Raw genomic sequence first — 251,671 nt, forward strand, 5'->3', positions numbered from 1 at the left:
AGAACAGGTTCCGTGTGCCACATTAATGATCTCTAAGTACAATATAATTATAATTCAGGTCAGACTGAACAGTGTTAGGGGAGGGGGACTATTATCTGTGGAGGGGCATTATTAGGTGATTACTACCGTGATAGTCCCCCCAGGTAACAGCATTAGGTATTATTAGGGCACTATTAAAAGTGAATACTGGTGCCTGTGGGTGTGGGAGACTATGTGGGCACTATATCTGTAATAGTGCTCCCCACAGTTAACATTACTTATGTGGGTGAATGGCACCATTAGGGCACTATTACTGGAATAATGCCCCCACACAGTTAATACCATTAGTTATGGGGGGGAGTGCTATTAGGGCACTACTACTGTAATAGTGCCACCCAACAGTTATTAGTCCTCCCACATAAGTTATAGTACCCCTATTACCTGCATGGGGCACTATTATCCAATGTGGGGTGGGTGACCTATTACTCATAGAGGAACTATTAGGGCCTGTTCACATGGAAGAAAATGAAAATTAATTATGACAGACTTCCACTCCGATTCCCCTCCAGTTATGTTCCTGAACATAATAACTGGCCAATAGGGCTGTGCCATTTTTATTTTCACCTCAAAGAGCAGATAAATTAAAATACGACCTGCAACTGAGTAAAAAGTTTTCTATCTCAACCAACTGCTTTATACACAGTACAATTCAGTAATGCACTATATACTCCTGCAGATTTTTCTGAGTGACAGTAGTGGAACAGAATTGTTCAACCACTTGTAAGGGAGGACAGAAATTACAGATACAGTCTGAAGGGGGAAAACTGATAAAAATGTAGTACTCAAATCATACCAGAAATTGTTTTTCTTCTTAGGCTGGGTTCACACCGACGCTTGAATTCCATTTGGGGGTGATTCCGTTTTTGAATACCCAAGTGGACCCGAAGAACAAAAACCCGAGTGCAAGTATGAACCTAGAGTCATGTAGATATACTATGTAATTGCAAAATCTGTTAAAACACTTAGTACGTTTTAAGGGAATTTGAACGGAAAAAAGTAGAGGAAAGAGAAAAAGTTCACAATAGGTGAAAAAAGTAGAATTCAGAAGTGATACCATGAAGTATCCAATAATAAAACTCACAAAAATAGCCAATTCTTAATTGTTAATGGGTTCTATAATACTGGGAAACAGATGAGGATTCTGGGATGAAGTAGGAGATAATGTTATGCTCTATGTTATCTTGTATATTTGTAATTGTGAAAGGAAACGCATGAAAAAAAGGACAGATTTCTGCATCTCTCCAAGAAACGTAATCTTTGGAGTCTGGGCTTTAAGTCCAGTAGGGTAGAATTTACTGTATTTTTCGGACTATAAGACGCACTTTTTTCCCCCCAGATCTGGGGGGAAAATGAGGGTGCATCTTATAGTCCGAATGTGGAGATTCGCACTATCGCCATGTTCCTGCCGCTGCTGGCTTCCTGCAGCGACAGGAGCGTGGCAATGCTGCAGGCCCCAGCACCTGTACCGGCGTGTAAAACCCCCTTCCCGGCGTCCGCCGTTCTATTGCCAGGATGCTGGGTCTGTAAGAATAATGGTGGCCGCTCTGCTGCAGAGCGGTCGCCATAGCAACCGGGTCTCCGCTATACGCAGAGGCCCAAAGCTAACGCCCGCAATTAGAATACATTCTAATTGCGGGCATTAAAACTTAACTCCCCCCTTCCCCCCCATAGTGTAGAATACCCCTCGAGGCCGGTCCCTACCGGCCCCATACCTTTAAAGTTGCAGGCTGGCTCCTGCGTGGCGATATCGTAGGAGCCTACTGAAGGTTCCCAGGTCTGTCACTGCTATATTACTATTGCAGTTGGTCTATGACCAATAGTAATGTAGAGAATCTCCCATAGATGGCAATACACTTGTATTGCTCTCTATGGGACTTGCAATCAAATGATTGCAGGTTCAAGCCACCTAGGGGGAAGGGGCAATAAAATAGTGAAAAAAAAAAAAAGCTTTAAAAAAATAAAATAAATAAAACTTCTAAATCACCTCCTTTCCCTAGAATACATATAAAAGTAGAAAATTACTGTGAAACACATACACATTAGGAATCCCTGTGTCCGAAAATGCCCGATCTACTGATATTTTTCAAATCGTCATGTTTTTTTTTTTTTCACCGTTTTGCCTCTGATTTAAATAAAAGGTGATCTAAGCAATAGACATTCCCCAAAATGGTATAACTAAAAAGTACATCTGGCCCCACACACAAAAAAAATGCTCTATGGATCCCCGTACAGCTGCAGGGTCACCTGTCAATGTGGCCTTGCAGCTGTTGCAAAACTACAACTCCCATATATTATATTATATTATATTATATATTGGTCCATCCTTGCATATATTAAACATTTTACCATTTTTTTGCTTCAAATTTTTTTTTCCCTATTTTCCTCCTCTAAAACCTAGGTGCGTCTTATAGTCCGAAAAATACGGTAATAATATTTGGTCCTTAGTGTCAGTGATCATTGAGAGATTTAATGCATGGACATACTGAATGCTGATCACTTATTTATCTCATTGCTGTGTATACAATTGAAATACATAAAGAGGTTTGTCAAATTGTGACCTTCTTACAGTCAGTGTTTCTTCATCTTTCCAAAATGTCAGAGACATATAGGGTGCCTTGCAAAAGTCCAACACTCAGCATCCAAATAAACTAAGCTAATAGCAGCTACTAGAGCTGGAGCTACACAGTGTATACAGCCAAAAGCAAAAGGCCCAGGCCCTGTGTAGGCTGAGCTATTGCCGTGGAGTTAATGGAAGCTGAGCTGCAGAAACGCGGCACGGCACAGCCACTACACAGTCTAGGGAGCCATCTGCTTCCAGCTGTGTTCACTGGATAGTTTCAGTGAATACTGATGTCTGCTGATCAGGTGAATGACAAATGCCAAACCCTCACTAATCTGATATTGATTCCCTACCCTAAGGATAGGTCATCATTATCGAAAGCCTGGGAAACCCCTATAAGTAAATTACTCTCAGTCCCTTAGATGCCTAAATTAACTTATCATTAGGTTACGAGATCATGATTAAACTGCACGAACAGCACATGGAATACATCCGTATGTTGACCATGCCTCCTCAGCCCCATTCATTGCTGTCAGTGACCTTGGTCAGCAAAACAGATATATTTTTCTATCTGTCCTGAATTTTGCCCAGAGCTCATGGCCATATATGTGGGCTCATCCTATCCTATCCTATCCTATCCTTCCTACTTGATACTATAAATGTGAAAGTTTGGATGTTTGTTACTCAATCACGCAAAAATGGCTGAAAGGATTTGGATGAAATTTGGCACTTAGGTAGTTTGTAACCTTGATTAACAAATAAGCTACTTTTTATCCTGGTAAATGACATGGCTTCACGACTGTTCATATACTATAGAGATGAGCGAACACTAAAATGTTCGAGGTTCGAAATTCGATTCGAACAGCCGCTCACTGTTCGAGTGTTCGAATGGGTTTCGAACCCCATTATAGTCTATGGGGAACATAAACTCGTTAAGGGGGAAACCCAAATTCGTGTCTGGAGGGTCACCAAGTCCACTATGACACCCCAGGAAATGATACCAACACCCTGGAATGACACTGGGACAGCAGGGGAAGCATGTCTGGGGGCATAAAAGTCACTTTATTTCATGGAAATCCCTGTCAGTTTGCGATTTTCGCAAGCTAACTTTTCCCCATAGAAATGCATTGGCCAGTGCTGATTGGCCAGAGTACGGAACTCGACCAATCAGCGCTGGCTCTGCTGGAGGAGGCGGAGTCTAAGATCGCTCCACACCAGTCTCCATTCAGGTCCGACCTTAGACTCCGCCTCCTCCGGCAGAGCCAGCGCTGATTGGCCGAAGGCTGGCCAATGCATTCCTATGCGAATGCAGAGACTTAGCAGTGCTGAGTCAGTTTTGCTCAACTACACATCTGATGCACACTCGGCACTGCTACATCAGATGTAGCAATCTGATGTAGCAGAGCCGAGGGTGCACTAGAACCCCTGTGCAAACTCAGTTCACGCTAATAGAATGCATTGGCCAGCGCTGATTGGCCAATGCATTCTATTAGCCCGATGAAGTAGAGCTGAATGTGTGTGTTAAGCACACACATTCAGCACTGCTTCATCACGCCAATACAATGCATTAGCCAGTGCTGATTGGCCAGAGTACGGAATTCGGCCAATCAGCGCTGGCTCTGCTGGAGGAGGCGGAGTCTAAGGTCGGACCTGAATGGAGACTGGTGTGGAGCGATCTTAGACTCCGCCTCCTCCAGCAGAGCCAGCGCTGATTGGCCGAATTCCGTACTCTGGCCAATCAGCGCTGGCCAATGCATTCTATTAGCCCGATGAAGTAGAGCTGAATGTGTGTGCTAAGCACACACATTCAGCACTGCTTCATCACGCCAATACAATGCATTAGCCAGTGCTGATTGGCCAGAGTATGGAATTCGGCCAATCAGCGCTGGCTCTGCTGGAGGAGGCGGAGTCTAAGGTCGGACCTGAATGGAGACTGGTGTGGAGCGATCTTAGACTCTGCCTCCTCCAGCAGAGCCAGCGCTGATTGGCTGAATTCCGTACTCTGGCCAATCAGCGCTGGCCAATGCATTCTATTAGCCCGATGAAGTAGAGCTGAATGTGTGTGCTAAGCACACACATTCAGCACTGCTTCATCACGCCAATACAATGCATTAGCCAGTGCTGATTGGCCAGAGTACGGAATTCGGCCAATCAGCGCTGGCTCTGCTGGAGGAGGCGGAGTCTAAGGTCGGACCTGAATGGAGACTGGTGTGGAGCGATCTTAGACTCCGCCTCCTCCAGCAGAGCCAGCGCTGATTGGCTGAATTCCGTACTCTGGCCAATCAGCGCTGGCCAATGCATTCTATTAGCCCGATGAAGTAGAGCTGAATGTGTGTGCTAAGCACACACATTCAGCACTGCTTCATCACGCCAATACAATGCATTAGCCAGTGCTGATTGGCCAGAGTACGGAATTCGGCCAATCAGCGCTGGCTCTGCTGGAGGAGGCGGAGTCTAAGGTCGGACCTGAATGGAGACTGGTGTGGAGCGATCTTAGACTCCGCCTCCTCCAGCAGAGCCAGCGCTGATTGGCCGAATTCCGTACTCTGGCCAATCAGCGCTGGCCAATGCATTCTATTAGCCCGATGAAGTAGAGCTGAATGTGTGTGCTAAGCACACACATTCAGCACTGCTTCATCACGCCAATACAATGCATTGGCCAATCAGCGCTGGCCAATGCATTCTATTAGCTTGATGAAGCAGAGTGTGCACAAGGGTTCAAGCGCACCCTCGGCTCTGATGTAGCAGAGCCGAGGGTGCACAAGGGTTCAAGTGCACCCTCGGCTCTCCTACATCAGAGCCGAGGGTGCGCTTGAACCCTTGTGCACCCTCGGCTCTGCTACATCAGAGCCGAGGGTGCGCTTGAACCCTTGTGCACACTCTGCTTCATCAAGCTAATAGAATGCATTGGCCAGCACTGATTGGCCAGAGTACGGAATTCGGCCAATCAGCGCTGGCCAATGCATCCCTATGGGAAAAAGTTTATCTCACAAAAATCACAATTACACACCCGATAGAGCCCCAAAAAGTTATTTTTAATAACATTCCCCCCTAAATAAAGGTTATCCCTAGCTATCCCTGCCTGTACAGCTATCCCTGTCTCATAGTCACAAAGTTCACATTCTCATATGACCCGGATTTGAAATCCACTATTCGTCTAAAATGGAGGTCACCTGATTTCGGCAGCCAATGACTTTTTCCAATTTTTTTCAATGCCCCCAGTGTCGTAGTTCCTGTCCCACCTCCCCTGCGCTGTTATTGGTGCAAAAAAGGCGCCAGGGAAGGTGGGAGGGGAATCGAATTTTGGCGCACTTTACCACGCGGTGTTCGATTCGATTCGAACATGGCGAACACCCTGATATCTGATCGAACATGTGTTCGATAGAACACTGTTCGCTCATCTCTAATATACTATATTAAACTGCTCTTGCCAGCAGGACTCTCTCCATTAATTGAAGTTTGTCGATAAAGCCAGGTCTGTTATCTCTCTTTGTAAACACACAGATAACACTGAGTCAACCTGCGGCAGGCGCATTTTGGTCCTGATTCAGACGCGCCTCCTGCGTCAAAATCAGGACCAAAATACGTGGTCACTAGTCCCGTGTGAACTAGTCCTTAGGGTTAACGCAATATCATCATTTTGGGCCCTCAAAGCAGCTGCAGCACTGAGTATAGATCCTGACGTCTATGACAGTGTACACATATTCAGCAGCTTTATGCATGAGAGAAAGAATTGAATTTTGCATAGTAAATATTATTAATTGCACAAACTACTTTAACACAAAATACGAAAAAATTGGGAAAAACTGTTGTTGTAAATACATTTTTTTGTTTCTGGTCTCTTCACCCTACAAAAATAAAAATTCATTTTGTGTCCTGCAAAACATAAATATATAAAAAGAAGCAAATCATTTTGTGGAAGAATTTTGAGGAAAAAAAAAAATCACCAGCATTACAAACTGAGGGCCCAGGTCATGAAATGGTTAACTTCCTATAGAAACCTTTACTAGAAGGAATTTTTACATAACAAAATGACATTCAGCTTGGAAAATGTTTCAGTATTTTATAATTGTATGATTCACAGAAAAATGATTGACACATTCTGTATTATTAATATCTATTACCCAGATACTTTGGTGGAGCCCACACTTGCAGATTGCTAGAAACAGTTGTGTCTTCCTTACTTTTGGCACCATTAAATTTGGCTAACGTTAGGTTTAATTAGAAAAGAACCAAGCATTAAATTCCTGCCCGGCCTTACACAAAACCATTGTAGGTTTCCCGAACAAACATGTGACGTAATTGACTTTGTTGTGAAAAATATCTACAGATATACAGTATTTGAACAGTCAAGCGTCTCGGGGGATTCTTAAATGTCACTTCTGTTTCTGAAAGCACTCTGCACATGTTGACCAGAGGTACATGCATATTTTATGTATTGTAATCTAAAACTTTTTTTTACAAGAATTACTAACGGTTATACTATCCCACTGTGAAAGCCAATACAACGGGAACATCTAATTAGCCAGCTACCCGATAGCCTTGCCTGTGCACAAAGGCATGCATCTTCAAGAAGCTTGTGTCTTAGAGATGGCCACATGGACAAGTGATAGCCTTTCAAAATGAAAACAACTTAAAAGTCTTGTCTTTGAATTAAATTTAGTAGAACTATGTATAGAAGGAAGCTAGAATTACACAATAAATATACCAAAAGGACGCTTCTTAGAGACCCGCTACACTGTTTAGTGTTATAGTTAAAATCAATGTGCATAAGTCTGTCCTCAAATCCATAACCATTACATTTGTATCTTTATTCTGTGTATTATTAAGTGACAGCTATGAGATTGGGGCAGAATAATTAAGACTACCATTAGAATCCCTTATTCTACAAAGAACACATCAGACTAGCCTTTATAAAGGCTTCTCCTACCTTTATTATTCTGATTAACGCTGCCATTTTTATGAATTTTATTTTTTCTTCCATATGTAAATGAGTCTTTAGAAAACACAGGGGGCGGAGCGCCAAAGGACCGAGGTGTATAATAGTAATAAAACTTAACCTAAACTCTATTACTCCCTGGAGTCCTGGTAGTGGGAAACAAGTGATCAGCTAATTTTCAGGCAAAACTTCTTATGAAAGGGAATTGTACAAAGCAGACCTCCCTGTAAAATGTTTTTTTTTTTTTTTTTTCCCAAGTAGATATAAAATGAACTTACAAACAATTACAGTTTGATTAAAATGTATTCACCAAGTAACTCATTTTTATGTATCCTTATATACAGTAGGTATTTGCAGTAATTCGGATGTACAAAGAATAAATCGGACGGCACTGCTAATTCTTCTAAATATTGTAGTCCATTCTCTATGTGTTGGTCTACAGACGAGAAAATGTATGTGTGTCTTGAAGTTTTGTGGTGCTCAACATCCAAAATTTAGCAACCGAATATGTCTTTCAATGGAGAAAAAAGCAAGGAGGGCACTCACCATTCAGTTGAATACTTCTAAAACATCATTCGTTATTGAAGCATATTCATTAAAAACAGTCTTCAGGAAGGGAGAAGTTGCATATTAGGCGTGGAGGCAACAGCCGTTTCGCGCTTATAGAAGCGCTTTCTCAAGTTTGCATCCAAGGCTTGAGAAAGCGCTTCTATAAGCGCGAAACGGCTGTTGCCTCCACGCCTGATATGCAACTTCTCCCTTCCTGAAGACTGTTTTTAATGAATATGCATCAATAACGAATGATGTTTTAGAAGTATTCAACTGAATGGTGAGTGCCCTCCTTGCTTTTTTCTCCATTGAAAGACATTTGCAGTAATTCTCTTGGTGCCAGCAGAGTGCTGGTGCAACTTTTTGGGGTCCTTTTTGCAATATAAAGTTATGCTACCCACCATCACTAAACCACTAATCACACCCCCATCCTGAATAATACCCTTATACGCTTTGCATTTAAAGGGATTCAGTCATTAAAATGCATATTTTTTTCTTTCTAACACATAGGAATAGCCTTAAGAAAGACTATTCTTCTCCTACCTTTAGATGATGTCTTCTCCGCACTGCCATTCAGTAGAAATCCCACTTTTCTTCTGTATGCAAATGAGTTCCCTCGCAGCACTAGGGGCATCCCCAATGCTGCAAGAGAACTCTCCAGCGCCGCCTCTATCTTCACCTGGAATGGCCTCTCCTTGCGTCTTCTTCTGGCTCTGGCTTCAAACTTCTAGGCATGCACAGTCAGCTCTGCCGTTGAGTCTGAGGCAGAGCCGACTACGCATGCCCCAGCTTACTGTATAAGCGGCGACAGAAAAATTGCTGCGGGCATGCACAGTCGGCTCTGCCTGGGGCCCAACAGCAGAGCCGATTGCGCATGCCTAGAAGTTTGAAGCCAGCGCCTAAAGAAGAGGCCGTTCTTGAAGAAGATGGAGGCAGCGCTGGAGTTTTCTCTCACAGCATTGGAGACACCCCCAGTGCTGTTTGAGTGCTAGGGACCGCTCCCCAGTGCTGCGAGAGAACTCATTTGCATACATAAGAAAACCGGGATTTCTACCGAACGGCAGCGCGGAGAAGACATCTAAAGGTAGGAGAGGAATAGCCTTTCTTAAGGTTATTCCTACGTGTTAGGGAGAAAAAAATTGCATTTTAATGACTGAATCCCTTTAAAATTAATATTTCCAAATCTGAGATTTTGCACTGTAATGTTCCTTCCAATACTGGAAAGCTCATTGCTCTTATTTTGGTTTCCAAACAAGGAAGAGCAATCATCCCTTATCTTGGAATTAATCTCTGCAACTTCCTTGAGAGTTATTCTAAATGGAATTATGCTGCCATGATACCAAAATTAATAAGGGAATTGCATACTTGGAACTACCTGACTCTCTCCTGGGTCGGTAGGATTATTACAGTTAATACTGCTGAGAATCCTCTATTATCTTTGTACCTTACCGACCTCAGTAACCTCTAACTCCCTTGAGGGGTTACAGAGAGAAATCTTTATCTACCGTATTTTTCGGACTATAAGACGCACCCAGGTTTTAGAGGAGAAAAATAGGGAAAAAAAATTTCAGGCAAAAAATGGTAAAATATCTAATATATGGGAGTTGTAGTTTTGGAACAGCTGCAAGGCCACATTGACAGGTGACCCTGCAGCTGTACGGGGATGTATAGGGCGTTTTTTTTGTGGGGCCAGGTGTACTTTTTAGATATACCATTTTGGGAAATGTTTATTGCTTAGATCACCTTTTATTTAATTCAGAGGCAAAACAGAGAGAAAAACCCGGCAGTTTAGCACTTTTGATTTTGATGTTCACTGTACATAAAAATATTAGTAGACAGGGCATTTTCAGACACAGGGATACCTAATGTATGTTTCACAGTAATGTTATACTTTTATATGTATTCTAGGGAAAGGAGGTGAACTTTTATTTATTTTATTTTTTATTATATTTTTTTTAAGTGGTTTTTTTTTGTTTTTTTTGTTTTTTACTATTTTAATATCCCCCGCCTAGGGGGCTTGAAGCTGCAATCATTTGATTGCAAGTCCCATAGACGGCAATACAAGTGTATTGCCGTCTATGGGAGATTCTATACATTACTATCGCGGAGGGTCATAGACCAGCCGCGATAGTAATATATATCTATGACAAGCCTCAGAGCCTTCATTAGGCTCCCGGCTGTCATCGGAACAGGTCGGCTCCTGCGGCCTCGCCGTGCAGGAGCCGGCCTGCATCACTAAAGGTATGGGGCCGGTAGGGGGGGGCTAACTGACTGCCGGGACCTGTGGAGGAGGAGTGGATTTGCAGCATGGCCGCGCTACTGCCACCACTGGTTTTCTTCAGCGGCAGTAGCGCGGCAATCTGCAGGCCCCGGCAGCTAAGACAGTCCCCGGCATCTGCTGTAATAGACCGGCGGATGCCGGGGAGTGTCTTAGCTGCCGGGGCCTGCAGTATTGTCATGCTCCTGCCGCTGCAGAAAACCAGTGGTGGCAGTAGCGCGGCAATCTGCAGGCCCCGACAGCTAAGACACTCCCCGGCATCCGCCGGTCTATTACAGCAGATGCTGGGGACTGTCTTAGCTGCCGGGGCCTGCAGATTGCCGCGCTACTGCCGCTGAAGAAAACCAGCGGTGGCAGTAGCGCGGCCATGCTGCAAATCCGCTCCTCCACCCACATTCAGACTATAAGACGCACCCTCATTTTCCTCCGAAATTTTGGGGAAAAAAAGTGCGTCTTATAGTCCGAAAAATACGGTATATTTGGACATATAGTGGGCCCTGAATACAGGGGCATGTTGTGCACTTTCAGAAAGACTGGATGGCTTATCTGTTTCTCATCTCTATAAATACTATATCGCAGCCAGATTGTCACAAATCTATCCCATACATAATACTGTAGACCACCCACAGTGGGTGTCAATAGAATCGGCCTTAGTGGCATCTACTTCACTACAGGTGTTACTTAGGTCCCCCGAATCTTCCATGCACTTATTACCAGTAGTTACTAAGGTCACCAGCTACTGTATATGTTGAAGTTGAGGTGGAAACCTAGATTCCAAAATGGTCTGTAGAATCCTATCTCTCTCCTTCTACCACTATATTACAACCCTCTTTTTCCTCCTGGCCTTTCTTCAGAAGATTTTGCCAGATTCAGGTCCTTCAATGATGTTCTCCTTATGCAAGCGAGTGATGACTAAAGCGCATATTCTCTGCATCCATGTCCTCCTCTGTCTGAGTTCTTTACAACTCACCAGATATTCCATTTTTTACAAGCATTAACACTCAATGAGATGGTTATTTAAGCTTAACCATTTCCGGACCGCCCATAGACTATTTACATCCAGATAGTGGTTGCCTTGTTCTGACAAGACGTGCCGGTACGTCCTGTCAGAACACAGGAGCTGCACGGAGATCGTGCAGTTGCTGACACTGGGATCCGACTGTAACTTCAGCCGGAGCTCCCAGAGAGATGGCAGGGAAGGTTTTTTCCCTTCCCTGCCTTCTTGATTGCTGTGTATACCGCGCTCAATGAGCGCTGTATACACAGCTATGCGCACCGCCATTATGGGGCCACCCTCTGATCCGGCAGTCACATGATCCACCGGGCTCAGTGTCTTGCAAGAGCTGCTGAGTCATACAGGACCCAGATCAGCTCTATAAGGTGTGTATACAGCGTGCAGGAGGTTGTATTCCTCCTGCATCTGGGGCTAATGTACCAGCCCCAGTTATAGGAGAAATCAGCCTCCTTAACAAAGAAAAAAGTGATAAGATGTCCCCAAAGGTCTCTTATGACCTTATGGAGACACCATCTGAAAAAAAAAAAATTATAAAAAAGTTTTTTACATTTTTAAAATAAAATAATTAAAAAAATAAGTAAAATAATTTGCCAATAAAATGCCATTATTAAAGGTTATAGCCCCACCCCCGACGACACCATACAAAATAAAAATTACCATTACAGAGAGGAAAGACTATTTAATAAAGTTTTTCAGTGACACTTTGTGTTATTAAATAAAAAAAAAGAAAAGTGAAAACCAGACATAATTTTCCTTCTATCTTGTTTATATTTTCCTAGATATAAAAAAAATTAAAACACATTTGAAAATAAAAACAACATAAAAATAAAGCCCTATGTGCCCCCGAAAAAAAGACGCAAAAATTAGTTGAATGAGACATATGAGAAAAATGTTACAGCCCTCTAAACTAGACATACAAAATTAACTTAAAATGTGTCTGGTCCTGGACCATAAATTGGCCCGGTACTGAAGTGGTTAAATAATTTTTTCTCTGAAATTAGACTATTGGAATAATCCTCATGGAGTTTTTTGCCTACCCCTGGATCAACACTGTAGAGGATTGTAAGGTTATAGTTTGTACTTGATGGACAGATGTCTTTATCCAACCTCATCTACTATGTAATTATTTACTGACATCAAAAGAATATGCCTGTACAGGACTTTGGATAGAGGATGGGTTTCCTTCATATATGGTGAATTGAATGCTCCCTCACATTCCACTAAACTGAATTTTATGACTGCCTGGGAGACTGACCTGGTGGACCACTATGACCATAGATCAGTGGAAGGATTTCTGTACATTTATTAAAGGGAGCTTGCAAGTTACACACATGTAAATCTCCCTGAAAATATTTCACAGGAACTATATGGTCCCAACTAGTTTGCATGGTATATATCCTATAGTTTCCCCATTGTGTTATAGGGGCTGCCAGATACCGTCATTACTTGGTGGACTCACCCTCTTGTCAGACGGTCGTGGCTGTCCCTACGTTGGATACTGAGTCAGTCTGTGCCCTTCATTGCATCTGTCTTCTCACTGGGTTTCCAGCCACCAGGCTTCTTATACAGTAACTTGCTTCATATATCCTGATGTCTGACCCCTGCCCTTCTGCTCTCGGAGGTTATTAAACAGGTTGACACTGTTATGCTATTCGAAAAGATCAGTGCTGCCATAACTGATACACAATTACAGTGTGATAATGGTTTGGTCCTCTGGATTAATAGGTCACATGCCCCTTGTCTGTCATATTGTTTACAGTTGTAATTCCCGGGATTAGTAATCTTGACCTTACATTTTCCCCTCATGGTCTACTTCGCAATGTTGGAAGCAGTGATCTTTTCTTTATTATCATCGTATTTCTTTCCTTTTGATTTTGTCCTTCAACTAGATTTGTACTGCTTTTTCGATTTTTTTCCAATGCACATTCAATAGGCAATTTTGTTACATATAGCGATGTATACGCTGGATTATAGAGACTATTTTTATGATAATTTATGTCATATTGCTTGTTATCCTTTCCTTTGTACTTGATACTGTTCTGTAATATGATCTATCTGGTTTGTAATGTATTTCAATAAATATCTTTGAAACCAAAATGTTTTTTCATCAGAGAAAACCAGAGAGGACCATGTATCATCTTCAGAGCAAACCGCTGATTCTGCTGGGAAATTCTGCAGCCAGGAGGACATCTTCCCTGGAGTAGCTGTTGTAGGGCAAAGTATGAATGTAGATGAATGTCGATCCATGTCATGGACAGTTTGAGCCTGCTATGGCTGTAACCACTATTTCAGAACTATTTTTCGTTCTGCCTCTGCCACCCATATATGGATAAATGGTTGTCTCCATAAAACAACTTCTTTAAAGAGGACCTTTCACCACTTTTGGGCACATGCAGTGTTATATACTGCTGGAAAGCTGACAGTGCGCTGAATTCAGCGCACTGTCGGCTTTCCCGATCTGTGCCCGGTGTGAAGAGCTTACGGTCCGGTACCGTAGCTCTTCTATGGTCAGAAGGGCGTTTCTGACCATTAGCCAGAGACGTCCTTCTGCCTCGCGGCGCCAATCACGCTGTGCTGTGGAGCCGGGAGGAACTCCCCCCTCCCGCTCCTGATAATACTGGTCTATGGACAAGCTGTGTGAGCAGAGGGAGGGGGCGTTCCTCCCCGCTCCACAGCACAGCGTGATTGGCGCCGCGAGGCAGAAGGACGTCTCTGGCTAATGGTCAGAAACGCCCTTCTGACCATAGAAGAGCTACGGTACCGGACCGTAAGCTCTTCACACCGGGCACAGATCGGGAAAGCCGACAGTGCGCTGAATTCAGCGCACTGTCAGCTTTCCAGCAGTATATAACACTGCATGTGCCCAAAAGTGGTGAAAGGTCCTCTTTAACTACAAGGGGGCCCAAGAACTGTGCAGGGGTGGAGGTGGGACAGGAACTACGACAACGGAGGCATTGAAAAAAATTGAAAAAACCTATTGGCTGCCGAAAACATGTGACCTCTGATTTATAAGAACTTCGGCCGCCATCTTCGTGATATTTGCGGTGAGAGATACGGAGAGAAAGAGATCTGCTGAGGGCTAAATAGGTATTAGCTTCTAGTAGGCAGAGCTATATACTGCAGGGAGAGGAATCGAGCTTTCCACGGGGTCCCCCCCAAAATCATTGATACAGAGCAATTCAGTCCAGATAAATAAGCTCAACCCAGCTTTGCGGGCGGTGTCTCCCCATAACAAAGATACAGAGCAATTCAGTCCAGATAAATAAGCTCAACCCAGCTTTGCAGGCGGTGTCCCCCCAAAACAGGGATACAGAGCAATTCAGTCCAGATAAATAAGCTCAACCCAGCTTTGCAGGCGGTGTCCCCCAAAACAGGGATACAAACCAATTCAGTCCAGATATATAAGCCCAACCTAGCTTTGCAGGTGGTGTCCCCCCAAAACAGGGATACAGAGCAATTCAGTCCAGATATATAAGCTCAACCCAGCTTTGCAGGCGGTGTCCCCCATAACAGGGATACAGAGCAATTCAGTCCAGATAAATAAGCTCAACCCAGCTTTGCAGGCGGTGTCCCCCCAAAACAGGGATACAGAGCAATTCAGTCCAGATAAATAAGCTCAACCCAGCTTTGCAGGCGGTGTCCCCCCAAAACAGGGATACAGAGCAATTCAGTCCAGATAAATAAGCTCAACCCAGCTTTGCAGACGGTGTCCCCCAAAACAGGGATACAGACCAATTCAGTCCAGATATATAAGCCCAACCCAGCTTTGCAGGCGGTGTCCCCCCCATAACAGGGATACAAAGCAATTCAGTCCAGATAAATAAGCTCAACCCAGCTTTGCAGGTGGTGTCCCCCCAAAACAGGAATACAGAGCAATTCAGTCCAAATATATAAGCTCAACCCAGCTTTGCAGACGGTGTCCCCCCATAACAGGGATACAGAGCAATTCAGTCCAGATAAATAAGCTCAACCCAGCTTTGCAGGCGGTGTCCCCCCAAACACCTAACAGGGATACAGAGCAATTCAGTCCAGTTCTATACGTTCAACCCAGCTTTGCAGGCAGTATCCCCCAAAACAGGGATACAGAGCAATTCATTACAGTTCTATACGCTCAGCCCAGCTTTTCAGGCAGTGTCCCCCCCAAACACCTAACAGGGTGTTAGGATGGGGTCCCGCAGGCTTCCCGTCCAGTGCACTAGCCGTTATATAGTGTGAGCCGACGCCCACCCGGTGCTCATACTTTAACTGAAATATTTAGAGACAGGAGGTCAGGGCTAGGTTCCAGTGATAGGTAGGAGCAGTCTAGGGATCTAGCTAGGATTCCTTGGCTCTGCCAGTGGGAATCAGATAGCCTATTGCCTGTCTTCTACTATTGTAGCTCCTGGCTTAGGCGGAGCATGTTCTGTTGCTGACCAGGGGTGACGGTTAACTCTTGGCAGCCTTGCTGAATCAGGTATACTCAGGCGCACCTTTCCAGTGAAGTCAACTGGTGGGGTTTGGTTGCAGCCTGTTCACATTTAGTGCCGCACAAACACCACTGCCAGTGTAGTTAACTGGTAGTTTGCTGTGCTCTGTCAGACAGCTGCCCTCCTGGGGCTTGTGGACCTCACTGCAGTGTTCTGCAGTCTAACGGTTATGTTTACGTTGAAATTATTATATATATATATATATATATATATATATATATATATATATATGTAGACAGAACCGTAACACAGGGATACAGAGCAATTAGGTCCGGCTATGTACGCTCAATCCAGATATCCACGGTGGGTACCCCCAAAACCTAAGTGGGATACACAGAAATACAGTCAGGCTATGTATGCTCAATCCAGATATCCACGGTGGGTACCCCCAAAACCTAAGTGGGATACACAGAAATTCAGTCAGGCTATGTACGCTCAATCCAATTTTTAAGGGTCTACCCCCCAAAGCTAAGTGGGATACACAGCAATTCACTAAGTCTAGATATGCAACATCCAGCTTTCCCATGCTATACCCCCCAAAGCTAAGTGGGAGACAGACGTTCATTCAGTCAGGCCATGTATGGTGAAACCTGTTTTTAATGCTGTACCCCCCCAAAGCTAAGTGGGAGACTGTTAAATATTCTGTATTTGCAGTGAAACTTGTGATCATGTGTTGTGAGGCCTTATCACGATGGGAGGAGTTAGCTTGTTATGAATCAGTGTAGAGGTTTATTAACATCTTGAAGGAAAACACAGGAACAGGGAAAATGTCCAAAATAACAGAAATATCAGTCAATGTCTCAATAGCTTACATCTTCAGAGAAGTTAGATTTCTTCATCTGGATATCTTGTAGTTACAGCTTGGCTTATGCTTGTCATCTGGTTGGTGGACTTGGGCTGGTCACAACGTCCTTCATGACTGACCACCTGCCAGGGTCACCTATTCTGGTCTTCCCAACGACAGACCCAGACACGAGTATTTCTTACTCATTTATATTCATTAGAAGCGATGTTACTTTCTGTCTTATTGCCATATAAAGAGATTTCTAAAATAGTGTACTCTAACTGCACCCATGTACCCAGAATATAGAAGTGTGATGGCAGTAGAGTTTAACCCTTTGTGTGCTAGAGAATATTGTAACATTATAATTATTAACAGAGACAGCCGTTCATTCAGTCCATGTGTGGTCAAACCTGTTTTTAATGCTGTACCCCCCAAAGCAAAGTGGGAAACACAGCAATTCAATCAGGCTATATCAGCTCAATCCAATTTTTAAGGGTCTACCCCCCAAAAGCTAAGTGTGATACACAGCAATTCAGTCAAGCTATATAAGCTCAATCCAATTTTTTAATGCTGTACCCCCAAAACCTACCTGGGATACACAGCAATTCAATCAGCCTAGATCAGCTCAATCCAATTTTTAACCCCTTAGAGACACAGCCCAAAAGTGACTTAAGGACCAGGCCTCTTTTTTCAAATCTGACGTGTCACTTTAAATGGCGATAACTTTGAGACGCTTTAACTTACACAAGTGATTCTGAGATTGTTTTTTCGTAACACATTGTACTTCATGTCAGTAGTAAATTTTCGTCGATATGTTTTGTCTTTAATTATGAAAAAATAGGAAATTTGGTGAAAATTTTGAAAAAAATGCAGTTTTCAAACTTTGAAATTGCAAGCCTTTCAAATAGAAAGTCATACTACCCGAATTTTTTCATAAATATAATTAACCATGTCTCTGATTTATGTAGCAATCAAATTTTAATCACTCTTTAAATTTTTTCAGATATTATAAGGCTTACAAGTCAAGCAGTAATTTTCCAAATTTTCAAGAATATTTCCAAAACACAATTTTCAAGGGACCAGTTCAGTTCAGAAGGGAACTTGAAAGGCCTCTGTAATAAAACCCCCCATAAGTCACCCCATTCTAAAAACTGCACTCCTGAAAGAATCCAAAACAGCAGGTAGAAAGTTTTTTAACCCTTTCAGCATTTCACAGCAATTAAAACAAAATGGAGGTCAAATTTACATTTTTCAATTTCTATCACTAATATATTCATTTAGCCCTAGAATTTACACATTTACTAAGGGTTAAAAGTGGAAATGCACCCCACATTTTGTTGCACAATTTCTTCCGAACACGACAATACCACATATGTGCTGTTACCCTAATGTACGGGCACACGGTCGCTCTCAGAACGGATGGAGCGCTAATTGGATTTTGTAGACCAGATTTTGATAAAATAGTTTGCAGGCACCATGTCCCATTTGCAGAGCTCCCAAGGTGCCAAAATAGTGGAAACCCCCAAAATGTGACCCCATTTTGGAAACTAGACCCTTCAAGGAATTTATCAAGGGGTATAGTGAGCTCTTTGACCCTACAGGTGTCTCACAGATTTTTTTACCATTGAGACGTGAAAATGAAAAATTACTTTTTTCGTAATAAAATGTTACTGTAGCCCTAAATTTTTCATCTTTACAAGGGGTTAAAGGAGAAACTGCACCCCATATTTTGTTACACAATTTCTCACGAACACGACAATACCACATATGTGCTGTTACCCTAATGTACGGGCACACGGTCGCTCTCAGAACAGATGGAGCGCTAATTGGATTTTGTAGGCCAGATTTTGATAAAATAGTTTGCAGGCACCATGTCCCATTTGCAGAGCTCCCAAGGTGCCAAAATAGTGGAAACCCCCAAAATGTGACCCCATTTTGGAAACTAGACCCTTCAAGGAATTTATCAAGGGGTATAGTGAGCTCTTTGACCCTACAGGTGTCTCACAGATTTTTTTACCATTGAGACGTGAAAATGAAAAATTACTTTTTTCGTAATAAAATGTTACTGTAGCCCCAAATTTTTCATCTTTACCAGGGGTTAAAGGAGAAACTGCACCCCATATTTTGTTACACAATTTCTCCCGAACACGACAATACCACATATGTGCTGTTACCCTAATGTACGGGCACACGGTCGCTCTCAGAACAGATGGAGCGCTAATTGGATTTTGTAGGCCAGATTTTGATAAAATAGTTTGCAGGCACCATGTCCCATTTGCAGAGCTCCCAAGGTGCCAAAATAGTGGAAACCCCCAAAATGTGACCCCATTTTGGAAACTAGACCCTTCAAGGAATTTATCAAGGGGTATAGTGAGCTCTTTGACCCTACAGGTGTCTCACAGATTTTTTTACCATTGAGACGTGAAAATGAAAAATTACTTTTTTCGTAATAAAATGTTACTGTAGCCCCAAATTTTTCATCTTTACAAGGGGTTAAAGGAGAAACTGCACCCCATATTTTGTTACACAATTTCTCACGAACACGACAATACCACATATGTGCTGTTACCCTAATGTACGGGCACACGGTCGCTCTCAGAACAGATGGAGCGCTAATTGGATTTTGTAGGCCAGATTTTGATAAAATAGTTTGCAGGCACCATGTCCCATTTGCAGAGCTCCCAAGGTGCCAAAATAGTGGAAACCCCCAAAATGTGACCCCATTTTGGAAACTAGACCCTTCAAGGAATTTATCAAGGGGTATAGTGAGCTCTTTGACCCTACAGGTGTCTCACAGATTTTTTTACCATTGAGACGTGAAAATGAAAAATTACTTTTTTCGTAATAAAATGTTACTGTAGCCCTAAATTTTTCATCTTTACAAGGGGTTAAAGGAGAAACTGCACCCCATATTTTGTTACACAATTTCTCCCGAACACGACAATACCACATATGTGCTGTTACCCTAATGTACGGGCACACGGTCGCTCTCAGAACAGATGGAGCGCTAATTGGATTTTGTAGGCCAGATTTTGATAAAATAGTTTGCAGGCACCATGTCCCATTTGCAGAGCTCCCAAGGTGCCAAAATAGTGGAAACCCCCAAAATGTGACCCCATTTTGGAAACTAGACCCTTCAAGGAATTTATCAAGGGGTATAGTGAGCTCTTTGACCCTACAGGTGTCTCACAGATTTTTTTACCATTGAGACGTGAAAATGAAAAATTACTTTTTTCATAATAAAATGTTACTGTAGCCCTAAATTTTTCATCTTTACAAGGGGTTAAAGGAGAAACTGCACCCCATATTTTGTTACACAATTTCTCCCGAACACGACAATACCACATATGTGCTGTTACCCTAATGTACGGGCACACGGTCGCTCTCAGAACAGATGGAGCGCTAATTGGATTTTGTAGGCCAGATTTTGATAAAATAGTTTGCAGGCACCATGTCCCATTTGCAGAGCTCCCAAGGTGCCAAAATAGTGGAAACCCCCAAAATGTGACCCCATTTTGGAAACTAGACCCTTCAAGGAATTTATCAAGGGGTATAGTGAGCTCTTTGACCCTACAGGTGTCTCACAGATTTTTTTACCATTGAGACGTGAAAATGAAAAATTACTTTTTTCGTAATAAAATGTTACTGTAGCCCCAAATTTTTCATCTTTACAAGGGGTTAAAGGAGAAACTGCACCCCATATTTTGTTACACAATTTCTCCCGAACACGACAATACCACATATGTGCTGTTACCCTAATGTACGGGCACATGGTCGCTCTCAGAACGGATGGAGCGCTAATTGGATTTTGTAGGCCAGATTTTGATAAAATAGTTTGCAGGCACCATGTCCCGTTTGCAGAGCTCCCAAGGTGCCAAAATAGTGGAAACCCCCAAAATGTGACCCCATTTTGGAAACTAGACCCTTCAAGGAATTTATCAAGGGGTATAGTGAGCACTTTGACCCTACAGGAGTTTCACAGAATTGGCCCAGCAAATTGGAAAATTACATTTTTTGCTATAAAATGTTGCTTTAACCCAAAATTTTGCATTTCCACAAGGGGTTAAAGGAGAAAATGCACCCCACAATTTGTTACGCATTTTCCCCCAACTACAGAAATGCCCCACATGTGGCTGTAAAGTGATGTATGGGTACACTGTAAGGTCCAGAGCAGAAAGAGCGCTGTTGGGATTTTGGCGGGCAAATTTAGCTGGAATATCTTTCAGGCACCATGTTGCATTTGGAGAGCCCTTGAAGTGCCAGAACAGTAGAAACATCCCCAAAATGACCCCATTTTGGAAACTAGACCCCTCAAGGAATTTATCAAGGGGTATAGTGAGCACTTTGACCCTACAGGAGTTTCACAGAATTGGCCCAGCAAACTGGAAAATGACATTTTTTGCTATAAAATGTTGTTTTAACCCCAAATTTTGCATTTCCACAAGGGGTTAAAGGAGAAATTGCACCCCACATTTTGTTACCCAATTCATCCCGAACGTGACAATACCCCATATGTGCTGGTAATCTAATGTACGAACGGATGGAGCGCTAATTGGATTTTGTAGGCCAGATTTTGCTAGAATAGTTTGCAGGCATCATGTCCCTTTTGCAGAGCCCCCAAAGTGCCAAAACAGTGGAAACCCCCAAAATATCACCCCATTTTGGAAACTAGACCCTTCAAGGAATTTATCAAGGGGTATATTGAGCACTTTGACCCTACAGTTGTTTCACAGAATTGGCCCAGCAAATGGGAAAATGACATTTTTTGCTATAAAATGTTGCTTTACCCCAAATTTTGCATTTCCACAAGGGGTTAAAGGAGAAATTGCACCCCACATTTTGTTACCCAATTTCTCCCGAACGTGACAATACCCCATATGTGCTGGTACCCGAATGTACGGGCACACGGTCGCTCTCAGAACGGATGGAGCGCTAATTGGATTTTGTAGGCCAGATTTTGCTAGAATAGTTTGCAGGCATTCAATAAGTGCTTTAGCATCTTCTTAGAGTATCCAGATTTTTTGTAAAATGTTGAAAAAGATGCAAAAAATGTAATTAGTATTTTTGTTCCCCAATGTATTCATCTAGGGGTATAATTTAGGGAATTTAGAGTTTATAACAATAGGAATTTGCAGGTTTATGCAAAAAATGGGGCTTGGTGGCAACCACAAAATTAGAAGTGGAATATTTTCTGGGGAAGAGCTCTAATAATGAACAACAGTGTGGTATCTCTCAAAACAAGAAATACACAGGCCTGGTTGTGAGGGGCATGAGGGACAAAAGTAACGGGTATCTCTGCGTCGCCCATTTTTGGCGCAGACACGGCATTTTTTTTGCACGTTAGCTCGTGTTGTTGTGGAGGGAATTAGACTGATAAAATGCCTTTCAGTTAGTCGTTTGACATTTTCAGACTGGGGGTTCTCTATGGGGTCCTGAGGGTCAAAAAGGAGGTTGTGAATTATTTTTTCCTGGAAATCCAGATATTTGTCGGTGCCTCCCTTCTTTTTATAAAGTAAAAAGGCATTGTGAATTCCAATTTGTATTAGGTAGATGGCCACTTTTTTGTACCAGGTTTTGGTTTTCCTTTTTATCAAATAGGGCTGTAAGATTTGATCACTTAAATCCACCCCCCCCATGTGTTTGTTATACTCGGACACACTTATTGGCTTATGCTTGTCTGCTGTTGCCCCTCTTTCCCTCACTGCCACTGTTCCTGTGGGGTGTATTGTGCTCAACACATATACATCTCTCCTATCTCTGTATTTCACCGCCAACAGCTCCTAACAAGAATAAGAACAGGACTCCCCCTTTTGTATGCCCTTCCCCACTAGCTGCTGCGGAAAACCAATTCGGTTTTTGCGCATGGTTCCACATGCTCCTGTGTTTGCACAATGCAAGTGTCTAAATAGGGCCACACCTGAATAAAAGTTGTCACAATACAAGTGGTACCCTTTGTGTAGCAGGGGCTGCATTATCTCCACCACTATTTTACTACTGATGGGAAAATTTGGGGGGCATCCTGGGGAATTAATTTTTTTATCTCGTCCCTCATATATTCTGAAGGCGGCGGTGTAGCCAGAACTGCTTTCGCAAAGCTTATATAGCTTTATGCCATATCTTGCCCGTTTGGAAGGGAGATATTGGCGAAAGCTCAGTCTGCCGTGAAAACTAAGGAGGGATTCGTCCACACTGACGTTTTGCTCTGGGGTGTAATGTTGTAAAAAGGAGTGGTTCAAATAATTTATGAGGGGTCTCAGTTTGAATAACCGATCACGGTTTGGATCATTACTTGGGGGGGCCTGTGAATTATCACTGAAGTGAAGGAACCTCATTATTCGCTCATAGCGAAGCCTGGACATGACTGCCGAATATATTGGGGTTGACTGTGCGGGACTTTTTGACCAATATGATCTGATTGAGGGCTTTTTTACAATACCCATATTTAGGGTGAGGCCCCAAAATTTTTTCATTTCCACTAGATCTGTGGGTGTCCAATCTTTGGCATGGGCAGAGGAAGGTTTTTGGGTTATGTACTGGGTGGCATATAAATTCGTTTGAAGGACAATTTCATTGAGGAGGTCGTCGCTTATGAATAAACTAAAATAATTCATGTGGGTAAATTGGGAATCATCCACTGTTATGCCAGGAGATGCAGTAAATGGGTGGACTCTAGGGGCAAAAGATGGAGGAAGTGCCCACTGGAGGGAACGCACATCAATTAGTGGGAAAGTGTCACTGTGTGCTACCGCACTGCTAGTTCCTGCACCTTCACCATCTGAAGAGTCAATGTCATCAGGGAGAACGTCCCCTGAAGACATATCGGAATTGACACTTATATTGTCATTTTCATTGTCTGCAAATGTTTCAGTGTCAGACGCATCTGATGCATCTGACCAAAGAATGGCGTATGCCTCCTCACTAGTATAAAACCTCCTCGCCATAATCGCTATACAGGGGACAGATATATATATATACCTATATGGCGGGTATATATATATATATATATATATATATATATATATATATATTTTATACGGTAGATATATATATATATGTATTTAGCTAGAGAGCTGATTACTGCGAGCCCTCTTTGACACTTTGGCTGACAATGTCTGTAAAGCGCCACAGAATATGTTAGCGCTATACAGGGGACAGATATATATATATATACCTATATGGCGGGTATATATATATATATATATATATATATATATATATTATATGGTAGATATATACAGTCCTATGAAAAAGTTTGGGCACCCCTATTAATCTTAATCATTTTTAGTTCTAAATATTTTGGTGTTTGCAACAGCCATTTCAGTTTGATATATCTAATAACTGATGGACACAGTAATATTTCAGGATTGAAATGAGGTTTATTGTACTAACAGAAAATGCGCAATATGCAGTAAACCAAAATTTGACCGGTGCAAAAATATGGGCACCTCAACAGAAAAGTGACATTAATATTTAGTACATCCTCCTTTTGCAAAGATAACAGCCTCTAGTCGCTTCCTGTAGCTTTTAATCAGTTCCTGGATCCTGGATGAAGGTATTTTGGACCATTTCTTTCTACAAAACAATTCAAGTTCAGTTAAGTTTGATGGTCGCCGAACATGGACAGCCCGCTCTCAAATGATCTGAAAACAAAGATTGTTCAACATAGTTGTTCAGGGGAAGGATACAAAACGTTGTCTCAGAGATTTAACCTGTCAGTTTCCACTGTGAGGAACATAGTAAGGAAATGGAAGACCACAGGGACAGTTCTTGTTAAGCCCAGAAGTGGCAGGCCAAGAAAAATATCAGAAAGGCAGAGAAGAAGAATGGTGAGAACAGTCAAGGACAATCCACAGACCACCTCCAAAGAGCTGCAGCATCATCTTGCTGCAGATGGTGTCACTGTGCATTGGTCAACTATACAGCGCACTTTGCACAAATAGAAGCTGTATGGGAGAGTGATGAGAAAGAAGCCGTTTCTGCACGTACGCCACAAATAGAGTTGCCTGAGGTATGAAAAAGCACATTTGGACAAGGCAGCTTCATTTTGGAAACAAAAATTGAGTTGTTTGGTTATAAAAAAAGGCGTTATGCATGGCGTCCAAAAAGAAACAGCATTCCAAGAAAAACACTTGCTACCCACTGTAAAATTTGGTGGAGGTTCCATCATGCTTTGGGGCTGTGTGGCCAATGCCGGCATCGGGAATCTTGTTAAAGTTGAGGTTCACATGGATTCCACTCAGTATCAGCAGATTCTTGAGAATAATGTTCAAGAATCAGTGACGAAGTTGAAGTTACGCCGGGGATGGATATTTCAGCAAGACAATGATCCAAAACACCGCTCCAAATCCTCAGGCATTCATGCAGAGGAACAATTACAATGTTCTGGAATGGCCATCCCAGTCCCCAGACCTGAATATCATTGAACATCTGTGGGATGATTTGAAGCGGGCTGTCCATGCTCGGCCACCATCAAACTTAACTGAACTTGAATTGTTTGTCCAAAATACCTTTATCCAGGATCCAGGAACTGATTAAAAGCTACAGGAAGCGACTAGAGGCTGTTATCTTTGCAAAAGGAGGATGTACTAAATATTAATGTCACTTTTCTGTTGAGGTGCCCATACTTTTGCACCGGTCAAATTTTGGTTTAATGCATATTGCGCATTTTCTGTTAGTACAATAAACCTCATTTCAATCCTGAAATATTACTGTGTCCATCAGTTATTAGATATATCAAACTGAAATGGCTGTTGCAAATACCAAAATATTTAGAACTAAAAATGATTAATAGGGGTGCCCAAACTTTTTCATAGGACTGTATATATGTATTTAGCTAGAGAGCTGATTACTGCGAGCCCTCTTTGACACTTTGGCTGACAATGTCTGTAAAGCGCCACAGAATATGTTAGCGCTATACAGGGGACAGATATATATATATACCTATATGGCGGGTATATATATATATATATATATATCTATATTTTATACGGTAGATATATATATATATATATATATGTATTTAGCTAGAGAGCTGATTACTGCGAGCCCTCTTTGACACTTTGGCTGACAATGTCTGTAAAGCGCCACAGAATATGTTAGCGCTATACAGGGGACAGATATATATATATACCTATATGGCGGGTATATATATATATATATATATATATATATATATATATATATATATTTTATACGGTAGATATATATATATATGTATTTAGCTAGAGAGCTGATTACTGCGAGCCCTCTTTGGCACAGTGGCTGTAAAGCGCCGCAGAATATGTTAGCGCTATACAGGGGACAGATATATATATATATATATACCTATATGGCGGGTATATATATATATATAGATATATCTCCCTATCTAGATCTGATATACAGAGATATATATATATATATTTATTTTTTTATATATATATATATATGATCTATGTATAAGGTGATATGGGGTGGGAATTAGGGGTTTTTGGGCAGTGGATGGGGTGATCGATGGGTTTTTGGGCAGTGGAAACAAAGTATAGTGCTTTGTGACAGCTGCTGCTCTAAGATATCGCTTCTTCTTCTCTTCTCCTCACAAAAGAAACTAAGTGTAAGAAGAAGAGGAGAAGGAGGAGACTTAGAAGCAGCCGTCACTACTGTAAATAGAACGGATCGCTGTGACTTGCTGTCACAGCGATCACATGACCGGGGACCAATCAGATCGGTCCCCGGCATGTTCACCAAGTCCCGCGCCGGTAGTGGGGGCGGGACTGTCGCCGGGGGGACGCGCGATCCCCTCTAAAATGGAGTCTAAAGACCGGCCGTATTTTTACAATCGGCCGGTCTTTAGGTACCAGGATCACTGGCCGTAATTTTACGGCCAGCGGTCCTTAACCGGTTAATGTCACTTTTCTGTTGAGGTGCCCATATTTTTGCACCGGTCAAATTTTGGTTTAATGCATATTGCGCATTTTCTGTTAGTACAATAAACCTCATTTCAATCCTGAAATATTACTGTGTCCATCAGTTATTAGATATATCAAACTGAAATGGCTGTTGCAAACACCAAAATATTTAGAACTAAAAATGATTAAGATTAATAGGGGTGCCCAAACTTTTTCATAGGACTGTATTTTTTGCGGGACAACCTGTGCGTTTTATTGGTACTATTTTGGGGTGCATATGACTTTTTGATCACTTTTTATAGCACATTTTGTAAGGTGAGATGGCGAAAAATCACTACTTCCGGCGGGTTTTTTCCGTTATTTTTTACCGCCGTTCACTGTGTACATTAAATATTGTTTCAGTTTTGTTGTACAGGTTGTTACAGACGTGACAATACCAAATATGTATTGTTTTTATTAATTTTTTGTGGTTTTTTTTACATAATTTATTTTTTATAGAAAAAAGGGATTTTTGGGACTTTATAACTTTATTAATTGTTTTCAAATACTTTATTAGTTTTTTTTACACTTTTTTTTTTTACTTGTTCTTGTGTCCCTATGGGACACATGGATCAGTGATGATTGCATCACTGATTCTCTACTATAGAATGAGACACAGGCTGCAGTGACAGCCTGCACGTGTCTCACTCGAGAAACAGGAAGTGAGCTGTGCGGACGGCACAGACTCACTTCCAGAAGATGCCGGGAGCATCACCAGGTAAGTGAGTGCTCAGGGCTGTCTGGGGTCACTAACCAGACCCCAGACTACGTATTACAGATACCGGCACCCACCGATCTCACCGCGGGGGGTGCCGGCGGGGGGGGGAGAGATCGCGGCACCCTTTGTTTGCGGTGGTCATGTTTGACCATCGCAATCAAAGGGTTAAAACCTCCGATCGGTAAAAGTACCGACCGGAGGTTATGGAAAAGGGTGATAGCTGTCAGTAACAGCCATCACCCAGTTCCGATTCCGCCCGCTCAGCTAGTGAGCGGGCGGAATCACCATGACGTACAATTACTTCATGGTGCGCGAAGTACCTCGCGTCCATGACGTAATAGTACGTCAAAGGTCGCTAAGGGGTTAAGGGTCTACCCTCCAAAAGCTAAGTGTGATACACAGCAATTCAGTCAGGCTATATCAGCTCAATCCAGTTTTTATTCAATCCAGTATTGTTTGCTCTCCATGATGCCTTTGTCTCTTGAAAAGCAACCCAACATGAAGTCAGCCATGTGTGCCAGTGTGTTATTTGGCATGACCCCAACTGTAAGGGTCACTCTCCATTTCCCACTCCCCTTCACACCATCCGTGCTGAAGCAATGGGATGCACTGAACTTCCCCTCAAGCCTCGGGTGGGACAGTGTCATGAAATGCCACTTCATCCCCCTCATCTTCCTCTGCCAGCCAACGGAGCAAAGATGACAGGAGTGCGTTCTGAATGTTTTCAGCCTAGCAGAGGCTACTTTTCACTTACGAAAATGGCCGCACTTTGACCAGTATATCAGGCACAATGTTGTAGATTTCAAAGAACCTTTGCACCAACAAGTTGAAAACGTGGGCCATGTGTGGACCGTGTTTGAGTCTGGCAAGCTCCAGATCTGATACCAGGTTCTGGCGATTATCACATACGTAAACATGCCTGGGCCCATGTGCAGCGGGGAATACTATATTGCCATATCATCCAGGATGGCATCCCTCACCTTGGAAGCAGTGTGCTGTCTGTCCCCCAAGCTGATGAGCTTCAGCACGGCCTGCTGACATCTCCCCACACCAGTGCTACAGTGTTTCCAGCTCGGAGCTGGGGTCGAGGTTGCAGCGCAGGAGTAGGCTTTCAGAGAACCCCTGCCATGAATTTTGGGCTGGGAGAGGAGATAGGCCACCCTAGTTTGCACCCCGGGCCCAGACTCCATTACATTCACTACCGAGAAGCAGCATCCCTGACCGAAGGCGCTTGTCCATGCATCGGTGGTCAAGTGGACCTTGCAGCAAAGCGCGGAACTCTGGGCCTGACTGATGTTATGGGACACGTGCAGGCGCAAGGCGGGGACAGCACACCAAGAGAAGTAGTAATGGTGAAGTGCCACAGCTGACATCTAGTGATGGAAGGCCTGAGTACCAGAAGCATAAATGCCAACATCTCCAGGGCCAGCAGTTTTTAGACGAGGCCGTTGAAAGCTTGGGCATGTGGGTGGCTTGCGCTGTACTTCTGCCTGCCATGAAATGCCTGGGAGATGGGGAGTAGCTTGGAAGAGGCGCATGATTTTGCAGGCAAAAAGGGCGGATGGAGGTGAACTCCCCAAAGTGTCAGAGACAGATGTGTAGGTGTCCAGGCTGGTGGTCTGGACTGCAGCACCAGCACTGTAAACAGTTGAAGAGGCAGTGTCGGCAACGCCAGGCTATGATTGTCCTGCGTTTGCTCTCTCCCACTGAGCCCAGGGCTTGCCTTCCAAATGACTGCATACGCAAGAGGTGGTAAGGTTGCTCTTTTCAGAGCCCCTATTCAGTTTAGACTTGCAAAGTGTGCAAACCGCACTAAATTTGTCATGTAATTGACATGTAAATGATGGGTCTATCCATTGGCTGTTCATTTTGATGAAAGTCAGCCAGTCAGCACTGTCAGCTGACAGCCAGCTATGTTTATCCGTGATGATGCCACCGGCTGCGCTGAAGACACTTTCCGATAGCACGCTGGTGTCAGGGCAGGAAAGGACCTCCAAGGCGTATAGCGCAAGATCCAGCCACAAATCCAACCTGGAGACCCAATAAGTGTAGGGCGCAGAGGGATCGGAGAGGACAGGGTTGGGGTCGGCCAGGTACTCCCGCAACATACGCCTATACTTGTCCCTCCTGGTGACACTAGGTTCCTCAATGGCGGTAGTTTGGCCAGGGGGTACCATTAACGTGTCCCAGACCTTGGAGAGTGTGCCCCTGGTGGGTGTGGACCAGATGGCAGTTGTTAGCCTGTTGGAGGAATAAGTCTGCCAACATGGGCAAGTTTTGCGCGAGTGGCTAGTACACGGAAAATCTTTGGCCTTGCTGCCTCTGGACATGCCTCTGCCTCTAGCCATCTTTTTTGCTGCTGCACTTGCATCCACATCTACACTGCTTTCCCCCTAGACATCACTCCTGTCCATGCCTCTGCCTCTAGCCACCTTTTTTCCTGATTAGCTTGCCTCCACATCTACACTGCTTTCCACCGCTAGACATCACCCCTGTCTATGTCGGGTCGGTGGCCTCGTCGTCCACCACCTCCTCTTCCAATTGCTCACTCTCCCCTTACTGCAAACCGCACATAACCACAGCTTGCTTGATGGCAACTGTGTCTCGTCATCATCACTGAGGCTCAGAAACGCCAGTTGCGGGTCCACAACCACGAAATTGGTAGGAAATGGCGGATGCTCCAGTATTTGGGTATCAGGACACACAAAGTCTTCTAGTAGCTCCTGTGATTCGGGAAGTGGTTCAACAGAGGGAGAGACAGTAAAAGGACCCGAAAATAGATCCTGGGAGGGGCAGATGGGAAGATTGGGCATGTTGGGAGGAAGGAGGGGCAGACTCTTGGGTATGAACACGATTGCAGGTAGTGGGTGACTGGCTGGTGGAAAAGCAGCTGGAAGCATTATCCGCTAGCCATTGTAACACCTGTTCCTGGTGCTCGGGCCTGGTTTGCATTGTACCCTGCACCCTACTTAACGCAGCTATCATATCAGGAATTGTGATGAGCGCATGCTAAGGTTTCTTTCGGTTTACAGTTATGTTTCTGTCCATATTAATTTAGAGGAAAGAAGGTTTCCAATTAGTTATCCACTTTCATAGAGGTTTTAGTGAGTTTGTAAAGTGTCCAGTGGAAAGGATGGGATAGGATTTCACATGAGTCTGCCACCCATGGGCACTCATGGTGCAGAAACTGAGGGAGCTGACTTTGATGAACCCTTGGGTTTTGGAGATGGAGCTCCATCAAAGGTCTCTGCTGCTAACACACCCTGTTCAACATATGGTATCTAGGGTTTCAGCGTGTGGTGACCTCGCACAATAGCCGGTGCTTCAGGCAGATGTAGGCGTTGCTGGAGCGTATTGAGGCTAGCAGCAGCTACTGTAGACTTGCCAAAGTGGGAGCACAAGCGCCGCACTTTAACCAGTAGCTCGTGTAAATTGGGGTACGTTTTTAAAAATCGTTGCACCAATAAGTTGAAAACGTGGGCCAGGCACGGACCGTATAGGAGGCTAGCAAGCTCCAGAGCCGCTACCAGGTTCAGTCCATTATCGCAAACAACAAAAATGCCTGGCCCCAGGTGCAGCGGGGAAAAACACATTTCCATATCATCCAGGATGACATCCCTCACCTAGGAGGCAGTGTGCTGTCTGTCCCCCAAGCTGATGAGCTTCAGAACGGCCTGCTGATGTCTCCCCACGCCAGTGTTGCAGCGTTTCCAGCTCGTAGCTGGGGTCGATTTAACGACGGCGGCGGAGGAGGAGAGTGGTGTTTCAGCACTCCTGCCAGGAATATTGGGTAGGGAGACAAGGCAAGCCGCCACAGTTTGCGACCTGGTCCCAGCCTCAACTACATTCAGCCAGTGCGCCGTGATTGAGATGTAGCATCCCTGGCCGCATGCACTTGTCCACGCGTTGGTGGTCAAGTGGAACTTTGTGCAAAGCACAAAACTTAGGGCCCGCCTGATGTTACGGGACATGTGCTGGTGCAAGGCTCAACTCACCATAAGGGCCAAAAACACTGCTGGTGAATTATGTTCAATTCCAAAGGACTCTGTGTTTAGCGTTGGCTCAGTCGCAGCTCCAGAACATGCCTTGGAAGGCAAGGTTTCCTTTACTGGCTCCATCTCAGCAGGATGATGATGGTGAAGCTTGGTTAAATCTGGTGTCGGAAGGGAAAGTGGTTTCTGATCTATATCTAAAGTACTGGAGCATGCTGTTTGGACTATTAACACCTGATCAGAACCCTGTAGAGGTAATGCAGAGTCCGTTATTAGAGGACCATTACCGGTAGTAGTGGTTGCAGCCAATTCTCCACCTTTGCGGTCCTCTAAATAAAAGTTACCCTCAGGACTTGATGCCAAAATGTTATCAATTTCCCAATCCAAATCAAGGTCAATGTCTGGGTCCTCAGTCCAATCCACTGCATCAATCCAACACAATGAGTGTGATGGTTCTGGAACCACCGTTTTAGGGGCTAAGAACTTTAAAGCGCTAACACTCTGCTGGTGCAAAGCTCAACGCACCCAAAGGGCCTAAAACTCTGCAGGTAGAAGGCTGAACTAAGCTACAGGGCCTCAATCTCTGCTGGCAGCTCAGCTTATGGGCCTCTAACTTAATTTAGAAGGGCTCACGTTAAGGGCCAGAAAAGTGAATTTTTGAAGGTCTTACCACATCACACACAAACAATGACAGTTCAGGGTGGGGAATGTTGGATTTCCCATTGCCTATTCCATCTGTGGTTGTCATGGGCAACGTGATTTAAAGGGGTGCTTGTTTAAGGTTTCATTAGAGTAAAATTTGTGTTTCTGTCCATCCAATTGGGGAGGAAAGAAGGTTTCCAGGTATTTTCCCACTTTGATAGAGTTTTTTTTTTTTGAGTGTGGAAAGTGTGTAGTTGGTAGGCTGTGATAGTGGGGTAAAACTGTGACTTGGGCTTGTTAGATGGCCCCAGACATGCTTCCCCTGCTGTCCCAGTTGCATTCCAGAGGTGTTGGCATCATTTGCTGAGGTGTCATAGTGGACTTGGTGACCCTCCTGAGTTGAATTGTGGGTTCCCCTGAAACGAAGCATTTTCCCGGGGGGCGGAGTCTGACCGCGCACGGTGTAGGATGCAAGCCTGCTGAGCTCCTCACACGCAGCCCTTTTTCGGACTCCCTGATAGCTGATACGGCTACTACCATGGGCAAAAATGGTAAAGAACGGGGCCCGGATCCCCCTGGGACCCCAAATCAGTCGATACATTTGGGAGATTTGCACAAATCAGCGAGGAAGAAGGTCGGGTACTCACCTGCTAGGCCTTCCAAGATGGCGCCGGGCACACGCAGAGGATATGAGTCGGAAGAGGATTCGGAGGCAGAGAGTGTGGCGCTCACAGACCAGTCTCAGCAGCAATAGACCGGACAAGCCACTGTGTCTATGGCGATGCTACAGAAAGCCTTGACTAAGGCTCTTCACCCGGTTATGTCGGAGCTGGCGGCAATCAGGTCAGATTTACAGCATATGGGGCAGCGGGTGACTCAATTGGAAAACGGGGCCATGGCTCTTACTAACCATGCTACTTCTGTCGCTGCTAGGATGGCCGTGTATAAGGAATATATAGACAGATCATTGGTGCTTGTGGAAGACCAAGAAAACAGAGGGAGGAGGAAAAACTTGAGATTAAAGGGGATACCAGAACAAGATAATAATGAAAACCTAAATGACACGGCATTGGCTATTTTTGCTGAACTTTTAGGCCCTGACAGGGCTAAGGACATTAAGATTGAGAGGATTCATAGAGCACTCCGGCCTAAACCCCAACAGGGGGAGCCTCCACGTGATGTAATTTGCGGCCTACTGATGTATCCGGATGTGGCGGACATTTTAACTGCTGCAAGGAATAAGCCTGTTATAACTTATGCAGAATCTGAAGTGTCTATTTTTCAGGACATTGCCCCTTCTATTCTGGCTAAATGTAGACTGCTTAAACCATTGCTGGACATCCTCAGAGCGAAAGATATAAAATACGCATGGCTGTACCCCTTCGGTCTGGCTGTTCATTACAAAGGGAGGAGGATTACGGTACACTCCCCATCAGACCTACCCTCTCTCTGGGCTCAACTCCGCATAGAGCCGTTGGACATTTCTTCCTGGCTAACAACACCCCCACTTCCAGATTGGCCGGACTTGCCAGATTGCGACCAGTGGTCTGAGGGGCGCTGCGCCAAGTCCCCAAAAATTAAAAAGTTCCTGGCACGTTCGAGGCAAGGAGTCCCGTGAAAGGTTTCTTATTGTTTTTGCCCAAGATTACACGGTTTATATGTGCCTCAGCGCTATACTAACTTGATTGTATTTCCTAGTTTATGGATGTACACTGCAGTGTATAGTTATTTACAGGTGTTATAGATTTATACACTTCTGTACTTTCTTTTTTTTTTCAGCAGTTGTATGTTTTACTTAGTAGCCGTATCTTTTATGCTACTTTCTCCAGCGGCTTGTATCCAGGGAGACTGATAGGGCTGGAATTCCTAACTTCTTGTTAGCAACATTATTCCTCTTATAATTGTGTTTATTTTACATTGGATAACACTCGGATATAGGTGCACTTTGTTTGGGCATCTAGGTCCCTAGTGTTTTTCAGAGATTCTTTTCCATTGACCCACCTTCCTTCCCCCCCCCCCTCTCCATTCTTAACCGTATATTTCATTTCCTATACCCTATCCCCCCCCCCTCCCTCTTTACGGTACTAGAGACGGTGTTACGTTTTATTGAGTAGTGAAGTCCTTGCTTTGGTCTGCATCTGTAGTTATGGCGTCGCTCTCAATCACTTCTCTAAATGTGAACGGTTTTAACTCTCCACAGAAGAGACATGGGATTCTGCGGTTAGTCCAAAAATTGAAGGCGGAAGTGATAATGCTACAGGAGACTCATTTTAAAGCCACTAATTTGCCCAATTTTCCAAAAAAATATTTCGACCAATGGTTCTTTAGTTCACACCCTACGTCTGCGTCCAAAGGGGTGGCGATTGCGTTCCACCGCTCTGTCCCCTTCGCTTGTAAACAGTCACAGATGGACGCAGAGGGTAGATACTTATTTGTTAAGGGGACCTTGGCTACCAGACCCCTCACCTTCGCTTGCCTGTATGCGCCTAACCAAGGTCAGGTGAGCTGGATCAAACAGACGCTTATTGATCTCCAACAATTTGCAGAAGGAGAAATAGTGATGGGAGGAGACTTAAATGTCACCTTAAACCCCCTATTAGATACTTCAACCGGGAAATCAGCAGTCTCACAAGTAGCTTTAGCTTCTCTTCTTAAAACCTTCCATGATTGTCATCTGATTGACACTTGGAGATCTTTGCACCCAAATGTCAAGGACTTCACGCATTTTTCTCCTAAATATAACTCGCATCAGCGTTTGGATTATGTGTTTTGCTCTAAATCGCTTCTTACCAATCTTACTGGTTCAGATATAGGCTATGCGACCCTTTCAGATCACGGTCCAGTCTCAATCTCCGTTGTGATACCTGAAATTACGCCAACTGAATGGAACTGGACGCTAAATGAGACGCTTTTGAGTGATGTAGTGTTTTTAGATGAGCTTAGACTTAGGCTTGGGGAGTTCTTCCGTATTAACCAATCTAATGAAGTATCCACGGGCTCTATCTGGGAGGCTCATAAGGCCTATGTCAGAGGTCTATTGATAGCGAGAGGCTCACTGCTTAAGAAGAAAAAGCAGCTTGAAATAGACTCCCTTTTAGCTCAGATCTCTAACTTAGAACGGGCTCATAAACGGACACAGTTAGCCTCTATACAAAAGGATCTAGTGGCGCTTAGGGAGAGATTGCAGCGCATTTTTCAGAAACAACTAGCTAAGAATCAACTTTATCACAAACTTCGTGTGTACTCACATGGTGATAAAGGGGGTAAAACTATGTCAACCCTAGTGAAGAAAGCGAAGGCAAAATCATTTATTTCTTCGATTAAAGATGCCTCAGGGATCACACATTGTAATACACATGAAATTGCTAGAATCTTTAGAGATTATTACGAAAAACTTTATAATATTGAGAAGGCAGACGCACCCGAAGAGAGGGATAGACAGACACTCCTCTTTCTACAAAAATTGCAACTCCCGACTGTCCCCTCGGAGGATGTAGAGAAATTGCTTGCCCCTGTTACTGTCCCAGAATTGCAAAATGTTTTACAAAGTTTTCCATTAGGGAAAAGCCCGGGGCCGGACGGTCTGACGGCCATGTATTATAAGAAGTTGCAAGATGTTCTTCTTCCCCAGCTGGCTGCACTGTGCAATGCCCTGATCTCTGGCAAAAAAACTTCCTAAACAGTCTCAAGAGGCTTTTATAACTTTGATAGCTAAGGAAGGCAAAGATCATACGCAGTGTGGAAATTACCGCCCCATTTCCCTCCTGAATCAGGATATTAAGATTTGGGCTAAACTACTCGCAAATAGATTGAAAGCCATTGTCCCCAAACTTATCCACGAAGAACAAGCAGGTTTTGTCAAAGGAAGGGAGGGCAAAGACAATGCACATAAGTTATTGCATGCCATAGCGCTGGCTAAATCCTCAGGCAAGTCATTGGTCCTTCTCGGTGTTGACGCCGAGAAGGCCTTTGATAGAGTTAATTGGTCCTTCATGGCAGCCACCCTTAAATCTTTTGGCTTTCCGCCCACATTTGTCCAGATGGTCTTTTCGCTTTACACAGAACCACATGCCAGACTTCGGGTTAATGGGACTCTCTCTACTCCTTTCTATATACAAAACGGTACCCGCCAAGGGTGTCCGTTATCGCCCACGTTATTTATTCTTACCCTCGAAACGTTATTACAGGCTGTTAGACTACATCCCGAGATTGTAGGCTTTCGTGTGGGTTCCCGGGCATTGCACAGTGTAGCCTTTGCCGATGACGTTTTGTTTCTGGTCACGGATCCAGCCAAGGAGCTCCCCATACTTACTAAATTGATGGAACAGTATGGGAAGTTATCGAACTACAAACCGAATGTTTCTAAGTCTGAGGTGCTTGTGATCTCTCTTCCGAGCAAAACTAGAAGGGAATTAGAGGCTTCGTCCCCTTACGTCTGGAAAAGAGATCATATCACTTATCTAGGAGTGAAGTTAACCAGCAATCTTCTCAATTTATATAAGGAAAATTTTCTCCCTCTTTTACATGACTTAAAATCCTCTTTGCAAAAAATGGACATCCCTTACTTGTCATGGTTTGGCAGACGTAATTTGTTACAGATGTATATTTTGCCAAAGTTATTGTATAAACTCCAAATGTTGCCGATCGATCTCCCTAACACATACTTGGGCTCACTCAGGTCACTTTTTCTCCGGTTCCTCTGGAGAGGAAAGCCAGCGAGACTGGCTTATGACAAATTGATTTGTAGGAAAAGTGCAGGTGGTATCCAATTTCCTGATGTAACACTGTACTATGAGGCGAACTTATTGTCGAGATGGCTCTCTTTAGCTTCCCCAAGACAAAATTCTATAGTTAGAGAGATGGCAGACTTACAGCATGGACAAAATCTCATTTCTCACCTCTGGACCCCAGAGACTCGACATCTTAGAAACCCGACTTGGGATTGTATTTTGAAAGGCCCTTGTAGGATTTGGTTGAAGTGGAGAGATAAATTAGCCCCCCCCTCCCTCTAGATTATGTCCCGCTCAGCTTGCACCAAAACTATTAAAGAACCCCATAGATGGTTACGGTGGCTTCTGGTCGCAACTGAGGCATTTAACTTTGTCAGAATTGTACACTATGGATTTTGAACCCCTCCCATTAGAGCAACTTCAGGAAAGAATGCCTCTCTCTAACATAACCCCTCTTCATTACGATCATTTTCGCTGGTGCCTGAAATCGATCCCCATGCGAAGAGCCTTCTTTAGACCTCTTACTAAATTGGAACAAATACTTTCGCTACCCTCCAATAAAAGATGGAATCTGGCTCAGTGCAAACAAATTTTACTTGATGTTGCTCAGGTAGAGACCCCGAAGTTTGTTAGAGATTGGGAAAAAGATCTTGAGATTCAATTCACGGAGGAGGAGGTGTCTCATATTTTGAAGCACTCCCATGGGTTTTCTAAGTGCGTCAAGCTACAGGAACTACACTTCAAAGTTCTCTCTAGGTGGTACAGAACCCCAATATGGCTACATGATCGTGGGCTCTCTGACACGGATTTATGCTGGAGATGTAAAACTGAGAAAGGCTCCATGTTACACATCTGGTGGAGCTGTCCAATCATTAGGGATTATTGGGATCAGATCCAATCGGCTATTCAGAGGGTTACAGGCTCTCCTATTGATCTAACTCCAGCAATTGTTTTATTATCCACCCCCTCAAACGATTTCAGGCACCACCGGAGGAATCTCCAGACACATCTGATCGAACTGGCCAAGTCTTTGATACCCTATTATTGGTTAAATCCATCTGCCCCTCCGATCTCACACTGGAATGAGAAGGTCTCACAAGTTGCTCGTTTCGAGGAACTTTTAAGTTGGTCCACAGGTACACATGAGAGTTTCCTGAAAACCTGGAAACCGTGGTTCTTGGACCAAAATACGTCTATACACACAGATTGATATTTGTAACTTCCTAGTACTCGTTCTGTAGAGCCAGCCTATGAATATCTACACCTATGATTGTATTCTTCTACTGTCTGACTGGATGGGAATACCGTCTCCCTGCCTCTTCCCTTTCTTTCCGCCTTCCCTGTTTTCCGCATCCTACCCACTCCAACGTACCTGTTCCCCCTCTCTCCCCCCTTCCTATTTACCTTGTTTTTTTTTGTTTTTTTTTTGGTGGTTTAATCCCACTTACTCTTAAAATGTAATAATTTTATATGTCATTGGACAGTTTATTTCCTTTTATTGCCATATTCGGCATAATGTGACACTGGGGCCGCCTGGACGATAGGCCCCTATTTACCTGTTGTCTTTGTCATCAAGATGTTATTTGTAATTGCTCTTTTCAATTTTTCAATTGTTTGGATGTATGATTATAACGGATGCTCTTTTCACCTTTGTACTTTTAATGTTTCAAACTTTTCAATAAAATGAGAATTTAAAACAAAACAAAACAAAGCATTTTCCCCCATAGACTATAATGGGGTTCAATATTAGTTCGAATAATCGAATATTGAGCGGCTATTCGAAACGAATAATGAATATCAAATCTTTCACTGTTCACTCATCTCTAGTAGTAAAGGTTCCCAGATTATATGCTAACTATATTAACTTAACATAAAGTAAATGTCTACAACAATAAGTGACCGTTTTGGGAAAGTTAATTCATGTGGCCTGAACAATATCTCATTGACAACCATGTCCACTTCATATTATTTCCCGACTTTAGCAAGAGATCAAAAGAGTTGTAAATTTTGCTACAAATAGGTCCCACGTTATCATTTGCCTTATTTTATTTTGAGGTACAGTTTTGGCCAAAGTCTGGGATAAACTGCTTTGTAAGTGTGGGTGTATATCTTTAGTAATGTATCTATCACTAGCACAGGCTCCTTTGCATGAAATCCAGCTGTACTCTAAGGGTTACAATAGTATGGACTAAATGACAAACCAGGATGGATTTTCCGCTGCGATTATACGGTATTTATGAATGATTGAATGACTTCCTTACAAGGACTGTTTAGAACAGCTCCATCCATCAATACAAATGGAGCAATTCATCTACACAACTAGCTTGACTGTCATTTTTGTTCTTGACATGGTGTTTACTTGATAGATGAACTGATGAAATGTACTTGAAAAAACGGATTCATTGACCCCTGTGGGACAGTGTTATGTGCACTCTGTGACCTGTGCAAGAGGTCACTGTACAAGGAGGGGAAGAGATGAGCCATCCACATCATAGTCTATCAGTGGTAGATTCTGTGGTATCTGCTTTCAGTCCTATAATAAATATATGACCTTTCAAATCTCTCCTTTCATATGCTAACCCTGAGATGGTCAGCTGAGTCTACATTAACCCTTTCCAGACGCCCGTTATACTTTTATACAATGTAGACCTGTTGGCAATGTCCGCCATCAGTGCCCAAACTGATCGCAGGTTTTAACTGAATGAATGCCTCAGTCAAAACTGACCAAGTCACCATTTTACCAGTATTACATGGGCGCTGTGATTTTGGCGTGAATTGCCACCCCTCTGGAATGAAACTCAGGGGTGGTGATCCATTAACATAACAGCCAGGAGCCTATTGAAGGCTTCCAGGATTGCCTGCTATAGACTTTTATTACAAGCTGCAATTCATTTGAATAGAGGTGAGCTGCAATACCATAAATAGCTCAGGAACAGCATAGGACTCTTTACAGAAAAAACTGAATTCAAAACTCAGGTGCCAGCTGTTTAGACCCATTGGCAACACCCACCTCGCAACAGCACCCTCCGGCCTAAGCCCATTCATTTGAGCCTACTTCGGAGGGGGAAGCTGCAACAGTCGTATTTTGGTCCAATTCTGATGCGGCATTTGTTTGCCTCAAATAAAAGTCAAATATAAGTTACGTGTATGTCTCCAGGTAAATATTAGTACAAATACTCCTTTGACAGCAAATACAGATATGTTACCTAGGTGAAAGAGCACGGCAAAGAGACAGGAATAAATTGTTTCAGTGTAACTTTACCTACTAATATTTAAGTTTCATCGACATAAATCCCAATGGCCATATGTTTCAGAGGAGAAGACACTCCCCAGGTGTAGGCATGAAAAATTAGTAGCAAATTAATATGACTCTAGAGGTCAAATGAAGTAGAGGGATCAGTGTCACTAACTGGTAACCACCTGCCCCTGCTACTCACAAGGGTTACATGCACAAAAAGCCCCTTTAGCCCCCCTCCACAGCACCAAGAACCAGTATACTGTGTGAGGTGACTAATGAGACATTAGTGCCCACCATACCGTATAATGCTCCTGAGCGCCCCACATAGAACTGACTGGTCACATACAGCAGTCGGGAGAATCATTAATTTCCCAACTGCTGTCCTTTCAGTACTAAAATATTACAATAGCGGCAGCAGGGATTGGCGCTTATCCTTGTGCAAGCAGTAATGATGACTATCAATCCCTGCTGCCGCTTTTGTATAAGAGGACAGCAGTCAGGAGAGGAGTGTTTCTCCTAGCCTCTGTCACGATTAAGTGTTGGGAAACAGGGTCCGGGCTGCATAGGCACCATTTATTTTTATTCGGACAGACTTCTGCTGATGAAGGTCAAGGCTTTGACCAAATTCTCCAACTGTATGGAGTAACATCTACTAAACATTTACTGGTGTCTTAACACTATGTTATTGTTCACATAGGTTACTAATAAAACATTAATATTGTCCATATGTGGTCAAGTGCTGCCGATCTTTCAAGAGTGACTTTTGATGTTTTGCATCTTTCACAAGTTCCCCCATCTACTCAAGGAGTGCCTAACATATATACTATTGGGTTACAGACTGCTGGCATACCATAGTCTGCCAGCTGCACTACGGAGAGAGCAGTTTCTTTCCCCTGCCCAGCACTGATCTGATAGACCGTTACATGTATCTAGTCAGATCATATTTTTTACCCCAGTTTTTTGTTTTTTTTTACAACCATTTAACAGCAAGAATGACATCTCAGTAGTTTCCATTGAGGTTCACCATTATTGGCTCCATTATAAACAGAAGCCTTGATGCTAGTGTAAACATAGCTTAGAACTGGCCATACATATTAGGGTCTATTCAGATCACATTTTCTGATTGTTATATCAATTTAAAGGAAACAAAAAAAAGGATGCAAACTGATGGTTATTACATTTATGTCTAAACAGATCACCATCAATTTGCATCCTTTCGACAGACGTAATACACCGAGTGGCCAAAAGTCATGGGAAGGTACCAGATGGGCTGTTAATAGCGGATCGCCCCTCCACTAGCCCTGATAACTGCAGCAAGATGACTAGACATGGACTCCACGAGGTGTTGGAAGAGTTCTGGAGAGATATTGATCCACACAGTCTGCACTGCAGTCCACAATTGGTCCTCTGTAGTTGGCGCTTTGTCCATGGAGCAGACACTGGTTTCCACAGTGTCCCATAAATGCTCTATGGGGTTGAGGTCAGGCGAGCGGGCAAGGCAATCGAGGGTTGTGAGGTCACTGGTGTGTTCATTAAGTCAGTCCCGTGCCACCAACGAGCGATGACATGTTGCATTATCCTGTTGGTACACAGCATCCCAGTCAGGGAACTCCAACACCAGAAAGGGGTGCAGATGGTCTGCCATAAGTTGCACGTATCGAGCACCGGTCATTGATCCCTGCACCTGGACAATGGGGCTCAGCTGCGACCATGTGAACATGGCCCTGACCATGACGGAGCCACCTCCCGTCTGGACATGTCCCTGTTGGCATGCAGGATCCATGGCTTCATGGGGCATATGCCACACTCTCACACACCCATCGTCTCTGTACAACTGGAACTATGATTCATCAGACCATGCCACATGCCGCCATTGTTCCATGGTCCAATAATGATGGTCGCTGACCCATGCCAGTCTTCGAGCTCTGTTGCGGCATCGGCAAAAGGACACAGGTCGGGCATTGACTATTGAAGCCTATGCGGTGCAGTTCTTGGCGTACATTCCTGGTGGAAATGTGGTCCTGGTGCCCCACATTCAAATTGGCAGTGATTTGACCCACAGTAGACCGTCAAGAGCCCCGTACGACTCTTGAGGTGACATGACGTCCGTTCATCAAACACTAATGGTCGATCGGTGCGCTGGTTTATACAGCTGCCAATGTTGTCTCTGTTATATTGCAGATCCACCCGAGACACTGTTGACTTCGGAAACTCAAATTCCCGGATAAACTCCAAAATGCTATGCCCCATGCATCTTGCACCGATCATCCCACTTTCAAAGTTACTTAACTTGCGATGTGCTGCCATGTTCACAAGACACCTATCTGCATCAGACTGCTCAGATATCCTGGTGACACTATCGCCATAGGCCGGATTGCGTTACACTGAGCGCCATTTCCGACACAAATGGCACTGGAACAAGCCTTTCCTTCATGCCTTTTGGCCACCAATAATGATGAACCCCAATGAACACTACTAACTTATAATTTGTCTTTTTTGTTATTTACAGAAAAAAAGTATGACATTCTTGCTGTGAAACACCTTCTTCCTATGTATACAAACATCCTCAACAGTATTCAAGATCCTTTGAATAGCCTTGGAATAAAAACAGCACTGTAAATGTGGCAGGGCAGTGACTGCACCTATACCACACTTACATTCAGGAAAGTGGTGAGTGCAGCATATAAAAAAAAAAGTTTCAAATTTTTTTTTTAAAAAAACTTGACTTGCACAAAATGTGTGACCTTTTCATGCTTGGTCCACCAATAAATTGGCATACATGGCATAAACAAATCTTGCCCTATATCTTACAGTTACAAAATAGAAAGACCTGAAATATACAGTACAATAAATTTACATTAACATTTTGGAAGTATTTTATTTCAAAAATAATAAATAAGTTATTTATAGAATTAACCTATTACAGAACTAACAACAAAGTAGGCTCAAAAACAAAGCAAAAAAAAAAAAAAAAAGATAACCCTATTTTAAACTATGCAGTGTGAAAACACTAACACTCCAGCATTCTGTATACAGTTATATAACAAGTCTAGAAGTAGATGGATATACAAGATATGGAATAAGGAGCACTGATAAGTAGAGGATTCAGAAATTTTTTTTTTTTTTTGCAAAATCTCATATTGGTGAAAAAACGCTAAACCTTATAAAGGTGTATCCCTTGAACAAACATATGTATTACAGAACAAGCCAGACCATATATTTTTATATATGTATACATTATATATATAATTTTTAGTCTATGGAGCATTGTTAGATTTCATCCAATGAACAATGACCAAAAGGACTGCATTAAAATATATCTATTTCAAGCAAACAAAGCAATGAAGATATAGCAGAATTTTAGTTGATATTCCATTCTGAGCATTCTTATAAGAAACTGCAATATACAGATCAGGCTACAGTACTTGAGATATTACCAGTACAAAGATAAAAAAAAAAAAATGCTTTTTTTTAAGCACTTATGGCATCTCCTTGCTGCTAAAGAACGAGGTGAAATTTGTAGAGTTTGTGAAACAACAGAGCAGATGCAAGGCACTGAAACCCATTCCACAAAGCATCAGGAGCATACAGAGCAGATACAAGTACACACCGCATATGAAGAATTGGATGACGCTTCAACCAGCAGGTCTGCTAGGAACACATCATCTGGTACGCACCTCGTCAACTTTAGCTTCCTTTTTTATCCTTGGGAGCATTGAAGTATACAACGGATTACATGGTTGGCAAATCACTATTAGAGTATTAACATTTTTGGAAAAGTTCATGGTTTGAAGATATCCGAAGGCATTTTCCTGCCTCACAATATTGACTGCCTTTCCTTAGCTGCCACCTTTCAAAATCGCTGAGAAGAAAGGTGCTGAGTGTTGGACCCCCACTGATCTGATATTGATGGTCTATGTGAAAGATATGTCATCAATATTGTAATCCTGGAAAACTACCTTAAAATACTAGTAATACATAAGGAAAGGATAGCAAAATCTATGTCAAATATTGCTATGAAGACTTAACATTTTCAGTAGCTCACTTTCGTCCTTCACAGTCATTGCTGTTAGATAGTGGCATTTTAGTCCATGTTTTACAGCTACATAGTCAAGGAACTGTATAATAATTTGCTAAATTTATCTTGTAACAGTGTTTAATGACGATTTATTTGCTGTTTAGTTAGTGATGCTAGGTATACATATTCGAGTACATTTGCCTAAGCCTGCTAAAACGAATCGGGAGTGGCCGACTATCGTGCATTAGATTTACAACCAATGTTCATCTGGCAGAAGCTGGGGAAAATATTGGATTTCAACACTCCTGCTACATTGATCTCAAGTGAGATACCACTAGATGTCTAGCAACAGCTTATTCCGTTGAAAACACATGGACGCTTGGCACAAACTGAGTGTCTGTGTGTACTTCAAGGTGAGGAAAAATAGCAAATCATTTGACCTTAAAGAGGTTGTCCAGAAAAAAAAAAAAAAAATTATATAATTTTATTATACCGGGGAAGGTGGAGAAAAACAAAAACCACACTCACCTGTCCCCAGTGCTCTGGTGTCCTCCCAGCACGGTCTTGTCTTGCTGCTCTGCTGTTTTGGTGTAAGTCCTCCCCAGCTGTGGAGTCCTGCGTCCTTTCCTTAATCCGCAGATTGGCCTCAGCAGTCATGTGTGGTGGGAACTACTGCTGGAAGAAAACATGGGAGCAGCAGGACCGCACTGGCAGACACTGGGACAGTTGAGTCCCCGCCCAAAATAATTTTATATATATATATATATATATAGTTTAGTGTATAAATGTGTGTGTATGTATGTATATCTATGTGTGTACTATTTTTTACAATATTTATAGAATAGGAAGTCATACATTTGTCCATTAAGCATATATTTAAAATTTGGCTGACATACAGTAACCTTCTCATACAAGTCAGTAACCCGTGTACTTTGCTTCCAGCTCCCAGAGTAAGGCTCTTAGAGCAATGACTCCTATGAGAGTTCACTAAAGTAGTAAGGGTGAAGTCATAACAGTCTGAGGATCCACTCCATCTGCACAGCGTGGTGCAGAAAGGAAACAGTAGGGGTCCAAGTGGGAAGATTGGTGCTCCTAGAGCTGTAGGCATGCCCTGAGTGCACCAACTGCCTCATTTTTATATCACTTCAAATCTATTTTTTTCCAAATCTACAAAAAGTGACATACATAATAAAGGTATGTTGTTTATCAAGTGTAACATGGCAGTGGCAGATGTTTGGACAAGATGGTAGACTCCCTTTAATATTAAATAGGATTCCCAGTGAAATCACTATTATTATGGTTAAGGGAGTATATCTTCACTATTTATTTCTGTTACATCCATAGTATAACATTCCTGCCCGTTTCGAGGCGATTATATAGTTGTTAAACACAACTTTCTCTAGGTAGTATGGATATGTTGTTCATAAAGTTAACTGTTGGAAAAAACAAACTCGGAATAAAAATGTATGGTCTGCTTCTCTACAGACTAGATATAGAGATGCTGTTGTAGATATAATGGGGGAGATTTATTCAATGCCATCTTCATATATCCTGCACTAGTGGAAGATGTGCCTCATTTATGACGAGGATCATGCCTGCTAATAAAGAAGGTGGGCTCTCCATAGGACCATGTGCCTGCACCAAAATCTCCTCCAGTTCATAGCGATCAAAGATTTCAGGCATCATTTACACCAGCAAATGGGCGTAGATCATAAAGGCAGCCCCTTACCACACGCCCTTTCAGAAAATTGGAGAGGGAATAAAAGTTATGTTCTGTGCAAAAGCCAACATTTGCATCTTTATTTTGCCTTGTATGTAAAAAAAAACAAAAAACAAACAAACAAGTGGTGTACATGGCATTAGAAGTCTCCCTAATGTGTTTGTCCTGCTCCTCCGTTATCTACTATTCCCTAAGATTCCTGAATAGCATTAATGGAATAGCAGGGGCTCACATTACTGGTGCCATCTTTAGTCCATTCCATGGGTTATATCATTTCTTTCCTAGATGTGGCCTACTGTATTGGTATAAAGTATGTCAGCATAAACTTAAGTGTATATATAGATAAAATGAATGCTGGTCAATTCATTAAATGTATAATAATGGAGAAAATATAAAGTAATTAAAAATCAATACAAAAACAGTAAAGTAAATCATTTGTATAGTTACTAAGCTGTAAGATATAAATGGTGGATTTTCACTTAAGACAGTAAAACATGGCACCAAGGTGGTACAGGTACCAAGGCCTTCTTGCACAATTGCATTAGGTGAACAGAAACCCAGAGGTCTACTGTTCTACTTTTCCTACCTTTAGGATTTACTTTGTTATGGGTACTACACACAAACTACGCCAGGATTCTCTGTGGGAATCTGCCATACTTGAGCAGTCTGGTCCCTTCTGACTTGATAAGTGATGGCAGTTTCTAGACATACGGTAGGAAGAGTTTAGTACTTGCACCACATTACAAACAGTGGCATCTACTGACAAACCAACTTAATTCTCAGCTTACAAAATGTCCGCCATTCCGTGTAAACAGTGAGTGGACCTGGTAATAAATGTCACTTGAAGCAAAAGACGACAGCATGAACGACGGCCAATATACAAAGAAATCATTAAGTCAAAGGCTAAGATAGATGTGAAAAAGTACATTGCTTATTGCATAACAGTGTATAAATCACACACTACATCATTCCATCACAACTTACATAGAAGAGCAGTTGTCATTCAGCTACACTGTAGGGAGATAAGAGGCAGGCGAATAATAGATAAAATGTAGTAGAGTAATGCTGAAAACTAAATAGCTTAAAGAGGACTAGTCAAATCTCTCCACCTGTTCAATATATATATATGTATATGTATATATATATATATATATATATATATATATATATATATATATAGCAAGTTATCTGAGGAGAAGAAAAGGTTCCCACCCACTTGTTGATGGAGTGATGACTTACATAACCTTCCAGGGACCGTATCTTTTAAACAGGTGACAGAAATTTTTTTAAAAAAAAGTCAGGCGGTGCCCCGTACACATTAGACATTTGGCTGAATTGAGGGGTTCACTTGATACACATCTAATGTGTGAGGTCAGCTTAATACTGCACAACGCCTTTAAGGCTTAGCCCCACTATTGCAGAGATTTATTAGACAGTCAGTTTACACTAAGGAGCAACTGAAAGACTCTTAAACGTCAAAGTAGAGATACTAGGAGAGGGCATGTAAAAAAAAATCAAAAAAAAAAAAAAAATCAGATGGACGGTTTACATGTGAACACATATACAAAAGAAAAAAATCTGTCACATATTAGATACTAAATAACAGTACACATTAAAATGTGAGCCTATAAATATGTTCCTTTTATTTGAAGTGTAATTTGAGTTTGTAGTTACTGTTAAGAGTGACAAACACTTCTTAAGAATGCAACGAAAAAAATCATAAATACTGAAAAGAAATGGCCTTGTTACCATATGTACAGTCCTGTAATAAGTCACTCCAGTGACACTAGCTCGCTCTCCTATTCACAGACAGACTAAGCGCCGAGAGGGTCAGCCGCTTGAACATCTAAGTACAGCAAATTTTAAAACAAGTCTGCTTTGCCTCCGTGATGGCCAAATAGCATGCCACACATGAAATATTCATACGCTCTCAAAATCTCTGATAAACTGCTCTGTTCCCTCCTGTGGAGTCGGCTGCGTTACGCCAAGGTCCCTCTGTCCCTTCTTGTCTTTGCTTTGAAGTTCCTGCAAACTAAGGATAAGATTGCGGATTTCTTCACGCTTTGTCTTCATTCTTTGTTGAGGAAACCAATCTGTCAAGTTCATGGGCAGATCAAAACTCTGAATGGGATTCTAAAATGAATTGAAATGCAACAGAAAAAAAAAAAAAAAAAAAAAAAAAAAAAGATGATTCACAATGTGCAGTAACCATTTACAGATATGAACAACATGACATGTTATGGGAACATTTTACTCAGCATATAGCAAACATATCCGCTCACTGCAATCTGTGATGCATAGCCAACGACATGAGCTGCGAAATAGGGTTGTGCAGCGTTACTGAGTAATCTGACTCCATAATCTGCATGTATAAAGCAGAGTCAGCTTTTCTACGTTTTTCTTACATTTTTTTTTACATATATCTAAGGGACAACAGAGGACTGGTGGGAGTAGTATTTTGTTAAATTGTTATGACGCTTTTTTTTTTTTCCTTGCATTCCCACAAGGGGACTTGGACATATGACCACTTGATTTCCTATACAATATACCACTGTATTGTTGAGGTGGTGAAAGAATCACTTAGATCAGTGGTTCTCAACCTGTGGGTCGCAACCCCGGCGGGGGTCAAACGACCAAAACACAGGGGTCGCCACATACCTCCCAACCGTCCCGGTTGGTGGGAGGTATGTCCCGGTTTCAACTGATCGGCGCCCGGAGGACGCCGATAAGTTGAAAACAGAGGCAATTAAAGCAGGAGCTGTCACAGCCAGCTCCTGCTTTAACGCTGCGGCTTCTGTATGTGTAGCCGCGATGTGATGACGTCACATCGCGGCTACAACTATCTGAGTGAGCGAGACTGAACGGGCAGCGGGGGGAGCGTTGGAAGGTGAGTGTTTTTTTTTTTTTTTTTGTTTGTTTTAAACATTAAGGTGGAACATAATGAAGGGGCATATGAAGGAGGGGACGGCATGACACTGGGGGCAGAGATGGAGGGACATGAAACTGGGGGCAGATGAAGGTGTTATATGAAACTGGGGGAGAGATGACGAGGGGGACATATAATGTACGGGTGACTGTAGGAGGATTATACTGTGTGGCAGCACATGAAAAATGAATGAGAATGGGCGGAGTCAACATAAAAGTGGGCGGCGTTGTGTGCGCCGCATATTTTGTCCCTCTTTCTAGTCTTCAAAAGTTGGGAGGTATGCCTTAAGCCATCAGAAAATACATATTTCTGATGGCTTTAGCCACTGAGAAGCCGCACTACTGTCTGCAGCAGCGCTATTCAGCTGGAACGCACGCAGTTATGGACGCGTGTTCCAAACTGAATGACGGCACCACAACGTGAGGAACTGTATTACGGGGTCACGGCATTAGAAAGGTTGAGAACCACTGACTTAGATGCTAAGCTCAGTATTGATCAAGGTATCTAAAAAGGAATATCCACTAGGAACCGAGATACCTCCGACTTAAAAGAGGATCTTTCCCCACCTCCAGTTAGAATTTAATGGGCACCACGTCACTGATTCCAGCATAGTTGCTATTTTTTCTCTAGCCCTCATCATTCCTAAGAAATCAATGAAGTTAGTTTTGGTGTCTGATTTACTATTTAGGCACTGTAGTGTCATGTGCGTGGTTTGAAACTGGAACAGACAAGTGGGTATGATTCAGAGCTTTTCTGATTAAAAAGGACCTTTCACCACCTTCACCAACTCCAGTTCTTAGCATCTGTTAATAAGTGATTCCAGTGCAGTTGAAGTTGTTTGTTTATCTAGCCCCTACCTTTCCCAAGCAATTTCTGCAGTTAGTTTTGGTTCCCTATGTGTTATATAAGGTCTCTGCTGTCAGGTGGGTGTGATTCAGAGCTCTAATCAGAAGCCGCCAGTGTCAGAGCTCAGAATGACACCCTTTGTCTGCTCCTGCCAGACACCGCCTTCCTGACAGTAAAAAGCTTAAATAGCATATCAAGCACCAAAACTACTAGCATTTATTGCTCGGAAAGAATTCTAACTATGCCATATCAGTGGAGCCACGCCTATTAAATGATGCAAAGAGCTGGATTTGACATTTTAGCATATACTAAATGGGAAAGGGCCATCCCTGCATCACTGGAACCTGGTAAGTGCTGTACTATCCAGGTGGTCATAGAAAAGTACAGAAAAATATAACAGCCGTGAGTCTTAAGACAAGGTTGAAACAGACTCCAAATTGTTTTACTCTGGTGAGTTGCATTGTTTTGCACTTCAGGAAGAAACAGGTGCTGCATTGTCATATGCTGAATGAAAAGGAATTAACTACATAAATAAACATGGGAGGAATATGCAAATCTGTCTCCCAAGATGTAAACAGGGAGACAGTGCCTCTGTTATGCCGCCCTCTATGGGAAGCACTTCTGGGAAAGTCGGGCATGATGTTCAGGGTGCTTCCCATAGAGGGAAGCATAACAGAGGCACTGCCTCCATGTTTACATCTTGGAAGGAAGATTTGCATATTCCTCTCTTGTTCCCTTGCAGTGAAGCAACTATGGCTGTATAAGTCTCCACACACCTGAAAAGGTGGTCTCTCCCTAAGCATGGACGTTATATACATAAATAAAATAATTCTTATTCAATGGTCTACTAAAACTGCTTGCTTTTTCGATGCAATTATAATTTGTGACTGACCGTTTTACTATAAAAACTAGCTCACCTCAAAAAAGCTCTCCACATACTGCAGTACATACACTCCGCAGTCACTGAAGTTGTTCTGCTGAGGCACTCTGGGGTTGGAGCCTTTCATGTAATCTTTGGAAAAGCTTCTCTTGCTTCCTTTCTTAACTTCCCACTCTACCTCCAGGTACCTGAGAAATATATTTAAAGTTCTTTATCTATTGGCATACGAAGAGCAAGGATCCACAACTGACACAAACCATGACTTACTCTCGTAATGTTTTCACCACAGTGGAACGAGAAGGACCCCTCAGAGAATCCATGAGCAGTATACATGGTCTGTAAGGAAAAAGGTTTATATAAAAGGTAAGCTATATAAAGAAAACAATCCTCATCAGTACATCTGCAGCTGCTTACAATCCAGTAAACAACATTTACTGCTGGTTAGCAAGTCAACAAGCTTTACTGCCCATAATTATTAATAACCAGGCTCCACAATTACATAGCAGTTGTCATGCTGGAGAAACAACCGCCTCTCTAAGGACAGTATGACAATACTTCAGGGACTGGTCGCTGAAGATTGTGCACAGTGAAAAAAAAACAATAGCTGTTGCATGAGGTTGTGTTTACACTGCAGTTTTTTTGCTGAAAAACTGCATGCGATTTTTAATTGCAGTAATGCCAAGCCCATGTCATCTATGTGGTAATTGCGTGCGTCCCAGGAACAACATGTATTCCACTTTAATTAAAAAGGTTGCTTCTTTCTGCCTGAAAAATCTCTATAAAAGTTCCTGCCTCTAGGTGTCTCCTTTGTAACCAATTAGCAGTTCACTCCCTGCTGCTATGGAAGGTCAAAAACAATGTCCGAAAGTTGCACAAAAGCACTTTTTCTCCAATTGCACCCCATTCGGAATTTTTTCCCACTTTCCTAGTACATCATACAGAATATTAAATAGAACCATTACAAAGTACAATTTGTCCCCTCAAACATTAAGCCCTCATATGGCTCTGTGAATGTAAAAATACTAAAGTTATGTGGTGTGGAAGATGAGAAGTAAAAGACAAAAATCAAAAAATGCCTGTGGCAGGAAGGGATTAAAGGTCTACAGTTCTCACCAAACAATATTTTAGCGCTGCACTAATTTCACTGAAAACCAAATAAACCACCAGCAAGAGAGTATAACAATACAGGAAGCTGATCTGCACAGGTTTACTATCATTTATATATTGTGATTAGAGTGAGGGTCTTTTTTTTTTTTATACGGTGCAAAAAGGCACCATATAAACTTAAATCATAAAACGTGATGTGCTGCTGACAAATAATTAATTTTGTGGCTTGATAAAATATGCGATCAGGGCCGCCGATAGGCCAGTACTACTGCTACTGGCGTCAGGGGCCCAGCCAAATTTAAAAATGGAGGGGGCCCGGTTTTGGCCCGCCGTGTGCCAGCCCCCTGGCGCCCGCAGCAGTCATTGTATATCCTGTTTCAACTCAGATCTGCGTCCGGTGGACGCAGATCTGAGTTGAACACATACGCGGCTGAAGCGAGGAGCTGACACAGGTCAGCTCCTCGCTTCGCCGCTGTCGCTTCGCCGCTGCCGCCTCTCTCGCTGACACATATGCGGCTGAGCCGACCTGTGTCAGCTCCTCGCTTCACCGCTGCCGTGGCTACTCGGCAGTGTAGACGCAATGTGATGACGTCACATCGCGTCTACAACTGTGCGCCAGTAAGAGAGAGAGGTGCGCAGAGAGCAGCGGGGGAACGAAGGTGAAGGTAAGTGTAATGTGGAACGTGAAACTGGGGGCAGATGAAGGAGAGGACGGCATGACACTGGGGGCAGAGATGGAGGGACATGAATCTGGGGGCAGAGATGGAGGGACATGAATCTGGGGGCAGAGATGGAGGGGACATGAATCTGGGGGCAGAGATGGAGGGGACATGAATCTGGGGGCAGAGATGGAGGGGACATGAATCTGGGGGCAGAAATGGAGGGGACATGGATCTGGAGGCAGAGATGGAGGGGACATGAATCTGGGGGCAAAGATGGAGGGGACATGAATCTGGGGGCAGAGATGGAGGGGACATGAATCTGGGGGCAGAGATGGAGGGGACATGAATCTGGGGGCAGAAATGGAGGGGACATGAATCTGGGGGCAGATGAAGGGTGTATATGAAGCTGGGGGAGAGACGGAGGGGGGGACATATCATTTACGGGTGACTGTAGGAGGATTATACAGTGTGCGGGAAAATGGAAAATTAATGAGTGGGCGGAGTCAACATAACAGTGGGTGGGGCTAAACTTCCCGCGGCGCTATGCTACTAGCATAGCAGCCTGTTTGGGGGTGGGACTTTCCCTTCAAAGGAGTGTTCACATTGCGTTTTTGGCCTCCCTTGCCGGGATACGTTGGTAACCAGTCGCAATCAGCTCCCCACTTATCCCTGCATGGAGAACTGCAGGCCCCCCCTTTTTTTTTTTTTTTAATGGCCAGTTCTTCGTGCAGGGATAAGTTGACAGCTGATTCTGACTGGTTACCAACAGATCCCGGCAAGGGAGGCCAAAAATGCAATGTGAATAAGCCCTGAGGATTTATTAGGAGGGCTCTTATAAATGGTGCTGGCTCTCTATAGGCGCTTTCACACGTAGCAGATTTTACCTGCAAATAGAATCTGATTAAGCCTTGTAATGCTGCTAAATAAAGGGAAATGTAATACAGAATTGGTATGTCGCAAAATAAGGTAGTTTTAAAATGGTGGGGGAGGGGGGGCCCAGACACTTAGGCTGTATGGGGCCCCAAAATTCCTGATGGCGGCCCTGTATGCGATCAATGATAAATGAGCAAACAATTTATTGTACAAATGCTTAACAACTTTACACAGAGCAATAGAATTGTCTGATGCCTGGGGCTATGCCAGCAGGAACCCCCAGCACTCACAGGAATGAGGCCTGCAAGTCCTCCTACCCCATCACTTCTATAGAAACACTGGGACACACAAGTGAAGAGAGTGGGGGCCATGCATGCACACCATCGCTATATTCACATAGGCCAGTCAGGGACAATTGCTATTGTCTGTTCCCCTTATCAGACATTTATCCTCTCTTCTATGAAAAGTGAATAAATGTCTACAGTGGGGAAACCCCGCTCTGACGCTTGTGTGACTGTCATTTTCCTAGGTAAAAATCACTCTGGATTAGCTCCTAATCTTTCTTTCTGCATGTGTCTAAAGCAATGAAATGCCCAAGTGTTTCTCTGAATACGTGGAATCTCAGCACAATTCTATATCCCGCCACCAAATTAAAGCATGCAATCTTTATACAGAATGTATTATTTATGAGTGATGCCAAGAACAGAAAATCTCTACCTTTATTATGTAAGAAGGAAATGCAAGGGCGGGGAGCAGCTAGATTCCCAGAGATGCATATGCACAACAGGTTTTTAATATGCTGTATTGATAACAAGATTAAGCGCTCTCTGAGCCACAGGGGCTAGAGATACAGAGAGTGGAAAAATGCTGACTGCATACTATGCCTGTGTATTTCCTCTTCTATTATTATGGTCTATATTACAGCTCAACAACACAAAAGGGAATATATGTTTGTTAACAAGCGCAAAACAAATGACTATACTATCTGCAACTCAATTTATAATGTAACTTGAGGCAAAAATGAAAATCCAACCAAGTCCATGGTTACTCAGACTCCTAATCCATGTGTCTCATAACACAATCACGTAGATCTCCAGCCTAGCAGTGTAAGAATGCAAAGACTATTCCCCTCAGTTATAATACCTTGTATAGCCATCTATTACCGATATGCAGAGTGGCAATATGGGTGTGGCTGGCTGCTAGAGCTGGCATGGTTTTGAGACATAATAGCCGATATGCATCTGTGGAACAACCCCCTGTTGCAACACTTTATGCGGGCTTTTGGCAGAACATGTCTCAGGGAGGTTGGTGTACAGCAACTCAATGACATTTATCATCAAAACTCCCTCCTTGCCGTTGACGACCTCTAGCAAAGATATAATTTAGCTAGAACAATTATGACATGCTCATGACATTGCCCATGTGAGAGGCTTCCTGTTCTCCTCGTACCCCTTGGTAGGGGTTTTAAAGACCCAGGGCCCAAGAGGTCTTGTATCTGCTGTATACACCCATCTCATACAGAGAAGGGTGACCTACTAACCATTAAAAGGTACTTGATAGATGGAAGGAACATATCCCTGCTCGGATGAGGAGCTCCTGGATGAATTGAGGGAGTTGCACCTTAACCCATTCCAGACATCCCGTTGTAACAGTAACAGGAGATGAATGGCTGCCATAGTTTCTGGGTATCTGCTCTATTATACAGCAAGAGACCTGACGCTAATGCACATGATCTACATTAAGGCCCCCAGCGCCGTTGTCAGGTCATGGGCTGCATGATTATGGAGAAGATAACCGATCCCCCCAAACTAAAGCTGGGAGTCTATTAAAGGGGTTGTCCAGGCAAAAATGGACAACCATTTTAAAATTTAAATCTGTTGGGGGCAGTGGGAAAAAAAAAAAAAAAAAAAAAAAAGCACACTCATTTGTCCCTGATGCTTCGTTGTCCTCCCGCACCTTCCGGTTTTTCTGCTTCGGTGGCATCTCCTGGGTCCTTTTCCGGTGTTGTGCTGGAGCTGCTGATTGGCCTCAGCGGTCATGTGACCACTAAGGCCAATCAGAGGCTTCAGGAAGAGGACCCGTGATGAAATCAATAAATAAAAACTACGCTGCATATAATAATATTACTTACTGAGGAGTTACTTTTTTTATCACCCTTCCCAACAGATAAGTCTACTGGACTGAAACAAATCAATGTTATTATGATCGTCACAGAGCATACACTGCCAGGATTTTTAGTGTAGTATGATAAAAGGGTATGGGTGTGTGAGTGTGTGTGTGTGTAATTTTCAGGTCATAGAAACACTATTCCAGTAACTACCCACTCCATGACTCTCAAAACTGTTCACAACACCTACTGTTTGCAGAGTAAGGGTTTAAGATGCCACTTTCCAGCTTCTGAAGTAAAATTGTCATCAGCAAGACCGCCATCATCACTGCTTTCATCCTGCAGAATTAGGGATCAGAAAACATTTAGTATAGCAACCATCAGTACAAAAAAATAGAAAAAAAAACAAACCTCAGAACAAAACCCCCCCCCCCCCGCACACTAAAAAGTACACCCCACCACCCAGTAGTAACTGTAATGACCAGAAATGTACTGCGAGCAGCAGCACAGCATGTGAGACAGAAATATAGAAAGAAGGTATTTTACAATTTATCCATTTCTAGGAGTATCTTAGAGCCGGTGTCAAAGGACAATTTTCTCTGTCAAACTAAACAATAAAATTACTCCAACCAAAAAATTACCAAAAAGGCCCTAGTATTTTCTTACATAAAAAGATAACATAAGGAAATCTGCGCTGTCTTGCACTGAAATAAAATGCCACTTCAAAAAGAATAGAGAATGGAGTTGAGATGAACCAAATAAAAACTGAAAGGCTTCAGGGAAAGTGTCAATCCTACCAGATTATCCTGATCATCAGAAAAATCGATGAATTCCTCTTCTCCTTTCTTCTGTTCATCTGGAGAGTCACTATAGCTTATCTGTATTCTGTGCAATCCATCTAGGAGAGATCATACAAAACACAACATTGTATTCATGGTTAGGCAGGATTCAGATGTCTGTACATGGACTAGTCAATCCTTTCTGATGCAGGGACATGGAAATAGACTTAGGTGAACATTTTTGCGAAATTTCATTTTTAAAACCGAAATCTGGGAATTTTAACTGTTTCAATTGAAAAAAAAAAAATGTCGGAGATTTTAACAGCGCTCGGTGTAATAGAAAGGAATGGTACAGCCAGCACCAATTTCTGTAAAATCTAGATCCAAGAACATTTAGGTTGACTCTGAACTCAATGCCGCTGAAGTGAATATAATAAATGACAGCTTGGAAAATATATATACTAGTTTATGATGTCTGCCTTATGGCCCACAACCCACCATCTGCACTTCAGAAAAAGCTGCAAGCTGGTTGGATTTTTTTTTTATCCTCAGAGAAAAGGGATTCATATGTGCATGTTATAAGAGGCTGGCAGGTTAGTTGCAAATGTTCTCGTCTACGGTATGTACCGGGGAAAACAAAATGGCAGGTAAATTGTTCTGAAATATGACATACTTGCCTACAACATGCCTAATGAAGAAGTGCAGTTCTGGAGATACAAGAACTCCCTCTGCTGGATATCTTGCATAGCTACACACTTCATGCCAACATTGCTATATACAGATTCCAATCTCAAAAACAAAGGAGCCCCTTTGCTTTCTTAAGCCTATTTAGCTTGATTTGGGGATTTCTAAGAGGCCATATTCATATACAAAGAAGTGCAGCTTGTATTCAACAACAATGAAGGAAAAAAATGGGGTTACAATTAATCTGACTGAATTTTTTTTTTTTACAACCCTTTAGCAAATCTATCACAGAGGGTAATTGGCCATTCTTATATTTTAAACATCTCACAGACTCTGAATGGTCCAACTAAAGATGATGAAAACTTAACTTTTATTTATGTTAAGTAAAGACATTGCAATACACAAAAAGACGTCCACTAAAACAAACAAGGCATATGATGACAGTCTCCATTTATCTATGTGGGTCCGGTACATTGAATAATGGTAACAAGGCCCACTTTTTTAGCCAATACTCGTCTTTAGACTACCACCTACCATAAATCAGGGTGTCATTATTAATGTACAACTGTGTGTATAGTCACAAACATCCCCCTTGTCCTTAGTATAGGGTAAAGCCTTATCCCAGAGCGCCACTGACTAATAGGCTCCTCTAGACTTGGTTCCCACATACAAAATTTCAGTACAATCCTGGGTAGACCCCCACACAGCTAATTTGTATCAACCACTACACCCACTAGCCTGCTGGGCTGGTGATGCGTCAGAAATAGTGACATTTGGTGGTCTAACTGAAGACCTATCTAAAGTCAAAACAACGTGCCTGTTAGGGAATGTATACAACTATACTTCCTTGACCTATGTGCACATAGAGTTGCAGCATAAGCTCAATCCCCATCTACAACATTTTTTTTTTTTTTTTTGGGGGGGGGGGAGGAGCTTCTTCAGACCCAGAACGAGTATTTAACTGTAAAGCTCAGACCATAGGAGGAGGAACCATCTGTAAAGGGGGTGATGAAAACCGGGGAAGGCTGATAACGCTGCGGTGCTCAAGGAACAGTGAGAAGGCTTCTGGTGCTCCGCGCAGGGTAATTAGCATATCAAGAAAAGCAGTCCAATTCAAAAATGATGGTGCCGATCAATGAATAAAATGTATGCCTGGAATAGCCTTAAAGGCTAGGCAAAGATATGAATATTTAAAAATCAATATAGCCAATGATAGACTCCCTTTAATTCTGTTAACTTTTCGGTATTTTGTTCTGGTCCTATCAAAACAGAATGGCACCCAAAACTATGGAAATGTAAATATAACCTTAAATATACACATATCTGTTAGGCTGTATCTAAGGCAGGGGTGCCCAATACGTCGATCATGATCTACCGGTCGATCGCGAAGGAAGTATGGGTCGATCGCAAGGCCGAGAGCGCAGACATATTCCGGCTGCAGTCTGCTGTGTGGACGGGGCCTGGGCCGCAGCCCCCCTTAGTTTCTGTGTCAGACTGTAGAGCGGGGAGCACGTCATCCCCCGGAGCTGCTGCTGCTTCTGTCCCGTGTGTCTCTTCCCTCCGCTCCAAAGCCGAGACACACGGCACAGAAGCTGCAGCCCCGGGGGATGACGCGCTCCCCACTCTCCATTCGGCCGCGGGCAGGAGCCTGGGGGTCTGTGCTGCGGGCACCAGCATTACTGGCAGTGGTGTCGGCTCTGTGCTGGGCAGTGCCATGTGAGCTCTGAGCCAATCAGAACGTCTGCATCAGAGCAGACCCCGCCCCTTGACTTGTTAAGCCCCTCCCAGTCTTGTTAGACTTGTGGGCCCCAGTAGATCATTGGACACAGTAGATCACACAGTAGATCATTTTGACTTAGTCAATTTATAAGTAGCTCAACCCCTGTACAAGTGTGAGCACCCCTGATCTAAGGTATGTATCCGATGAAGCTAGAAGGGATAAAAAGGGCCATTTACATTCAACCTGCTCAAAATACTTACCAACATGTTTTATTGGAGTTTTACATTCGTTTGCTATCCCGTTTACATTTTTAGCACCACAATCCACTTGTTGAAATGGAGATTTCATAGAGGCATCGGATTCTTGAAGTCCTTGATCGCTCTTCCGGAGGCTGTGCCTCCCCACACAATGGCTTCTTCTATTCCCTGGGGAATCACTATCATCAGTCCCAGAACTTGTGTCACCAGAAGGAATAGTTTGTTTTTTACTGGGCAATTTCTTAAGTGGAGTCTTAGACGAACCACCTTGCAAACAGGTTTGTGGTTCTCCAGTAGGAACAGAGGTCCGATTATCTTCAGTCTGTGATGTGGCTGAAGACTGACTACCAGTCTCTTGGTAGTATCGGTTAGGATAATGCATTGGTTCTTCTAGGCCAGGAAAACAAATTACAGCTAAAAACCAATGAGCACTGCAAGAGAAAAGGCATAACATAAGCCAACCATATCCAACAGAAATTAGATTTTTTTTAATGTTTTTTTTTCTTAATTTACTTTGTTTTGTTTATGCCAAATCACAGACTATAGACTGCAGTTTATATAAGCCTATATTCAGCAATTTACAATCCAGTAGGACTGAGCAATTAATTGAAACATAACCAAAATCAAAAGTCAGCTCAATTAATCAATATGAACTTAAATTGATTATTTCAATTATTTTGCATCCATTCCACTCTGTTTCAAACGTCCACTGGATAAAAGGGTACGTCACTCCCTTTATGCCATTATAATTTCTCTTATGTGGATAGCACCAGCATTTCCCAATTCACATCGTAACTTTGTCTGGCGGGTCATTAGGATTACGGCAATACCATAGAGATAGATAGCTAGATAGGAGACAGCTAGATAGATACATAGACAGTACAGACCAAAAGTTTGGACACACCTTCTCATTCAAAGCGTTTCTGTATTTTCATGACTATGAACATTGTAGAGTCACACTGAAGGCATCAAGACTATGAATTAACACATGTGGAATTATATACTTAAAAAAAAGTGTGAAACAACTGAAAATATGTCTTATATTCTAGGTCCTTCAAAGTAGCCACCTTTGCTTTGATTACTGCTTTGCACACTCTTGGCATTCTCTTGACAAGCTTCAAAGGTAGTCACCAGAAATGGTTTCCACTTTACAGGTGTGCCCTGTCAGGTTTAATGAGTGGGATTTCTTGCCTTATAAATGAGGTTGGGATCATTAGTTGTGTTGTGCAGAAGTCAGGTGGAAACACAGCTGAATGAGAAGGTGTTTCTAAACTTTTGGTCTGTACTGTATAAATAGTGTTTTATTAGGTTTTACTGCTTTTATTAGTAAAACGTCTTTTTTTATAAAGGAACCATTTTCCTGGGTCACAATATTGTGACGCCTTTTTACTATACTGTTTACGGAGACATGTTATGGCTCTTTATTTGTGACATAAGTCGTGCTTTGTATTGGTAATAATGTTTGGCATGTACGGTATAACCTTTTGATCACTATTTATTGTTATTTTGGGGGGGAAAGCAAAGTGGCCAAAATGCATTAAAGGGATTCTTTCATAAGAATCCCGTTTTAAGCTAAACCCACGTTGGACTTAGGCTATTCTTCCCCTACCTTTAGATGTTTTCTCCGCGCCTCCGTTCCTTAGATATCCGATTTATTTGTCCATATGCTAATTGGTTTTCTCACAGCACTGGGGGCGGTCACCAGTGCTGCAGGAAAACTATCCAGTGCAGCCGCCTTCTTGGTCTCCACCTCCGCCTCTTTTTCCTAGTCCAGTCATGTCTTCTTCAAAAAGCGCCGACTGCATGTCCGTCGTCATTTTCCTGTGGCCGAACAGGAAGAAAAGGCGGAGGCAGTAAACAGAAGAAGGCTGCGGATGGATAGTTTTCTCGCAGCACAAGGGACCACCCCCAATGCTGCGAGAAAGCCAATTAGCATATGGACAAAAACCAGGATATCTAAGGAACGGGAGCCCGGAGAAGACATCTAGAGGTAGACATCTTAAGGCTATTCCTAAGTGGGGTTAGCTAAAAATGGGACTCTAATGATAGAATCCCTTTAATTTGCGCTTTTCAGTATTTTTTTTAACGATTTTCACCGTGCGGGATAAATAATGCTATTTTTGGATAGTGGGGACTTAAACAAACATGTTGGATATCTTCATGTGCGTATATTTTTGTTTACATTATATATTTTTTTTGTATATAAAAGTGAGTTTTTTGAATTTTTTTCACTTTTTACATGTGTTTTTTTCACTTTTTACATGTTTTGAAGCTGGGATCTCAGATCCCCTGTACAATGTCCTGCAACACATAATATTGCTGAACATTGCACAGTAGTTCCTATGGGAACTGTGCCTAGACAGTCAGGAGACCGTCCTCCTGGCTGCCATGGTAACCCCTCGGAACCCGCAATCTTATCTCAGGGGGTCTTAAAGGTCAGGGTGATCTTGTCCAAAAATGCTGTGATTGCTATTGAGCACGGCATCTGGGGGGATTAATCTGCCAGAGTCTGAACATATTCCGATTCCAACAGCTAACACTGGGCCTCGGCTGTGTAAAACAGCCGACAGTAGGCTGTAATGCGGCAGGTACAGCTTCTGTACCCACTGCATTACAGCGCTATACTATTACTGACCTGAGTTTTAACTATATGCTCAGTGTGACGTAATAGTAAGATGCAAAGCATTAAGGTGTTAATTGTGAGTTTGATCATAAATCACCAAACATACTGGAAAACCATGGAGGAGGAAGTAAACTACACACTATTGGGATTATTTTTGCATGTAAACAAGGCAATTCATTTACAATAGGAACACTGTAAATTACAATTTAATAGTGATAGTTCATCTACCATTCATTTTGCATGAGCCTGTGTAATAGGTCAATGCAAATGAGCAAAAATTTACATTTTTAATGTCCTAGCCAACATCTGCAGGTGTAATAGGGCCCTTAAAAAATAAGAAAATGAATACCCCATGGATTATAGTGTTAAAAAATATATAGCAATATTTTCCTGAATAAACAAAAAGATAAAGTTCAATACTATAGAGAACTTTTCAATCATTACATACGCTTCATTAAGAGGAACAAATATGAAATCTTTCTGAAAGATATCCACATGTCTGGTCCATGTTTTTACTCTTCCATGCCTTCTTTGTTGCAATCTGAAAAAGAAAAACACATGGAGTGTGTTATACTCGAGTCAGCAAAAAAATAAATAATTTTTATTTTAGTTTTTTTATTTGGGGGGGGGGGGGGGGGGTCTATGACCAGCCACAATATCAATGTGTAGAATCTCCCATAAATAGTGCAAAAAAAATAAATGTTCTAAATCCCTCTTTTCCCTAGAATACATACAAAAGTAGAAAATGACTGTGACACACATACACATTAGGTATCCCTGTGTCTGAAAGTGCCCGGTCTACTGAATATAGGGTCTGCAGTGCTCCTGTTCTGTCGGGAAGGGGTTAATAGGAGCACTGCAGATACCCTATATTCAGCCAGGCTGAATTCCAAGTGGGGGAAGAAAAAACAGTCCTCAAGCTCAGACAAGTGGCAGACAGACAACCAAAACACCCCCTCCCCCTTTCCCTGCACCCAAAAACTACAACCATTTTAATTTTTGAAATTTTCCAGTAGCTGCTGCATTTCCCCCCCCTAGGCTTATACTCAAGTCAATAAGTTTTCCCAGTTTTTTGTGGTAAAATTAGGGGCCTCGGCTTATATTCGGGTCGGCTTATATTAGAGTATAAAATGAGTAAATCAGACCTTGTCAGATCTGCATCATAGTTTCTGTTGAAAATGATAACCATGGTGCAATGCTGAAGGACGGCATTGGTTTCTGCCACACCAGCCATCATTTTGCTGATTTTGTGGGCAACGCCATTTTTTATAACATGTCATGGAATCTAGAAAAGTGGCTTTAAACAAAGCCGACGTGAATGTGCCTACATCATCCCTATTAATACAAAACAAACTAGTGTTCGAGTTTGCAGCTTAATCCTAAAAGGCTAGGCTCATACTAGTCTTCAGTAAGTCTGCTTGGGGGACCCGAAAAATGGAAAGCTAACCCACTTAAATTAGTTACCCGCATAAACCCAGGTCTGCTGGGTTTCCGTCCAAAAAATACGGAGAGAAAAGTGCTGCATTTTTTAAGTGGGTTCGGGGATGGAAACCCAGGACATATGGTGAGCGCTAATGTGAACCTAGGCTTACCTGCAAACCAGTATGCGTGCAGGCATATGTATGCAATAGCCCACTTTTCTATTCTACATAAAATGCTGGTCTAAAATCCAATAAAAGGAGTGTATACCTCGAGAGTTTATTCCATAACGTTCTACAATATAACATATTTATGAAGGCCGCACTCCTTTTTTTTTTTTTTTTTAAAACATAGGATCAATTTATCAACCCAAGTGACATTTCTGCCTTGGATGAACGACACATTGCTCACAATCCGATAAGGCAATTACAACCTGATATAATGCAATTAAACAATGCAATTTATTTTAGGCGTCTTAGCAAGAAAGCACATTACATAGAAGGATACATGAAACAGATTATTTAAAAAAAAAAAAAGAATTGCTAACACAAAGCATAGCCATCTTTGCTTACGTTAAGTTTGCGGTCTCTTGAAGATGATTCCTTCTCTCTCTCTGATTAAGACGCTTATAGAAAAAAGAACTAAAAATATGGATTTTATCTGCCTTTTCTCGAAGCTTCTCAAGGACTAAATACCTGCGATGAAAAGAAAACACAAATGTTCAGTAGACTACAAATATTCTGCAAAGCATTGGTAAAATATAATAGCAACAAAACTGACTTGTAGGTGACTGTTCTAAAACATTGGGACAGTTCACAAATACTTTCTCAAAGATAGACCGTGCAGACAGACTAGGATGAACCAGAATTATCTACATGTCTAATGCCAATGTCCTATTAGTTGGCTTAGAGGGCGTTCACACTACCGTCAGTGTCTGACAGGCAGTGTCCGCTGCTAATGTCCGTTCAAAATCTTGCATTTTGCATGTAATTAGGAGAACAGTGCACTCTGTACACCACCCTATATGTTAAGGATGCTGCCCTCTATAGGGTGGCGTACAGAGTGCACTGTTCTCCTAATTCCATCCTGGAGAATAGATTTGCATATTTTTTACCCAGAATCCCTAGCAGAGCAGGAATGACTTGTAAGTCTCCGTACTGCCTATGTAGGCACACACTCTCCCTGATGTGTACGATTGTCCCCTGACCCTGGTCTATAGTCTCTCACTCTGCCAAATCAGTATCCCTGCGCTATGCTGAGGAGGTCCAAAAGACCGAAACAGCGCTGTCCATAGCTGGGAATCTGTTCCTTTTGGGACAGAAATACTGATTTGGCTATTAAATCCACATTATGATTAAAAAGACTTTATAACTGAGTCATGCATGATGTTAAGGATGCTGCCCTCTATAGGGTGGTGTACAGAGTGCACTGTTATTCTAATTACATCCTGGAGAATAGATTTGCATAGAATAGTGGTGAAAGGCATGTCCTCCAGTTTTGAAAGAACTTTTACATACCTGCCTAAAACTTCTCCACAGTAAAGTATATACTGTACAGAGATATATATTTTTTTTTTTAACATTTAAAGGAGAAAAGTATCTACTCTGACACGTTTGATTTAGTAAATACAGTAGAAAGGCAATGGCGTTGCACACTTTCGTTCATTGGTGGTGTTGCGTAGTAAGATTCGTCAACCCTTCATACACAGGGCTACCTTGAAATAAAACCCATCTAAGGCGAGTGAAACATCCCTAATTTGATCCCTAGTCTGCTATATAAAAAAATACTAGCATCTATTCTCACCAATCACTCCAATATGAGTAATGAAAACATTCAAGCATATTTTGAATGTTACTCCCATGATGAATGATGAATGAAACGGTGAATACACATATACAACTTCCTCTTCCGGTAAGGTAGCACAGGGGTCAGGGGACTATTTCAAAGTGCATACATTATATTAAACTTACTTTAAATAGAAATCGATAATAACATCATTTAAAAACTCTCCTTCATTTAGGCAATGGAGATCTTCATTAGTGACCGAGATCCCACCCTTTGCTGGAGGTGGAGGATAAACAATCAGTCTAAAAAGGATAAAAAAAAGAAATACAACATAACATTTGTACAAAAACTGCACAGACAAATAACACAACGTTTGTGACAAAAAAATGCCTTCTATCTTAACCCCTTCCTGCAAAAGCCATCATTCTGGAAAACTGGTTCATTTTCATGTTCATTTGTTGGGGTCCCAGAGGGCACAATTCCAGGGTGCCCACTAGACCTGACATACCTGGCTCAACCTTAGAGACTGAAGCTAATTAAAATATTGTATTATACAAGACAAAGATAGGATTCTGAGATTGGCAAGCGAGATCGAGAACTATTTCGATAAATGGTGAGAAGGTAGTATTTATTCCAGATATGGAAATGTTATGGATGTTAAAAGGAGTCTCCAAGCACTGGATGTTCAATGCTCTATGATGAACCCAATGAGGTGGAGAATGATGGGACTGGGAACTGCTACATTCTTTGACACACCAAGTGATGCCTTGCAGTTATTGGATAGGCATGAGAACGAACTGAGAGACCAGAAGCAGCTGAGGTGGAGTGAGCGCATGTGAAGGGTATGAAATAAGGCAGAAATTGACAACCAATTTTTGAAGATACTATACAGCATTCGGTAACGTTTGTTGGATTACCTTAGACGCATATGGCTCAAGACTCAATATCCCTACTACATAGAGTATGGATTGGATAGGATTAGCATTTGTTTCATACAAGTTGAAGCTTGCGCTTCCATAGGCTATTGCTGTTCGTTTTTCACCACTCTCTTGCTGACAGTGAACGGAGATAGGCAGGATGAACATTGCATTGTTTACAATTGGGAGTGGATACTAGTGGGTATGTTCTTCTTATGGGCAACTTCTACGTGGTAGTAGAGGTTAGTAAAATCAGGTTTCAAAGTGGAGGGGGAATGCTCCGAGCACATAAAATGCCATTTGTGGTGGGACTGCAAGATTCCAGGAGGGATAGAAACTAAGGTTGGGCCATTATGACCTAAATTATAATCACGATTAATCAGGTATTTTACCTCAATTTTGATTAATGCCAATTATTTCACACTCTTTTCTTGGTGAACCCCGCCAGATTAGTTTCTCGAGGCTCCCCCAATGGTTTGATTTGGAGCAAAGATGGCTGAAATGAAGCTGCTATTTTACTCTGGGATCTCTTTAGGCTTTCAATAGTGCTGGGAGAACATACCTGAAGGCCAACCAGACTAAAATGGGCTTGGGTCTAAATATATGAAATGGGTGCAGCTATTGTTTAAAGCCTCGTTAGATTGAGTTAGGGTGAAGAGACAGTTAATGTGAGAACTTTAGTTTGGCTAGAGGGATGAGACAGGGGTCTTTATCACAGTTGCTATTTGCATTGGCCTCAATCAGCATGATAAAAGGCATTATGGGTTTAAAGTAAGGGAAGCTGGACAAAAGGAGTTATGGAACTTATTAGGGAATATGTGAGGTTCTCAAGGATTACTATCAGTTGGATAAAATCAACACTACAACCTCTGGACTGGATTCAGTGGGGATGATGCAAACAGACTTGGTACAATCCCCTCAGATACAGAATTCCGATATTTGGGGGTCAGAGCCATTGCTAAGGTGCAGGACTAGAGTATTTAAAATGTTCAACACTTACTGGTGAAAATAAAGGTGGAGGCAGGGTTACAAGTTTAATGGTCAATGTTGAGAAGAACTAATTTGATTTAAAAAAGAAAAAAAAAAAAATTCTGCAAAGCACACAGCATAAGTAACATGTCACCTTTATGCTGTGGGTTGATACGATTACGGCGATATCCAATATGTATATTTTTTATGAATTACTAAATTTCCAAAACAAAAACCCATAAATCTATTTTTGCATTGCCATCTTCTGAGATGTGTAACATTTTTATTTTTCAGTTGACAAGAGTTGGTTGAGGACTTCGTTATGGGACAACATGCTTTTTATTGGTATGGTTTTGGGATATATGTGACTTTTTTATCTCTTTTTAGATCATTTTTTTGTAAGGCAAAAATCTCCTCCATAGGCTGACTCCCTGCACTGGAGGCAGGATCAACCAAGTATTTGGGGCTCCTAGCAGCCCAGAGTCACTGGCACTGGGGGGGCTTATGGGGATCATTTACATAGTGGAATCACTTGGATGCTGTGGTCATGTTATGGAGCAAGGAGTTTTTGTCAGTTACAGCTCAGATAGTGGACGGGCAACAGGCCAAGGCTGTAATAGTACGGCCATTTCCATTAAGACCCAGGACATACTAATACATATCCTTCATCGTTAAGGGGTTAAAGAGCGAGTAAGAAAAGCCCACACACCTCTACTATATAATATATAAAAACTGTAAGACGAGCTTGAACTAAGTCCCTTATTACAAATATCATATTGGACATCATCTCATCATGTTTAGAAATACTATAATATACATCAATAACCATAAAGTGGCTCTGTGGATGGTTATCAACCGACAAATTTTAGTCTCTCAGGTTGTAGGACGGAAATAAAATCTTGGAAGTGCGTGCTTCACTGGTAGCTTGAGCTCAGAGGCTAATACACTCAACAAATGCAGTGGTTGCAAATTACATAAAAACACATGATCTACTGTGTCTATTTTCCAATATGTACACAGATCAGGTGGAGACAGTCATCATAGATATAGGGCTGCAAAAACTACACTGTAAAACATAGATATTGCTCAAACACACACATCCCAAGCTCACGGAAGACTGGCCATTCTGCAGATACAATAAAATTCTGCTGCGTATCCACCACAGTAGTGTCACTGCCTGTGAATTAACAAAGCAAGCAATTTGGCATGAATTATTTAAGCTTGTACATCAGAAACTTTAGGGTTGCGTAACTACATGCAAGCCAGGGGGCCCCATTCTAGACCATATGCAGGACTTTTTGGCCATGTACAACTTCAGATTTCTAAATTATTTCTCAAAATATCTTCAATATTGGCAACAATTCATCTTGCAGTGTGCTTACTTTTCAATAGGGCCTACAAAGACATTGTGCGTGTCGCCTTCTTCATCGTCATCATCAAAGAACTGTAACTGAGAGCTGGCGTTCCGCAACTTCATTCGAGTTTCTGATGTAACCTGCATTCAGCGGGAAAAAAAAAAAATTTACTTGTTTAAAACACTGTGAGGATAAGATAAAGCCCCACATAGAAAGCCGCAGCAGAAAAGGCTGTGGTGAAAACTCAGTTTTTTCCCGCAGTGTTTTTCACAGACTTTCTGTCTCTATTATACTTCTGTCCATGTTATCCCCTATCCTATAGAGGACGCTATACTTTTGCTCTCCAATTGTCACATAGAGGGATAATGTAATAACCCACTGAGACTAACCAGAGGGGTATTCTTATGTAATACTCCTCTGAACATAACCAGGAAGTTTATTGCACCAAACACTTACACCACACAAACAAAAAGTCATCAATAAAGTTTACATTTACCCTTGTCCTGTCCATACCTGAGCTTTATAGAGTAAAATATGCCTCTCTAGCGAAATCTATTACATGCTAAAATAATAGCAATAATGATTATTAACTAGAGATGAACGTTTCAAACATTTCTGACAGGTGGAACGTTCCTCCAGTCAGATAATACATTTTCACCCATTGAATGTCACCATATGAAATCACAGTTTTTTGGCAGCTTTCAGATGGGTATACTAGTGGGCTTTTTATGTTTTTTTGCCCGCACGGTACAAACGAAACACCTGGACTTCCAGTAGTCATCAGATCTAGAATTGTAACTAACACCTATAATGATGAACTGCAGGAACTTGAGATGTTACATGCATAATATGTGAGCAATAAAGTTCCAATCTGAAACCGGTCCTAGTTATCACATTAGTTAGGTTATTGCTAATTGCCAATTATTCATTACAATATAATTTTTTTTATAGGGGGGTATACAAGTATTCTTAAGTAAGCCCTTATTTAACTTGCATGCATAAAGTTGGTGCAATTCTGCCATTTTGTAATTGCTGGAGCATGCATTTTAGTGGCAAATTTGAATTTTTGCTTGTGATCTGCTGAAGTTCATTGTATATATGAAACCTTAAGTTGTGTTTTTATATACAGTCTACTGTGCAAACTAGAAAAACAGTTACATTTTGGTATCCCAGTCAGTTTGCTATGTGCAGTATAGATTTTTAACAGAAAAATATTGCTTGCTTTCTGTATCAGAGTTTTTGAGAGTGCGAGCTCTTGTTGTAGTTGATGTTATGTGGGGATATATATAAAAATAATTGTGCACACCTTGATCTATTATTTATCTGTTTTCTTTGTGAATGTATGATGGAACATGAGATTCAGGTGCAAATATAAGTTTTAGTGCATTTTTCCCATAAATTATTTGTCACATGAAGGTGGACATGGCTCGAGATGCATATGACCCTCAGGTTGTGTACTTTCAAGAAATATATAGGGTTTAGGGGTTCCCCGTGCTTTCCACAGTATGTAATTGCTACATTTTATAGGATGATAATTTAACATTTCTAGCTACAAAGCAGACTTTTGTTCTTTCCTGTTCTGCTTATTTTAGGTACAAGTGTAGGCCTTATTGATATGAATGAACTTTGCACAGGCTCTTATTTTTAGGAGGTTTGGTGTATATAACTTTATTTGATTTCCACTTTTCGCAACCAATATAAATTAGCATTTTTTTTCCAAGAAAACATACACTTTAAATAAAAATTTCATAAAGGTGCCTGTTCGCATACAGTAACAAGTAGCATTTTGACAATGCTGAAGGTGTCTACTTTCAGAAAATATATAGGTACGGGGAGTTAGTATGATTTTAACGTTGCAATTTAGGTTTTATTTGTACATCTGCTCTGGCTACCAGAGGTGCAAAATATCCAGAGACCCTGCTAGTGAAACAGTTAAAGGAGTTTCCATGAAGCCTTTAAATGACCAACAGCTGCCCCCCCCCCCCACATTGACGTTAATGGGAGTAGGTGGAGCAATGGTACCTGGCCACTATATTGTGTGCATAACCATCTTCTTCTAGCTCTTTATACTGTATAGTACAGGGAATGGATGCAGCAGCAAACAGCTGACCCATGCAGGGGCTGTCTAAGCATTTCCAATAATAGTCGATTAGTTCTGCACATTGGCTTAAAGAAATGTTAGTCTATTCTTCAATGCAAAAAAAAAGATTTAACTCTTACATTGGTGTGTTTACTCCCTCCCTAAACACTATTTAGGTCCTTACAAGATTTTTTTTGGATTAAGATCAAGACTTGGCCATGGAGGGTGCCACAGGGAACATTTTGGATGGCGGAACCCCTTGGATGTCACAATCATGTTTGGGGGTTTAAGGAGCAGGGTGTTAGCTATCAGTTACAGCTAACACCAGCTCCCGATGTCACTGATACTTTAGTTTCATTTAGAAACCCTTAAGATGCCACGATTGCTAATGACTGCGGCATCTTAAAAGGGTATTCCCATGAACATAATCGTAGCTATATTTGTAGATAATCAAAAGTTAAGCATTTTTGCAAGAAACCCCCCCCCCCCAAAAAAAACAAAAAACAAAAAACAAAAAAACAAATACTTACGCTTCTAGTTATGTGGTCCTTTGGGACTGAGGATATTTCGGGAGCATGATTGGTAAAGGCAACCAGTCGTCTATTAGCTTCATCAAAGATAATTTTTGCAAAAAAATTTGGATTTGATTGTTTTTTTCCCATATCAGACAGGATCTTTTCAAAACAAGAATTTTCAGGCCCCGATAATGGTTTTTCAAAGATTAAGACAATATACTGCTCTTCTAAATCTACAATACAGAAGACAACAAATAATGTCCAACACATAGTATAAACAGTGACATTAAAAGGCTATACAGCAGAAAGGTTTGGTAACAAGTAAAGAACCAATATTCATCTCCCTAACTTATCCCCCCTCCCCCCATACTTCCAAAGTTTACTTAGTCTGGTTTGACTACACCCTAGCCAGCCAATCCCATCTAACTTTTAACCCATGGAGTTTGTTACTGTAAGGGCTTTATATATAATATGTAAATTACAATAAATGGACCGCCTAAAGCATTGCTCAGCTTCACAAGGGACTCTTCTGCTTCATGCACCCAGCTTACAACCTAGGGGACTGGTTCTAAATAATGATACATGACAGTCCTGTGACTAACTTACTGCTCCATACCAAATGTATACCATTGCATTATTCCACTCAAATACACAATGTATAACCTACAAGAGAGGAGACTTACTTGCAGACTTGCAGTCATACCATCCAAGTCCATTTTGCCTGCTCATCTTAAATTGTGACTGCAGCTTCAGACAAAGAGATGCTGTACTTTGAAAAAAGACTACTGGAAGTTTTCTTGCACAGCACCACTCGCACTTTGTAAGCTCCGATGTGTTAAGCACTAATTCTTCAGAACCACCTCCAATATCAGATGCTAGGAATAAAAAAATATTTTTACTACACATACCTGGAAAGACTAAATTTACATTAAAGGGGTTGGCCACTTCCAGACCAATAGTGAGAAACAAAAGTTAGTTTGTACAATAAAAGGATATAAATTTTACTATATATATATATATATATATATATATATATATATATATATATATATATATATATTTTTTTTTTTTTTTTAACAAACTATAACATTTGTTTCTCAATATTGCTCTGAAAGTGGACAACCCCTTTAAAGATAAATGGTTGAAAGGCACAGAGTGCATATGGATATGTTGTGGCACGGTGATGCACAGATATTATCCACTAAATGAACCTGAGTTGCAAAAGGGACAGGAATAGGACCTGTCCTGAGTTTTGCTCCAGATCATGGCCATAGAAATTGACTATAATGGGTGAGTGTGCTAGCTGTGAAAAACACAACTAGCAAACGGACAATGCACATGGTTGTGTGCCTGAAGCCTTTACAACAGAGAAACTGGCAGAATGCAAAGGCACAGATCAAATTCACATTCACTGAAGATGATCTTTCACCTCCTCAAATCACTAGCAAATTCAGAGATCTAAATAGAAGACAACAGATGTCTAAAACTTCACTTTTGAATAAACAATTTAATATAAAAAAAAAAAAAAAAAAAAAAAAGATAATACATGCATAACCTATAGAACTAAGGGCCATAAAAAGCAACCCGCCGACTGTAACTTAACAGAGCGTTAGAAAAACAATTATTCTGCAGTTGTCAGGTGTAGGTCCGTGTTCCTAATCCAAACACCATCATAAACCCTACACCTATCATTTCTGCTAAAAATCTATTAAAAAACTGACTCAACTACCATACATATGAATATAAAAAAAGCTATAGGTGTCACAACATGGCGACAGAAAATTTTCTATTTTGCTAAGTTTTACTTTTTTTTTTATTTTTTTTAAAAGGTATGAAAACAAAATATCATATAAGTTTAACGTGACTGCTGAGGCCAATCGTGCGTCCTCAGTGGTCACATGTGGCAGGGACTTCTGCCAAAAGAAAACAATGGAGCTGCAGGACCAAACCGCGCTGGTAAACACTGAAACACTGGGGAGTTTTTTTTTTTTTTGTTTTTTTTCTTTCCACCTCCCCAGGGCCAATTAAAGAAAAATTAATAGACTGGACAACCCCTTTGAGGAACATATGCTGAAATACAGCTGCACTGAGACTCTGCTTCCTCACAGTTGTCATGGGGATATAAATACTAATATAAATATATATGTAATTCAAATACTGAATTACTGTCTGTAAAATTAAGCATTCCTATTTTTTCCTGCAGCTTTGGCCCTATTTAGTTCTATATTAAAAATGAAAGGGAGTATATATAGAAATATTCTGAGTGCCCAGGAGATCAGGTATGTTCTCCCAACTCCTGAGTAGACTGAGTTTGGCTGTAGCATAACAGACTGGAGCAATAATCTTCTCCCCTCTGCCTTGCTTGCAGAGACGTTTTAAGTCCTGTCTCTACTAGACAATTGCTGCATATAGAAGAAGTATTTACAGCTCGACTTCAGCCATGTGCAGGTTTAAAAGGGATCATATCAATAGAATCCCCTTTTTTCAGTACTACCACGTCAGAATAGCCTTAAGGATATTCTTCCCCTACCTTTAAAATTCTTCTCCGCGTTGCAGTTCCGGTGATATTCCTGGTTTTCTCTGTATGCAAATGAGTCTCCAGACAGCACAGGGAGCGGTCCCCTTGCACTCAAACAGCATAGGGGGCGTCCCCTGTGCTGCCTGAAGACTCTCCAGCGACGCCCTTCTACAGCTGCGCGCGTCCTCCTGCGTCTTCTTTCAGAAAGACTGTGTTCACTCGCGTAGCGGCCTCAGAAAAATGGCCGACAAGACATACGCAGTCTGATGGCAGAACAGACTACGCATGTTTTGTTGGCCATTTTTCTGTAGTTGCTAAATAAGCGTACTGAGCATGCACAATACGTTTGTGTAATTCTAGGGAGTACAGAGCAAATTCAGTAGCTCTGTATTGGCATGACTTACACATTAGATGCCAGTATAGAGCAGTCTCGCCAGAAGACGACGCAGGAGGAGGTACACAGACTGTAGAAGAAGAAGAGCATCACTGGAGAGTCTTCAGGCAGCACAGGGAACACCCCCTGTGCAGTTTGAGCGCACGGGGAACGCCCCCCGTGCTATGAGAAAACTCATTTACATAAGAAAGAAGGAAGATATTTCTCAGAAACGATGGTGCGGATCAGAATAATAAATGTAAGAGAAGAATAGCCTTTCTTAAGGCTAGTCCTACTTGTATTTAGTTTAAAAAAGGGATTCTAATGATAGAATTTAATGCATTGATACGATTTTGAACATAAAATCCACATTTTTACAATTATGTTTGCTATGGATTGTCAGCACCTGACATACAAGGACCTACTTTATTATATCTGACATTTGATAACATTGTATATATGTTCTAAACGGCAAGATTAAAAAAAAAAAAAAAAAAAAAAAACACACACCACAAAGAAATGTAACATTCTAATTTTGACTTTCACCAGCAGGTTCAATAGATGACCACAGATACATTTCTAAGTAAACAGTCAGTGTTAAAATGAAAAAAAAATGTAAAAAGAAAAATAATGGATCACTTACCTCCATGTACTATCTTTATGTAGTCTGCACAAAACTTAAGAAAAAAAAATATATATTACTTAGGCAAAAGCTTATTCACATGTTTTAACCTCAGAACTTATTCCACAAAATTTATCACATAATGTGCTAGACTTCAACTAGGCATCTATAAGATAATTGTGTAACTGTGTGGCTAGGCAGTAACATCTATCAATCATCAAAAACAACTGAAAATGTCAGAAGCCAGGGGCAATTTTTACACAATTTTTTACGCACTGTTATTTCTAACAGTTATTCCGTTCCTGAGGCCACTGATTGTCCTCAGTGGTCACATGCAGGATGGGATTCCACAAAAAGACAAACCTGGGATCAGTAGAACCAGACCATAGTGGAACCAGTGGACCAGAGCATAGGGAACAGGAAAGGAGTATGGTTTAATTTACTTATTTTTACTTTTCCCAGCCCCCTTGCAAAAACCACTTATCCTGGACAACCCTTTTAAAATATAGTAATAGTAACAACAATAACTATATAAAGAAGCCTTTAATTATTACAATGTACATGCTATTATGTACTGTAGGTTCTAACAGAGAAATGTAATATTTGTAGAATAAGGAGGCGTTCACACCAACGTTGATGACAGAGAGCAGTGTCAGTAGCTATTGTCTGGTACAAAATTTTAGCCACAGACACTAGCTGAACCGTCAGAAATCCGTTAAAATTTCCATTCATTTCAATGGGATTTTATCTTGAATCTGTTTGTGTCTGTTTACACACAATCCGTCAGAAGTCCTTTTTTTTTCCAGTGAACAAAAAAATCCTACATGCAACACTTTTCTGTTTGTTAGAAAAAGCAGATGGTAAGTGTCCGTTTTTTTTTTTTTTATAATTTTTTTTTAATATTGAAGTCTATGAGCAACGGACTTAGCCATCAGTTACTGTCCGTTATTTTGTGTCCATTTTCTGCACATGCTCAGAAACAAAAACAACAGACACTTGCTAACACTAAATGATGCTAGTGTGTCTTTTTTTCACCGATCCATTAATGTCTGCTATGATAGGTGTCCGTTTTTGTTTTTTGTTTTTTTTTTTTGGGGGGGGTTGTTTTATTTTTTTTAAACTGACACCTTCATAACGGAATCCAACGTGAATGTGAACCCTTCCTAAACTGTAAAGCAGTTTACAGACGATCTATGTAATCATACTGTAAACTGCAATACAGGTTACATAGCAATATAAGGGTGCATTCACACTAAGTATACGCTGAGCTGATTCTGAGCTGAGTATATGCTGAGCTGATACGCGCATATCACATTGAAACCAATAGGGAAAAAAGCAGCCCATTCATTTCAATGGGTAGCGCACGTGTGCCGGCTCCCATTGAAATGAATGGGATCTGCTTTGTACGCGCTGATTCTGAACGTGTTTTACATTCAGAATCAGCTCAGCGTATACTTAGTGTGAATGCACCCTAATGGTTGAATGGCTTACTATCAAAGTACTTAACTATGAAGTACAATGAACCTGCACAAGGTGGCACTTGACAAAATCACCAAACAGAATGTCCGCCCCCTTAGGCCCCACACTACATCTAACAACGTAGCAAACTGTAGTGTTTATGGACAGTATGATCAGAGGTTGTTGTGATATTGTAATGGTATAATGCTTGCATTTTCTCATTTATCAGCTGATCGAAAGGACATGACAATTTTCAAGAAAATTCAATCCTATGAATGCATGCTCCCAATAACTGGACCATATACACATATTGCACTATATACAGAAGTGGTTACAATTTTTTGGTTTACATTAATAGTAATTTCATTTTTTCACATACCACAACAGACTCGTTTATGTCTCGGTAAAAGGTCCCTATACGCAGATTTCGACAACAAAAGATCATGCTTTCACAAGCTTTTATAGAACATGGTAACAAGTTGGTTGATTCACTCGGCAACTCCAACTGAGCAACCTTACGACGCTTTACAGGAGTTGTAGCAACAGAATTGCCAAACTGTGAATTAAAGTGAGAGAGTTAATAATGACTAATATACAACTCATGATAGAAAATAGCACTAAAAGTATCTCACTCAAAAGCTGCTCATCGACAGATAAATCGGGACATATTTTACGCCCTTCCCACCCTGCACCATATAAAAGTTGCTGATCTCTGATAGTTAAAGAAGACCTTTCTTGGATTTGGGCATATGCAATGTTATATACCACTGGAAAGCCGACAGTGCTCTGAATTCAGCACACTGTCGGCTTTCCCGATCTGTGCCCCGGGTGAAAAAGTTTTGGTGCCAGTACCGTAGCTCTTCACAGTCAGAAGGGCGTTTCTGACACTTTGTCAGGAACGTCCTTCTGCACAGCAGCACCTATTGTGCTGTACTGTGTGAGCGGGGAGGATTGCCTCACCGCTCACACAGTACAGCGCGATAGGCGCTGCTGTGCAGAAGGACGTTCCTGACAAAGTGTCAGAAACGCCCTTCTGACTGTGAAGAGCTACGGTACCGATATCTATTTACCCGGGGCACAGATCGGGAAAGCCGACAGTGCACCGAATTCAGAACACTGTCGGCTTTCCTGCAGTATATAACACTGCATGTGCCCAAATCCATGAAAGGTCCTCTTTAACGTGACATGTTGTGCACATACAGAATTGCGAAGGAGTAAGCTCAGCTCCCATTTGCAGCATGCATAAGAAGTAGCCTACTGCTAATATTTTGCTGCAAAGGCTGAAATTGGAGCAAGCTTAAAGCATAACTAAACTTTCAAATAATAACAAATTTTGGATCATTTCTGTGAAATCCTCCATTTTTTCCACTCTTTCCTTTGCTTCTGTATTGAAAGCTTTTCCTGCATCTCACTGAATGTTACTGTGTATGGAGTACGGGATCATGGACTACATGTTACATAGCTGTACTCCATACACAGTAACATTCAGTGAGTGGCAGAGAGAGAGGGAAAGAGAGATCTATATATATTTATTTAGTTCCTCAAAAAAAGAGATGTACTTTTGGAACTTGTTAGAATGATTATTAATGGAAACATTACACTACCTGATCTTTCATTCTTGCTTTCCTTGGGATGGTAACAGGTGGTTCAGGCTCAGTTGCACTATTATATTTGTTATCAACTAAACTATTTTCTCTGAGAGCTGCTTCTACTTTCCCAGATGATGGAACAGGAGAAGAACAAGCTGAATCTGCAGGCCGAGGAGATATGCTCTCTATCCTGCTTGTGCTTCCAGTGCCAATATTGTCTTCATCATCACTCGACAGGATAACTGTTGCAGAAAAAAGAAAAGAAAAAAAAAAAAAAAACACTAAAGACAAATTAAGGTAACAAAGCAAATTAAATTTCATACAAGTATGAGACTAATCTCTTCCGCTGGGCGGTAAGGAACACTCCATCTGACAGTACAGCGGTATGGACTCTACTGTCAGGATGGGGCGTTCCTAAAAGACTGTCAGAAACACCCTTCTGACACTGAAGAGCTACGGTAATGGCAGCGACAGCTCTTCAGCAGGGGCACATAACGGGAAAGCCACTGTCCGCTTTCTAGTGTTTAGCCACCCCAATCCTAACTGAAAATATAAATTCTTTAGTAAAAGCAGCATCAACCCTTCTTTATTATCACGGGTCACATTAGAGAACACAGTCTGGATATATCTATACCACTAAGAAAACATTTAGTCTGATCAGATGAGCTTATAGTTGTACAATCTCAGTCACAGGACATGCCATAAATGTCTTTTTGTTGCAGATACCACACCTTAGAAATGGCCATTGTGAATGGGGAAGTGACTGTATACAAGCGTCTCTTTCTAGTCCAGTTCCAAACACAGCCACGTCAGCACACTCATATGTATTTGTAACGGCCATGGCAAAAGAGTGGAGAGAACTGAACAAATGCAGCCACATACCCTTACAATGGGCAGGGTACAGTCATAACTACAGATGTATACATACAACACTGGTACACAGTGCGTAAAACGGTTCCCAATCTTTAAATAAAATTCAAAATTTGACCATGGTATAAAATGGTCATTTGCCAATAGCAAACGTGAAATCAGTTTGATGATTTAATGCTACACAGTCCCAACAATTCCACCTTTCTGCACAGTGATGAGGACGCAGTGAAAAACGCATTGGTGCCACTCCAGGCCAAGTCTATTTTAGAAGTTTATGTTTATTGCTAGAGAAAGGTTCTGTTAGTTCTTCTGATATGTCTGTTTTAGTAAATATTTGTATTAATCATAAAAAAAAAAAAACACATTCTGGAATATCTAGTTTTCTGAGGCCTGGTACACATCTGTGTTCGGTACTCTGTCCGTGGAGTCGGCTTGGTTACCCCCCGAATGGAATATTGAATGCATTAAAAAAGCAGCACTTTTCTCTCCACAAGATTCCTGCACACACACCGCGCAGAAAACTCAGACCCCATTATAGCCTATAGGGTCCGTGTGGTTTCTTTACTAACCGCTTTTCAATGCGTTCGGTATTCCGTTCGGTGGGTCTCCAAGCGGACTCCCCAAATGGAATACCGAATACAGATGTGAACCGGGCCTACCTCAGCAATGTATTAAACCTCTGTTGCTGTTCCTGCAATTGTCCACACATACTCTAGCACTGTCGGTATTGATTGGACAGTGGCAAAGTTTGCAAAAACTAGCATATACTGTATCACCACTGTACAACAGCCTGTTTTAGGACTCTCATAGCATAATTTCAAGTCTCCATTTTTAGATCTTAGGCCCCATCGTAAGACAGCACATTTAACAAAATATTATACAAAACATGCTTACTTGTGTCATTTGTTTCTGACAATCTATTACTTTTTAGTCTTGCATTTTTAGGAATCTTGGATAAATTAGCTTCTGTGGAGAGTCCAATTTTCCCATTTGCTGAATATTGCTTCCACCTTGGTGAGTCATTTTTTAACACGGAGTCCATTGTTGTTTTACTGTAGGATGAGCTATAAAAGTTCTTAGCATTTAACCCTTTGTTGATAGGCTTGTCTGTTGCTGCACTTTGATGTATTGATGGCCTAGCCAGGGAAGCAGGAGAGTCAGAAGTGCTTTGTCTGCAAAGTCTTTGTTCATCTCCACTACTTTGGCATCTTGTCTTACTTTTATTTTCTTTTACACAAGATGTGCAATGCTGAAAAGAATTAATCTGCTCTGTGCTCTGAAACGAAAAAGGATAAGCAAATTAAGGAGTCGTTTAGCTGAAAACTTACAAGCATACATTTTCTAAAGTCGCGGTTTCAGCACTTCTATGAAGCATGACTATATAATGAGTTTCTTAATTTAACCTATTTTTTAATTTACAGAATAAAGGAACTGTAAACGGTGGAGAAGTCCTGATTTGTTACACAGGATCCAACGAGATGATTGGGTTGTCCATGTAATACCCGGATGGCTGATCGACCAAGAGCAAAATAGCTACTCTCGCTAAAAACAACAAGGTCCTAATTACGAGCATACGTTTCAGCGACTCCCAGCATTCTTTTATCATGTAAGCAGAGGTGCCAGGACATCTCAAAGCCTACTTACAAGCAATAATTCAGCAGCACTCGCAAAATACTGCAATGAGAAGAACACCACTATAGTGACACATATCAGGCTCCCCTACATACTAACAATACAGATCATCAGACATCTATGTAGAATCCCAGAGCAAATAATGATGGCTTAAGCATATCCGATACAAACCTTGGACCAGACTCCCTTATTTTCATATTGGCCGAGGCAGACTTCCACTAAAGACTGTCGGATTTTAACCAAAATGTTGATATCTAGTATTCTAACAGTAGTCACTTTTTGGGATTCTACATATGCATGATGATCTGTCACTAGTCCGCATATAAGCCTGATGATCTGTACCAATGAAGTTGCATTCTAACTGCAATATTTTGAGAGTGCCTTGAATTATTACACATGAAGAGACTAATCATAAGAGTGCCTGCAAATGTTTCTCTTATTTTAGCCTCTATTATTTTATAGTATACATCATCCATCAGTTTCCCCCCATCAAATAAATAAGAAACAACCCAGCACAAATCATACTAGATTATTTCTTTTTCAGATTTCGCTGTTGCTCTAGAAACTGGGCTTTTACTAACAATTTTTTGACATACATCCATTGCATGGAAGAAAGGGGTTTAAAATTGACAAACATGAAAATACAGGGGGTCGACAAAAATGAGTTGGATCCTAATTAAATAACACTGGTTAAAGGGGTTACACCATAAAAATTTTTATTTCCTATCCATAGGATAAATTGCTGACTGGTAGGGGTCGGACCCCTGAGAACCCTACAATTTGAGAATGAGAGGTTGCTTTACTCCCATTGAGAATATAGTCAAAGCAGAGGCAAACGCGCCCCTGCTACGTTCATTTCAATGGGAGCGCCAGCAATAACCAAAATTATAGCACTCTATCTCCAGAACTCTCATTGACATAAATGGAGAAGGACAAGTGTCCATCCACCATGGCTACAATGGAAGTGAAACATCCCCTTTTTAATTGTCAGGTCCTCTCCAAGCAACAATTTACAGTCTATTGATAGGATACATGACCCCTTTAAATAGGAATCATTATCATTCCTATCTTAAGTACTTGTAAACTACTTGAAATAATTCTCGAGCATCTTTTCTTAGAACTCTATGTAATGCTGTTCCTCTATTCCACCAAGAAATGTCTAATTAAATTGACAGTGTGTTACATTTTACTCAACACACCAGAGTTTTGCATTTGTGTTTATAAGACTTCGGTCACACTTGCGTTTGGTGACCATTCGGGGATTCTGTACCCTATTCCACTTGCAAAATGTGGAGAGCAAAGTCTGATAAGCCAGGTTTATGCAAATTTGGGGTGGTAATATGCTGGACCGCATTATAGACCGAGGGTAACCAATTTTTAAATGGACATGAAGAACAGAAACCCCAATGCTAGTGTGAACCTAGCATAACATGCATTTGAAAGACTTGCACCTGTTAAAGGGGTATTCCCACCTCACATACTCATCAGTCATTATTGCTGTGAAATCTTCTTTCTTCCTGGTTTCTTGCATCATTTGGTGGGCGGGGTTTCACATGCAACCTGCCGTTTAGCTCTGCCCCCAAATTCACGTGTAGCTCCGCCCACCCATATTGGACTATGAAGTACAGGCAGCAGCCACTCCATTCTGTGTTACATACAGAGACTGCCTGTCTCTGCCATAATGAACACAATTGAATTAGCTAACCTGATCAATGGGAGAACAGAAGACGAGTTCAGAAATGAAAGCAGCTCCTCTCCCCTATCTGATAGCAGAGAGCTAGGTCACATGGTGTAGACACAGGAATAGCTACATACACAGGCTCGCTCCCTGCACTTAGCCCCTCCTCCCTGAGAGCAGCAGATACATCACTTGACTCATGAGCAGCTAAGTCAGGGCTGTGGCCACAAAGAAATGAATAAAGTAAGATAGTGGACAAACAAAGTAGTTTTGCTGAAGCAGTGTATTTAGGAAAAGTCTTACATCCACATTAACAAGCAGTATAGATAGGATCCTTGTGATGGGACAACCCCTTTAAGTGTTTGGCTTTCAAATACTAATGCAAAACATGGACGTGTAAATAAAACCATAGTGTTCCATACACAATATATGTGTATGTAGGGATATACCCCAAATGGTAATACTCAGTTGTCAATTTATTCAGAATTTGTTGTAGGAGTAACAGATCAAAGAGGAATTGCACAAGGCAAAGTCATAAGAAAATCTGCTGAGGGGCCACACGGTGGCTCAGTGGTTAGCACTGCAGCCTTGCAGCGCTGGAGTCCTGGTGTTCAAATCCCACCAAGGGCATAAAACCATCTGCAAGGAGTTTGTATGTTCTCCCCGTGTTTGCATGGATTTCCATCCCATATTCCAAAAAAGACATACTGATAGGGAAAAAATGTGCATTGTGAGCTCTATGTGGGGCTCACAATCTACATTAAGAAAAAAAAAAAAAAAAGAAAAAAAGAAAATCTGCTGAAGACTTGCTATATTGATATACAGTTCTCTTAAAAAAAATAATACCTACTATTAAGAAAGTGGAATCTGCCTGAAATCTGTATGTAAATACATCCTAATATGTTGTTATTGGAAACATACAAATACAGTGAAAGCTCCTGAAAAGGGGAGTATTGCTGCAATATAATACTGATTACCCAGCACTCAATATTGTAGTACTAATATCTGAATGTTTATCCAAAGTTAAACCTCAGACTGCTTCTTAAAGGGTTGTCCCATCACAAGGATCCTATCTATACTGCTTGTTAATGTGGGTGTAAGATTTTTCCTAAATACACTGCTTCAGCAAAACTGCTTTGTTTGTCCACTATCTTACTTTATTCAATTCTTTGTGGCCACAGTCCTGACTTACCTGCTCATGAGTCAAGTGATGTATCTGCTGCTCTCAGGGGGGAGGGAGGAGGGGCTAAGTGCAGGGAGCGAACCTGTGTTTCTAGCTATTCCTGTGTCTACACCATGTGACCTAGCTCCCTGCTATCAGATAGGGGAGAGGAGCTGCTTTCATTTCTTCTGTTCTCCCAGTTATCAGGCTAGCTAATTCAATTGTGTTCATTATGGCAGAGACAGGCAGTCTCTGGATGTAACACAGAATGGAGTTGCTGCTGCCTGTACTTCATAGTCCAATATGGGTGGGTAGAGCTACACACAAATTTGGGGGTGGAGCTAAACGGCAGGTTGCATGTGAAACCCCGCCCACCAAATGATGCAAGAAACCAGGAAGAAAGAAGATTTTACAGGAGTGAAGACTGGTGAGTATGCGACGTGGGAATACCCCTTTAATCTTTATAATACGCCTGTAATAAATCATTGCCTGGTATTTGTATATAATGAAATCAGACAAGGAAATCAGGTCTATGTAAAGGAGTATTCTTCTCAAAGAGATGGTCTTTTAAGAGGTTTCACTGTATCAGTTTTAGTTACATGTAAAAGAAATAAGGCAATATTCAACATACATGACACACCTCTGTTTTTGCTAAACAAAACTGAGTAGTATGAAGTAGGGGCAAATCACACATATGTGAGCTGCTGCGCCGCGTCTGCTGTACCTTTCTCCTTAACTCATGCTCTGGCTCCGCCTCAAGATCATCTGCCGTGCCTTGCATGTCTTCTACAAAAACAAAAATACAATTTTTTAAGATCCCTTAAACATGTAGCTTGAGCCATCATGCCTGGCAAATGAGGCCACAGATACCACGCTTAAACTTTTTTTAATCGGCTAATAGAAGTTCAAAAAAATTTTACATAAATTATTACACATAAATTGAGCTCAGCTGGATTTATACTTCCACAATTCACAACAGATCTCATCAAATACCATACAGGTTCACTATTGGGGAAAGACCATATTGGTCCTGACCCTTAGGCTAATTCCCCTATATAAAGGTTTGGAGATTTACTGATGCAAATCGTGGGGTTCAGGTGTGGTGTGACATAAAACAAAAACAAACCCTACTAATATAATATATGTGAAAGATTGTGTGTTTGAGGAACAAGCACACAAACATCCAATCACACTAAAATGGCTGAACGGATTTGGATGAAATTCGGCACATAGATAGATTGTAACCTCGATTAAAATATAGGCTACTTTTTATTCCAGTAAATGACATGGCTTCACGACCGTTATGAATTTTGTTCACATACTACATTACACTGCTCTTATCTTAGCTTCTGAGAAAGACAGGTCTATTATCTCTGTGTAAACATACGCTAACCCTCCGTGTACATGCATTTGCATATTATCTGATCTGCTCCAGGCACTGCTGAAAAACTGACATGGCCAAACACCTTTAAATCCAAACTGGCAGTTTGCCAATTTTCAACATGCCTGGAAAAGAAAATCTAATTTGTTGCAAACAAAGAGAGTTATGAAGGAGCCAGAAGTCAACAGAGTTTTCCTCAAGCGGAACTGAGGGGGCTCATCGACGCCAACAACACGCTCATTATATGGTGTCCCAGCACGCTGCTGAGATACCGAAACAATGAGAGCTGCCAAAACGCCGGAGCAGGCGGATCAACAACACCAATAGTACGCTCATTATGTGGCGTCCCAGCGAGCTGCTGAGATGCCGGAACAATCACAGGCACGGTGTGAGAAACAAGTTCAGCAACAGGACAGCTTGAGAGCTGCCAAAATGCCGGAGCAAACAAACCATCGATGGCAGGAGTTTGATGAATATAGGCGGATCATCGACACCAACAACCCGCAGACGACGTCGCGGGCAGAGACTAGTAAATTATACAACCACCTTACCCTGTTTCCTTCACTCCACAAAGCGGCCAGGCAAGAAATTCAAAGGGTCAGGTGACTGTGGCCAATCACTGGTCACAAGTTGGGCATCGGTGAAGTGATCAGCAGTAATGTTACCATCTTGATCTTTAAGGTCAAGTACAATATACACAGTGCATCGGAAAAATAAAATGGAGTCACCCTTGAAGTCCAAAGGTGTATCTCACCTTGCACAGATAAAGAACAGTATAGGGACATGTAGAAAGGAGCTAGTAGACAACCAATTGGTACTTCCCTAGTACCAGTGAAATTTGAATCACGTGACTGCTGAATCTTCCACAGTGACATGCTGTAGAATGCTACATGTTCATTGCACTGTGTGTTGTGTCAAGTCACAACAATGAAAGGTAAAAGGTCCTAGCACCAAAACACAACAACAAGTATGGTGTGCTTCTTTCTGGTACAGATGAGTATTGATCACCTATTTGTACCATTAAAAAAAAAAAAAAAAAAAAAGATGCTCAGGCTGTGTGCTTTTTATTTCAAGCTATATACATAGGTTTTATAACTCAAAGTCAAGAGAACCATAAGTTGGATAATGACAAAAGCATCACTTGCCACTGTGATGAATTTGCATATTTCTTACCCAGAATTCTTAGCATGGCATGCACGGTCTAAATCCCTATACCCGTCTCACCTTAATGAGATACATTATACCCTTTCTGACCTAATTATTGTAAACATGTATCCAGTTTTTCTACGAGTGGATTTCTATAAACTTACCTAATCTTTGCAACAACCTAACAGGATCACCATCTACCTTCTGAACATGTGGTGGATATTCTTTCCTTAGCAAAAATAAAAAAACAAAAAAATAAATAAATAAAACATGCTTAAAAAAAAAACAAAGAAGTAAACATGGAAAATTTTAGGGAAAGGGGCACTCCTCACACAACACGTTGTAAGACAAATATTTACAGGGAAACAGTATTACATGCTTTACTTTTAGGACCACAACTTACCTTTCCCGTCTTTCCAGACTGCTTAAAATGTGAAAAAGAAAAACAGTATAAGATACACATCCCTGTTTCAGAATACTGCAGTCTAGTAAGTAAAACAAACTTTGTAACCATTTGTATTACTCCAGACAACCTTTTGCCTGTGTTGACATGTCAAGTAAGTGCTACAGATTTTTTTCTTTTTTTTGGTGTGCAGTATAATCCATACATATAATGCTGGAAAAAAAAAATTATATCTATGGATTTTACCTTTTCAACCAAGTTGTGTGGCAAATCAGCATGTAATGTGAAAAATAGTCAAAAGTAGCTTCTCTTCCATTCTAAGTACAATGGCACACGACTAAGTACAATGGCACATGAATTGAGGCTGGCATCGTTGTAGGAGGAGAACACACATCATGCGTAAAACACCTCACTTGTCGTAGATGTAGTCTTCTACTCCTATAATGCCACAACACTGTGTGACTGAGGTTTTCAATAGATAATTGTTCTTCTATTTCAACCCAGCTGATCACAAATGCATGTGAATTTAAATAATTGTAAGTGTAATACAAAAATAGTCTACACATGCGTACCTAGGTTAATTAATCCACACCACAGATGTGAAAGGAAGTGTCTCATGAAATACATTTAATTACCTATCCACAGGAGAGCCTCCACCACTGGGACCCCATGAGCGCTAGAAAATGAGTCCTGTGTATCCTGGTCCCACCTCAAGACACAGCCACAGTGAGGAGTTTGAATGAAGGCGTAGTCAAGCAATCAACCTGCAGTTTCATTCAAGGTCTATGAGCCTGACAAACACTTGGGTTTCGACCTGCCTTATTGACCCGGAATGAAGAAGCAGTGCACATGCTCAAAGGCTGCTCTATTTAAGTTCTAGCTAGTACACAATCAGAATTGGAGGTGGAGTTTGAATGGGGCAGATTCATGTGACAGAACGGGGTCAGGATCCTCGCTCTTGTGGAGTGCCCAGAGATCAGATCACTTATCATAAATACTCTGTTGGGTAGACCCTTTAAAATCTATCAAATATCAAGATGGATTCAGCAAAATACAATTGCTGTATTTTTCACGTTCTATAAAAACACAAACATTACATGCTACATACACCACATACATTATATAAAAAAAATTGCAAAACAAATTAAAGAGTCAGTGTACTAGACTTGATTTCACAATAAGCAACCTACCTCTGTGCAGCAGTTTTCACGACTGGCCGACTGATACTTGGTGATACGTGGTGAAAAATTCTTCCCTGCACCATAGTACCTTGGGACGGTGCAATATTCTGGACATTATCACTGGAATGCACAGAAAAAAAATATATTTTATAATCACAAAATATTTTACTACAGTTTTTAAACTTATAGGTGTTTTGTGTATCCTCTGCAGCATATTCCAAGAACTGCTAATAAGAGGTATAGGGTTAAATCATGTTAAAACAGATTTCTAGAAGCGGGTATTAAGCAGGTAACAGCAGTAGGTGTGGGGCTGGTAGCGCCACTATTAGAGGGAAAACTCCAGTTTTGAGAGGTGTTTTTTTTTTTTTTTTTTTTAAAAGTGATTTTCCAATAAATACCTTATGGAAATTTCCAAAATACGTTCAGCAGGGAATAGATTGCAGAGATCTCCATCAGACTCCAGGATGGGGGATCTAGGTACATTGTGGACACATTCGCTCTTTGTTAAAGGCTATATGGAAGCAGTCAAGTGTTTGGAGACTTTTCCTCCAGGAGCATGCCCACTGAATATCTACTCCTGCACATGACTCCCCCCGTCATGAGATTGAGGCCCCCAGAGTTCGTCCTTATACATATAATGGGGAAATGTGAAAGCACGGAGGGGAAAACAACAGTTGTGACTGACAGGGACGGATTATAGCGACGGCGCCAAAGAGTCGCTGTTAAAGGGGCCGCTCCACCACACACAACATTTCACAAACATCACACATACACCAACCCACAAGCACAACACCACACAAATGCCACAACACACAACATTTCACAAACACCATATGAACATCACACAGATAGCACACATATACCAACCCACAAGTACAACACCACACAAATGCCACAACACGCCACACAAATACCAGACCACTCTAGACACACACAAAAGCACCACCCCACAAATACCACATCATCATCCCATAAATACCACATGCACATACACATGGACCATACACAAGCATGCAAACACACTCAGATGGATGCACACGGATGAACTTAGCACATGCGTACTCACACAAAACTACCGCACGCATGGACACTTGCACTGGGCACGCACAAACACATGGATCAAACGCGTGCACACACACACGCATACATATACACGGACCACACACGTGCATGCACACACATGGATCACACGCATGCACACACACACAAACTCAGATGTATGCATACTACGCACACGGATGAACATAGCACATACGTACTCACACACAACTACCGGGGGCGCGGACACTTGCACTGCACACGCACAAACACATGGATCACATGCACACATACAAGCATACATATGCACATACCGCACACATTCATGCACACACTCATACATACACATGGATCACACGCGTGCAGACACACACAAATACACACATGCGCGCACACACACATACATACATATACACGGACCACACACATGTATACATACACATGGCACATGGATTACACGCATGCAACACGCATACCTATACACAGACCACACATGCATGCACACCAGCATACATACACATGGATCACATGCGCGTGCATACACACATACATGCATGCATGCATGCACTGACAAAACATGTCTGGTATCCTTAGTGAGTGCTTGCACACTACAGTATTTTTCATGAGCCTCCGGGCCATGGATTTGGAGGTTCCATAGACTTATTTGTGCGCAAAGTTGTGAAATTTGCAGGCTCCATAGAAGTCTTTGGAGCTGTAGAATCCACAGCCCGGCTGTAGTGTTACTGTAGTGTGCAAGCAGCCATATTGAGCAGCAACAGTGGTCAGGCGAAAACTGCCTCATAGTAAGATCGTCATTATTGCTTACTATACAGGGAGCTTTCATCACTGAAGCACTACAATAGATAGTTGTGTAGCTGTAAACCAATTTTACTCTTTTGTCCGTGAACTACTTATAGATTACACTGGAGGGAGGGGGGGTTGCACCGTGTCAGTGATGGCGAACGTATGGCTCGCGTGCCAGAGAGGGCACACAGAACCGTCTATGCTGGCATGCGTGCGGTCGACCGTTTCGCTCACTAACAGGGTATCCGGTTCAGGATTCCCCATTGATGAGCAATCGCTGCCTTCAGTTGTATGTGCAAATGCACATACAGCTGAAAGCTGTCAGTGTAGGCCGCAGATCACGCGATTGTGGCCTACACTGACTGCAGAGTTTGACCTCTGCCCGGACGCAGACGCGAGTCATCTGCGCCCCCAATCAAAAGGAGGTTGACACCGGCGCCTCTTCATGGGTATGTATAGGAGTTTGCATGAGTGAGTATGTGTGTGTCAGTCAGTCATACTGAAAAGCGTACTGAGGAGCATATAATACTGTGTGGGGGTACTGATGAACATATAATACTGGGAAGCGTATTGATAAGCATATAATACTGTGTGTGGGTGCCACTGTGGAGAATATAACCCTGTGGGGGGCTGCTATGGAGTGTATAATACTGTGGGGGGGGGGGCTACTGTGGAGCATATAATCCTGTGTGGGGCTACTATGGAGCGTATAATACTGTGTGTGTGGGGGGGGGGCTACTGTGGAGCATATAACCCTGTGAGGCGCTACTGTGGAGAATATAATACTGTGTAGTGGGCCTACTGTGGAGCATATAATACTGGTGGGGGGGGGGCACTGCAGAGCATATAATACTGTCTGGGGTCCCCTCACTATTTATATCACACAGTATCTGTTTTATAGCAGACGTGATATTAGTACAAGATATAATAACATTGCACGGTCACTATAAAACAGATCCTGTGCGATATAAATAGTGAACATTAATTGTTCAAAGTACTAAATGCAGAGACCTTTACATTTCAGTACAAAGTTGTTTGTATTATTAAAAGCTCTGTAAAGCCCCATTCACACAACTGTAATCTGTGGGTATGTGACTGTTCGCAGTAGTATTAAGGATAAATTGCCGTGTTGGCATTTCACGATAATTTAGTGGGTTTTGGTTTGCAGTTTGGGCACTCTGTCTCTAAAAGGTTCGCCATCACTGTACTAAGTTGTTAGTTGGGTATACATGTTTTATATGTTTGTGTAAGGTGCATAAATTAAAATTTTTGACAAAAAAAGTTTAAAAAAAATAGTTGTAATAGTTTATACTACATAATATGTATTGAATATGTGAAATCAATAAAAATGTTGAAATGAAAAAAAAAAAAAAAGTTGTTGTTCACATCAATGTTATGACAAATTAGTAAGATGCCAAAATAATAAAAGCGTAAAGTGGAAAAAAAAGATTTACTGTAGCACTCTGAAAATGTCATTTTCTTTGGGATACTGAAAATTTTACTTCAGCAACAATTCAATATATTTTCCGCAAACGAAGCTGTGGGTATTCTACTAGTGAACTATAAAAATAAGTAAATACTTTGCTATATGGTTTGTAGATATTTCACTGGTTTTTAAATTATTGTTCATGGAAATATACTCTTAGGGTCAGTTCACACGTGAAAACCGCCTAGCTTATTTGTGCGAGGTAAAAAACCTCGAGGAGTTTTTTTTACGCTGTTTTTTGCATTCCGCGCGGTTTTTGACGAGGTTTTTGACGCGGTTTTCGCTAGCGGTTTTCGCTAGGGTTTTTTTTTCCTATATGTGCTATAGAAACTGCAGGCGAAAACCGCGCGGTTTTTTGCAAAAAACCGCGCGGTTTTGTGTGCAAAAAACCGCGCGGTTTTTTACCGCGCGGTTTTCGCCTCCCATTCACTTCTATGCAATTCTTCAGGCGTTTTCCGCCTGAAGAAAGGTCATGTCGCTTCTTCAGGCGGAAAACGCTAGGAGGAAAAAAAAAGCTAGTGGTCTACATAGACCACCATGTTAAAGGAGAGGTTTTTGAAGCGAATTCCGCTGTCAAAAACCTCCCCTTTGCCCACGTGTGAACTAGCCCTTACTAAGCTATTGAAAATGATGTATGAAAGAGATACAAAGACAAGTATATAAAGGGGCCACACGGTCACTCAGTGGTTAGCACTGGAGCCTTGCAGCGCTGGAGTCCTGGTGTTCAAATCCCGCCAAGGGCAAAAACCCCATCTGCAAGGAGTTTGTATGTTCTCCCCACATTTGCATGGATTTCCATCCCATATTCCAAAGACATACTGATAGGGAAAAAAATGTACATTGTGAGCTCTATGTGGGGTTCACAATCTACATTTAAAAAACAAAACAAAAACAAGTATATAAAATAAAATACATGTGACACAATATCAACGAGCACAACCCCAGCAGCAATCATAAAATACTTACCCCAGTTTCTTGCTTGCGCCCAACATATTCAGTCCAGTGGCGTTGCCTTTAATAGGTCGTAAATAAGGTGCTTTGTTTCTTCTCTCATACGTCTTAACTTTGTCCCCTGGACATTGAACAGTTCCAGGACGTAGATGAGTGGACTGTAAAAACAAGGAAAGGTATTGAAGGAACCATTTATTAACAAAGCAACCCACACAATCGTTTTGGGGTCCAAACACATGGCATTGCTATAAGCACAAGATCTGTACAGTGGCACACAGAGTCCGAGCCGCTTTGTACTATAGACCTGAAGGCACTAACTGTGGGGCTATATGGTGGAGAATCCTCCTTAAATGTACTGTGAATGTGTCCTGGAGGGAAAAAAAAACAAAAAACCTCTCAATGTGTCTCAATATCAAATCAGATGAGATATAGTACAGGACCATATAGTATTGCAGAATGGATCCAAACACTACAGACTACTCACTCACGATGTGCACAAAATCTAGTTTTCTTGGCAGTCAGTAGGTTCACACTTTGTCCAAGTACTAATTAAAGTCCAATATAAAGGGGGAAAAAAAAAAGCAAAAACAAAAGCTACTAAGACTAAATTAGGGGACGTTCAAACTACTGTTAAGAATGTCCATTGCTCTCATCAGTCATAGGATGAGGCATTAATGGCCATAAAGTGATGAACCCGTTTGTTTGGTATCCATTCCCAACCACTACAGAGTAAAAAAAAAAAAAATAAATCATGAGATGAGAAGCTTTGTTTACCTTTGTAACAGAAAAAAATTAAGATGGAAGAAGGATTACACCATGTTTAGTACATTAAAAGTAAATATTGGACAGTGCTCAGTCATATTACTGCTGTTAAAGTCCATTGTACTCACCCTGTCAGATGAGAGCAATAGACATTAAAGGGGCTCTATCATTGGGAAAAGTCATTTTTAACTAAGCACATACTTGCATAGCCTTTAGAAAGGCTATTATACACATACCTTTTGTATGTAAATCGCCTCAGTCATTTTTGAATGAGCCCATTTTTACCCATATGCTAAGTAGCCTCCAACGAGCACCCCGGAAGTGTCTGTGAACACAGTCTGCTATTGTCTGTCGTGTGTGAGGGCAGAGAGGCTGCTGCTGCCTCGTCTCTCTGCTCTCACAGACATAGCAGAGAATAGCAGACAGCGCTCACAGACACTTCTGGGGTGCTCGCTGGAGGCTACTTAGAATATGGCTAAAAATGGGCTCATTCAAAAATTACTGAAGCGATTTACATACAAAAGGTATGTGTGGAATAGCCTTTCTAAAGGCTATGCAAGTATGTGCTTAGTTAAAAATGACTTTTCCCAATGATAGAGCCCCTTTAATAAGGGTAGCATGAACTTACCCTTACAACACATGTAGAAAATGCGCTCATTTGAAGACAGAAACTTTGAATACTTACCTTTTGTTCAGCAGCTTTTGAGTTGTCCCCATCACTTTCGTCTATATTGAGCAAGTTAACTTCACTATAACAACAAAAATGAATAAACAACAAAAATGTATTATATGCATAGGGGGATGATGGTAAACCTAGTCACTGGGCCTTCTGAATATAAGGCACCAGGCAGGAAGAAAGAACAGGCGTTTAGTGTACACTAACTGGTTAACTGTCCCTCGGCATAGCCATTAGACACAAGTGACCTCACTCTTACTACGCCGCCAGCACACAAGAAAAAAATAAATAAAAATAAGACAGGCTAGTGATTGCTGGTGAAAAACAAAGGTGCCATTCAGGACGCTGTGATGCACACCTCATATGGCATTCAGTAGAGGTACATACGTATATAGAGATAAATCACAGCCAAGTCTCTGCCTGGAATATAACTGTACAGCTTCACTGTCTAAAGTCACATTGCTAAAGGAACATCAACACTGAAAAGTAGGCCAAGAAGCCACATTATCTAATATGGATTTTTATCACAGATGATCCTCTCTAGTGGTGACAAACCGCACATGTTCTCAGTGAAGGTGATGCGTACCCTATTTTACTTCTAAAAAGAGAATAGCTATATAACCTATTATTGTAAAGAGGTGGCTGTGGAGAGTGGAGAGCAGGCATGTCATACTCAGGGTACCCCAAGGGCCACATGAGTAACAAGAGGTTGTTGCGAGGGCCGAACACAGCAGCTAATGGCTAGGGCCTAGGGGACTGATCACTAATACCATGCATCGCAAAAATCCGGCATTTCTATTGCAGGCTACATAGAGTAAACTACAATAGAAAGTATAGAATACACAGGCTGGAGCCTCACAAGGCTCCCAGCTGCCATAAAAATGCACGCAGGCCCCGAATCTTGCTCTGGGTGCCTGCGATTGCCGGTAAAATGGTACCTCAGTTAAAGCTGGCAGACACCGTTATTGTGTTGGAGTGCCGGGAGAGGGTTGCAGTGCTGGGGAGGGGGGGGGGGGGGGGGTGCTGGGGAAGGGGGGCTTCTGGATTGGATAAGGACTGTTTTTTCCCACCCACAATTATTGCACTTGGGGGTTAATAGGAGCACTACAGACTGTAACGCTCCAATTAACCCCCAAGTGAAAGAATTAAAAGGTGGGTGGGAAAAAAAAAAAAAACAGTCCTCAAGCCCAAGGAAGGGCCAGACAGACATTAAAAAGCCCCCCTCCCCCAGCACCCCAACCCTTCCCCAGCACACCAACCCCCACATCATCATAAATCTAGTATTTATCCCCTATCCGTAGGATAGGGGTTAAATACTTGAAAAATCCCAATTTCTTCTGCAGAAGCTTACCTGCTTCTGCTCTTCAGCCTGTGCAGCGGTCTTGTGACGCGTAGGACGCAGGCACACGTCGGGTTTGGGCCTGATTACGTGGCCACGTCACCCGGAGTGTGGGGAGGAGGCGGAGAACAGGGGGCGGAGAACAGGGGGCGGAGAAGAGGGGGCGGAGAGACCTGCTCTCTGCGAAGGGTGAGGGGCGGCCGCTGCAGGGTCGCCCCAATCCACCGCTCACTTTCCAAGTGCTGATCGTGAGTTTTGTACATCTGCGGCCCGCACAAAAGTCTCAAACTTTGTATCTAAAGTTTAGAGACAAAGTTTGAGACTTTTGTGCGGGCCGCAGATATGCCGGTAAAGGCATATTCGAAATGTTTGACATGCCTGGGGTAGAGTATAAGGAAATGAAAAACATGGCTCAATACATTGTACATGTCTTAATTTATGTGACATAACCTTCCTTCTAGTTGAATATACAGCGTTAAGTCAAGAGAATACCATATTTACAGGAATGCTCCATTTTGATCACTTGCAGTTCTAGGGTATGTCCACACAGGACTAAAAAGCTGCAGATTTTCTTCAGCAGAAAATCTAAAAGAAATCTGAAAAAAATATGTACAAAACATTTTTTTCACTATGAAAATTGGCAACATATATCCAACATGTGTCAATTTCCAAATCAGTACCACAGGTCAAATTCTGCAGTGCGTGAATGAAGTTTCTTAAAATCCAGCAGCATTTTAGTCCAACGTTGACGTAACCATAAAGGTCCAAAATGTCTCCTAAGCCAATAAAAATGTTGTGTAGAGGTCAGAAATATACCCTTGTGACCACAAACCAAATGAAAAGATAATCATCTTTTAATGTGTATGCAAATTATCTTGCAAGTGCACTGGAGGCGGACCTGATTTGCCTACAGACAGTCGGAAGTACAACTGCTCTCCTCCAAAACTTACATCTAGAAGACATTTACAGCAAATTCTGTAGACATGCCATAAATGTTTGAGATAAAGAATCACATAATATGGAATCAACGTGTTACATCTGAAATATGGACAGTTAAACATGGGTACAAATGCCCATCTGTATCACGCCCAAGAGGAATTCATTGCTGATATATAGTCCCTATGAGGTTATGATCACATGTGGCAGATTGGTATTCAATGAGGCAGTTTCTGCAAATATCATATTTGCAAATCTCATGCATAGGAACATATTGTAACCTAAAAGTAAAGATTGACATCTTTCTATATAGAAGGCAATTCTAACACATTTACCCTAAGAGATGGAAAGTCTCAATGCTATTCTTAACCCTTTCAATTATCCATAGAACTGTACTTACTCTTTTTCAACATCACCTTCAATTTCTTCCAGGTTTTCAAAACTCCAGTTATTTCTAAAACCTGCATCTTTCTTGGTTTGTGATCTATCCAAAGCTAAAACAAAGCAGAGCCAATCCATGTCAGAAACAGCATGGATCTAATTGCTTAGAGAATTACAGACTGACATACAACCATAACCAGTGCTGGGAACAGCAACCCCCATTATGTACCAAATGATGAAAGTCAATTCATTTAAAGATTGGAACACATCACACATTTCCATGTGACACACTATGTACTTGGATGTAGCTATAACTGCGGTCAGTTCTGGGGTTACAGATACTATCACTAATAAGTAAGTGACACTGATTAATTACAGATTATTTCTCATTACTGAGAGGGTGACACTATGTACCTTGATGTAGTTATAACTACACTCAGTTCTGGGATCACAGGTAAGAGATGAGTGGGTACTATTCGAAACGGCCGTTTCAAATAGCACACACCCATAGGAATGAATGGAAGCGGCCGGCATGTAGACTTTGCTGGCAGCCAGGCCGCTTAACCCCCTGCGTGTCGGCTGCGTCCACTCATTCCTATGGGTGTGTGCTATGTACTCGCTCATCTTAAGCCACAGGAGTAATCACTAACAAGTAAGGGATATACTGATTAATTCCAGGCTATTTCTCATTACTGGCCTCAATCAGTTCATAAGAGAAAGTACCTGTGGCCTGAGCAATCAGTGCAGTTAAAACTACATCCAGGTACATAGTGCAACCCCAGAACTGGAAATAGTTATAACTGCATCCAGGTATGTAGTGTGTCTTTACACTGAGTCAGGAAGCTCTTACAACTGCTAGGTTTCAAGATAACTGCTTACCAGCTCACCGAATGAGGCAACAAATCAATTAACAGCCTCCTCATCTTCCTACTACCTCTATAGGGTTCTGTGTGAGTCTGGGGATTAGTGACGCTCCTGTTGTCCCAGCATTGAGCTCAGTTATGACTGTATTCAGGTACATTGTGGGAGGAATTCATCATCAATTGATATTATGATGCACGTTTGGAGCAAGGCCCTTTCTCATGACTAACATGCATCACAAGCCTGAAGCCGCATTGTGCGCCACACGGCTTATATTTAGCTTACTTGTATAGTGCCATCATACTGCACAGCACTTTACAGACTTTGTCAGTCATTGTCCCATCTAGGGCTCACAGTATACATTCCCTATTAGTATGTCTTTCGTGTGTGGGAGGAAACCCACGCAAACACAGGGAGAACATACAACCTCTTTGCAGATGTGAAGCAGTTTTCTGGTGTGATTTACAGTATATACTCGAGTGTAAGCCGACGCCCCTAACTTTACCACAAAAAAATTGGGAAAACTTATTGACTCGAGTATAAGCCCAGGGGGAAAATGTAGCAGCTACTGGAAAATTTCAAAAATTAAAATGTTTTTTGGGTGCATTAGTTGCTGGGTGCTAGGGGAGGGGAGGGGGTGTTTTGGTTGTCTGTATGCCCCTTCCCTGAGCTTGAGGACTGGGTTTTTTTCCCCCCACTTGGAATTCAGCCTGCCTGAATATAGGGTATCTTCAGTGCTCCTATTAACCCCTTCCCGACGGAACAGGAGCACTGCAGATACCCTATAGTCAGTAGACCGGGCACTGTCAGACACAGAGATACCTAATGTGAATGTGTTTCACAGTAATTTTCTACTTTTATATGTATTCTAGGGAAAGGAGGGATTTAGAACTTTTATTTTAAGCTTCTTTTTTTTCACTATTTTATGGGAGATTCTATGCATTACTATTGTGGCTGGTCATAGAGGGGGCCTATCATCACATCAACTAATTCAAGTTGCTAGAACCTTATACACACTAATAGGTTCTACGGTTTCCAGAACAGATGGAATTTTCTCTCTCGTCTCCACCATTCCTGAACAAAAGGTGCAGTTGGTTTTGATACTTGTGCTAAATTATTTAGGCTCCAGGTCAGAAGGGAGGTGTGCCAGGCAGGGGGTGTGATTCAGAGCTCCAATCAGAGGCAGACAGTGTCAGAATCACACCCCTTGTCTGCTCCTGTCTGACACCACCCTCCTGACAGTACAGAGCCTAAATAGCATAGCAGGCACCAAAACTAACAGCATTGAATGCTGGGGAACAATGAGGGTTAGAAAAAGCATTCCATTTGTGCCAGAATCAGTAGAGCAGCACCCACTAAATGACGTAAAGAACTTGACTTGTTGGGGGTGGTGAAAGGTCCTCTTTAACCCCTTCCCGACATGCGCCGTAATAGTACGGCGCGTGTCGGGTCTGTAACTATGGCGACCGCCCGGGAGCCGGGCGGCCGCCATAGCCGCCGGGTGTCTACTGCTTTAAGTAGTAGACAACCGGCTTTCATGCCTCTGATCGGTCCCCGGACCGATCGGAGGCATTAACCCCTCCGGCGCTACTGTCAAAGGCGCCGGAGGCGCCATTTTCCCGGCGGCGCATGGGCGCCGCCATTTTGGCAGGGATCGCCGGCTCCTGGAGCATGTTCCAGGGCCAACGTCATGTTGCCATGACAGCCGGGAGCCTTGTTAAAGGCTCCCAGCCGGTCTGCAAATTCTCTCTTTTGCAGGCTGGTCTATGCAGCCTGCAAAAGAGATGATGATTTTTTGCAATGCATTGCAATGCATTAGCATTGTAATGCATTGCATTAGTGATCAGACCCCCTGGGGTTCAACACCCCTAGGGGGTCTAATAAATGCAAAAAAAAATTAAAAAAAAAAGTAAAAAAAAATATAAAAAAAATATAAAAAGTATTAAAAGTTCAAATCACCCCCCTTTCCCTAGAACAAATATAAAAGTAGTTAAAAACTGTGAAACATATACATATTAGGTATCCCCGCGTCCGAAATCGCCCGCTCTACAAATCTATAAAAATATTTTTCCTGTTCGGTAAACGCCGTAGCAGGAAAAATAGTCAAAATTGCCAAACCGCCGTTTTTTCACTGTTTTGATTCTGATAAAATTTTGAATAAAAAGTGATCAAAGCAATAACATTTCCCGAAAATGGTAGAACTAAAAAGTACACCCGGCCCCACAAAAAAAGACGCCCTATACATCCCCGTACACCTATGTATAAAAAAGTTACGGCCGTCGGAATATGGCGACTTTTAGAAAAAAAAATTTTTTAACACCGTTTTGGAATTTTTTTTAGGGGTCAAAATGTAAATAAAACCATATAAATTTGGTATCCCTGGAACCGTACCGAAACACAGAATACAGGGGACATGTCATTTTGGCTGCACAGTGAATGCCGTAAAACCAAAGCCCGTAAGAAAGTCGCAGAAATGCATTTTTTCTTCAAATCCACCCCATTCTGAATTTTTTTCCTGCTTCCCAGTACATTATATAGAATAATTAATGGTAGCATCATGAAGAAAAATTTGTCCCGCAAAAATTAAGACCTCGTATGGCTCTGGGAGCGGAGAAATAAAAAAGTTATGGGGTTTAGAAGGAGGGGAGTCAAAAACGAAAAACGAAAATCAATAAATGCCATCGGCGGGAAGGGGTTAAGCAGCAGTCCAAACAAGATTCCCTTTGATGATTGACAATCTGCACTAATAACCAGATCATGAATAATCTGATTCTAGCTTTCAGCAGTCACTGGAGGCACCTGAAGACTATTCCTCAGCCAAGGTAGTGTAAAGATGTTATGACTACTTACCACTTACGTACGACTACTAATATTACCTGAGCATCACAATCCACAGTCAGACTGACCTGACATCTGTCCTTGCTACAGGCCTACTCATAAATAATCACTGGCCCTGACTGATGACTACTTTGAAAGCTATTAATCAAGCCAATGGACAGGGGAAGTTCCCGGGCTTATGCGTGTCCTTCGAAACCTCCCATGTTTGGGGCAATACAGTGACTCAGTGGTTAGTACTACAGCGTTGGAGTCCTGGGTTAAAATCCCGCCAGGAACAACATCTGCAAGGAGTTTGTATGTTCTCCCCGTGTTTGCGTGGATATCCTCCCATTCTATAAAAACATACTAATGGGAAAAAAAAATGTGCATTGTTATCCCTATATGGGGCTCATAATTACATAAAAAAAAGAGAAACTTCATGTTTAATAAAATTGTTGGCCTATAGGATTTCCTTTGCATTCTGTAATCTTCTAGGGTCTTTTCAGATGACTTCTTCTGTATATACACACACACACACGTGGACAAAATTGTTGGTACCCCTCGTTTAATGAAAGAAAAACCCACAATGGTCACAGAAATAACTTGAATCTGACAAAAGTAATGAATAAAAATTTGATGAAAATTAACAAATGAAAAGCAGACATTGCTTTAAAATCTGGTGGCCTAAATTTGCCATCTCAGTGTATAGTACCATCATAAATCTTGGGCAGCACGCCCATTTTCTAGTGGTTTTAATTGACTTGGATCCCCTCTTTGCTCCGAGTCACCTGCACCTCAACACATCTCCAAAATCTGCCCTTTTCTTACTGTGGAATCAGGGGGAAAAAAAATAAAAATCTCCTAGTTGTCACAATTCCTATAACCGCCCATTAATCTTGAGTCTTCCCCTCATTATCCTTAACAGAGTGGCCAAAACTGGCTCATCCTTCTGACCAGCCAAGATAGAAAGACTCTGCCTCCATAAAGAGAAACTGCAGCATTTCTATGGTGAAAAGTCTAGTGAAGAGTTTATTCATCTAACAACATATACAGTACATAACCACTGAATTCCTCAAGGTCTTACTCCAGAAGAGTGGCTGAAACATTGTATACATGCTGCTGGCTGAATAAAATGGTCACTTTTTCCTCTAGTTAGAGTGCTGCAATTTCTCTTTGCTTTATGGAACAAGGTAGAGTCAGGGCAGGTTCACACGTGCGCTCTGTCTCCGCTTTGTAGGTTTCCGTCTTCTGTCTGAGAAACTAGACAGGAGACTGAAACCTGAAAGTCAGTGTCCGCCCGTGAGCATCTTCTGACTGTCTGCGGTGAAACTTTTTTTTTTTTTTTTTTTTAACTAGACACAAAGTCCTGCATGTCCGACTTTGTGCCTGGTTAAAAAAAACGGTTTCGCCGTGGACAGGCACAAAACGCTCATGGACTGTCACTTTGAAAACCCATTCAAGTGAATAGGTTTGAAAACTGACTGCCGGTTTCCATCTCCTGTCCAGTTTCTTGGGCAGAAGACGGAAACCTGCAAAGCAGAGACTGGGCGATGGTATGAACCCGCCCTTATTGGTCTAGTGGTTGGACAGATGAGCATGGCTGCTGCATTCAGTTTAGTGAGGGGAAGAACCAGATAAAACTAAAACTTGTCCTTGCGCTGCGTTGTCTGCTGCCAGTGTCCATTGAGTCTCGTACTGTGGCCTTGCTGCCAGAAGTCCTGCGCCACATGTAACCGCTGAGACCACTCAATGGCCTGAACGGTCGCAGGTAAGAAAGCGATAGCGTATGAATAATGTCATGTGCCTCTCCAGCGACCACTGAGACCACCAACTGGTCTCAGCAGTCGCATGCAGCACAAGACTTCTGCCAACAAGATCAAGGATGAGACAGAATGGATACAGAGACAGGAAAGGCTGCCACATTGGTCCAGCCTTAGGCTATGTTCACACAAGTTTATGCTACATGCAGATTTGTTCTTCTGATCGGTCACAGGAACAGAAGAACATTAAAAAAAAAAAAAAAAAAAAAAAAAAAAAGGACAGCAATGGACCATGACAGACATGAATGGAGGGATCACAATGACTATTACGGTGCCTGTCTTTTATTGTTGCTGAAATTTCCTGGACATTTTCATCCCGTGATTTGTAATGAAAACTGCAACGCAGATGTGAATGCAACCTTACTAAATGTGCATCCAGCAAACAGAGTACATGCTATTCGCTGGACGAGGAGAGGGTTATATCTTTTTAGAAGTATAACATGGTGCAGAAAGTTGGACTATGATGTATAGAGCTTGCCACCACAAAGTATAACAGTTCTATGGGGGATAAAAAACACTGAATAGTAACCATCCCAGACTTTCATTAAACATATACCTCAAAAACTCTGTGTGAGAAAAGTCATATACTATGTTCATATAAAAGAAGTTTCAACTAATTTTGAAGCAGCGTTTCAATAAGACTTAGCAATAAACCCTTTTTTCTGCAGATTCTACAGCGAATTCAGACGTAAAATACGTGGTATGAGGCTCACGCATTAGGAGGAATTCATCATTCCCTCTATGTACATGTCTGAAGCAAGAAATGGCCTCTTATGCCAGTCTTAATACATTGTGTCTGGAGAGAATCAGTGAGCAAAGCTCTGCTTTGGCTTCAGCTGCAAGATGCTTAAAGTCAGAATTTGGAGAGGAATAAACCAACTCAGATTCCTCTCTATATTCCATCATGTAGTCTGAGCCTAAGGGAAGTGGCAGACAATACACTGGTTGGTGGTTTTCAGCACTCTATAGACCATTTTGAATACACTGAGGTGCAAGACATTTAGATAATAGTGCATATATTGCATTCTAGACTTAATGCTTTTATACTTGTAGACGCAGATGTATCCTTTTTCTACTATTATTTCAATAAAACTGTAGATTCTATAAATAATGTACTACAGCTGCAGACTAACATATCAAGCCTAGGTGCAGAGGCTACACAATGTATAGCAGACATAGCTGTAGGGCCTACATATATAGTATTTTATAGTGGTCAGAGCTATCTATCTATATAATATAGTGGGTATACTGCAAAGCCTACATATATAGTAGGAACAGCTACAGAGCATAGTTTATTATATATATTATATAGGAGCACAGCTGCTGAGCCCACATATTATATATAGAAAACACAGCTACAGCACTTACATGTTCTATTATATAAGGCACATACCAGCAGAGCTTACATATTATATAGTGTGTAGAGCCTACATATTATAATATATATATATACACACATATACCTAATGGGGCACAGCTCTACACATTATACATAGTATGCACAGCTACAGAGCTTATGTACAGTAGGAACTAACACATACTGACATAGCTAAAGGGCCACCATATTCTAATAATGAGCATTTTCCTAAGGACTAAGCTATATATGGCCATATACCCTGGCTATGACAGTGCACAGCCTGGGAGCCACATTCTAGCCATAGCTGCAAAGCCTATGTACACTAATCCACTGTAGTTGGAGAGCCTATATACACATATAGAAGAGGTAGTAGCATACGTGCAAAGCTTCCATATATTATAGAGCTAGGAGCCCTCACCTCTACACTGTGCACTGGGGCTCAGCCATATACACAACGCCATAGCCCGCACACACTATATACACACAACTCTGAGAACAGGCCCGACTCTCACCTTCCAGAAAGCGGCTTTCTCCGCCGCCCGCCATCTTCCACCTTACTCCATGACCAACGCCAAGGCAAAGGAGTGGAAAAGACCGGGGGTTAAGCCGCTACAAGGCCTGGAAACAGAAAGACAACGCAAGCACTTAGAGGCCGGAGTGTCAGGCAGGCCTCAGCCGGGAGAGGATACAGGAGGCCGCAGTTGGAGTGATGGGAGGAGCCTGACACACACACATCTACAGAGCCGGGGAGGGGGGACGAGGCCGGGACTACTGCAACCAGGAAAATGGCTCCAGAGCCTGACAGCTCCACAGTGAACGTGCAGCGCCACCTGCCTCGGAGACTGGGCTTCCTCACACAGCTGAGCACAGGGCTTCTCCCGCTCAGTCTGCTCCCTGTGTTTAGTCCAATTCTAACCACTGCTTCTATAGGCTTCACAGTAGGGCCTTATTCACACTAGTGTATTCTGGTTAGTAATTTCCATCACTATTTATAAGCCGATCCATACGTAGCACAGGGTCGGACTGGGACAGACATGTGAAAGCTCACAGGCTCTCTTACTCCATCCATGTGTCCTATGTACTGAAATGTTCCCACCTGTGCCATATGTTTAAGTCACATGACAAAAAGGGCTTAAAGGGGTATTCCATGAATATAATCATATCTATATTTGTAGATAGTGAAAAGTTAAACATTTTTGCAAATATAAGTAGTTAAAAATTCTGCAGAGTTTGAAAGCTTTTCTCTAACCATCTTAGTGGTGACAGTCTGTTGTCTTGATCAGTTGCCAATGAGTGACCACAGATGCAGAAACTTTCTATGGTCTGGGACTTGTCAGGTATCCAGCGTGACACGTCCCAGGGTTATCAGACAGGGATACTACATGTATGAGAAGATATCCATAATAAGGAAATCATGGCTGATTTTCTGACCTAAGGGTGCATCCACACAGAGTAACGTGCCGCGTGACCTGGCACGTATACGCCGTGTGAGATTTTGCGGGCCGTATACGCCCCCATTGATTTCAATGGGAGCGTGGATCGTATACGCCGCGTTATTTTGCGGCACAGAAGTTTAAAACTGGATTTGGATACAAAAAGATTTCCCAAGCTTTAAACATCCCAAGGAGCACTGTGCAAGCAATCATATTAAAATGGAAGGAATATCAGACCACTGAAAATCTACCAAGATCCGGCCATCCCTCTAAAGTTTCATCTCAAACAAGAAGACTGATCAGAGATGCAGCCAAGAGGCCCATGATCATCAGGGTCGCACCTCTAATGATGCGACGTGAGGCAACAGCCTCAGGCGGCATTATTAGGGGGAGCGGCATGGAGGCACCGCTGGTCTGCGTGCTTTCTGTCATGCTCAGACCATTATGCCGCCCCTCCTGATAGTAATGCCCCAGGCTGCCCTGTTAAATAGATCAGCATCTGTAAGACACCGATCTATTTAAAACTAATTCTGTGTGGCTGTACACATTGAAGAAAGAGAGACAACACATCTGCTTTTCTGTGTGGGAGGCGCGATGCCATGATGTCATGCGCCTCCTTCGCTAAGACGAAGACGTCCTGCACACTGTGATTCCGGCTAATGAAGAGGAGACTCTGGCTGCATCAAGCACTCCTAGGTAGGTGAGTATAACTTTTTTTTTTAAGGCGAGTTGTGGGTATTTAAGGGGTCGTTAGGAGGGGACACTTTATTTATTAACATGAGTTATTTATGTAAGTACATTATTAATACAAGGGGGGTATTTTAAGTACCTCCCCATGTATTAATAATGCCCCTAATAGCCCTTATATAAATACCCCCCACCCCTTGTATTAATATTACCCTTAAAATCCCTTATATAAATACTGCATATCATTAATACAAGAGGGGTTTATATAGGGGCTATTAGGGGCATTATTAATATAAGGGGTATTATTAATAAGGGGCACTATTTAAAGAGAACCTTTCATGAGTTGGGGCACATGCGGTTTTATATACTGCTGGAAAGCCGACAGCCGATCTGGGGCACAGATCGTGAAAGCCAACAGTGTGCTGAATTCAGTGCACTGTCGGCTTTCCAGCAGTATATAAAACCGCATGTGCCCCAACTCATAAAAGGTCCTCTTTAAGGGGCTTTGTGTAGGTGAGGACAATATGGGTCGAGTGCTTGGAGAAGTGAGGAGTCAAAGATAGGGCTCGTTCACATCTGCGCCGGCACTCCGTACTTCAGGTTTCCGTTTCCTGCCTAAAACAGGCAGGAGACGGAAACCTGCAGGAGGCTTTCTCACCCATTCATTTGAATGGGTGAGAAAGCTGTCCGGCGGTGAGCGTTTTGCGCTCTCCGCCGCAAAACCGGGTTTTATAATCCGGACACAGTCGGACATGCAGTACCCTGTGTCCGGATTAAAAAATCCGGTTTCGCGGCGGAGAGCATAAAACGCTAACCACCGCTCACGGCCGGACCCGGTCTATGGTTTCCGTCTTCTGGCATGCAGAAGACGGAAACCATAGAACGGAGACCCTGAACGCAGGTGTGAACCTAGCGATATCTGTATTGCAAACTTTACAGAGACAAATCACATGCTGGAAGAAGTGGTCATGGCGGTCCAGGGGGAAGATACGGGAAATATGAGCGATTAGTCAGGGATGTCTCCAGTAAGTCACATCAAAACGTTACGCACTGTATTCACTGTAATGTTACCACTAGCAAACCCCCCCGGTATTCAGTGTCGGGAAAGGGGGCGCCTTTCTGTCGTCCGCCTCAGGCAGCAGAAAGGTTAGGTTTACCACTGATGATCACTCTGGATGAACTGCAGACATCTACAGCTGAGGTGGGAGAGTCTGACCATAGGACTACAATCACTCGTACACTGCACAAATCTGGCCTTTATGGAGTGTTGGCAAGAAGATATCCATTTCGCAAAGATATCCATAAAAAGTCTTGTTTAGAGTTTGCCACAAGCTTCCTAGGAGACACCAAACATGTGGAAAAAGATGCTCTGGTTTGATGAAACCAAAATCAAACTTTTTGGCCACAATGCAAAACAATATGTTTGCCGTAAACGCAGCACAGCTCATCACCCTGAACACACCATCCCCACTGTCAAAACATGGTGGTGGCAGCATCTTGGTTTGGGCCTGTTTTTCTTCAGCAGGGGCAGGGAATATGGTTAAAATTGATGGGAAGAAGGATAGAGACAAATACAGGCCCATTCTGGAAGAAAACCTGTTGGAGTCTGCAAAAGACCTGAGACTGGGACGGAGATTTATCTTCCAACAAGACAATGATCCAAAACATAAAGCAAAATCTACAATGGAATGGTTCACAAATAAATGTATCTAGGTGTTAGAATGGCCAAGTCACAGTCCAGACCTGAATCCAATCGAGAATTTGTGGAAATAGCTGAAAACTGCTGTTCACAAATGCTCTCCATCCAACCTCATGTGTGATTTTGTTGTCATCACATTCAGATCTAGGATGTGTTATTTGAGTGTTCCCTTTATTTTTTTGAGCAGTATTCATACATATATGTATGTACTAGCTGGTACCCGCGACTTCGTCTGTGGTGATTGTAGAAGTGGGTATATACAGGCGTGGGTAAGGTTTTCGTAGTGTGTATAAGGTGTGGGATATGAAATGTAACTTTGTATCTTGTTTTTGCTGTAATTCAGAGAATACGTGAGACTTTTGTGTTGAAGTTAATTTGTATTTGAGCTGCTATACGGTGTTGTGAGAAACTTTACATAGTGACTTTGGGACAGAAGTATTTGAAGTTAACCCTTTCCCGCTGATGGCATTTTTTGATTTTCGTTTTTGACTCCCCTCCTTCTAAACCCCATAACTTTTTTATTTCTCCGCTCCCAGAGTCATATGAGGTCTTAATTTTTCCTGGGACAAATTTTTCTTCATGATGCCGCCATTATTTATTCTATATAATGTACTGGGAAGCAGGGAAAAAATTGTGAATGGGGTGGATTTGAAGAAAAAATGCATTTCTGCGACTTTCTTACGGGCTTTGGTTTTACGGCGTTCACTGTGCAACCAAAATGACATGTCCCCTGTATTCTGTGTTTCGTTACGATTCCGGGGATACCAAATTTATATGGTTGTATTTACATTTTGACCCTTAAAAAAAGGCAAAACTGTGTTAAATTTTTTTTTTTTTTGAAAAGTCGCCATATTCCGACAGCCGTAACTTTGTTATACGTGCGTGTACGGGGATGTATAGGGCGTCTTTTTTTGCAGGACCGGGTGTACTTTGTAGTTCTACCATTTTCGGGAAATGTTATTGCTTTGATCACTTTTTATTCAAATTTTTATCATAATCAAAACAGTGAAAAAATGGCGGTTTGGCACTATTGACCATTCTTCCCGCTACGGCGTTTACCGAACAGGAAAAAATTTTTGTATAGCTTTGTAGAGCGGGCGATTTCGGACGTGGGGATACCTAACATGTATGTGTTTCACAGTTTTTAACTACTTTTATATGTGTTCTAGGGAAAGGGGGGTGATTTGAATTTTTAATCCTTTTTATTTGTTTTTATATTTTTTTTCCTTTTTTTTTTTAATTTTTTTTTTGCATTTATTAGACCTCCTAGGGGTAATGACATGGGTGGGCGGTGTTGCGGATTGTCAGAGCGGTGGGGGTCGGCAAACATAAAGAGCGCCTCCTGGAGTATCGGTAAGGTGAGGGGCAAAGTGGTAAAGTATATGTATATGTGATTGTGTGGGGTTAGGGGCGAGGCTGTAGAGGGCAATATGAATTTTGGGGCTTGCTATGGTCCAAAGTGTGTGAGATTGCAGAGATGGTGGTGTGAGTTTGGGTTTTATGGGGGTCCTGGCACAAACGTATGTGTGCTATTGTGACGAAAAGTAGCCTATTGCGCAATCGGGTGTATTAGCTATGTTTGTGGAAACTTTCAGCCAAATCGGTCGAGCGGGTTTTGCGTGATTGAGGAACAAACATCCAAACACACAAACCCACAAACATCCAAACTCACAAACTTTCACATTTATAATATTAATAGGATTGTAAGGGTGTGAACCTAGAGGGCACTGTAGAGTGACCAAAAACAGGAGGTCTGTCCCAAGAAGGCTGGATTCCAGAAGGAGTCCAACTCCAGAGAGGGAGTGTTGCTTGTGACCTGCGGGAGCATGTGGAAGGTGGACTGGTTAGAGACAGGCAGGCGATCTGTCTCAAGAGGACTAGATTCCAGAAAGGACTTTGAGCCAGACTGGTGAGAAGAAACCTCAGAGAGTATCTTGCCCCAGTAGGTTAGTGAGGGTTCAAGACGTGAGGTATTGTCCTGTGTGTGGGCTAGGCTGTTTGTTGTTTTTGTTCCTGTTTGTAAGCTGAATAAAGCCACTTATTTTGGATTGTACCACCTGATCTGCTGTTTATTTGGCACCCGGCGCCACCAACACCTCTGTTTAGTCCAGGAAAACTGCTGCCTTTGATGCTAAACTACCCCCAATTGTCACAGTATATATATATACATATATATATATATATATATATATATATATATATATATACAGAACATTCACCTCACGCATACTGTATATAGAGATACTTAATACATAAGTAGAGAATAGCATAGCACACAGTACAATGCCCCATTTACACACACTATATTGTCCCATAGCGGCCACCACGCAGTATTATGTCCCACAGTTTTCCTTCCACATAATATTATGTCCCACAGTGGCCCCTGTGCACATTGTAAAGTCTCACAGTGGCCCCTGCGCACAGTATAATGTATTTGAGGTTACCATGCCGACCTGAGAAGTTTCTGCAGTGTCAGAAGTTCTCTGGGCTTATCCAATTGGCAGCTGAGCAGGCGTGTATAAACCCTCTTCCTCCTGAACCAGGTGCCGACTAATTTAGTTGCTGAATTTTGATTGTGTGTACTGGACATCTTTAATCAGACCCCTGGCTTGTTTCTAGTTATTCATTTGTCTACTGATTCTGTTTCTTATATGACCTCTCAGAATCTTGAGACTGTATATCTGTTTGTCTCTTGATTCTGCCTCTGATGTGACCTCCTGGCATTACCATTTTCCTGGACATTTCTCCTGCTTCTTATCTTCTCTGTAAGTTTATTGAGGGTTCTGGTCTTGATTTTAGTTAGTGGAGTGTTCATTTCATGTATGGTTCCTAGTGGTGATAACCTGGATCTCAAATTCATAAAGTGGCCTGGCAGCTGGTGTTGGTGTCTGGGCCTGTCTTTCAGCACTGTATATGATTTAAACAGCTAATTCTACTGCTCTCTGTTATCACATCAGATCCTTATATTTGATCTGAGAACTCTACCATAACAATAGCCCTACATCTGAAGGTGAAATAGGGCCCTTAGACTGTTTTAGTAAATTTGCCTGTATGCATTTTTCAGTGCCTTAAATTCCTTGCCTTGTCTCTGAACTCTTTAGTCCTTCTTTTTTTATGGGAAGGGCAGATTCAACTGCTTTGAGATGCCCTTGCTACTTCTTGTCCTCTGAGCTGTTAGTATTCCATTATTTTGAAGCTGAAATGCACAACTCTGTCTGAATTGTTTGTCCGATCATAACATTCCATTGTAAAAGCAACGGCGGAATTACTGTACAATAAGAATGTGGTTTTTCAGCCAAAAATGTGTACAATGCAGCCTTTCCTCCCACCAATACAAATGATTCTTATCTGTCCCATTCATATGATACGTCTTTGCTACCAGCATATAGTCACAGACACTTTGTCCCTCTATGTAACAAAAGTCCTCTTTCAGAACATGCATGCATGCAGACTCTCCATGTTCAACAAAAGTTATTATTTTGTTTAAGACTAAAGCATATCTATCCAAGGAAGGTGTTGGGAATCAAACGATCGAAGATGCCAGGGAAGTTTTGGAAGACTGTAGCTGTGGCGGTAGTAAGTATTCTTAATATTATATACAAAACTTGATATAATGGTGGTTGTGTATAGAAAATGTGTGCAGATAATTTTATACTGTGTGACATCTTATTAGATGTCAGCATGACTATAATCCATATATATATATATATATATATATATATATATTGTATATGGTATATGTTATGCATAATAAGCATGTTGTGTCATTTAATGTATATCCAGTTTCAATCTTTGCCATTTTTAAAGTGGAGATCCGACTGGTGAATTGCATGCCCTGTCCACAGAATAGGGGAGAAGTGTCTTATCGCTGAGGGTTACACCTCTTGGACCTCTAATGGACAGTAGTATGAAAATCCACAATGCCTCCACATATCTCGTTTCAGTAGAAGATGAGTGCACAGACTATTGGCTTTCTGGAATGGCAATCTCTGTTAATCTTGTAGAAGTGAATAGAGCAGAGTTGCTGCCACTTAAAGGGATCCTATCATTGGATACTCTATTTTTTTTCTGACTAACACGTAGGAATAGCCTTAAGAAAGGCTATTCTCCTACCTTTAGATGTCTTCTCTGTGCCGCCGTTCGGTAGAAATCCGGGTTTTCTTCGGTATGCAAATGAGTTCTCTCACAGTACTGGGGTGGTCCTCAGTGCTCAAACAGAGCAATATACCCCAAAATTTCAGGTTCTGCTGAACCCAGAATTTTTTCAAGATCTGTAACAAATACTGTAGGGGCCAATATGGGACATAATACTGTGTGAAAGGGGCCACTATGGAACATTATAATGTGTGGAGGAGCTGCTCCACATCTCATATTATACTTTGAGCAGGGGCTGCTATGGCACATGATACTGTGTGGAGGGTCAGCTATGTGACATTATACTGTGTGGAGAGAGTACTGTGGGACATTATACTGCGTGGAGGGGCCACTATGGGACATTATATTGTGTGGAGGGGCCAATATGGGATACTATACTGTCTGGAGGCCCCTTAGAGATATTATAGTGTGTAAATAGGGTGTTATACCATGTGGGGGCCAAGAAAAGGGATGCTATCTCGTGTGTGTGTGTGAGTGGGGGCAAGTCAAAGTTTGCTATGGGGCACAGTCTTTACTAGTTACTCCCCTGCCTCTAACTGAACTATTACTAGGGAAAGTCTGCACACATTTGTGTTATAAATTGAACTGTATTATTCAAAGGAGCTGTATACGACACATGGCCAGGTCATCACATTCAACCCAGGAAGGGCACTTTAAGAGCTTGTCTCCATTTCAAGTTAGGCAATTGTTTACCACCATACAATGGAAGTTGTCAGAGTGGGTGGGGTGGTCAAATCTGAAACAAAATTGGAACACAGAGTTTAAGCAGATAAGACTTTATTTAGGAAGGAACCAATAAAATCCAGAGTCCACGGTTTGGTTCATCAAAACAAGAACTATTTGCTGGTCTTCTTGAGATGCTGATGCTGTGATGATACTGGACAGATTTATTGTATGTAGGATGGTTCCAGTGATGGCCATCATACAGAAGATTAAGACCTTTAAGGGGAAGAGCAGATTACAGATTAAGGACAAAAACTAAGGAATAGAGATTCTGTACTTGCCACATTTTTGCACCATTCTCTAAGAGTTTGTTATACATGTAAACTCCGTTAAAGGTTTACCATGAAAAGCAATTGATGTATATATCTGAGCACTGTACATACGTCTATATATGCATATCGTAAAGGCATTGTTGTATGTTGTGTTATTTATTTGCATGGGTTATTAAATCTCTGACTGTCCGCAATAAATTATCTGTTAAAAAAAACTACTTGACAGAGAAAACCAAAATAATATCTAATAAATATAGTTCAAAATATAGTCACTTCACATTCTGACTATGAAATGATAAAATGAATTTGAAATGATATTTCCTAAGTATATGAATACATGCATAGGAAAGTGCATGTTTTTATACAGATACTTCCAAGTAAATCCACAAGAGGGCCCTACACTCACTTGTTTTATCATATACAATGTCTAACGGGCATCAGTATAGCGTCACATGGAAAGACATTTTCTGTGTCCTGTTACCAGATGAGGTGATACTCTTGTCCTTAACTCGTTCTAAATTACATTTACAACAACCTGTGGTTTTTATATTGGATGCGTGAATGTAAAACTATTATTTTACCAGATCCTTAGTGTTTAATGTTAGGGTCTCATACAGTATGATGATGTCTCTTGTCCCATGGAGAAAGCTAAGTTTTTACTCATTCAGTATGGCGCCCCTCTCCTGTAAACTAAAATATAATCTAACATTTTATTTTACCTATAGCCACAAAAAAAGTTACCTATTATATCATACCTCCCAACCGTCCCAATTTCCGCGGGACATAAATGAATTCGGTGTCCTGTCCCGCGGTCCCGGTCGGCGGAAGGTATGTCCCGTTTTCAACAAAGCAGGAGCTGTCACAGCTCAGCTCCTGCCTTACCGTTGGAAGGTGTGTATAAGTATTTATTTGTGTTAAATATTAAGGGGAACGTAATGTAGGGGGCCTATGAAACTTGGGGCATATGAGGGAGCGAGAACGGCATGACACTGGGGCAGATGAAGGGGGGGAGAATGGCATGACACTGGGGCAGATGAAGGGGGGAGAACGGCTTGACATGGCACTGGGGCAGATGAAGGGGGGGAGAATGGCATGACACTGGGGCAGATGAAAGGGGGGGAGAACGGCATGACACTGGGGCAGGTGAAGGGGGGAGAACGGCATGACACTGGGGCAGGTGAAGGGGGGGAGAATGGCATGACACTGGGGCAGATGAAGGGGGGGAAGAACGGCATGACACTGGGGCAGATGAAGGGGGGGAGAACGGCATGACACTGGGGCAGATGAAGGGAGGAGAATGGCATAACACTGGGGCAGATGAAGGGGGGAGACATGAATCTGGGGGCAGAGATGGGGAAGACATGAATCTGGGGGCAGAGATGGGGGGACATGAATCTGGGGTCAGAGATGGGAGGAAAGAAACTGGGGGAAGAGATGGGGGGACATGAAACTGGGGGCAGAGATGGGGGACATGAAACTGGGGGCAGAGATGGGGGACATGAAACTGGGAGAGATGGAAGGGGGAGGAATATAATTTACAGGTGACTGTAGGAAGATTATACTGTGTGGGGGCACATGAAAAATGAATGAGAATGGGCGGAATCAACATAAAAGTGGACAGAGCTAAGTTTGCCATGGCGCGCATATTTTATCCCTCTTTCGGCTCTTCAAAAGTTGGGAGGTATGTATCACATAGGCAGAAAGAAGCAATAGCTTCATTGACATAGAAGTGCCATAATTCCTCCTGGCAGTGCATTGTCTCTAAATTAGTGCTACCTACTACCGTGTTTCCCCGAAAGTAGGACACCCCTGAAAGTAAGGCATGTCGGGGGTTTCTGTTGATTTGCCTAATATAAAGCACCCCCTGAAAATAAGGCATGCCCGGCAGCGGTGGGCGGGACTTAGTGGGGCTTTGGGGGCGGGGCTTAGTGGAGCTTTCATGGGCGGGCATCTTCATTGACACAGCAACCGTGCTCTGTGCTCCGTGTGCACAGCAATGCCGGCTGCTGCCTCCTGCCTAGAACCAGTTCATTGTGTCAGCTATAAATACTCTCAGCTCTAGTACCTATTGATCATAGGCAATACAAAGGACACAGTCCTCAGCCACCGTCATGGTAAGAGGCACAACCAGTGAGTTCTGGGATTCATACTAAACATCATATCTCATTCTGTACAGACTTTATCTTCAGCTTAAAGCAATAACAAACAAGATGGAAGAAGGTCTTGGTTGTAAACGGAGGGTGCTCTATCTACATCTGTCAGAACAACAAACTGAAAAGTGTAAATCTAGCCTAAGGGCTCGTTCACATCTGCGCTTGGTCTCCGTTCTGCAGGTTTCCGTTTCCTGCACAAAACAGAGGCAGGATACGGAAACCTGCAGGACTCTTTCATACCCATTCATTTGAATGTGTTTGAAAGATGTCCGGCCGTGAGCGCCAGTGAGCGTTTTATGCTCTCTGCCATGAAACAGGTTTTTTTAAACCGGACACAGAGTCGGACATGCAGTACTCTGTGTCCGGTTTTAAAAAATGGTTTTGCGGCGGAGAGCATAAAACGCTCACCACCGCTCACGGCTGGACCTGCTCTGACAGCTTTCCATCTTCTGCATGCAGAAAACGGAAAACTGAGAACGGAGACCCGAACGCTAGTGTGAACCTACTTGTACAGTACTGTAAGCATTGGTTGGATGTATACATCAATACCATTATCATACATATAAATACACTTACATACATACATATAATACACTTTTTTAACAAATATTTAACGCAAAAAGAAAACAATGTGAGGCGCTTTTTCATATCTGCATTGTGGCTTATGTTATAAATGTAAACTACGACATAGTGTCAGCTTTGTATCTTGGCACCACCTTTGCCCAAAAGATCGCATTGCCTTAAAATGGGGTTTGTTGCTTTTTATCAGTTCATGCTTTTATATTAGTCATTTATAGTAATGTTTCCTCATTAGAAATAGAAATATTAGACTAATACTAGACAGTTGTGCAACAAGGGTGAGGTACTACAAGTCCCAGGTTAGAAAAGAAACACAGGGGACTAAGGCTTGGTTTACACATCAGTATGCCATCCATCCGTTTGAATTCAGTTTGAGACTTTAAACTGATGCACTGACTGATGCACATACTGATTGCATACTGACACCTATTTATGCTGATAGCAAACGCTGTCTGTCCAATAGAGGAGAGATAAGGGGATTAAAAGTAGCTATTGTAAACAGAGTAGAGATAAGGACATTTATTATATGAGATAAGGACATTTATTATATGTGATAAGGACATTTATTATATGAGATGAGGACATTTATTATATGTGATAAGGACATTTATTATATGAGATAAGGACATTTATTATATGTGATAAGGACATTTATTATATGAGATGAGGACATTTATTATATGTGATAAGGACATTTATTATATGAGATGAGGACATTTATTATATGTGATAAGGACATTTATTATATGAGATAAGGACATTTATTATATGTGATAAGGACATTTATTATATGTGATAAGGACATTTATTATATGAGATGAGGACATTTATTAGACATTTATTATATGTGATAAAGACATTTATTATATGAGATAAGGACATTTATTATATGTGATAAGGACATTTATTATATGTGATAAGTACATTTATTATATGAGATAAGGACATTTATTATATGTGATAAGGACATGTATTATATGTGATAAAGACATTTATTATATGAGATAAGGACATTTATTATATGAGATAAGGACATTTATTATATGTGATAAGGACATTTATTATATGTGATAAGTACATTTATTATATGAGATAAGGACATTTATTATATGTGATAAGGACATGTATTATATGTGATAAAGACATTTATTATATGAGATAAGGACATTTATTATATGAGATAAGGACATTTATTATATGAGATAAGGACATTTATTATATGTGATAAGGACATGTATTATATGTGATAAAGACATTTATTATATGAGATAAGGACATTTATTATATGAGATAAGGACATTTATTATATGAGATGAGGACATTTATTATATGAGATAAGGACATTTATTATATGAGATAAGGACATTTATTATATGAGATGAGGACATTTATTGTATGTGATAAGGACATTTATTATATGTGATAAGGACATTTATTATATGTCCTTATCTCTACTCTGTTTACAATTGCTACTTTTAATCCCCATATCTGTCCTCTAGGGGATAACAGTGTTTGCTATGGGGGCGGTCACACTACCTTGGTGTCCGAAAGGTAGTGTCCGCTGCTAATATCTGTTCAAAATCTTGCACGGACATTAGCAGCGGACACTAGCTGTGTCCATGACATTTTGCACTCATTTAAATGGACATCGGGTGCGTTGTTGCTAGCACAAAAACGAACCCATTGAAGTCAATGGGAGGCTTTTTTTTCAACACTAAAATTCCACAACAAATTCCTCACCATTTTCCATTGTGTGAATGGACCCTTATACAGAAAACACCAGCGTTTCCATAGGATGCTATTTTTTTCTACAATGTGTGGATGGGCTTAGCCAGAATTCCATCCACTTTGCAGGTAATATAAAATGCAGCATTTTTTGTTATTGCATTTTCGCAAAATGGAGCCCCGGCCTAACCGAATCATGCGGACATGAAAGTAGATTGCGAAGTACTTTTCTGTCCACATGTTCTGTGTGGACACCGCGCTGAGAGCACACAGACCTCCATGCGGACTCCCCAAACGGATTACCAAACACAGATGTGAACCAGGCATAATATACTTGATGCTTCAATAACTGTTTTCATGATACTTGTTTGCTGGGTGTATTTATTCTCAGACCATAGCATATATACCTAGTAAGTCCTGCATCCAGTCTAGGCAATGCTCCATGAGTTAAACAGTCTAGACTGCAGAGTAAAACACTGTAGTAAGAGAGCTTTAGGGCTAGTTCTCGCAGAGATTTTTGGCAGCGGATTTTGATGCAGAATCCGCCTCCAAATGAGCCTGCCAAAACGGCTCCCATTGACTTTAATGGGAGCCGCTCGCTTCTTTTTTCTGCTAGCTAGTAGTTGGAAAAAAGAAGTGAGATGCCCTATCTTGCCGCAGATTCCGAGGCTGACTCAGACTCAGACAAGACTTTCTACTTTCCCGTTAAGGCTAGCTCCGCGGTATGTTCACACGCGGAATCCATTTTGCACCATGTGAACATACCCTTAGATAGCTGCTGATGTTTTTGCTGATTGCATATACTGGATACAATCTGGATACAATTGTATCCACTTCTCAGCTGAGAACAGGACTGGCTATATACTGGTTTCACTCTCTGAATCACAGCAGACAAAAATCTTCGATATTACAATAAATTGAAGGATAAATTGAAACAGAAAGTTGCAGAACTTCCCACTTGCATAGTGATTCAGCATTAATAACCAAAAAGTCCCTATATGTCTTAGAATATGTCTGAGTGCCTGTGTAAAATAGCTCCCAGACATAATGTTATGAAAACAAGAGGAAGCAGACAACATCCATTTGTTGAGAATTGCTAAAGATCTGTCAGGAACATATATTGTTCCAATCATTCACTATATAAATGTTTATACAGCAAAGCACATATGCTGAAGGTTAACAAAATGCCATATTCTTCAGACTGCAATATAGTGCAGTTACATTTAATGTACATGTGTATGAGCGGATTATCAAATAAAGAAGTGTTCGACCTAAGGGTAAGAAAATAATCGACAGGATAGTAAAAGCCCCTATGCTACTCCAGACCATTCTTATCTCCTGGACTTCACTCTAAGGTTGGTGTCTGGGTTCTTCTGGGTCCTTCTATTTGTGGTTCGCTGGGTGTGCGGCGCTCTCTGGGCAGTTACAATCCCATAGATTGTAAGCCCTCGCGGGCAGGGCCCTCTACCCCACTGTGCCAGTCGGTCATTGTTAGTATTATATCTACCTGTATATTTTGTGTATTGTATGTAAACCCCCAAATGTAAAGCACCATGGAATTAATAGTGCTATATAAATAAACAATAATAATAATAATAATTATAATAATAAAGTTCAAGTCCAACTCCACCATCTCTGGTGAAGAACTCCGGAGTCTAGTTCTGCTCTGGTTAGGTGAGAATAGCACACCCAGGACTATTTTTGCCTCAGCGCTTGGGGATTCTAGTTACCCAAGACTGACTAAGTTTTGTTGCATCAGGTTCCTAACACACACATTAAGTAAAGACAACTTGTCTTATTTCCTGACTTGTCTGTTGTAAATACTGATATCTCCCATAAAATAACAATGTTAATGCATCTTTTATCATAACTGTGTTGTATCTTTCCTCTGTTGTTTCATATAGACATTTATGTTTTTACTTTGGACCCATTGCAGAGTTACTGCTCAGCTCCCATTCACTTGAGTAGTAGCCGAGATAGCCAGGAACAGCCACTACACAATGGGGAAGATTCACTAATGAGTATGTGCAGAATTCTTGAGTAACTTGCAGAAAGTGGGATATATGCTTTATACCACATTTATGAACAGTTTAGATACTTATTTGTATATTGTCTGACAAGGAGGGAATAGCTTATAGGAAGGGAGGCACAGCACCCTGATCCATCTGCCACATTTATCTGTTAGTCTAGGTTTAATCTGTCTAAAAATTAGAGAGGCTTAGTAAATTTAGTCCAATATACACAACTGTCTGCTTCTGTTTCTGTACGCTTTCCTAGTTTGGGTAGCCTTGGCTTCCAATATCGGCTAATTGATAGCAGTCCTGGAGATTGGACCTCCACATATCTGATATTGAGGTCATCAGTTTCAAAATCTTGAAAAACTCCTTTAATAGACCAATGAAGTATAATTTAAATTTTGTATACTTACCTAACAAGCTAGCGTCACCTCATTCAGATGACCCCAAAGCTATCTATTTAGTTTTACTTCAATATTCTCTGTCTTCTATGGGTATAGGTGAAAACCTGTGTAAAGCTGTCACCATCTATAAAATATAAGTATTTTTAAGGATTATTACATCACAGTTATAATAGTACATTCATTTTGTGTCAACCTGACTGTTCTACACCCCAATATCTTCCAATATCACTGTAGGAAAAACATACTCTCTTAATTCCTGCATCCAAATGAATCTTATCACTGATTTAGGACAGGACAGTATGGATGAAATTGACATGTAAAAAATACACTTTTATTACCTATGCCACAATTCCATTTTACTGCTCTGTCTGACTCATTGGGAAATTGGTTAACCTAATATCTATTACCTTCTGTAAAATTCATGAAGACAGCATGTCTCCATCCATGTCTTCTTGTATCAGCCATACTTTTTCTTATTCCAGTGATTGACAAAGTTCCTACTGTGTGCTGTAACAGTAAATTCTTTAGATTTATTGTCTTTGATCTAAAGTATAGCCAGCATCTCCTTTTTGGGGTTTACAGGAAAAAATATTCCATAAATTCCCCATACACTCTCCCAACACTGTCATGTTTTTTCCTTATGTATTCTATGTCATGTCATTTTTAATAACAATATTCTAAACTGTAAAAATAGATTGATTTTTGGAAGAAGAGAATGTACAATGCAAACTTTTTACACCCTTTATGCCAGTGCATATAATAAATATATATATATATATATATATATATATATATATATATATATATAAATATATATCAAACTTTCTATTTGGGAATGCTGGGATTGTATATCTGTGCAATCTGGAAACCATCTTGCTTAAAAGATTATAGAACATGTTCTTCATAGACTCTGGTTTCCTTCAGTGAGCGTTATATAAATATGCAGTGACTGCTCAAGAGACAGGAGAAGTAAAATCACCAGATTAAGGTTCTCGTGTGACACGAAAACATAACGGGATGTCTTATGAGGAACACAATGTCTATCAGACACAAAATACAAACTGTATCTGGGCAACAGTAAAGACCAAACTACTCATAGCCTGAAGAAGCCTTATCGACCAACTTAGAGATGTTACTACGTTTATCTTCATGTTGCTAAGAATTGCATGTAAGGATGTACACAATAGTTCTATGTTACACATGTTTGTCACTACTCAGTTCTGTTCCTCAATAGTATTTTGGAGGTGGTTGCATTGGCATAGAAGCCGGTACTGTCAGTTCACTAGTGTTTCCCTGGAACCTGGAAAAGCTGACTTTATCAACATCTTGCTGCCTATGATTTATTTGCAGATGGCATTGGGATGCATACAGTGTGTTTGTGTGTAGGTAGAAGCAGTGGTGCTGACCCAACCAGTCAAAGACAGGGACACAAATCTTACAGCAAAGCATTTATTTAAGAAATAGCAAAATAAATAAACCTTTACGTCGGGCACAAAAATGAGCAAAATAAAATACAGCCTTAATTTTAGGCAAAATAACGTCAAACAAAATCCTGCTCGTCTGAGTGCTAACTAAACAGAAAAATACTAACTGCACATACGACTTACTACCAGTTACACGAATCAACCAAAAAAACAGCATACCGTATCACAAGGTTCTCAGTGTCAGGACAGACCCAGGCACTTCCTCTCCTCCCAGGATCTGCCCTGAAGTGTAGGCTCTGCATCCTTTTATTGCCCAGTAATTAGCCTTAGGACCCTCACCTGGGGCTGAAACCTATTCCAAACCCGCACTGGACCACACATAAGTCAAGAATTCGGGGTTGATATAGCAGGACTCCAGCACTCTTCCTGTCCCATTCTCTCTCTCTCTCTCTCCCTCTCTCTCTCTCTCTCTCTCTCTCTCTCTCTCTCCATATATATATGTATATATATATATATATATATATATATATATATATATATATATATATACATATTTTACAAATAGAACTGAAGATTATTAGATACTGGAGGTGAAATCGCATGGTATAAAATGCAGTGAAGCCTGGTTCACATCTGCGTTTAGTACTCCATTTGGGGAGTCCACTTATAATGATTATAATTGGGTCTGTGTGTTTTCCACGCAGTGTCCGTACGTATCATGCGGACACAAAAGTACTTCAAGTAGCACTTTTCTCTCCATATGATTCGTTCGGTATTCTATTCGGAGTGTTTGCTGCATTTATTTATGCAATGTGGGGCCTTGGCCTAAGGTCGGTTTTACACGACTGTATGCTGCCGACCAGCCGTGAATGAAAGGAATGACCGGCACATAGTGGACATATCAAGTGAATAAATATTTTCAACTCTGGCTGTTTCACAGATTTTATCATCATTGGGATGTGAAACTGAAAAAGTACTTTTTTTTCCAAAAAATGTCCATTTAGCTCCAAATTGTTGGTATAGTTACATGGTGGTGCTCAGAATGGAATGACTGCTATTTGGCTTTGGGCAGGCAGATTTTGCCAGAATAGTTACAATCTTACGTGTTAACTTCTGAGTAATAATTCAAGGCCTATTGTGACAGCAATACTTGCCAACTCTCCAAGAACACAGTGGAGGCTTGAGGAAAAACGGGGACACCTCAGACTCTAGGAAATACTGGAAAAGATATCTGGCATTGCAGAAGCCTCCTGAAATCTTCTGAAGTGATGTTTTCCACCACGTTGTGGGGTCACTACTACACCATGAGAAGTGACCCCACAGAGGAGTGTTTTGCTTTGCATGCCGCACCTTTAGACCTTCCAATTCTGCCACTAAGGGTCCAGCAGAAAAAGGAACCAATTGAAGTCAATGGGAGGCTTTTTTCCATGTAGATTCTGATGTGGATTAAGTGTCAAAATCAGTGCCAAAAACTCATTGTGTGAATGGACCATAACCGTTGATAAGTATATCAATAACCAAAGCGGCAACTATAATGACTACCATTAGTGGTTACCACATTAAGAATTCCATAGTGGGGCAAATTCTGTAAGTCTTTCTGCTAAAGATCAGCTCATCTTAGCTCAGGTCATTGCCTGTAATATTCAAGGTGATTAAGACGTTGACACTTGGCATAAACTTGTCAGATTCTTACAGAGCCTGAGAGCTGAACACTACAAACTCCTATGCTAGGGTATATGTTAATGCTAGCGATAAGGTGACTGGGCTTTGCTATAATAATAGCTGCTTGTTGTCTGGCAGTGAGCTCACTGGACAGTAATCTCAGGGAGTCCACTGATAACTTCTCGCTGCTTTACAACAGCAGCAAGAATGCTCCAGACTTCTCAGCTGTTGACAAGCCTGACTGGCTGAGAACACCAGTTATATATAGCACAGCAGAAGCTGCTCCGCATAGTCTCTGCTCTCACAGAGCTTCAAGAGACCAAAGCAGGGGAAACATTATCTCAGAACCATACCGCCAAACCCCAACAACACCTAGCAACAGCCCTAGGGAAAAGGCAAAAAAAACTTTCATCCATCAGTGGGTGGGAGGATCTTTCTATGACTGGGATATCTGTATACTACCAGTAACTCCACAACAGCCCAGAGTGGAGTACAACCTTCTTGTGTATGGTGGATGTTCTGCCAATGTCAGAAGGACGCTCTACTTTTTAAGAAAAGTCAACAGGAGCTGCCATTTTAATACAAATTATCTGGTGCATCACTAAGCAGGCAGGTAAGACAAAGGAGATTTACTGATAATCATTGTGTTTAATATTTCCGACATTATTATATGTATATATTGAAGATATGAGTTACTTAGAATTTATTGGTTTGCATATTGTTAATAATGTGATACTAATAATTGGCAAGTTATGATAATATTTGTATTTTAGAATGTTATATACATAATTGTATAGGAATACAACAATTTGCAATCCAAAGAAGTAGCATTCAAAAATGAGGTGAGGGAATATGTATGTTTTAAAGACAGTTGTAAAAATAATAGATTTGCCTAAACTCATGGGTTATGTGAGGTGTCAGTGGGATCTAAAGTTTTGGATCTTTGGTTGCTGCCAGTGAACTGGAACATTTTTGTTTATATTCAGAGGCTGAAAACTTGTTTAGCTTTAAAGGGATTGTCCATGACCCAATAAAGTTGAATAGTTAGGGTCTATGCACAGCCTATGTAATCAGTATCAGGTTGGCCGGGTCCAATACCCAGACCCCATGCCCAGTAGCATAACTATAGTCTTGTGGGCCCCGATGCAATCTTTTGTCCAGGGCCCCCTATCTCATCCCTACAGAGAATTCTTGATAGTGATGGTTACAGGTGTTAATCAACCTTAATGTGGTTAGCGTAATCTGTGGGTATCCTTTGTTTATGAGCCAGATGGAAACTGCACTCTCAATACTGATGCCAATGCTTATAGGCCCGGTAAGGTTCCTGGGCCCCAGGTGCGACTGCAAGTTACACCCCTGCCCACGCCAATTGTTTCAGCTGCCAGAAGTTATACATGATCGAGTAAATTTCACGGTCGCGATCGGAATTCCGATCCTGATCTTTTTAGGTGGGATCGAGGTCAGAGGTTATTTCCCACAATGCTTTGCTACTGGCCAAACATTGTGGGAAAAGCTAACAATGTTAGTTAGGTCCCATAGGAATGAAAGGATGCAGCCGGCAATGGAAAATAATCGGAAATCAGATTTTAAAAACGATCCTGAAATCTCAAGATCGGCTGAACCCTACTTCCTATATATTTCCATTCCATTTGTAGCCATTCTTGGCTGTAAAAATGCAGCAAAATCTTCAATGAAGAAAGCTATGTGGGGCATTAGCCTTAAAGGGGTACTCCCACGTCGCATACTCACCCGTCTTCGTTCCTCTAAAATCTTCTGTCTTCCGGCTTTGTTTCGTCATTGGTGGGCGGGGTCACATATGCAAAGCCAAGCGGCGAGATGCCGCCGGCCGTGCGCGCTCATACACCAGTCTACCCTTCACAATGCAAATACAGACCCGACACCCTGTGGGTCTGTATTCGCATTGTGAAGGTTAGACTGGTGTATGAGCTTGCACGCAGGGCCGGCGGCATCTCGCCGCTTGGCTTTGCATATGTAACCCCGGAGCAGAGCGGAACAGCATTGCTTCTGCCGCTGTTGTCTTCATGCAGGGCAGAAGCATAGCAATGTGCCTGTGCCGGCGTCTAACAGTCCCCAGCATCCGCCTATTACAGCGGATGCCGGGGAGTTAGACGCCGGCACAGGTGAAGCCAGCAACATCGCTATGCTTCTGCCCTGCATGAAGCAAGCAGCGGCAGAAGCGATGCTGTTATTCCGCTCCTCCGCCCCCCGGAATAACAGCATCGCTTCTGCCGCTGCTGGCTTCATGCAGGGCAGAAGCATAGAGATGTTGATGGCTTCACCTGTGCCGGCGTCTAACCCTGTATTGGCGGCCCCTTCCCCCAAAGGATAAACTACCCCCCCCCCTCCAGGCTCGCTCCCGTGCACTTAGCCCCTCCTCCCTCCCCCCTCAGAGCAGGCTGACACATCACTTGACTCAGGAGCAGCTAGGTCAGGGCTGTGGCCACAAAAAAATGAATAAAGTGAGATAGTGGCCAAACAAAGCAGTTTTGCTGAAGCATTGTATTTAGGAAAAGTCTTACATTCACATTAATAAGCATTATAGATAAGCATTAATAAGCATTATTCACATTAATAAGCATCCCTTGTGATGGGACAACCCCTTTAAGGCTAGAGCTACATGGCAATTTTTGTCATGTGACTATAAAATACATGACAAAATTTCACTTTATCTCTATGGTGTTGTGTTGCAAACTTGTGGCATCATGCCACTGTAGCCTGGTAGATTTTGGTCGCAGGTTGTACATTTTCACCACAGATTTCAGAAGACGATGGAATGCAACTGTGACTTAACTGCAATTTCACAGTTAAATCACAGCTCTAAAAAAGTCACTCAACTTGAGAGACTTTTTGACTTTTTGACATATGTCACTGTATAATCCTAACCTAGGCCGGGCCCCACATGGCAGAAAAAAATGCAGCGTTTTACAGTCACTGCAAGATGGATGGGATTCTAACAAATCTCATCCCCACCTTGCAGAAAAATACGCAAAGCAGACATGCTGCAATTTTCAAAACTCTTGGTGGTTTTCTTATACGTATAATTGAAGCCTCTCTGGACTTTGAAAAACTTTGCTGGAAAAACCTACGCTATGGGGGGCCTTAGTCCTAAAGGAGTTTTCCCATAAACAACAATTATCACTTCTCCACAGAATGTGTAATAAATGTATGCTAAGTGGGGGTCTGACAATTGGGACCCTCCTTCATCATGAGATCTGGGTTCCCTAAATCCTCTGTGTGAATGAATGGTGCAGTAATAATCATGGGTGACCACTAGAGATGAGCGTACACTATTCGAAACTGCAGTTTCGAATAGCACGCTCCCATAGGTATGAATGGAAGCGGCCGGCACGCAGGGGGTTAAGCGGCTGGCCGCCGGCAAAATCTGCGTCCATTCATTCCTATGGGTGCGTGCTATTCGAAACGGCAGTTTCAAATAGTGTTCGCTCATCTCTAGTGACCACCTCTCAATTCACTTATGTGAGACTGGTAGAGTGGTGTAGTTTGCTATTAAATGTTAATGGAGTAGTGGTCACATGTGCTGTATTCACACAATGGACTCTGGGATCCCTGTTGTAAAGAATGATTACTGGATAGGTCATCAGTGTTGTTTATAGGGCACCCCCTTTAATATTTGTCAAACTGAGAGTCTGGTACAACTGTGTCCAGCCTAGACAATCCTCCGTCACCTAAACAATCAGGATTCCAGACTGATACACACACCCATGTAGAATCTGGATGAAAATCCACACCATAAATTGACATGATATGGAAATAAAATCAACAATGCATGTCACTTTGTACTTACATTTTTTCCCATAGTGTGTGGATGAGGTGTGTAAAATCCTATTTACTTGGTTGCTGCTGTAAAACATGAAAGACTTTCCAGTGGAACCGAGCTTCAATACCAGGCACATCCCAATAACAGAATATTGTCTAGACCAGATATGTTGTGCAAGGCTCTGAGCTGTATATTTCATGACAACCACTGCCAGTATATGACTAGGATTTTTGGATACTGTACCCGTGGCAAGCAAATTTTGGTACACTAAAGGCCACCTCTGGTGGTTGGCACTGAACCGATGGAACCTTCTAATGGTTTGCTTAGGGCTCGTTCACATCTGCGCCCGGGTCTCCGTTATGCAGGTTTCCGTTTCCTGCACAAAACAGAGGCAGGAGACGGAAACCTGCCGGCATGTTTCAAGCCCATTCATTTGAAAGGGTTTGAAAGATGTCTGGCCGTGAGCGGCGGTAAGCGTTTTATGCTCTCTGCCACGAAACCGTTTTTTTAAAATCAGACACAGAGTCAGACACGCAGTCAGTACTCTATGTCCGGTTCGCGGCAAAGAGCATAAAACGCTCACTACAGCTCACAGCCGGACCCACTCTGACAGTTTTCCGTCTTCTGCTGACAGAAGACGGAAAGCTGAGAACGGAGACCCGAACGAAAGTGTGAATCTAGTGTCACACGTTTTTAATAGACATGATCTGATTGGATGGACATGTTTTATCCAGGCTTGATCTGTGTTCCATGTAAGTAAAAAAACAAACAAAAAAAAAAAAAACGTGTTTTGTTTTTAACATAAATGTCTATATATTTCATTGCTTTGAATCTGTGAAAAACAGACAGATGGCATCTGTGTGCTGTATGTGCTTTTCACAGATGAATAGACACAAATATGTCATTTCTCTATTTGTTTTCATGGACTCACGGTTCATGAAAAAAAAAAAGGATATGTGAATGAATCCATGAAATATTACAATGTAGAATCATCTATTGTCCGTGTTGAATAAACCCTATGGTAGGTAAGTACATAGTTATTCAGTGTACTATTTCTGGAACAGTGTGAATGCGTGTCAATGTCTTTTTAAGAGGTAAAAAATAGATGAATATATTCAGACATAAATATATACATATACTTATTCATGTAAAAATTGCATAGGGGCCAATTCATATTTACCGGCCCCAACCCCTTTTTTGTGAGGCCAACATTTTTGTCTGTTTGAGGCCAGGGCCCCAAGGGATGGAAATGGCAAAATTTGCCCGTTGCGGAAAAAAATTGCAGCTTTTTACAGAAAGGGCAAAGTGTATGGGATTCTAATCCCATGCCCACTTTGCACGAAAAACTGTGGTATGGACACACCACAATTGCCAAAATCAGTACGGTTTTGGAAATTGCAGCATATCAATTATACCTATGGAAATGCTGGTGGTTTCCCCATAGGTATAATTGTATCAGAAAGTCCGCGGCGGAAAACTCTGCAAACTTTCTGTCTAAAGTACTGCGGGAAGAACCGTGATGTGTTGCCGCTGTGGTTTTTCCCACAGTGCTTTTTTGCTGCGGGACGTCCTGTGGGGCCTTAACCTAAAAAGGGATAGGACACTTTGTGTTACTGATTCGGACTGAATGTGAGCAATGCCCTCACTGTGTACAGCGTGGTTACGGATATTATCATATTTCTCAGTAAATGTCTGCTGTGCTGGGCAGTGTGATGCATGTTACATCCATGGTGTAACCTGATGTGGTATGACAGTATTAATAAATATGTTGAAAATAATAATCACTAGTTAGAGCATTGTTAATGGGAATTTTTCAGCCTGTTTTCTATTAAAAGTAAGTTTGATAGATTTAGAAAATTTCTTACAAAAATATTCATTACAAACCCCCTGGCACAATATTACAAAAAAAAAAAAAAACACTTTGAGACCTGCCCCCCCCCCCCCCCATGGTGTTAATGCTGTGGAAAATAAAACATTGTGTTTTACAGTCACAGCAATGTGGATGGGATTCTAGCAAGTCTCATCCCCACTTTGTGTTAAAATACGCACTACCTACATATACGCTGGTGGTTTCCCTATAGGTATAATTATTAAAGTCCTCAGTGCAAACTTTTTATCAAAAGCACTGGGGGAAGAACTGCGATGGTTTTTGCAGCAGTGCTTTTTTTGCTGTGGGAGGCCACGCAGGCCTTAGCTTTAATGGTGAAATTGACAATTTTCTAATGTATGGTATTCAGAACATATAGTAAAAGCCACTATAGTATAGTAACCTAGTTTTTATCTCTGAACATTGTGAGCTATTGTTATGGTAGTTATAAAATACCCTCCTAGTTCTTCTTTCATGTATTGCGAAGGAATCCTAAAGTAGTTTATATGCCCCATAAGCACTTGTGCAGAATAATGACTGCCAACATTAAATGGGTTGTCCAAGACTTGATATGGATGGCCTATACTTAGGCTAACTCATGAATATCATATTGATTGAGATGTCTCATCTGGAACATCTACAACTCAACCACTGCAGCTGTTTGATTTGCATAGAATAAAGAGCCAAAAGCCGATGGCTCTGTACACTGTGTAGAGGCCATGCTGCACTATTTTATGCCATCTCACATTCACTTGAATAATATCTGAGCAGCAGTACTCAGTATACTGTGCAGATCTGGCAACTGCAGGGTGCTAGACCAACATGAATTAAAGGGATTCTATCATTAGAATTGTATTTTTTCTGCCTACCACGTCGCAATAGCCTTAAGAAAGGCTATTCTTCTCCTACCTTTAGATGTCTTCTCCGGGCTGCCGTTCGGTAGAAATCCCGGTTTTTGTCTGTATGCAAATGAGTTCTCTTGCAGCACTGGGGGCGGGCCCCAGCGTCCCCAATGTTGCAAGAGAACTCTCTAGCGCCGCCTCCATCTTCGTCTGGAATGGCCTCTCTTTGCGTCTTCTTCCGGCGCTGGGTTCAAACAGTGCATACTGTGTAAGTGGCCATTTTCTTGTGGCTGGCAGGCATGCAAGTCGGCACAGTCGGCTTTGCCCGAGGCGAAGCAACATCTTGTATATCATACTTTATTTTTAGAAATAATTGCATAACATTTTTAGATGTTACAATTATTATTTCGTAATGTTATTAAAAATTTTAACTTTTGAATTCTAGTAGACAGGCAAGCAGCGTCAGAGGGCTTGTCTTATTCCATATCATTGTGGTAACACATTTTCAGTGGATTTCTAGAAGAAATCGATCCACTGGGATACACTTCCTCTTATTCCACAGAACTCTGCATGGCACATTAATGTAATGTGTGCAGTGAGTGTAATGCAAGGCATTATCCAGTTCTGAGAGCAGATACTGTAATTTCTTACTGCTACCAAATTCCAGACATTACCGCAGAAGAATCCTTATCGTTCTGCTGCAAGATAAGTGAAGAGGAAAAATTCTAGTACAGGTGCCAAGGGATGTGAGATCTAGCAAACATGACCAAATAGATGAAGATGATGTGTTTTTCAGAGTAGTTTCATAAATTATTAAATACCATAAATTGGTAAAATCACACTTCTCTTATGTAGAAAAATATCTTTGTTATTGTATGTTTGTACAGTAATGGCATTTGTCTAGGCTTCTTTTTAGCCATATGGTTTGGTCATGAAAACTATGGCTGATTATGAATGTTGCAAAACTAATCACATTTATGGAAATATTTTTAATATAATAACTAATGTATTTATGAAGGAAGTCTTAAGGTGTCAAATGCTTTAAAAGTACTGAATACATGGCAAACTCGCACTGGACAGGCCAACCACCGAATGTGTATGGGGGCTCTGGACACTTGATTGGCTGCTGATGTTGGGATAAAATAATTTTGCATGATGAATTTTCACATGCCCCATACTTTTGTTCTTGGGTAGATACTCTGCTGCCAGCGATGTGTCTTCTCTTCCCCTTTCAGAACATATACATGCTTGGCTAAGCAGCATGTGCATGAATATGAAGAGATTAGGAGAAATGGCTGCCAGCTGCCTGAGCATTTGTCCAAAATCTCTCTAATGTAGATGGCCAGTCTTATTCATTTCAGATTTTATTTGCATAGATTTGTGTCAATAAGTTAAAAAGATCTGATAGGTTGTTAAGATAGTTGTGTAATATGATGTTTTATAACTGATTAGCATGTAAATTAAATGGTATTTCTCACCTCACATACTGATCCGATTCCACGCTCCCTTCCAACTAACCCATCACACCAGACTACACAGGAGTGAAGCGGCTTTTTACACTTATGTATCCACACAAAACTGCCACCACTAGCCAGTAAAGGGAGCATTATACTATGTGGGAGCCAGTAAAGGGAGTACTATACTATGATACTATGTGGGAACCAGTAAAGGGAGCATTATACTATGTGGGAGCCAGTAAGGGGAGCACTATACTATGATACTATGTGAGAACCAGTAAAGGGAGCATTATACTATGTGGGAGCCAGTAAAGGGAGCATTATACTATGTGGGAGCCAGTAAAGGGAGCATTATACTATGTGGGAGCCAGTAAAGGGAGCACTATACTATGATACTATGTGGGAACCAGTAAAGGGAGCATTATACTATGTGGGAGCCAGTAAAGGGAGCATTATACTATGATACTATGTGGGAACCAGTAAAGGGAGCATTATACTATGTGGGAGCCAGTAAGGGGAGCACTATACTATGATACTATGTGGGAACCAGTAAAGGGAGCATTATACTATGTGGGAGCCAGTAAAGGGAGCACTATACTATGATACTATGTGGGAACCAGTAAAGGGAGCATTATACTATGTGGGAGCCAGTAAGGGGAGCACTATACTATGATACTATGTGAGAACCAGTAAAGGGAGCATTATACCATGTGGGAGCCAGTAAAGGGAGCATTATACTATGTGGGAGCCAGTAAAGGGAGCATTATACTATGTGGGAGCCAGTAAAGGGAGCACTATACTATGATACTATGTGGGAACCAGTAAAGGGAGCATTATACTATGTGGGAGCCAGTAAAGGGAGCATTATACTATGATACTATGTGGGAACCAGTAAAGGGAGCATTATACTATGTGGGAGCCAGTAAGGGGAGCACTATACTATGATACTATGTGGGAACCAGTAAAGGGAGCATTATACTATGTGGGAGCCAGTAAAGGGAGCACTATACTATGATACTATGTGGGAACCAGTAAAGGGAGCATTATACTATGTGGGAGCCAGTAAGGGGAGCACTATACTATGATACTATGTGAGAACCAGTAAAGGGAGCATTATACCATGTGGGAGCCAGTAAAGGGAGCGTTATACTATGTGGGAGCCAGTAAAGGGAGCATTATACTATGTGGGAGCCAGTAAAGGGAGCACTATACTATGATACTATGTGGGAACCAGTAAAGGGAGCATTATACTATGTGGGAGCCAGTAAAGGGAGCATTATACTATGATACTATGTGGGAATCAGTAAAGGGAGTACTATACTATGTGGGAGCCAGTAAAGGGAGCATTATACTATGTGGGAACCAGTAAAGGGAGCATTATACTATGTGGGAGCCAGTAAAGGGAACATTATACTGTGATACTATGTGGGACTCAGTAAAGGGAATATTATACTACGTGGGAGCCAGTAAAGGGAACATTACACTATTTGGAGCCACTAAGAGAGCATTATACTGTGTGGGATCCAGTAAAGCGGTAGGGTACGGTACGAAAAGACTCCAGTATGCCCACGCCATGTACCAATAGCACACAACTGGATAAAATGGCTAGAGATATTCACTCTTCAGAAATGGGAGAATTCTGGCATAAGAGGACAATCTTATTAAATTTTAGATTTAATAAACATAAAAAGGTATAGTATGTTACAATAAACATGTGGGATAACAAAGACATACATGCAAACAGTGTAAAATAAAAGGAGAATAACCTACACACCAGGTTGTTTAAGTCTGGGAAAGAGTTCAGATAAGCTCCAAGGAATCTGACAAATTAAATCATGAACATCATTATATATATGGGTTCCTGACCCACAGGAATGAATGGACGCAGCCGGCACGCAGGGGGTTAAGCGGCCGGCCGCCGGCAAAGTCGGCAAGCCGCCACTTCCATTCATTCTTATGGGTGCGTGCTATTCGAAACAGCCGTTTCGAATAGTACTCGCTCATCTCTATCCCCTTGTTGGAAATGTAGGGCCTTGATCAGCCAACTCTAAGATGATTTGGTGATGCAATGTCTGCGTTGGTCAGTAACCCTGGCTCGATAATAAGTATACGAAAACTAGAGTTAGCGCCTGTGACTGATCTTTCTTTTTAGCCTGGGCATTACACTTACTATTCTAATTACACAGGACTTCCTGGATTGCGCATGACTCTTACTATACCAGTTACCAAACTCCTTAGTGACACTGCACACAATTGTTAGAAAACATCATTTTACAGTACGATATAGCTAACTTCATCACAGTATTGTTATTGCCAAGTTTGCACATCAAAAGAGTAGTCAAAAGAATGTGCAATGTAAACCAACACTGAGAAGTCTGGACACTACTTTTCAGCACATACAGCCAGATACTTGCATTGGACAGAATGTACCATGTAATGTGCCTGGTGGTGTGTTTGCCTCTAGTACTAACAGAATAACTCGCATAAGGTGTAAAATGTACTGCTGTCTCACAGATAAATGGAAAATGAAGGCCCATGTGGATATGATTAAATAACATATCTTATGGGAGTAACAATAATGAATTATTTCCATCTATGAGGTTTGAGCCTGAATAATACCCCCATAGGGTCAAATCAATGATTGTTTTGAAGTATATTGGGGACATTTGTGAATTGTAGTTTTTCCTCTTGTAATGATGGTTGGCACAAAGGCTGAAGCAAACACAGATGTAAACTGAATTGTACTCCAAAAGGAGCAAATGAGCATGGTAGTTACAGTGTTGTCAGATGAGGCATTTAGCATCATAGCTTCAGAACAGTCTTATAAAAGGCAATAGGTTGACTTGATGTTGACACTTGTAAGGGTGACGCCATGCTGACCCATAATCCATCCATATCTCCCTGTGGCACAATGCACTATAGCTTTAAGGACACAGAAAATCCATCACTGTACATTGATATTAACTTGGACTATTCTAGCTGTTCAGCAGCAAACTGTATGAGACATTTTCTTCACTCAAGGGCGTATCTTCCCATTTCCACTATCTCTGATGTCGCTACATGCTCACATACATACATGTGGCCTAACATTAGTTACATGCTACTTGAAAAGCTGTCAATATTAGCATAGTATCAGGTTACATAACTAGTTAACAAGCACAATTCAGCATTTTGCTAGCAGAAAAGGGAACCCATTGAAGTCAATGGGAGGCTTTTTTTCCATGTGGATTCTGACGCAGATTCAGGGTCAAAATCAGTGCCAAAAATCTCTGTGTGAATGGACCCTTACGCAACCCAGTTCTTGACCTTGGTTTAAACAGCATAGAAAAATACAACTGAATGCATTATGTAACCGATCACATATAGGGACTTTGCACACAGCACTGCAAAATAATGTTACCTTTCTTTTGCCATTACAAGCTGATGCCCCATATGGTGTAAAAGCCGCAGCAAAAAATGCTATGTTTTACAGTCCCTAGCAAATCCCATCCACACGTTGCAGAAAAGTACAGAGAGCGGAAATGCTACCATTTGGAAACCTGTTGCGTTTTTTTTTTTCTTTAAATGTAGATTGTGAGCCATATAGAGCTCACAATGTACATTGTTTTTTCCCCTATCAGTATGTCTTTGGAATATGGGATGGAAATCCATGCAAACACAGGTAGAACATACAAACGCCTTGCAGATGATTTTTTGCCCTTGGCGGGATTTGAACACCAGGATTCCAGCACTGCAAGGCTGCAGTGCTAACCACTGAGCCACCGTGTGGCCCCGTGTGTTTTTTGAAATTGCTGCATGTCAATTATAACTGTGGAATCGCTGGAAGTTTACCTATAGGTATAAGCAGAAAGTCAACAGGAAAACTGCTGTGCGGAAAAGTTTAATGCGTTTCCACTGCGTTTTTTCCTGCACCGGTTTTTGGCTGCGGCCCACTACATGGGGCATTAGTCTTAAGGGGTTTTTATGAGATTTTATTATATTGCCCACAAGCAGGGAGAAAAAAAAAAGTAAGCCGTACTTTCATGTTAATGCCTGTTATTTTGACGTCAATGCAGCTCGGCCAGATTACACTAGTGGTGGCTGTCCATTGCGGACAGGATAGGTACAATAAAATTGTGGTTACATGCAGAAACTTTGACCCAAATGTGAATGTAGTCCTTGGGTTCTCACACAGTTTTTTGGGCTGGATTTTGGGCCGAATCCGTGTCAGAATCCGGCTCAAAAAACGCCTCCCATTGATTTCAATGGGACCTGTTCACTTCTTTTTTCCGCAGGTGGTTTTATGCTGCTTGTGGAAAAAAGAAGCGACCTGCCCTTTCTTGCCACAGATTCTGCGGTGGAATCTGCCGCAGAGTCCACAATGTGAACACTCCCTCGTGACTAGGCCCATTCATTTGGATGCCAGTGCACTGCATCAACATCCAGTCGTGGCTAGCCGTTTTTTGGACTGGATTCTGAGGCGGCCTCCACCTCAAAATCTGGTCCAGAAAACCCCATGTGAACCCAGCCTTAGAATGGGCAACAGAGGGTTTTTTTTTTTTTCACTCTGTGCTGCATGATGTCAGTCATCCATTTATTTTCCTCATTAGTAATTGTTTGTTGCAGTATGGGCTGTAAACATCAGCTAAAAACAGTTAATAAAGAGTATTCTTAAATTCAGTATTTAGGGCTGCACCCACTGTGAATTTAGCCTACCTCTCATACATCTTTTCTTCACTAAGATTAGTTTCCAGTCTAGGCTACACATTTGTTTCAAGTAACTTTCCTTCAGCCATCAATGCAGACAGACATTTGTCTTGTGTGTTTCTATTTCTGCGTCTAACCATCCCTGGGAATCTCTGCTCTGTAACAAGTGTCCAGAGAGAATAACTCCCTCATGTTATGTGCTTTGTGACCGATCACAATGCAGTCTAATAATAGGAAATAGCTTGAATTCATTGCATTCACATGCATATCTGACGTGCCTCATTCAAGTCACCATTTCATACATACAGTATATACTTAGTTTTTTCCATTATGTTGATTCTCGCTGTCATTTTTAAAGTGTACCTCTTCTGGGGGGGTTTTGCAATGTTTTCTCAAGTGGACTACAGGTAACAAACTCCACCAGGCCTCAGCCTCTAGAGGTTTAGAGATTACTTGCTCTCATTTGTCTGGCATATTAGAAGATCTTTTTCATTTTGCCGGGTTTATTGTATTTCAGTTTTTCATTGCAAAATATTAAAAATGATCCACTGTATGTGATAGATAACCAACTTGGTTGGTAGTTCCAGGGCCAGCTCCAGGTTCTTATGGGCCCTTGGGCGACAGAGCCTCAGTGGGACCCCTACCGCAGGAGGCGGGAGTCGGGACACTGCACGCTGCTGCGGGTAGACAAAGCGAGTGAATTTAGCTCCACCCACTTTTGTGTTGACTACGCCCATTCTCATTCATTTTTCATGTACTCCCACACAGGATAATCCTCCTACAGTCACCCGTCAATTATATGCCCCCCCTCCATCTCTCCCCCAGTTTCATATACACCCTTCCTCTGCCCCCAGTTTCATGTCCCCCCCTCCATCTATGTGCCTAGTTTCATGCCGTTCTCCCCCCTTCATCTACCCTAGTCTCATGCCGTTCTCCCCCCTTCATCTGCCCCAGTGTCATGCCTTCTCCCGCCCCCTTCATCTTCTCCAGTGTCATGCCGTTCCCCCCCCTTCATCTGCCCCAGTGTCATGCCGTTCTCTCCCCCCTTCATCTTCCCCAGTGTCATGCCGTTCTCTCCCCCCTTCATCTTCCCCAGTGTCATGCCGTTCTCCCCCCCTTCTTTTGCCCCCAGTTTCATGGGCCCCCTTCATTATGTTCCACCTTAATGTTTAACACAAAACAAACTCTTACACTCACCTTCCAACGCTGTGACAGCTCCTGCTTTAATCACCTATGTATTTAGCTCATCGGCGTCTGACGGACACCGATGAGCGTTAATCGGGACAGGCAAGTTCCGGGGGGCCCCCAGAGGCACTGTGGGCCCCGGCACTTGCCCGACTATGCCGTGTGCTGACGCCAGCCCTGGGTAGTTCAATGCTTGGCTTCTGGTCACTGTCATCTTCTGCAGGGAGTGTGTATGTTCTCCATGTGTCTGTTTCTTCCCACACTTCATACATGACAAACTGATAGGGAATTCAGACTGTGAGCCGTACTGGAGCCAGCAAATGATAATAACGTTACTGAAGTGCTGTGGAAATGATTAAGTAAATAGTCGGTAAAGACCAAGGTGTTGCGCCTATCCAGAATCTAGTATCAGTTGAGCTACAGTACTCCCCTAACTTGCATAGAGCCAAATATAGTGGTATATGAGTCCTTACATTTCTTATATAAGATCCGAGGCATGCTGCATTTTTTTTGTGCCATGCTTAATCAGATAGCATATTCTGGGACTATACAACAAGGGGAGAATAATAATGTAACAGGGTGTGGCCTAGTGCACCTTACAGTAGCACAGAATAGCTAGGACTCTCTAGTACATGGAATAAAAGCTGATGGATTCTTGTGCCTCCCTACACTACATTACAATCACTCCTAAAATAAAGTTGAATAACGGTCCTGACTTGTCTCCTTTTCTTTGCTGGTCGTACAGTTAAGAGTGATCTCAGATTCTTCAGATTCTTGTCCTCTGTCCACTCTCCCTCCCCTACCACTAAACTAAAGAAGAATCATTTTGGTTGCGTTTAAATATCTATAACTGAATTCTATTTGAGAGGATAGGAGCATGTGATCGAAAGGGTTGTCAACATTATTAAATCTTCTCCCAGGATTTTCTATAAATTGGTGAAAACTCTTATAGGCCGGGGCCCTGCGGGTTGGAAACGCCTCAATTTGCCCAGGAAAAATCGTGGCGTTTTACAGTAAGTGCCAAGTGGATGGGATTTAAGCGAATCCCATGCCCACACTGTGGTAAAAACCGCGGTGCGGACACACTGCGATTTCCAAAACTGGGGCGGTTTTGGAAATCACAGCATGTCAATTATATCTACAGAAACGCCATCGGTTTTCCCATAGGTATAACTGTAACAGAAAGTCTGTGGAGGAAAACTCCACGGACTTTCTGTTTGAAGCTCTGTGGGAAGAACCGCCATGCATTGCCACCGTGTTTTTCCTGCAGCGCTTTTTGGCTGAGGGATGTCCCAAGGGGTCTTAGCCTTAAGCTGAGGCCCCACAATGGAGAAACGCAGCTTTTTTTGTTGCAGATTTGCTGCAGTTTTTTGAGCCAAAGCCAAGAGTGGATTGAGCAAAAGGTAGAAATATAAGAAGCTTCCTATATACTTTTGTAGCCATTCTTGTCTTTGGCTTAAAATAAACCGCAACATAAAAAGCTGCGTTTCCGCAATGTGGGGCCTCAGCCTTAACCACAGTTAGTGGTTTTACTTGTCAATGAAATATCAAGTGAAACTGATGAGTTTGTAAAAACAAAATAAAAAAAACATTGCAATGGATGATAAATTTCTACCTGTATTTCACTAAGTGGGTGTTACAGGACAAATAGATAAGAGCTGGCTAGTCCATTCTTCTTCCAGTCAGATAACTAGTAAACTCAGTAGTGATGTCCAAACCCAAACCGCTGACTTTTCATGGGACCATGCTCTGGAAATGCCCTTCTAACAAGTCTGGTTTACTATTTCCATCACACGTAGTTATGACTGGATACCCTACAAGTTCAGTTAAGTAGATGGAACTGTCAGGCCAAAATATAAAGTGTCAAACACAGAACTGTCAAGAAGCCCAGCATAACCAGCAGATTTATAGGCTTTACTGTTCTGGTCTCACTGACGGACAAGTGGTATTTTTAGATGTCTCTCAGCGGGAAATTAGTACATTTGGAATAACATAATAAAACTGTGTACAGCGGTGCTGCCAGAATGAACTTATGAAAATGCTATATGTGTTATATTACTGTTTATGTGAAAAATTCTACATTGACAGTTTCAGCATGTGCAATGATAGTGGCTGTGCAGTCAGATTTACAGCTTGTAAATAAGCAGTCCGGGCTGTGACCTGTGCAGTCTCCCAGAGTATGTCAGCTGTCATTACTGAAGGGGACACCATTGGCCAGGTGGTCTGGGCACTCAAATTGAACCCTTGGTCCCACGCTCCCACACATAAGTCAGTTGCACAGCAAATCTTGATTGAAAAATATTATCAGGCAACAGTCTGGTAGTGATATTTGGACATCTTACAGTTTTGATAGTTAATATAAAAGGAATGCTGTTAAAGGTACCCCATTGGGCATAAACTAGTCTAGGGCTAGGTTCACACCAGCACTCTTCCATCCCTGAACCTGCTTAAAAAATGCAGAGAGAAGTCCTGCAAGCAGCACTTTTCTTTTCCCATTTTCCGGGTGGAAACACAGCGGACCCCATCATGGTCAAAGAGTACGAGGGTTACCGCTGATAAACCACTTTTTTAAGTGGATTAGAATTACGTTCTTACATGGTATTGAAACTAATGTTCCCAAGATGGGGATGATCTACACAAAGAAGTGGTCCAGTCATGCATAAGTCTCACAGTACGCAGAAGCGCGTGGTTTGCAATACACTACTGTGATCCTAGCATTAAAAGACCTCCCTGACTCACAGAATAGCAGAGTGTAGCAGCTGCATTAATTGTGCGTCTTTTCCAGCAGCCTCTTCCTCCCTCCCCTCTCCATAGACGAATATGTAAAAAGTAACTCAGATTGATAAACTGACAAGGAAACATATTTCTTAAATAAGATATGTTACAAAGTTTTTTATGAAAAGTTATTTTAAAAGTGGAAGAAAGTTTTAAGGGTCTTTTGTAAGATTTACTTGTGTGGTGGGTTATTATATATTATCCTATTGTTAGTTAACAAACTCTATTTTTCAGCATTACATAATATAAATAAAACATTTTAACGGTACGGATATTGAAAAAATAAAATAATTTTCCTTGCAAGGAAGTACAGCACTATACATCTTTAAGGGAGGTTTAACCACTAATTCAGGGGTAGGCAACCTTCAGCACTCCAGCTATTGTAAAACTACAACTCCCAGCATGCATACTTGCTTTGCTATTCTTCGAACGCCCATGAATGTGAATGCAGCATGTTGGGAGTCATAGTTCCACAGCAGATGGTGTGCTGAAGGTTGCTGATCCCCGCACTAATGCATATATGGTGTACATATTTGTCAGGATGACTGATGACTGAAAAGCAGGGCACAAATGTACATGAAATGACAGGATTTTTGCAGGAATAGCTTCATCAAAGAGCTGGTATTTTTTCAGCTGTAAGGTTCTTTTACATTTTTATGAATATTCTGGATTTTTTATGCAGGAAAAGCTTTACAGATAACATGTGAGGAGCAAAGTTTGGAGAACTCTAACATTACAGTAAAATACTCTACTGTAATGGGCATAATTGACTGCTCCAGTATACAGAAGGGAGACATACAAGTCAGTTGAAAGCCTATAAAATTCCAAAAAGCCAAGTGGCTTTCACTCCCGACTAATGCTAGAAATACAAATAGCTTGGATAAGATTATTTGTTCTATGCCATACTGTTGCTTCCCAAGTATAATGTCTCTCCATATACATTATGTAATAATTTGCTGTAATGGACAACCACTCCAGTATTTGGCAACATTCATTTCCATCCATTCATCTTTGAAGCAGAATCCTGACAGAAAACCTATAGAAATATTTTGTGTCATATAGGAATATTTCAATCCATGGAATAAAAAAAAGTAAATCTAGATATTATTATTATTATTATTAATAATAATAATAATACATTCTTCCATCTCGTACATGTCATCCTTCCATCATGTCACAAATATTTCCAGGGGTTTGAGATGTCATTGTGGTGAAGTGTCTCCTATGATCATGTGCTATCTCCTACCTACATTTTCACACTTTCACACAGTAGCTAGATTTATGTGTTTATGTTGCTGAATGAATTGCATTCGATAGTAGAAAAAAAAATCTGACAACATACTATGCTCTAGCACAAAACATGAACACGGTCTAAAAACGGGTAATATGGTGTACAAAGCATGTACAACAGCATGGTTCCATACTAAGAAGCAGTACAGCATTCCCGATCTGCTTTACAGTTTCCAAGCAAGTACGTAATTAGAGGCACTACTACTGGGGTAACAGCGGTAACGGCTAAAATAGGCCCCGGGACATTAGGGGGCACGGCGGCAGCCGCTACCGCAGGGTTTTAATTTTTTTTTTATAGTGCGTTACCTGCTGGAGTTATCCAGCAGGTAACAGACCCTATTTACTTACCGATCCTGTCTCCTGCTCACGGCTGCTGGCACTTCTTCTTCAGCGGAGGTCGCTGTGAGCAGGAGCCGGAAAAGGTAAGTGAGGCCGTGGGCCCGCAAAACCCACAAACATTATTATTATACTCATGGGTCTTTTCAGATAAAATAATCAGAGAGCTAGGATAAATGAAGGAACATAACAAATGCTATTATTTACCTCTCCTATGCTCCGGTAGGATTTGGGCTTACATGGTGATGTCACAGATGTCACGTGGCCCAGGCTAGCATCATTATGCGTCGAGACGCCGGCCTGAGTCAGGTGAAGTCTGGTCTATCATTGGAGATGGCCAACCTCACCGAGGAGTGTGCTGAAGCCCAGGGAAAGGTAAGTAACAGTGTTTTTTTATGTTTGTATCCTCCCCTGGGGCTTCGATTATTATACTCTGGGGTCTGAAAAGACCTCAGAGTATAATAATTGTTCATGGGTGTTCCATAATGGGCGTAATACTGTGTGCAGGGGCCACTTTCGGGAATAATACTGTGTGCAGGGGCCACTATTGGGAATAATACTGTGTGCAGGGGCCACTATGGCGCATAGTACTGTGTGCAGGAATGCAGGGGAGGGCCCCATGTCAAATGATCTCCACGGGGCTCTGCCATTCCTAGTTGCAGCACTGTACATAATATGTTATATTGAGAAACTGTAGGGTATTTAGGATCTCTATTCAGAGAAATCAGCTTTATATGGAAATAAATCAATCCCAGATTTGTTTAGATCACATTGATTTCATTAAGATAAAAAAAACCTGATTAGATAAATGATAATTTTTACAAATTTTGAAACCACAGATATTCATTAACTTAAATTAAATTAATTTTTTATTATGCTATCTTGCAAAAATTGAATTAAACCAACATATGACTGTGCATGGCTTACCAGTGACATCACTAGACCTTTAACCGCCTGCCAGTATCATATGCTGCTCCAAAAGATTACTGAGAAAATCACGCTCTTTCCCAGACACATATGAGTAATGTTGAGTAATAAATCGGCACAGAATTCTTTAATCTCTTTTTTTACATGTATGTCACTCCTTTAGACCAATACTAAGGCTCCACGTTGCGGGAAAAAAATGCTGCGTTATATAGTAGCAGAAAAGTAAATGAGATTTCATTTCATCTCATCCACACAAAGTGGGGGGAAAAAAAGATGCAGAAAAAGTACGGTTTTATATCTGCAGAATTGCAAGCTTTTTTCCCTCATACTTAATAGGGAAATAAAAAAAAAACAAAGATCACAGCATTTGTGTTTGGCTATGTGGGGCCTTAGCGTTAGGGTGTGTTCACATGTGCTGATTTTTTTATATGTAGATTGTGAGCCCCACATAGAGCTCACAATGTACTTTTTTTTCCTATCAGTATGTCTTTGTAGAATGGGAGGAAATCCATGCAAACACGGGAAGAACAAACAACTCTTTGCAGATGTTCCTGGCAGGATTCAAACCCAGGACTCCAGCGCTGCAAGGCTGCAGTGCTAACCACTGAGCTACCATGTTGCTGCCACATGTGTTGATTTTGTGCCTTATTTTTTAGCTGTGGCGATTGTAAAAGTTGTGATAAAAATTGTAGCAATTTCACAAAATTGAGGTAAAATGCAAGTGCCTTCCATTGCACCTCCTCTATGTGCTCCACACTCCTGGTTTACATTGATGTAAAACACATATGTGAATAAGGACTTATTTAAACATCTGTCTGTGCAAAGGAGAGTGTTTCAGAGGTGGACAGTCTATACAAATAGAGACTACTAGGAACTTAGCATGAAAATGCCATGGACCATAGCAAACTTTTAAAGGCATTGATCTTCAGGTTCTTACAAGTAGGTGACATAACATCATCTCATTGCCTCTGTCTGAGTGGAAATTAGATTATTGATAGGAAACAATCCTGTAGATATCAGGCACTTTATTTTCCTGATCAGGTTGTGATTTTAACAACTGGATTGAGAGAACTGGTATGGGCAGTAAGGGAGCGTTCACACTACCGTCGGTGTTCGACAGCTAGTGTCCGCTGCTAATATCCGTTCAAAATCTTGTGCGGACATTAGCAGCGGACACTAGCTGTGTCCGTGACATTTTGCATAGATTTAAATGGACATCGGCTGCGTTCTTTTACAGTCCATGTCTGTCCTTAATTGTCCGTTCCCAAAGATGTCCGACTTCTGAAGCGGACAGCAAAACCTGACATGTAGGTTTTTGCTGTTCGCTTGAAAAGTCGGACATCTTTGGGAACGGACAGTTAAGGACAGGCACGGACTGTAAAAGAACGTGGGTTAGTTCCAAAGTGAAATCCAGCAGGCTGCAGCTTCTTTAAAATCCACAAAATTTATTTGAAAATTTCCATTAAAAATACACAATGAAATTCGTGTGGCACATACTCCTAGGTACATACTCCTCTGTACCTAGGAGTATGTGCCACACGAATTTCATTGTGTATTTTTAATGGAAATTTTCAAATAAATTTTGTGGATTTTAAAGAAGCTGCAGCCTGCTGGATTTCACTTTGGAACTAACCCATGCTTGGAGCGCCCGAGACCGAGGGGCTATATCCGTGCAACATTGCAGCTTCTACTAGGAATGTGAGTGTATTCCGGTTTGGGTTTATACAACTGAATATATGTCTTATATATATCTGACCTGGACTATGGGCTGTATTTTTTCCTTTTTCCCTCTCCCCTCTTGAATATTGGGGTGTAAAAGAACGTACCCAATCTCCATTTAAATAAATGCAAAATGTCACGGACACAGCTAGTGTCTGATGTTAATGTTCGCACAAGATTTTGAATGGACATTAGCAGCGGACACTAGCTGTCGGACACTAACGGTAATGTGAACGCCCCCTAAGAGAGTGTGTCATCTAGGTAGGCCACCATAAAGGCCATATAGATAGTACAGACTGTGCTCCTCATACCCTCCTTGTAATACCTTCCTCCAGTCCTTTTACGTGTTTGTTTTGTTAGTGTAATAGTGAGTCAGTAGAACATCCTTACAAAGGTAAAAATCTACAAAGGTTCTTATATTACTTGATTTCTATGCGATTCATCATGATACCTATCAGGAAGGGAGGGAATGGCAAACAAGGCCAATGAATGCATCCACATGTATACAGTAAGTAACTAGATCCAGTGTACACAGTATGTGTTTACAGATATAGGTGGTGTTAGACTGAGTAAAGAGTGCATATGCCCAGCACAAATGACCTTCAGAACTTTATATTCATTAGAAAGTAAACTACAATTATACCTCCAATCATGATACCTTGGGGTGTCTCGGCAAACATTCTTACTTTAATTTTGTGAAATTGCTGCAATTTTTATTACAATCCGCACAGAGACAGTAGGCTACAGGTAGGCATAATGGACACAAACTATAAAGGAATGTCGGCTATTTGAAGTGCCGCCAATCCTGGAGAGATGTTTGGACAAGCTATGCTAGATTTGTTTTACCTTTGTAACACTAAGTCTTATTGAGCCTAATATATCAACCCCGCAGACGCTTTAGAAAATGAGAGATGAACTTCCATTTATTCTTAGGATCAGCATGGATAGCTTTTCTCTGTGAACATATTGATAATATAGGAATTTGATCTATAACAATGATTGTTTACACAAGTTTTAATTACACATTCCCAGTTATGTATATTTTAGTGTAATTTCATTGATACAAATCGCACTTATTGTATAAGCTTTCACTGATAACTACAGGAAAATCATGTAACTAGTAACAATTGACAAAAATACTACAGACTGATAGTAGAAATATATGACAGGTTTTGAGTTCAGCACTTACCTATCCTCAATAATGTGGCAACATACATGCATAACCATTGTGCAATTCATAGCGCAGGTACTGAAGATCAATAAAAAAACAGGGTGGCGTGCTCCTCAATGGCACGGACACAGATGAAGATGGATAAGACTTTATTGGGTCGGATAACGTGTTTCAGGGTTTAGCGAGAACACACATGCACCCCTTCGTCAGATCTTAATTCTAGTGTGCTGAGAATATCTGGATAGGCGCACGAAGTCCAGATATTCTCAGCATGCTAGAATTAAGATCTGACGAAGGGGTGTGTGTTTGTTCTCGCTAAACCCGAGATGTGTTATCCGACCCAATAGAATCTTATCCATCCTCATTAGAGATGAGCGAACAGTGTTCTATCGAACACATGTTCGATCGGATATCAGGGTGTTCGCCATGTTCGAATCGAATCGAACACCACGTGGTAAAGTGCGCCAAAATTCGATTCCCCTCCCACCTTCCCTGGCGCCTTTTTTGCACCAATAACAGCGCAGGGGAGGTGGGACAGGAACTACGACACTGGGGGCATTGAAAAAAATTGGAAAAAGTCATTGGCTGCCGAAATCAGGTGACCTCCATTTTAGACGAATAGTGGATTTCAAATCCGGGTCATATGAGAATGTGAACTTTGTGACTATGAGACAGGGATAGCTGTACAGGCAGGGATAGCTAGGGATAACCTTTATTTAGGGGGGAATGTTATTAAAAATAACTTTTTGGGGCTCTATCGGGTGTGTAATTGTGATTTTTGTGAGATAAACTTTTTCCCATAGGGATGCATTGGCCAGCGCTGATTGGCCGAATTCCGTACTCTGGCCAATCAGTGCTGGCCAATGCATTCTATTAGCTTGATGAAGCAGAGTGTGCACAAGGGTTCAAGCGCACCCTCGGCTCTGATGTAGCAGAGCCGAGGCTGCACAAGGGTTCAAGCGCACCCTCGGCTCTGATGTAGGAGAGCCGAGGGTGCACTTGAACCCTTGTGCACCCTCAGCTCTGCTACATCAGAGCCGAGGGTGCGCTTGAACCCTTGTGCACACTCTGCTTCATCAAGCTAATAGAATGCATTGGCCAGCGCTGATTGGCCAATGTATTCTATTAGCCTGATGAAGTAGAGCTGAATGTGTGTGCTAAGCACACACATTCAGCTCTACTTCATCGGGCTAATAGAATGCATTGGCCAGCGCTGATTGGCCAGAGTACGGAACTCGACCAATCAGCGCTGGCTCTGCTGGAGGAGGCGGAGTCTAAGATCGCTCCACACCAGTCTCCATTCAGGTCCGACCTTAGACTCCGCCTCCTCCGGCAGAGCCAGCGCTGATTGGCCGAAGGCTGGCCAATGCATTCCTATGCGAATGCAGAGACTTAGCAGTGCTGAGTCAGTTTTGCTCAACTACACATCTGATGCACACTCGGCACTGCTACATCAGATGTAGCAATCTGATGTAGCAGAGCCGAGGGTGCACTAGAACCCCTGTGCAAACTCAGTTCACGCTAATAGAATGCATTGGCCAGCGCTGATTGGCCAATGCATTCTATTAGCCCGATGAAGTAGAGCTGAATGTGTGTGCTAAGCACACACATTCAGCACTGCTTCATCACGCCAATACAATGCATTAGCCAGTGCTGATTGGCCAGAGTACGGAATTCGGCCAATCAGCGCTGGCTCTGCTGGAGGAGGCGGAGTCTAAGGTCGGACCTGAATGGAGACTGGTGTGGAGCGATCTTAGACTCCGCCTCCTCCAGCAGAGCCAGCGCTGATTGGTCGAGTTCCGTACTCTGGCCAATCAGCGCTGGCCAATGCATTCTATTAGCCCGATGAAGTAGAGCTGAATGTGTGTGCTTAGCACACACATTCAGCTCTACTTCATCAGGCTAATAGAATACATTGGCCAATCAGCGCTGGCCAATGCATTCTATTAGCTTGATGAAGCAGAGTGTGCACAAGGGTTCAAGCGCACCCTCGGCTCTGATGTAGCAGAGCCGAGGCTGCACAAGGGTTCAAGTGCACCCTCGGCTCTCCTACATCAGAGCCGAGGGTGCGCTTGAACCCTTGTGCAGCCTCGGCTCTGCTACATCAGAGCCGAGGGTGCACTTGAACCCTTGTGCACACTCTGCTTCATCAAGCTAATAGAATGCATTGGCCAGCACTGATTGGCCAGAGTACGGAATTCGGCCAATCAGCGCTGGCCAATGCATTCTATTAGCCCGATGAAGTAGAGCTGAATGTGTGTGCTAAGCACACACATTCAGCACTGCTTCATCACGCCAATACAATGCATTAGCCAGTGCTGATTGGCCAGAGTACGGAATTCGGCCAATCAGCGCTGGCTCTGCTGGAGGAGGCGGAGTCTAAGATCGCTCCACACCAGTCTCCATTCAGGTCCGACCTTAGACTCCGCCTCCTCCAGCAGAGCCAGCGCTGATTGGCCGAATTCCGTACTCTGGCCAATCAGCACTGGCTAATGCATTGTATTGGCTTGATGAAGCAGTGCTGAATGTGTGTGCTTAGCACACACATTCAGCTCTACTTCATCGGGCTAATAGAATGCATTGGCCAGCGCTGATTGGCCGAATTCCGTACTCTGGCCAATCAGCACTGGCTAATGCATTGTATTGGCTTGATGAAGCAGTGCTGAATGTGTGTGCTTAGCACACACATTCAGCTCTACTTCATCGGGCTAATAGAATGCATTGGCCAATCAGCGCTGGCCAATGCATTCTATTAGCGTGAACTGAGTTTGCACAGGGGTTCTAGTGCACCCTCGGCTCTGCTACATCAGATTGCTACATCTGATGTAGCAGTGCCGAGTGTGCATCAGATGTGTAGTTGAGCAAAACTGACTCAGCACTGCTAAGTCTGCATTCGCATAGGAATGCATTGGCCAGCCTTCGGCCAATCAGCGCTGGCTCTGCCGGAGGAGGCGGAGTCTAAGGTCGGACCTGAATGGAGACTGGTGTGGAGCGATCTTAGACTCCGCCTCCTCCAGCAGAGCCAGCGCTGATTGGCCGAATTCCGTACTCTGGCCAATCAGCACTGGCTAATGCATTGTATTGGCTTGATGAAGCAGTGCTGAATGTGTGTGCTTAGCACACACATTCAGCTCTACTTCATCGGGCTAATAGAATGCATTGGCCAGCGCTGATTGGCCGAATTCCGTACTCTGGCCAATCAGCACTGGCTAATGCATTGTATTGGCTTGATGAAGCAGTGCTGAATGTGTGTGCTTAGCACACACATTCAGCTCTACTTCATCGGGCTAATAGAATGCATTGGCCAATCAGCGCTGGCCAATGCATTCTATTAGCGTGAACTGAGTTTGCACAGGGGTTCTAGTGCACCCTCGGCTCTGCTACATCAGATTGCTACATCTGATGTAGCAGTGCCGAGTGTGCATCAGATGTGTAGTTGAGCAAAACTGACTCAGCACTGCTAAGTCTGCATTCGCATAGGAATGCATTGGCCAGCCTTCGGCCAATCAGCGCTGGCTCTGCCGGAGGAGGCGGAGTCTAAGGTCGGACCTGAATGGAGACTGGTGTGGAGCTATCTTAGACTCCGCCTCCTCCAGCAGAGCCAGCGCTGATTGGTCGAGTTCCGTACTCTGGCCAATCAGCACTGGCCAATGCATTTCTATGGGGAAAAGTTAGCTTGCGAAAATCGCAAACTGACAGGGATTTCCATGAAATAAAGTGACTTTTATGCCCCCAGACATGCTTCCCCTGCTGTCCCAGTGTCATTCCAGGGTGTTGGTATCATTTCCTGGGGTGTCATAGTGGACTTGGTGACCCTCCAGACACGAATTTGGGTTTCCCCCTTAACGAGTTTATGTTCCCCATAGACTATAATGGGGTTCGAAACCCATTCGAACACTCGAACAGTGAGCGGCTGTTCGAATCGAATTTCGAACCTCGAACATTTTAGTGTTCGCTCATCTCTAATCCTCATCTGTGTCCGTGCCATTGAGGAGTGCGCAACCCTGTTTTTTAACTGATCTTCAGTACCTGCGCTATCTCTTGATACTGACACCATACTTCCTTGGTTGCCAGTCGGGTTATCAGGGTAGTCTGCGACCCTCACTCAGACGACAACGTCTATATATACAGTCCTATGAAAAAGTTTGGGCACCTCTATTAATCTTAATCATTTTTAGTTCTAAATATTTTGGTGTTTGCAACAGCCATTTCAGTTTGATATATCTAATAACTGATGGACACGGTAATATTTCAGGATTGAAATGAGGTTTATTGTACTAACAGAAAATGCGCAATATGCATTAAACCAAAATTTGACCGGTGCAAAAATATGGGCACCTCAACAGAAAAGTGACATTAATATTTAGTACATCCTCCTTTTGCAAAGATAACAGCCTCTAGTCGCTTCCTGTAGCTTTTAATCAGTTCCTGGATCCTGGATGAAGGTATTTTGGACCATTTCTTTCTACAAAACAATTCAAGTTCTTTTAAGTTTGATGGTCGCCGAACATGGACAGCCCGCTCTCAAATGATCTGAAAACAAAGATTGTTCAACATAGTTGTTCAGGGGAAGGATACAAAACGTTGTCTCAGAGATTTAACCTGTCAGTTTCCACTGTGAGGAACATAGTAAGGAAATGGAAGACCACAGGGACAGTTCTTGTTAAGCCCAGAAGTGGCAGGCCAAGAAAAATATCAGAAAGGCAGAGAAGAAGAATGGTGAGAACAGTCAAGGACAATCCACAGACCACCTCCAAAGAGCTGCAGCATCATCTTGCTGCAGATGGTGTCACTGTACATCGGTCAACTATACAGCGCACTTTGCACAAATAGAAGCTGTATGGGAGAGTGATGAGAAAGAAGCCGTTTCTGCACGTATGCCACAAATAGAGTTGCCTGAGGTATGAAAAAGCACATTTGGACAAGGCAGCTTCATTTTGGAAACAAAAATTGAGTTGTTTGGTTATAAAAAAAAGGCGTTATGCATGACGTCCAAAAAGAAACAGCATTCCAAGAAAAACACATGCTACCCACTGTAAAATTTGGTGGAGGTTCCATCATGCTTTGGGGCTGTGTGGCCAATGCCGGCATCGGGAATCTTGTTAAAGTTGAGGTTCACATGGATTCCACTCAGTATCAGCAGATTCTTGAGAATAATGTTCAAGAATCAGTGACGAAGTTGAAGTTACGCCGGGGATGGATATTTCAGCAAGACAATGATCCAAAACACCGCTCCAAATCCTCAGGCATTCATGCAGAGGAACAAGTACAATGTTCTGGAATGGCCATCCCAGTCCCCAGACCTGAATATCATTGAACATCTGTGGGATGATTTGAAGCGGGCTGTCCATGCTCGGCGACCATCTAACTTAACGGAACTTGAATTGTTTGTCCAAAATACCTTTATCCAGGATCCAGGAACTGATTAAAAGCTACAGGAAGCGACTAGAGGCTGTTATCTTTGCAAAAGGAGGATCTACTAAATATTAATGTCACTTTTCTGTTGAGGTGCCCATACTTTTGCACCGGTCAAATTTTGGTTTAATGCATATTGCACATTTTCTGTTAGTACAATAAACCTCATTTCAATCCTGAAATATTACTGTGTCCATCAGTTATTAGATATATCAAACTGAAATGGCTGTTGCAAATACCAAAATATTTAGAACTAAAAATGATTAAGATTAATAGGGGTGCCCAAACTTTTTCATAGGACTGTATATTGTGACGTGGATATCCCAGGATTTTGGAAAGCGGGTAAATTTTCCAGCCCAGATTGGAGGGTTTGGCTGGTATACAACATTGAGCATATACACTGTCCCTAAAAGAGCGCAACTGCATCTGTGCGTTTTCCTTCAACTCCTTTCATTGTGCAATTCAATGAGAGAATTATTGTTTATTTATATGGTACCATTATGGAACCCCCATTGTTGTGATCGGTGGGGTCCTAGTGTTGGGATCACCTATTCCTTAGACAGCTAATATGTTGTGATTGTGGGACAACCCCTTCTAATGGCATTATAAAGTCTTATATAATAAAGCATGTCTCATGCTGTAATATACTTTATTTTGACAAAAAAAACTGAGTGTCCAATAATTACACGTGTTCCTTGTTTCTAGAACTAGCCTACCCTACGGGATCTACAGTACATATGCAAATATCAGAGTTGTCCATTTTTTGGCTAAAGATGATCATGTCAGAAGGGCAGTGGTTTATGAGATTTATGACATTGATGAAAGGGACTATGGTTGTGTGCTTTTCAGACCTGCCCAAAATCTGACTTCACGGGGTGGAGTGTGTTTATGAAAGCTGGAGTACAGGAAAAAAGGTGATGTAACAGAGCAACCTTTCAGAATCTGTGAGACACTGACATTTGAATCACACCATCTTTCTCTTGTGCAAGTGTAATGAGTAATGTCCCCAGTGATCTTAAATTCAGCCTATTACACAGTTCAATTAGATTTTCCAAAAATTCCCAGCTAATTCATTGACATACAGCAGGTGACAGATTTGAAAGAGTTAACATTATTTTATGTACCTAGCAGGCCGTAAAACCTAACAATTATTAACCTAGGGAACAACATTTACATGTTCCTCTTCTTAGAGAGCACTGTTTCTATGGTGGAATTTCCACATAAAGGCCCACATGCACCCTGGAGCTAGAAATGCCAATGCTTCTTCTAGGAGTTTTTATTCATTTCAATGGAAGAAGCAGAAACTCGCTATAAAATAAAGTGAAAAATATATAGAGATGGATTTTCCTGATTCATGAAAAGGTACAGGCTTTGCCATGAATTAGGCACATCCTCTGCCAGGCAGTGTGCCTCAGCAGAAATCTGTGCAAGCTCATACCTGGTGCAGCAGAAATCCATGCAAGCTCATACCTGGTGCAGCAGAAATCTGTGCAAGGGGGACATATAATTTACAGGTGACTGTAGGAGGATTATACTGTGTTTGGGCACATGAAAAATTAATGAGAATGGGCGGAGTAAACACAAAAGTGGGCAGGGCTAAATTTGCCGCACATTTTGTTTTCTTTCGATTGATTCTTTCGGTTCTTCAAAAGTTGGGAGGTATGTATAAAACCGCATGTGCCTGAGGAAATGAAAGGTCCTCTTTAAGGCAGGGCAACAAATAGGACTGTGTTTCAGCCGTGATGACCTGCCACATACTCTTATGCACTTGGTCTTTTCATGTATACTTTGAAGACAAAATAGAAAAAAAATATTGATCTGCATAAGGATTACTAGAGAGTTTTCATCATCAGATTTTTGGCAGACATACCAGTGCTGTTTGTTGTCAGCACTGCCATAGGTTAGATGTTATCTCTCGTAACTGTCATCTCTGTGCATAAAACAAGCAGCAGCTGTGTCATACCATTGCCATGAGAGTATAGAAAGCCAAGTCCGAAATAACTTTAGAAGTCAGGAGAAAGTTTGTTGTGATGAGTCCCCCGAGACAAGATGGATTGCTAAGAGAAGGGAGTTGTCTAGGAACTGCTTATTTATCATGATACAGTGATCTACCTGTTAAGAACCATGTGGCCTTGTGTATGTTCTGTAATTTAAACCAGCCATGACATCATAAAATAAAGAGCAATACCTTTTAGGAGCAGGACGCACACAGGATACAACTAGGTAAAGATGTAATGCTGAGGATGAGCCATACACATTTTAAGTCAATGTGAGTCTTAAGGTTGTATTAGAGAGTCAGATCTTGGCTTGTCAAAGTGCCAATCAGTGAGAAACACATTAATCGGCACTCATTAGCCTAATTACAATGCAAACTGAATGGGGAGGAATGATCAATTTTTTTTATTATTATTATTTCTTCTCTATTCACCTGCATGGATTATTGGCAACTCTGCCCTGATGTCACTGAGTGATATTCTGCTAATAATCTACTCTACATCTTTTATCCTGCATTAAAGATGCTGGTCAGATGTACGGCATCACTATTAGACAAGGCCATTATTGGCATTTATCGTTCCTAGGCACTAACAACTATAACAGGATCACAAGTAATGCAAATTCTATGGCATTTTTGTAAATAACATTTTATTGAATTTTTAATATGACAATAATAAACATATATATTGTTGCAAACAATAAATGTGACGGTACAGACACAACTAAAACATTCAAAGTACTTGTAAATAACTGCAGATTGAGCAATGAAAGACACAATGGGAAATGGAACGTGAAAGTGGAGAGGGAAAGACAATGAGTGCTAGAGGTAGGAGTCCAAGGGTCTCAAAAAGAAAAATATCCTAATTAACCAAGGGAATCCCACAAGTGTGCCCAGGTTGGGTCCTTTGAGAAGGTATACCATGGTGCCCACATAGAGCTGTATTTCTGGTGAGTGTGAAGTTCAAAGTGGGAGAGTTCCTCCATATGGGCTACCTGAGAGACTTTCCTAAGATAGTGAGATATTGTAGGCGGGGATTCGGATGTCCAGTATGAGGGGATCAAAGATTTGGCAATAGATAGAAGTTGAAGTCAAACTCGCTTGGGAGACCTAGGAGGGAGGGTGGGCCATAAATTCAAAAATATGCCAACGTGGGTCAGAGGTTCGGAGGGTCCACAAACCTGGTCAGAGCCCACTGAACGAGCGACCAGTAGGGGGATATCTTTTCGCATTCCCACCAAATATGCAGATAGGAGCCTGGGGCCTTTTGACAGCACCAACACAAAGGGGAAGCCTCAGGATAGAACTTATGGATTACAATGGGCATTTGATAACACCTAGTGACCAATTTAAAGCTCGCCTCCTGCAAGCGTACACATCTAGAAGTGGATGGATCAGAGGATCTTTCTTAGGGAGTGAGGGACATTTGACGATCTGCCTCCCATTGAGAGACTCAGATTGTTTTTGACAGCCTATTATGACATTTTATTCTAGTAAATCTTTTGGGAAAATACTAAAATGTAACTTTCTACCTGGCCATAGCACTGTCTCACTGTTCTTACAATATCACTGTTGATCTGCAGTAGGTGGTTTGTGAAACTATACTTCTCTCTACAGTACCTCCCTTGCACCTGCATGAGTGGTGTCATGACCCCTTTAGTCACATGTACTATTTTATAAATAGCTTCAACCTCAATTAGGGGGAATTGTATAGCGTTGCTCTTTGCTACCAGATACTATATTTTGTCTTCATTTTGTCAGTGATTGCATAATGTTAAAACAATGGCAATTTTTCGATATACTTCAATTTCCTATGGTCTTCTAGATCTCTGCTCACTGAAGATCATTGTTTACATACAGCGGATAAAAATCAGTCCATCGTCATGTGATATACACTTGTGTGTCCATGACATGACCATGAACTGTAAATCACATGATCATAGACTAATTTTTATCCACTGGAAATAAGTAGTATGAATGACAGGAAGTAGAAATCTAGGAAACCATCAGGAATTTATACAAAAAGTTTACTAGAAAATCATATAATGTAATTGAATTTTTCATAAAAGCGTGTTTCTTGTTGCAGAATTCATAGAAGAAATGCTGCAGGTTTGCCACAGATTTCAACATCTACAATATATTAAAATCAGTACAACACGTCAAGTTCCACAGTGGTCTTTCTGTCTTGTATCCTCTTTTTTCACACTTTTTTCTCTCTTTTTCATTTAAGGTTCTTGCACATGACCTGGTATGCAATCCCAGTGTGTTCCAATGTTCTGTTCCAATATTTTTTGTGCAGGTCCTATTCAGATCTATTCTAACTGAAAGGGACATATTGGAAAAGAGCCAAACATGGGATTGCACATTTGGTCGTATACATAATACCATCACTTTCTCCCCCATTCTCATATTATTGACTGTGTCATCAGTTATATGCATTATGCTCTTAAACCTATTTTATAAGTAGATGATATAGTTAATTTTTGATGGGATTTTATAGGATCTTATAGATTGTTGTCTAACTCAACTTTTTAATTGAAAAATAGATCAGATTGGTTTGGATCTTTCCTGTCCTACTCTTTTGTCTCATGCAATATAGGAAGGTGACATTGAATTTGGTAGCTTTTTCTAATTTTGTCTAAAGTATTGCATTCTGTATGAAATGAAGCCGTCCATCACTAACCAGGTTGTATTCCAGGCAATCAGCCATGTCTTTAAATACACAAATGAACTATTCCATGTATACTCAATGCCTCTGAAGTAAATTATTCTTATGACTGACGCTTGACTGCACATTTTACCATGTGTACCCCTACCCTTATTGCCATAAATTATACCCTGATTACTACCATTTCCTTAGCTTTAGTTATGGGTGGTCTCCAGTGGAATGCTATAACTGTACAGTGCTCTTATATGAATAAAATGTATATAAAGGGCATTACATAGAAATAATACAAGCCAGGAACATTTTGTCCATGAATAAGTTGGATGTCTATAACCTCTAAAATATTCCTCGCAACATCTGTTCTGCATTAAAGTATATATTGTGATGAGATAAAATATGCAATTTATCATTGACCATTTTGTATGAGTTGCTTTATTTATGTATTTTTATTAAGGCCATAACTTTCAGCAGCTGTGCATGGGAGATTATCTTCCAGTCATCTGCACTCACATTGCTCTATTACCCATTGTGCTTTGCATGAAAATATAAAGCTTTTAATGATAGTCTGTTGTTTTCTGTAATTGAGTGTACTTTACCAGAAGGTTACATAAAGAAGTCCCCATAGGAAAACACAGAGCAAAATGGGGCCCTCTATCTCTGCTGGTCTATACAGTCAGAAGTCATGTTGCTTGTAGGGAAAAAGGACAATGTAACTGCTGGGATGTTTCCACTGTAAAAACTCTGAATCTGCTACATAAATGCGTGGCGTGTAGGTTATGTCATGTTTCAGGTATAGCTTTTGCTATGAATTTAAAGACCTAGCCCAACCCATGTACACCAGAGATCATCAGATACTTGGGATTCATGCCACCCCCCAGCGATCACCTGTTATTGGCTTTGCAGTGCAAAACTATACAGCGATCTACTATGCGGTGTATAGTACAGTAATTACATGGGATGAAGGAATACCAAGTCCCATAGACTTCAAATAATTAACAAATTGCACCAAAATTTGAAGTACAGTGAAAGCTCTATGAACTATCCACCCAAACAGTCTTTTATAGGAGTGGTCCTCTCAAAGAATAGCGTATACTGTACAGAACATAGGTGTTGCTTGCATGGCTCCTGCTCTTATTCCTGGTCCCCAGCACTGTTCCTCTCCTGCACCCCAACATGGCTTCCTTACTCATTTCTAGCTTCTATCATGGCCCCCTCTCATTCCTAGACCCCAACGTGGCTCCCCATTCAATATTCCCCATTCACTGCTAACCTTGACCATACTTAGTGACATTTCATAAACCGAAAAGTAAACCATTAAGGGCTGCCAGGGAAAACCCCAAGAATGCCCATCTTGGTGTGAGGTTTTCATAAAATCTACCCCATTTGTGGTCTGGTTCCCAGGATTGTCCTAGAAAAATGGGGCTGTTTGCATGTAAGATAATCATCTCAGTTGCAGATTGAAGTCTCCATTGTTCAGCAGTCACATATTGACTATGACATGGACACTCTAATCCAGTGTGATTGTGACCACTTTTTCCCTATGACGCCCCTTTCAAATCTCTTGCTCAATACAGTCCAGTGACCCAGTTCAGCACATACCTGCAACCACATGGGTTGCACAGTGTAACTCCAGTGTGTGGCCTTTTTAAAGAGTATCCTACTGTAACAAATTCTCAAGAAGTGGTCTTTGGTTGGACTTTGGAGTGGTCAGTTTATGAAAGACAACTTCCATAGAGTTTATATAGTGTCCTATCCCAGAATGTAAAACCCTTCTCCTCCGATGATGTTTGCTGTTAAAGATGAATGTAGAATAAAGGGAACAAAGTGGCTGACAAGTGATCTTATTCTCTTCTATATAAAGACTGCCGAAAGGCATGATGTATGACATATCCGAATAGTATATGAACATATCACTGAGATGTGACACGTCTGTGTTACACATGAGTGGTATAGGCTATTGACTAAGAGTCCTGTACCTATTTTTGTTGCTTGTAGTTCTAACATATACTGCAGTCCTGTACAAACACACATTATAATGACAAGACTACTATGTAAAGATTTTATTTCCTTCTAAAAATCCAATTGAAAGATTGCTACAAATTCATTCTCTGGCCCTGGATCCTTTACTATGCCGTTCTGTATGAAGTCCACTTTTACTAATCACAGTTAAATGAGACATTTTTGTTTTATGGAAATCCACTTATTTTTAAGTTGCTTTGACTATGTGTGCAGTATAAAAACAGCCCTATTGTGTTCCAGGAAGTGAATTTCCACATTCATTGTGAAGTCCAAGCTGAATTCCCAGATGTAAGGTTAGATGATATCATGTACCCGGATACAGGGCTATTGGTATATATCTATGTGTGTGCTGAACAATGCAGTCTTAGTTACATTGTAAATATTGTTCAGATCTGTCTGATCACCTGATCTCCAACTTTATCAGATATAGCAGACACACTGAGTTCTAGTTGTGCACAGAGACGCTAGTAACCAGTGGCGTAACTGTGAATGCCAGGACTCTGTGGCAAACTTTTGACATGGGCCCCCTCCAAGCGGTGTACATGGGCGTGCAGGCTGTTTGTGAATAAGAGGGTGACGTGGGGTGCAGGGTGTGTATAAGCAAGAGGGCAAATGGGGGTGCAAGCTGTGTGCGAGCAAGAGGGTGATCTGGAGGGGGGAACCCCCATTCCACCACACTCTTGCTCACCCACAGCCTGTACCCCCAGGTCACCCTCTTTGTTCATACACAGCCTGCACGCCCATGTACTCCTCTTACTCACACAAAGCCTACGCCACCCATTCCCTCCTCTTGCTCACATAGGGCAGAATGGGGGCTGCAGAATGTGAGTAGGAGGAGTACATAGGTGTGCAGGCTGTATGTGAGAAAGGAAGGAATGGGGGTGCAGACTTTCTCACACACAGCCTGCACACCCATGTACCCCTCTTCCTCACAGCCTATAACCCATTCCCCCCATTGTACACTGACCTGTACAATCTGAGTAGCTCCGCCCACAAAAGACACTGAGTCTATGTTAGTAGATTAAAGGACCTTTGATGATGTCATGATGACGTCATGTCTCAGGTCCTTCAATCTACTAATATAGATGCCGGCACAGGGCCTGGGGACTGAGGGCAGGAGATAGAAGTTTCTCCTGCCCACTGTCACTATGCAACTGCCGGGAGGCAGCAGGGGCCCGGACAGTAGGCGGCCCCTGCTTGGGTGCAGTAGTAAAGGCAGCAATTGGACCATCTGGACCATCAAGCGTTGCACGGCACTCATCGGTGAACAAAACAGTTTTGAAGTCAGTCTTCATGTATTGTTTGGCCCACTGGAGCCATTTCTGCTTGTATGCAGTGGATAGAGGAGGACGACAGGATGGCTTACGCACAGCTACAAACCTCTGAAGGACCCTGCATTTTGTTGTTCGGGGGACGTTGGAGACACCAGCAGCTTCAAAAACGTGTCTGCTGCTATGACAAGGCATTTTTGCAGTTGCTGTTTTAACCTGACATAATTGTCTGTTGGAAAGAGTCCTCAATTTTCCTTTATCAGTATACACACGTGTGTGCAGTGAATCAGCTACATACTTCTTGATTGTGCAATGGTCACGATGAAGTGTCTTGACAATGTTGATTGTAGTCATTCCTTGACCTAAATACTCCACAATTTGTTGCTTCTCAGCAGCCGACACATCCTTTTTCTTTCCCATTTTAGCAGAAAATTTAGGTTGCTTAATAATGTGGGACAGTCTTCTTAAGTAGTCTTGCCTTTAATTAGACACACCTGCCAAACTAATTAGCACAGGCGTCTGCAATTGCTTTCAGTGATATAAAGAGCCCTGACACACATCACCATCAATGAGTTTAACTGACAAACAAAAAAATTCTTACCTTATCACTCCTAAACACTTTTTGCATAATAATGTGGAACACAGTGTAGACATACATTAGTATAGGCCCATATAGGCACCTTATCCCTCGTAAGGGTAGGAGTCACAATGGTGCAAAAAAAAAAAAAAAAAAAGCGCCCGAGAAAACTAAAAAAAGGCAGAAATTAATGTAAAAGTGCATGCATCGACCACTCAGAATAACGCACCCTGACATGTGTTTGATCAATGGCTTCGTCTCGGGGATGACGATTTAGTATCCTGGCTTGAAATTTTTTTGATGGGTTTTGGTGGTGGTGGTGGTGTAAAGTAAACCAAGGAGCAATTGAAAAAGTGCCTAATGTTTCAAGCAAGATGTGCCTAATTTATCATACAATGTGCACTACTATGATAACTTTAGTACAGTTTCTCTAAGTCTGGTCTAGTTTTATTTAGTCTTTAGTCATAATATTCCCCATTGTATTATGCCTAAAGGAGGCAGTTTGTGAAATGGAGAATTTCTTGAGGTGTTATGTACTAATATAATTAATACATCAGTAGGCAAAACCATAGGATATTGGTTTGCTCCATCTAGCACATGGTCAAAGTGTACAGTAAAGACCAAAAATTTGGACACACCTTCTCATTCAACGAATCAACTGATGGTCACAACCCCACTTATAAGGAAAGAAATCCCACTTATTAAACCTGACAGGGCAAGCCTGTGAAGTGAAAACCATTTCCGGTGACTACCTCTTGAAGATCATCAAGAGAATGCCAAGAGTGTGCAAAGCAGTAATCAAAGCAAAAGGTGGCTACTTTGAAGAACCTACAATATAAGACATATTTTTAGTTGTTTCACACTTTTTTGTTAAGTACATAATTCCACATGTGTTAATTCATAGTTTTGATGCCTTCAGTGTGAATCTACAATTTTCATAGTCATGAAAATTCAGAAAACTCTTTGAATGAGAAGGTGTGTCCAAACTTTTGGTCTCTACTGTATATAAAAGGGTTTAAAGCTTCCATGTATATGTATGACGTTGACACTTAGATGTTACCATTTAGTTAGTGTAATGTGACCATATACAGTCTGATACTGTCTCATTTCAAGGAGACATAACACAGGAGTAGTGCAATACATCAATGTTCCACAATTGAAAGCATATACTGAAACAGAAATGCCTGGGGAGTTTTAAGAGAAAAATTGTAAAATACAGGTTTAGCCATACAGATTTGGTTTATGTAAACTTTGTGGTTCACCTCATCTTCTTTGTTTCAAGGCATAACAATGTCGGAGAGAATCAGAGCATTTCTTTTGAGAAAGCGCATCATCAAAAATTCACAGATTACTGAATTCACAAAAAATATGATTTTTACATGCCAGAAACAGCAGATATGAGAACATTTCTCGTAAGAAAAGGTGACATAAGATTTGATAACATTTCAGACTAAAGCTGACAAAAAACAGCTTGTCCAGTCTTGTAAATTCTTCTAACACAAGTGGTGCCAGAGATATCTAGCAACTGCTTTTCTTCCTGTACCGATATAACATACACATTGTACCATGCCATTCTTAGAGGGAGTTCACACTACCGTTACTAATGTTCATTGCTGTCTTCCATCAATGGGAACAGACACAGAATCAGTTTGTGACCATTTTCAGTGACAATTTAATGTCCATTGCTGTCATCCTATGATGGAAGACAGCAATTGACATTAGTAACAGTAGTGTGACCTCCCCCTAATTTTATAGGGGAGTCTTGGTTTATAGATTTTGCTATTGTACAGTATGTCTGTGGAAAAAGTAATCTTAGTAATAGACATTCACTATAATGTCTCTGTCATGAGAGAACATTGTGGTTTATTTGTTGGCCAAAAGAATAACTGTTAATGTATGTGGCACACCTTGTGCTATATGTACTGTCTTGTTAAAGGGGTATTCCCATAACTCTTGTTCTGTAGCCTGAAGGCTCTGTGCTCTCATTTCCTGGATTTCTCGGCACATTGGTGGGCAGGGTTTCACTTGCTCTACTATCTGCTATACATTACCACAGTATGAAGCTGATGTGGAAACTGATGTAGTAGAGCTGGATTTGAGTCAGCTTGCATTACATACAGAGGTAAAGGACTCCTTATCTCAGCCCTTATCAGCCAAATTCAATTAAACCGGCTGATAAGTGGAAAAGTTGAAGATAAGACAGCACAGTAATCTCGGAGCTCTCACCTCTCCCCTCCCCTATCTGAGGAGCTCCATTGCTTGTCAGCCCCTCCCTCTCCCCCTGAGAGCAGCCAGCTAGTCACTTGGGAAATGAGCAGATAAACCCAGTGGCCATAGAAACGCAGTGTCAACAATGAAGTTAATAAATTAAGATAGCGGCTAAACAAAGCAGATTTGATAAAGCAATGTATTTAGGAAAAGTCTTAAATCCACATAAACTAGCAGTATAGATAGGATGTTTTTCATGGGACCACCCCTTTAACGCTTTCTGCTGATGTGTTTGTCTATGTAGCTTGTATGTCTGTGTGAATGATTTTATGGATATCAACAATGGGCTTAGCTAACATGACTAAACTTAATACTTAGGATGGGTCCTTGCTGTATATTATCTCTCCTCAAACCATGAACTTTGTTAGCACATCCAGCCTATCTTTCTCCTAATGTAACCAACATACAGTATAGCACAGCCAAAATATGAAATCGACCTTGTGCATTTCCGGAACAACCAGAGCACACCTTGGACATATTATAAAACATATGTCGGTACAGAGATAATATTTGGTATTTGCTTGGCAAGCATGTAGCATTGTAAATATAAACTATAAAGTTGTCATTGTCTATCTTTGTTTGTTATGGTGCATACCATAAAATTATCCTGCTGTTTATATAAAGTAAAACAACATCCGTTAATTCTACTTATGTGAAACATATAATAAATCGGCTTGAATGTACCAGACAATATATTATACCTCAGAGGAAGTTGTCCCGAGCACAGTTGTTAAGTAAGGCTTTGTTTGTTGTCCTTGAATATGAGGGTCATTACTTCTCCATCTTTGAGGTTAAAAGTGCATGTTTTTCAAGAAAAGCATTTGCAAAGGAACATTGCACCAGAAATCCTATTAATATTATAAATGTGAAAGTTTGTGAGTTTGTGGGTTTGTGTGTTTGGATGTTTGCATGTTCGGATGTTTGTTCCTCAATCACGGACAAACCGCTCGACCGATTCGGCTGAAATTTTCCACAAACATAGTTAATACACCCGATTAAACAATAGGCTACTTTTCATCACAATAGCGCACATACGTTTGTGCCAGGACCCCCACAAAACCCAAACTCACACCACCATCTCTGCAATCTCACACACTTTGGACCATAGCAAGCCACAAAATTCATATTGCCCTCTACAGCCTCGCCCCTAACCCCACACAATCACATATACATATACTTTACCACTTTTCCCCTCACCTTAACGATACTCCAGGAGGCTCTCTTTAACGCTCCGGAGCAGCCATGTTTGCCGACCCCCACCGCTCTGACAATCCGCGACACCCCCCACCCATGTCAATACCCCTAAGCGGTCTAATAAATGCAAAAAAATTTTTTTTAAAAAGTAAAAAAAAATATTAAAAAAAATTAAAAAGGATTAACAATTCAAATCACCCCCTTTTCCCTAGAACACATATAAAAGTACTTAAAAACTGTGAAACACATACATATTAGGTATCCCCACGTCCAAAATCGCCCGCTCTACAAAGCTATACAAATATTTTTCCTGTTCGGTAAACGCTGTAGTGGGAAAAATGGTCAAAAGTGCCAAACCGCTGTTTTTTCACTGTTTTGATTCTGATAAAAATTTGAATAAAAAGTGATCAAAGCAATAACATTTCCTGAAAATGGTAGAACTACAAAGTACACCCAGTCCTGCAAAAAAAGACGCCCTATACATCCCCGTACACACACGTATAAAAAAGTTACGCCTGTCGGAATATGGCGACTTTTCAAATAAAAAATTTAAACACAGTTTTGGATTTTTTTTAAGGGGTCAAAATGTAAATAAAACCATATAAATTTGGTATCCCCAGAATCGTAAGGAAACAGAATACAGGGGACATGTCATTTTGGTTGCACAGTGAACGCCGTAAAACCAAAGCCCGTAAGAAAGTCGCAGAAATGCATTTTTTCTTCAAATCCACCCCATTCTGAATTTTTTCCCTGCTTCCCAGTACATTATATAGAATAAATAATGGTGGCATCATGAAGAAACGCTAGGTTCACACTAGTGGGACTTTTTTTCTCTCACCTTTTTCAGGCGGACACTGCCACTGAGACTCCATAACAGAAATTCTAGAGAACAATTTAGGATTTCTGACTATTATTTTGAGTAAAATGAATACTTGTCAATTTCAAAAGGTCAAAATAAGTGCAGAAGCGGTGAATTCTAAATATAAAAAGGCCTTCCCATCCATCAAATTCCATGTGTTGTCTGTTGTGGCCTGAGAGTTTAATATTAGCCCATACTGAAGGCATTTCCTTTCCCCAGATCACTGAGGTGTAATCTAACCTGAAGAAAATGTGATTGGGGTTATGTGACTGCCAGGATAATCTGCTGCAGCTGACATGCACATCATAGCACTGACCATATTATACGTGCAACAGCTAATAAAATACATTAAACCTATCTGTGTTTCGCTTGGGTTAGGAATTCAAAGAATCTACCATGTCAATACACAGTATCATCTGTTAATAGTCTCAATGACATTTGTCAAGACACTGAAATGTTGCCATAGATCCACCCGTTACCCATTTGCTATATGACTATCTCAGTTCAATACCACACTAAGGCCTCATGCACACAAGTATATTTGGAATCTGTATCATACGGATCCTGAAGATAATATTACTGCATTTCAATGGGACAATGTATGCTTTGATATCAAATTTCAATATAAAGACTTTATTAACGTGTCATTAAAACATTTGGGGCAGGAGATGAATCCACTGATAAAACCAACCAACTCCTCTTAGCTCACGCAACCAAAGAACGGCTTTGTTTGGTACATAGTAGAGTTGAGCGAGTACTGTTCGGATCAGCCGATCCGAAGAGCACGCACGCATTGAAATCAATGCACGCAGCCGGCACGCGGCGGGTTAAGCGGCCGGCTGCTGTCAAACCGGAAGCACCAGGTGCATCCATTCATGTCAATGCGTGCTGTTCGGATCGCTGATGCGAACAGTACTCGCTCAACTCTAGTACATAGCCTTAATAGAGCCTTCATTGAGGTGCATGAGCTGCATGCTTTACCTCCAATGTTATTTGGAAGTTTGACCTGTTAGGGTATGTTCACAGTGAGTCTTATGCAGGTAGATTATGACATGAAATCTGCCTCAAAATCCGCCTGCAAAAATGACTCCCATTGACTTCAATGGAGCCGCTCACTTTTTTTCCGCTAGCTAGTAGTGGAAAAAAGAAGCAAGATGACCTATTTTGCCATGGATTCCGCAGCTGAATCATCCGCGGCATCTGCAGTTCGAGACATGCTTCTGTTTAGGCCCATTCATTCGGGCCTAATCAGAACCTGTATGCCACGACAGAATGCCGATGCTGCATCAGTGTCCCGTCGCAACTAGCTGCGTGGAATGTTCACAAGGTGGAAAAGGTTTCCGCAACCTTTTCCTCCGTGTGAAAAGGAGAAAAATAGAAGATTGTAAGTCGCACAATCTTCATAAAAAAGTGTGGAAGGGTGCACCCACTTCTGAAGAAAACAGTGCTGGTAATGTGTGTATGCATATAATAGAATTACAGATAAATAAATGAATTACATTTTACTTCTGAATGGATATCTCTGACTCTTATCTTATAAGCTGAATACTTATAAGATAAGTCTAAAACCCACAAGAAGTATTCTTCACACAGCTGAATCTGAAAGTATTGAAGAAAGCATACATGTGACACATATCTTTGCATAATCCCGGACAAAGGCAGGATTGTGTGAATAATGAGGTCAGTATAGGGTAATGAAGTCACTATATTATTGTATAGTAGTTAACTGGTAACCTATTACACTGCACCCAATGAGCCGATCATTATTCAGCATCATGGAGGTCAGGACTCTTTAATATGTATAATGGAAGATTCTGTAAAACAAAAAGTCATTCTTCACATCACAACTTTTCTTTTGTACATACAACAGGGAGTCCTATATGTGTATATTAATATGACTAGTATAACCAAGCTCATAAACTGCTCTGACTTACAATATAGTCTATTGCACTATAGCCTTAGGAGTCAGACTCTTTATACATGGAACCATGTTACACTATATTCACACTAGCATTGGAGACCCTATCCAATTAAAAGGCGGTTATCTGTGGAAACCCGCGGACCCCATAGATTACTATGGGTCCGCTGGGTTTTCACCTGAAATTGGGGGAGAGAAAAGTACTGCTTGCATATATTAAGTGGAATGTCCCCAAACGTCACCCAACCCTGGTGTGACCATAGCCTTACCTACAGTAATAGAAGGGTGCAAGGCAATAGGAAAATCTCTTCATATGTATGTTTATATATCTATAGACATAAATATATGAAAAAAGAGGGGCAACATGGTGGCTCCGTGGTTAGCACTGCAGCCTTGTAGCGCTGTAGTCCTGGGTTTGAGCCCTGCCAAGGACAACATCTGCAAGGAGTTTGTATGTTCTCCCTGTGTTTGCATGGATTTCCTCCCATACTCCAAAGACATACTGATAAGGAAGAAATGTACATTGTGAGCCCTATATGGAGCTCACAATCTACATTAAATAAATATATGATAAGAGGTTATTCTTATTGAATAGTTCTTAAAAAATTGACAAGTGGATGTTACCATTCCCCTAGTCAAAGGGTTGTGTACATACGTAGTCTGGCACTGACAACGCCCTAAACTAGTAACACCCAGTTTTTAGTTTATCCATACATTTGTAGAGGGAGTAACAGAGGAATGGTGCAAGGTGTAATAATAAAAAATATGCTTCAAGATTATTTCATGAGGAATATGAGTATTTACTACAATAGACATGCCAGGAGAGCTGAGGTTTTCAACCCTCATACAACAACCTCTGGCAGGCTCCAAATAAAGTAATAAGTTATAAAGAATATTGTACTTACCTTTTAAGTTTTATGTTCTGACATCGCCACTGCTTAGGTTTCAGACTGCCTCTGTTTACATTGGTAATGTAATGACAGGACGGTGTTACAGGCAGAGTGGGAAAAGCACTGTATCTACAAGGGATTACATGAATGTTTCTTTTTTATAGTAATTTGGAGACTTAAAGGATGTAAATCCCTTTAACATGCTATATGCTCCTGGCTATGTGAGTCACACTGTATTTCCAGAAGTACAGTATGTAACAGAGAAAAGCAATAGCTTCATGCTTAGAGTATTTACATAGCTGAAGTCTGGAGCAGTCAGAGGAATCCACAATAGGAATGATTTACAACCACAACATCATCTTGAGCATATTCCCTATGTAGAGCTCTTCATATATCACCCAAGTACAGAGAACAGTGACCAAATACCTAGCACATGGGAGGAAGTCTGGATAATAGTGGGAGTGACTACACAAGTCAGCAGAAGTGTGCAGAAAGAGAAAGCACATCCAGGAAAGTTAGATGAAGGTTCACAGAGGGTGAATGAGGGCTCACACCCTGGTAAGTAGGCTTATCTCTACAGCACTGCTACATCGCGCATGGCAAGCCCCTGAGGCTTCTATGGATATTTGTGTTGCTTGCAAACATCTCTAGGATGGAAGGATTAGTGTGTGTAAGATCTAGAGTTCCTTGTGCTCTGTCCATGACCGTACAATTGCAATGAATAAGGATTTCCTGACAATGAAATATCCTTAGAGTTTAACATGTCACTTTTTTGATGGATATTTCTGCAAGAAGCTTGTAAGAAGCTTGATTTTGATAGTGCAAGTACTTTTCAGCCAGCACAGTGACAATGACGTAAATATGAATAAAAAGGATAGTTAAAATAATTGATAGTTTTCTACATTTATTGATGATATTGGACAGTCGTGTTTAACTATTTCAGCACTGATGTACAGCTCACTGTTACTGATTGTATCAAGTGTTGGCTTATTGCCTGTATCTCTTTGCTTGGTTTGGCTATCTCAGTGATTTATGTCTTACTTAGATAACTGCTAAGACCATAACTAGTATTTTTCTCATTCTTTTTGTTTACCATGTTCTTAATATAGTTTATACATGTTTGATTTCAGATACCCTATTTGAGTTAACGTTATAACCATAGAGTTGGTAAAGCTTATTGATTTATTTTTTCCTTATTTTTATATACTTTATAAACTCTGGTTTGCATAAATTATAGTCATGTCCATTTCTTTGCTATACAACTTCCCTATGTGACTAGGACTACCATACCAGCACCTGATAACAGTGAAAAAATGTCATTGCAGTCCTTTTATAGGGACCTTCAGCATGATGTTTGTAACATGGTCTTCAGGCGACATACAGCACTATATATGTTTAGATGCTTGGAGTGTCCTTATTGGTTTTGGTGGATGACCACAGAATAGTTATTGGGCAAATGGATGGTGTAGATGCAGCAGGGAAAGTATGCCTACCTGGTTCATCTATCCCAAACATACAGGGTAGGGTTCCAGCAAGGAAAGCCTCATCTGCAAATCACATCTATGGGCTCGTTCACATCTGCGTTCTGCCCTCCGTACTGCAGGTTTCCGTTTCCTGCATAAAACAGAGCAGGCCACGGAAACCTGCAGGAGTCTCTCACCCATTCGTTTGAATGGGTGAGAAAGCTGTCCGGCCGTGAGCGGCGGTGAGCGTTTTATGCTCTCCACCGCGAAACCGGGTTTTATAATCTGGACACAGAGTTGGACTTCTGGCATGCAGAAGACGGAAACCACAGAACGGAGACCCTGAACGCAGGTGTGAACCTAGCGTAATCTCAACGGATATTATCTGCCAAGAGGTTCCATGTACTGAAATGGGAGTTGGTCAACTTGGAAAAAAAAACAAAAAAAAAAAACATTTTGGGATGATTGTGAAGATATATTAGTAGGGTTGAAGCGCTCAGTATTTTCCTGGTTTAGATATGACAAGCAAAGTGCTTATACAACTATATTCATGAATTATACTTTTTGGATACATTGATATTATTTATTATTTATTTCTCTTTCTTTTATAGTGCCAACATATTCCGCACCACTTTGTAGACATTGTCAGTCACTGTCCCTAGTAGGGCTCACACTGTAAGTTACCTATTAGTAAGTCTTTGGAATTTGTAAATGTTGAGCTTGTAAGGCCTTATGCACACAACCATAGTCAGCTTATATATTATCAGTAATTACAGATCCATAATTGTGGATAGCATATGGACGCATTGATTTCTATGACCCCATACACACATTTGTAGTTCTTATTGATTAGTATCTGGGCTGTAGAAACCATCTGAAAAATATGGAACAGGTCCTATTCCTGTCTGTATTTGTAGTACAGACTCACGCATACAAGTGTATAGATAATTACAAATAAAATACAGATGCAATACAGATATGTTTTTTCAAAATACAGATTTGTGGTCTTCTGGACAGTAGAAAAAACTGTCATGTACATTATATCACAAATAATAGATCACAAAAGAGTTTATTACATCAACAGGGGCATAACCAGGAACCATGGAGGCTAGTAGCAAAACTTGTAATAGGGCTCCACTCTATGATGACCAACTTAAGCACTCCAGAACTTGACAAGTGTACAAGTTTTCACACATAAGGATAACACACATAGTGACTATTTATATATATATATATATATATATATATATATATATATATATATATATATATAATTCTCAAAGTGATGTCACAGTACAGGGATAATGCACACAGTGATGTTACAGTACTCGAAAATGCACAAAGTGTTACAGTACAGGGATAATAATCAGTGATGTCATAGTACAGAGATAATATACATAGTGAAGTCACAGTCTAGGGATAGTGCCCACACAAAATGATCACATCTGGGCATATGATTATAATAATAATTCTAATGATGTTACAGGCAGGAATTATTATGTTCCAGTAAAATTATGGAGGAGATGTTTAGACTGCTTAATGTTTGGATTCCACAGCAGCATCTCTGTCTGCTATCCTGGTTGCTACACCCATGTACAACATGAAGAAAATTGCTGCTGAATGAACCTCTGAAGTTTTGCAAACATGTCAAACCCGAAACCTTCAGAGAATTTGGGTTAAACCCAGTTTGTTATGAATCACTTTGCTCATCTCTAGCGCTGCCCCACTGATTCTGGCAGGGTTTAATTTTTTTTTCTCCAGCCCCTACAATTCCTGAGCAAGAAGCGCTATTAATTTCAGCACAATCATACTCTCAATGACAGGGGATTCTGGGTTGGAGCAAACAGACATGGAGCACCCACCTGACAGTAGAGAGACTAATTGCCTGAAACTAATAGATATGATTATTTGGGAATGGTGAGGGCTAGAGAAAAAATTCCATTGTGCTATCTGCTATCTACATTTCTCAGTCTTTATGTCTTATATCCAGTATTAAGAATTCTTCTGTATGTCTCCAAGGAGATCAGCCATTTTCAATCTCCTTCTATGTCTGTCTTTAAGACAAAAACCATCAGCCACAGTATAGTCTGCAATAATAAACCAGAAAATGAAAGACCAGTTATGCAGGGAAAAATAAAGTTTACTAGTGTATTCTGTGCACTGGTTAATCATTATTACGGATCTATAACCAGTTCCCCATTACCTTTGCTGAATATAGCTAATAAGGACATAAGTCCGATTACTCTGCCTCCACTGCTGATGTGCTAACTCTCGGCCACATAACCAACTCCACTCTCCTCTGTGGACCTGTAGCAGGAGTAGTGCTGAGTTGGTGACTTCACATAAAGGCAGAGCATCTGCAGTGTAGGTAGGGAACACAGACTTTCAGCACCGCACCGTAATTTGCATAGATAATGATCAGGACTCTGGGGGACCTGGATGTATATTAGTAATAAAGCTTATCCAGTGCATGGAATCTACTGGCAAGCTTTATTGTTCCCTGCATAACCCCTTCAACCATAGCTATTCTCTCCCTACTCCAACATACACATGCATGTTTGTCCAAGTGTGCATATGTTTTCAATGAGTAGAGGGGAATAAGCCAGCATACCCAATTATTTTTATGAGGGGAGAGTTTGGAGACTCCCATATGCATAGGGTAGTTGGATTTGTTATTATTATTGTTTATTTATATAGCACCATTAATTCCATGGTGCTTTACATTTGGGGGTTACATACAGTACACAAAATATACAGGCAGATATAAAGGATCTCCTTACAGAAAGAATTTCAGATGAGTTTAGATGAATTTTCTCTTGTGTGAGTGTCAATTGGGATTAAAGAGAAGTCACCACCTGCATTCTGTGGACAACTGTTAGCTTCAGGAACATGTAGAAAATCCTGGTGAGTGACAAAACAGAGAGGGCACGTGCATTTCCTGTTTACTTTTATCATTAATATCTAGGTTTAGTGCTCTCTTAAGACATTTGCCAAGGACCTAAGTGCATGGCCGACCATTTCTTCATTCTTTTTTGGACAATGGATGGAAAGTTAACAGGAAATGACTGCATTAGTAGGATAATAACAAGTGTGGTAAATGTTATTCTCAAGTGATTGTACTGTGAATGGTTTTGGTTTAATTGTGATTCTATAAATGATTTATTAGATACTATATGGTATGTGAATTATAATTGAAACCTTTCATTTTACAAGAGGAACTGTAGTAGTGCATGATCTGTTCCCTCTATCTGTTGTTTACGGCTCAGTGTACATGACACCTTCTTGCTGAAGAACTACATGCAGTTTTTAATTGCAGTAATGCCTAGCTCATGTTACATGTTTTGTATATCTATATCTATGGTAATGGCCATTAAATTAAAACCATCTGATTTACTGGCCATTTCTGCAATTTAAAAAACGCATGCAGTTCTTTACATAAAAAAGGGATTTGTAAACCCAGCCCTGGGCAATGTCCTCAGTATACTGTCTATGTTACACAGGTAATCTAATTCAGGTCACTGGCTCTATAATCTAGCATGTGGGTTTTCTCTATGGATGGGCACCAAAGCACGGCCTGTAGGTCTCATGAGGACAGGTTTGGGAAACACTGGTCTAGAAAATGGTTGTCTTTCATTTTGGGTGTATTTGGTGAACAATGAAGTCAATTCTTTCTTGACTCATTGGGGCAGGTTTATTAAAATGGTCTAAAATGAAACCGTTTTAGTTGTTCATAGCAACCAATCACAATGCAGCTTTTATTTTGCTATGAGCAACTAAAATAGTTTTACTTTAAGTTAGTAGTTTTACATTTCAATAAATGTGACGCATCGTAAATGAGACGCGTCCTCCAATATTGCAGGAGATATAAAGACTGGCATTGAACGCGCTAATCTTTTCAGTGTAGTAGTTCTAAATAGGACCACATTACTCCATTCTAGGCACAACCATTTAAAATATACATAGGCATTGCACAATAAATATCGGGTTCACATTAGCTTATCGATTATGGTTTGACTATAGTTCTTAACTGTATGACTAAAAAACAATGGAATCCCTTTATGTGTCCTCGGGAGAATATCTTTACAGCAGATCTTTTCATTTTTCTACATTATGAACAAATCAGACAGAGAGGCCTAAACCATATGACCAGTATGGTAAGACATTTTGGACAATATAGGGACATCACCAGCTAAAATAATAGACATATTATATTATCACTATTGATTTTTGTATAATCACTGTATATAGATCCCAGTATAGTCATCCATATACCTGATATCTGATGTGATGTTAAACAGTATCTGAGGAACATTAGTCAGGGACTATCAGGGTTAGGAAGCAATAGATGAACAGTACTTAGTTTATATGTATATCTTCTTATTATTGATAAATAGGCTGTGCACCTGATACAACAAGAAATAAACCAAAGCAAACATGAAAATCATTTACATTTACTAAATTACATTCTTGTGTTTATGGAGGTAGCCAAGAATGTTAACAGTTGACTGCTAGAAGATCTTTTGACAACTAGAGAAAGTAGTGTAAATTGTCCTGATACACATTTAAACAGTAAACAAAGCAGTGTAAGTGACAGTAGTCTCTGTCTGTGACGCCTTTTTTGATGCACCCCCGTTCCCCTTCGTCTGCTACCCTTATAGTTACATCCATGCCAGAATGTTGCAGATCATGGTATAACTTACACAATTTGTATAACACAACTTTGTTATTTAGCATGTAGAAATAAATAAAAATGGTAAGTGGCCCTTTTGGTCAGTTGGGATTTGGATTGGCCCCTAAGAAGTGTAAGTGTAGGGCAGCACGGTGGCCCAGTGGTTAGCACTGCAGCCTTGCAGCGCTGGAGTTCTAGGTTCAAATCCTGCCAAGGGCAACATCTGCAAGGAGTTTGTATGTTCTCCCCGTGTTTGCGTGGGTTTTCTCCGGGTACTCCAGTTTCCTCCCACACACCAAAGACATACTGATAGGGAATGTAGATTGTGAGCCCTATATGGGACAGTGACTGACAATATCTGTAAAGTGCTGTGGAATATGATGGCGCTATATAAGTAAGCATAATAAATAAGTGTCTCTCAGCTACTTTGTGGACCTTGGCCTTTCACTTATTGGGGCCACATAAAGTTTAAACGGGGTTATTATGAGTAAAAATGAATGACCCTTCCTTGATATAGGCCATTAGTTTCAGATCAGCTGGCCCCACACTTATCAGTTATTCAGTCCAGTATACCATACTGGACACAGATGGTTCCATACACTGCATAGTGGCCCTGCTGCACACGAATAAGAACTTAGCAATTGGAGAATGGCTTGACCATTGCACAGCGTAGAGTAAGGGGGTGTCATATGTTGGACAACCCACAATCTCAAACTATTGATGTATCCTAAGGTTAGGTAATTTATTTTAGTCTTGGATAACCATTTTTCAATACATTGTTGGTTGATATAGATAGTTCTGTATATAAACTATACTGGAAAGCAGATGTCACATGCACGAGTGAAAAGACCACATCATACTGTAGAAATAGGTTGGCTTACCCTGTGAAACATATGGTATGTAGACTCAGTGTGACCTCTGTTTACACGGACAGCTATTATATCCATTGTACCATAACATTTTTATAATTTGGGCTTCACAATCCATTTGAAAGCATATGAAATTTATCATGGAGCACTAATGTAATTTGTAATGTATATGTATATTCTTCTGTGAGCGGTGAGGAGAAGGGATTTATACTGCAGATGAAAAGATGCGAGTCTTCTGTCTCTGTTAGCAATTAGAAGCCATGAAGTCATGTTTAATGCTCTAGGGGAAGGCTTTTATTTCTTGTCAGCAGCATGTAATATTTGTGATATCATCCAAACCACTCCAAACAAAGCCAGTATGAGCAGGGGGAATGTTCTTATTTCTGTAAAAAAAGGGAAACACCAGTTGTCTACTTCCTTTAAAACCTATTGGAAAAAACCCCTTAATGTTTCTGCAATGATTGTCAGATGTTGGAGGTATGCAACCTTTATGAAGTGCTCTCGGTATAAGACGCCATAGTCATTTTCGTCCTTTGTTTCATAAATAGAAAATATAAACTAATAAAAAGGAGTTTATAAAGTCCTACAGATCGCTTCAAAGAGCTTCGTAATAGAGTGTGATGGGAACAAGGGAACACGTAAGAGGCCATATACTGCATTACAGGGATATTTTATATCACTGCAAATAAATGTTACTCTTTGTATGAAATGTAAAGTTATACAGTTTTCCAATATGATTTCCATATCAGTTTCTTATAGCTTTCAAGTAGGGAGCAGTTTGATATTTTAAGGCTACAAACAGAGATCTTGAAAGCCCTGAGTTTACAAACAATTGAAGCAGAAAATATATTGGAATCTTCTATAAATTGTTGCCTATGCAAAAGCTAAAGTTTATTTTCTGAAACAGAATAACCCTTTGTGTTTTTGTGAACCTTTCTTTCCTTTGTGGTAACATTTATTACTATTGCTAATATATTGATATTGTGACAGGTGGTAGCAACAGAACAGGCAGAGGTGAGTCTTGAAACCTCTGGGCAAAATGCAAAACCTGCAATGTAGCCTCTACCTACCATATTGCATTTAGAATAGTGGTATACTTTATGTGGCAGAGGCACCATAGGGGCCGCTTAGGTTCCAGGACCAGTAGTGACTGCTACCACTGCACCCAGTGGCGTAACTAGGAATGGCGGGGCCCCGTGGCGAACTTTTGACACGGCCCCCCCCCCCCCAATCGACACCGACGCCGAATACCTCGACCGACCCCCTCCTCCGCACTCTATTATGTCCCTTAGTAAGCCCTGCACACAGTATTATGTCCCTCAGTGGCCCCTGCACACAGTATTATCCCCCATAGTGGCCTCTGCACACAGTATTATCCCCCATAGTGGCCTCTGCACACAGTATTATGTCCCATAGTGGCCCCTGCACCGCAGCGGTAGCGGCTGTCACCGGGCCCCCTAATGGCCCGGGCCCTGTGGCAGCTGCCTCCGCTGCCTCTATGGTAGTTACGCCCCTGACTACACCCCCAGTTGCTACACCTCTGAGAGCAGGGTTTTTCCCTGCATTTTGTCTACAATGTATAGACTACTGTTAATGGCAGACTATTATGGTTGCTATATAGTCTGTTTATGTATTATTATGATATAACGATTTTTGGCTTCTCTAATCTGTGTTCTGCCTATTTTTTGTTAAGACTAGAACTACACAGTGGCAGGTGACTGTGTAATATTAAAGGGAACACGTCAAGTGGTTTTTCCATCATAAAACCCATTATGTGCAGGATCAATGAATTCCCTTTCCATTCCTTTCTCACTCATATGTCACAATGGGCAGTGAACAGCCTTAGCCTTGTCACACTGTCCGCCTGGTAATCCCTCCTCCTGGATGTGATTGACATCTCCCTCATGATGTCAGGGAATAAGAGGGACATGTCAGTCACACCCAGGTGACATTATCAGTAAGTGGACAGTGTGACTAGGCTGAAGCTGCTCCCTGCTCACTGTCACTACTTCAGATAACTTGCATATGGTTTTTGCACATGAGAGGCACCAATGGAAAGTGAATTACATCATCCTGCACATGATGGGGACAGTTTATGGTGGAAAAACCACCTCAGTGGTTTCTTTTAAGATCACAAATGTCATACTGCCAATTGCAAATAGTGAATGTGGTAGTACAGAAACCCCCCAGGTATGAATTTCTGCCAGTGGTTGGGTCACGGTCACAGCAGTTTATTGGCTGTGGGGCGACCACATTTACCATCATGAGTTGTGAAGTAGTAGCATGACTTCTATTTCTATTTCTCCTATTCAAAACTTTTCAATACATCCTACTAATATTGTGAATGTTTGGATGTTTGTGTGTTTGGATGTTTGCTCCTTAATCACAGCCAAATGGCTGAACGGATTGGGGTCAGATTTTGCACATACCAAGATATTTGTCAGGAAGGAAACATAGGCTACTTGGCAAGCCGTGCACTCCGCCGAAAGGCCAACCGTGACAGGCGAAATGGAGCACCTGCTCCGCTGCAGGACCTGAGATGACATCATCACAGGTCTGTCAATAGGGGTCCAATTGGTGTGCGGCAGGCTGGGGGCGGGCCGGTGGAGAAGTGGTGCGGCCCAATACGCCCACGCCAGTCTGTGGGCGGTCTGATATACGAGCCGGCCAACATGGCGTCTGCTTGCAGCGCGGGCGCACCGCAGCCAAGCCGCCTGGCTCTGCAGGGCACAACGAGGCCATTGGCAGCAGCGAGTGAGCGTCACAGCTCACGCAGCGACAAAGACATGCAGCTAAACTCTGTGGGGTAGAAAACGGCACTCAGCTGTGCCAGCAGGGTAAGTACCCTGGCAGACTCTAGAGTGCAGGTACGGTGGCCCAAAAGCATGTCCGCAGCCAAGGTGTGCAGGGGGCCAGGGAAGCGCCACGGGACTCGGCTGTGCCGGCTAGTTAAGTACCCCGCCAGACTGTAGGGTGCAGCTACGGCGGGCCAACCGTGGGGCTACAGTCAAAGTGTGCAGGGGGCCTGGGCAGCGCCAAGGGACTGTGTAATTTGGGGGCAGTGGGCCAATGGGCAAGCTACTTGGGGGTCTGGGATGCGCACAGGAGGCTGATGCGCAGGACAGAGTTTAGGGGGTACAAGGAGGGTGCCCGGGCCCACGGGGCAGGGAGGGTAGGGCAGTAGGGTTTCCACGGGAGAGCAGGGGCATGGATGTAGGGTGGGTCACAGGAGGGGGCCCCAGAGGAGGGAGGGAGGGTGGTCCGGGGGCCACGGTAAATGCAGGGGGTGGGGGAAGAGCAATGAGGGCAAAGCGGGGGCCGCCATTGCGCACTGCGGATCTTCTCCGCCAACAATACAGCAATTGTACGCGGTTCAACGCCACCACCAGCCCGCAGATGAAGTCACGGACAGATGCCAGTATTCCATATAAAGCATTCAGGAGAAAAAGATGTATACACGTTCCAATTGTTCTGCAGTGGAATATGGTGTCACAGCTAGAGTCACAAAGGGTTCCTATGGCTCTGTGCTATGGTTTCATATGACCGGGTTCAAGCCGGGAAACTTGGACTGTGTATTATCTGGAATTACAGAACGCAGCGCAACTGAACTGAACATAGCATGTTTTCTTCAGTTCAGCTGAGCTGTGTTCAGGACAGTAAATCCAGCCAATACAGGGACCAAGTTTCGTGGCCTGAACTCAGCTATGTGACACCAACCCTTGTCTGCCACTGTAGAGGTTCTGTGTACACATCCTCGCCATTTGCATTAGCCTGAGTGAAATAATGTCATTCCCACCATCCATTTATATTTTGCCATTTTGCTGAAAGAATAAAACAAAAGCCAGAAAGTTTCTTTGGGTAATGGACGTTTTGCTTCTATGGATGATGCTGACAGCCCTTAGAGACTTTGCTAAAGTGTTAGCCCCACACATCAAAGTACTGCACAACCTTAATCCAACTATAAATATAAAAACGCAGTAATTACAATAAAGTGCAAAGAAAACCAGCAAGTCATTTGTTTTGCAGTGACCTTGTCATTACGGTTTAGTTGCCATGTTACCATCATTCTGTTACCATCAATATCATTGCCAGAAGCTGACTAATGAGAATCCCATTTGTTTTTAATGGAAACCAGGTAGTAGAGCACAATCTACAGTGTCATGTGCCCCTCTGTCCTAGTACTACACATCATATCATGCACATCATCTTGTTTCTGCTGGCCTGGTAACAATTGTAAATGCACAGGCGCGGTCCCAGTGCAAGTAGAGAAAACATTACAGCATCAAAACAAGGTGTGTAACAACTTCCTGGAGACGTAAAATGAGCCAGAGTATCCGGAGATGTGTGTGATAAGAGGTGCGGATGATATTAGGAAAGCAGATGTGGCAAAACAGACCTTGGTGTCTTTTACAACATTATTAGCACGTCACTCATATTAGGATTGAGCTATTGGGCAGTTATAACCCATTATTCCTCAGCAATATAATATACTTCACCATAGATCAGTCTACATAAACCTATCTATTTCTACTACATTATTGTATACTTACACAGTACATGTAGCCTAAGCCTCGATGGCTTCGAGGTGACTTCAGGTTTAATGTCCCTTATAGCTATTTAGCTTCATTGTTTCCTATGCAATAGCTTCCAATTAAAACAGATAATTTAGGTGTGACTTTGGGTAATCTGAATATCAAACAATTTTTGTTTAAGGCCTGCTTCACATCTGCTCTCGGTATTCCGTTCAGGGAGTCCACTTGGGGATCCCCCCAAATGGAATACCGAACACATTAAAAAGCAGTGAGCTAAGAAACCACATGGACCCCATAGACTATAATGGGGTCTGTGTGTTTTCCACATGGTGTCCACATGAATCATGTGGAGAGAAAAGTACTTCAATCAGCACTTTTCGGAGATTTTTGGTCAGGATTTTGAGGCCGTATCCGCTTCAAAATCCTGACCAAAAAGACGGCTCCAATTGAAATCAATGGGAGCCGCTCAGGTCTTTTTTCCGAGATGTTCATTCTTCAGGCCGTTTTGCCTCGTGATTCGGTCTGAAGACACACCCTCCTCCGGAGTAGGCCCATTAATTGGACCTACTCCGGAGCGGAGTGCGTGGCTGGATGCTGGTGCAGTACACCGGGTTTCAGTCGCGGCTCCCTGGCTTTTGGTCCAGAACCTGAGGCGGCCTCCAAAATACTCTGTCTGAAATTACCCTTTAGTGTTGCAGACCATTTCACTTTACAGTAACAGGCTATATATGTCCTATAACCAGAATACCCCTTTAAGTTTAAAGTGCTGCAGTCTGATAGACATTTCCTAAGTGTTGTCATTTGCACCTGCTGTTTGCAGTTTCCAATGAAGTGCATGGAGCAGTGTTACAAAAACAAGGATATTGTGTCGGGGTGTGACTATGACTCTTGTCTATTTTAAAGCACAGACATCATAGGATAATATTGGTGGATAGTCTAAGACTAAGAACAGAGAAACATATCACATTGCCTCCCATCAAATATATTTGACCTCTGTGTTATTGAAATCACTTCTTATATCTGTTATAGTGCTGGTTAGTGACAAAGTGAACATTTTTGTGTCATAGTGCAGTCTTGTCTCTGAGAAATTCAACCTTTATTCCATATGTAAATTTGCCACAATACACAGCATGCCAGAGCAACCTGTTATATCTGTGGTCACTTCCCTTAAAGACTGATGGGTCCTGATGTACAGTGACAACAGGTGAAAATGGCTGCCCTGGCAGAACCAGCAACTCCGCTCATTCTCACATGGATTAAGGCTGGGGCCCCACATCGCAAAAACGCAGAATATCCCATCCACACTTTTGCAGTTTTGGAAATCACAACATGTCAATTATACCTACGGAAATGCTGGTGGTTTCCCTTTAGGTATAATGGAAGCAGAAAGTTGCCTTGGTTTTTCCAGCAGAGTTTTTTTTTTTTGCTGAGGCTTGATATGAAGTACATATAAGGTAAGTTCACTATGTTAGTAAGGGTCCCTACAACAGCATATACAAGAAGTGATTTTGGTAGTGGTCTAGATTAGCAAGTGATGAAGTGAGGTCCTTTATACACCCATACATACGTGTAATATTTCTTCTCAATACATCACACTTGTATCTCAAAGTTGTTCAGTATCTCAAAGTGGTTTTCCAAGATTTAGATATTATCTGTATTTCTATTTTGTCTTTATGGTTTCTATCTGTCTGTCTCATATCAGTCTGTTATTGATCTTCTATCTAACCATCTTTTCATTGATCTATCTATAAACTGTCACTGTTACCGCATACAATACATTTGCAAGAATTTGCAAACTATACTATAGATTTTTTTCATACAAAGTGATTTGGTCGATGTTTTTTCTGCAACCAGAGGTCAATGTGAACTCTGCAACATTTTATTTTGGATACTAATGTGGCTTAATACTATGACATGTTTAGGCTAAGGTCCCATGTTACAGAAACACAGCTTTTTTTGTTGCAGAATTTGCTGTGTTTTTTGAGCCAAAGTTAGTAGTGTATTTAACATAAGGGAAACATCAAGAGATTCCTTTATATTTTCCATTCCTTTTCAAGCCGTTCCTGACTTTGGCTTCAAAAAATCGCAGCAAAATCTGCAACAAAAAACGCTTTGTTTCCACAAAGTGGGGCTGACATTTAGGGTAAGGTCCCATGGGGCATCCCGCAGCAAAAAAGCCGGATGCCCCATGCTTTTCAGCGCTTTCTGCTTCCATTGTAACCATACAGCAGAGGTAGGGAACATACGGCTCTTCAGCTGTTATAAAACTACAACTCCCAGCATGCATACTTGCTCTGCTGTTCTTGGAACTCCAGAGGAAGTGAATGAAGCATGATGAAAGTTGTAGTTTCACAGCAGCTGGAGAGCCAAGGTTCCCTACCCCTGCTATACAGAAACCACCAGCATTTCCATAGATATAATTGACATCCTGCGATTTGCAAAAACGCAACATTTCCGTTGTAGGTATTTTTTTTCAATGGGTGGGTGGGGACTGTAAAATGCTGCGGCTATGACTTAAAAATTTTAGCCCAAAAGATGTGGCATGTTTCATCCTGCTCCAGACATTTTTATACATAAAAAACCTCTGAACATCTGAGTCACATAGTTCAGAAACCAATATTCACCTTTTAAGCGTCTGAAATTCAGCGCGGTCATAATGGTGATACTAGGACAGTTAGTGTATGTTTTACACAGCAGTTTTGCCCAGTGTATTTTGGAGCACAAAATGCTCATTCCATTGGCATGATGCCAAAATACATTTAAAATGCTTACAAGCAGCATCCCATTAATTTCAATGGGAAATGCACACAGTAGTACATAAGGCACATATTTTTCATAGCTGAAAGACCAGATTTGGCATGTTGCTTCTTCACACATTTTAAAGGAGTCTGTCACAAGAAACCAGCATGTCAACACAGTTTTGCAGATGGGTTAGAGTCAGTGTTTTCCCTTTGTAAATCGGTTCCTCCATTGCCAAGATATTGCTGTTTTTGTCAATGTGCAATGAGCTCTTTAGACCAATGTGGCCATTGTCATTGCTCCAAAATGGAAAAATATAGTTTAATTCAGATGACCTTGCCCTATCTGTGGGGCCGGGATGATATACTGGGTTCAGGTGACAGCCTCCCTCTAAGTAGCTGATTTTTAGAAGGTGGAAAATACACTCCACATAACATTTCACATCATTTCATAGTCTGAATGCATGAGTAATAATACAAATACGGTAATCCCCAAATAAGATAATGATAATAAATATGCAGAGCAAATAAATATACCAGGGATCAGCAACCTTTGGCACTCCAGCTATTGTAAAACTACAACTCCCAGCATGCATACTTGCTCTGCTGTTCTTGAAGGTCCCATGGAAGTGAATGAAGCATGCTGGGAGTTTTAGTGTCACATCATCTGGAGTCCCGAAAGTTGCTGACCCCTAAAATATACATATATATATAGAGAGAGGATATATAAAATACACACCAAAGCATGTGGAACCAAACCCCAAAACATGTTCCACCTACACAGCTTCTTCAGAGAGCAGTAGCCTGATATATAAGGAGGGTCCTGTTTAAATCACACACTGTCAATTGGATACTACCTACCGACCATACACAAATGCATCTATTTCTATTAAGCTATCTAGTTAGAGATAGCTGATACACAAATACTCATTTTTCCCCTCAATGCAGAACCATAGACAGTCCCCAGAAATTACTTCATAAGACTACGCAGATGCACACACCATCCCATCTGATATTGTGCAATCTCGCAAGACACCACTTTAGATGGGATGTTGGTTAGATGAGATGAGCAGCTTACGCCGCTGTATTTTATATATCCTCTATATTTATATATGTATATTTATTTGCTCAATGCTGTTAGTTTTGGTGCCTGATATGCTATTTAATATTTGTAATGTCAGGTGGGTGGTGTCAGGCAGGAGCAGACAAGGGGTGTGATTCTGAGCTCTGACATTGGCTGCCTCTGATTGGAGCTCTGAATCACAACCCCTGCCTGACACTGCCTTTCTGACAATGCAGAGTGTAAATAGCACATCAGGCATCAAATCCAACTGCGTTTGTTACTTGGGGATAGTAGGGGCTGGAGAGAAAATTCCAACTGTGAATCAGTGGAGCTGTGACTATTAATAGATGATAAGAACTAGAATTGGTGGAGGTGGTGGAAAGTCATCTCTAAGTCTCCTATGGGTGATATGGATTTATATTACAAAATGTATTTTTCTATATTGTTTTTTAGTATTTTTGGATTTAATAAAGATGATTATTGGATTTTTATATTTTTTCTCCTGTGTATTGTTTGTTGCAGTGGATGGTTTTATAGGAATAAATCAGCGTGTCTCTGATAAAATGCTGAGCTGTGTTATTTGATGTTTTTGCTATGACAACATAAGGATATGAGCGCATGGTTAAACAAAGACAAATCTCCGGTTCCTAAAATGGAAATACTATGCCCTTTTCTAATTACCATATTTACATATAGGCCATGTAGCCATGTAAGCACGCTGAAACAACAACTTGGTTGTCAGCCAATTTATTCTGTGCTGATGATGCAGCTAAACTAAGCAAATGACTTCCCAGTCAGGAAACATAGGGGAATGTGTTTTTCCATAGCACAGCTGGTGAAGGACATAGCTTTAGATGTTTTTTTATCTACATGTATATTAAAGTGATAGATAGCACCTAACTTGGAATTCTGTAGTTCTTAAAGGGATATTCCCATCTCATGGAATACACCCTAACAAATGTCTGCTAGATGCAGATCCATTTCTGGGACAATATCCTATTTCTAGAACAGGGACCCGTGATCGTTTATTAGACAACTAGCTGGTGCCTAAAGACTAGTGCCTAGAGAGTTGGTTGGGATTAAACAGTCCATAGAATTCCAAAACACAAAGGTCTATGCAAAAATATACACACTATATACACCGTTCACAGAAAGATGGATATATGCACCACATTTCACAATAATGTATATTCAATGTCCATACACGTGCATCTGCAGAGATGTTGCCCACAGAGCACAGACAGATGCACAGACATACCTGCTATGTTTTGGTGACTGGTGACGCCAGAGTAAAAAAAAAAAAGTTTGAGAAGTCCTGCTTTACATGACTAGTTTCAATAATTTTGGGAAGGCTAATGTTGTAATAAAACATTAAAATCTTCACTTACAAATTGATTTATTCTTCTTCATCTTGGGTTTTAGGTAGGAATGAGATCTCGAAACCAAGGGGGAGAAAGCTCAACAGCTGGGCAGCTTTGTAGCTACAACAATGGGAATGCAGTAGAAAATGAGAACCTCAACATTGATGGCAAAAATAAGAATAAGATCCACAGAAATAAAGAAGGAGATGTACAAGTTTCTGCAACTGTCAAGAGACATGCTAAATCTTCTGGACAATGTGACAGGAAAAACAGGAAAATTCAAGACCCATCCAAGGAGGATCTTGTAAAACTGCTAAGTGTTATGGAAGGAGAACTGCAGGTATGGAGACGTAATTAATATTTCTTTCAGTAGATCATGCCATCATATACCTTCTGCACCACCACCAATTGCATTTGGCGTGTCCTGGGGTACATTTTGCTATTTTAAGATTTTTTAAGAAGCCAGACACATTTCTGACAAAGATGTCCGCTGCATTCCATGTTCTAGGATTCTGTGATTTACAAGCTTACATGATGCTAGAACTTACAGTGTTTTTGAGCCTTTGCTATTTTCTGACTAGTTTTTATTTTTTTCACTTTTCTCATCAGAAAATGTCTGTATTTTACTAGAAACTTGGATGAGGGCTTGTGCTGAAGGGGACATATGAATATATAAATGATTGGTATTTATTAGAGATGAGCGAACACTAAAATGTTCGAGGTTCGAAATTCGATTCGAACAGCCGCTCAATGTTCGTGTGTTCGAACGGGTTTCGAACCCCATTATAGTCTATGGGGAACAGATACTCGTTAAGGGGGAAACCCAAATCCGTGTCTGGAGGGTCACCAAGTCCACTATGACACCCCAGGAAATGATGCCAACACCTCTGGAATGACACTGGGACAGCAGGGGAAGCATGTCTGGGGGCATCTAACACACCAAAGACCCTCTATTACCCCAACATCACTGCCTAACAACTACACACTTTCCACATTCAAAAAAACCTCTATCAAAGTGGGAAAATACCTGGAAACCTTCTTTACTCCCCAAATGGATGGACACAAACCCCAATTTAAGCTCAACAAACAGTAACAACCACCCCTTTAAATCACGTTCCCCATGACAACCACAAATGGAATAGGCAATGGGAATTCCAAAAGCCCTCACCCTTAACTGTCATTTTGAGTGTGTGTGTGTGTGTGTGTGTGTGTGTGTGTGATGTGGTAAGACCTTCCAAAATTCACTTTTCTAGCCCTTAACATGAGCCCTTCCAAACAAAGTTACATGACCTTAAGCTGAGCTACCAGCAGAGATTGAGGCCTTTGGCATGAGTAGAGCCTTGCACCAGCAGTGTTTTTGGCACTTAGGGTGAGTTGAGCCTTGTACCAGCGTGTGTCCCTTAACATCAGGCGGGCCCTAAGTTCTGCGCTTTGCACAAAAGTTCCACATTAACTAGGCTGAATGGTACAAAGATTAGTAGGCCCGAGAACCAGGAACAGGTCTTGCAATGGCTGTCGGATAACGCTTAAAGCACATTGTCCACCAGCCAGTCAGCCTCTACCTCCTCTTACCCAACAGTCTTGTCCTCCTTCCACCCAAAATTCCCAATCTTCCCAGAACAATAACCCCAACTGTCCCTGCTCCCCAGAGCTGTTCTCCCTTCCTTTGACTGTACCGCAACCTGCCCCTCCATTTCGCGATTCCACGGACCTAACAGACGAGTATCTGTGTCCAGATGCTCAAACACTAGAGTCTCCTCCATTCCATCTCCGGTCGATTTGGTGGCGGATGACCAGCAACCCACCCTCATCGACGACGATGAGACGCAGTTGCTGTCAGGGCAGCCAGTTGACATGCGCATTGTGCAGGAGGAGGAGGCGAGACAGGAGTTGGAAGAGGAGGTGGTGGACGACGAGGACACCGACCCCACCTGGACAAGGCAGATGTCAAGCTGGGAAAGTAGTGTGGATGTTGAGGCAGGTGCAGCACCAAAAAGGGTAGCTAGAGGCAGAGACATGTCCAGAGGCAGAGGTCAGCTGCTTTGCCGAAGCCAGGCCAGACCCGGAATGTCCGAAGATGTTCCCTTTTGTACCCAGCCCAGAAAAACTCCCCCATCGAGGGCACGTTTCTTGAAGGTGTAGAGTTTTTTCAAGGAATGCGCCGAGGACAGATATAGTGTCGTCTACACAATTTGCCTCTCGAAATCGAGTAGGGGCCCTGAGAAGAGCAACCTGTCCACCACTTCAATGCACCGTCATTTGGAATCCAAGCAATGGAATCAGTGGCAGGCAGCAACGGCAGGACAAACGTCGCCCGCCGTTCATGCCACTGCCTCTGCTCACAGTGCTGGCGATGCACTCCAGAGGACGAGCCAGGACATCACTTCATCTGCCTCCGCCACTTTGTTGACTTCTCCCTCATCCTCCCCTGTTTCTGTCTTATCTCCTTCTCCTGCACCATCAAAGGCACCATCAGGCGCTTCTTTACAACAACCCACCATCTCTCAGACATTGGAGCGCCGGCAGAAATACACCGCTAACCACCCACCCACGCAAGCCTAGAACGCCAACATCGCTAAACTGCTGGCCCAGGAGAGGTTGGCGTTCCGGCTTGTTGAAACTCCCGCCTTCCCGGACCTGATGGCAACTGTGGCACCTCACTATGCCGTCCCTAGCCGTCTCAACTTCTCTCGGTGTGGCGTCCCCGCCTTGCACCAGCACGTGTCACTCAACATCAGGTGGGCCCTTAGTTCCGCGCTTTGCTGCAAGGTCCACTTGACCACCGACACTTGGACAAGCGCCTGTGGTCAGGGATGCTGCAGTGCTTATCTTTAATGACAGGCAGGGTGAATGTGGTGGAGTCTGTTCCCCGGGTGCAAACTGGGGTGGCCTATCTCCTCTCCCAGGCCAAAATTCATGGCAGGAGTAGACTGAAACCCTACGACGCTGCAACCTCCACCACAGCTACTAGCGGCAAACGCTAAAACACTGGTGTGGGGAGATGTCAGCAGGCGGTGCTGAAGCTCATCAGCTTGGGGGACAGACAGCACAGTGCCTCCGAGGTCAGGGATGCCATCCTGGCTGAGATGGCATTTTTTTTTCCCTGCTACACCTGGGGCCTGGCATTTTTACGCCTGTGATAATGGCTGGAACCTGGTAGTGGCTCTGGAGCTTGCCAGCCTCCAACACGTTCCATGTTTGGCCCACGTCTAACCTAGTGGTGCAAAGTTTTTTAAAAACATACCCAAATGTACCGAAGCTACTGTTGAAAATGCGGCGCTTGTGCGCCCACTTTTGCAAGTGCACAGGAGTCGCTGCTAGCCTAAAAACACTCTAGCAAGGCCTACATCTGTCCAAACACAGGCTGTTGTCCGTCATTCACACACGCTGAAACCCTACAATACCATATCTTGAGCAGGGTGTGTGAGCTGCACAGACCTTTGATGGAGTTCCATCTACAAAACCCAAGGGTTCCTCAAAGTCAGCAACCAAAGTTTCTGCACCATGAGTTTCCAGGGGTGGCAGAGTTATGGCTAGGGGAAGAGGCATGGATAGGGATGATGTCTAGGGGCAAAAGCAGTGTGGATGTGGAGGCAAGCTAAGCAGGAAAAACTGGGGGTACAAGCTAAGGCATGGACTGGGGTGATGTCTAGGGGCAAAAGCAGTGTGGATGTGGAGGCAAGCTAAGCAGGAAAAACTGGGGGTACAAGCTAAGGCATGGACTGGGGTGATGTCTAGGGGCAAAAGCAGTGTGGATGTGGAGGCAAGCTAAGCAGGAAAAACTGGGGGTACAAGCTAAGGCATGGACTGGGGTGATGTCTAGGGGCAAAAGCAGTGTGGATGTGGAGGCAAGCTAAGCAGGAAAAACTGGGGGTACAAGCTAAGGCATGGACTGGGGTGATGTCTAGGGACAAAAGCAGTGTGGATGTGGAGGCAAGCTAAGCAGGAAAAACTGGGGGTACAAGCTAAGGCATGGACTGGGGTGATGTCTAGGGGCAAAAGCAGTGTGGATGTGGAGGCAAGCAAAGCAGGGAAAATGGTGGCTAGAGGCAAAGGGATGTCCATAGGCAGCAAGGGCAAAGATGCAAAACTCTCCCGTTTCAAGAATTTTCCTGACTTGTTTCCCCACAAAACATTCCTGGGAGGAGGGCTGAAACACCACCCTCCTCCTCCTCCGCTGTTAGATTGACCCCAGCTACGAGCTGAAAACGCTGCAACACTGGTGTGGGGAGACGTCAGCAGGCTGGGCTGAAGCTCATCAGCTTGGGAGACGGACAGCACATTGCCTCTGAGGTCAGGGATGCCATCCTGGATGAGATGGCAATTTGTTTATCCCCGCTGCCCCTGGGGCCAGGTTTTTTAGCTTGTTGGAGGGCTCTGGAGCTTGCCAGCCTCCAACACGTTCCATGCCTGGCCCACATGTTCAATGTAGTGGTGCAATGATTTTTAAAAACATACCCCAAATTAGCTGAGCTAAGGGTGAAAGTGCGGCACTTGGACACCCACTTTCCCAAGTCTACAGTACCTGGAGCTAGCCGCAATACACTCCAGCAAGGCCTACATCTGCCTGAAGCACCTACTGTTGTGCGAGGTCACCACACGCTCTAACCCTAGATACCGTATGTTCAGCAGGGTGTGTGAGCAGCAGAGACCTTTGATGGAGTACCAGCTACAAAACCCAAGGGTTCCTCAGAGTCAGCTCCCTCACTTTCTGCACCATGAGTTTCCATGGGTGGCAGACTTATGGCTAGAGGCACAGGCATGGATAGGGGTGATGTGTAGGGGCAAAAGCAGTGTGGATGTGGAGGCAAGCTAAGCAGCAAAAACTGGGGGTACAAGCAGCCGGTGACATCATCACTGACAAGCACAGCTGTCTGTCAGCTGACAGGCTGACTTTCACCAAAATGAACAGACAATGGATAGACTCATCATATACATGTCAGTTACATGACAAATTTAGTGCAATTTGCAAGTCCAAGATGGTTTGGAGATCTGCGGAGAGGAATCTCACCACCTCTTGCGGGTGCCATCATTTGGAAGGCAAGCCCTGGGCTCAGTGGGTGAGAGCAAGCGCAGGATAATCGTCGTTTGGCCTGGCGGCCACTGCCTCTTCCACTGTTGACAGGGCTGGCGCTGCAGTCCAGACCGGGAGCCAGGACACCTCCACATCTGCCTCTGACACTTTGGGGAGTTCACCCTCATCCTCACCTTTTCCTGCCATTTCTCCTTTTGCCCGCGCCATCATGCGCCTCTTCCCAGCAACTCCCCATCTCCCAAGCCTTTCATTTCATGCTAAAGTACAGCGCAACCCACCCACATGCCCAAGGCTTCAACGGCCTCATCTCAAGAAATCTGGCCCAGGAGATGTTGGAATCCCGGCTGGGGGACACTCTGCCCTTTTTGGGCAGAGTGTCTACTACGCCACCGCACTGTGCCGTCCACACCAGCACTTTCCCCCAAACATGAGGCGGTCCCTAAATTCAGCGCTTAGCCCTAAAGTTCCATGTGACCAGTTACGAATGGACAAGTGCATGCGGACAGGGACGCTAACTTTCAATTTGGGCACAGTGGTTGAATGTAGTTGAGGCGTGGACCGGGTCGCAAAATGTGGTGGCCTGACTTGTCTCCCCACACAACATTCCTGGGAGGAGGGCTGAAACACCACCCTCCTCTGCTGTTAAATTGACCCCAGCTACGAGCTGGAAACGCTGCAACACTGGTGTGGGGAGACGTCAGCGGGCCGTGCTGAAGCTCATCAGCTTGGGGGCCAGACAGCACACTGCCTACAAAGTGAGTCATGCCATCCTCGATGAGACGGCAATGTGGTTTTTGCCACTGCACCTGGGCCCAGGCATGTTGTCATGTGTGATAATGGCCGTAACCTGGGATTGGCTCTGTAGCTTGGCAGCCTGCAACATATTCCATGCCTGGGCCACGTTTTTAACTCATTGCTGCTAATCTTTTGAAAAAGGTACCCCAATGTTCCTGAGCTACTGGTGAAAGTGTGGTGCTTGTGCGGATAGTTTTTAAAGTGTATAGTTGCCGCTGCTAGCCTCTATGCACTCCTACAACGCCTGTACCTGCTGGAACAACGGCTGTTGTGCGACGTCTCCACACTGCTGGCACTAAACATATCATGTGTTGAGCAGAGTGTGTGAGCAGCACAGACCTTTGATGTAGTTCCAACTCCAAAACCCTCGGGTTCGTCAAAGTCAACTCCCTCAGTTGCTCAACCATGAGTGGCCATGGGTGGCAGACTTATGTGAAATCCCATCCCATCCATTGCACTGGACACGAAACATTAGCATGCGCTCAGCACAACTTCGGATATGGCAGATGCGTTAAGCAGGGTGCAGGATACAACACAGACCAGGCCCGAGCACCAGGAACAGGTGTTAGAAATACTGCAGCATCTGCCATTTCCTTCCAATTTTGGGGTTTTGGACCCGCCACCGACTTGTCTGGACCTAAGTGGGGATCATGAGACACAGTTGCCATCAAGGCAAGCTGTGGTCATGTGCGGTTTGCAGTAAGGGGGCAGTGCGCAATTGGAAGAGGAGTTGGTGGATGACGAGGCCACCGACCCCACATGGACAGGGGTGATGTCTAGGGGCTAAAGCAGTGTAGATGTAGAGGGAAGCTAAATCAACAAAAAACCTGGGTAGAAGCAAAGGCATAAACTGGGGTGATGTTTAGGGGTGAAAGCAGAGTAGATGTGGAGGGAAGCTAAGCAGCAAAAACAGTGGGTAGAAGCAAAGGCATGCAAAACTCTACCCTGTTGGAAGACTTATTCCTAGGTCTGGAACACGTTAATGGCCCCCCTGGACAAATTACTGCCACTCAGGGGCCTAGTGTCACCAGGAGGGACAAGTATAGGCGCATGTTGTGGGAATACCTGGCCGACACCAGCTCTGTCCTCTCCGATCCCTCTGTGCTCTACAGCCTAAACTTATTTTCTCATCTTTTTTTCTGAACTGCACATCTCTTGCCTGCTTCCTTTGGGATCTTAGAAATGGTGGTCCACTTCCACAGATGGTAACTTCAATAGACAGTGTAACGGGAGTAGCTGAGGGATCGCTGTCTTAACCACTTTTTGGCACAAAATTAACTTCCAAAGCCAAATATGGTGCAAGTATATGATGCAAGGACACCTACACACCTATCTCTGACACATTGGGGAGTTCACCCTCATGCGCCCTTTTGGCCTGCACCATCATGCGCCTCTTCCCAGCCACTCCACATTTCCCAAGCTTTTCATTGCAGGCAGAAGTACAATACAACCCACCCCCATGCCCAAGCCTGTAACAGCCTCATCGATAAACTGCTGGCCCTGGAGATGTTGGTGTTTGTTTATGCTTCTGGAGACCCAGGCCTTCCGTCAGCAGATGGCAGCTGGGGCACCTCCCTATGCTGGGCCTAGCCGTTACTACTTCTCTTGGTGTGCTGTCTCTGCCTTGCGCCTGCATGTGTCCCATAACATCAGTCGGGCCCAGAGCTCTGCGCTTTGCTGCAAGGTCCACTTGACCACCGACACATGGACAAGCGCCTGTGGTCAGGGATGCTGCAGTGCTTATCTTTAATGACAGGCAGGGTGAATGTGGTGGAGTCTGTTCCCCGGGTGCAAACTGGGGTGGCCTATCTCCTCTCCCAGGCCAAAATTCATGGCAGGAGTAGACTGAAACCCTACGAAGCTGCAACCTCCACCCCAGCTACTAGCGGAAAACACTGTAACACTGGCATGGGGAGATGTCAGCAGGCCGTGCTGAAACTGATCAGCTTGGGGGACAGACAGCACAGTGCCTCCGAGGTCAGGGATGCCATCCTGGCTGAGATGGCATTTTTTTTTCCCTGCTACACCTGGGGCCTGGCATTTTTGCGCCTGTGATAATGGCTGGAACCTGGTAGCAGATCTGGAGCTTGCCAGACTCAAACACGGTCCACGCATGGCCCACGTTTTCCAACTTGTTGGTGCCATGTTTCTTTGAAACCTACACCATTGTGCCTGATATACAGGTCAAAGTGGGGCCATTTTCGTAAGTGAGAACTAGCCTCTGCTAGGCAGAAAACATTCAGAGCACACTCCTCTCATCTTCGCACCGTTGGCTGGCGGAAGAAGACGAGGGGGTTGGAGTGGCATCTGATGTCCCTATCCCACACGAGGCTAGAGGGTGCACTTCAGTGCATCCCATTGCTTCACCACAAATGGTGTGAAGGGGAGTGGAAAATGGAGGAAATGGAGAGTGACCCTTACAGTTGGGGCCAGCAAAGGCATGCCAAGTAACACACTGGCACACATGGCTGACTTCATCTTGGGTTGCTTTTCAACACATATTTCACATCATGAAGAACAAATAATACTGGATTTTTTCAAGCCTCGAACCCCGGTCTAGGTCTAATGTCTGTTCCTTTCTTATATTAGGGGAGAGGGAAAAAAAATTACTTCAGTGATACGTTTAGCGTACATAGACTGACTATTAATGTGTATCCCACTTAGTGTTGTTAGGGTTACACACCGTCACAACCTGGCTAAAGCTTCTATAGCTGTTAATAAAGTCAACATAACTTTACGGTATCCAAAAAGACAGCTGGTACCGACAGAGAGCAAGACAAATGTCACCCAAAGCTGTGAGCTCTGAACACCCACAGTGACTTTGGCGTCATCATCATTATAAGGGAGCGGGTGGTAATAAATAACTTGGCAGTGCCTAAAACCCAAAAAGCTTATACAACTATATTTACATTAAGATACACAAATGAAACTTTTCAGTAGCATGTCATGAGACAAGCTGATAAGCTCTTCCTTTGTGCAGTGCTATTTGAAAGTTAAACGCTGCCTTTATTTTAATTCTGGAGAAGGTGCAGACATTAGATTTAGAACATGTTGTCTTCATTGTCCAAATCCTCTATATAGGTAACGTGTTTTTCGGGCCGAGCTGTCTGGGAACGAGCTGGTGCAGCACTGACAACCTGCGTGAATATGGCAAGAGCCTGAGATGTAGGGTGAATGAATCCCCAAATTATTTGTGGAATTCCCAGTGAGACAATGGCACTGTATACCAGTAGCAAAAATTGTGGGTGCACGTAACCCCCATATATTCTTTGAATTCCCAGTCAGACAATGGCACTGTATACCAGTAGTAAAAATTGTGGGTGCACATAACCCCAATATATTCTTTGAATTCCCAGTCAGACAATGGCACTGTATACCAGTATTAAAAATTGTGGGTGCACATAACCCCCATATATTCTTTGAATTCCCAGTGAGACAATGGAACTGTATAGCAGTAGCAAAAATTGTGGGTGCACGTAACCCCCATATATTCTTTGAATTCCCAGTCAGACAATGGCACTGTATACCAGTAGTAAAAATTGTGGGTGCACATAACCCCCATATATTCTTTGAATTCCCAGTCAGACAATGGCACTGTATACCAGTATTAAAAATTGTGGGTGCACATAACCCCCATATATTCTTTGAATTCCCAGTCAGACAATGGCACTGTATACCAGTATTAAAAATTGTGGGTGCACATAACCCCCATATATTCTTTGAATTCCCAGTCAGACAATGGCACTATATACCAGTAGTAAAAATTGTGGGTGCACATAACCCCCATATATTCTTTGAATTCCCAGTCAGACAATGGCACTGTATACCAGTATTAAAAATTGTGGGTGCACATAACCCCCATATATTCTTTGAATTCCCAGTCAGACAATGGCACTGTATACCAGTATTAAAAATTGTGGGTGCACGTAACCCCCATATATTCTTTGAATTCCCAGTCAGACAATGGCACTGTATACCAGTAGTAAAAATTGTGGGTGCACATAACCCCAATATATTCTTTGAATTCCCAGTCAGACAATGGCACTGTATACCAGTATTAAAAATTGTGGGTGCACATAACCCCAATATATTCTTTGAATTCCCAGTCAGACAATGGCACTGTATACCAGTATTAAAAATTGTGGGTGCACATAACCCCCATATATTCTTTGAATTCCCAGTCAGACAATGGCACTGTATACCAGTATTAAAAATTGTGGGTGCACATAACCCCCATATATTCTTTGAATTCCCAGTGAGACAATGGAACTGTATAGCAGTAGCAAAAATTGTGGGTGCACGTAACCCCCATATATTCTTTGAATTCCCAGTCAGACAATGGCACTATATACCAGTAGCAAAAATTGTGGGTGTATATAGCCCCAATTCTATTGCTAGGGGACTTGCAGGGTATTTCTGAGGTGAAGGTGGGGGGGCACACCGTTGGAACGGGGATTTGGGGTGTATATATGGGGTATACGGGAATACACTGTCAGTGTGTTCCATTCAGGATCCTGGGAAAGCTGGGTTGCGGCGATTGAGCCCGTCAGTGCCACGTTACACTGACAAGCTTCTCCCTGGAATTGAAGTTATATGTAAGCCCAATATATTCTTTGAATTCCCAGTGAGACAATGGCACTATATGGCAGTAGCAAAAATAGTGGGTGTATATAGCCCCAATCCTATTGCTAGGGGACTTGCAGGGTATTTCTGGGGTGAAGGTGGGGGGGCACACCGTTGGAACGGGTATCGGGGGTATATATCGGGTATACGGGAATACACTGACAGTGTATTCCATTCAGGATCCTGGGAAAGCTGGGTTGCGGCGATTGAGCCCGTCAGTGCCACGTTACACTGACAAGCTTCTCCCTGGAATTTAGCTCTTATAAGAGCTGTTGGTTGTCTTCTCCTTCCTATCTAGCCTGTCCCTGCCTACCCAGAATCTAACCCCTAGCTAACTGGACGGAAACCTCCGTCCCCGGTGAATTGCAAGCTCAGAATGACGCGAAGCTGGGCGGCGCTGTTCTTTTAAATTAGAGGTCACATGTTTTCGGCAGCCAATGGGTTTTTCCTACTTTTTTCAACGTCACCGGTGTCGTAGTTCCTGTCCCACCTACCCTGCGCTGTTATTGGAGCAAAAAAGGCGCCAGGGAAGGTGGGAGGGGAATCGAGTAATGGCGCACTTTACCACGCGGTGTTCGATTCGATTCGAACATGCCGAACAGCCTAATATCCGATCGAACATGAGTTCGATAGAACACTGTTCGCTCATCTCTAGTATTTATGTGTTTAAAGGGGTTGTTGTGCGTTGATATACATCATTTAGAAAAGGTTAATACTGTAAAAAGAAATTAAAAGGATTTGCCAACAATAGCAACGTATTCTCTATCTTCAAAATAGGGGATAGATTGCAGATTGGATGGGGTCTAATCACTAGGCTCAATTTATTTCTATAGGATTGCTGAAGATAATGAGCCATACTTCTCACTATCTCCGTCAGTTCAATAGAAATGAATGGAACAGCAGAGCCCCTAGTGAACTCTGCTCCCTTCTGACTGGGGTGCAAATCCTATGGATACGGGATAAGTTGATCTCATTTGCAAACATATATTTAATAAAATCATGCCCACTTGAGCGCTCTTTCTCTTTCCTCTTGAAATGCAGGAAATGCCACATAGCCAGTCTGAAATAGGTCACTACTGTGATTGGCTGAGTAGCCATTTGCTTCCTGTTTTGAAAGACACCAATGTTTTAATCACATAAGTGTGATCCCCATTACCACTACATACTGTAGACATACTTGATCTGCACCTGCTCTGCAGTGGCATCACACATTAATCTGTCCCCTCAGTAGCCCCTCCTATATTAACCTGTAAAATCCCAATAGCCCCTCATACGTTATATTACATTGTAATCCCCCCTTCCAGTTGCTTTCACAGTATAAAGTTCTTCTGATGTGCCTATAGTATAATGTATAATTGTATAACGTTATGTCCCCATCCTGGTTGCCCCCACAGTTTTATGGCCCAATCTAGGTTACCCCTACAATGTTATGGCTCCTTCAGTTTGCCCCCACAGTTTTGTGTTCCCCTCTAGGTTTTCCCACACAGTATGTCCACACAATATGCTCACAGTTGCCCCACGCAGTATAATATGCTCCACAGTAGCCCCACACAGTATAAAGTGCTTCCAAGAGCTCAGACCCCAGCGTATAATAAGTAGAGGCCCATCTTCTTTGGTCCTCTTCTGCCTACGGCTGGGAGCACGCACCCCAGACGTCACTGCTGGGCCTGTGTTTGGGCCTCAACATTCATGTGGGGCAATATTTTTGTTCACAAGACAATCTATGTGCACAGGGTCCTGTGGTTTAAAACCAGTACTGCCAATTTATTCATCACTAAGGTTGTAGTATAGCCACAGTATTCCCATGGACTTTGTAAGCCATACGGATCTATGACATGATAAACTAAAAGTAATTCATGCTTTACAGGAGAGTAATGTGAAATATCTAATACAATCTTTCATTTACTGACATGCTGTGTTATCATAGCAGAAAGCATTCTGTGATTTTATTGTTGTTGAACTTTATTTCTGAAGAATATTACTCACTAGATCACATCAGTAGTTAATAACAGATTCTGCCACTCTGGGTATAAATAGCAAAGACTGGGCCCCATAGCAAACTTTTGACTTGACCTGCCCACCTTCACATGCCATAGCACCCTTTTTGTTGGCCCCTCACAGTATAATACTCCATTTACACAGGCTGTAATGTCCCAAAGAAGCCTTCAGACAGTATAATAACCCATAGCAACCCCTCCACACAGCATAATGTCTCATAGTGGCTCCTCCACACAGTATGTTGCATAATGGCCCCTCCACACAGTATAATGTTCCATAGAAGCCCCTTCACACAGTATGATGTCACATAGAGGCCCCTCCAGATAATATAATGTCCCATAGTGGCCTATAGACACAGTATAATGTCACATAGCGGCCCCTGCACACAGTATAATGTCATATAGTGGCCTATAGACACAGTATAATGTCACATAGCGGCCCCTGCACACAGTATAATGTCATATAGTGGCCCCTATGCACAGTATAATGTCATATAGTGGCCCCTATACACAGTGTAATGTCACATAGTGGCTCCTCCAAACAGTATAATGTCCCATAATGGCCTTTGCACACAGTAAACTGTCCCATAGAGGCCACTCTACACAGTATAATGTCCTATAGCAGACCCTCCATACAGTATAATGTCACATAGTGACCTCTGCACAAAGTGTAATGTCACATAGTGGCCCCTCCAAACAGTATAATGTCCCATAATGACCCCTCTACACAGTATAATGTTCCATACAGGCCCCTTCACACATTGTGATATCCCATAGTGGCCCATTCACACAATATAATGTTCCATAGAAGCTCCTTCACACAGTATGATGTCACATAGCGGCCCCTCCAGAAGGTATAATGTCCCATAGCGGCCCCTCCACACAGTATAATGTCCCATAGTGGCCCCTCTACACAGTATAATGTCCTATAGCAGCCCCTCTACACAGTATAATGCCACAACGGGTTTACACCTTTACTTTTGAGTTCAAAAAGAGTAGTATAGCCCCGCAATAAAAGATTTTTTTTGTGTGTGTTAAAATAAAAAATAACTTACCTCAACAATCCATCAAAGATGCAATTCTACAACACTGCAATCGCATCCACTTTGTAGGGACTGTAAAACACTACAATTTCTTCCGCAGCATTTACCGCAGAAATCCTTACTGGATGAAGAACTTAAAGATCAGCTATGGATCAAAGCTATATAACACCTAGAAACAGAATAGTATTTTTATTAGTGGTTACATATACAGTATGTAAGTATTGATATATCTGTAAAAAAAAATAAAATAATAATAATAATAATTTGTTCTATGTATCAGTCTTTGGAATTATCAGCACAAGGTTGAGGAAAGTTTTTTAGTGGTCACATTCAATTATTTGGAGATCTGGCCATGATATCAATTCATTGAGAACAGTCGCAGTATTCAGTAAACATTACAGATTCCTAGAAATATGAACTGAATGGATTGTTTCTGTCTCCCTGTATAAATAAGCTGGTGCTGTAATGTCTTTGTACTGGATTATGATCTGAATTATTTAGACATTTGTTATTTTCTTTCATGTTATCCCTGACATATTTTGATGTTTTTTTCTCATGTGCAACATTTGGATTGGATTGTGTGTGATGTATGGAAAACATTATAAGTCAGTCTGACGTGCTGTCCACATTTTATTACATTTGCTTCTCACAGATCATGCTTTCTATATATGGGTTTTATTCAGGTCAGTCTAATGAAGCAGCACATCACAAATTGTGCTCTTTAGTATTATGGCTGCTTGGAATACTGTTTGGATGTTTAGCGCCATCTAGTGGTACATGGGGTTTCATATGTAGCAAATTCGTTCAAAGTGATACACATTATTGATCTATGTATAAGTATAGAGGTTGCAGATTTCTAAGTTAGTCAGCAAGGATATAACTAAACTAGCTGAAAATAATACCAAATATTTGACCAAAAACGATAGATCGATCTGTCAGCACCGCCTGTATCATTATATGTTGATATATCATCAAGTTCAGTGTCATTTTATATCATCTTTTACTGTATGTTCATACACATAGATTTCTGTGCGTATTCCATACCATAGTTCACATGAAATATGCTTGAATTACAGCTACCATTGTTTTCGGTTGCATCATTGGCTGCATTGCAGAAAAAGAAGTTGAATATCAGTTCTTGGAGCAGGTTCCTTCTCATGCAAACTGTAAAACTGAGCCCGATGGATCACCCTCTGATTTCTGAGGTGGATTCCATTGTAAATACATGTGAATATGTACTAAGGATGCAATTTTTTGCCATGCCTAGTCCATAAGGTTCTTCTTCACACTAACATTAAAAATGGCCTTTGGGAAACCACCCACTCCTCCATCATTCTCAGGTCTGTTAGCTGGTTGTGTACTATCTATTGCAACTCCATATACCGCATTTGTATGTGTAATGTAGAGACGGTGGTTTCTGACATCATCCAGTTTATTTCCTGTTTCTTATTTGTTGCTATATGTTTTAATTTGTCTTTGCGAATGCTTGTATATTCACTGCATAAGCCTTTTTATGCATTGACCTTAAATTTTCAATAAAAAGATAAATAATTAAAAAAAAAAATGGCCATCACACACCAATTTTGCAAACAAAGAGAGTCTATGGGGCTGTTCACATGTCTTATTTTTGTCCATTTTTATGGATCCCTGAAGACACTCAAGTCTATGAGGGAGCTATGAAAATGGTTGTTCCACAGATACAAAGTGGCCACGAAAAACTAACAGTTTCTTCTGCTTTTCATGGTCAGCTTATGTGATGGTTTTCTTTGGAGAGTGTAAACTAGAACTGTACCCCCAAACCAGTGGCGTAACTAGGAATGGCGGTGCCCCGTGGCGAACTTTTGACATGGCCCCCCCCCCTTTCCTGACCAACACCGAAGACCTTGACCGACCAACCCCCCCCATGCCGCATTCCTGCGCGCTCTATTATGACCCTCAGTGGCCCCTGCACACAGTATTACACCCCATTGTGGCCCCTGCACACGGGATTATGCCCCATAATGAACACCCATGAACAATTATTATACTCTGGGGTATTTTCAGACCCCAGAGTATAATAATCGGAGACCGAGGGGAGATACAGATATAAAAAAAAAAGTTAATTACCTGTCTCACACTGTCCCCTCCTCCTAATACACAGATATCAGGACACTGACCACCCCCTCCTCCTAATACACAGATATCAGGACACTGTCCTCTCCCCTCCTCCTAATACACAGATACCAGGACACTGACCTCCCCCTCCTCCTAATACACAGATACCAGGACATTGACCTCCCCCTCCTCCTAATGCACAGATATCAGGACACTGACCTCCCCCTCCTCCTAATACACAGATATCAGGACATTGTCCTCTCCCCTCCTCCTAATACACAGATATCAGGACACTGTCCCCTCCTCCTAATACACAGATATCAAGACACTGACCACCCCCTCCTCCTAATACACAGATATCAGGACACTGACCTCCCCCTCCTCCTAATACACAGATATCAGGACACTGTCCTCTCCCCTCCTCCTAATACACAGATATCAGGACACTGTCCCCTCCTCCTAATACACAGATATCAGGACACTGACCTCCCCCTCCTCCTAATAAACAGATATCAGGGCTCTGACCTCCCCCTCCTCCTAATACACAGATATTAGGACACTGTCCTCTCCCCTCTTCCTAATACACAGATATCAGGACACTGACCTCCCCCTCCTCCTAATACACAGATATCAGGACACTGTCCTCTCCCCTCCTCCTCATACACAGATATCAGGACACTGTCCTCTCCCCTCCTCCTCATACACAGATATCAGGACACTGACCTCCCCCTCCTCTTAATACACAGATATCAGGACACTGTCCTCTCCCTCCTCCTAATACACAGATATCAGGACACTGACCTCCCCCTCCTCCTAATACACAGATATCAGGACACTGTCCTCTCCCCTCCTCCAGACCACACATACATACACACTCACACACAGACACACACACACTCTCCATTCTGCATCTCAGAACCCCCTCCCCTTCAGTACCTAGCACCACATCTCTCCTTCTCTTCATCTCTTGCAGGACTGCACGGGCTATAAAAACATGCCCACCTAGTCATGTGATGGCTGATGTCACAAAGGGTCCTTCATCTACAGGTCCTACAAGCTTTATCCCGATCTTATCGCAGTTACAACAGTTTGTCTGTGATAAGAGCGGGGGTAGCAGGGGTAGCTGTCACCGGGCCCCTAATGTCCCAGGCCCTGTGGCAGCTGCCTCTGCTGCTATGGTGGTAGTTACGCCACTGCCCCAAACAAATGTCTCCCAGCTGTTCTGCCATTTTCTAAGATATTTGGACTAGATACTTTTTGTGCCTCATGCTTTTCTTTTTTATTTATGGCAATATCTTAGTTTCTGCTCAGTGGTTGAGCAGAGAGCGAGTTCTGTAACTGTGTAGTATACTGTATGTCTACTTTATACCACAGCATCATTTTAAGACCCTACATTTTCTGATGATTATTTTCTTTATAGTGACCTGAGCTCTGTTTTTCAGGTACAGAGCTCCATGGAGACTATAACAGCCACAACAAGCTGGCCACACTAGATAGCTGTAGATTTATTTAATTTATATGCAAAATATAACACTTATATAGCACATATAACTATACATAATATAATAAAACTAGGAAATATTGATAAGGTAATGGACATGTATATATTTCTAGCCTATTTCCTTGCATAAAATGTTCTGTTTTTATTGGTTCCAATATTATTTTTGGTTTGAGACTCACAACACTAAAGGGAAATCATTAGTGAAGCATAATGGCTGTACACCAATGAGACACAGATGTATCCGCTATCCCCTGTTACTTATCTTATGCAATAAATAATTGCTGCATTATTAATATTCCCGATGCAAATATATAATTATCTGTAGATGATGTGAAGATTGTAAAACAGAGCTTGCTCATAAGAATCTCAAGTTATATAGCACATCTGTGCTGTCACTGCAGAGTTTCTATCTGTATGCTACTAAATTATAGATCTCTAGCAGTGTTCTTGTAGTTGTATTTGAAAGCAATTCCTGAATAGAAGGATGCAAATTTTATTAGTGTGAAAACAAGTGGTTTCTGTAGGTAAGCAACATATTCATGGCCAATAATACATGAGCAAGCGTACAGAGAAGTGTATTGAAAACATAATTTACGGGGGCCACGTGGTGGCTCAGTGGTTAGCACTGCAGCCTTGCAGCGTTTGAGTCCTCGGTTCGAATCCTGCCAAGGGCAAAAAACTATCTGCAAGGAGTTTGTATATTCTCCCCATGTGTGCATGGATTTCCATCCCATACTCCAAAAAGACATACTGATAGGGAAAAAAAAAAGTACATTGTGAGCTCTATATGGGGCTCACAACCTACATTGGTGGTAGTTACGCCACTGCCAAGAGTATAATAATAGCAGTATTTCTTAGGGTTCGCTCAACAAATACTCTTGGTACAGGCCCGCATCTTACTTACCAATCACCTCTCCTGCTCAAAGCTACCTCCGCTTCCCCTTCCTCCCACATGATATGAGCTGTATGGGGAACCAAGGAAGGCAGAAGGGGAATTGAAGGTGGTTGTGAGAAGTAATGGGAAGCAATAAGTAAATAGGGCCCATTACTTGCTAGAGTTACTCCAGTAGGTAATGACCTATTTAAGGGAAAAAAAGGAGCAGAGCCCGCAAGGCCCCCTAAGGTCACGGGCCCTGTGGCAGCAGCTGCTACAACTGCTACGGCAGTACTTACACCACTGAAAGTAAGAATTCAAAAATAGAAGTGTTAATAGTTTATATTCAACAAGTAACAACATGAAAAGTGAATGAACAAAAGAGAAATCTAAATCAAATCAATATTTGGTGTGACCATCCTTTGCCTTCAAAACAAGACCATTTATTCTAACCACAGATCTTCTGGGAATGCAGGCTTTCTCAAAACCTTTTATTTCTTCATGTAATCCCAGACAGACTAGATGATGATGGATCTGTGGGGACATCCTTCTGCAAAGGGTGGTCACACAAATATTGATTTCATTTAGGTTTCTCTTTAATTCATTCAATGGATTTTGTTAATTGAACAAAAAAAGATATTAACACTTCTGTTTTTGAAAGCATTCTTACTGTATTTTCTCCAGGCCTGCCTAAAACTTTTGTGACGTACTATATATGATTGCTTGACTTCTTATATTTCCACTATCAACATACCATTGATTAGAAATGTTTTAAATGAATGTAAAGATGAATAAGTTAAATATAGTGTAAGCTGATGGCTGGTCAGGTAATGGAGGGGGTGTACATCTCACCCAGACTACTCAAGTGGGTGAGATGAGAAAACTCCATGAATGTTTGTTCTCAGCAGACAACTTTCGTCTGCTGAGCATTTTGGTAAATGCTCAGTACTGGGTTGGATTTTTAGGAATGGCAGGTAGGATTGGTAGTGGGAACTGTCATTCCACCCCCCCTCCAGTCCACACTTTGGTGATGTTTCAGCAGCGACTCAGCTGCAGAGAGTCTCCTCATCAAGGAGGCTTAAGAAGCCAGATCCAGCAGCAGACTTTGGCATAGCTTGGCTGGAGAGTGAAAGAGAGAGGTCATATTTTTGGAGCTGTGTCCTGCATGACTCAATTGGCTTTTGGATTTCTGTTACTCTAGGTGAGGTAACCTATTCTATGTTTAGTTAGACCCTAGCTGGGCAGGTATTTATTTTTGTATTGTTTCCTTTTGTCGCTGCACTACCTTTTTGAGTGAAAATAAACTCTCCCTCTTTTTGGACTAAAAGAAACTGGACTTGTGTGTCTATGCCACCCCACCTAGCAACCCCAGACCCTGATAATAGGTACATTAATCAGCTGGATTGGGCTGATCACTTGGATACGCTGTACAGAAAGGGTCACAGCAGGTTCTACCTGCTGAGGAGGCTGAGGGCCTTTGGAGTCCAGGAGGCACTTCTTAGGTCCTTTTTTTTTAACTCTGTGGTAGCATCAGCCATCTTCTTCAGAGTGGCCTGCTGGGGGAGTAGCATATTAACCAGGGATAGGAATAGGCTTGACAAACTGAATAGAAGGGCCAGCTCTGTCCTGGGAAGCCCCCTGAACCCAGTACAGGTGGTGGGTGACAGAAGGATACTGTCCGTGGGGAGCTCCATACTGGAGAATAACTCCCATCCCATGTATGAGATCGTAATAGCACTGGGCAGTACTGTCACTGATGGACTGCTTCACTCCAAGTGTGAGAAGGAGCTGTATCGGAAGTCCTTCCTCCTAACTGTGGTTAGACTGTATAATCAACATCACGCTAAGCGGAGATCACTCTGTACAGAGAACTAAATGATCCTGAGTCTTTCTTTTTTTCTTCTTAGTTGCTATGACTCCTAGTATCTTTTTTTATCTGCTATTCTGAGCTTGTATGAGTTCTATCTTGTAATATATTACTGTATTATCCATGCTGCTGTAACACACTGAATTTTCCCATGGTGGGACTATTAAAGGATTATTTTATCTTAAATAAATGTTGGTTAAATATGAAGTCTAGTGATAGCATGGCTTGCCAATGGTGTTATTTTATCCGAGGCCACCTACCCCCTCCTTACAACGAATTCTTGATAATAACGATTATGGGTGCTGCAGTGGTATCTTAGATACTTGAAAGGGATACAACTATAATACCTACAACTGCAGTTATTAAGAATACGGCGTGTGGGCAGTCTAAGAGATCTATGAGCTTAGTGGGTGTCCAACACCCGGAGCCCCTGCTGATCAACTGTTTAAAGATAATGTGGTGTTTTGTGTGCATCGTTACTTCTTTACTATTTACATTGCACAGTTTCTGTTTTATACGATGTTATTACAGTCTTTAATAATAGTGCACTGTGTTATAAAACAGATGGTATGTGATGTAAAAAGTGTCTAGTGGGTTCCACGCAGCATAATATGCTCCACCGTGGCCCTACACAGTATAATATGGTCCACAGTGGCCTCCACACAGTATAACATACTTTATGATGACTCCCACAAAGTATAATGTTCTCCACAGTGACCCCCACACAGTATAATGGGATAGTATATATGGGATTCGATATTCGATCGAGTAGTTGAATATTGAGGACTACTTGAACTGAATATTCGAATCTCGGGTATTTAACTACTCGCTCATCTCTAATTGTGTCACTAAACCATTCAGACTACTATATATAAAAGACAAAAATAATGAGAGACTAAATAACTAGACACTAGATACTTGGATTTCAGAGGCATGAAATTAAAGCATACATGCCAACATTTCAGGGTGAACATGACCATTTGACACATCACATGCCCTCTTTTTAAGCATGGGCATGTTCATTTGCTGACCATGCCTCTTTTTCATGACATAACCAGCTAGTATGACTTAGAGGCATTTGGAGGTACAGTAACACTGCATACAATTCTATGGCCTCTATAATACAGCTTCATACAAATCTAATACATAATACTCTAGGTGTTTACCTGTAGCATATTATTAATTGTTTTTCCCCGTATGGGTTTTCATCATTTTAATTCGTATCGCTTTTTTTTAAATAACACTTGTTCTTGGCTCATAATGGTGCTTAAAAATATGTCCTTAATTCACACTTACGTTATAGTGTTTTATTCTTCTTTTTGTCACAAACTACACAGGAATAGTTATTAGTCTATGCATAAAGGAAAACAGTGCTAGAAGAATAGTATGAGCAATGTCTTCCCCAAGCTTGGGTTCAGCCAGGGCGTAACTACCGTGGTAGTAGTGGTAGCAGCTGCCACAGGGCCCAGGACATTAGGGGCCCGGCGACAGCCGCTACCCCTGCAAGTTTTTTTTTTCCTTAATAGGCTCCTTAATATCCCCACACCCTCAAGGGCCCCATACCTTCCCTACCATAAGTAGAAGGTCAGCAGTAGACAAATCATTGCTAGATGTAGGGCTGCAGATGCTTCTTGTAAAACCTTCCGCACACAGCAGCTTCCTGTTCCACCCCGCCCCTCCCCCTCCTCAGTATCGGAGTGTGAAGGGAGACATCCTGTGCGATGTATCTCCTCTCCTCACTGCTAGCTGCACAGCCACATGTAAGTATAATTTTGGATAAAATATGTATAGATGTGTATATGTGTTTACATTATGTGTCTTATATACTGTGTGAGTCCTGTATGTGTGTAGATAGGTGTGTGTATATGTTGTATATGAATGTATGTGTGTGAGTAGATGTGTATATGTGTAAGTATATACAGCATATCAATGTCTGTGTATCTATCTATCTATCTATCTCCTATCTTTCAATCTACCATATTTATCTATCTATCTCCTATCTATCTATCTATCTATCTATCTATCTATCTATCTATCTATCTCTCTCCTATCTATCTATCTATCTCCTATCTATCTATCTATCTATCTATCTATCTATCTATCTATCTGTATTTGCTTCTATACATGTCTACCATTATACATAGTAGAATTGTATTTTATAAAGTGATGTTTAGGCCCGGTTCACATCTGCGTTCAGGTTTCCGTTCGTGGAGTCTGCTTGGGACCCCCCAAACAGAAACCTGTACGCATTAAAAAGCGGTTACTTTCAGGGTCTTCAATTATTATACTCTGGGGTCTGAAAAGACGCCAGAGTATAATAACTGTTCATGGGTGTTCATTATGGGGCATAATGGTGTATGCAGGGGCCACTATGGGCCATAATAGAGCGCGCAGGTATGTGTCGGAGGTCGGTCGGTCGAGGTCTTTAGTATCAGTCAGGAAGGGGGGGGGCATGTCAAAAGTGTGCCACGGGGCCCCGCCATTCCTAGTTACGCCACTGGGTTCAGCTCTATTCAGACTGAGCTAAATAAGTTGGATTGACTCCTTTTTTTTTTGCACATGAAAGTGGATAATTAGGGAATTCTAGCAGTCGTCACATTAAATAGCAAAGAGACACAAGTTATCATGGAGCTATGATTTTTGGGAACCTTGTATGTGATAAACTTGATATGTCTCCAGAAATACAAATTCATGTATTAAAGCACAATGTGTCCTGCCTTACCGCACTAAGCAATTATGGAAATGGTCTCTATTAAAAGATTACACATCTGCAGTAAAATATGCTGCTCCAAGGATTAATCACCTGACCCACTGTGAACTTTGGAGAATCTTCATACATCATGTCAATACGTTCCTTGCTCAGATGGAAGGGAGTCAAAATGAATTTATCGAAAGGAAATCCTACTTTGTGTCAGATATATAAACATACAGAAAACCTTTCATTCCACATGTCCTGGGAAGTTTCTTTCCAAGCAGCACACTGCAGATAATGATGTAATTGAAAGCTCCCGTGGTCAGCTCTACTCAGAAATCTAGTGACATCATCGATGTAGAGTCCTGGCTGTGATAGCAGAACAAAGATATGTGGGTTGTAAATGATAGTCAGATGTCTAGTGAATATTTGATTAAGCATTAAGCTTTCTATAGGGAGTTCTAGATCGTTCAAAAGTATAAAGTAAACCAAACATACATGTCAATTTTGATCCTTCAGTGTGTAGAACATCTACTTGTACTGATCTGAACTTTTACGTAAGGCTGGGTTTACATCTGTGTTGGAGTCTCTGTAGGATTCCACCAAAAATTATTAGAAAGAAAAGTCCAACAAGGAGGACTTTTCTCTCCTGGCTTTGGACTAAAAAGCACTTTAAACCCCAATGAACACCCAGAAAACCCCATTGAACTCTATGGGGTCCGTGGGTATCTGCTGTTTTAGTGGACAGGCTCTCTGTTGTTCGGATTCCCTGGCCGCCCTGAACGCCTTCCTCCCCTCCTGATAGGGTTTGTTCCTCACTGCTCAGTGTCTTCGCTGGGTGGTAAGCAATGCCCCGTCCCATAGTACAGCGCTATAGACGTGAGAAACACCCTTCTGACAGTGAAGAGTTACGGTACCGGCACCGATAGCTCTTCACCTTGGGCACAGAACGGTCGGCTGTCTAGTGGTGTATTACACCACATGTGCCCCAGATGGTGAAAGATCCTCTTTAAGTAGAGTTGGGTGAACCCCTCAGGATTAATTTTGTTTTGGTTGGCTCAGGTCCAAGATTTGTTTTAGGTCAAACAAGTTTGGTATGAACCACAGCTTAGATTGGCTTAAAACACGGTGTAAAAAAACTCTCAGGGCTCCTAGGAAATGATTCATCCTCAAGCTCTCTAAGGCAAACACAAAGATTTTTCAAAGCAAAATTGACATTATTATACTCTGGGGTCTTTTTTCACATCCCCTGGGCCTTTACCTTTTATACTCAGGGGTATGAAGAGACCTCAGTGTATAATGCAGCGGCCATATTAGTTCACCTGAGACAAATCTCCATTTGTTTGGTTTTGTAAAAAACCAATTAGGAATATTCAGATTGAACCCACTCGTGAAGGCATAGTTCTCCCATCTCTGTTATTAAGCTTTGAAGCCCCACTTTCATGTAAATTTTAGTCATATGCAAATGAGGGAAACTTCTTCAAGGTGTCTTAAACAGTGTGAAAATAGAGAAAATAGCTTTACTGCAGTTCAATCGTTATACTTGCAGCATGTCATCCTGTCCTTGATATTTTCTTGGAGAGAAGTGACTTCTGGGAGAATCATTGATTGTCTGGAGAATAAAAGGTGAGCACTGCCATGAGTTCTGTGTCATACCAACAATAAAGCATTCTGAGACAATCCATGTCAAGGTTTTCATCCAAGGGAGTGGGCTCCTTTACAATTTTTTTTATGAAGCAAGAAACTGGACGGCACAGCTATATATAATATAACATCCTTATAATTCGGGTAATTCCTCTTTCCTCTGTTAATTCCCTTCACTGGCTCAGTCCGCCAGTTATATCCCGCTATGGGTGGTGCTCTACAACCCGTGTTAATCAGTATACAATTCTTCAAAGAAAAAGTGTCATCTACCGACTTTCTAATGGTGAGTGCCACCCTCCTTTACAATTTTACTTAAGAACACTGCCATAATAAAGTATGGTATCAAAGCATCCTCCAAGTAAGTTCTCCTAACAATCCAGGTGCATTTTAGTGGTGAACAATATTTTTCTATAATGATAGTGCACCATATCACAAGGCAAAAGTGATAACTAAGTGGCTTCTTAAATAAAGCATTTAACATTTAGGGGGACAAACAGAACCACTGAAATTCTGATAAACTCTGAGCTGTGATTCGGCGAGAATGGGTTGCCATGAGTCAGGATTTGGCCTAGAATCTGATATCCAGCATGCCGCGGTCTCCCGACTAAAAGATCTAAAAACACTGAAGCAGCAAACTTTATGAAAACCAAAATTCGTATTAATCTCAAAACTAGTGGCTATGAATATACTACCCTACAGTGCCCCTTTTATCTTCTTATTATGTATACAATGATCACTACAATATTATACAATTAACAATGGGCATGCACATACTCTATACAGATGGAGAATGATCTCTCCAAATGTGCGCCTAAGGAATAACATTCTGAAAGTTAATTGTATAAAATGAATTTTCCTTTTTATAACATATAATAAGGAAGTGTATTTCATATGTATTACTGTGACAATATGTACAATCATTTTAAAGATAGATTTACAGTGCTATTTGACTAGTGTACAATTAACAATTGTGAATAATTGATGTTGATCATTTTGTATGCACCATTTATAGCATAAAATAGAATATATTATTGCCAAAAGCATATGCCCACGATTAAACTGCTAAATATATCACTGAAATATAAATGTAAAAACATATGTGAGGCATAAACTTCAAGACATGAGACAAAAATAACCCTAGGACGCATTTGCTTTATATTGAAATTTGTGTGATTCATAGCCCATTTTCAGTTTACTATATACAGAATTCTTCTTCTTCTTCTTCTTCTTCTTCTTCTTCTTCTTATTATTATTATTATTATTATTATTATTATTATTATTAATCTGCTCTGATGACAATTTCTCTAAATAGATGCAGCAATAAAAAAAGACCCTCTCCCCAAAAATAAGAATCAGAAAAGAAACCCCAGGGACTGCCTTAAATACACATGGCACATGTTAAACACTTGTAGTGTAGGCAAAGCTTTTTGGTTCAGAGCAATTCAGTTTTTCCCTATAGTGGATTATAATCTTTCTTGAAGAAGCCTTTTAGAAGGCGAAATGCGTTGAGGCATGTCTCTCTTTTTTTATGTGTCTGGGCGGGCAGGTGGACATCTTGTCAGCAGGTATGGTTGGCTACTTGGCATTTCCCTATATCTATTATTCACTTTAGGGTGTTCTTTTCCCCCCTCAGGGTGTTCTTTTTTCATCCTCATTGTTATTTAATCCCTGTATGGAGTTATGGTATATGGTATATGTTAGGTAGGGGACATTAGTATTGTTCAGCATTTTGCCTTTTATTATAACTCTATAGGATCTTTCTGGTCCATTATTTGGAGGTACTGTTACATTTTAGGTGGAAAGGTATTGATAGTGTTATTTCTGAGTCCTCCTGTTTCATATACTACTGTGTTGGTCAAGTAGCTTTTTTTTACGCTTTCATTATTGATATTTATCACATAGACGATTTATTGGACCATATGTGTACATGTATTTCACTTGATACCATCAGACCTATGTGTATATCATTTACACTTTGCCTGCCTTATATACAGTATGTATACATGTCATCTATGTAATATTTTCTGCCCATAAGTCCCATGTTTGTCTTGTGTTTTCATTGGTTTGTGTCATCTGCCTTGCTGTAGTATATGTGATTATTTATGTATTTATTCAGATACTAATACTAATTTTCTATACTTTGGTTGGAATATTTTGTCCTGGTTCTCCCCTTTATGTTGTTGTTTTATTGTATTTTGGGTCTATTTCATGGATTGATGTTCTTTTTTGTGTTGATTAAAATCCTTCCTGACCACAAACTGTTGAGTATTGGATTTCTTCGTTCTTCTCTTCTATTCCTCTCATAATAAGCTGGAAACAACGCAATTTTCCTACTCCCGTAGGGAGCATTCACACTACTGCTGCTGTCCACCCTAGGGTTTCTGTCCTAAACCCGGGGGAGACTGGACAGGGGACAGCTTGGCGGCGGTCAGCTTTAAAACCCATTCATTTGAATGGGTTTTTAAAGGTGACCGCCGGTGTCCATATGCAGCCTCTCTGAAAACCATTTTTCTTGGCTGGATACAAAGTCCTACATGCAGGACTTTGTTTCCGTGCAAAAAAAAAACGTTTCCAAGTGGAGAGGTTGCATATGGATACCAGCGGTTACCTTTAAAAACCCATTCAAATGAATGGGTTTTAAAGCCGACCGCCACCAATCCATTCCCTGTCCAGTTTCTGCGGGGTTTAGGACGGAAACCCCGAGGCGGACAGTGGCGGTAGTGTGAACGTCCTCATAGATCTGAGGCACACATCAATGTTTTGCATTAGTGTTTGCAAGCCAAAACTAAGAGCGGACCTCAAAGTTGTCCCTGATTTAGTGATATATTACAATAGGACACCGACAAATATTTGAATTCTCTGTTAGAAAGGCATGAGGCTATTATAGTGCTATATTGACGGCAATCTTCTTACTAATGCCTGTATTTGTGAGCTGCCTGCTTCATTCTGGTCTTCAGCTGTGTCATATGACTGACACTCTGACTCTTCAACTGACACGAGGTCTTAGGTTTCGACAGGAAGTCAGTTTCTCTAGTTATTCCTATAAGTCTCACGCTGAAACGGTCATACGGATGAATAGAGACTGACTTCCTGTCCACTCACAACAGGTCAGAGGTTAAACATTATCATGGTAGTGCTACTTTAAGGGTCCATTCACACGGAGGAAAATGGTGAGGAATTTGGTGCGGAATTTCAGCCCTGAAAAAAAAGCCTCCCATTGACTTCAATGGGTTCCTTTTTCTGCTAGCAAAGGAACCCATGAAGTCAATGGGAGGCTTTGTTTTTCTGCGCTGAAATTCCACACCAAATTCCTCACAATTTTCCTCCGCGTGAATGGACCCTAAGGAAAGAAATACATGATGGTAAAACCTTTTGGAAGAAATGGAATATGTGACTGGTTTTCTGATATGTGCGAGGTGTAGAAGCTTTATGTGGACAGTACACAGCCGGAGGCTTCCTAGCAACATGTCATGCAATAGGATTGCAGTCTGTTTTTGGCAATGTGAAGTGAGTTCATTTAGAAGTTCTTGTTGAACTAGCCGATGACTTTAGCTCTTGTACCAAATGTCAATTTATCAGGAATGATTTAATGTGTTATATAATCTGCAGCTCCTCTCATCATATCATGTTTCATTCCCACAGGCTAGGGAGGATGTTATCCATATGCTAAAAACAGAGAGAACTAAACCCGAAGTTTTGGAAGCACATTATGGGTTTTCAGCTCCTGAGGATGTACTGAGGGTACTGCACAGAGATGCTATACTTGCAAAGGAAAAGTCCATAGGAGAAGATGTTTATGAGAAACCAATGGCAGAGGTAATGCACTTATACTGGCTACTGGGATCTCATGTCACGATATAGGATTTGTTACTTAAAATATTTCTTATCAAATATGTTGGTTTATTGCTACTTTGCAATGACCTTAAGTGCTTTACAGTGAGCTGAGCTTATTGTACTGACAGTATATCTGTATGTGTGTTTATGTACTTTACAATGAGCTGAGTTTATTGCTCATCTAATTTTCTATGTCTGTCTGTCTGTCTGTCTGTCTGTCTGTCTGTCTATCTATCTAAATAGATTATTTTATATTTATTTGCCTATCGATTTCATACGTATTTGTCTAGCTATATAATATCTTTTTAGCTATCTATCTTCCAAAAGCAACAAAAAAGCAAAACAAATTCAGAATATGTATAGATTAAATTGGAAATATAATTACATTTTTTTTCTTTCACTAAAATCTATGTATTTGTGGTTTTAAGCATATATTATGAATACATACTTTTGTTCTATTTCTATTACATAGTTGTAGACACTAAAATACTTAAATATTGAGCTAACACTTATTAATATAGGCAAAGGCACTCTGTTTTAAGGTTCAGTTTACCTTTAAGAAATTGATATGCTGTCCTGAAAACTCCATGTACTTTATGGCATCTTCAAAGCCTCTACTTAATAGTGTCAGAGTATTAATAATACCCACACCAAGGTAATCCTATCACGTCACCCTGCTCTCCTCATAAAAAGTCAATGTGCTGTGCAGGGAACATAGTGCTGTGTGCTGTGGTAGTCACGGCATATACACAGTTAGTTACAGTAGATGTGTGTGTATATATATATATATATATATATATATATATATATACTACTAATATTATAAATGTGAAAGTTTGTGCGTTTGGATGTTTGTTCCTCAATCACGCCTACACCGCTGCATGGATTGTCCTGAAATTTCACACACATAGAATTCCGGCCGGAATAAATGATACTTACCATCCCCGTGGGTGGCCAGGTGTCACGACCGCGAACACCGAAGTTCGGTTCAAAGTAAGTTTGAGGACCTGAGATGACATTTTCACAGGCCCTTGCAGCGCAAGACGACTTTCGGGGGTACTACAGTGCCACGTGGGATGGGTTCCGCGGGGGAGGAGTTCACGGTGTGCCGTGCTAGAGGGGTCGGCGCAAAAGAGGTTTTTGGGGGTTAGTGGGTATCCGCGTGTGCCGCTGCATCGTCCAACAACAACGACCCGTGAACGAAGTCGCGAGTAAATGCTAGTATATTATACATATGGCATTAAAATGTTTGTAAGGATACTTGTAAGTAATGAAATAAAAGTAAATGCCATTCTAAGGTTTTATTTATCAAGATGTGGGTTATTGGTATTTAAATAACTATGCTTATATGTGTGCATATAAAATTATTAGTAATTATTATTACTAGTATTAATAATTAACATGAAACAGAATCTCTGATTTTGGACCTATAAGTATACAAAATTTTCTAATCTATATTCCATGGCTATACAAGTTCTATGAACTATGTAATCTATATTCATTAGCCATAATAATCAGATCCTGCACAGTGGCATATATGTGACATACATTGCAGTGTATATGACAGCACAAGCAGTGAAGTGGATCACCTACTATAGCTTTTCTATTAAGCCCAGGAACTTCAAGCCAATCCACTTTTCATATTCACAAGCATTTCATATTAGATATCTCTCTTAAAAAATCTATTTTCTGTAAAATTGTAGTAGTGATTTGTTTGCATAAAATGTTCTTCCACAGTACCAGTCAGGGGCTGGAAACTTGCTTGTAATATAGGCTTCTTCTCTCTGTGATCCCCCTCGGTCACTTAACAGAATGAAGATGTTATGTGACACGGACATAGTGAAGACACGGACACATGACGCGGTGCTGGCCCATGCTGCTGGTACCTTCATGTACATTGTTAGTCATTTATTGGTTATTGCTGGTTACTTGTTATCCACATAGCTCCACAACCATTAACAGGGGAACAAGGAAAAAATAAAAGAGTAAATGTTAACCACTGGAGTCCGCAGATTGATGTGCAGCTGCATATCATGCCTGCAAACCAATTTCTTAGAAAAAAAGTGTGATCCTACAAGGAGTCTAGCCCATTTTTTACTTTAGCAGCTATTTAATGGGTTAAATAGATCTCCCAATGGTGCCTATTATGTAAACGGCTCAGTAAATAATATGTAATATACATCCATACTTAAAATGCTTCAAGTAAAGAGTGGATATCAAGTAGTTATAGTCATGTCCAGTAATGCACAGTAAAGGGAATCTCAGAAAAGTTCTTCTTGCAAATAGAATAGAAGTAATTAATAAATCTATCTAAACAATTGTGTTTTCCGATGTTACTACGCCTGTGGCTTCTATCTTGCAAATTAAATCACTGTGCATTTTATTAACTATGCCCAGCTGGACCGACTTGAAGAAAAGCAGAAAGAAACATACAGACGCATGTTAGAGCAGCTACTCCTGGCAGAGAAGTGCCATCGCAGGACTGTGTATGAACTGGAAAATGAGAAGAAGAAGCATACGGACTACATGAATAAGAGTGATGACTTTACCAACTTGTTGGAACAAGAACGTGAAAGGTGGGTATACCACGAGATACTGGCTCTGTGATATGTACACATCTGAGGTTATGCATCGTGTGGTTCCACCTGTATCACTACATACACTCATGCCGTTGTACTCTGTGTACTCAACTCTTCACATAGACTTCAGTGGAGAGTATAGCATAGTTAGCATATACAGGGCACAGATAGGAGGTGTTAGTGGGCTGCTTTAAATACAGGCTCTTACAGCCCTGTAAAGTTGGAAATGTTCTCCCCCAAGGGGTGGTGTAACGGTTCAGGAGGACTCAAATGTAACTGTAGAACTACAATACTTACAAAGAGGCAATGAGCTTGGTAGTTGCAGATTCATCGGAGAAACAGTTCTTAGATAAGTCCATTAATATGGAAGCAGCGGAAGATGTGGGCAGCTGATCACCATTGTGTAAAAACTGTTGTGAGCCCTTTGATTTGGACCACTTAAAGTCTTTCTAACAATCATCCAGCACTCGTTAGCCATAAGGTTCATTAGCTTAGCCATTTAATCACAGCCTAATAGATAGTAAACAGCTGCTGTTAAGGTGATAGGGTCTCCTGACCTTATTGGGCTGCACTAAAGGTATGTCCACCCCTGTATGGTAGGTTCTTACAAGACGCAATATGTTGCTGACACTTGTGACACAGTGCCAGTAATAAGTTTTTCAGGACCACCCTAGTCTAGGGCGGCCTAAATCAAAGCAATTTATCATTAGCTCCTCAGATTATCTCTACTGTAGAAACTATAATACTAACTATTAATAGAAATTCGCTGGCATATGTAGCACATGCAGAACGGTACATTGAAATTACACAGTGAGCAGTAAGCAACATGGTCAACAACAACCGACAGCAACTACAAGGGTGGGAATCCACTATAAGACTAAATCCTGAAAATAGTGAATGTGGTTTCTACGTGCATGGTTGCATTGGGTTAAGTATTACCATTGTACAGTTTGTCAGATTAAGTTTGCTTGATGAAGGCCAGCTCCAAATCTAAAAGTCCATGTTTAATTGAGACCTTTATCTTATTACAATAATAAGATGTTATTAATTCTTTACAATTCAATAATCTGGAAATACAGAGCCAACTTTTTCAACGCAATTAGCGTTTTCTGATAACCTCATAGGCAGGGCATCTTTTATTCGTCATACCTGTTTCTGAAGACATATTATATCAATGATATAATCAAGTCAAGTACAGATTTTGCAATACGCTATTGTATCATAACTGTAAACTAGACACCTCTATTTGAGCTCTTGGTGGGGTAAGAGAGTACCTTTACCCTGCTCACCCGAAATACATTATTGCAAATCTGGTAATAATTTCATCATAGTTGTTCTCAGTACAGGACATGTCAAATGCAGTTTTGGAAGTATTCCCTGTGCCTGCCTAACATAATGGAGCTTGTAAAGTTAGTGATTTCTGTTGTGCAGAATAAAAGTTATTGTTTTACATGCAGTTAAAAACCTTTCTGGCATAAAAAAAAACATATTTGCAAAGAGTTGAAGTGAATTTTGTCAATTTTCTGAGGCCAGTGCCATCTACAGGGGCATGGTGGGGTTTGTTTGGGAACTTTGCAACTTTACCCTACCCACTAAAACTCAGTGAATAGAAGTTGTTGTGAATGACTTCACTCCCCATGTATGGTGAGGCAGATCTATTTATACTGGTATATTGTTAAGCTTCCGGGGGATTGATAAATCCCCCCCAGGGTAGATAAAAAAATATTCCCACGTGGGCAAAATTGTTGGTACCCCTCATTTAATGAAAGAAAAACCCACAATGGTCATAGAAATAACTTGAATCTGACAAAAGTATTTTGCCAAACTACATGTTAACAAACCACAAAGCTTCTGGGAGAATGTCCTATGGACAGATGAGACAAAAATCTAAGTTTTTGGCAAGGCACATCACCTCTATGTTCACAGACAGAAAAATGAAGTATATCTAGAAAAGAACACTGTCCCTACTGTGAAACATGGAGGAGGCTCTGTTATGTTCTGGGGCTGCATCTGGCACAGGGTGTCTTGAATCTGTGCAGGGTACAATGAAATCTCAAGACTATCAAGGGATTCTAGAGAGAAATGTGCTGCCCAGTGTCAGAATGCTTGGTCTCAGTCACAGGTCATGGGTCTTGCAACAGAATAATGACCCAAAACACACAGCTAAAAACACCCAAGAATGGCTAAGAGGAAAACATTGGACTATTCTGAAGTGGCCTTCTATGAGCCCTGACCTAAATCCTATTGAGCATCTTTGGAAGGAGCAGAAACATGCCATCTGGAAAAGGCAGCCTTCAAACCCGAGACAACAGGAACAGTTTGCTCTTGAGGAGTGGCCAAAATACCTGCTGAGAGGAACAGAAGTGTCATTGACAGTTGCAGGAATCGTGTCATGGCAACGATTGCCTCAACAGGTTGTGCAACAAAATATTAAGTTAACGGAACCATCATTTCTGTCCAGGCCTGTTTCATGAGGTTTATTTTCTTTTAAATACTGTTGAAGCGAAAAGCAATGTCTGACTTTCATTTGTTCATTTTCATAGAATTTTTATTTATTACTTTTGTCAGATTCAAGTTATTTCTGTGACCATTGTGGGTTTTTCTTGGTACGAGAGTTACCAATAATTTTGTCCACGTGTGCATACTGTACATGCAGACAATTTTCTGTAATGGTTAGTAGAATTGATTCCAGGCTTCAATGTCATTGAGAATTGACTTGAAAATACAGTAGCCTAGTTTAACATGACTCTTAATGCTTTTATTAAATAGTTGCTAATCGCTTTGACTCAACTTTTTCTCATTGCTTTTAATGGCTTGCTGCAACAAGTTATCAGATTCAAGTTGAGGATGTTCCTAAAGTTGAGTCTACGAGATACTGACCTGAAAAGGATGAATATTTATAAGTTTAATTATTTAATAACTAGAAATTAGTTTATTAGTTTGTATTATTAAAATGATAGCTTCATGACAGGTGGTCCTTTTAGAAGCCAAAACAGAGAGCTTGCATTCTGGCAAATCCATCCTGTCAATGCATTACATTGATTTGAATGACTGCCATGTAATACTACATTCTCCCTAGGGAACTGTTATCTGGACATGGCTTTCCTGGTGGTAACAGCTTATCACCCAGGGTTTAATAAGCCACAACTTCTTCATGAGGAAACCACTTTAGGCTAGGTTCATATCTGCGCACTGGTCTCCATCGTGTGGGTCCAATGGAGAGCTGGACCATTAAAACAGTGGTTATCACTAGAGATGAGCGAACACTGTTCGGATCAGCCGATCCGAACAGCACGCTCCCATAGAAATGAATGGAAGCACCTGGCACGCAGACTTTGCCGGCGGCCGGCCGCTTAACCCCCCGCGTGCCGGCCGCTTCCATTCATTTCTACGGGAGTGTGCTGTGAGCGTGCTGTTCAGAACGTCTGTTCCGAACAGTGTTCGCTCATCTCTAGTTATCACGTGTTTGTCTGGTGTCCGTGGGTTTTAGACTGATTTTCTGCAACTGGAGACTCTGACGCAGATGTGATCCTAGCCTCAGAGGTTCATTAACTTTCTTCAGAATTGTTCTGGCTTGGGCTAGTTTAGTTTAGTGCATCATTGATGATCTACCAAGATCATAAATAAAAGAAACAAGAAGATCTCTTAGATTTTTAGTATAATTAGAGATCTTTTGCTTCTCACCTCAAATCCAGTTTATGAGAGACTTGTCATTAGGAAACTTTTTATGGTCAAGTTTACCATGTCTTCTTACCATGTCTGGTGGATCAGTTATAAATTCTTAATGAAGTGGATATACCAGGGGTCTCAAACTCGCGGCCCGCGGGCCGCATGCGGCCCCCCGAACAATTTTGTGCGGCCCGCACAAGCCTAGGGACGCCGGATCCAAGTTGAATCCGGACGTTTCACCATTTTGCCCACAGGCAGTTTTATATACTGCGGGAAAGCTGACACTGCGCTGAGTTCAGCACACTGTCGGCTTTCCCGATGTGGGCCCAGTGTGAAGAGCTTACGGTCCGGTACCGTAGCTCTTCTATGGTCAGAAGAGCGTCTCCGACACTCAGTCAGAGACGTCCTTCTTCACAGCACAGCCAATCGCGCTGTGCTGTGAGAGCCGGGAGGAACGCCCCCTCCCTCCCTGATAATGCTCGTCTATGGACGAGTACTGCGAGCAGAGGGAGGGGGCGTTCCTCCCGGCTCTCACAGCACAGCGCGATTGGCTGTGCTGTGAAGAAGGACGTCTCTGACTGAGTGTCGGAGACGCTCTTCTGACCATAGAAGAGCTACGGTACCGGACCGTAAGCTCTTCACACTGGGCCCACATCGGGAAAGCCGACAGTGTGCTGAACTCAGCGCACTGTCAGCTTTCCGGCAGTATATAGAACTGCCTGTGGGCAAAATGGTGGAAGGTCCTCTTTAAACATTGAGGTGGAATGAAGGGGCTCATGACACTGGGGGAAGACGAAGGGAGGGGGGAGAACGGCATGACACTGGGGCAGAAATGGAGGGACATGAATCTGGGGGCAGAGATGGGGGGACATGAAACTGGGGGCAGAAATGGAGGGACATGAATCTGAGGGCAGAGATGGGGGGACATGAATCTGGGGGCAGATGAAGGGTGTATATGTAACTGGGGGAAAGATGGAGGGGGGACATATAGTTTACGGGTGACTGTAGGAGGATTATACAGTGTGGGGGCACATGAAAAATGAATGGGCAGAGTCAACATAAAAGTGGGTGGAGCTAAATTTGCCGCGGTGCGGCCCGCCGACTGGCTTGGGATCTTGCTCTGCGGCCCACATGCTGAGTTGAGTTTGAGACCCCTGGGATATACCAATTATATTAAAGTAAAATGTTTATAAATGTAAAAGTCTTTAGTTATGGCATTAAATTGAAGCATATCAGGAAAATCTTTCAAGCCTGTTTTGCAGCTTTTGATATACTGGATGACCTCAGTGTTTCTAGCCAGATACACCCTGTTGTAAAATAAGCTGAGTGAAAAATCATTAATTTTACAATGTTAATTGCCGATCATGGACATTACTCTGACCAGTTTGTGCAATGATGACTACAGGTATAATTGCAGCCATACTCATTTTACACAAAAACGTATATTCACTATGCCACACACTATGACCCCTACAAAAGCATACAAGTGATTTAAACTAGCTTTTGATGGTAGTTGACTCCATTTAAGGTCAATTCATTTATATGCAAGAATGGGACTGTGATGTTGATTGCTGTGACCTTTACCAAGCACAGCACCGTTCTATGTATAGTGGCTGTACTAGGTAATGCAGCTCATCCCCATTACATTTGAATGGAACTGAGTTACAACATGGTTATGTAACCAATGGATGTAAAGTCACTGCCTTAGAGGAAGAAGTGGAGTTTTTGGAAAGATTCATACATGTCACACAGGATATCAACTTTTGAAATCTTTTGTTGATCTGTTCCTCTCTGTGACTAAAGATGGTCATACAAGATAGATTAAATGGGTTTCCTGGGAAAAAAAAAAAGTTATTTTAGTGCTATTAATGGGTTAATAAGTGCACCCATTTACCTTTAGCAGTGTTTTGAGTGATTTCTGGATTTCTCTGGGAGCTCCTGGTATCCTCTACATTTGATTACATGGGTATCTTCCTGCTGTCTTATCCTACAACTACCATGATGCATAGCACTTCACTAAGATCCTCCTCTCACTACCTCCTCCTCCCTCTCTCACACTCCCTCCCTGTTTCCCTAGCCAGTCCATAGACTACTAGCCTACCTAACTAACTAACCAACTCAACACCCCACCCACCCCATCATACCTACTTGTCTTCTCTATATTGGAGATCAGTTTCTTCTGTGCCACCATCTCCTCTTCTCTTGACTTCTGCCCACGCCTGTGCAATACAGCCACAGTGCCGGCACTCCAGTTTTATTCTATTGCACAGATTCTGCCCCTCCCCCGAAGTATGTGATGTTGACATGAAGACAGGTAAGTATGATGGAGTGGTACTGGTGATGTTCCATTTCCAGAAATGCCGTTGCCGGAAAATTACAAAATGACTGCCCCAGTGATATGAGTAATTATGCATTTTTTTAACGTAAGTAAATTAGAAGTTAGGCAGGGAAAGGTGTGTAGTTTAGGGTTAAATTTTAATTGTACCCCAGACAACCCCTTTAATGCTGGCCAAACCTGCTCATTCAGATAGCAGTAATTGATCATCTAATGATCATGGAGGCTTCCCGACATCTGCCATCAGTGGAAAGAAGGACTAAGCTGTGGGATTTCAGCATGTTCAATTCCTTTTGTTCTCACTGGAAAAAAGCTGCTGGAAAATGAGTCTGTCAGTGTTTTACTGTCCTTTCCCCACTGAAGGCATATTTATGCTCACCTTAAGCTATTGTGCATGTGACACCCTTAGCAATGATGCTTTAAGACACACTGTTGAACAATACAACAATATAGGTGATTCAGATTTTTCTAGAAATCTTCTGGACTGTTTGTAACTTATGATAAACTATATGAGTACACAAAACATTATTATCAACACCCATTATAGAGGCTTTGTAAAATGTTTTCAAAAACAATGTCTATCTTATCACTGAACCATGCCTATTATATCTACAGAGCTGGCATGATGATCGTGATTATATTATATGGCTCTGTTTATACATGAAATATACCTTTATCACGCTGTACTTTATACTATGGATTTTTTATATGTCACATTCCAATAATTAGACTCAGGCATAACTAGTTACAATACATGGTTAGCATTATACTGTAAGTGATAATGAAAGGCAGCATGGATTGGACCTTAGATATCTAATCAATCATGTTTTTGGATGGTTGATTCAGAATCTTCCTCTGATCTTCTTCTGCTGTCTCATATAACCTCCTCTGAGCAAGCTTCATATTGGCTCGCTGTGATAAAACATTCTTCTGTCTTTAGTCATACTGGCACTCGGATACTTTTGGCTGCTCTTCCAATGATGTAATCTTGAAACTGCATCACCTGCGAAGGAAAGTGATCTGCAAGCAATAAAGAGCACAGTTACTTTCAAGCAGAATTGTGTAATTGATGTAAGCAGGCTTTAAGCTTACTCTCAGATACAGAAAGAGAACCAAGAAAAAACTATTAGGACTCTAACACAACTTCTAAGGAAGGAAACACTGAAGGGTTTTACTTCCTTTAAAGGGAGTCTATCACAAGAATCTAGCTTATCAAACGAACCCGGTAGGCAGATAGGTTACAGTACCTGAATCAACTGTTGTTTTTCCCCTGTAAATTGGTGCCTCCATTGCCAAAATTAATCAGGTTTTCCCATCTCACTGTTTCAGCTTTGCCTTCAGCAGTCTCTTCTTCTCACTTCCTGTATTTCTCCACCCCTCCTCCCTCTTGTTGAACGGGCTTGAGAAGGATCAAAATACTTATGCAGATCAGATAATATGCAGATGCTTGTAGAGAAGGGACTCCGTAACATCTGTGTGTTTAGATAGAGAGATAACAGAGTCAGCGTTATCAGCAAACTGCAATTAGCTGAGCTGATTGTTCTGCCAGCATTAAGTGACATCACTTGTCCTATAGGTCCATGGTTATAGCAACGCTATATAAATAATGGGAGGAATAAGTTAACTTAGCAGGAAAGCAAAGCAGCATTTCTAAAGCAATATATTTAGGAAAAGTTTTCAATTTACATAAACTACTAGCATAGATAGGATCCTTGAGATGGGACAACCCCTTTGAGTTATTTTTATAAATATGCAAATGAGCTCTTTGGAGCAACAAAGGTGTTGACATTGCTCCAAAGTGATAAACACCCTTAATACCCCAAAGAGCTAATGTGCATATTGACAAACAGCAATATATGTAAGTGGCTACACAAAAGTGGTAATTTCTACACGAGATCTATTTTGAATGTGTTTAAAGGGGTATTCCCACGTCGCATACTCGCTAGTCTTCCCTGCTGTAAATTCATCTGTCTTCCAGCTTTGTTGCGTCATTGGTGGGCGGGGTTACATGTGCAAAGCCAGCGGTGAGAAGTCGTCGCTTCTATGCCGCTGGCCCTGCGTGTGCGCTCCTGATGCAGCTAGGCATCGGACGTACAGCCTTCGCAATGTAATACAGACCCAGCATCCGCTGTAATAGAGAGGCGGATGCCGGGGAGTGTAGACGCCGGCACAGGTGTCTGCAACATCGCTACACTCCTGCCCTGCATGAAGCCAGCAGCGGCAGGAGCGAAGCTGCTATTCCGCTCCTCTGCCCTCCCCCTCCTCCCCTCCGGAATATCAGCATCGCTCCTGCCGCTGCTGGCTTCATGCAGGGCAGGAGCGTAGCGATGTTGCAGGCACCTGTGCCAGTGTCTACACTCCCCGGCATCCGCCTCTCTATTACAGTGGATGCCAGGTCTGTATTGGTGGCCCCCCCCTCCCAAGTGTAAACTACCCCCCCCCCCCTCCAGGCTCGCTCCCGTGCACTTAGCCCCTCCTCCCTCCCCCCTGAGAGCAGCAGATACATCACTTGACTTATGACCAGATAAGTCAAGGACTGTGTCAACAGAGAAATGAATAAAGTAATATAGTGGACAAACAAAGCAGTTTTGCTGAAGCAATGTATTTAGGAAAAGTCTTACATTCACATTATCAAGCAGTATAGATAGGATCCTTGTGATGGGACAACCCCTTTAAAGGGATTGTCCAATTCATTTTTATTGATCGTCTATCCTCAGGATATTTCATCAATATGAAATCCATGGGGTCTGACACCCTCTGCTGAATATTTTTCTACTTCTCACTGTTTCATAGCGAACATACGATGCAATTAGTTGCAGCCAGAATAAAACAGATGGCATGTATTGTATACAGTTATAGAGCTTAAGGCACTCACTCTGCAGCTCTTTCAAGGAGCTGATCAGCGGAGGTCCTGGGTGTCGGACCCCCACTGAGGTCTTATTGATGATCTATCCTGAGGATAGGAGATCCTTAAAAAAACAACTGGACAACAATTTCAACATTTTGCTGCTAGAACAATTTTCACATTTTCAACTCACACAAATAAAGTCTGTATTGTAATAGCAAAATGTTATATTACCATATGTTTTTTAAAAGCAGACATGCAATTTTACATTGAAGTAAAACATTTTGTAAAATGTTATGTTTGTGATTAAAAGCCTGACCTAAGCAGAAACTGAGAGATACAACACATCATAAAAATGAATGAAAAAGATGTGCAGAGCTAAAGAGGGCCTGTCACCAAGTACAAAAAGCTGAAGAAAATAAAAGTTTACTGCTCACTTGGCAAAAAGAAAATTTTGTAATAACCTACCGGAGGCCAGATCTTTTACACTGGTGGATGTGTTTAAAAGAGAAACAAAAAACCCACCAAATTGATCAATAGCACAGCAGCATACAGATGATGTATGTAGCATAGCATATTGTACTTGCTGGCAGATTAGATTCTCTTTAATACCTGCCACTTATATCTACTGCTTGTCTGCATGCACATTCATTTATCTGTTCACCAGATCTAGAGACTAAACATCTCTGCAATCCAGATAGCAGTAAACATTCAAGGCACAAATTTACATGTGTAATTGCCTGAAGCAACCCATACACATTAGATACAGTACTGTGCAAAGGTTTTAGGCAGGTATGGAAAAAATGCTTCATAGTAAGAATGCTTCAGTTAAAAAATAGAACTATTAATAGTTTATATGTGTCAATTAACAAAACTCAAAATGAATGAACAGAAATATAAGTAAAAACAATATGTGGCGTGTCCACCCTTTGCCCTCAAAATGACAATTTTTCTAGGCACACTGTTTTTAAAGGAACTCGGCTGTGAGGTTGTTCCAAACATCTTGGAGAAATCCTATTAATATTATAAATGTGAAAGTTTGTGAGTTTGTGGGTTTGTGAGTTTGTGTGTTTGGATGTTTGGATGTTTGTTCCTCAATCACGGAAAAACCGCTCCACCGATTTGGCTCAAATTTTCCACAAACATAGCTAATACACAGGATTGCGCAATAGGCTACTTTTCGTCACAATAACGCACATACGTTTTTCCCACGACCCACACAAACATCCAACTCACATCACCATCTCTGCAAAATCACACACTTTGGCCCATAGCAAGCCCCAAAACTTCACATTCCTCTCTACAACCTAGCCCCTAACCACACACAATCAAATTCACATATACTTCAGCACTTTCACACTCACCTTCACCATCCTGCGGGAGCTGACCTGTTTCACTCTCCGGCTCAGCCATCTTTACCGACCCCCACCACTGGGAGGATCCGCAGCTCCGCCCACCAGACTACTCCACTCTCTTCACACACTTTCACGAACATGGCGGCTGGCTGCATGGTTCCATACGCCGCTCATATGCCGGCTGCCACACATTGCCTCAGGCCAGCATATCATACAGCAGCGGAACTCGGCCGAACACGCACGTAACCCCTGTACTCTGCGGTTGGGAACACGGACGCCTCGGGTAACACCACGCATGACTGCTAAAGCTGCAGCCGCGACACACACAGCTCCCCGGCATCATCATGGTAAGTGCTGTGGGGACACTGATCGGCAGGTTGCTTAGCGGAGGCTGGGGGGTTACAATAGGTGGTGTGTAATGGGGGGGGATTGGGAGAGGTGGTAGTGGTTAGGGAGGGGTTCTGCTGGGGGGGAAATGGTACCACAGGGCCGAGGGTGAGTAGAGGGGGGGGGGGGCCAGATTGCACATGTGGAAGGGAGGGGGGGGGTTACGGTCACCGCAGTCACGGGTGGCTGGTGCTGGGGGGAAGGGGGAGATGTAGGAGGTCACTGTAATCTCTATAAGGGGGCAGGGAGCCGGGGGAACAGGTGGTGGGTAAGGGTAGGGCTGGGGACGCAGGTAGTGGGAAATAGGGGGGGCCGAGGCGCAGCAGCAAGGCCGTTGCCTCCCGACCCACCATCCTGTAGGAGGGGCCTGCCGCAGCCGCAAGGAAAGGGACGTGGGGAGCCACGGGCCGTTTTGCAGGTGGTTCGCGCCAGGGTCAGGGGGGGCTGCGGAGGAAGTCGCGAGTAGGAGTGGACAACAAACTGAGGGCGGAGATGGAGGAACAAGAAATATAAGCAGTACACCGCCACCGCCAACCCGTAGACGAAGTCACGGGTAACTGCTAGTAACTACATAAAATATTGATTTGATTTAGATTTTTCTTTCATTTATTATCCATTTTTTAATTGACAAAAATAAACTATATTTTTGAAAGCATTTTTGCTTTGCAGCATTTGTTCCACACCTGCACAACACTGTATATGTCAGATGAAACTGGAGATTTTGGTGGGATTAGCTGACAATGTAATGTCAGCTTTGACCAAAGTGCCAGAGGGGTTAATGCCCACGTGGGGTCATATATTGGGGGGCAAAAAAATGGGAGCATAAATTATAAGACTGACTGGAAAATTGGGTCATCTACTGCGTAATAGGCCAGAAAAAGGGGGTCATATACTTTGTGATAGGCCAGAAAAAAGGGATCATATACAGTCTGGAGTCTAGAAAAAGGGGATCATATACTGTATGTAGGGTCAGAAAAAGGAGGTCATATACCATGTGGTGGCCATAAAAAAGGGGTTATAAACTATATGGGGGCAAGAAAAAGGGGTAATATACCATGTGGGAGACCAGAAAAAGGGGCAATGTATTGTTTTGTTGGCCAAAAAAATCGGGATCATGCATCATGTGGTGGGCCAAAGAAAGTGGGTTGTATATCATGTGGGGGGCCAAATAACGGGATTTTATTATATGCCAATGGGGGGGGATTGCAAATTAGGGGATCCCCATCACGCTACCAAAGAGTGGTATCTTTTTTTGTGGGGTGGGGACCTTTTTATAGTTCGCATAAGGCAGCTAGGTTCACCTCTGATTGTACCTGTTATCTGATCATTGACGGGGAAATCTGATGCTAAGTTCACACCTGCGTTCGGGTCTCCGTTCTGTGGTTTCCGTCTTCTGCATGCAAGAAGACGGAAACCACAGACCGGGTCTGGCCGTGAGCATTTTATGCTCTCCGCCGCGAAACCGTTTTTTTTAAACCGGACACAGAGTACTGCATGTCCAACTCTGTGTCTGGATTAAAAAATCCGGTTTCGCGGCAGAGAGCATAAAACGCTCACCGCCGCTCACGGCCGGACAGCTTTCAAACCCATTCAAATGAATGGGTGAGAAAGAGTCCTGCAGGTTTTCCGCCTCCTGCTCTGTTTTTTGCAGGAAACGGAAACCTGCAGAACGGAGACCGGGTGCAGATGTGAACGAGCCCTTAGCTGTGTGAGTTTTTAAGCTGTGTTGTTGTTAGTGCTTTTACTGTTATGCAGTTTAGAGGGGTCTTTCCTCTTCTTTGCTTCGAGTTTCTGGCAGTCAGGTACAAGCAGAGAATTCTTACACCAGCATACCGCTTACTGTGTAGAGACATACTTAATTGTAGGCTTGTAGTTCTACATAATGACCTTGTATAGGTAAGCAAATGATTATATGTACACCTGGAATGCATCAGTGATCCTATAATCAGATAGTAGAAATCAACCAGGGAAAGCAAGCTCTCTGCTGCCTATTACACCTGTCTATGGCAAGCTACCGTTTGTCTTTAGAGCACAAGACACAGATTTTTACTGAAGTACTACAGTAAAACTTCTCATCAGTTAATATAGGAATGTTAGGAAGCGGCATACAATGCGGTTCTGTAATGTATAAGCTTATGTACATTTAAACCACATATATATATGTACAAAGCACAGTTTTATTTTGTAGACAATTATTACTTTGGTACCATAAATCAAAATAATTAAAGAAGCTTGTGTCATAAAATATAATAATGTATAATACTTAACCTGATGAAGAAAACTATCTTTTCATCAAATCCCCTTACAGCAATGGATATAGTGATATTTGTCTGTATTAGTATAAAACATGATAAGAAACGAATACTTGAAACTGTAAGACTCCTACAAGGTCTTAGAATGAGCTTTTAGGGGTTTATTTAAAGTGACATTTGCCATTTCTGGTTGGGATCCAAACATCTTTGGAGGACCTGGATGCTTTTCAAAACTGTCAAGTCTTATATTCTCTAGTGGGATTAGCTATAAATAACGTCATGTGGTATTGCATCTAAGACTTCCAAGAAAAGACAGTCCTACAAAGCAACTTAACTGTGTACTGTAGCAGACTCTGATATAGAATCTGTGAAGTGTCTAGGAACAGTTCTTATTCTGTGTGCAGCTCCTGGTTATTCTTAAAGGTACCCAAACTTCCTTTATTGTAGAATACTATCCTAAAGCTTGCATATAAAACCAGAGTTTTGCTGGGATGTGATACAATATCATACAACACATATCAAATACTAATGTATTAATATCATATTGCGTATTTGATACAATTACTTACTTAGGTTGAATTTTCTTCATAGGAATGAACTAGTTAATTGTCCCTGGCTGGCAGACCACCAAAGCCCTGAAGTGATTGCTTTCTTCCTGCTTTTAGTCAATCTTCTTCAAGAACTGCTCCCACTACATCATGTGAATGGAACCTGCAGTTTGTTTTGGCATTAACCCTTCCTCTGCAGGAGGGGGCTTTTGTATGTGGAACATGAGGCTTCAGCAGGGTTGAACGCTAATCTCCCATTGGCTGTTTGTGTGATGGGGGTGACTGGGGCTTCCCTAAATGCAGCCTGGGTGCCTTGTAGGAAGATTGTCCTCTTTGTGAAGTCTGGGAGAAACAAAGCATTGATGGCAGGCTGTTGTGTTACCGTGCAGCCATGTGTTATTAGACAACAGGATTTACTTTGTTTTCAGTCTCCCAAACGTCAGCGCACAAACATGTCGATACCAGATGCACATGAACTATGTGCAGGTCATTAGCCAAACATCATTACACAAATGAGACAGAAAACCGACTTCTATTATCACTTTCTCCTCCCCCACTTTCTGGATGGTAAGAAGCTTCTACTAGAATTTACATGACAATTCCTTGCCCTTACATGGCACATTACAAACACATAAATAATGTTCCGCATACATTTTTAAGGTGCTCTTGCTGTCAGCAAAAGGCTTCAGCTACTCCATCTTTTATTATAAGAATATATTGTAGTATATTTTAATAATATAGCAGATATAGAAGTAGTATAAAATATATTTATTAGTATATTACAGCATATATAATACTTGCATGTTATAGTATTATGGTGTATTATATTACACAGTGGTATAGTATATTATTATACTGATACTAGGAGGAAGATGCTGACCTTAAAATAAGTAAGAAACGCAAAACTCCAAGATGTTATAAGTAATTTCTTTTCCCTGAGATCACATCTTAAACTAATTGTTTCACCATGGCTGACAGTATGTGTAGGAGACTTTATTTGTAATGTCAGTCCCTATGGAAATGTGTTGTAGAGAAGTTTCAGTGTTTTCCTTATGTTTGGGGGGTTTGGTGCTCCACCCCTGCACGATGAGTGGAGTGAATGTGCACAATACTGAAGCATGTAAGAAGGGATGACATCACCAGTCAGTGGTCCCAGCTCCTATGCACAGCAGTCACCTTTTATTGTCCTCATGACATGCTTGGAATGTGTTGGCAATTTCCCTAGAGAAGTGGAGCCAGAAAACATCTTGTTAGGGTTTCCGAGGAGAATAGCTATGCCGGTTAAACTATCTGCTGGCGGATAGCAAAGGTAAGTGGAGGCCAGATCTGCTTCACTTTAAGACATGCTGCTTGTGAGCTCTTTTGTCCAGAGTCCTTTCTGGCTGTTTGGTGGTGCGATCACGCTGCCATTCTGGAGATTGGGAGGATGCTGCAGCAGTTGGGATAAATCACAATTATAGGTGTGAATGGAATTGCAGATTATTCAGTAGCCTGTACATATGGAGTTGAAAATGTATATTATTGTACACTCATTATTGTGTTTTAAGTTACATTGTCATTTGTTTCATCTTGAGTTGCAGTTTGTGAATTCATGTTTTATTCATTGTAGAAGTATACACATTATATTTAGTATTACAGCATTGGACACGATACAGTTGGAGGTGTAAATTGCATAAATAACAATTTCCTTCTATATTAATAATATTAGTCATAAGGGAAATACTCAATTCGTTATAGGTTTTGTTTTAGCCAATAAGCTGGTGGTATAAGGCCAATAGCTTGCTGATGTAATATACAACCCCGTTTGCCTGACGGTGTTGGAGTATTCCATGATGGGATTTGTAGAGGTCACTCAGTTTTAGTTTACATTGTTGTCATGATTTATTACATATATACTTGATCAGTTCTGATCCATTTTGTAACCAGTCTTTACAGATGTTGTGGACTTATAGTAAGCCAGTGAAAAATGTTTAACTGAGCAGAATAGTACAGGAGACTGGACCAAAGGTAGTGTAAAATATAACAAGCAAGTAATAACATGCTCACCTACCCATTGGTCCTCCATTTGGTTAGTGTGTCCTTTATTCTCTCCGCTGCCACGATGGCCTGTCACTGGCCTCAGCATTCACATGCAGGGTACTGCCAATGTATCAGCCCCATCAGCCCTACCGGTAATATATCAGCAGTGACTTTAGCTGCATTCAACATGTGACATGTTGACGGTGATAGGCCTCAGCAGTTGAATGAGCCTCTTCTCTTCTGAGCTTGGCCAGTCCAGGCAGCTGAGAGAATGGGGGTTGTGCTGACTGAATGGAAGGGTACATGAGTGCTGTGAATTATTACATATGAAAAGTAGGCAGTCTTCTGAGAACAAGAGAATTTTAAGATCTTTAAAGGAATTAAGTTACTTTATAAATCCGAATTGTGTTTATGAGAAGTAGTATTGTTATAATGATGAAATGAGCTAAATTCATTTGTGGAATCTCAATACTGTTGGAAATACTCAAGTAAATCACTGACATGGTAAAGAAAACTGTGGCTCACCGTATTTCAATGATATGAAGTCCTATGGGGTGCACGACTACATACCTTTGGACTCACGAGGCTCATTTTTAATATGGAAAATTAAAAGTTAAATTTTAAGAAGCCCTTGGAGCAGTGCAGACTATTTCTATTTATTCTGATATTTTCCTCTGAAGAAATCACTGACATACTAATACATAGAGCTATAATAACAGTTGTATACTGTAACCCCATAATAATGGCAGGTAGGACCTGAATAATACTGCCGTTCAATATTTATGTCAAGATATAGTTTAGCTATTACACATTTTAAAATAAATATGAAAAATCTACTATTATTGTATGATTGAAAACATTTTTTGTCATATTAAAATGAATATTTCAACTATTTTTCAGGTTAAAGAAGTTATTGGAACAAGAGAAAGGTTATCAGTCACGGAAGGACAAAGAGTATAACAAGCGACTAAATAAAGTTAGAGATGAACTAGTAAAGCTTAAGTCATTTGCACTGATGTTAGTCGATGAGAGGCAGATGCATATTGAACAACTTGGACAACAAAGTCAAAAGATTCAAGACCTCACTCAAGAGCTCCAAGAAGCAGATTCAAAACTCAAAACAGTTTGTGCTAAAGCCAATGAAGACAGCCAGAAAGTTGTTAAATTAGAATTGGACCTTGAACACAAAACTTCAAAATATTCTCAAGAGCATGAGGAGATGACTGCAAAACTTGCTACCCAAGAATCCAATAACCGTCAGCTTCGACTTAAGCTTGTGAGTCTCAATCGTAAGATTGAGGAATTAGAAGACGTAAATAGAAATCTTCAGAAAGCTGACGATGAGTTGAAAGAGCTGAGAGAAAAAATTGCTAAAGGAGAGTGTGGAAACTCAAGCTTAATGGCAGAGGTAGAAAATTTAAGAAAGCGTGTTTTAGAAATGGAAGGGAAGGATGAAGAGATAACAAAGACAGAATCACAATGTAAAGAACTCCGAAAGAAACTACATGAAGAAGAAAATCACAGCAAGGAGCTGAGGTTGGAAGTAGAGAAACTGCAAAAAAGAATGTCAGAATTGGAAAAATTAGAGGAAGCCTTTATGAAAAGCAAATCCGAGTGCTCACAGCTTTATATCAAGCTTGATAAAGAAAAAGCCCAAACAAGGGAATTGATTAAGGAGGTCGAACTGGTTAAAGCTCGTGTTAAAGAACTGGAATCAGTGGAAGGAAGACTTGAGAAGACAGAGCATAGTTTAAAGGATGACTTATCAAAGTTAAAAAGTTTCACTGTCATGCTTGTTGATGAAAGGAAAATTATAATGGAGAAGATAAAACTGGAAGAAGGAAAAGTGAATGATCTAAACAAGTGCTTAAAGACTGAGCAAGGGAAAGTTATGGACGTAACAGAGAAACTGATAGATGAAAGTAAAAATCTTTTAAGGTTGAAGTCAGAGATGGAAGAAAAAGTTTATAGCTTGACAAAAGAGAGAGATGAGTCAATATGCAAGCTAAGAAGTGAGGAAGAGAAAAATTGTGAATTAAGCTGCAGAGTAGACCTGCTTATGAAAAGAATAGAAAGCATGGAGGCAACCGAAAGAGAAGCAATAAGAAGTAGAGCTAAAAAAAGTTTAGAATCTGTACATCAAGAAGACAACAGGACAAGAGAGTTCATATTAGAAATTGAAAGACTTAGAAATCGTCTTCAGCAGCTTGAAGTCGTTGAGGGAGACTTGATGAAAACAGAAGATGAATATGATCAACTCGAAAGAAAATTTAGAACTGAGCAAGACAGAGCAAATGTTTTGTCTCTTCAACTTGAAGAGCTGAAAAGTCAGATAGAAAAAAATAAAGCTATCGAGAAGGGAGAAGCTGTAAGTCAAGAGGCTGAACTTCGACATCGAATAAGAGCAGAGGAGGCTAAAAACAGAGACCTGAGAGCAGAAGTTCAAGCACTGAAAGAAAAGATTCATGATATGATGAATAAGGAGGATCAACTTTCACAACTTCAAGTTGATTATTCAGTTCTTCAAAAAAGGTTTATAGAAGAAGAAAATAGAAATAAAAACATGGGACAAGATGTGCTGAATTTAACAAAAGAACTAGAACTTTCAAAACGATACAGTCGCGCTATAAGGCCAAGCATGAATGGAAGGAGAATGGTAGATGTTCCTGTAACATCTACAGCAGTACAGACAGATGCAATAAGTGATGAGATGGTTGAGGAAGAAACACCAGCAGTTTTTATTAGAAAGTCTTTTCAAGAAGAAAACCATATTATGAGCAATCTACGACAGGTTGGACTCAAAAAACCAACAGAGAGGACGCCTGTTCTAGAAAGGTATCCACCTGCAGCTAATGAATTAAATATAAGAAAATCTTGGATTCCATGGATGAAAAAAAGAGAAAATGGCTCTCCAACAACCCCAGTCACGCCAGAAAGAGCGGTTCGCCCAAGTCCCAGTCCAGGACGTCCTAGTGAAGTGTTTCTTTCGCCAAAACAGGGTCAGCCCTTACATATAAGAGTAACACCAGACCATGAAAACAGCACCGCAACTTTAGAGATCACAAGTCCACCTGCTGAAGACTTCTTTTCAAGCACTACAGTAATACCAACCTTAGGAACACAGAAACCACGGATTACAATTATTCCTTCTCCAGGTGTCATGACACAAAAAGGAAAAGGTTTAGACAGTCCAGTATCCCCAGAAAGGTCTATGTCTCCTGTAACAATAACTACTTTCTCACGGGAAAAAAATTCAGAAAGCAGCAGAAGCAACTTTGGAGAAAGGCCTACGTCGCCAATTCAGATACTTACTGTTTCAACATCTGCTGCCTCTCCAGATATATCTGTGTCACCTGATGCACAAGAAATGACCATGGGACGTGCTGTATTTAAAGTAACTCCTGAAAAGCAAACTGTGCCAACGCCAATAAGAAAATTCAACTCTAATGCAAACATTATTACAACAGAAGATAACAAAATCCATATTCATTTAGGTTCTCAATTCAAACGAAACCATGGCAGCTCCTCAGAAGGTACACCAGTCATAACTGTCAGGCCTCTAAATGTGGCTGCGGAAAATAAGGAAGTAACAACTGGTACTGTACTCCGATCTCCAAAGACTAATCTCTCATCCAGACCTACAACAAACAAAGTGACCAGTTCAATAACTATAACACCTTCCTCCACATCTTCTACACGTACAACCCAATCAGTGGTGAGTAAACATCTAAACTCAAGATATCAAATGTATCATTTAAGCCAGTGTTCTGGAGTAAATAATAAGAAATTTGGCTCTTTTTTTCTCTTGCAAGGGATATTAATGGGCAGGTGTAACTTCTCTGACATTGACAGCTGATCATTGAGCGTAACCCCTCGTTCACATCTGCGTTTGGTAATCTGTTCGGGGAGTCCGCATGGGGACCCCCCCCTGAATAACAAATGCATTGGCAAGCGGTGTGCAGTGAGAGCACATGGACCCCATAGACTATAATGGGGTCCGTGTGCTTTCCGCATGCTGCCCGCATGAATCATGCGGACATGAAAGTAGATCACTAAGTAGTTTTTTTCTGTCCGCATGCTCCGTGCGGACACCGCTCGGAGAGCACACGGACCCCCATATAGTCTATGAGGTCTGTGTGCTTTCACTGCACACCACTTGCCAATGCGTTTGGTATTTCATTCGGTGGGGTCCCCATGCGGACTCCCTGAACGGATTAACAAATACAGATGCGAAGGAGGAGTAAGAGAAACCACAACCCAATACGATCAGTGATAACCTGGTCAGTTTCAATTTTTTTTTTTTTTATGAGACAATACCTTTAAATAGGCACATGGTATAATAGGGCATGCTGTTAAAAAAAGAAAAGTGTAGCCACATTTAAGTGGCAATTGCTTTTATAGCTTGAACAACACCCTGAAGCTCAAAATGGACTATGCTAACCTTCACACAAAATATACTTTATGTGTGTGCCTAATCTACATTCATCATGGCATGTGCTTATGTGCCAAGACACTATCAAAGGGATATAAAATCCAATAAACCAAAGTGCTTATTAACATAGTGTGACCCAAAAGAGAAAATAGTTTATAATCAAGTTCCATTGGTGGGTATGAAGATTGCTTATTGTAGAATGCTAACTAGATCATCTTTTCTTTGGGTAGAAAAATGGAGATAAAAACTCAGCTGTCTATTAGAAAAAGTGTCCGAAAGCTGTAGACATCCATGATGGACATGTGCTATAATGAAAGTGGACAACAAGTGGAATTTTCGCTAAAGGGTTTTTTATTTTCTACTCTCATAACTGGCATTTGTCAAAGCAATGAAGTAAGAAATGAGGCTGCATTCTGTGTGGGCACCAAGTGTGAGACTGGGAGTACAAACTGTAGTTGCTAAATTCATTGGAACCACTTGTTCCCCTCTTCAGTAATTACAAGAAGCAACTACACAGGTGACATAGCCCTAATACCTACCTAAGGCTGCCTTCACACGGAGATTACGTTCTGCTCATTCAGACATGTAAACTCGTTCAGAGTGAGCTGCGTAAAACAGATCCCATTGACTTCAAAGGGTGCCAGCTTACATGCGCTACCCATTGAAATCAATGGGAGGCTTTTTTACCTATTGCTTTCAATGTGATATGTGCATATCACCTTGAATGCAATAGGTAAAAAAGCCTCCCATTGATTTCAATGGCTAGCGCGCGTAAGCCGGCACCCATTGAAGTCAATGGGATCTGTTTTACGCCGCTCACTTTGAACGAGTTTATGTTCAGAATGAGCAGAACATAAAGTGTGAAGGCAGCCTAAGGTGGGTGCCAAAGTGTTCTGAAGATAGTGCTGGGATCACATTATAAGTAAATTAAAGGTTAAGTCTAGCTTCATCCTCCTCATACTCAACTGCACCACTGTGTTACAGAGCACATTACAGTCATAATCAGCATACCTTTGTTATGTATGTCACTGTATATTTGGAGAAAAAAAGAACTTTGAAGAACACTTTGAACAACCTATGAAAATAAGGCAGTTGTTGACAGTCGGTGGGGCTTCAGCTCTGGGACACTGCTTTTGTTGCTTAAACAAGATGGTGATGTCTTAGCAGTGAGCGAATCAACTCTCACTGCAAAGGGTGACACAGGCAGGAGGTGATAGGGCCCTGAGCGGCAAGAGCTCAAGGCCTGCCTCCATTGCACCAATTGCCTCATTTGCATAAGAGCTAAGATTCTCCAAATTTGCAAAAGTGGCATGCATAGCAATGGTATGTGGTGTATAACTGTTATGTGCTCTGTAACACGGTGTTATTATCGTGTTGGAGTACTGACCCATGGTCTTCCAGTTTCCAGTTGTAAAGAAGCAATTTTTATCTATTTGATTATGGTTTCTTAAAGGTAATTTCTCATAGCCAAGGCCAGGGGTGAACCTGCCTTTTTCGCCGCCCGAGGCGGACGACAGAAAGCCACCCCCCTTCCCCCCCCCGGGAGGAGGGGGCGGAGCAGCATTAGCAGGCAGAGAGCAGGCACGGAGAGGACCTGCTCTCTGCCTGAGCATGAGCGGAGGCCGCTGGTGCAGCGCTGCACCAGCAGCCTCCCCAATCCACGGCTCGGTGACGCTAAGCCAGTCCAGGACAGCTTGTCCTGGACTGGCTTAGGTAAGAAAAAATGCTGCCCTCCCTGGGGCCCTGGCATAGCGCCGCCTGAAGCGGTCACTTCAGGTCGCCTCATGGTAGGTGCAGCGCTGACCAAGGCTTATCTCCTACCCACAGGATTGCATGTATAACCACTGCTCATTTTACATGTATGGGCACTGTACTCAACTATCTTCATCAGCTCCAAAGAAGTGAATGGAGTGTGGTCTAACAAGTCTATGTGCTCTACAGATCCATTCATATAGGGGACTAGGGATCCCTAAATTATGAACACTAGGAGCCATTTCTTATGAGCTGTTAGATAATAAATGCTTGTCATAATTTGTTATATTTTCATTGTTGATTATGGAATTTGTTATAATTTTTGAACTTACTTTTTGATTAATACATTTTTCTAAAAAATTTTCAGACACCACAGGATGGGTCAACCCAACGCCACATCCCTACCCGCATTCCCATGTCAAAAGGTATGAAAGCAGTAAAGCCAATAATGGCAGTGCCAGGAGCAGGAAATCTGTCAAAATTTGAGCCACGTGGCGAAAGTCAGTCTATGAAAATAGAATTGAAGAAATCGCCAGCCAACAGCTCTGCCTCTCTCGGAGGGGGGAAGGGCTGAGGCTAAGCCTCAGGGGTATGTGCAGGTGTTTCTGCTACCATTAAAAGCAGTTCCCTGTTTATCAAAGTTGCTAGTTTCATACTAATTCCTGACTTCTGTTTCATCTCTGCTGCTGAAAGACTGGCAGACTGATGAGCTGTAGACAAGTAACCAAAATTAAGAAAAATAACCATGTGTCTCAAAAATTAATTCTGAATATTAATGTACTGTAAAACATTGTTTGCAACAATTCCATAGAGACAGCCATTTGGTTCGCACGATATTCATTACAACTGACAGGTATCATAATATACTATGCGTCTAATTTATGTAACCATCCTTAGAAAAATATGAAATGAAAGGGTTAACTATTTTATGTTGTATTTCAATGTTTTACAGTCTAAATTACTACAGTAAATTGCATTGTTACTGTTAGTGAGATGCATGCCGATGGCATGACGTTGTATATGACTTTGCCCATGGGATGTGTACATTGACTGCTGCATATATAGTTTTCTAGTGAACATGTTAAGCATGTAGATACTGTATATATTATCTGTATAACCATTTTGCTTTCCAAAATCATGAAAATCCTGCCATCTCCTGATTTATGGAGGGGTAACCGGGTACCAGGTTCATGTCTAAATTACATTGTTTTATACTTTAAAGTCATTGTAACATGCTTCACATGTTTTCACGTTTTGTATTTACATTTGCATTTTGTATCATGTCTTTTATGATTTGTAACATATTATTTATATGTAAGTAATTCAAGTTGTATTTTTTTTTTGTTTGACTTTGAAAGCAATCATGAACATTGATTTCATTTATTATTGTGTGTCCGCCTATTTAATCACTATTATATTGATAAAATGTAACACTTCCAGTATAGTAATAGAACCACATGTTATAGTAAAATGAAAACCTCGAGAAGCGATCCCAACCAATACCTTAGGAAACACACATGCGTCTTGGCCCCCCTGCATGTGGGTCTCCAGTTGTTGGCAGCTCTAGAAAGCATTGAGCACTACGGATGTCATAGCATTACCAGAAATTTCTATGACATCTAGGCCTTATTCACACGATACTGAAAAACAGCCGAGGGATGGCCATTTTAGTAACTCCATAAAGAGGCAATTTTAATAACACATTGTTTTCAGTGTGTCTATTCACATGTCCATTTTTTTGATGGATTGTTTTCCATGGTCGCATGGCCATCAAAAAAAGTGACATGCTTTACCTGTGTCCTTTTTCACAGAAACCAATGGATCAGTTTTTAAAAGATGTAAAACAGATTGATGTCCTTGTTCCCTCATAAAAGATATACTAATGAAACTCATCCATTGTTTTTTTTTTTCACTGACAGTTAAAAACTGATGAAAAATGGATGATACTCTGCCACAGAGGCATAGCTAGGGGTTTGGCATGGGGGGAGGGGAAACATATCCATTACTTCTTCCATTTGGACCGCCAGCTTCTTCCAGCTGTGATTTGTCTATGTAACGTTTGTGACGCAGACATTTTGGCTCCTCATTTTTCCAGAAACCTGACCCACATTTTGTTTACCAATACAAAGTCCCCATCCTGTTGCCACCCCCAATTACATGATAAAATATATGATATAAAAATATCCTGGAAATGAGCAATACCCCGTATGTATCTTTAAATTCACATTGCCTGTGAGCCTCCTTATCAATAATACCACCTTTGTGCCCCCTGAAGGGGTTGTTTAGCATCAGAAATGCATGCAGCAGGGGAAGGTTATACAATAAATCTGCACTGACACTTTCCTGCATCCTCCCCTCTGTTCCTGTGCTGGACAGCCATCATCTAAACGACTCTATTTGTATACAGAGTTGCTGCAGCAGTGATGTTAGGATGACAGGACTGCTGCAGAGAATCACCACTGTCTATAGTACACCAGTATACAGTATTTGGCTGCCACAATTGCAGTAAAATATTCGATGTTCGTTTCGAATAGACCCTCAATATTGGACTATTCGAACGAATATCGAAGCCCATTATAGTCTATGGGGGAAAAAATGCTCGTTTCAGGGGATCCCACTCTTCTACTCAGGAGAGTCACCAAGTCCACTATGACACCCCAAGAAATGATATCAACACCCTGGAATGCAACTGGGACAGCAGGGGAAGCATGTCTGGGGGCATCTAACATGTCCAAGTCACTGTATTACATAATGCATAAACAAGAAGATCTACAAGCAATTCTCTGCTTCATACATTGTTTTTTTAAAAGTAATAGGTGTGCGAACCAAGCAACAAGTGCTCAATCTTCTTACAGAACCACCTTGAGGGAAATGAAGCATTACACAGTGCCCGTTTACATAAGTGGCTGGAAGTCTAATGAAGGGACTTACTTGGACCTCCAGAATAAGACACTTTTTATAGTTACTCTCCACTATTAGGCTATTTATATGACCTGCCATTGTTTGTGTTGTCACATCAACTACAGTCAGGGCTTCGACTCACAATAGCTGAGTCCCTTTGTGTTGGTAATGCGTGGGAAATCTAACATCTTTCCTAAAGAATATGTTATTATCTGGAATTGGAATAAGATAATGGACAGATGTTAAGTTGGACCTATTTTTTTTTATAGTATGTTCAATGTACCATGAATAAATGCACATAAAGGTCACGATCAACAAAGTTAATTAAGAATGAAGAGATACAACATACAACCTAATCACTATAACTATGTTGTGATCTAAAATCTTTTCCGTTCAAGTTACAATATTAGGGTTCACAATGTTGTATACAAGACCTACATTATATCAGTAGTTGTGGCGTGTCTAATAATCTTCTAAATGACATGATTGTATGTGATGTATTGCATGTATTCACTGATTTCTTTTACACAATTACCTGTTTTAATCGCTCTTCCTGCCCTATTAATTTTGACATGTTAACAGTTTAGCTTTCAGAAATAGCCTAACCATGAACCTTTACAGCCAAACCCAATGTGCTGCCCTTTCAGTCTTTAGAATGAAGAAAAGCGTGATCTCAACAGCACCCACTTTCCTTTCTACAATACACTTTTTTCAATTCATTTTTGTTAAGTTATAAGCTGGTGGCCAGGCAAGCAATTGCCAGGACTGCCAGGGCGGTGACAGTATGTCTGCTCTGCTTGTGGTCAACATACTATTGTCTCGGGTCTCTTTTCTCACAAGCTGCCATGCAGACACTGCCCCCTGCAAGTTGCCCACCAACGATGACCGAAAAATATGGGCTTTCCGCTCTCCACTAAAGTGGATGGTTCATGTACAAAGATGTAACACTTCAGTGGTATGCAAGTATACAAGTAACAGATGGCAGGTGTTGACCTCAGTTGTACATTAGGCCCTTATATCCCTGCATAAATGTGACCCACAATTTGTCATAATGTGATTGGTTTCCAGATTTTTCTGATACACTGCAGATAAATAATCTGAGTCGGCAGTTGTTAAATAGTGATTTGTTAAGTGCACAATACTAGAGCAGTATAACAAGCGCTTACCCAGCACGTATATATGTACGTCCTTGTCACTTTACATTGTCAGTTTTTGCATTATGTCCTAACATACTCCCATTCTCTTACACCTTGAGAATATACTAATACAAGAACTTGTTTTTCTGAATTACTGCAATTATGTGATTCTTCTTCTTCCATATACTAAACTATTATTACAATATGTAAGTACTTTCTAGATTCATTTACTATACTATATAACATCTAAGTTATCTGTATAACAGTGACTGCCGCCTTCCATTTAACCATATATCACAAGCAATGTTGTTTAAAGGGGGTTTATCACTGGGAAAAGTTATTTTTAACTAATCACATCCTTGCATAGCCTTTAGAAAGGCTATTCCACACCTACATTTAGTATGTAGATTGCCTCAGTGGCTTCTGAATAAGTCCGTTTTTATTCATATGCTAATGAGCTTCCAACCAGCACAGGAAGTTCCCAGCAGCACTCGTCCCTGCTATTATCTCCTATATGTTTTGCAAACAGGAAGCAGAGTCGTCATCATCATCAGCAGCAGCTTATGCAGTATACACCCATAGGAAACAATAGCAAAGAGGTGCACGATGCATCGTGCACCAGTCTAATTAGCATATGAATAAAAACGGACTTATTCAAAAACCACTGAGGCAATCTACATACTAAAGGTACGCGTGGAATAGCCTTTCTAATGTGATTAGTTAAAAATGACTTTTCCCAATGATAGAGCACCTTTAAGTGACTTTAAATTACACTCTGGTTTATTTAGTTGAGGACACATAACATAAAATATGATATGGGTACGATATGACCTCTACCATGTGCTGACAGCTATTTATCTCTACTTTCTACATACATCATTGATTTACTCTTCTATAGAGTCCTTTATAAAGCCATACTAGATATAAAGTGTTTTGTATCCAATAGAGGAGGGATGATAAGGATTGTGCTGAGTCTTCCAAGCTGCTGACCAAGTCTAATGACCGGAAATACTCCATAACAACTAGGTAGACTTTACAGCATGTGCGAAAATGTCTTAAAGATGTCTCTCATAATGAAAGAAGGATCTGTCCCCAGATGCATTGCTGTCTTCAGTCAACACAGGGGAACATTTAGAAGATAAGGCCTACTACAGTACATGAAAATCCTCTGGTATGCTTCAGCTGAAGGCTGAGGCCCCACGTTGTGGAAATGCAGCATTTTTTGTTGCAGATTTTGCTGCAGAGTTTTGAGCCAAAGCCAGGAGTAAATTGAGCAGAAAGTAGAAGTATAAGAGGTTCTAATACATTTCTCATTCCTCTTGTAGCCATTCTTGGTTTTGGCTCATAATCCCACAACAAAATCTGCAACAAAAAAAGCTGTGATTGTGCAACATGGGTCCTCAGTCGAAGGCTGAGGAAACGCAGCGTTTTTTTGAGCCAAAGTCAGGAGTGGATTTAACAGAAGGGAAACATCTAATAGCTTCCTTTATATTTTCTCTTCATTTTGTAGCCACTCTTGACTTTGGCCCAAAAACCTGCAACAAAAACGTTGCATTTGTGGGACCTTAAGCTAAGGCAGCTTTGTTGGAGCTGACTTTGGAGTCAGTCACTTGTCAATAGGGTCTATTTCTTGTGAGCTGTCTCACAAAAAAAATATTCAAAGCAATGGATGGTCAGAATATTTTTTTCTGGTAGGCCCAAGTAATCCAAATTCATTATCGTTGCCAATCCTAGATGCTGTTGAGATATGTTGCTATATATGGCCACTTACAATCTGTGAAACAGTTTTTACTTCCCACTACTTTCTTAAATTACATTTACATGAATATATCAGTTCTGCCTGATCCATGTAATAGATAAACAATGTTTTTGTGTTATGCTTTTTATTCCATCTATCCTGTGGTATAGATGATTTGACAAGAAATGGCCTCCATAGTTAAAGTGTAACTGTTATTTCATATGTTTTTGAAGAGAACCTTTTTCCAGCTCCACTCTTTAGCACATGCAGCTCTACTGTTTCTGATGCAGTTAGAACTTTTTCTTTAGCCCTTACCTTTCCAGAGCAATCAGTATTATTTGTGTTGGTACCTGACATGCTTGCTAGACTCTACTGTCAAGTGGGTGGTCTTAGGCCACATCAGAAAAGAGGGTATGATTCAAAGATCCTAGAGTATTATAATATTTTGGGGGTGGTGTACCCCCCAATATTTCAGGCTATATGACATTATACTGTGTGGTGGGGCCACTATATGACATTATACTGTGTGGAGGGGCCACTATATGACATTATATGGTGTACTGGGGCCGATATGGGATATTAAACTGTGTGAAAGGGCACTATGGGAAATAATACTGTGTGGAGGGGCCACTATGAGACATTAAACTGTGTGGAGGGACCACTGTGGGACATTATACTCTGTGGAGGGGCCACTATTGGGCATAACACTGTGCGGAGGGGCCACTCTGGGACATTACACTGTGTCTATTAGCTGCTATGGGACATTATACTATGTGAAGTGGATGGTATGGTACATTATACTGTCTGGATGCCATTTTGGGACTTTATAGTGTGTGTAAATGGGGTGTTATACTGTGTGGGGGCCAGGAAAGGGGGCACTATGCACTAAGTCAAAAATTTGGGATCCAGTCTTTGCTTGTTACACCCCTGCTAAGATGTCTGCCTCTGCATGTAATATTCAGCTGTATCCAGACAGATATTCATTAGACACATATTTAGAGCATTGCTAAAAGAAAAAAAAATTTTAATATAAAAGTTGACAAATTACCTTAAACCTATATTACAGAAATGTTTGAAATCACACATAAAAAATTGAAATGAAAGTTACACTTTAGTATGTCGGCTTTGCACATGTCAGCCCTGGATGTATTTGGAGGGCAGCATTTTCTAGTTTTGTAACTGGCTTGTTTTAAGATCATATTTTTCCCTTAAGAGTTCTAAGACATCTTTCCGCATAGAAGAACCTATTTATCAACCTTCATCATAAGACACTGGAAAAATGCTTGGAGCTTGATGGAGATGGAGCCACTGTTTAGCTGTGGTGTACTGAATACTGAAAAACATGTTTCTTTTCTCTTTTTAGAGAGCATTGTTATCCATCAACTTCGTATGAACACTAGATGATGTGTGGAAGGGAACATGAATTTATGCACTTCTACTGAGCAGAAATATTTGTGGATATTTTCTGGATCGCACACTGAATCATCTGCACCTCTTTTTATGCTACTGACACATCAAAGAAAAATATCTATATTTTTTTGTAAAATTGCCAGTGTTGGAAAAATGTCAAATTTACAGAATTATATTTTGTGGAAATTCAGTTAACTTTTCATGAAATTTTCTCTGCAAGGTTTTTAACTTATTTTCTAATGTTTTTAAGCTTTTCCTAAAATATTGTATTTTTGTATGAAGTCTGACCTGCTTTCTAGATTACAGCACCTTGTATCGCTAGGAAGTATTATTTCAATATGCATACCTTATCTCTGCAGGCTAGGCTAATGTTGGGGTGAATGTTAAAAATAATACCATGTGTGAATAAAAAATAAAATCTGTGTTGTCTGCATGGGTGTGTGACAGAGGATTATGTGGTGCTCTATACATTTCAGGAGTGTGGGACTTTATATAATAGAATTGTGTTTATTTATGGTGACAAAAGACAACCAATCAGACGTGATCTTATTAGTACAAGCTGACGAGATGGAATGTATCTGATATCTGATTGGTCATTGTTTGTCAATGAGCAATTATATCGGTATATCTATCTATGTAAGGTCCTTTGGAAAAAAGGAGATACAGAATATGAAATCTATTATTTCAGCATAAATATCCCTATAGTATAGAGTATGACAGGCAGTCTGTAAATGCACCAGAATTGTTGTTAAACTACAACTCCCAGCATGCATGCTTCCTCTGCTGTTCTTGAAACTGCCATGAAAGTGAAAGGAGCATGTTGGGAGTTGTAGTTTCACAGCATCTGGAGTGCCGAAGAGTGCTGATTCCTGTGCTAGAGGATAAATCTGGTGTATCTGTAGACTGTCTAGTCTAAGTTCATATCATCTTTTAGTTGGCTTACTTTAAGGGAGAATTTTACAAAATAATTTTGGAACATTTTAGCGCATCAAAGCCTCTTCCTATTTTCTGATCACAAGTTGTAAATGTTTTAACGCAAACTTGATGAAGTGCCTAGGATGCGCCATATATATGCTACTCGTAGTCAAAATAGTAAATCTGAGATACTGGGTTTCTGTGTGCATTTAAAGAAAAGATCTCTGAATCATCTATACTCATTACATAAATTTCACCTTTGAACAAAATGTTTCACCATAAAAAGTTAGATAAAATGTTGAGTTAGCTTGTAAACACAAACCATTGATACTATGTACTAATTTTAAGATCCACATGACATAATACCTCCAAAAAAAAAAACAGTCATGCTAGGCATTGCAGGGTTAAGCTTTGTGTAGACTAAGCTTTTATTTTCTAATTGTGGAATAACATTAGGACTGCATGCACACTGTAAATTGTTTATTGCAGATTTTCCACACCAAAATTTTGAAAAAAATCTGCATGCAAATTTTTTTCAAGGATTTGCCATGGATTTTTACCCCTTTCATTGAAACAGGTGAAGTTCACAGTGAAAAATGAAAAAATTACAAAGAATGATGGTGCTAATGATTTTAAAATTTGCACCATACGTCACATCTCTTTGGCTTAAATGCTACTGTATTATGCTGCAGGTTTTTTGAGGATTGTGGATTAGTATTTATGGGCAGTAAATGGTCGCGTGCAGGAGGCTTAAATGATTCTGTGATCAGTACTCCTAAGAGCTGTACAGTGGTTATTACATAGTATTATAAGGGATCAGAGATCTGACTCCATGACACATTAACACTGTCACCATTTTGTAACAAATTTCCTCCCACTCCCATCACATTCGTTATCAGAATTTGGGCAGCTGCATTTTTAACACAGGGGCCAATTATTACACAATAATTCATGGGGTCATATGAAATCCAACTTATGCTTTGTAGTGGTTTTTGGAGTGTGATGTCTTTTTTGACTTGCAATACTCTATTGTTGTTCTTTGTTCATCACAGACTGCAAAGGAAGAAACAAAAGATCTAGTATCAAAAGAAGAAAAAACAGCACAAAAGTGCACATATCAATGGGGTTGTCTGGTCTTTTAAAGAAGACCTTTCACTACTACCACCAACCAATCTTTGCATCCTTCAATAGGTGCTCTGCCACTGATTCTCTTAGTTTGAGCACAATGCAGTTAGGTAGGTGGTCCACCTACCCTCTCTTGGCCTTTGTGATGATGAATCCATTTGGCTGTATTCTCTAGTAGCAGTAGGTTGTGGTGACATTTTCATTCTTGGCTTCATCTAGAGGATGGACCACATGGCGGAGTCACAGAGGCCAATGTACTAACCATGAACAATTAGGACTAGTAGCAGAAGTCACTGGAAGATTAGGACTTTGCAATGATTTTTATACCTTGCATTTTTTTATAGGTCTCACAACCTCTGAGTTTTTTCATCTACTCTTACACAAGGTTTTAGCACAACTCTTGGTCATATATTTAGTCCAACAGAATGCTATATATTTCGGCTAAGGATCCAGGATAACAATGGTTGAGTGAATGTTATTGAGAATGTCTGAATTCAAAGGATTGTCACAAATTGACCATGACTTTTCCACCATGGGGTTGTGAGGAGGTAGTAAGGCCACATTTAGACTTGTGATTTTACTGCAACTGGCAAAAGTTGTCATAGAGCCTTAGCATTAATAAATTTGATGCCAATGACTCCAAAATCTTGCTGATAGTATAATCTGCATTATAAAAAATGTCCCTTGTTTCCAAAGGGATGTCCAAACTGAGCTTACAAATGTAATGGGACAAATTCACCTAATTCTGTTGTCCTTGGATTTTAACAAATGACCACAAAGCAAGCAATGCTATAAAATGACAAAATAACTTATGCACAGTACTCTATTCCCTCATTGCTGTGACTCTGTTGGTCCCACTGACTATCCGCATATAACCACTACAGCTAGTCTCTATCCTCAGCAGTCACATGCTAACCCTACTATCATCACTAGAGAGGCCAATGATTGGTTGCAGAAGTCACTTGTGGTTGGCTGGCATGTCATCATTGCAGGACTCTTGACAAGGACCAGTGAGTCCAACAAGACTAACAAAGCGGAGGAGGAATTACCTGGTGAGTATATGTAAGGCTATGTTCACATCTGAGTTGGAGTCTGGCAAATCCTACAATTACATCAGGCAATTAAAAAGAATGGACACCCAACAGACCTTATTATAGTCAATGGGGTCCTTCAGGCTCCATTAGTGTCTGCTAAGTTAGTAGTCTGTTCTAGCCCTCCAAAGGGCCAGAACAACAGACACCCCCACACTAAGCATTATTTGTTATTTTATAGCATACCCTTCTTTGTGGCAATTTCTTTGAACAATTCAGGACAATTGTTTTAACGTTGTTCCCCATTACGAGTAAATCCATGAAACCTCCTATTTTAATGGTTTTGGGACTGATGTGGTTGTAACGTTTTTGTTGTATAGAGGAATGCAAGTGTGCATGACTTTTAAGAAGCATGTTTAAGTATGTTTAGAGTTGGTACCATTATGTAGAGTTACTGTAATAACATGAATTGTGGACACTGTGGAAATCCAGGGAAATCCTGAAGCAGCAGAAATAGCAGATGTCTGCAATATTCAGTCATGTAAGCTGAGCTGATATCAAGTCAGAGGTGCCTAAATATAGCTGATCTGGAATAGCAGGTGACTAAACTGAGCGGTTCTTGGATGACAAAGAGTTTTAAATAAAACATACTGAATCATATATATATTAATAGAAATATCAGAAATGCAGCCATTTGATGTGAGTGTATAATGATAGTCTATGTGTAAGTACTGTATAATATGCTAAACAGCAGATGTATAGTTGTCAGCACCTTTATTTGTGATATATGTACACAGTACAAGGAATTCATCTAAAATAAACTCTACTGAGTAAATTCAAGGACTTGTGGTATATTTAATGCTCATCTTATCTGACGTGGAGATATAAGCAGTAAACCTCCCCTACACACCTCACCCTTAAATTATTTTTACTTGTCTGGGATAAACTTTTTTTTTATTTATATGAGGCCAAGGAAGGTGAAAAAAATGTTAAAAACCCATACTCGCCTGTTCCCAGGGCTCTGGTGTCTCCTAGCGTGGTCTGGTCCTGCTGCTCTTGTTTTGGCAGAAGTCCCCACCGCACATGACTACTGAGGACAATCAGTGGTCTAAGGTGAGGACACAGAATGTCACAAGTAGTGATGTCCCGTGTAATTTCCCAAGGCCGGTGATTGGCACTAGTGGTCATGTGCGGCTGGGACTTCTGCCCAGAAGAAGACACCAGAACAGCAGAACTGGACAGGTGAATGTTTTTTGTTTTTTAATGTTTTTTACCTTCCACAGCTTCGTATACAAAACTATATCCCAGACAACCGCTTTAAGGTTACGATCACACGACAGTGAATGTCCTTTCATCTGATCTGTCAGAGGATGCTGGATTTTTTTTAGGGAACCCCTATTGACCAAACACTCCTATGGATAGGAGATAACTTTCATTTAGTGTACAACCACTTTACCATGCTCCTTGAGCGACTAAGCCAACAGAATGTTGTGTAGCACTAGCACCTTGGGCAGACATTCCCATGGATTCTGGTTACAGGAATACCCATGCCTTTCTGAGTCCATAGCCCAGACTTCTTACCAAAGCGGGAACTACTCCAGAAATGTTCCATGCTGTAGGGACACTTCCAGTCAAGGGATCTCTTCTGACTGGTAATCCTTAAATAAGGATTAACAGCTGTAATGTGATGCAGCTCTCAGATACCAGGTCAGTTAATACTTCGGCTCTATCCAGTGAGTCCCTTGTAGCCAAAACAGACATTTATTATTATTTACTTCAATGGCTTACAGTATATAGGGCCAATTTATTCAGCAGCATGTACTCTCACTGCATTACACTCCTGCCCAGTGGCGTAGAAAGCGGCCTTGTGTACAGTCTATGAACCTGCCCCAATAGAGCATGTGTGTTACAGTGCGCAAGTATTCAAACCTAGTGATCAGAAACCTATGCTGCTACAAGTATATATACTCATAGATGACAGTAAACTAATAAACAGTCACACCACTTGCAAAAGACAGCAATTCTAATACATAATAGACAAACAGTATATAAAACAGCATAACATATCTTGCACATAACATGTCCCACCTGGCTTATAAGGGGGTGTTGTTCATGGTTGTGGGTCTGATTTAGTGGGTTTTTACATGTGGTTCTATGTAAACTAGTGTCTGGGGCAAATGTTTATTTTAGGAGAAGATAAAGACTGCGATGGATCCAGGGCCGAGGGAGAATACAGGTAAATGATGGACTGTTCAGATTTTTATGATAGGACTATATGGTGATGGTGTTATGTTGTGTGTCCAAAGATCACTGTGTCACCATGGAACATTAGGACTTTGTGTGATTGTCATTCAGAGAAAATCTAGCACTAATATCAGCTGTGACAATCTCAGCACCACAAGGCCACTCAATTCACTTACATTAGTTGTGATGTTGTAGAGAAACATTTCAGACAAACTTTCCAGTATTTATACTCCAAGCTCCTCTCTTCTTATTTACATCCCCGGGTTGTGACCCAACCAACTGTGTAGTCATCACAGGAAGTCCCCTTGACTGCATCCAATCTAGATTGCTACACTGTAGCGTCTTGTTACCAGGGAACCCCCCAAGGCAGCTGCCGCAACTACAAGTAGATCCACAGATCCAGCTGACTCCCGAGCGGCCGCCATCTTTAAATACCAGTCATCCGCCATACTAGTATGGCAAATGTCGGGAAGGGATTAAAATCATTTAGCTAAGATTAGTTAAAGTGAAACCGAGTCTGTCACCCATGATTCCCAACCAAAACATGACTCTGTCACCTCCTTCATGACATTGCAGCATTGTTGCGATATAGTTGGTAACTACCGACCATCCACTATTCCATCCATCTGGACCATCCAAAGTTGCACCCAACTCATATGTAAACAAGAAGTTTCAAAATTGGTCTTCATGCATGTCTGGGCCCACTGCACAAGACCAGCCATAGGTTTCATTTGAAGAACAAAAAAATGTATCTTTTGCAGGTTTTAGTAATCTTTAAGCATGGTGGCCTTATGTGTGGTAAGGATAGATGGTTTCGCAGACATTTATGCTGCAAACTCCAGCAAGAAGAGTAAGGAAGGAGAAATAAACTAAAAGAAGGAAGACAGCAATTGATTCATTGAATTTAATAGGCGGTCCTAAAATGAATGGTGAATTGTTTATTTGCACTCATGTTCATCACATGACCATGGACTGTTTTTTTTTTTATTCTCACCAGGAAGTAAACAAAGATTGACAGCAAACAGAGATCTAGGAAACCATAAGGAACTGATACATAAAGTATTTTGTAAAATGATAGAACTTTATTATACAAACAATAATAAAAGTTTGCAGAAAAAAATTCTCTGTGTCTGTTTGTGCAGGGATAACATAGTCCCTGTCACAATGACAACACCTACTATAGACCTTTGTCCTATTCCAGTTCTGTTAATCATCTAATCACTGTGGGTTTGGTTCTCCAAGGTTCAAACCAGATCACTGAAAAAAATGTGAAAAATCTAATAAAACTTTTATTATATACAGGTAAAATGTGGTCATGTGAGAAAATTAAACAATATATACATGGTGAAAATAAAACAATATTTCAGGTATATGGTATTTTATTTTCTGACATGACCACGTTACAAGTATATATTAAAAGTTATGTTTTATTAGGTTTTCCACATTTTTTAAGTGATCCAGTTCTGTTGGTCATTTGCTCAGTCACATATGGATCTTGACCTAACACAACTGGTGTATGCCTGTGCTAGAAGGGGGTAATGTTTGTTTTCTCTTTCTACAGTGGAGATGAACACAGTCAACAATGGACATGAACAATGGAGATGAATGCAGACATGAAGCAAGCTCTAGAGTTCAGTGTGTGAAGTAGAGGAGCTGCACGCTACAAGGAGTTTGTGAAAAAAAATCTGGCACTAGAAAGGACTGTCCTTGCTATAGGCTGTGTTTTATACATTATTAATGACTGAACCAATGAATCAATTCAGATAGAACAAAATGTAACCCAAATTGTGTAAAAGTTTTGGGTTCGGACTGAAACTTTTGGGGTAGGTCACCCATGAAAGACTATTATACTCTGGAGTCTCAAGAGTATAATCAGTTAAAGAGGAACTTTCATTCTTCCAACATGTCCAGCTCTGTTTATCAATTAATAGCTGCTGCTCCACTAATTCCAACACGGTTGGAATTTTTTCTCTAGCTCCAACTTTTCTGAGCAATCAATTCTGTTAGTTTTGGTGCCTGCTATGCTATGTTGACTCGTACTGTCCGGAGGGCGGTGTTAGGCAGAAACAGACAAGGGGTGTGATTCTGAGCTCTGACACTGGTTGCCTCTGATTGGAGCTTTAAATCACACCCCCTGCCTGACACCGCCCTTCTGACATTACAGAGCCTAAAGGGGTTTTAGTGCTATTATTGGGTTATTAATTGCACCTAAATACCTTTAGCAGTGTTTTGAGTGAGTTCTGACTTTCTCTGGGACCTCCTGACATTCTCTACATTTGTTTTCATGCGTCCCTAGCTTTCTGCTGTCCTAGCCTACAACTCCCATGATTCCCCTCTCTCACACCCCTCCCTGTTTCCCTAGCTAGCCCATGGGCCTCTTGCCTTATCTATCTACCTACCTGCCTCACTCTGCATTGTCATTTTCGGTATCATCGTCACCTCCTGGAACAAGGTCCGGGTGCGGCAGTCCATTACCATAACAGCTCGAAGTTTATTGACGTCTCCCCAGCTTGTCAGTACATTACTCCTATTAAGCCCATAAGAAACTTGCACACATACAGTTTTTCCCTAATTGTACCTCATTTAGATTTTTATTCAGCTTTGTAGTACATTATACATAATACTAAATGGTACCACTATGAAGCTGACTTTGTCCCACAAAACCTAAGCCCTCATACAGCTCAGTGAATCGAAAAATAAGAAAAAGTGCAGGTTTTGAAATGTGAGGAGTAATAAACAAACATCGAAAAATGATTGCGGTGGGAGGAGGTTAAACGAGTGGTCTAGTTCAGAAAACACAGTATCAAATACTTATCAAAGGAGGTCTAAGCAGCAGAACACCATGTCATCAGTTTATTGAACTCCAACAAAAAAGGATTGATAAAGTGAAGAACTTGAATAAAATGGTCTACTGCACAGCAATCTCGAGTATTAAATAGTTTGTCCACTAGGTGGCGTCAATATTTTGCAGCAAAATACACTAGTCTGAATAAAGCATGCAGAAAAACATTAAAGCCACATTTCCAGCTCAGACTAAGGAATATGCAAGTGACCTTATTGGGGAAAAATAGAAATTTGTTCCTAGTGGCAGCTATTGTAAGGTAGCTCCCTATATATTAATACCTGGTTTCAAAGAAACCAAAGGACATAATCTGGGTTTAATAGACAAACTTGTATAACTCCTAGAAAAGGATAAGATTCCCTTCTGCAGACGGCTGTTTTGTGTGTTTTGTCGCTCATCAGTGTAGCGTAGGTACTGGCTGACTTGTGGGTCAGAGGGAGTAATGCCTCATTTATGTCTTAACAGATGTGGGCCCACTCCTAGAACCTGCACCTTTGGTCTCCTGACCTGTCTGATGAAGTGACTTCCACACAGGGCCCGCTCTGGGTTCTTTGTGGGCCCCTGGGTGACAGAGGTTCAGTGGGCCCCTTTTGGAGAAACTGTTCTGGTTCTGGAAATTGCAGCATGTCAATTATACCTACAAAAACACTGGTGGTTTCCCTACAGGTATAATGGAAACAGAAAGTCTGCAGAGGAAACCTCTGTGGACCTTCTGTGAAAAGCGCTGTGGGAAAAAACCTCAATGCGTTATTGCAACGGTTTTTCCTTCAGCGCTATTTTGTTGCAGCCTGCTATGTGGGGGCTGTGATGTTGTTATAAGTATGTTCTGTTCTGCTTACTTATTCTGCTTTGTCTGCCTAGCAACAGTGAGGTAGTAATGGAGGAGGAGCTGAGCTTAGGGGGAGGAGTTGTTAGACAGGGAGCCATGATGGAGCATGGAATAAAGTGTTCTGATCTACAAGAGTAACCATCTCATAGTGGACTTATTCCAGAAGACCTGCATCCTCACTACAACACTACAGGGGCCTTAGTCTTAATAAATCCCAAGTGCCACCTTAATTAAATTGCCCCCTCATATTATGCCCCTGATTCCTCCGGACATAAATACTGCACCCCTAATGACCCCTTATATAAATGACCACCCCCTTATGTGCTCCTAATATAAATGATGTCCCTTAATATAAATAACTTTCCCCTTGTATTTATAATGCCCCCCTAATAACCTTTATATAAATGACCCCCTTATATTCATAATGCCCCTCCCTTATAGTTATAATTTCCCCCTCCTAACAATCCCTTATATCAGTGGTCCCCAACCTTTTTTCCACCAGGCACCAGTTTCAGCAAGACAATTTTTCTATGGCCTGGTGGGGGCAGGAAGGGGTGTGAATGGGGCGGGGAAGGGGTGTGGTTGGGGGGGGTTAAGCATGGGGGTGAGCGCTGCACAGACCAGAAGACGCTCCCCAGTGGACACTTTGCAAACTGATGCATTGGCCAGGGGCCTGATTGGGATGTCAGGGGCTGTTTCGGGCCCCTGTCCAATGCATTTGCATTGACAAACTGAGCACTGATAGTGGTGCGGGGCAGGATCGGTAACCTCGGGGCCCCAGGCTGCTGGCAGCGCTGTAATGATTAAAGATGACTGGCTGCCGGCAGTTTCCCAAAGACCCCCGAGTATAATGATAGTATTTGTGGGGCCCGCGGTGTCACTTACCGATCCCAGCCCAGCCAGGATCGACAAGTGAATAGGGCCCGTAACGGCCTATTAAAAAAACCAAAAAACCCGCAACGGTAGCGTCTGTCACCGGGCCCCCTAAGGGCTAGTTCACACGTGAGTATAAGGGGAGGTTTTTGACAGCGGATTTCGCGTCCAAAACCTCCCCTTATAATGGTGGTCTATGGAGACCGCCGGGCTTCTGTTCTCCGCTAGCGGCGAGCTGCTGCTAGCGGCGAAAAGAAAGGACATGTCCGCCCCCGGCAGCTCCCTCCTATGTCGGCTCATTCATTTGAGCCGACAACAGAGGGTTAAGCCGCAACAGCGATGGTCGCGGCGGGCGGGTTTTGACAAGAGAGAGACGTGGCTCGCCGCGTCTCTCTCTCTGTCAAAACCCGCGCGGGCAGTTCACGTGTGAACTAGCCCTAATGGCTCGGGCCCTGTGGCAGCCGGCTCCGCTGCCTCTACGGTAGTTACGCCACTGTCGGGAGGACTGAGGACACCGGGGGCAGAAGCTATTGCATCTTATGAAGAGCTCTCTGTGCAGCCCGGACTTCCTCCCCCTCCTAGCAGTAAGTCATCGCTTATCCCTTACATCGCATCATGTGGGGACAGAGACAAGACTGCTGCTATGCTGCACTTTCTGCTTAAAATGTGAGTATATATTTTTTTCTTATTTTGGTAAATGTAATATTTATTATATGTGTACATTTGTTTAACCCTTAAGTCTTATCATGGTGTCTATCATACACCACTACCATACACATATCACTATGATAGACACCATGATAGTACTTAAAGGGATTCTACCATTAAACTACTTTTCTTTCTAATTACCACGTCGGAATAGCATTAAGAAAGGATTCGTCTCCTACCTTTAGACGTGGTCTCCGCCGTGCCGTTCCGTAGAAATACCGGTTTTAACTGGTATGCAAATGAGCTCTCCGCAGCAATGAGGGCGGACCCCAGCGCTGAAAGGCCGATGAGCGCATCCCCATTGCTGCCCGAGAGCTCTTTCCTGCGCCGCCTCCTTCTTCTGCAGCAACTCCGCCTCTTCTGGCTTCTCTTGCTTTTGTAGTTCTATACAAGAGCATAGAGAGGCCACCCCAAAATGGCCGCCCGCCGGCTCCTGTATTGAATTGCAAGAGTGGCTACCCAAAAATGTCCGGCGGCCATTTTTGGGTAGCCGCTCTTGCAGTTCAATACAGGAGCCGGCCGGCGGCCATTTTGGGGTAGCCGCTCTTGCAGTTCAATACAGGAGCTGGCCGGCGGCTATTTTGGGGTGGCCTCTCTATGCTCCTGTATAGAACTACAAGAGCAAGAGAAGCCAGAAGAGGCGGAGTTGCTGCAGAAGAAGGAGGCGGCGCAGGAAAGAGCTCTGGGCAGCAGTGGGGACGCGCTCATCGGTGTTTCAGCGCTGGGGCCCGCCCTCATTGCTGCAGAGAGCTCATTTGCATACCGGTTAAAACCGGTATTTCTACGGAACGGCGCGGCGGAGACCACGTCTAAAGGTATGAGACGAATAGCCTTTCTTAAGGCTATTCCGATGTGTTCATTAGAAAAAAAGACAGTTTAATAGTAGAATCCCTTTAAGGGTTAAAGTATGTGTCTTGTATACTGTGAGTACTGTATGTTTGTATACAAGTATGTGTGAGTATATACAGTATTCATACATTCATGTATATATTTGATATATATGGTATATGAATGTATATAAATGTATATATGCTAATATATGCGAGTATATATGAATGTATATGTATGAGTGTGTAGGTAACTGTCAGGGCTCATTCACATCTGTGCCCGGGGTCTCCGTTTATACAGGTTTCCGTTTTCTGCGTGAAACTGGACAGGAGATGGAAACCTGCAGGCATTTTTCAAACCCATTAATTTGAATGAGTTTCAATAGTGTCCGGCCATGAGTACCGGTGAGCATGTTGTGGTCTCTGCAGCGAAGCAGTTTTTTTTTAGTCGGACATGCAGGACTTTGTGTCCAGTTAATAAAGAAATGGTTTTGCCGCAGAGAGCACAAAATGCTCACCGGCGCTCACGGCCAGACACGGTCTGCCAGGTTTCCGTATTCTGTCGGCAGAAGACGGAAACCTGAAAATGTAGATCGGACGCTGGTGTGAACCCAGCATCACTTATACCTACAGAATCACTTATAGTGTCCCTATAGGTATAATGGAAGCATAAAGTCCTCAGAGGAAACCTCTGTGGAGTGTCTGCAAAAAGCATAACAGGAAAAACTGATGTGTTGGCGCCGGAGGTTTCCCCGCAGCGCTTTTTTGCTGCGGGACGCTGTGTTAGGCCTTATCCTTATAGTGTGATGTAC

The 251,671-nt window shown here is 41.8% G+C and overlaps 2 protein-coding genes and 1 long non-coding RNA gene across 11 annotated transcripts; 1 reads left to right on the forward strand and 2 right to left on the reverse strand.

Annotated features, from left to right (window-relative positions):
- Positions 1 to 46,842: 46,842 nt before the first annotated feature.
- On the reverse strand, positions 46,843 to 102,108 carry SENP6 (SUMO specific peptidase 6). Of its 6 annotated transcripts, none has more exons than XM_075268300.1 (24): positions 101,872 to 102,108; positions 94,524 to 94,617; positions 91,858 to 91,921; positions 90,426 to 90,568; positions 86,141 to 86,251; positions 84,951 to 84,968; positions 84,712 to 84,776; positions 82,661 to 82,806; positions 78,443 to 78,824; positions 76,694 to 76,920; positions 75,469 to 75,645; positions 73,653 to 73,686; positions 70,802 to 70,993; positions 70,134 to 70,351; positions 67,551 to 67,663; positions 64,468 to 64,584; positions 63,070 to 63,192; positions 61,527 to 61,619; positions 58,459 to 58,886; positions 55,813 to 55,913; positions 55,266 to 55,354; positions 50,534 to 50,602; positions 50,304 to 50,454; positions 46,843 to 47,747 (listed from the first exon to the last, which is right to left on the reverse strand). In XM_075268300.1, exons 1-24 carry the CDS (start codon positions 101,903 to 101,905, stop codon positions 47,535 to 47,537), a joined length of 3,402 nt encoding a protein of 1,133 aa, XP_075124401.1. In that variant the 5' UTR covers positions 101,906 to 102,108; the 3' UTR covers positions 46,843 to 47,534. The 6 variants fall into 6 exon arrangements, with proteins under 6 accessions (XP_075124401.1, XP_075124400.1, XP_075124402.1 ...); XM_075268299.1 differs by having other exon boundaries at positions 84,951 to 84,971; positions 101,872 to 102,107; XM_075268302.1 differs by having other exon boundaries at positions 46,844 to 47,747; positions 82,745 to 82,806; positions 84,951 to 84,971; positions 101,872 to 102,107.
- An 18,456-nt stretch (positions 102,109 to 120,564) lies between these two features.
- On the forward strand, positions 120,565 to 243,376 carry FILIP1 (filamin A interacting protein 1). 4 transcript variants are annotated; one of them, XM_075268346.1, is made up of 7 exons: positions 120,565 to 120,903; positions 180,170 to 180,448; positions 207,916 to 208,089; positions 210,505 to 210,683; positions 226,997 to 229,811; positions 232,648 to 232,869; positions 239,419 to 243,376. In XM_075268346.1, exons 2-6 carry the CDS (start codon positions 180,176 to 180,178, stop codon positions 232,852 to 232,854), a joined length of 3,648 nt encoding a protein of 1,215 aa, XP_075124447.1. In that variant the 5' UTR covers positions 120,565 to 120,903; positions 180,170 to 180,175; the 3' UTR covers positions 232,855 to 232,869; positions 239,419 to 243,376. The 4 variants fall into 4 exon arrangements, with proteins under 4 accessions (XP_075124447.1, XP_075124446.1, XP_075124448.1 ...); XM_075268345.1 differs by lacking the exon at positions 120,565 to 120,903 and adding an exon at positions 163,878 to 163,971; XM_075268347.1 differs by lacking the exon at positions 120,565 to 120,903 and adding an exon at positions 163,879 to 163,971 and having other exon boundaries at positions 232,648 to 232,705.
- Positions 195,791 to 196,129, reverse strand: LOC142197784 (uncharacterized). Its single transcript, XR_012715332.1, has 3 exons — positions 196,068 to 196,129; positions 195,915 to 195,995; positions 195,791 to 195,836 (listed from the first exon to the last, which is right to left on the reverse strand). It is a non-coding gene; the product is annotated as an uncharacterized LOC142197784 (long non-coding RNA).
- Positions 243,377 to 251,671: the final 8,295 nt, after the last annotated feature.

This window comes from Leptodactylus fuscus, chromosome 3 (genome assembly GCF_031893055.1).
Source record: "Leptodactylus fuscus isolate aLepFus1 chromosome 3, aLepFus1.hap2, whole genome shotgun sequence".
In the NCBI taxonomy this organism is placed as follows: domain Eukaryota; kingdom Metazoa; phylum Chordata; class Amphibia; order Anura; family Leptodactylidae; genus Leptodactylus; species Leptodactylus fuscus.

Bases quoted from the DNA above. Each gene is read 5' to 3' on its own strand.
- SENP6 (XM_075268299.1), bottom strand. From the start codon at position 101,905: ATGGCGGGCGGCGGAGAAAGCCGCTTTCTGGAAG. The intron at 84,777-84,950 runs GTAAGTTGTGGT...ATTTTTGCTAAG, and splicing joins AGTCTGGAAAGACGGGAAAG to GAAAGAATATCCACCACATG. The intron at 63,193-64,467 runs GTAAGTTTAATA...TTTTCATCGCAG, and splicing joins ATTATCGATTTCTATTTAAA to GTATTTAGTCCTTGAGAAGC.
- FILIP1 (XM_075268345.1), top strand. The intron at 208,090-210,504 runs GTAATGCACTTA...AACTATGCCCAG, and splicing joins ATGAGAAACCAATGGCAGAG to CTGGACCGACTTGAAGAAAA. The intron at 229,812-232,647 runs GTGAGTAAACAT...AAAAATTTTCAG, and splicing joins CACGTACAACCCAATCAGTG to ACACCACAGGATGGGTCAAC.